The sequence below is a fragment of the Haliotis asinina genome, chromosome 5, assembly GCF_037392515.1.
Source record: "Haliotis asinina isolate JCU_RB_2024 chromosome 5, JCU_Hal_asi_v2, whole genome shotgun sequence".
NCBI lineage: Eukaryota > Metazoa > Mollusca > Gastropoda > Lepetellida > Haliotidae > Haliotis > Haliotis asinina.
In genome coordinates this window covers 13,848,005-14,085,500 of record NC_090284.1, presented here as the reverse complement: position 1 = coordinate 14,085,500, position 237,496 = coordinate 13,848,005, and the positions used below count along the sequence as shown (strand labels likewise).

Here is a 237,496-nt window from a genome sequence, read left to right as displayed (position 1 = left end):
ATAAAATTTTTATTTTGGGTAATTAATAGGTTTGACCATGTGGATAATAGGTTAAATTGGAAAATCTGAAAATGCTGGTGTGGTTCATTGAGCATTTGAGATGGAATTTTAACTCAGGATGGCAAGGTATGTCAAAAGTCACATAAACTGATAATCATTCCTTTAATATCAGTTGATTACTGATAACTTGTAGAAATGTAACTTTTAACAAACATGCAAAATAAGACTGAAAGAAATCAATACATTTCACATGACTGACGAGTGGCGAAAGAACAAAAACAGCTGTTTGAACAATATGGTGCCAATGAGTAAAGACGTAACTTTGTGTAAATAGAGACTATGCATGTATTTCATTCAGACGGACACAATTCCCGTATCAATGATCTTTTATTATTCTTCTGATCAACAGTCTTTTCTTGCTAGCCCTTGTAATTTAAATTTTGGTCCTGAAAAAATTATTTTTGTAACTGCCAAAAACCTGATCCTAATAACATTGTTACTTTGTAAGTAATTGTGATTTTCTGATTATAGACAACTGAAAAAGGTGGGTGAAAGAATATCTGAGAGGCAATATTCACAAATGATTCCATTTAAATTGAAAAGGAGCTGAAATAATATTGGGGATTCCTGAACCTGAGGAAGTCTACTCTTGCAAACACCATTATCATCCATGATCACTATGCACCCAAATTTAATTCTCAGCACCTGTGAAGGTCCAGGTAATATTGGTCTCAGTAACCCATACTTGTCTTAAGAGGTGACTAACGAGATCGGGTTGTCAGACTTGCTGACTTAGTTGACACGTGTCATTGGTTCCCAAATGCGCAGATCGATATTCATGCTGTTGATCATTGGATTGTCTGATCCAGACTGGATTATTTACAGACAGCAGCCATGTAGCTGGCATGTTGCTGAGTGTGGCGTAAAACTAAGCTCACTCACAGCTCCCAAGGTGGCATACAACCCAGGCTGGCCGTGAGATGTTAGAATGTTAGCAATCGCATGACCAACTCAGCCTACTAGCTACCCATTCACTCAGTGAATAGAGGCATAATCCTAACAAGTACGTAAGCACCTAAAGTCACGTGTATGACACGTGCTTCAGTGTTGGGCAAGACTAAAGCCCAATAAAACTGGTGGAGTCAATCTGCTGAAACACGGTTACCTCCTCGTGTTGTGTAAATATAGCATTAATCTCCCTCCCTCTCTTTCCTCATTCTCTTGCTGGCTGTTTTTCTCTCCTCTTTTTTACACTCTATTTCTCTCTCATTCTCTTTTTCCTTTATCTCTACTCTCTCACTCTCTCTTCTCATTCTTTTCCCTCATTCTCTCCCTGCGCCCTCATAAGCCGAAGACCCAGGTTCATGGGAACAAAGTATGAATCCCATTTCTATCTGTCTCCCCCGCCCCATCCCTCCCTTCCTCCCTCCTCCCTGCCCACGATATTGATGCTATATTGCTAAAAGCGACAAAAAACTAAATTCACTCACTCACTTTCTCTTTTCCTCTTCTTTTCCCTCACTCATGCTCTCTTCTTTTCCCTCACTCATGCTCTCTTCTTTTCCCTCACTCATGCTCTCTTCTCGTTTCTCTCGTTTTCTCTCTCACTTGTTCTCTTTCTCTTTTCTGAAGAGGCAAGAAGTTGCTGTAGAATGTTGTGACAAAGAACACAAGAAGTTATCTATTAAACATGGCTTGTTTTCATGATCTTCCATCTTCTGCTGCACATCAAAGACTTCATTGAGCTTTTCTTCATGACCTACTTGTGATCAGGACTGTGTACATCACTGAATTGATTCAAAATTGAATAGGTGAAACTGCATAACAGCTCGTTAACTAATGATACAAACTCAACCAGCAATACACGTATAGCAACATTCCTAAAACATTTTGAGGAACTGTAAAACCTTGAACATGTGTAGATGTCTTAATGTTCATTTTTCTTTGATTTTATTATATAATTCATATGAAATGATCGAAACCTCATCCTAGAAATTATAATTATATGAATGTTAATAAATTTGTATAACTGTATATCATCTTTGGATAATTAGCCTTATGTTAGATATAGTGTTATTTGGGTTTCAGCTGAAAGCAGTTCTAAAGATGGAAAGCATCGAATATAAAATCCATGATTAACAATGGCAGAGGAGGAAGAATTTGTTGTAAGTGATCATTATCTCAACATTCTTTAATTATTTCGTGGGTTCAAGTCTTGGCTTCTTAAATACTGTGAAGATCTGGGTATGTCCTCAGCAACTAAAGTAAGAGGTGACTGACAAGAACACGTTTGTTGACTTGACTGATGTATGTCATTATATGCTCAGTTGTGTGGATTGAAAAACTCATGTTGTCAATTGCTGGATTGTCTGGTACACAATCGATTATTGGCAGATTTACAGATCACTAGCACTATTTTGTTATGTAATTTTTTTAACGCTATTGGCAGTATTACAGTGGACTCATGAAGATCCGGGTTAGAACTGGTCTTCAGTAGCCCATGCTTGTCAAAGGGGGCGACTGTTGGGATCAGATCGTCAGGCTTGCTGACTTGGATGACACATGTCATATCCCAGTTGCAAAGATGATGCTCATGCTGTTGATCAGTTGATTGTCCGGTCCAGACTCAATTATTTACAAACTGCCACCGTATAGCTGGAATATTGCTGAGTGCGGTGGAAAATTAAACAACAAACCATCCAACCAACCAAGCAATATGACAAAACAGCAACCAACCAACCAGTATGACAATGACAAAACAGCAACACCATACAATATTTTATCTAAAATGATGTAGTTTGGCAATGATGTCCTGTTTCTTCAGATTTTATACACAGCTCAGAAGACAAAGAAAGCTAAGACATGGCATGATGGGATACTAAAGGTCTCCTCTGCAGCATCCAAGGTAAGAGACATCCTAGACCCATGCCTGCTGTCTGAAAATATATAGTTGTGAACTTGCAAATGAGCCAAGTGAGATTGAGGTCTGGACCTGAGGTTTGTCCAGACTTGATTCACTATGACTTTTCATTATAGAAAGGAAAGAATGGATGGGAAAATGTTATGGTTGAGGACTGTGAGGAACAAGAGATGTCCATGAACCGAGGATACTAATGTCATATCTTCCAGAGATTTATCTAAACTTGCTCTAACTTCTCTAAAGTCAATGTTGAATCCCAAGTTTGGAGCAAATGTCAGTAAGATGTCACAATCTTTTCCAATTCTTGTTAATGAAATTAATGATGGCTTGGTACAGGTTACTTGTATTTTACAGGTAAAGTGAGTGAGTGAGTTTAGTTTTATGCTGCACTCAGCAAATTTCCAGCCATATGGCAGCTACAGGTAAAGGCTGGTAAAGAGGAGGACATTACAATGCTTAGTTTCACGTTGTTATATTCATTGCAGTATTAAAGTACACTGCTGTAATACCTCAGAAGGTAGAAAAAGCTTTAAAAAGCTGTAACAAAAATTACCTAACATGCTAAGGGCACTTAATCTGGAATTGTCTTCTTTTCCTAAATTTATCAATGTTGTATTGAATGCAGTGCAAACTTCAATCTTAGTCCTCTGAATATAGCAAAACAAGGGAAATTTAAGATGCTTGTTTGTTTGTTTTTACAAAATACCATTCTTATTCTCATTCTGGCCCTAGGCACTTACTTACTTTGGAATCTGGGACAGTGGGGGAGCCCAGTGGTTAAAGCATTAGCTCATCACACTGATGATCTGGTTTCAATTCCCCACATGGGTACAATGTGTGAACCCTATTTCGGGGATCCTCAGCCGTGATATTGCTTGAATATTGCTAAAAGCTGTGGAAAAATAAAACTCACTCACTACTTTAGAATCCTTGGAAGTCACCATCACAACATTAATTGTGGACAACAAAACAAATCCAGAACAATTCATTATTTCTAGATCTAATTCAGTCGAGACAGAGTAAGATACATGCCATGGATACGTAAGTAAGTAAGTACTTAAAATCAGTTAATTTATATTACAGTACATTTTTAACAGGAATAAATGTCTAAAGTAGCTTTGAACGTGCCGATAACCTTACAGATTTATAATTTTATGTTTTCAACGAAAGACAGTCTTGTAAACATAAAAGAGATGCAGAATAGCAAACCATGCTATAGACATTGAGTTTCACATTTCTCTTAAAGTCTCTCTTTCTCTTTACCAGTTTATCCCTGTAATGGAGACAACAAACATCAGGGTGTCACACAGTTTGGTTGATATCAAACATTTCTGGAATGTATAACCATGTCCAGGCCTTTTATTGGCTGATATCACCCAGAGAGTTTGATAAACAGGGCAAAACATATGGTGAAACTACACATATTCATATCTTCTTTTCGAGTCAACCTCAACCTCAAAATCAATCTTTGAAACTCACTGTATCAGTCTTAATGTGTTTGATCATATCAAGTCCAAAATTCTGAATGTAACAGAATTTCAAAAGACCGTAAGAACATGTCTAATCATTTACATATGTATATTTCAAAGTCTTTCGCAACATTAAAGCTTTAATCTACACCTCACCAAAAAGACCCTTAACCTACCACATCAACTGACTTGCATTGTTTAAAATGTCATCAGATGTGACTATATCTCCATATTATCGTAGCTAATACATACACCATCAATAGATAAAACCTTTACAAATTCTTTATTCTAATCAACCACATTCTAAGTCACATTATAATAATGAAACCAGTTTAAACCAAAGTTTAATTCACTTTTTTTATATAGCATAAATAGGATAAAATGGTTATCATTTGTCAGCTAAGGATCTCATGGTGTGAAATATGATTTCTTGAAGTCTGCTGGTGACAAAATGGAGTATCAATACAACACACTTAGTGCAATGTGACAAAAAACATTTCTGACTGCTAACAATCATTGAAAATGTATGGCAATAAACTATGCTAAACTTGGACCATGTCTATCTTACCTGTATCAAGTTCAATACATCTTACCAGAGATCATCACACATTTACATCCCGGTAGGCAAGCATGGAGAGTGTCAATACTTTGTGATGCCAAATGTATTATTTACGGGCACTTTAAACATCCCAATCTGGCAACTGTGTGCTGTAAATTTGATAAGAGATCTCTTTTCCCTGTCGCCTGGTTATCTGTGATGATACTGTCTGTATGGCCAAATTGTAAATAAAATGTCACATGATCTTTCTTAAAATACTGGAGCACATGGTGTGTCGGAGAAGTGATTTATGACAACTGCAATCAGTTTGTAACTTGAAGGAGAGTCTAAGAGGCCTAGTTCAAGAGATGCCTTTATTGTGATATTTTTTGTTACAAACTGTGAGTGCTGAATGCCACACAATAACTCTGATGATCTCTCGCTCCACCATGTACAATGTTGTAAATGGTTTCATTTACTATGTTTGCCTTGCATCGACAGAGTGTCTCGTCCAAATTGACGGTGAAGGTCTGGATGTTGAAACTTTATAGTTGTGTTCATCAGTAATTGTTAGACATAAATCATGCGTCATACGACCAGGATTTTTAAAGTTTGTCTTGGTTGCTGTTTAATGCTGCACTCAGCATTACACCAGCTATATGACGTCGGTCTGTAAATAATCGTGTCTGGATCAGACAATCCAGTGATCAACAACATGAGCATAAATCTATGCAAATGGGTACAGATGACATGTGTCAACTAAGTCAGTGAGTCTGACAAGACAATCCTGTTAGCCAAATTTTATGACAAGCATGGGTTACTGAAGACGAATGCAAACACGGATCCAGTAAAACTAACATTTACTTTCGGAAATGAACATATTTTATTGGAAATAGCCTAAAAAGTATCCATTTGTCATGCTGAAGGCCCAGGTGTATAAAGACTGAAGCCCATTTCTGGTGTCCCCAGCCATGATATTGCTGGAATATTGCCGAATGTGTTCTCATACTCACTCACTGAAACTGGTAATCTAGATTTGCCAAATATTCTAGACTTGCATGGTTTCTATTGTTTCAGACCAGGATTTCTCTAGATTCCAAACTAAATGCCCCCAGATCCTTTTGGAAAAGTGGTTATTTATCTCAATTCGTCAGTGCAAAACAAGGTTTGTAGAATTTGAGCAATCCCTGTAAAGTTTGAGGGATGTATCTAAATAAGTGCTGTTTAAATGACGTGTATGAAACTGAACATGTTACTTTACCTATTTAGACCAGCAGGTCATTTTGTTACATGTCATCTTAAAGAGTGAGCAGAGTTAGTTTTACATCCTCGTACCCAACATTCTAGCAATATATATAAATGCAAGATAAGACCTAAAATGTTATCCACCCATTAACTGATGATGGGTAATATTCTCCGACATCAACAGTGTATACATTTTGCATAGAAAAGTCACGTGAAGCCTAAGTTGCTACCAGTACTAGTATTGTGCCAGTTTTGCTTTTCATGTTTTGGGGTGTTTTTTTTTGTCCCACTACCGGTATTTATTGTCAAGGTAAATCTCTTTCGTAGGTCTCCTTGAAACACTTGAGTACAGAAACGTTATTTATTTGTTTAGGTACCAGTACATATTGAGGCTTCTTTCGTGTTGGTGTTTACCATATTTACCAGAATTACATCAGTGTCAGTTCTTGGGTGACTATTTAGGGGGAAGCTACTAGTGCGATGGTAATAGTATTGCAATACTTTTTTTCTCTCCTTGAGCTGTCCCATTTGAAGTCCAAACAAACTGTTGTTGTTTCAGTCCCTTTTAATAACTGACAAGAAACTTGAAATCCAAATCAGATATGTTTGGGGGGTAACAGGGGCAGAGAACTCTAAATCTGGTACTTCCTGTATTTTCTGCTGTGCATTTATCAATGTAAATCAAGTACTGAACTATCGATACTCTCACATACTATCAATGCCTCCATGGTTTTCATGTCTACCACCGATTAATTCCTATCAAAGACTCAACAGTTGCAATCCATTGATAGTTCAAAGCCTAGTTACAGCCCAAGTTAGTTAGTTAACAGGAGTGAGAGGCGACTAACGGGATCGGGTGGTCAGACTTGCTGACTTCGTTGACACATGTCATCGGTTCTCATTTGTGCAGATCGATGCACATGCACTTGATCACTGGATTGTCTGGTCCAGACTCAATTATTTACAGACCGCCGCCATATGACTGGAATGTTGCTGAGTGTGGCATAAAACTAAAGTCATTCGTTCACTAGTTAACATGAAATTTGTTTCATTCCAGATACTAGGGTTTGTAAGAAGTCTTTTATTTTTTTGCTATCAGTTATCACAGAAATTTTGATTAACCCAAATGTTCACAACTTCCCCGTATCAATATTGGTTCCATGGTGATGTCCAATTATTACAAGGTTACATTTTATCTTTTTATGGCATGAAAGGATTGTGAAATATGGAACCGGTTCAGTCTAGTTGACAGTCCCCTTCAATTGCGATGTAGGTCAGGTGTAATTGACAAGTTTATGATGGCCATTGCCTCCATAACGAAATGTGAAGCCGTATGTACCTGCGGCTCAACCTTCCAGAGACTTTTGAGTGTTATTAAAAACAACTCTTAACCTCTTTATCATGGGTATAAGATGTTGAACATTAAACTGTGAGGGGCGTGTCAATATGGTGTGTGTCCTTGGTGTGCTGACGCAGGTGAACAACATGGAGGGATGGACACAGTCGTAAAGAGGGAATTCTGTGTTTTAGGGTCATAAACAGGGAGTCTTTCCTCGTTATGTATCCCACACAAAGGGAGGGGAGACATTTTGTTTTGTCTCAGATCCCATTTGTGTTAGGCCTAAAAGAGAAAATGTTGTGGTTTCAATTACCCAACTGACCCATGAATTCTGATGCTGGCATGAATGCTGCAATGTGAATAAAAAAAGCTTTCAGATACCTTGTTTTTCATCAGCACTGATGGACATCAGTCATTCTGTTAGAGAAAATTGGCATGATGGTCGCAAGCTTGATTGAATAAGCAATTGCATATTGATAACTGTGTTATTAGTTCATACTTTACATCTAAAATAAATGTGGAAAAAAATCCTACCTACCTAACCTAAGGGCTCAATTTAAAAGATGCCAACCTACTTGCACTAAGTGCAACCTGAGATAAAAACCTAGTTGCACCAGCCTAAAGCAATATGTAATGAAATGAAAGGAGTATGCTATTCAGTCATTTAGATGTTTTACTCTGAAGCCTCTTAATGTTTAAGCATTTTGGGGAAATCTGTAAATAGTTTTTATGTGCTACCATGCATAAAATCTTAAGGGTGTCAACTTGATTTTCCTTTAAGAACTGTCTTTTCCAAAGGCAGAACTGATGTATTTTTGCACAGTTGTGCTAGTTCAGTTGTGCTCAAATCTGTGATTAGCCTCACTTGTTTGAAGGATTTATATCACACTTAATCTTATTGAATTGTGAAACTGTATGTATATGGGCCCGGTGGCCTTTGTACAAAAATAAAGCTTTGATTGATTGGTTGACTTGCATCCACTTCTAAAACTTACTCTTCAGCTTTTATCATTTGACATGTCGTGCAAGACATGCTATCTTCAATCTCATCATAATGATACCAATCCCTGTTTGTTCCCATTCCTCTTTAAGTTTGTAAGTCTTAATGTTTTTAGCAATGCTTGTGGCTGGATTTATGTTTGTCTCAGATTTACTTTTCAATTCTTCATCTGTAGTTTTGCCAGCCAGCCTCGAGTTTTGATGACTATTGTCAGCTACTTCACTTGATTCAGTGCTTGCTTTCTCTAGTATCGATGGTCGTAGGTGAAGTGTATATGAATAGCAGTGTTTTGGTGCCACTCTATTCAAAACTTAGAAGAAAACATGTGCTCATATAATTATGCTAATAACGTTAGATTTGTTGTTGAATAGTTTCTCACACCTTACCTTGCACCTGGTGCAAGTTAGCCTTATAACTAGGTTCCACCTCGTAATATTGGGTTACAGGTAACAAAGCACTAAATCAAGCCCTATTGCTAAATTTTAAACAGATATAATTTAGAACACAGCACTTTTTCATTTGGCCTGATTGTTGACACTGGCATTATATTCCAAACCGTAACATGACAACAGTTAAATGGGATTCTTTTTTAACAAATCTTGGTGTAAACATCACTCATCAGCTTATTTGGAGCCTTTTTCCAGTTCACAATCAGAAAACGTTTCAACCTATTTTAACTATACTTGCTGTATGCATTTTTCTTCTTTAGTTGGTTTCAGAACAGGAAACATGTTTCCGGTAACTAATGTATTTTAACTAATTAGATGTGTGCCTACTTGTTAACCTACACTTACCTATTCACATTTTATTAAGCTATCAGATTTCTTGCAGGAAACACTGTATTGCTTACCCTCGAGAAATGTTCCTGTGGGCAAGCACATAAATATGTTTCCTCAGAACGTGCGTCAAGTGCAGAATCTTATATGAAAGTACGTACATAGACATAATTCATGTTTATTTGTTCAGTGACAAAAGGCAACAAGCCGAAGAGGCACTCCTACGTTCTTGACCCCACGCGATGCAGTTGCCAGCTGCTGTCAGTAACCATCACTGTGTGTGACTTACAATTCTTAGTAAACACTCCAGTCGGCCAGAAAGGTTCTAGATTTCCGCCCTTGTCACTATCAGTATATATTATTAGTATCCTTGTATGACACTGCATATTGCTTATCTGACATATTTAAACCAGCGTGAAAACTGCTCACCTCCTGCCTCGAAATAAGTTACAGTTATCTGCCCTTGACGTTTCTCTTACTTTCGACTGGCGACTAACATGATTTTCTGACCCTTTCTAACTTCATGTTCAGTTACACAATTGTTGCTAAGAGCAATGTAAAATCGAAGTCATTCTGTCACTCTCGTATGAGTTCAGTTGTTATTTGTTTAGCACCACACTCAGCAATATTCCAGCTTTATGGTGGCGGTCTGTAAATAACTGAGACTGCAAGGGTGTCTTTAACTGTCTAATGCTATCTCAGTACAGGTGGTTATAGATTCAGTTGCTGATATCTTATTCCCTATTCATTGACATTTACTGCATCTGTGTCAAGTTTTGATGGGTTTCCTCAACTTCTCACAGATGCAGTCTGCTTCAGCTTTGTGTGTTTAATCTTTAAGTACACAGACGTCACAGACGACTTTTAAACGGAAGACCTGTTTTCTATTCTCAACATAGGTACAATGTGTGAAGCCCATTTCTGGTGTTCCTTGCTGTGATTTTGCTGGAATAATGCTAAAATCGGTGTACAAATAAATTCACTCAACCACTCAACCATTCACCCAACCAACCACTCACTCAACCACTCACTCAACCACACACTCAACCACTCAACCATTCAAAAGGAGCATGATTCAAAACACCTCAAGGGTTTGCAAAATTGAGACAAGCAGTGGAGCGTCCACAGACTCCAACACAGGATCTCAGTGTAGTGTTACATCATCTCATGTGCACTGACAAACCTTGGCATTCTAGTTTAGTTGTAATGTTTACAAATTAAAAACAGCCCCATTTTGACTAATTTATGCATATAGGTACGAACAGCTGTCCTTAACAAACTTAACTAGTTTGTCACCTTGACAACAGCAACAGACAGTGACAACACTGATGTTTGCCAATTGTGTAGATCGATGCTCATGATGTTGATCACTGGATTGTCAGGTTGATTGTTTACAGACCACTGCGATATTGCTGGATTTTTGCTGAATGTGGCATTAAACACCAACCAAGCTACCAGTTATTATCAGACTTTGAGTAGTTTTACCTTCATTGCATGACAGGATCAAAGTACACCTAGAACAATTTGTGGATTTACAAATTTTACAGCTGGAGACGTAATTTTATAGCTGAATTTTTCATTGATAATGAATACTCTGAAATTGCCTGTTCATGTCCTGCAACAGGCAGTGTTGTATGATGACAAGAAGACTCGTCTGGATACGTTGTTTGTGAAGGCAGCAGACGTGCACCTAGGTGAACAGATCGAGAGTGATCGATACCTCATCCTCATCGAGGAAAAGCGATCTCAAGACGCCAAGACCTCCTCATCCTCTCACGTCCCGTCAGCCACCTCCTCGTCATGTGTGAGTCAACCTGTCAGTTACAGCAAGGTCCCAGCTGCACCAGGATTGGGACTCAGGAGGGGGAAGAGAAAGGTAAGTCTTGTTGTGGACTCAGGACAGAATGAATGTTCTTTATTTTGCTTTATTTATCATTGGCATCATTATCAGAATGGCTATATGTATATCAACAAAACAAACCTGTGATTAATGGCAATACTTCACACCTTCAAAGCATGATGACACATGATGGCATGAAGTGTGGCATGTCACATTATTACCATCTGATCCCCATTTTAGATCAGAACTGATCTGCACCAATTTGCGAGGAGACTAACAGGATTAGTCTTGTCAAACTCACAGACTTTCATGTCAGTGTATCCTATGTGTGAAGATTGATGTCTATGATGTGAATTCCTTGGTCAGACTTGATTAAGAGTGTGATTACATACCACTCTCATGTGACCAGATTTATCCTGACTGAAACATTCAACAACAAACAATTCATTTAAGCCTGAGAACATACATCAGATTTCATATTCATCCTTTGAACCAACATTATCACAAGATGGCATACCAGTTTGCAGTTTTATCCTTAAAGTAGATCATTAGAAGACTTGCAGAAAAAATACCATTAAAACAGTTAGAATCCTCATAAGTGACCTCTCACAGTGAATAGTAAGGTAAAATCATGATGTATTTTTAAAGGTTGTGCAAATGTTGAAGTTACCCGGTTGTAGACTGATCAACATTTTTCTTCCAGGGATTTGTACCACCCAGAATTTGTAAGCAAGTGGAGGCTGGTCCAGCCTCTGCTGATTTGCCCCTCTCCCTCAATGCCCAGCAGGGTGGCACCCCCAGACTCAGCCCCCTCCAGGGGATGACCAGTTACAAGACCAGCATCATGGACCTCTACTCCAGGAACACTCAGGGTCAAGATCAGACATCTAAAGCAGGCTCTTTGGATAAGACAAGAGCAGTTCTCCAAGACAGGGCATCTCTGTGCACAACAGACCAACCTGGCAGTCTCTGGAGCCCAGGTAGAACAGATCAGAGAAGCCCTGGGCTGTCTACAGCTTTAGCTGCAGAGTGTCCAGGGACTGGTGAAGACTCCAACATCTCCCCTCAACTCAGCAGCTTCGTGTCCATGCTCCATGGCAGAATGGACAGCAGAGAGAGAAGTCCTTCAGGGCAAGAGCACAAGAGGTTAAAATGTAATCCATGGAGAACATTTGGTTCAAGATCTAATTCAGATTCTCAAGGAAGCCAGACAAGTAATGAAAGTTCTCAAGAACAAAACAAAACTAATATGTTTACAACGAATCATTCAGCTTTCAAACCTGAGAATGATAAATGTAAAGCAACTGAGATGATTCAGACTGATGCTGACAGAAACAGCGTTAGCCTTGGGTCTAGGAGTCATATTCAGTATTCTGTGAACAGAAGTCAAACAAACTTTGCAGCCTCCAGCAGGAGGTCAACCAATCAGATAATGGCACTGTTGAAGCACAAATCTTTGGCAAACAGTGAAAATGTCAAGTCTGAAGATATGATACCAAAGCATGCATTACCAAAAAGTGATGTCTTTGAAGAAGTAGCTCAAGACAATAACAGTACTGACTTTAGAATCAAGGAGTCTGGAGATGAAGTTGGATTCCCTGATGTCTCAGGAACTGATTATGGCTCAGATACACACATGATGAAAAACAGTGACATGGTTTCTACTTCTGACTGTAGTAAATGTTTAGAAGATAATAATGATAATGAAAACGAAGAAGATTGTGCCATTAACCCCTTTGAGTTGTCTGATGCTACATTTGACATTGGCTTCTCTCCTCTGTCTCATGTGTCATCCAGTGATGAGGGTGATGATGAGCAGATGGATCTGAAAGAGCAGGCCTGTTTAGCAGGACCTACTACTGAAGGTAGGCCCCAAGAAGCACCTGCTTTAACACAGGTTGATAGCTGTGGAAGAGAAACAGGTGTTAGGAAGAGCATGACAGATGACAATGGACACAGTACAGTAGGATGTGTTACAACAATTAATCCATCAGCCTCAGCTGTTACAGAACAGGTGAAGAATTCTTCTGGAATAGAACTGGATACAAAGCATGCATTATCAGATGACAATACTTCAGACTGTGCTACAGCAGAATATTCAGGTGATATTTCTGGAAAAGATGAGAATACAGAAATGGCAGAGGACAATGAACACTGTGTAGCAGGAGATGTGACAGTCTGTAGTCTCTTGGGTGCAGATCCTTTTAAAAAGTTGGAGAGTCTTACTGGGAAAGAACAGTATTCAAGGCAGGCAACATCATGGGACAATCCACTTTGTACATCAATAGGTGCTGCAGAAGCTACACCTAAAGAAGCAGTTCCTTTGAAACAGACTGAGAAATGCTCTGGGATGAGAGAAGAAGCAAGGCTAACATTAGGTGAATCTGTTATCACCTCTGTTGAGAAGGAAGATCTTATGTTGAATGTTTCTACTTGGGGTCATAAAGGTGCTGGGTCTGCTGGCAATGGTTTAACTCAAGTCAATGAGACATGGTCTAAAGCAGATCTTATTCAAGGTAATGTCAAAATGTTTCAGGATTCACAAGAATTGACAGTCCCCAGGAATATCAAGGATGATACACCTGAAAATATAGATAGTCAGTGTTCAGATAGACATGAGAGGATGTTTACAAATAATTATTATGTTAATGACAATCCAGAAACCAACAGATCAATTGCAGTTACTGCCAGGGACAGTGGCACACCTACTAAGAAGATGGACAATGCACAGTCATATCCAACTGATACTGCAGAACAAAACAACTCTGAAATATCAGCACATGCATCACCAGAGATTCACTATAGCATTAATCCCCTGAGCAACCTTCAATTCAGTCCTGACAGTTTTGACCTGAACAGTTCATTGTCCCAGTTCTCACAATCTGGCTTCCTTGGGAAACTTAATGCTGCCTCAGCAGTGTCAGACAGGAATGGGAAATTGTCGTCCCCTGCTTTCAAATCCCCATCTCATTCTGATTTTGTTGACAAACTATCCAGACAATCTGATTTTCACAAAGAAGTTAACAAGCAATCAGAATTGAGTCATGTGCAGCCTGAACAATTAACTGTTGACTTTGCAGGTGAACAGAACAAGTCATCTTTGAGTGTAGAAGCTGGTAGGCACAACCCCAATGAATGTAAGGACCTTCAAAATCTAATGTCATCAAATGAGCAACAAGGTATTGGAACCAGTTGTCAGAATGAGGTCACAAATACTCCAGATAATCACTCTGCACCTCTTCCAAGTAGTCAGCCTTCACATGAAGATGACTATTGCTCTCATATCCCTCGACAGGAACACAGATGGTCCAAGCAGCACCTTCAAGAATTCAAAACCGAATCCTCTAATGCTACACCCCTTCACCAAGAGAAAGAAGCATTGTGTGCTATATCTAAACCAGAATTTGACAACTCAAAGCAGTGTATCAATAATCAGAATCCTCACACAGAACAAGATTCTGTTGGTGACATGTTTTCATCTGAATCAATCAAACAGGACATTGAGTACAGTATTCCATCCTCCAGTGAGTCTGTGATGTCTAGGATGTTAGGTGAGGACGTTGATCAGGCGAGACTTCCCAGTATGGATGTGGAAGTCCTCTCTGCTGATTCTGACAAGTCGTTCCCTATGCCTGATACTCCAGATATACCACTGTCAGGCAGTCAGACATCACAGGATACAATACTGGATTATTGTCAAGATGTCAGTAACCATTCTTCAGGTGAAAGTCCTTTTTCAAGTACCCAGGAATTTCAGAGGACATTGACAGAGACTGTGTCCTCTACACAGCGACAGTATTTGACATCTGACAGTATGATTTCAATGCATGGGCGGCCCCAACATGAGTGTTCACTAAAAGTTAGTAATCCAGACCAGGAAGCATCTGTCCTTGTGGCAGATGGACAAAAACCGAAACACATCTCTTCTGCTCCTAAAGGACATCTGTGGGTTAATCCTGCAAATTCCGATGGAAATCACAAGCATAGGCATGACCTTGCCATTCATGATGGGCGTCAAGAACTGAGGGAAGACTGTGGTATTCCTGATGGAGAAGCAGGGTTGAGACAGTTTGAGGTTGTGGAGGATTTCTGTCTTCAAGGAAAAGAAGGTAACTTGTATTGCTTCATGCTGTCTGTTTATGTACAATCTTTTCTCATCGAATGTAAAAACGGAGAAAAATTTGTGGAGTACACATTTCCGCTTTTGATCGAAGTATTGTATTGAGTGAATGAATGACAGTTAAGCCTGAGAAACTTTGAAAAAAATAGTAAGAAAATATAGTATACCCACTGTAAGACATTGCATGTGAGATGTTTCATACTTCTGCAAATAATTTGGTGAAGATCAACAAATGAATTGATTTTTATTCCCCCTACCATATATGGCAAGGGGCACATAGGGTTACCCTCCATGTCTGTCAATCCATCCGTATGAAACAGAGAATATACATTATCCACTTCTCCACAAAATACGCTCTGTGGAATTCAATGAATTTATACATTGGCTGTCTTGGGAGTCTAATGGTGTACATCTCATATCTTGTTTTTTGTATTTTATTGAGTTTTTTATTCTCTAAGTTTAGAGACATTTGAATTTAGGCACATTTTGCTGAATATAGTGTTATAGGGAAGGTGTACGTTAACCGCTTCTCCTAAAATATTACTCTATGGAATTCATTTACAGTATACATGTACTTTATATTGACTCTAAAGGTGTGCATCTCATATGCTGATTTTGTGTTTTATTGATTTTTCCAATTTTAATACCCTTTGAACTTACGTAAATTTTGTTGAATTTCTCTCTGAATACAGTGTTATAGGGGACGAAGTGTATCCACTTCTCCACAAAAGCTGCTCAACAGAATTGATTGGGCTTCTATGTGTGTTTCATTGGGACTCTAAAGGTGTGCATCTCATAGTTGCATAGGTGTTTATTGAACTTGGTTACTAGGAATTAATCACCAGAGCACACTCAGTAGGGAACGCTTCCTACAGCTGTGGGGGCATCCGTTTCCCTGGAAACAATTTTGTCTAGTTTCTAAGTAGAGCATCTTCTTTCAGTGTCTTTGAAACAAATTCTACCCATTATAATATCCTCGTTTCTGACTGGCAATCAGGAGTTTCAAATCACAGTAACCACCACTTACAAGGATGACATTATACCTTCTCCTTTTCCTTGAATCTGCCACCCAGCTGTACAAGCTAGGGCACTCTCTTGTTTCCAGGGACTGTAGAGGCAGATGCAGCACCCCCCAGCCAACTGTGTCGTAGGCAGGGGGACACATGGGACTCTCATCAAACTCATGATGTACGATGTCAGGTGAGTTACAGAGATAACACAGACAAGTTATACAAGTACATTGCTGTGTTTCATTTCATGCAGAATGCTTTTGTCATCTATGCAACAATAACAAAATATCGTCCGGTAATGATTAGGTCATGCCTCACATATTAAATGATCATTAACCTTTGCATTTTGAGTATGTTGAAATTATACTGAACATCATTGAAAACGCACCACCCCTAAAATTGTGGATTTCTAAGAGCAGAAGTGAGCAATCTATGTAAATTTTACATATTTGTGTAGACCAATGTTTGATAAAGAAAAGAAGCAAAAAACAATCAAGCAAAACAGTGAAGATTTAATGCAGCTGACAATGAAATAAAGATGGGGTCAAAATGGAAAGTCAGTAGCGTGTATGACCCCCATTAGCAGCAACACAAGCTGTGCAACGTCTCCTCATTGAACGGATAAGTCTCTGAATAAAGTCCTGAGGCACTGCATTCCACTCTTGCTGCAAGGCATTGTCGAGTTCCCCAAGGTTGTTGATCTGCGGACGACGTGCGAGGCGTTGGCCGATGTAATCCCACAAGTGTTCGATGGGTGACAAATCTGGTGACAATGCAGGCCAATGAAGTAGAGGAATGTTGTTGTTAGCCAGATACTGTATCGAAACAGGTGCAGTGTGGGCTCGTGCATTGTCATGTTGAAATGTGTGCAGATCTTGATGCTGGTGAAAGAAGGGAACGACGTTGTTCTGAAGAATGTTGTCACGGTAGTAAACGACATTCACTCTGCCACGACAAACAATCAGAGCGGTTCTGTGGTGATAACTTATCCCCCCCACACCATAATGCTGCCTCCACCCCACCGATCGGTTTGCACAACACAATCCTGATGATAACGTTCACCCCGTCGACGCCATACCCGTAGACGCCCGTCAGCATTTCGCAAGTGAAAACGCGACTCGTCGGAGAACACCATGCCAATGTCGTAACAACCATTGTCGGCATTCACGGCGATGCCTGTCAGTCAGGATGGGTCCAACGTAAGGGCGTCGACAACGTAACCCTGCCGCACGGAGACGGCGTCGGACGGTGGAAGCGCTGATCAAACCACGTCGATCCTGGACAGAGTTGGCGGTTCTGGCAGCGGGCAAGGTTCGATCCCGAATATGGCGCCGTACAATGTCTCGATCTTGACGAGGGGTGGTAACACATGCCTGACCTGGGCGTTGCCGGTCCCTGCTGGTTCCTGTTTGTTGGTATCTGTTAGCAAGCCTCAGAATGGTTGAATGATGACACCCAAATCGTCGTGCAATGTTTCTGCTTGAAGCGCCGACCTGCAACATACCCAAGGCTTGTTCTCGTTCCTCTGGTGACAATCTTGGCATGGCGAAAAAACTTTACTTACGAAAGTACTGCGAAAATGAGTGCCGAAGGTCATTTATACCCCTGAACAGCATGCTTTCTGCATGCAATTTGTGCCCTTCGTGTGTGATGTGCATGAATTTTGTTGTTTTCATGTGATGTGTTCGATGATGTGTTCGAACGATCCGTTTTTTACTGTAGAGCGTTATTTACGATCTAGTGTGTTATTATCAAAATTCCCACCATTAATTTTCCATTTCCAAAAGATTCTATTGCCTTATTTCAAAATTTACAGGTGGTGCGTTTTCAATGATGTTCAGTATATAATGATTATATGAAATGGTATTGTGTGTGCAAACCATGCTTGAATCATGTCATCCCATTACATATCCAATTGACAAACATTAAGTGGCTGATTGTGATTATTTGAGCAGATTAGTCGTAAGCTTGATGGTTACTCAGTGAAGGGGATGGTATCAAGTGGAGTTGTGAGGAGGGACCCACTGACATCCACATACACACAGGATTTGTCAGCGGATCGTCTTGGGGACCCCTCCATCACTGGATGCACCAGACCATATTGGAGGAAAGGCACTGTCACACAGATTCAAATGACGGCTGCAATGGAGAAATTCTGTCCTGTAGACACAATATTGCCAAGGGATACTGATGAGGAGTTCTACATTGACTGGAATCAAGGAAAACCGAAGATGGTGTCAAGGTCATATGACATGGAGGAAGGCAGCATCAAGGTTTGGTTATACTCTAGCAGCATTTTTCATTAATATGATGCTCTCCATGTTGTAACCTAGTGCTTCTCCTCCAAAATACGAGGGTTGGCTGAAAAGTTTTCAGCCTGAGTGGGTTTTCCCCACCAGGTAGAGACAGGTGTTTGCCACCAATGAGGACAATCATTTAGTGAATCATAGACACAAGAACTACAAACGTACTAATAGTTTTATCTCAACTACAGCTCTTTTGGTACCCTCTGAAATCATCAGAAATGGACAAAACTGAATACAGGGCAGTCATCAAGTACTTGCAAAAGAAAGGGATGTCCCCAACACAGATACATGCTGACATGGTCTCCACTCTAGGGGATGATGCTCCTTCATTTTCCACAGTAAAGAAGTGGGCTGCAGAATTTAAGCGTGGCAGACAAAGCCTTGATGATGACCCACGCTCAGGAAGGCCTTCAACAGCAACCACTCCAGAAAACATCACGCGAGTGCTCGATATGTTAATGGATGATCGACAACTGACATATTGCTAGTGTAGTGGGCATCTCTCATGAGAGGGTTGAGCATATTATCACCAAAGAATTAGGAATGACTAAAGTTTCTGCAAGATGTGTGCCAAAGCTCTTGACAGCAGAACAGAAACGTGTCAGATTCCAGACGTCCCTTGACAATTTGCGTCGTTTTGAAGCAGATCCCGATGATTTTGTTGCACGATTTGTAACCATGGATGAGACCTGGATACATCACTTTCAACCAGAAACAAAACTACAGTCAAAACAGTGGAAGCATCCTGATTCACCAGCTCCGAAGAAAGCCAAGTCTGTTCCTTCAGCTGGAAAGGTGATGGCATCAGTCTTTTGGGATTCCAGGGGTATTCTGCTCATTGATTATCTTGAAAAAGGTCAAACTATCAACGGCAGATACTATGCTGATCTACTGAACCAGTTGCGAGAAACAATCAAAGCCAAACGACGAGGGATGATCGCTAAAGGTGTCCTCCTCCACCAAGACAATGTGCCTCTTCACAAATCGGTGGTGGCCATGTCAACAATCCACGATTGTGGCTTTGAACTCATTGACCATCCTCCTTATTCACCTGATTTGGCTCCTTCTGACTTCCACCTGTTTCCCAAAATGAAAAAGGAACTCGCGGTCGCCATTTTGCAAGTAATGGTGACGTCATTTCCACTGTGACTGATTTTTTTAGGGTAGCTGAAGAAGATTTCTTCCTGACCGGGATTCGGGCCTTGCAGCATCACTGGCAAAAGTGTGTGAACTTGGAAGGGGACTATGTAGAAAAATAAATTACAAACGTGGACTTTGTAACTTTTTTTCACAGTGAGGCTTAGAACTTTTCAGCCAACCCTCGTACAATATTTTATTAGGAACAAACAATTTGAATCAAAATGAGCCCCAACGAGTGGGAAATCCTGCACCTGAAGGAAATCAAGACTTGCTTCATTTAGGGCTTGTACTGCCATACAGGGTTTGTGCATGGTCGTACACTGTCTATGCAGGTATCAATCTTTGTAGGGGAGAATAAATCATTTATGGAAAAAGCAAGCATCCACAGCAGTCAGTGAATTGTGAATCATCTGGTGTTCGTGTCAGCTAGTCAGTATCATGTTAGTAAAATAAATGAATGAATTTCAGTTTGTTTTTAGGCCAGACCAATTTTATTTCTTGTTTCACAGATTTTTGTCTTTTGAGAACCTAAAGGCAGGCGGGAAAAAAAATAAAAATAAAATTTCCAACCAAAGTAATATTCCTTCTAAATACTCAAAGTATTTTACTTTTGGAAATTTATGAAGTGAATATGGGTAAAACACAACAACACAACCTAAAAAGTATTTTCTTGTGAGTTTACATTTTTAGCCAATAAAAACATTAGGACTTTATTTTTTTGAGCGGGAAAATTAATTAAATTTTTTTTCTTATTCTTGAAAAAATATGGCAGGCGGATCCGTAAAACAAGAAATAAAATTGGTCTGGCCTTATGTTATATTTACGTAATGAGAGATTTAAATGTTCTCCCAACGTAAAACAGAACACATATACCCTTCATTACTATTCGACAATTTACTTTATCATTAGTCTCATGACAGCGTGTTGCCATATAGTTACACAAGTATTGACATGACAATTCATCATTGGCATCATTGGCACGTGATATCATTATCATGTTGTTAAATCATGGCAAGTTGTTACATCTCACATTGTTTGAACAGGCGATCAACACATGTTGTATGGGGGACTGAATTAAAGGGACTGAAAACAGTCCACTGTATATGTTGACTTCAATTAATAAAGTCACTGTGTCTCACCATATGATCCATCAGTCGCCCCTTAGGACAAAAGTAGGTGCTGGGGTACAATTTCACAAAACGATCGTACCATGTGACCATTTACCAACCCAAGTAAAACCAAATTCAAACTCCTTGTCGGTAGCTAGCTTTATTTATCATTCAATGCATCAAAGATGTTAAAAGTATCAATCTAAACTGTACACACCATGTTTTGCCATACACAATGCAACTTTTGTAGTTATGAGCCGATGGCCTACACTTAAAAAGATTAATTAAAAGAATTGAATTGAATGTGACCATAGCTCTCATAGTATAACTCACACTGACCATAACTCTCACCAATATGTGGAATAAGGCCCTGTACTAGTATTCTTGACAGAACGGCTATGGAAAGTGTGACATGTGTAATGTGTAAATTACAGCTAGACAGTTCTCAAGATACACAGAACGTACCTCGGTCTCAAGGAGGATCCTCTCCACCCTCAACCAACTCCAGCCCCATCAACAACCATGTGGTGCCCGATCTAGATGGTAAGTACAGCGTCTGTTGCAATACTGTTCGTGTGGAAAATAGATACTAATCTGCTGGTATAAAGCAGATGTATAGGAGGGATGGACTTTTCAATTTGAATTACCCCTTTACCATTTACAGTAGTTGCTCTTTTGCACCATAACAGTTAACTAGACTAGTGAAAGAAAAATGTGTATGCAAACACTAGCATTTTTTGTTTGCCAGTATCAGAAATACGGATGATGTTATGACGGGACTCTTTGTGTGAAAATGAACAGGAGTAAAGTATGATTATGTATAGGTTAATCACCCTTACAGCGAGGGCTTATCACCAACAGAGTTAATTAAAACAACTACTGTAGTGAGAGTGATTAAATGACTTTCACCTCGGGCAAGCGTATTTAATATGCGTGATGTATTAGGCATGATGAAAATTGTCAAAATAAGTACAATTTTATTGCCCTAGGACAGTTAATAGGTTACACTAATAAAACACTTCCAAAAACAATGGACATAATTTCCCCTAGTGCTTTAACCTGGACTATATCTGAAGTTTGTATATCTTGTGTAAAGTACTGGTGGCTAGTTGTATCCCCACATATAACATGCATTTATGATTGATTATAGTTGATGAGGAACAATGTCGTGAAGCTGTTTTAGTTACAGTTCATGGTTTTAGTTCAGCTGAGTGAATGTGATGTGGGTATGTCTTTGACTCAGGTGTGTCTCATTGTCTGTGAACATTGTCTCCTCAGAGACTACTGGGCAGTGAAGAAGATGATACAGCAAATTGAAGAGTGTTGAAATGGCAGCCATATTGAAAAAACAAATTCAAGGTTGTTACACAGCCATTTTTCCTCAAAATGTAATAAAATTTAGTTATTATAATTGATGCAGCTTAGTCTAGTTTGAGGTTCTGTTTGCCAAAGTGTTTTTTTTTTATTGATAACAGGTTATTTAGGGAAGACTGTTTTATGTCCAAGATTGGAAGAGTCAGTTGGTACATACCAATCTTGTGGGATGCATATGCTGCCACTGGTTTCACAACAGAGGAAGAAGCCAATCAAGACCAACCCATCTACAGATAGGAAACAGGTGGAAGGGTATCACACTTACCTGGAATCTTCAGGTGAGTCCGAGACAGGTGACACCTGGACAAGGGAGGAATCATATGGACATGCTGGCTCTATTGGTACAGTAGATAGTGATCAGCTGCATGGGCGGTCAAGTAAACCTCTCTGTCAGCAACAGATTAAATATTGCAAAGATCGATTCAAGAGGCTTAATGACGTAGGTGAAGCGCAACAGAAGAAGAGTAATGTGTTTGACAAGAGGATTGTCATAAGTCCATGTGCAGCCATGCCAGACCCAGAGGCATCATCACATGTGTTGAGGAAACCCACAATGGACTCTGAGTTGTACAGGTCAAGTGATGTTCGGAGTGACCGGTCTGGGGAGGGGGTGACTAGGTACCAGGGGTCTCTTGGCTGGCAGCAGGGATATATCCGGGTTGGGAAGGAGGTGGGAAGTGATCTGAGTTACCAGTCTAGGGATGGGGTGTATCGGTACACTGGGTCAACTGGTTGGCAGCAGAGGCTCCAGGGCCAGATCTGGGAAGAAGAGGAAGAGAAGGTTGAGGTGAAGACATCCCGGTGGGGAAGATACCTCAGTATGAAGGATGTTGGGAACAGTAAACATGCTCCAAAGTCTCAATATATGGGATGTGCTGGTGATCCTTCAGGAAACAGTGCTTCTGATCACAAGTATAAGCTGCCAGACAATGATAGTTGTGTAACAACTAAGAAAAAATCTGATGATTCCTTATTGTACAAGGCCCTTGATTCTGACTGTGATAATGTCTTTGGTAGAGGAATCAACTGTGTTCCCAACTCTGAGACACAGCAGCCAGACCACTTCTTATGTAATGCCGTTGAGGATGTTGATGGTGGTGACACCAGCACTACAGGCCAGTATGTGGATGAATTTGATGATAGTTTTGATGAGAACTGTTTACAGGAAGACAAGGCTATGCTGTCAGTGGAAGAGACAACACAGGCAGAAAATGTCCAACATTCCCCATACAGAGGTTCCAAATACATTAGAAACACTGATTCATCATTATCGCCAGATTTGTTCCTCACACAAGAACAGAAGACTGTGTGTGGAAAGTTCAACAGCCCAATGTGTATCCACTCAGGAGGAATTCGAAGTACTAGTGTGAAGACCTCTAGGAAGGTTGGACTCAGCAAGTTCAGGACTCCGGTGATGTCTTTCACAAGCAGCACCCTCAAGGGATCACAGGTTGGTGGCTCTTTCTGTTTTGTGTTGAAGTGAGTGTGTGGTTTGTGTATAATGCCATTTTCAGCAATATTCCAGTTGTAGGATGATAGTCTGTAAATTATTTATCAGAACAGACAAACTTTTTGTTACTACAACAATCCATGACTTCAGGGTCAACATGATCCGTCAAGTCCAAACTCCTGATCCGTCTTAAGACAATGGCCACAATGGAGAGGTGTTGGAGCAGACGACACTTTCCTACCCAGACTTCATTGCAGTCAACGAAGTACCTCTGCATGCCAGCAATATATGTGACCCTGTATCAGAGGATATAACAAAATTACGAGTCAATGATTTGATTTGTAACAAGTCTACATGTTTAGATGAACTTGTCTTGAAATGGTTAGGTTTCACTGAGAAAATGTAAAACATAAAAACAATTTTGTTTGCATATTATCCTTAATTTACAGTGGATGAATGGTTCCATGTGTGGATGTGACACCTCTTCAAATATCTAGAGATACTGTCACTTGAATGTTTAAAGATATTTCATCTCACTATATTTATATAAAAATGTCTTTTGAAAACTAATAATAATGTTATTAAGTATATTGTGTCTGTTGGGTCAGTGATGATTGCTGACTTAACAAAATACCATTCACTGCCTGTGTCCATTTTTGCCAATAATCTCCAGTGTTGATTCTGGGCTTGCCAGTACCCATGCTGAGAGAGATCAAGTGATTACACTGTGTGACGTGATTGATTGTGACAATCTGGATTAGTGTAGCAGGAACAGCTACTGGCCATCCTAGCTGTCTTCATGTTGCTCACTTCAGTGGAATAGGTCAGAGGAGGCAACATTGATTTCAGTCTGGATAATATTAAAACTTTCATTTATAAATGTGCCAACTCAACCAAAATAAAGTTTGAAAATAAAACCCCTAGCAACTAATGGTTTGGGTTTATTTTTTTCATTCTTCCCATCAGAAATATGTAAAAGGTTACAAATACATCTGATTTATTTTTCCCATGAATAGGAATAAATATTTTAAAATACTTAATTAGATACCATTAAAATAATTAGAACCATTTGAAAATGTATCATAAACAATATGGCACAAAAAATTATGAAAAATCATTCCTCCTCAAAATCCCACTTCATGTTTTACTTCCCAAAGCCAAAAAATAGGTTTGACATTTTTTCCCACATGTGTGAGATTTCATTATATACATCCTGGATACATGTTCAAATAGCTCTGTAATGAAAACGTGTTTATCCTCATTCAAGCATAACTAAGTGCAAACAAGTGGACAGTGGCACTCAAAAGAAAAAAGAAAACTATTGTCTTTTGCAACATTTTATTCAACACTGTACATTACAATTATGATATCATATTGTTTATTAGGACACCAATGATACCACTCTTGTGGCGACCTGTATACAGAGACGCATATTGTTTACATTTTTTTTTGCAGCCTATACTTGTACATAGAAAATATTTATAAATGTCTGAACTTAGTGACAGAGAAAGAGGTACCTTTATTTTTTTAAAGAAATGAGCTTTCAAGATAATTCAGGTATCAAATTGGAAGGTTCATTCAGTGGGAGTTTATGGCGATTTGAACACCTTTAATTGACCAGTTAGAACTGAGTCAACTGATGATCTGCAGTTCTAACTTGTGATGGGAAGGAGTTTTAGAAATGTAATGATAAAATGCAATCAAAACAGTACAAACAGTACGGTTTTGAGCATTTCTATTTTTTCCTCTCTTTTTTTTTAACCCTATTTAACCAAGATTGTTTATGTTGCTTCAAATGGGAGGTTGCAGTACCTACCCTAGCCCACCATCAGTGTTCGCATTATCACAGAAATCTGCATTTTTCATGCAAAAAGATAATAAAAACACACAAAAATTACTTTGCGTGTGTGTTTTCGATGCACAGATTCTGATGTGCTTAATTTTAAATGTACCCTAAAACAGCAACATATTAAAAAAAAAAGAAATTTTGAAATGATTCTTCACTGTAATGAAAATTTCATGCGCAAAAAATATGGACTACAGATATAATTTCATTTCAGCACGCACTCTAACATTTAACCAAGATTGTTTATGTTGCTTCAACTGGGAGGTTGCAGTACCTACCCTAGCCCACCTTCAGTGTTCGCGTTATCACAGAAATCTGCATTTTTCATGCAAAAAGATAATAAAAACACACAAAAATTACTTTGCGTGTTTGTTTTCGATGCACAGATTCTGATGTGCTTAATTTTAAATGTACCCTAAAACAGCAACATATTAAAAAAAAAAGAAATTTTGAAATGATTCTTCACTGTAATGAAAATTTCATGCGCAAAAAATATGGACTACAGATATAATTTCATTTCAGCACGCACTCTAACATTTAACCAAGATTGTTTATGTTGCTTCAACTGGGAGGTTGCAGTACCTACCCTAGCCCACCTTCAGTGTTCGCGTTATCACAGAAATCTGCATTTTTCATGCAAAAAGATAATAAAAACACACAAAAATTACTTTGCGTGTTTGTTTTCGATGCACAGATTCTGATGTGCTTAATTTTAAATGTACCCTAAAACAGCAACATATTAAAAAAAAAAGAAATTTTGAAATGATTCTTCACTGTAATGAAAATTTCATGCGCAAAAAATTTGGACTACAGATATAATTTCATTTCAGCACGCACTCTAACAAAACCTAATGCAAACACTGAACATGTGATCCTTCCTTCTCTCACTGCTTGTATTCTCCTCTTGTGTATTGTGTAGAGAAGTCTGTGTGGGGAGTTACAGTTCCCCAGCCTATCCGAGGTGGACGCCAATGTGACGCCTAGTCGCCAAGTGGTCATCCCAGCCAGGTTCCTGAACCTCCAGACTTACAAACAAGTCATCACAGCCGCACTCAGAGGTACCCAGCATTGAAACACACGGAACAGTAGACAATTCAGGGCCTAGCTTTTCAAAGCTCTCTTAGCGCTGAGATAGTCATAAGTTAGACTAAACTATCATAGCGCTGGGAGAGCTTAAAAAATCTACGACCAGTTCTGAAATCACTGCAGTTTGCTGCGCAGAGTTGTGTCCCTTAGATGTTCTAGGAACATGTAATCATGGTTTTAACTCCCAGTTCGGTTGTATTATGTGTCAAGGTTTGTCATTAATATGTTTCTGCTTATGGTTTTGATCAGTTGTGTTTTTTACCAGAGTGGTCTTTCAGACCACTGTCAGCCCTAGTATTGTTCTGGGCTCCGTTTGGATTTGTTCTGGATATATATTTGTACATGTATGTATATTTTAAATAAGATTTATTTCTGAAACTGTGTAAGTCTAATCCAAAATTTGCATCAAGGCTGTTATATGACTTCACATTGCTGATTAAGAAGTGGATCCTCTCCATACATAGCAAAGGCAGATAACACAACAATTTAACAACTGTTTAATACTGTATTTTACATGAGGTGCAAAAGCAAATATGCAAGTATCATTAAAAAACAATTAAAAAGTCAGACTTCTTGATAAAGTAATGTTTCATGTCCCCAAAAGATCCACTGAATATCATCATATAAATCCATCACAATGAAATTTGAGGCACAAAGTACCTTATTCATGATATATTCAGTTCTGTTCAAGTGTCATGCACAGTCATAGCCACTCCCAATCTGGAACTGAATACTTCATGTTCAACCAACTTGAAAAAGAGATATAGCCAAGCTACATTTGTGTAACTCCCATTGTTGTCAGCTTACTGCTGCTTAAACATTGACAACTGGAGGTTGTGTAAGGTAAACAGGGTATCAGTGCTAATCACTGACAGTCTCCATGTATGTCATATTCTAATGCAACTTAGTATGTAACACAAATTCTGATTTTTCAGTTTCATAAATTTCTGACCATATAATCGGCATAAACAATCGCAATATGAAAAACGATTCACCCAAAAGCTCAAATGTATTAATACACTGTTGGGGTAATGCTGTTTTTCTGGGCATCATTATTTGCAGACGATTGAGGTCAGTTAACTCCCCTATTCCACTAAAATGGATAGAATTTGTGTTAAAAAAGACAAAACAGTCTCATAAGTTTAATTGTAAGTTCAAACAACTTACAATGGGCTGTTGACCCAACACGGTTAGATCATGGAACAAGTTTTATGACGTCTTTGTGGAGCATGATGTCACCCGCTATGACGTCATGTGGGACAACAGAAGATTTAAAGGACCATTGCAAGGAATCAGTGGGCCATTATTATTTGCACGGTCCACTGATTCCAGATAACTAGAGGGAGGTTTCATGATAAATCCCTCCATATCAGCTGTAACATTATGATATATTCATCATTGTCAGATTTAGTAAGTGTGCTCCCAACATATGTGTTGAAGTTCTAGCAATTGTGTAAGATTAAAGAGTGGTATGATTAACCTTTGACCTAGAGGAACTTTGACCGGATGTAATTAATGAATCTCTCTCACAGTTCAGTTATCCCCATATTATCTATCAGGGCGATGTGGTAACCTTAGGGTTCAAACATTTGTATGTCACGTTTGATTCTCTACATGGGTAGAATGTGTGAAGTCCATTTCTGATATCCCTCGCAACAATATTGCTGGAATATTGCTAAAAGCGATGCAAAAATATACTCATTCACTCATTCATATAAGATCAATATAAATAGATTCTGTCAATACTGTTAAGTTGATGTCAGTGAAGTTTGAGATCTTATGAGCACTACTGGAGGACTTTAACACTTAGGGCATGCCAAGAAACATGGACGAGGCAATTAAAAAGGATTTCTTTTTGCCCAAACCCATTCCAGTAAAGGGTTAAAGGTGACTTATCCCATTTTCATAGATCCATTCTCATGTTCATGCTGTTAATCACTGAATTGTCTGGTACAGATCCGATTATTTACAGACTGCCGTATAGCTAGAATATTGCTGAGTGCAGCCTAAAAATAAACTAAATCAAACAATTCTGGACAAGAACAATTAGTGATTAAGATCATGAGCATCAATCAAGTCAGTGAGCCTCATCGCTTAATCCTTTCATGAGACTAGCCATGGTGTGATTTCTCTCTTACAACTGGCACTGATGCATGTTAAAAATGGCAGATGCAGGTTACATGCAGTAACAGGTTGCACCTGGTGCAGGAAACCTACATTCTTATCAAGAGACCCCTGAAGATCTGGTATAGAATAGGTCTTAAGCAACCCATGCTTGCCATAAAAGGTGAATCTGCTTGTTGTAAGAGGCGACTAATGGGATCGGGCACCTATCATTAGTTGGCACATATCATTAGTTCCCAATTGTGCTTAATTGATGCTCATGCTTTTACTAGAATGTCTGGTTCAGATGTTGTTATCTAAAGGCCGCTGCCTTATAGCTGAAAGATTGCTGAGTGTGGCATAAAGTAAACTCACTCAATTCTCGAGAAGACAAACCAGTGATTGACATCATGAGCATCTATCAAGTCAGTCAGCCTCATCACTTAATCCTTACCTGAAACTATCCAGGGTGTGATCTTGTTCTTTGCAACCTCCACTGGTGCATAAATGGCAGGTTACCTTCAGTAACAGGTTGCACCTGGTGCAAGTGTTAAAACAGACTGAAACTGTACCCTGCTTTCTTCTGTTCCTGGGAACCTACATTCTAATCAAGAGTTCAAAAGGGTTCAGGTGGATGGCAAGTCTTTAGCTGGTCATTTTCACGAACTGATGGAAAGGACAATTTTAACCTTTCTGCATGAATAATGTCATGCTGACAATGAAATCAACTCAATATTTCTTTTGGGAATTCGTTTAGCAATTAAAGCTCTTCCAATATCCAACATATAGCTCTTGGGCAGCCTCTGTCATTATATGTAAATAATCATTTAAGCTTGTTTGCAGAACACTTGAATATTATGCTGTTTGAGCTGTCGAAGATTTATCACAGTGCTCTGGGCAAAGTGGACATAACACAGTTTTCCGGAGATGGTAAGATGGCTGCTGGCAGACACAACTGATTAATGACGTTCTTGAGGGCTCTGTAAAGAGTTAGTGATTAGTTTCTCTTTCTTATAAATGATGTTGAAGCGACCTACCCTTCATGTTGATGATTGATGGTTTGCTCAGCTAAGTCAAGTCCATAACCCGATCAGATATCAATTTGTTAGTAATTCAAGATTTTTGATATATGTATGAAATCTTTTTTTAGGGTGGCCTTATCTAACTTGATTTAGAACATATTTAGGCTTAAGTATTCATAGATGAGAGATTCTTCAATGTCTTGCAACAAAACATTCTATTATATATATTCACTGATTTCTGCTAATATATTTGTGTTTGACAGGAGGAAGCAGCAAACTGCCAGGCAAATCCACTACCAGCTCCAATCCTCCATGTAAGTGTGGCATCCCCTCCAAGCTGGTGCAAGTCCGGAAGGAAGGACCCAACAAGGGACGCTTCTTCTATGCCTGTGAGGCTCCTAGAAACCAGCAGTGCAAGGCAAGGCTCACCCAATGAGTAGTTTTATGTTACTGTGTCATATTTCTGATGAGGAACAGGTTTGCGGTGGCATGCCATGGCCCCTCAGTCCTGAACTTTCTCCCATGACCAACATGTTTGGGACATCAACTTCTGTCCACCACTCTCAATGAACGTGGGGTTGTTCTCACTGAGGAGCAGGACAATTTGAGTCAAGATGACATTTGTAGAGGCATGCCTTGTAGAATCTGTGTATGTCCTGCACCCTGTAACTCAAATATACTCATCCACTCACACGTGCCCATCCACTTATTCACATGTGTCCACCCGCTTACTCACATATACCCACCCAGAGATTGACGCACACATACCCGCCCAGTGACTGACTCACACATGCCTACTCAGTGACTGACTCACACATGCCTACTCAGTGACTGACTCACACATGCCTACCAACAAACTCATACATACCCACCCAGTCACTGACTCACTCATGCCTACTCAGTGACGGACTCACACATGCCTACCAACAAACTCATACGTACCCACCCAGTCACTGACTCACTCATGCCTACTCAGTGACGGACTCACACATACCCACCCAGTGACTGACTCACACATACCCACCCAGTGACTGACTCACACATACCCACCCAGTGACTGACTCACACATACCCACCCAGTGACTGACTCACATACACCCACCAAGTGACTGACTCACACATGCCTACCCAGTGATTGACTCACACATGCCTACCAACAAACACTCACATATACCCACCCAGTGACTGACTCACCTATACCCACCAAGTGACTGATTCACACATTTCCAACCAGTGACTGACTCACACATGCGTACCAACAAGACTCACTTTTAACCACCCAGTCATTCAGTGTTTGCCTGCGTCTTCAGTTCTTCCAGTGGATGGACCAGCCCAGCAGTACAGGAGGGGGCAAGACATCATCTGCTGCAGGTGTGACCCGAGCTACCCTAGGGAGCGCTGACAGCATCACCGCCTACATCCGCGGCCATGCCGTCACCTTCTACTGTCAGTGTCTGTATCTACACAAGTACAGGGACAACTACAACAACCACAGAAAGGGCATCCCAGTAAGTTTGTTTTGTTTAACCAATAAATGACATCTGCCTTTAGGACCAAAGAAAGGGTAGTATGTACCATCTGCAACAGAAGTAATAAATTTGTGATGTGTAATCATTCAGGGCCCAGAATTTCTAAGCTCTCTCAGCGCTAAGATAATCGGAAGTGCCATACATTAACAGTAACTTATGAGTGTCTTAGCGCTGAGAGAGCTTCAAAATTGTAGGACCAGTTTGTGAAGACAGAGATTGCAACATTTTCTCTCACTAAAACAATAGTCAAGTTTCTAATGGGCTGTGTATCCAGAGTAAGAAAGGTCTCCACACAGTGTTGGTCATCTTGTTACAACTCCTGGTTGAATGTGTCTGATGATTGTAGGCCTGGGTGAGACAGAGACAGGAGGAAAGCAGGAAGAAGAGCATGTATATCAAGCTCAGCAAGAGGGATGCATCCTCCTACTATGCTAAAGGTTTGTGTATCACATAGTTTGTCATTCAGATTTTTTACAGCAACCTCCAGTTGGCTCCACGCCAACGCCACGCCACGCCACGCCACACCACTCCACGCCACACCACTCCACGCTACTCCACGCCACACCACGCCACACCACGCCACACCTCACCACACCTTCTATGTAACCTTCCACAATGTAACCTTCTATATATTTTGTCCAGATGACTTATGGGTGGTGTCACAGTCACTGATGTTTGACCCCAGGAAGACATTCATCGCTCGCAGTGTCTACTTTGGACCCAACTCTTGCAATGAGGTGGAGATAGAACCTATATCTGGATTCTCCATTTCCAACTGGACCAACAACTGTAAGTCACTATCTTCTTACAATAACCCAGTAGATTATAAGTATATTGTCATTCACTACTCAAGGGTTGCTTAAGGTACTGGCAAGTGAATCATGTTAGCAAACAATTTAATAGTTGTTTTTTAAATCTGTTCTAGTTGGATATGAGAGGCCATGTTGTTACCACAGTTCCCTGTGCATAGTTACCTCCCTTGGTTGTCTGGATCACCTTTCAAATCCAGCATTCACATGGTTATGATACACAAGTTGAATGTGTCATAGCTCTAGGGTAAAGAGATGCAGGAATGTCAATTTGAGTCCCAGATTGAGAACCATTATGAATTTAATCTGTAGGTGAGTGTCATGCCATGTTGACCGGGAATGCATCAACTGAGCTGGCCTGCCTGGGGAATCTGGAGGAGCACGTGCAGTTGTCCTGTCTCCCCATACTGCCCTACCTCCTGGACAGGTAGGACCTAATTTTGGGCCCAACTTCACATGCTCCTGATCTTGATGACATTTAGCCCAAAGGCTGCACTAAATGACAGTTATTGTTTATTGCTTATGGTGTGACCCGTGAAGGTCCGGTGTAGAGGAGGACTTCAGCAACCCATGCTTTCCATAAAAGGCGACTCTGCTTGTCGCAAGAGGCGACAAATGGGATCGGGTGGTCAGACTCGCTGACACTTGGTTGACACATGTCGTCAGTTCCCAGTTGCGCAGATCGATGCTCATGCTGTTGATCACTGGATTGTCTGGTCCAGACTCGATTATTTTTGGACCGCCGCCGTATAGCTGGAATATTGCTGAGTGTGGCATAAAACTAAACTCACTCACTCACTCACTGCTTATGGTGTTATTGGTAATGACTTGTTTCAATGTATCAGAGTTGAAGATGATCAGCGACAACGACTGGCAGCACTCTCACCCGCCAGGCTTTGTACCCCAGGCCACTTCATAGTGAGTACACACAGCGGGCTGTTGGGAACTTTATGATGAATTTGTTACATGGGTACACTGAAATAACTTGAATGGTATTCAGATATGATACATATAAAGCAGAAAGTTCTAAATGCCCATTCAGTGTACCTCACATTATAGAAGCTGACATCTTTCCCCCTTTACATCAAAATGGTTTTAGCAAAAGTGCCATTGATACTGTCTGGAGTCAAAAATGTTGTACCATACTCAAGAGACCTTCAGCAGTTTCCAGATAGGATGTAATTACCCTAGTTCATACCTGTCCTAGCTGTTGCTTACACGTTTCCACCTTTCCTTACCCCAGCTTATACTACATACTAGTGATATACCAAACGCCAGGTCAACAGTAGCCAGATACGTTCAAGTGATAAGGGTAGACTCACTCCACCACTGAGTCTAACAAAATCTAGTAGAAGGTTGCGTCAGGTAACCTTTGAGCGACCAATGACCGTCCAATCAAACGCGAGATGGTTAAATAGATTTAACCAATCAGACAAAGGCTACTATTTAGGGATTGGAGGGACTTTCAAAATATTCAGGTCACCGACACAGATCTCTCCACAAACAAAATCCGCATATAACACTGATATTTGACCTGCAGTATAAGTCCATTGTCAGGGCTGTACGTACGCCGTGTGCATCACCCGGAAGCGAGCGTACGCTATATAGCATTCAGAATCATTCCTTTATGAACCTTTTCGAGATAAAAAGTTGAAAAGGTATGTGCAAATGTGCCCTTTCGCGATTTGGTAAGCTGTATTCTGATTGGTCAATCTCAAAGGTTACCTGACGCAACCTCCCATAAGGTTGTCAGTAGTGGAGTGTAACGAAAAGTACTGAGGATGAGTTTACTTAGACTGGGTCTTTGTGCTGCAGATGAAGCTGGCCGAAGAGTACCTGAGTCGGTTCCAGCTGAACAAGGACCAGTCAGAGGCATTGTGGAGGGTGGCAGCCATGATGAACATGGATGCTGCCTCCTCAGAACCTGTCCTGCTGATTCACGGTCAGTTCTGTTTCACAGACAATAGTTAATTATCAAGTTAAAAGTTTCATATATTTGAAGATGATAGCATTCACAACTGCAGTATGGACGTCATCATCAAGATGCCCCCTACAAAAAGTATCAAAATTACAATACACCATGTAGCATACATCCAATAATTTAAAAAAAAAATCATATGCAGTTATCTCCCCTTAGTACAGGTTACTTGAAAACACCCCCAAGAGAATTACCTCCCCTTGATTTAACTCGCATGGAAAACGTTTTGAATGTACATTTTCTGAAATATGTCCACTGATGTTATGATGCAGTGGTACTGTTGTGTATAGCACCCTGAAGGTGTTTAATGTACTGTGTGAGACCTCCTTCATATCAGGTGTGTTTGGAGCCGGAAAGAGTTTCCTGCTGTCTGTCATCATCAGGTTCCTTGTGGATGTGTTTGACAAGAATGACTCGTACTCACCGGATGTCCCGTTTCCCTGGAAACTGCTCATCTCCTCAACAACCAATGTGGCAGTGGACAGAGTACTCATGGGGTGTGTACAATATGTGTGTGGTCTTTGCAGAATAGCTCTTGTATCTTCAGAAACATTCTTGCAAGGTGATGTTATGAGATGTGAATTCTTCCAATCTGAAACTTCCAAGGCCTCCCAGAGAATAAAACTCCATTTGCGAAATGAATTTTTTTCAAGGTCTATGTGTCAAAATATTTATCATCACAATGACATCAGCTGTTCATTTCAGTTTGCTCAATCTTGGATTTGAGGATTTCATTCGTGTCGGCAGTGTGAAGAAAATTGCCAAGCCTGTCCTTCCATACAGGTATATAGAAACTTACAACCACATTCACTTTAAAGCTGCTCTGGCATCAGTTGTCTCAGGCATTTGCAAGTCTCTAGAAGATGCCTCTTGTATACATTTCTGTGAAATTATCCAGTACTGTAAAAAGATTCAAAGCCCAGTGTGCTGCCACAATTACATGATTTGCCTACACTTCGAGGTTATAATAATGAAAAGAGTGTTCCCAAGGCTAGTTGTGCAGTGGAAAGTCAAAGATTGTATGACTGTATGACATTCAAATCGCACATGGTAAAGCTGAAGTGCATATGCCCTGCATCCATTGTGAGGGTAGCCAAGTGGTAAGAGCATTTACGTGGCCTAATGAAGACCTTTAGTCAATATTATTTCCGATTTGTCAGATTGTTGTGGTGTTGAGAATTGGTTAAGATCTCATATTTGATGACTGGTTCATTACAGCCGATCAATCATCAAAAATAGTTGGCTAGGATCATTTATCAAATTTTCCTGTTATGTTTCTTATTGCACAAAACATAAAGAAAATACAGGTTGTTTCAGGTTTGCAAATGCATTTGCAAATTTCACATCTTTACAGGATGACTGGAATGTTAGGAACATAAATTTATAGGACTTTTAAGATAAATTCAGTCATGACCTGGAACGAGCTTGTAGTGCTTATGAAATGTGACAGACAAAATCAACCTTGTAAAAAATATTGTTAATGCAAACAAGTGCATATAATGTCTCAAAGTAGATTTTGAAGGATCAGAAGGACAGCTGATGTTAGCACGTGTTCTCGCGATACTTTTGCGTTCATTAACATGTCTTGGGAGGGAATGCTGCGATGTGTCATTTATTCTGTCATTCATTCACATGCGTACTTCTTTCTTTTATTCTTTTTCTTTCCTTCTTTCATTCACATAATTCTTGCTCTAAACTCTTACTATAATTCATTCATTCTTTCATTCATTGTAAAATTCCAACTGATACAATAAACTGGCTGAAGTTCTGTTAAACACAGCTGAAATTGCGCTGGGAACAAGCCGAGTCACTGTATGCATTGGAGCATGATGAGGCACACGTTGATTAGTACAAATGGTAAAGGAAGCAAGCGAGTTACCTATCCTTGTTGTAGATTATCCCTGCCAATAGTGATGATGCTATGACATTATCAAACCATAATCATTCGCTGACTCGCTCAAAAACCAACCCCTCAACAACCAACCCTATCCTCCCTCCCTCCCTCACTCACTCACTCACTCATTCATTCACCTGCACTCACTCTCACACTTGCATTAACTCTCTGTTCCAGTGTCCATGCCTCAGGGACAGACAGCCAGGAGCTGAAGGACCTGCAAGAGATGCTGCGTAGTGACATCCCCCCGGGAGACAAACAGTAGGTGCAAGTTATGTTACCTTGATATCACCGGGATCTTCTTCCACACAGCACTCCAAACACTACAATTGCCATAGTTGATTTTAGACTTAGCTTCTTAAGTTACAGCTCAATTTTCACTGATTGTTAACACTGTACTGTCTTGGGTGTGAAAATAACAGATATTAGCTTGTTTAAATGTGTTGTCTTATGATAGATTCCCTGATATAACTATGTAAAATACTGACATATATCATATGTCATCACATACAGTCCAGTGTGTGATTGTTTGTAGTAACTGTAGAAGTGCTGTCTTTGTACTTTCACAGACTGGTACGGAAGAGCATAGAAAAGCACAGACTAGGAGAAAACAAGAAGGTAGGTGCACAGTAATATGATGTTCCAAAATATGATGTATGCAGATAATATGTAACAGTGTTTGGCATATGTGCAAAAAGTAATTTGTGTTCAGGTTTTACAAAATGTCAATACTTTCACTGGGCACAGTCTGTTCCAAATCTGCTAGTCAGTTCCTGTCCCTGGGTATCATTTTCAGTAGACGTTTGTGTATTGTATGAGCTTCTTTTGAGAAACAAGAGTCATCAGAAGATGACATATTCTCCTGGCCCCCACATATAAAACCTGTAAATAGCAAAAGGCACCACGTTGGGGTCTGCCACATATATCTACCAAGTTTTGCTGACAGATATTAGGAACTTTTTGAGAATGTGCTCTGGAAACGAAACACACCTCTCAGTTTTGAGATAAAGTCCAAATCGTTTCCATGGAAACCGAAATAATAATATATCACAAAAACTTGTAAGTACCAAAAGGCACCACTTTAGGTTCTGATTGACGTATGTAAAAAGCTTTGCAGAAAAATGTTGAACAGTTTTGAGGTATGCTCCGGAAACGAAGCCCATCCCTCCATTTTGAGACTAAGTCTGAAACATTGCCATTGAAACTGGGAAAATAATAAATCACACAAATCTGTAAATAGCAAAAGGCACCATGTTGGGGTCTGCCACACGTATCTATCAAGTTTTACAGAGAAATATATATCAGTTTTTGAGTTCTGCTCTGGAAATGAAGCCCACCCCACCAAAATGTTCCACTGAAAAACAAAAAAAAAAAAAATGCCCGAGCTGTGTAAATTGCAAAAGGCACAACTATATTTTAAGATTATTATATCTATCATGTTTGAACTAAAAATATTGAACAGTTTCTGAGTTACGCTCTGGAAACAAAATGATTAAACAGATGAAACAGACAGACAAGGCGTCGACTATATCCCCCTGCATTACATGTCAAGGGTGATAAAAAGTTTGCTGGATTGGCATAAATGTATTGTAAATGTATTTTGAATCTGAATCTGATTTAAATCTTCCCTTCGTGGATAGTAATTGTATGCCTTGAAGTGCTGACAGAAAAATATTCATTCTTTAGGAAAATCCCATTATCCCCTTGTTCACCCTCCCACCCCTCAAATAGTGAGTGCACACTGTCTAATTAACATGATAAGCTTTAGGCTGAATTTCAACTCCATGACATACTGTTCAAGATGTTTTTCTACTTGCTCACTACTCTTGTGTTACGCAGAAACTAGGCAGAGTGAGAGTGGTAGGGGTCACATGTGCAGCCTGCAGCTTCAACTGCCTCCACAACATGCATTTCCCAGTAAGTACATACATTAGACCAGAGATTTAGGGTCTATACTAAACTAAATGCCCTTGTCAGGCAAACTGGGCCAAAATCAAAATTCTTTAAGCTCCTATTTCCTAAATTCTGAAGTACATTATGTTAACAGTTTCAGAAAATTTCAGCTCCTATGGCTGACTGATGATGATGGGGGTGAAAGCAATATTATACTATTAAATTCTTGAAGAAAGAAGAAACTGCTGTGATATTTATATTATGTATTTTCATTTGAACATATTTCATTCACAGCGTTAAGGTCAGAGTACAAGTTTTCAGAACTTAGGTAGCCCTCTGACAATTAAAGTCAGCCTTCAAGTCTGACTGGAAATGCTGAAGTATGAGTGAACATGAAATTATACAAATACAGTGGAAGCTGTCTAAACCAGCAATCATCGGGACTGAAGAAATAATCTGGTTTAGACAACATGCCGGATTGTAGAGCTGGTGATAAATTTACATTCCACGGATGGGACTGAGATTTTATGCTGGTGTTCACAACTTGCCGGATTGGTCAGATGCCAATTTTGACAGCTTCCACTGTAAATAATAGAACAATTACTGTAACAAATATATGCCTCTGTTTGGTTTTAGTTTGTGATGCTTGACGAGTGCAGCCAGATGACAGAGCCGTCATCACTGCTGCCAATAGCTCGGTTCAGCTGTGAGAAGCTGGTGCTGGTGGGAGACCCCAAGGTATAGCTGCTACAGCCATTCTCAATGTACATACCCTGTGCGCATGTGCCACTTTGTGTCATCCCACTCAAATAGCCTACATCAATAGCTTCACTGTGAGTCCAGTTTGTGCCATGCTGTTCAAACTACTCAGCTGAGTATGTGAAATACAGAGTGAATGGTGGCAATGACATCACTTCCAAAATGATACTGACATGTCACATGGGTCAGGGTTATTATCTAAACAGGTGAACAGATAGTACCCTGAAACACTAATGATGTGACACTGAAAACCTGTTGCTGACCCTGGTGCTTGTTGTATATTTTCATCAAAATGGCTGTAACAGTCTACAGTTACAAACTAAAATTTGTTTTTATAACCATAGTCTACCATACTTATAATAAATGACAGTTTGAGGAAGAAATAAGAACTATTCATACAAATGAAGCTAACTCTTCTCCCTTTTACTTTGTTTCAGTGTATTTACATTTAGCATGCAGGTGTGATTATGACACTGTTCTCTTGTCTTTGCAGCAATTAGATCCGACTATACAGGGATCTGAGGCAGCCCACAGTGATGGCTTGGAGCAAACTCTGTTTGACAGGTTAATGAAGTTGGTAGGTAGCAGGAATATATTCATGCCTCTTGCCTTATATACTTTTACTTAATATGAAACTGTGAGTTAACCATATCATTTAGTAGTAACCAACTGTTGTGCCTTATGACCTCATCCCTTACTAGTAACCAGCTGTTGTGCCATTATGACCATATCCCATAGTAGTAACCAACTGTTGTGCCTTATGACCACATCCTTTACTAGTAACCAGCTGTTGTGCCATTATGATCATATCCTTTACTGCTAGACACATATTAGATGATCCTGCGCACTAAAAGCATTTGTGACAAGAGAGGCGGTACAACGAATTGGGCAAGTACACTTGGCTGCTACAGGTAGCTTGACGATTATGCATGTGCAATACATGCTAACCGTGACATGAAATCAACACCGCTACTGATTAACACCTGTCTCGCTGCTGTGTAACACCAGTTTCGCTACTGTTTTACGCCTGTCTCAATACTGTTAAAGGGGCACTGATGCGGAGCAATTTCCGTGGACTGGTGTAAACTTTTGTTATTGTTTTTCTCCCGTGAGTACCCGGATGATATCCCAGAATTCGTGACTGGTTCGTGACCTCTGCTACGCAGTCCGTAAGCACAATTGATAGTTTAATTATAGACAGATCAACTGAGGTGAAGTCATTTTTACTTCATTCCAAATGTATTATGAAAACAAATGAAACACTTTGAAGGTTAATCATCTGCCAGTGGTAGAAATGGTGACGGAAAAATAACGAAGCCAATATGTACGTCTCTATATTTTGTCGCATAACCCTAATTAGTTTATTGTCATATTTGTATGATTCTGAAAATTAATAAAAGAACACACGATCTGCTTATACTCATAGTAAATTTCCAACATAACAGCAACATTTATACATTGTATAGATTGCCAGTGTGGATCCCATTTTACACACATACGCGATCTAGTGTGTGTTTTCTGTCATACAGATTCTGCTGAATGCTACAACAAATAAATTAAAACAAAATGCAAATAATGAATGTAAAACAGACTAATTTCATAGCAACAATGTCAGGCTACTACCTTGTTCAGGAATGTATCCATCAATATCCACGTAAAAGAAATCGTATTCCATTCATCTGCAGCTGGTAAATAATCCTGCTCTGTGTCGCGTGTCTTACAACTGTCTCATTTGCGAAAAAGTAACACATCATTTCACGTCTTTCGTTGGTGAAAACCAGATAAACGTCTCATTGGTCTCCCAAGATAGAACACCTGGCAACTAATTGTATGATGTCCACTATTCTAAGTAATTCAGTTAACCAATAATGAGCAATCAATCAATCAACGCAAGGGTGGTTAATTCTTTGAAGGGAGGATGTTGTTTTTGCACTCACACTTTACGACAGGGTGTAGTCATCTACACACACTGCCTTTTGACAAATCCGCTAGAAGATAAAAGTAATTAATCAATCAGTGTGTTAACGGTTAATCCTTTGATCGATGTTTGTTTTTGTAAGTTGATAAACCCTCTTGCATCACTTACATGCACATATTACATAACATACAATACATTTGCCATTACAGACCTTAATTTATAATGTTGAGTATTTACTCCAGACAGGAGAAATGCCAAATGGGAACCTTTGTTGAGTAACCGAAGTGGTGTTACTACTAATTATACCTGTTATAAATTCATTAATTGACCATCAAGAGAATGATGACAAATAACACGTGTAGGTTTACACCATCAAACGCAAGTTACAGCAAGGAAGATGTAATCTCTGTGTCGCATGCAGCCTGAAAACACTTATGGGCCGAAACTGTTTGGAGAATACCAATGGAATTTCGTTACATAAGGAATACGCACAGGCATTTGCTGTGTACTTGGGTAAATAGGTGAAATAAGGGGTTTTTTACGTAAGAAAAGTTCCAGATTTCTCTACCAAAGGCAAAGTCATCGTTTTTTGTTTACGAATTCAAATAAATCAACTGTGTGTTTTTGTTATCATAAATAATAAACCATTGCAGCTACCATAGCTACCAAAATTTACGTATGATATTTGCTATCACAGCTGAACCAACACTCAAAACTACCTAAATAAAAAGCTTTGCAATCTTCCGTACTGAAACAAATGGCTTGCAAGGTGCCTGTAGACATCATATTTTCATGTAACATGATTAAATATCGAGGTTAAAAACACATAAATAGGATCAAATTGGATCAGTAAGTATACCATCCAAGCATCCGAAAAGAACTACACTGCTGGGATATTTGGATACGATCAGACAAGGAATACCATGGATATTTTTAAACAAATGGCATATGATGGGCATCCGGCCTCCTGACTGTTTAGAAATTCTGCTAATATGGACAGGAGCCCAGTTCCCAGGTCGAAGGAGCGGGCGCTGACCAATTTGCGGTTTGGTTTCGTAGTTAGACCGTTGGCGAGAAACATTATTCGCTCCGCATCAGTGCCCCTTTAAACAGATTTCAGTTGTAGTAAAAAATGTCCAAGTTAGGAAAACATGGGCAAATAGTTCATTCTCAGGCAAGGGAGATAGCATACAATGTTATCATGTATATGGACAAAAATTGACAACCAAAGCAGATTCTCTTTTACAAAGTAGCCTTGCTACTGGACTCTCAATGGCAGCTTTAAAGCGCATTAAGGCAGAAGGTGGTAGGAGTGTAAGTGAACCTACATTTATCAGTCCCACCAAGTTGCGCAAACCCAAAACTTGCAGTTACAAACTTGATGATTTCAACCGGTGTGCAGTCCGTCAATTTGTACAAAGTTTATATGGCGTAAAAAAACAACTACCCACTCTGGATACGATGTATGATATGGCAAAGAGCCAGTTGAACTACAAGGGTTCTAAAGAAAGTTTTCGAAAAAATCTCAAAGACATGGGGTTTAGGTGGCGTAAAACGCAGTCAAACCGTAAACTTTTAATGGAACGTAAAGACATTGTTTCCAAGCGTTTGCAATACTTGCATGCAAAAAAACGCAGTCAAACCGTAAACTTTTAATGGAACGTAAAGACATTGTTTCCAAGCGTTTGCAATACTTGCATGCAACGCACGGGGAACATGAACTTCTCGATATTTATCAGACAACCTGTCTCCCTCTTGTTTCAAGTGGATCGTTCTGTGGGGCGTTCCCAAGTATGCAAATTGGGGTCATTTGTCAGGTTGTGGATCAAATTATATGTGTTTACCAGTAGTAGTTAACAACTGTTGTGCCATTATGACCATATCCCATACTAGTAACCAACTGATGTGCCTTTGTGACCATATCCTTTAGTAGTAACCAACTGATGTGCCTTTGTGACCACATCCTTTAGTAGCAACCAACTGATGTGCCTTTGTGACCACATCCTTTAGTAGTAACCAACTGATGTGCCTTTGTGACCACATCCTTTAGTAGTAACCAACTGTTGTGCCTTTGTGACCACATCCTTTAGTAGTAACCAACTGATGTGCCTTTGTGACCATATCCTTTAGTAGTAACCAACTGATGTGCCTTTGTGACCATATCCTTTAGTAGTAATCAACTGATGTGATTTTGTGACCATATCCTTTAGTAGTAACAAACTGTTGTGCCGTATGACCATATCCCATAGTAGTAACCAGCTGTTGTGCCATTATGAAACTCAAGCTATGTATTCTGTTTTATAATTATATCACGGCAAGGGATATCAGAAAGTGCCTCTACACATTGTATCCATGAGTGGAATTGAACTGGAGCCTCCCCACCACCCCTGTAGTCAAAAGAGAGCTTGAGCCAAATCAAAACCTAACTTATGTGTCTCCTTCTTGGCATACCAATCCAATAGCTTACTGTTACTCTTGTTACCCAGATAGGTTTATTACAATATAGAACTCTTTTAAGAATAACTTGCCTTATTATCTCCTGAAACACGTCCAGATCAGAACTTTAAAACCATTCGGTATTTCTTCACCAAACTTGGCACATTAATAGATGTGGCGGTGTACTGGTGCCTTTTGGTAAATTGGGTATGCAGAATAAAATTATTTTTGACGGCAACAAGTTTGAGTTTGACTGAATTTGGTGGTAGTATACTTTTCCGGAGCCCAGCGGAAAACCATTCAGTATTTCTTCACCAAACTTGACACATAGATTGGTCCAGTGGTGTACTGGTGCTTTTTGGTAGTTTTGGAATCTGTTTAAAATATTTTGGCATTTCCGTGGAGAGAGAAATTGGTGGCTGTGGTCCTTTCAGGAGCAGAACTTTTAAAACCTTTCATTACTCTCCTTCCAATTTTCTATATACACACCAAAACATTTGGCATAATCATAACTGATAGACATATTCATGAAGGATATTTTGCTTCTGCAGAGGATATTGATGACTTTGTCTTCTTGTATAGATTCCCTATGAATACACAATGGCGTTAGTGAAGATTATGTGACCCACAAGTGAAACACAACTTTATAGATGACAACTTCTTATTTATTGCATAGAGCAACGTTTCGATGTAGGGTCTTACATTATTATCAAGCTAAGATAGCGATGTAAGAACCTACATGGAAACATCGTTCTATGCAATAAATAAGAAGCTGTATGTTTCATTTTTGAGTCACAATGCCAATCAAACAATTATGTGGCCTACATACCTTGTACTTCACATGACTAACCGTTCTCTCTAGGACTACTGTCCAGTGATGCTGCGAACTCAGTACCGATGTCACCCTCGCATCAGCGGCATCGCCAACACCTTGTTCTACAGTGGTCAGCTGTGTGATGGAGTGACCGAGGACTACAGACAGCCTCTCTCTGTGAGTCCATAGGATCTAGTCTCAAGAGCAGTATCATTAGAGAATGTGTGTCATGAAATTACATTTATCATCTTCCAGTCTTTGTAGTAGATGTTTTACCCAAACAGTGTTTTCCTTAGGCATAAAAATTTGACAGTCATCATTACTCCCTGGTGTCATGAGTGAGAGTCATGAACATGTTTTGGGGAGTCAAATACACAGGTTTTCTGCGTCATGGGAAACACTGCTCCAAGCAAAGGTACTAGTATCATTTCATGTATTGTTGATTTTAGTGTGCCATAATAGAATATGGTCAGCAGGGGGTCTCCTTGTCTGTGGATTACAGTTTCATCAAACATCTTTACAGGGGGTAAAATTACTAAGAAAACAACGTATTACTTCTCATGAACGAACAAGAGAAGATGACTTTGTCAGTGAAGACATCAAATTTGCAGTTTATTTGCAGATTATTTCCCTTTTGCAGTTCTAAGATTTGTTAGGCATGGTATTATACGCAGGTATTAAGATTATCGTGTGTATTTGTCTCATATATACAAAACCAGAAATAGCTATCAGATGTTCACTCGTTTTGAAGCGAGCTACCTGTGATTTAGTTAAAACATACCCAATAACATGTAACAAAGTGAATTCTGGTGCTGTGGTCTGGAAAATATTCGGGGGATACTTACGGACCATTAGTGAGGGTTGTCTCCCTTCAGAATACCAGGATAGTGGTTTATGATCCCAGTGTCATCCTAGTTATGATTCTTCATTGGTCAACAGTTAGTGGTTAACACATGTGATTTTTCTTGTGAATATTCAAAAGGCTCTAGTAACATAGTAGTAGTGGAGCTTTCTCCCTTCATCTTACCAGGATCCTGGTTAAGGATCTCAGTGTCACCTAAATTATTATCTATAAGTGATTAATACCTCTATGATGATGACAGTGACATATACAAGATAAAGAAGACAACTATTGAAAAAGATACAGAAATACCAAGTGAAAACAAGTGCTTCAGCTTTAAAAAGTCCACAGCATTTAAAGACTTCTTGTTCTCTTCTTCAAGCCTGTATTCCCTACCCTGTGTTTCTACGATGAGGCTGGAGGGCAGGAAGTAACAGATGGCTCTGGGAGCTACTACAATGAGAGTGAGGCGAGGCTGGTGGTGCTGCTGATCCATGCCCTGGTGATGGTAGGGGTGGAGGCCGGGAGTATCGGGGTCATCACGCTCTACAAGGCTCAGATGTACAAGATCATCACAAGTTTACAAACAGACAAGTAATTGATTTAGGGTTCTGATTTAAATTCATTCTCCAGAAACATATTCTTGTTGTAGGGCTTAATAAATGCAGAGATATGCTTTTTGGCAGAATCATTACAATATTTGACTAAAAAGTTTGTTAGGATGACGATATGGGTATGTGCAGTATATCCTGAAAATATTATCCAAATTTTGAATGCCAGTCAATATCACACATGCAACCAGTTAATCAACCAGTAATCAAATAAATCCATTGTTACAGCATATGAAGGGAAGGTTAACAGGTTGAGAAGTGTTGGAGAAAAATGTCTTGCAAAAGTTTAACTCAAAGGCATTTTGTCAGATGCGGCTAGTCTTGATGATGATTAACTTTTTTACTGATTATTCCAAATTGCATTATTTTGGGATGGTATCTACATAAGTAAGTCAATGATGTGGCTCATTGACATGGTAGATTGTATGTCATCATACCCAACGTAATAAGGTGTTGCTCATATTATCAATCACTAGTTTCTCGAGAGTGGGGATTCACATTGGACCTATGTGAGGATTCAAACCTAGACATGACAATGGATTCTTTAAACCACAATTCCACAGTACTGAGATAGTAGAAATACACCATGTATTTATCGATAGCTGTGTTTGTGTCTCCCAGCCCTGCTGTGAACAAGGAGCTCAAGTGTGTACAGGTGTCCACAGTGGATGCCTTCCAGGGCGCCGAGAAGGATGTCATCATCCTCTCATGTGTCCGTACCAACAACATTGGCTTCATAGACAGTGACAAGTATGGCTATTTCAACATGATCATTTATTTTTTACATAAACACAATTTGAATATATACATAGATATAAACCCTTTAGATCCTGGTTAGACTTGAAACTTAAGCAACCCATGCTTGACTCAGAAGAGACCAACAGGACTGGACAGTCAGGCTGTCTGATTTTGTTTACACATGTTATCATATCCCAGTTGTATTGATTGATGTCATTCATGATGTCATTCGCAGGATCCTGTCTGGATTATTTATTGACCATTATGATATTGATAGTGTATGTGCAACAAGAAACAAACATGTTTTCTTTCATACTTCTCTTTATCAGTGAAATAGCATGACTAATGTTTGGCAAATGACTTTTACCTTTAAACATGAATTGATGTCTATTGAATAGGTATTTAGTAGATCATCATTGTTTGGTGTTGTCGTCGTCATCATCATCATCATCATCATCAAACTAAATATACCTTCCTCATGTAATTGTGACAGTGTCTGTTGTCAGGAGAGCGAATGTGGCACTGACACGGGCCAGACATCATCTGTTGATTGTGGGCCATCAGAAGAACCTGTCTCGCAACAAGCTGTGGTCTCGAGTCATACAGCTCTGTAGAGGTATACAACACTCTCCGCACCAGTTCTCTACTTGATTATAGTCCAGATACCTTTCATACCTTTGCTTGTCCATATGACTGTCATATTTTGAACAGTGCATTTGGTCAAATTTATCATTATATATTATTACATTTTGTGGAAAGAGCTAGAATTTAAACATGTACAAAGCTGCAAAAGGTCTGGAATTTCATTTACATTTTTTGGAAAGTGCGTGAACGTATATATATATTTGATCCATCTACCTCAACTCTGGGAGAAGCCAGGCAGAAAATCTGCTTGACAGGTAGTCCTTTAGATATTGTAGTCCTGCTGCAGGAAGGTCATTCAAATTGGTACAATGTGTGCAAATATTCTCAAGTCACACAGCAGTTGTCTGTCACTCCTTGCTGGAATAAATTTACAGGATTTGGGTACTGTTAAAAGTGATCAGAAAAAAATCACAGAAAGTGTGCCTGAAACAGAAGCAGAAAATTGACTGATAATTAATAATTAAGTACTTCCCTTGCCACCAAATTGTACATCTTCAGTGATCAGTTATGGCATTATGTAGGTATAAAGGTTGCAGTTGTTTTGTTGTGAAAGGAAAAAATTCTTTTGATAAAAATGTGAAGGCCACAGAAAGTTTTAATCTGTGTGGAATGTACAGTGACACTGGTTTCCCTTGGTGAACAAGTGAATGTGTCTTACTGGAAGTCATGAGCATGTTGGCAGACATTCCTCTGTCTACAGCTCATCCTGGAGGTCGGCAGGCATCTTCCACAGCCTCAGTGGAGCTGGCCGCATTGGTGGAGGAGAGACAAAGTCAGACTGTAACTGGGTCCTCTCAGGAGGGGCAGGATAAGGACAGCATGGGACAGGGAAAGAAGAAGAAGAGGAGTAGAAAGAGGAAGAGAGGCAAGGAGGAGGAGGACAGTCCCCCCATGTCTCTGTCAGGTGAGTGAAGCGAGGCCCCCCCCATGTCTCTCTCAGGTGAGTGAAGTGAGTCCCCCATGTCTCTGTCAGTTCGGTGAAGCGAGTCCCCCCAATGTCTCTGCAAGGTTAGTGAAGCGAAACACACACACACACACACACACACACACACACACACACACACACACACACACACACACACCCTCCAATGTCTCTGTCAGGTGAGTGAAGTGAGTCACCCCATGTCTCTGCCATGTGAGTGATGTGAGTCTCCCCATGTCTCTGTCTCGTGAGTGAAGCGAGACTCCCCTTGTCCCACCCCTACCATGACTCTGTCAAGTGAGTGAAGCAAGTCTCGCTTACATTTGAGTGCTAGTGATGAGCCTGATACTATGAGTGAGGGTTCAGAGCTCAGATGGGAGTCACCCTGACAAAGGTAATAGAATCTATTGTTTACTGAGAATGTGTCATGTGTGTCATGCCTAATACAGCTTCTGGTAAACAGAAGTGCAGTCAGTTTTCCTTGCTGTGAAGTGACATGGCTATGTTGAGTTTGGCCCCAGAGGCAAGCTGACATGCTTTGATATCTCTGACAGAAGTGTTGTTTATACAGTTTGGCTCAAAAGCAGACCTATGTATTGCAATCTAACTCAAAAACTAATGCCCTTGAAATACTTCACAAAATGCTGGTCATAATCAAAACATCACACCAACTCTGTGAAATTTTTGATGTTCCAAAACAGCCAGGTTATTAAGTCATTAACCTGTGCTGTGCTATCTCCATTCGTTCTTGCACACATAGCTGTCCCTTTCTCTGCACTCCTCCCTAGTAACAAACAGTGAACTGTGTCAATATTTTAATGATAGTTCGTTAACCAATTGTTTTACTTTAAGTACACAAATTCTGCAAAAACCTCACAGAGTTGGTCTGATGTTTTGATTATGGTCAGCGTTTTGTTGAGTATTTTATGTTTATGATTTTTCGAGGTAGATTGCTTTTGAGTCAAACAGCCTGTAGTAGGAAACACATCACTCACTCACCCTCACCATCTCCCATCCAGACTGTTCCATCTACTGGTAAAATGGCATGTTTCAGGGCAGGGTGTGGACAGTTCAGGGCAGAGTGTGGAAGTTTTGACTCCACCAGATGCTCCTGTGAATGACAACATGGCTGGTGTGAAAGCTGCTGATGCAGGGATTGGTCAGAAAATGCTCCTCACTGAAGACTTTGTATTATCAGAATGTTCTGTCAATACTCTCAGCAAAGAATGTGGCAAGTACAAGAGACCAAGGCGCTCTCACTTGCTAGATCCTGATGTGTTCCTGGATGACAAGAATAACTCAAGTGATGAAGATTTGCCATCATATATGTGACAACCTGAGTGGAGTGATGACAACTTCCCATCATATGTGTGACAACCAGGGTGAAATGATGGCGTTTAGCCATCATATATGTGACAACCTGGGTAAAGTGATGACAATCTGCCATCATACATTTGCCAACCAGGGTGGAGTGATAAGGATTTTCCATCATATATGTGACAACCAGGGTGGAGTGATGACGATTTGCCATCATATATGTGACAACCAGGATGACAGTTTGGTGGATTCTAAATAAGATTATCACCATGGTCTGAAGTGATGAAGATTTGCCACTGTATGTGCTACAACCTGTGAACCAGACTGACATGATAAAGTCAAGTTCTTGCCAAATACATGTGACATCAGAGCTGAAGTGATATTCATCCTTACATGTGATTGGCTAGTTCAGTGCTCCAGATGTTTGTGAAGATTCCCCTCTCACCTCTTTAATCTACAGAATTATTTCTGTTGTCCAGGGTGATGATGAGACTGTGATATGTACCAGGTTGATGTTGACTGATGGAAAAAAGCATATATATGGCTGTGTTCTCTCATATAAACATTATCAAGGGAATATACAATAATATTTATTGTAAGAATACTATCTGATGTGATAATTTAAAGATCTCATGCAAAAAAAAACAAAACAATAAAAAACACAGTTATCATTTATTCATGACATATAATATACATTGCTGATAGTGAAAAAACAAATAAAGAACATTACAAGCATACAATTGCGAATCAAAAGTGCAGTACTTTGTACTTGGGCTTACTCCCTTCCAAACGAAACACCCAGGGAGACCGAACCAGGTCAGAGTAGGTGGGAGTACACTCAAGTGTACCAAACACTTTCCATTGGCTGGTTCATCTGCCAATACCCATAGGGCTGATTGTGTGCGAGATGACTTGTTTGATTGGCATTTTAGAAGTATTTGGTAGTTTCACATTACTTTGCAACTCACATAGGGAGTCAAAAATTAATGTGGAACTAACGAATGGTGAGTAACAAGAAGGTAAGGTTCTTTCTGGATAAGAACTTCTTTTATTGTATATGATGCAATGTTTTGCTATGGGATTCATATACCGTAGACAAACAAGAGTGATAACGGTATAAGAATCCATACCGAAACATTACAATAGAAGTTGTTATCCATAACTAGTGGATATGGAGGTTTTGTGAATACATGCTCTCTGCATTTGCATTCAATCCAATCAACAAATCCTGAGATGGTGAAATAATGCGTGGCTGGAAACTGTTATTCGTCCAAGTACAAAGCAGAACTTGAATCTGACAATCTGAGTTTGCACTGGTTTCCATCCAATCCAGTCATCCGAGAAAAATGGATCCAGTTTGTTTGCAGCCCACAGTCGTAATAACATCACACCTGCCAGTCTGGGTAATTACTTAAAGTGGCAGAGACAACACTGATGCGCGAGCCATAAGTCAATGTATTTTGTTCATGGTGTAGAGCCTGATAGGTTTAGTTCAAATTGCATGTGGTCAGTCACTGAAGTTGTTTATTGCATATTGTCATCATCAGACAGGCAACCACATAGGTGTCAATATAACAGACATTGAGTTTGGTCTGTGGCAGAGGCTGCTTATCACAATCAACATTTTTCCATGTTTTCATAGACATGAATGAAAACATTTCAGTTTCAAGCTGAGCAATTTTTAACAATGAAATTAGTATTTCTCAAGCAATACTTTCTTGACTTGGTTAGCACATCTACAGGTACAATGTATGGGACCAGTGTCTTTTTATTGCTGCAGGCCCAAAATGCTTGTAGTCAAAAGAAACATCTCTTGTTCTTCGACCGCAGCAATAGTCCTTGCATGCATCACATGCCTAGCCAGGTTTAAGCCGTGCGAACCTAATCACTGCACATGCGCTCTGGGCGCAGCACAACTCTTGAAACCACTTCTTCCCCCAATGCGGGGGAAAAATTAGTGAATCATTTGAACTCCAATTTCGTGAGGCTTTTTTTAATCGTGTTACTTTTCAACTGTATAAGTTGAATTTGCATTTTTGATAATTTGTTACTGTAAGTCCACGCCAAAAGGAATCAGAATCTGCAAAGTTGAGTTTAAGTAATTACATGTAATTTGTGGCTCTTGTCTGTGTCCTTTTGGAATTGTACCTTACATATGTCCCTTGCATTCTGGGTGGTGGGGTAGCCTAGTGGTTAAGGTGTTGGTTCATCACTTCAAAGACCCAGGTTAGTCCCCACATGGTTACAATAAAGTCCATTTCTGGTTTCCCCCACCATGATATTGCTAGAATATTGCTAAAAGCGGCATAAAACAAAACTCACCTGGATGTGACAGATATGGTGATATGAGTGTCTTAGCTGGATCTGCTACTCTGGCTTTGTGAAATGGTCTGTCAGCATATCCTGCTTGAAAGCATGGGAGGTTACTCATAATATCTGCCCCTGCTAATCCAACAGGGTTGTCAAGGAGTGTGCGTTCACTGCTTCTTGTTTTTAGCAAAGACCAAGCAATATCATGGCAAAGGACACCAAATATGGACTTTGTTTAATGTATCCATGTGGGGAATCAAACTCAGATCTCTGAGTAAAGAGCATGAAACCTATTCATTAAGCTATCTCATGCTGCTCCTAGTGAGAGTTCTTGATGATAAAAAAAGTGTAATAACCAGATTATAAACATTCTTTATTACCAATAAATATACCACCAGACATTGCATGGAAAGACTGTAGCTACAATACATGTTCAACAACAAAGTGAGAGCATCAGCTTGCTTTATGAAGGTGGAAAGCCTAAAGTAAAAAGTGAATGAATAATGATTTTTGAGTCTTATAATCAGTATTTCTGTCATATTGTGACATTAAAAGTAAATGAGATATTGGACCTTTCAGTCTAAAACACAAATGTCCTCAATTGTTTGGAAGAAATACTAAAACAAAATATGCAAAACCTACAAGTTTAAAAATGGAATAAACTATATTTCATTCATAGTGAGCAATCTAGGTGCACGATATCTTTGGCAAAGATGAAATCGAAATTGTAATGTGAGCCTTCCATTATAACTTTGTGTGAGTAATTGTTATGTTTATGTTTTGAGAGGATATTATTCAAAAGAAACCAGATTTCTTTATAGCCATTGTAGATTAACTAAATAATTACAAATTAATAAAAGCAAAAATTGGTGTACTCCCACTTGTTTTGAGTAGTTCCTATGTCATTATGCACATAAACAGATAAAGCTCCTGTGATACACAATTCAACAATAATCTTATATGAAGGTATATGCATGAATTTATCTCAATACTTTCAACTAGATATGAATCAAAATGTTACAAAACAGTTTTCTTCCATAGACAGGTATTCTGACAAATCTTGACATATTCGCATATGAACAATACTCACTTTTGTTAGATACATGAGTATTACTTCATGCACATCATCAACACAAATGGCAGTTTTTCATTCTCTACTGTAACAGAAATATTCACATCGATGCAGTGATTCAAACAGTAATGGCATAGTTGACTTTGAGTGAAGATATCCGTGTTTTCATTTACAAACACAAGCAACATTCATCACACTCCTTTTCCAATACTTGTCACCTGTACTGGATCCAAATGCAGGAAACATCTCTAGACCCCATGCTTTTCACCCCAACTGGAATCCAAGGCAGAAGATATCCACAGACTTCTACCCCAGTACCCAATGTACACTGGAGAAGGTGTTCCATATATCTTATGTTTTCTTTAAACGACCGTCACAACACAATTGTTGTAGAAACTTATGAGGCCCTGGTCGGTGGACTGCACTCAACACAACTCGCATGTCCGGATGTTGGATTCACCAGCATCTGGTGTACAACTATAGATTGTACAATACTTCAGTTATCTCCCTTTAGTCCTTCCAGAAAAGGATAGATTCCAATACCAAATACTTATCTTCCTTTAGTAATTCCACAAAAGAATAGGTCTCTGTAATCTGTGTTTGTTCCTTCATAGCAAGTCTAAACTGACTGATGCAACAAATGATTATCATGTCTTTTTTTTAACTTTTTTTTAAACCAAAACAAACTGACAACTTTTAACCTGACAAAAGAAAATTCACTCATATCACTTCTTTCAACAGATGTACAACAAAATACCTAACACAGGTGCACATACACTTACAGCAACACAAGGAGATATTAATAAATGAACAAGGCAATCCAGTGATTCATATTAGAAGCAGCAATCCAGTCATCAGAAGACATTTACAGGACAACAAAGATGTCCCTGAGTCTGACTTCCTGATCAATCAAGTCACCTCCTATAACCAGTATAGGTTAGAGATTTATTATAACATGGGATCCCAGTGGGTCCCAAATTAGGTCAACTCTTACAACTGGTACTTTGAACACTCCACATCAGGTCCTGAAGAAAGAGTGACCTGTACCTACACAAATACTGACAATACATCTCATCCACCTTAACATCAGTAATCACATTCATCAACATCATTCATTGTCGACATCACTCATTTTCATCATCATCACTCATTGTACTCATCATCACTCATTGTACTCATCATCACCACCTCTTATCAGCATCATCACTCAATGTCAATATCATGATCAAATTTATCATCACAATAATTACAAAATAAGTACAGGTTAAAATAAAACATTACCAGACCATGTTACATGAAATCATACTGCAAATCTATTAGGGATAATGTCTGGTTCATTTCCTTGATTAAAAACACATTCCATAAACATTTTGCAGTCTTCATTTTCTTCAACTTATGAGAGTTTGTCATACCAAATGACAGAACTGCCCACTACACAAGACGCATATACATAGTCAATAACAATTCTCTACTACACAAGTAGCTCCCATTTCTGTCATCTCAGAAATTTCATGCCAAAAATCCATTAAATCACAAGCCTGAAAACTAAAAGAAAATGAATGTGCTAAAATGAGGTAGTACAAAATATACTAAGATGACGCTGTAAGATGGTATATGATTCACAACCTTTAGGGAACATACAACTTGCTGTATTTGAACAGCATTAACAGAACAAATCATAGCATAACATGGTTTCCACAGGTTTGTAAACCTATCCTAGTTGTCCCTCAAAACAAAATAAAAGGCTGAAGTGTCAATCTTTCATTTTACAAGCAGAAGTCAAATATGGTGGTACTCCTTTAGTTTACTGTTTCAATCAACCACCTTTCACTTTTGAAAGAAAAGAGAAATATGTCACCAAGCAAATGGCATACTACTGAAAGGTACTGACTGAAAAAGTGGATTAAAGTGGATTTTTTTTCTATAACACCGTCCAGAAAAGTTTGGTTAGAAGTTTGAAAACTGTATACATACAGCATGTGTTAGTGATAATGTGATTTACATGTTGGAAGTTGCACGTACTTTGGTGGAAGATATTAACACTTGGAATGTCCATCAAAGTCTATAAGGGCAGCGTTTTTATTTTATGTGTTTCTCATTGCCCAACTGACCCCTTTAATTTTATTATGCTGCCACAAGTCCAAAGAATGTGAGAAATTGTAATAAGAATACTTGAGAATCAAGAACATTATTCAGATAATTTTGTATTCATTATTATTATTTTTTTTGGGGGGGGGGGCTGACCGACTGACCCATGTTCAGAATTTGAATTTGAAACACATAAATGAAAATTATGCCCTATTGAATGACTTCCAGTGTAATGCTTTGGAGATACACAGACAACAGCGTCTCCAAGACAGAGGACTTCAAATCTGTACATTCAGGTTATGGATATTTCGATGTAGATAGCTGAGAGTCTGTGCCTGTGGAGGTGGAGGCACATCCATCTTTATACCGCGTGCTCGGAGTCGGGCCAGGCTGATCTCATTCACTCCCCGACAATCTTTTATCTCGAGAGCCTTCAGCCCCATACAGAACTCGCCCAACAACCTGAAGTACACAATGTTATTGTGGTTATACAATATACTTTATTAATACTTGACAGTTTTGTATACAGTGTCATGGTTTTGTGAGTCAATAGTCTTTAGTACCACATCAGCAATTTGTAGCTATGAAATGATATTTATTAAGTCTTATACAGGCACTTAGAAGATATGAACATGAAGACATTGATCCTTTCATTGACAACTTTAGTATTCTTTGTAACAATGTTACACTGTTACTTCTCGCCCCTTTATCAGAAGTAATTTCTTTTATGATGACAAAGACGTCAACGATGGTGGTGATGAGGATGATGATGATGATGAGGAGGAGGAGGACAATGACGACAACAGTGGCGGTGGCGGTGGAGGTGATGGTAATGATGACGATTGAACTTATTGTAAGTTATAGAAGCACACACAGAGTGTGTTAGTTTTAAGTTACTTTTAGCAATCATCCAGCAAAATCACGACATGGATCACCAAAAATGGGTTTCACTCACTGTACCCATGTGAGGAACTGAACCTAGATCCTCGGCATGACAATTGAGCCTTTAACCCACTAGGCTATCCCTCCACCTCAAAACTGATTAAAGCCTACCTGATAGAATCATTGGTGACTCGCCAACAGCCATGGATGTTCAGGTGCTGCAGGCTGGGGCTATTATGGGATATCACAGATATTGCTGTGTCGGTCAAACCATAGATCTTTGACACAGACAGGTAGCGGATCCTGAATACAAATTGTCAGGCTTACACACAGTCCATACAACAATAGTTTGTACAGTTATTGCTCCTGCATCAACGATAAATACACGTTCATCAGAGAAATACACAAGTCGTGACTTTTACATATCTTCATTTTTTTAGCCTACTTAACAGACATGTGCCATGGTTACCATGACTACTGGAGATAGTAGCCATGTGTATTTCTTGGTGTTGAAGGACCATAATTTGTGTATGTCTGTGACATACTGACCATGGGGGATCTGAGTAATAGTGTCTGAATCACATTATTTTCCTTAATGCAATGGCATTAAATGAAGCTCCTCTAGATTTCTTCATATTTTCACTGGGGCTCCTTTCCAATTTAAACAGAATTAATTGGCTCTGATATATTTTCAGAAACTAAGCTCTAGTCTTATGTTGGGCTAAGAGGTGCGGGGGCTAAGTAATTATTATCCTCTCACAGTGAAAGCCAAATGGGTTTCATGTTGCTGCCAAGGTTGTCACTAAGACAGCTACTTACACTGGTCCAGATTTATAGGATATTTACATATGGCACATATCCATGCACTAATGCATGCTCGAGGTACTGGTATTTTTTCTCGATCACTGGATGTCAATCTGAACAGCACATCATATTATCAATCTCACCTCCCTGGGGAGTATGCATCTCTTGCAGCCACTAGGCACACCAAGCTTTTGTGGCTTTCTCCTCCTAATGAGGAATCCATTAACAGTTGGGTGGACTGGGACACATAGTCACAGTACTATGCTGGTTTTACTGTGCCAACCCTTTGATATACAATGCCACAGTTTAACATGGACACCAAAATTAGATTCAAGGCTCTACTGAAGGCAAACCCCAGGATGTATAACAATTCTATCCTTTAATACATTTAAAGAGGAAAGTTCAGATACATACACAGTACCAGGACTCCAGTCTGCTACAAGGATATTTATATTTTTTAGAAATTATCACTCAAACTATAAATTATTATTCTAGGGACTTGAGCAAGTACACGTCAACACCCTATCCTGACAAACATATATTTAATCCCCTTAATAACAAGAATATGGATATCAGAATCTTTTGGTATGACACTGCTTCGATTAACAAGGACCCTTCAGCTCTCCCCACCTTCCTCAACGTCACAGGAACAGTTACAAGATCTCAATAACCAAGTACTATATCTACATCATTGTCCACAGTGCATTTGTTTTGAAATGAAAATGATAGATGAATGCCAGATATTAAATAAGAATCAGGAAGAATCCTTTGTCACTATGGTACACTCACCTAACCTTGATTTGAAGATCAAAGAGAAGTGTGGCCAAAATCTTATTGTAAAATGCTTCATTTTGAATATCTTATTCATTGATTTAGCAAATTGAAAATGGCTAATATTCTACTTGTGAATGAAAAGTTTGTTTACTGAAACCATTTACAACCATCCCCCTTTCGCACTCACGCAAACTGTAACATCACGTTTTGTGGATTACGTAGTCAGTTACTGTATATCCAACTATACAACAGACCAGTGCAATAACTGTTGACACCTAGGGAAGACGATGACAAGATGTGAGAAGATTGCTAAAGGTATCTTTTTCCTTGATATTTTGTAAAAGTTAAATCTGGCATTAGGGGCATTAATGATCATGTACTATTTATCTCAGTGCTGAAAAATTAGATTTAGTATATTTACACGTAGTGCCGAGATTTGGAGTAAGGAATTGTGCAATTGTGTGTACATCAAAAGTACCGCTTTGTCATGCATATGACACTTAATTTACAAGATAGCACAATAATTACCGCAATCCATGAATTACGTCACAATTAAAATTTATTATCAGATAATCCTGTGTACTTTGTGAGGTAATATATTTCTGGGATTGAAGAAGTGGCTGCCATCATGCAAGGGATTATCAACAATCACAACAACAACTGAAATGAACTTGGTAAACTGATGACCATCATTGGAATACACTCATCATACTACATAAATTGAAATGATATTTCAATTATTTCCAGTTCATGAACCATGATTTTTAACACGATATTATGATCTCCAGACTCCATCTGCCACTCTATGTTTTATACACATAAACATATCACTACATTGTTCTATGATATTTTTGTAATGTTATTGTTTATGTAAACAAAAGTTGCTTTAAAAATGTTAGAAAATATTGTGCAATATCCTTACTGTAATACGATTTTCACATATGGAGCATTATGCCGTCCTGTAGTGCTAAATGAATACATGCATACAAGTACAGATATTGTTACATAGACATTACAACATTCTTTCTGTCTCTCATTTATTCAATCACTCCACACACACAATCTCATTAATATATTCAGAATAATTCACAATGCCCTCAGTAAATTTGTGTAAAATAATACTTAATCCTTAATAGCCTTGGAAAAACGTTGATTACTCACCCTTTACATTACTGCAATTTATTCAAGTTGGCATAATTGATTTTCCCAATTCTTTTGGACAGTTTTATTGACATGATTAACTAGGGTTTTTTTAAGAGGTGTTAAACAAGTCGTCAAATATACATTAACCAGCACGACTAGGAAGCCATGAATTCATTTTCATCGAGAAATAACATATCTGAAGCATCGATTCATGATACAAACAAATTATAAAAATGAGCAGAGAAATCTGGACACCAGATGGCGTAGCCATTTATTTAATTGGCTTTATTTGCCGAATATGTGAAAATGAACACAATGAGAAACACAACAAAGGTGTACAACATAATTACATCATTTCCTGAATGTGCAATAAATTAAATATTAATCATGTTAATATAGGTACTGGATACACCTAAAACAGTTTCTGTGGTAATAAAATGAAAAATTGTTTTTGAAAAATACTGAAATTTACTGTCGTGTCATTTTCACTTCATGTCATTTAGACTTTTTACTATAGGATGTTCATAATTTTTCAAGTATGTTTTTTTATGATGGAAAAAACAAATGCAAGCGTGAGATTTAGCTCTCATAACCACACTAATGAGTCTAACAAAACCTAGGAGGTCACATCAGGTAACCTTAGAGATTGACTAATCAGAACTCAGTTTACCAAATCGCAAGAGTGGACATTTGCACGTACCTTCTGAACTTCTACCTCAGAAAGGTTCGTACCCGAACGATTCCAAATGCTATTTTCCATACAGTCGCTCCCGGGTAATGCATATGGAGCATGCTACAATACTCTCAATCCCATATGGGACTCAATCTCAAAAGTATTAAAATATGAACTTTACCATGGAAGTGTAGTCCCAAACACTTTACTACCTTCTAAAAGGTACTTCTGTTCACAGTTCATCCCGTTTGTGGTGTACACTCTCTTATAAATTTACCGTGATGTCACTCTGTTGTCTCGCCTGATTCTCCTCTAAACGTAAACCTCTACATACTTTGGGCATTTTCCATGAAATCTCATGGATTTTCTACAGAATTGCCTGCAGCCGAGGGATCTTCTGAGGAAATGCCTTTGACTCTTAATTACTACTTGTTTTGATGATTGATATAATTTTATCCTGCTGTCACTGAATATGATCTAGACTAATGCTTAGTCTCAGAATATATATAATTTTGATAGTAACAAACTAAAACACATAAACTGAAAAGGAGCCCCAAGGTAACTAGAGATTCAGAACCTGAGAAAATCTAGACTTGCTTAATTTAAGGCTTTAGCACTGCAAACAGCGCTTGGAAGTCAAGAAAATAATGGTTCAGGGACTGTGAGACAGACTAAATATGATGATAAAATATCACATTACTCAAAACTTCCAATACATTGAGCCAATACCTGGTTTCAATAGTAAATACCAAATACTAAAATTATACCTAAAGTACTTCTTCTGTTGGCTCATAACTCGGATCAAAACCTCTTCCTCAGTTTTGTTTGGGAAAGTAAACCCTGGCCTCGGCCTCACCAATCATGGTAATGGTGTTGTCACTTGCTGATTATACCCATGAAGGTCCTGGGGTAGAATAGAACCTTCAGCAACCCATGCTTGCCTTAAAAAGCAACTATGCTTGTCATATGAGGCGACTAATGGGATCGGGTGGTCAGGCTCGCTGACTTGCTTGACACATGTCATCGGTTCCCAATTGTGCAGAACAATGCTGACGTTGGTCACTGGATTGTCTGGTCCAGTCTCGATTATTTACAGACTGCCGCCATATAGCTGGAATATTGCTGAGTGTGGCATAAAACTAAACTCACTCACTCATTCACTCATTTGCTGCTTAGCATTTATAAGTTCAAAGACAGGGATACCTACATAAATTTCAAACTGCATTTTAATCTGTGCATCAACACTTGCATTATGTAAATAACATTGTTTCACTTCACTATAATAATGATATTTGCAAAATACTGGAAATTCTTAGAAAAGAATTCTTTATTTACAGGCTTATAGATCCACCAAACAAACATTAATTCATCACTGTTTTAATAAACAAAATGAGACAAAATAAAATGAGTTCAAAATAGTAAAATATTATTTTCATTATTAGATTAGTTTAAAGAATTCCATAAATCATAAAACAGACAATTCTGGTTTTAGCATATTCCGGGTTTTAGCATATTCCAGGTTTTAGCATATTCCAGGTTTAAGCATATTCCAGGTTTTAGCATATTCCAGTAGGTGACTTAGGTTTTATGCTGCCATAGCCGTATTCCTTGGTCTTTAGTGTGACAAGCTAATGCCTTAACCAGTATACTACCCTACTGCACCTACCTAAAAAGATGTGACAATGGACTTACTTTTTACCATAAACAATGAGTTGACTGATGACTTCATCATCCAAGTTCCAGCATCCGGTCAGATCCACGTGTTCCAGCTCTAGACAGTTGACCAGCAACCCAGTCAGAGCCTCCTTGCTCACCCAATGGCAGTCTCGCAGCACAAGCACCTGCAGCTCATGACAGTTCACAGCCAACACATTCACACACAGGTTCGTCAAGTTGGAACAGTTTGTTAAATCTACCTTCACTAAGCTAGGATTATTAAGTAGCACAGGTTTCAGGATAGCATCTGACAGCCAATCTTTAGAGTTGCGCAGTGTGAGTTTCTTCAAACATAGATTGTTGTGTGACATGAGAACGAATGCTTCGGCTGTGACCCGTGCAGCCACTCGACTTAGGTCAAGGGTGAAGGTTGTTCTGAAGTAGGTATCTACAAGATCACGGAACTGAGTAGAGATGACGCGGAGTTGAAAGACCTCCTTGACAGACAGGTAGGGGAAGAGGTGTTGACAAATAACATGCTCCCAAGGTAGACTGAGGATTGTCACGGTGCCACCATCTGTTGCCATTCTGAACTGGCCTGCAACAGAGCATGAGAGGTACAAATAAGCTGTATATCTGTGTAAATTATGCAAATATTTATGTGAAACCTCAACTGGACTTGGCAACATACAGTCTTTCTTATCAGTTCTCATGTTACAGATCGAATATAAATAACATTTAACAAACATTTAAACCAATATTTAGACTATATTATATTTTCACAATTAAAAGCAAATGGCAAAATACCCAATTAGATTTGATTGAAGTGGGTAGAATTTGTTTGGTTATTCAAAGGAAAACTATGATACCCGGTTGATATGAGATGAACACAAGTACATAACTCAGTGACTGAAAAAGTTATCTTTAGCTCTAAAACATACAATGATCATTGTGATTGGTAGAATTCATGGGGCAAATGTAGGATTTGAACCCATGTCTAACAGTTGTTTGGAGATGAACCTAAAATCTGCTGATAGGTTGGTTGCTCAATGCTGCACTCAATTACTGAGTGACTCAGAAATATTCCAGCTATGGTGGGGGCAGTCTGTAAATATCACTAAACATGTCCAAGCCAGACAATCTAAAGATCAACAGCATAAGCATCAATGGGCGATCTTTTTGATGCGAGGGGTGATAACGCTCCTTTTGATATGATATAGGGGACAGTTCAACGTCTTGCTTCTGGTCTGATTCCTGACTCAAAGTGAGCTGCGACAACTTGCTACAAATAAACAGAACCCAGCAAACCCGTTGCCGTGGTCACCTTCACTGAAAATATGATCGTTTACGACCAAAAGCCATTAACTGACATTTTTTGCTTTGATTTTTAGTTTAGAAAAGCATCGTTTGTTTAATTTTCAAATGCAGTATGAATTGATGCCATGAAAAGGCGGTATATTGTCATGGTATTTCCTACAACAGAACACGAGGCAGTGCAAGTCTCAGATGTTGTCGCATCTATGAAATAATCAAATTTTTTCTTATATGTTATCAATCCTTTTTTTATTCCCAATGGTAATTCTTTACAATTGATTGGGCTTGGTAGAGGAGTGCATCATAAGCAGATGGAATGAAATATCCTTGGTCACGGTTGATGGTGGGCTTGTGGTGTTTGATGTGAATGGCTTCGGTGAGCTTGCGTTTGGTGAAGTCCGTTTGGTTGTTGGCTAGGATTGTGATGTCAGACCACTCTATTTGATGATTAGGGTTTTCTTTGATGTGGTATAAACATCTCATCCTCCATTGTAATTCCTTCATTGTAACCCCCTTTATTTGTACATGTCTGGCTTCCATTCACTATCCTTTGTGTACTACTGGCTTCTCCAGCTTTCTGCTTCTCCAATCATGGCATTATGTTGCTCCGGTTGTCAATTGTGTTTTCTTTGTAAACTATGTTATCTCACTGTTTTAATTAGTATATAAATATATATATACAAGTTCTGGATTTTATGTACCATTCCTGCTTGACAACGGTACAAAAATCTGTATCGAAATGTCTCAATCACACAATAAGAAGTTGTTATCCATAACAATTTATCCTATTTGTACTGATGTATGTAGACACTGCAGGAAAATGTAAACCATTCGACGCGGCCATTTATTATAATAGAGATTGAAATTTATTATCAATATGAATATGTGTATTGTTTAGTTGTGTAATGAAAAATAGAATTTGCAAAGTGTCCTTGATTATGCACTTAACTTAATGGAAATTTTGCTTCCTCTGTCTGAAATAGTCTGAAGTAGTATATTTAATAAATTAATATTTTAATATTATTTTCCTTACTATGACTTAAGAAAAAAACACATTTAACTGACACCTTTAATTCAGGGTACATTAAAAGGCAGTCATTGTAGAAATTTCCCAATATTTTTATTATTGTTTATCTATGCGGTGAATTTATATTTAATGCATCACAAACCATTACGAAAATAAAAAAGTAGACTTTAGTTATGCCCATGTTCATCGCATTTGAAAATTGGCTACATGTTGACGATGATTGACATAATTCGTCCATTACTGTTATTACACAATTACCTGACCATTGTTTCCAACTTATCTCTCTACCTGCCAAATATTTGTGTTGTCAAAAAACTCAATCCCATCTTGTATGATCAGATGAAATTTACGTAACAAAGACTTTCAGTATTTGACATTTCGTGCACTGTATCAGTTCCCCACTGTCATGAATTCCATGAATGCAGCCATATCGGACGTAATACTAAAACGATTTGAGTACATATACAATGAAAATACACTGAAGTTCTAAATGTCTGATGTACTGAGACATCTAGTGCAAGACTTAAATTACTGATAGCAAAACGTCAACAAAACAACAAAACATGACCTGAAAAAGATCAGCTGATTCCACCGCCTCGCTTCGAACTGCAATTCTGCGATTCCTACTTGCAATGTAAGTCGTCATGACTGTCCCAGGGGTATCACAGAATCATGGAGTAAATATTTCAAGACATAACACTTGATACATCATTGTTAAAGGGAAAAGATATGCTGTCCATGCACTGGTGTGAATGTTATTGGCGAAGGTGAAGGCTATACAGGTTAACTGTTTCTAACTGTAATAATAACATGTACGGCTCACATCGCGCATACGACATGCACTGTCAGTTTAAGGTTGGACTGTCCGGATCAGCACACCTAGCGGATTAGTGAAGGGAAGATAAATTCAAAAAGATCACCCATTGGACACTATTTTTACTTTCCTCCAATAATCACTTGAAAATTAAACAATGGACAACATGCTGCATTTTGATCCCAGGCTGTTACAAGATATGAGCTGGTTTAAACAGTCATCAGCATGGCCAATCCCAGCAATTATTATACTATCACATGCTTTTAATGTGTTGAGATTCCAGTCAAGGTAAAGGAGCCATTATAGAATACGTTCGCCACCCTAACTTAATCCTAACCCAACCTAACCCTAACCCAACCCTTTTGATTATCAGTGGCACAAAATATTGGTGGAATAAGGTAAACATGGTGGTAAAATAGCAACATTATTAAGTGACAAACGTATTCTATAATCGCACTCGTGTCACCATTTCCGAAAAATCGCCAAGTTAAAATTTTGACAGTTTAAACAATGTAGTAGAGAAAGTCTCGAGCGATCAGCTGATTAGGCCACTGACACTGACGGACCTTGCTTTGGTACCCCATGTACAACTTGGCATGCGATCCCTTTGCCCAGGTCTTACGCGGTAGTGATGATACTGACATTGAATACATTGGGACGTTGGAATCGTTAATGGCTGTAAATAACTCGCCTCCCTCACCTCAAGACTTATTGTCTTTCAACCGGTTAACTCATTCTAATTTTCCGTATCAAGCACCTGTCAGACTACAAACTCCTTACAACGCGTTATGATGATTTCACTCAGTTTGCCATCTACGTCGCTGTAAGGAGTGTAAGATCGTCACACCTTAGTGTTTTCGAATTTCCTAATTCACAAAATCGAGATAAGAACGCGGCATTTTTCATGTAGTCAACAGCATAAAGGATTTTTAAGATAAGTTTGTGTGGATATCTATATTTGTTGTTCGGGACTTGTAATGTGGATGCGAAAACATTTATGTTAACTCTGCATATGTAGTAAACAGGAAACACGTGAAATGAATGACAAAAACGTTTCCGGGTGGTAGCTTGATGACTTACATGCTCAGTATAACTGTTACACATCTCATTACCGTCTTGCATATATAGTCTCGGCTGTCAGTGGGCGTGTATTATTGCGCGATACAAACTTGAGAGTTGATCGATCTCTGCAGTAGGTCTTCATATATTTGAGATGCAAGACAACCAACGGACATCTAACAGTAATATATTCATTCTTCATGTATTTATTTTATAACGAACAATTTTTGTTGTGATTTATCGATTTTACTCCACACATTTGCAAGTTAATGTAAGAATTTGAGTTACACCTTAATACTATTAATTGTACTTTGTAAACTTTTAGTGCAAAATGTTTCTCGTCTCAAAATTCACTAGATTCTTTGGTGATTTATGTACCCGTCTGCACAATGTATCTGCTATCTCTCCTGTGTAGAGATCCTGTGATACAGAAGGCAGTACTTGTTACTGTTAATCGTCTGCGCAATAAAGCTTCTACTTCTTGTTATTCATCATGTTTATGATATTCATGTATGTTTGTATATTCCAGACTGCAAACAAATGAATGCTGGCCAGCTACAGACGAGTTTTACCGATGAGGTAATTGAGAAGGTGGGGTAGATTAAATGAGTTGTCCACTTCTGTGGAGAAATTCCCTCTGCATGGACTGCATTGCATGGTTGTTTCATGTTGTGATATTTTGGAGGGACCTATACAGACTCTTTGTTGACCTTATTCCATATGCTCTGATATAATCACATCAACAGGATTTTTAAAGCAAATTCTTTGATTAGTAGACATATATTTTGAATATTTAATGGTTACCACTAGTGTTGGTTTTGGCATACAACCTGCGATATTATACATACCGATACTAAAATGTTAGTCATGACAATATATTGCCAAAGTATTGTGCACTAAAGTTGCAGTACAGCAAGGATCCAGACATAAAGGTGCCTGTATGATACGTATCACACTTCTAAAATTTGTAATTTTAATTCTACCATAAACCACCTCAAGGTCAAAATAACACCTACCGCATTTCGTCAGATTCTGCCAGGGCTGTTCAGTGTTTAATCAAGATAACCAATTTTATATACAAACTTTGAGAACGGTAATTGTATCCAAGTGCTCTGACACAGTTCTTGGGGCAAGAATTTCCCCAATAAATAAGTAAGGACATATCATAATATGTCAATATCCAAAGTAAACATTGGTGTATCATGGCCCATTTGAAGTATTTATTAGGACATATGACAATATAGAACTTTCTTATTGATTCACCTGTGACCCATGGCTTGATGCATCAGTGCATTTTGATGAATCGTCATGCCACTAGTTACCAGAAGAATGTCAGATATTCATTATCATCAGCACAGAGACCAAAATATCCAAAAAATATTGTCATGGCAATTAGATTTGTAAATTCCGTGTTCTGTAATAATCACTATCTGAAATTGGGGAGGTGTTTGCTGGGAAATATTTATCATTCACTATATCAAGATGCACTTTTTTCTGGAAAGTTTCTATCTTTGATTGTTTGTTTTCACCTTGTTCAAAATGTCACTTCTTTCAAATATCCCAGTACAATGGTCACAATCTGATGAATATTGTGGAGAATATCTATGGGGATGGTGTCTTGAACAAGTGATGCAGTTTCTGATATGTCTCTGTTCACTAAGCAGCAATAGGGTGCCTGATTACATGATACACTAATGAAAAAATCACATCTTGTATATTTCTCAGGGAGCTGATAAAGCAAATTTACAGATCCTTTGTGGGTGTAATAGTGAAGATGAACTTAGTGAACATTCTTTAGAATAAAAAGCAGTATATATTTTATTATGTAAGCCTAACAAACAGTTTTCAAGGAATGCAGAGTAAGGAATGAACAGTTGACAGTTTCAGACAAAAATTCTTTTTGTTATTGTTGTTTGAGTGTTCTGTGAAATGATGGACTAATTATGCATGTGCAGTTCATTCATGTTTTTATCAGTTTCATGTTTACAGATCATGGTGAAATTGGTCCTGCGATGTAGTGTGTAGTCTTCTGTACTTTCATTACTGTACCTTTAGAATGTGTTGTACACTTGTGGTATAATCATGGTAAAGTTTAGGCAACAAAACAGGAAAAGTAATTATCTTTGTAACAAACACTATGCATCTATGTAAACATAACAAAATGTCCTCGACTGTACTTTGTCCTCCAACTGAAACATGCATCCATTGTTAATGTGAGTAGAAGGGATCGCTGAAGACTCTCATGTTTTTGTGCATATTTTTTCATGTTTTTAATAGTCCCCAATAACTATTACAAGTAACTGGGTATGTTGTTTTTCATATATTTATAAATGTGCATAAACCTGCTGCTGTAACGAGAGAGTCTTTAATACATGATCTGTCTGTCTGCCAGTTAGCATGACCCGGTAACAACTATTATAGTGCCCTTCCATGAGAAGTAGTTTTGATATTACTATGAGTATTTTTTTTGTTATTCCTCACCAGGTGCTCCTTGAACCATATGATTACATCTGCCAGATTCCAGGCAAGAAGATCAGAACCAAGTTGGCTGCTGTTAGTAAACAAGCCTCTTAATAGTCATTACCTAATCCATTAAACACTTGACCATTATTGACCTGTTGCTGCCACAAACACACAAACAAACACACAAACAAACAAAACATCATCATGATAATACTCGTGTCTTTAATCTGTCAATCACTTGTGTCAAAGACCCATGAATGTCCGGGGTAGAATAGGTCTTCAGCAACCCATGCTTTCCATAACAGGCAACTGTGCTTGTCGCGAAAGGCAACTAATGAGATCGAGTGATCAGGCACACTGACTTGGTTGACTCATGTCATCAGTTCCCAATTGTTCAGATCGATGCTCATGCTGTTGATCGCTGGGTTCCCTTGTCCAGACTCCATTATTTACAAACCGCCACCATATAGCTGGAATATTGCTGAGTGCAGCGTAAAACTAAACTCACTCACTTTTCATTAAAATCCTGAAGCATTTCACAGTTTATAGGATTTTTTTTCTATAACTTGCTGTTTTAAGGAACTTTTTAAAAATTAATTAGATCAGAATCTTTGTGTCTAAAACACACAAGCAAGATATTTTTTGCATCTTTTTATTATTTTTTTCGGTGAAAAAACACAGGTTTCTATGTTAACACGAACACTGCAGTACAGTATGTACAGCAGGGAAATGTTGATGTTCGATATAAAACAACTCTGTGAAGGTGTCTCAGTGTCAGGGATGTTTCAGGCCCTCAACTACTGGCTGAAGATCCCAGAAGACAAGCTTCTGCAGATTGGTGAAGTCATACAGATGCTGCACAATGCCAGTCTCCTGTAAGTAGTCATCACAGCAGTGTCACGCACAGTAGACCCCCATGTGTCATCCGGACGAAGTATCATATGGTCAGGGTAGATAGATCCGTGTCAGGGCCACAGCACAGGATATGATCAGAATGAGCTGTGTATAATGATTCACCTATAAAATAATTTGCCTTATCAGTTGCGATGGTTACCCTCAGACTGTAAAAATGCTAATGAAACAGTTTAACTCTAACCAGATCAGTGTATCATAATTCACCTATAAAATAACTTTACTGTTACCATGGTTATCCACAAATGTTTAAAATGCCAGTGAGAAAAAAAACAGTTTATATCTAACCATGCTGAGGTATGTACTATGTCTGATTTGCACAGCATAGGTTACATACAACCCTTGTCAGCATTTCCCCATGAAGGTGGCAAGGTTCTTATCTTTTCAAGAAACTTTCCTCTAAAGGAGGCTTTAAAATGAAGATGAAACACAAGTATGATATCATGACTTTCGCTCTTACAAAGCTAAGACTGGTTTGTTGTTTACAGAATAGATGATATTGAAGATAATTCCAAGTTGAGGAGAGGAATACCAGGTGAGTATATTTGATTATGCAGCCAGACAAGTGGTAAAGAAAATCATTGTTTGAAATACATGCTATGGAAAAAAGAGTTGGATAGGATTATGAAAGGCTCTAATTTATGAAAAGGCCTGAAATTATGGTATATTCTACACGTCTGTTAAATGATATCACCAGTTATATCTAGTTGTTTCTTTTAAACCAAATTGACCTTACTGCTTTATTTAATTTCAAATTTACAGCCATTCCAGTGGTGATGTGTTAACAACAAATCAGAAGGCATCTAAATGACTGAAATATGCACTGACCTAAGAGATGTCAATAACAAGATATGCTACTGCCATTCCTTATAAACTTGTGCATAATCTATATACAGCACACATTCTGCAGAAAAATACTGGAAGTGAAATATAAAACAAAACAAGGGTCTGTTTGATAACATGTTCATCCAAACCTACTGGGGGTAATGGTGATTTATGAAATATGCAAGTATCACATCCTACCTCACTGAACTCTTCACAAAGGCAGCAGGCTGATCTTTTGTTTAACATGGTCTTATTGTTGTAGCAGCAGGTAAAGGGAGATAACTCCCAATTACCAATCACGACTAGTCATGCCTTTATGTTTATTTTTTAATGCATGTAAATGGTAGCATGAAAATTAAATGTAGATTTTTTTGTTTTTAATTTAAATTATCAATTTAAATGATTGGAAAATTGTTATTGGTATGGAAACAAGTGTGATGTATTCCTGACTCTGGTGATATGTTGGACTTTTGCAGTGGCACACAGTATATATGGAATACCACAGACGATCAACACAGCCAATTATGTGTACTTCCTAGCATTGTCTAAACTCCATAGTCTTGGACATCCAGAGGTCAATACAGTATTTACAGGTCAGTTCACAGGATGTAGTTATGTCATACCTGCATTAGTGTTTTCTATGATGATATGACTGTTACATCATATATGTATGTAACAAAAGGCATCTTGAAATTTGAAATTCAGATGTACATACAAACCATTTTGCATATTTAATCACATGAAAACAAGCTTTCCATTCACACTGGTAGACAGCTGATATCACTGTAAATGACACATGTTATCCAAAGTGAACCTGTTAATGATAATCAAGTCATCGGCATATTTGACTTACATTGAACTATGCCATAGAGTTGTCTGATCCTCATTTCATTCAGCTCTTACAACAAATGTGAGAAATATTAAACAAAAGTTTTGGATCGCTTGCTCACCCGCTCTCTCACTCACTCAGCAAACGTGGACCCATTCTGAATGAGTGAGTGAGGTACTGTTAAAAATGTCTTCACAGTTCATCATGATGTGTTTATCTTGGGTGTTACCATGGTTACAGAGCAGCTGCTGGAGCTTCATCGTGGGCAGGGGATGGACATCTACTGGAGAGACACGGTGCTGTGTCCCACAGAAGAGGACTACAAGACCATGGTTATACGCAGTCAGTATTTCATCCAGTACACACATGGCAATGTGTCGACTCTTACTTACGCCCCATTTAAGACTGCAGCTGTATTACTGATGTTTTAGTTAGGCTGCACAGCATCAGGAGTATTGTGGAATGATACATGTCAGGTGTATGAAGTTTGTGTCATGATCAAAAGATACATTGTTTTAGCATGGACATTGTGATAGCTTCTAAGGAAACCCAAATGTCATTTGTCTGCTGTAAGATGCATTTTAGTGATGAAATGCATGCAAGTTTACTATGCATTTTCTGGATGCTCAATCATGAAAAATGATACGCTTACATCTATAATTGTTTGATTTGGGGATAATTTTCACCTTAGCATTTATGCACAGTATGTGGGAGACAATAAAGCAGTGTCTTTATGGTGTTGTTTAGTGTGTAGTCATCAACTGAAACACTTTTCCTGGTGACCACCTATGTTTGTCTCAATGTGTTTCAGAGACAGGAGGATTGTTTGGGCTAGCAGTTCGACTTATGCAACTATTTAGTGATAACAAGAGGTAGGTATACATGGGTGGTTAGTCTAGTGGTTAAAGTGTTAGCCCATCACACCAAAGACAGGGTTCTGTTTCCCACAAGGGTATAATGTATGAAGTCCATTTCTGGTGTCCACTACTCTGATGTGAATGGAATATTGCTAACAGCAGCGTAAATCTAAACTCACTCACTCATTTGTGGCTGGTGTGGGGGCAGAGCAGTGAAGGGGAGAGGGGGTGTTGGGAGTGGGGGTGGGGTAATCTGTAACTAATGTGATGGTTCTTCTTACTAGTGTTTGGCATAGAGGTATATGTATATCTCCTGGACCCAGCATCCGTATGTATAACTATGATTAATTTATAGACAAGTAAAGCCAGACTATATTTTTATTAATGGGAAGGGTAGTGTTTTTTTTCCCTGTGAAATTGATTTTAGATCTATGATCCTCTGAGAGAATTCTTTAATACATTTTTATTATAGTATTTAAATGATTTATTCATACTGAAACTGACAATGAATAGGATGAATATATAATCAGTTCTGGTCAGATCAGTACTACGTGTTTTAATTCTGTTTTTAACATGTAAATGTTTGGAATCATCAGAACAAATTTCTAACTCTAAACTTGTTTTTAATTTATGTGATGTGTGAAAATGTTTTCTTTCATGTTTCAGTGACTTTAAACCTTTGTTAGACGTGCTCGGATTATACTTCCAGATCCGGGACGACTACGCCAACCTATCGTCTAAGGAGGTGAGTCAGTGAAAGTAATACTGGCACTGAGCACTGCATGTGTGTGTCACTGAAGTGTGTTGTGGTCATTTTCACAATGTCAGGGTGTTATATGCTACAATGAAGTCGAGACAGATTAAGAGAAGAAACTGGGAAGAGAATGCCACAGCCTCAACGTATCACTTCCATGTGTTTCCACAGAATTCTGTAGAGCAGGGATCTGAGACGGATCAGTTAAAGATTTATTTGATATGTTGTTTCCATGTTCATCCACGTGATGATGTGTGGCAGCATGAGACCAAACTTTCCTGTTTTGGCCTGTTACAGTATGAAGCCAACAAAAGCTACTGTGAAGACCTGACGGAGGGCAAGTTCTCCTTCCCACTCATCCATGCCATCAGGTCCAGCCCTGACAACAACCAGATCATCAGTATCCTTAGGGTGGGGAGGGAGGGCAATGTCTGGGAGGGGGTGAAAATGCACTTGGATGTTTAAGGGGTATAGGGGAGGGAGGAGGGTGTATGGGGTATGTCGGAAGGGTTCGGTAGCCAGGAGTGTGGGGGATGTATCTATAAGGTGTGGTTCTGTGGTAGGATGGTCTGAGGGTGGGGTGGGGATGTCTATGCAGTGTGTAGGGAGGGATGGGTGTTGGAGGGAGTGCAAGGGGAATGTCTGCGGGGGTGAAGGGAGGGAAAGGAAGGTCTGTTAAGAGGGTGTGATGGATGTCCATGACGTTTAAGGTACAAGTCTGTAGGAACCTAGGATATTTTAGACCAAGTTTCTGGTGAGTAGAGGTCATTTGTAATGTAAATTTTTACTCAAGATCAGTGACACCTATAACTTTGCTTCAGAAAGTAACCAACAATATACCTTAATTCACAAAAGACATTTTACGACAAAGAACCACAGACAATGATTTGAAGAAGTACTGTGTGGACTACATGATGAAGATTGGGTCCTTTGACTACACTAAACAGACGCTGGTCAGCCTGGAGCAGAGGTTAGTGTGTGGTCATCTTTCATATTGTCTTTCAAATCCATGCCCTCCATGTTTGAATCACTGCTCTCCTTTATTCATTCTCTGTGTTCTGTGTTAAAGTCATTGCTCCCCTTCACGTTTCAGTAATTGCTTTTCAGGTTTTAGTCAGATTCTCTCAGATTTCCATTACTTTACTTTCAATGTCCTCCATGTAGGTCACCATCATCCATGCATCAGTCAGAAACAAACTGGTAACGTAAGTGACCTACCCTATTGTCAGACAGTCCTGTGCATTTCCGTGTCCTCCATGCATCAGTCAGAAACAAACTGGTAACGTAAGTGACCTACCCTATTGTCAGACACTGTCCTGTGCATTTCCATGTCCTCCATGCATCAGTCAGAAACAAACTGGTAACGTAAGTGACCTACCCTATTGTCAGACACTGTCCTCTGCATTTCCGTGTCCTCCATGCGTCAGTCAGAAACAAACTGGTAATGTAAGTGACCTACCCTATTGTCAGACACTGTCCTCTGCATTTCCATGTCCTCCATGCGTCAGTCAGAAACAAACTGGTAACGTAAGTGACCTACCCTATTGTCAGACACTGTCCTCTGCATTTCCATGTCCTCCATGCGTCAGTCAGAAACAAACTGGTAACGTAAGTGACCTACCCTATTGTCAGACACTGTCCTCTGCATTTCCGTGTCCTCCATGCGTCAGTCAGAAACAAACTGGTAACGTAAGTGACCTACCCTATTGTCAGACACTGTCCTCTGCATTTCCATGTCCTCCATGCGTCAGTCAGAAACAAACTGGTAACGTAAGTGACCTACCCTATTGTCAGACACTGTCCTCTGCATTTCCATGTCCTCCATGCGTCAGTCAGAAACAAACTGGTAACGTAAGTGACCTACCCTATTGTCAGACACTGTCCTCTGTATTTCCGTGTCCTCCGTGCGTCAGTCAGAAACAAACTGGTAACGTAAGTGACCTACCCTATTGTCAGACACTGTCCTCTGCATTTCCGTGTCCTCCATGCATCAGTCAGAAACAAACTGGTAACGTAAGTGACCTACCCTATTGTCAGACACTGTCCTCTGTATTTCCGTGTCCTCCGTGCGTCAGTCAGAAACAAACTGGTAACATAAGTGACCTACCCTATTGTCAGACAGTCCTGTGCATTTCCGTGTCCTCCATGCATCAGTCAGAAACAAACTGGTAACGTAAGTGACCTACCCTATTGTCAGACACTGTCCTGTGCATTTCCATGTCCTCCATGCGTCAGTCAGAAACAAACTGGTAACGTAAGTGACCTACCCTATTGTCAGACACTGTCCTCTGTATTTCCGTGTCCTCCGTGCGTCAGTCAGAAACAAACTGGTAACATAAGTGACCTACCCTATTGTCAGACACTGTCCTCTGCATTTCCATGTCCTCCATGCATCAGTCAGAAACAAACTGGTAACATAAGTGACCTACCCTATCGTCAGACACTGTCCTCTGCATTTCCGTGTCCTCCATGTTTCAATCACTATCCTCTGCTTTTTAGTCTGTCCTTGATGTCCTCAGAAACTGTCCACCATGTTTCAGGCAATGATTTCTAATTTTGCATCCCATGTTTCAGAGCCCTTGAGCTGATTGAGGAACATGGTGGAAACCCAACACTGTCAAGTCTAGTGGGAGAGTTGAAGAAAGTATACACTGAGGAATCATAGTAGACAATAGAGACACACTGAAACCTCATCACTGATGCAGGCCAAGCAGACGGCAAAGTCTGTGATGGTTGACATCTTGTGCTCAAGTTGTGGCAGATGGGATGATGTAATGATGAATGCAAGTGCTAGCAGAGCAAAAGTGAACAAATGAATGTCGTCTATCGGTGACTGCAGTTCATCTGCAATTTGTGGCAGTTTCCTCTTTGTCTTTGTATAGGTTTGAATCTCAAGCCTGACCAAAGGGGTCCAAAATATGAGTGACAATAAAAACCAATAACAAATGTGCAAGGCATTGTTAACTAACTGGAATATAAGGAACAATATTAACTAATTGGAAGCTGTGTTTGGGTCTTGAAATTATATTCAAAGGAGAGGAAATAACTGGTGCCCATCTTCAGTTTAGGGTCTTGAATGCACTGTAGCCTTTAAACATTATAGGATTTCCCTGGATTTCGCTCTGTTTAAAGTGGGGTTATTTCATCATTAGTCTAATTAATTCTAGGGCCACTGTCATTGTATAAGAATAAAAACTCAAAATGGTATTAACAGAAGGGTAAATAACATTGGTGTTTATCGTCAGGTTAGAGTCTTGAATGCAAAGTAGCCTTTATTGGTTGTAGGATTTCCCTGGCTTTGCTCCCTCTAAAAGGATCTCTGAGTAGGATTACATATTTCTCTTTCTTAATGGTTTGTATTATTCAGCTGGAAGTCAAATGATAAATCGTGATTTGTGTTGTAGTTGTGAATGCAAGACTAAATGTGTCATTGTGGCTGCGATAGATGCTGGTCGTGAGATGTGATATTTCGATGTACCAGGAGTGGTTCAGCCTAATACTCAATGCATTGTTTTCTGTTATGCAGTTTTACCATTGACTTTGCCTTCTCTTTGTCCATTTTCCCTTTGAAACCGTGCATTTCTGTGCATTGATTAAAGTCTTGTGAGGATGATCCATCTTTGCCTTGTTTTTACACAGAATTGGAATGGTAGGGATGTCTAGTGGTTAAAGCGTCTGCTCATCACACTAAAGACCTGGGGCAGATGTTCTCACACTAATATTTAAAAAAAAGTTTTGAAAAAAATACAAATGAAAACAAAAATGATTGCTAAAATCATACTGATTCATTAAAAAAAAATAATTTAAAATGTATAGAATTCTTTTTTATGTAGGATTGCACTCTCTGATCTACCGAAATATATTTATCTAATCTATTAACCTTCACAGAGATAACCTATTTTTGCCATGTTTTTGGGAAAGTAGTTTTGTTTGTACCTTGTGCTCCCTATTAGGATTTCTCGCTGGACATGATTGGGGCCTGTGGTCCTTGGACCCTGGCTTGTATCATTCTTGGGACAGCTCTGGGTATTTTTGAGCGTGGTATTAAACTCTAAACTCCTCCTTAACTCCTCCAACTCCTTATTTGTTTCCTAACAGGCTGTCCTGATGTTGTTGACTCAGACAGGAAATATTCACTCCACTCACAGATTAAATGTGGACAAATGAAGTTCATTTTGTTTTATACTATGATTGGTTATAATTGGTATGTGTTTGTCTGTATGTGTGTGTTTCTCTGAACAAGCCTGGGGCAGTAGGGTAGTATAGTGGTTAATGGGTTCACTTATCACGCCAAAGGCCAGGGTTCAATTCCTCTCATGGGTAGAATGTGTGAAGTTGATTTCTGGTATCAAGATATCGCAGGAATATTGATGAAAGTGGTGTAGAACCACTCTCCTTCATACATTACATTAGTCCCTAGTGCCTGTTAGCAGTGAGATATCACGTCACATTTTGACAATTTGACTTGAATTACTCCCTCAGATGCTAATGCTAAACAACAGGCAGAGTTACCAAAGTGCCACTATCGAATATCTTCAAGAACAATCTGTCTGGGACAAATAAATGGTTTGGTGGTCAATCTCTGGATGCAGTCAGGGTTCTACACAATGCACAAATGTGCATCCCCAAATATAGGGACTGTTTGCAGCAAACCAAAAATACTGCATCCGAAGAGAGTCAAACATACCAACATACCTACAGTGCAATGGGAGTTACCTGTGTGTTTTCACCCATGTCATGACCACTGCCCACATGACCACCTATTCATTCCTGCCTCTGAAGTCATTATCATGATTTAAAATACACTTCACCCTACCATCTCAATACTTTACAGGACCCTCGACAGGGACCTATAAAATGTATTGATGGGGGTCCCCTGGACTCGCACTTTTATTGGAGACCACTGAACTCGCACTTTTACCGGAGACCCTTAGACATGCACTTTATGGGGGACCCCTGGATTTGCACTTTACAGGGGACCCCCACTATAAAGTAACACCTTGTGCAGTATTTCCTGAAATCGCTATTTCAGTATTTATTCATGGGACATTAGCATGAACATTGACATGGACATCAACACCGAATTGTTTCATGTTAAAGTTCTTAAAGAATGGACCCAACTCACGGACACGATTCACTGAACAATGCTATAACATCAATGCAATGACTGACAATGACATATTCAGAGCAGCAATATCAAGACTGGTTCCTCCTCAGAACCAATTATTCTGTAACATAACTGATGAGCAATCACAACTTGGTACACTCACATCAACGCACAGCTTAAATTTGGTTACAGAAAATATTCTTCAAAAATCTACCTTTTCATACACTATTACATGCTTTTACATGTATGATGTACCTATTCATAAAGCCTGTCCTGAAAATCAACCTTGGCACATGCTGAACATCTTAAGTTTAACAAGTTTTTAAGACATATATTCTTGCAAGAAACCAAAATAAACAGATCTCTGGCTTGATAAGAAAATGGCTACACGGAGGTTTTCTCACAAATACACACTGCAAATTACTTGTCAGGTTTTGTCAGTTTGTTTTTTTATTTAAATAGGTAAATAAAATACTGAAAAGCAATATAAAATCTAGTAGCTGAGTCTTAAAACAGTACTTTTATTACTAGTGATCGTCTAGCAGAGCAGATGGTAGAAGGGCTGGTGGCTGGTGTAGAGAAGAACACACAACTACAGTGGTTAAGTCAGCTTCCTCACAAAACAGCATTAAGGGACACCATCCAATACTGAGAATTGACACATAAGGTCAGTTCCACATCAGCACATGTTGCAGCAATTTCGAGATAAACTGTTCTCCATTTTGTGCAGGCTTAAAGCATGTGTTTAATGTCCAGTGAGTGCTGAAAAGGGTTCTCTGGCTTCGGATAAGGGGGAACAACTCTCCCTTCAAGTCGGGGGGGTAACTCTTCCTCACTTTACAGTTCTGTCACTTGATGTCATGTCCTGTGAGGTCATGCACTATGAGGCACTGGGAAGATGCTCAGGTGTGAACACTGCATGGTCCTCAAGGGTAGACATATCATTCTGTCTTCACCTCTCCTAGGTCTGCACTTCATGGTCTTCTAAAGACTAGAACTCAGGCAGCTTGCCCTCATTCTCTATATGGTAGATGAGGTCCGAGAGTGTGTAGTCCACCACAGCCTGCTGGGCAGCCTCTGACACCTGGCAACAGGGGAGAAAACTCATATTGCCAGACTGAATATTGCTGATCATGGTATTATTCAAACTAAATACAGTAAATCATCAAGTTTGGACCAGGCAATCCAGTAACTGATACAATACAACAAGATGCCATGTGGGTATGCTTGTCTATACGAAACATATGGTTGCGACTAAGACAGAAAAGTACAAGTTAAAACTGGTCTTTAGCTACCCATGCTTGTCATAAGAAGCAACTAACAGGATAGTGTGGTCAGACTCACTGACTGGGTTGATGAATGTCATTGTATCCTAACTGTATAAATTGATCTTTATGATGTCAAGCACTGGATGCCTGGAACATTGCTGAGTGCAGCATTAAGCAAGCAAGCAAACAAACAGATTGTTGGGGGAAAATTCAACCCAGAATTCCAAAGGATTATATCAACAGAGTCAACATAGGAAGCACACATAAAATCATCCTCAACCAGTGTATGCCTTCCTTTGATAATCACTGCGCTTGCTGCAAGACCTGACTGATGACTAACTAACAAATATTCAGCCATATTCTGATGATCTCTCTATATAAAGGAGTCTGACCTAAACAAACCAGTGACTTGTACAAATCCTGGCTATTAGGTTAAGTCAGTTCCGCAAATCACAAGCACGTTGCCTTTGCCATCCTACAAAGGCATCTTTAAGCAAGGTCCCGTACTTTCAGAAAGGCTTAGTATAACATATACAATCTATGATCATATTGTGTGACGATTCCAGAATCCCTTGGTCTTCATGACTACACGTACCAGTATAAGATGGGAACAATTTCATCTATCTGGTTTTCATCAACCCATACTTGTAAAATGTGACCAACTGGATCAGGTGATCAGGCCCGCAGAGTTGCTTGATGCATGTCATGCTGTGCTAACTTTGTAGCTCAATGGTCATGAGTAAGAGATGAGGGGATCAGGTGGTCAGGCTTGATGACTTGGTTGACACATGTCATCTGTTCCCATTTGTGCAGATCAATGCTCATGCTGTGGATTGTTTGGTCCAGACTCGATTATTTACAGACCACCGCCATATAGCTGGAATACTGCTGAGTGTGGTGTTCAATAAAAAACAAACCAATGCTCATGATGTCAATCACTGGGTTGTCTGATCCAGACTCACCATACAGCTGGAATACTGCTGATGCAGTGTAAACGAGTGAGTGAGTGAGTGAGTTTATTTTTATGCCGCACTCAGCAATATTCCAGCTATTTGGAGGCGGTCTGTAAATAATCGAGTCTGGACCAGACAATCCAGTGATCAACAACATGATCTGCACAATTTTATTTTGAACCAACGGCATGTCCCAACCAAGTCTGCAAGCATGACCGCCCGATCCCGTTAGTCGCCTCTTATAACAAGCATAGTAGCCTTTCATGGCAAGCATGGGTTGCTGAAGGCCTATTCTACCCCAGGACCTTCTCGGGTCCAGTGTAAACGAAATCAACATCAGATTTCATATGGATGAGTTGAAATACAATTTTTGACCAGGGAGTCAAGAATGCTGAAATTTTTTTGTAATACTTACAGGTCGGAACGTGATATCTTTAGGTGGGTACTTGAACTTAGGACCAAAATTGACTTTCACCTGAAAGCACAACACATAGAGAGAATGACTGGTGTGTGAGGGTATGTTTGGGAAAACAAGTTGCCTGAAGCTCCAAAACTGAAAAATCATGAAATACTGTGAGACATTTATGTTAAATGAATATTTTATTGGTAACTTGAAAGCACTTAAATCTGTAAAGAACAAAAATAATTGGTCTGTTCTGGTACAATTTATTTTACAGGTCTTACCGTAGCATTTTTAAATACTGAGACTGCAGGATAGTATACTCCTTCATATATGTCAGTGAATGCAATGCCTTGAGACTTCCCATTCTTGTACATAATTATCTGGAAACAACACAGTCTGATTAAAAAACAATCAATTAAATGTGAGCAAGGCTCACTAATATCCCAATCATGACTCTCAGGTTTCAGGTTCTTAACAAAATGACAACACCTGTATCAACTTTGCTCTTCACCTTTCTTATAAACATGGAACACATAACCCAAATTCACTGATTATAGAGTTATTGGTTGAATTGGTGTGTACTGTGTATAGCACGTGTACTGCACAGTGGTGTCTACTATGCTGTCTATGGATGGTGTCTACTATGCTGTCTATGGATGGTGTCTACTGTGCAGTCTATGGATGGTGTCTACTGTGCTGTCTATGGATGGTGTCTACTGTGCTGTCTATGGATGGTGTCTACTGTGCTGTCTATGGATGGTGTCTACTGTGCTGTCTATGGATGGTGTCTACTGTGCTGTCTATGGATGGTGTCTACTGTGCAGTCTATGGATGGTGTCTACTGTGCTGTCTATGGATGGTGTCTACTATGCTGTCTATGGATGGTGTCTACTGTGCAGTCTGTGGATGGTGTCTACTGTGCAGTCTGTGGATGGTGTCGTCTGTGCAGTCTGTGAATGGTGTCTACTATGCAGTACCTCACTGTCAGTCGACTCCTTGAGCAACTTCTCTGCCTCTGTCACATAGTCCTTCTCTTCGAAGTACAGGTGGCTCTTGAACTTGACCAGTGGCTGCAACAACAAGTAACAACACAAGGTAACACTCGTACTAACATTCACAGGTCAACAGAAACACCTCATCAACACAGAAACAACACATCCAAATTCTAATTACACCAACAAAACCATAAATCATGGCAGCTCAATTTGAAAATAACCAGTCTGTTTCACATACTTTATCCCCTGTGTCAGTCAAGGCGCTTTGAACGTCTACCAAGAAATGTGAGTGAGTGAGTTTCATATTACACCACGTATAGCATCATTCCAGCAATATCAAGGTGGGGGGTTACAGAATGTACCCATGTGCGAAATTGAACTCGGATCTTCAGCGTGATGAGTGAACACTTTAACCACTATGTTACCTCCATTTCCCCTTAAAGCATGGAACACTTATCTAAGGATGGCCTCGCCAACATTATGACATTTACCATGCTAACTACAATAACACATGCATACATCATGGATGTCGTACAGACCCTGAAGCAGATACATCAAACAAAGCCCACACAAGTCTAGAAAATCTGCCAAATCTAGATTTCCACAGTTCCAGGACAATGAAGAAAGTCTCAGGGCTCTTTTTCATTACATTTTTTTTTCACAGTGAACTTATTTATCCATAAAAATGTTCACTTTCTGAGACTAGCTGTAAGTCTAACAACATGGTGACGCTTAAGGCCTCAGCAAAGTCAGGTCAATGTTCAGGTCACATTGGCAACAACAAACTCCCTGTAGACCAAATTCAGTGATGTTTTGCCAGGCTCAGCTGGATCATTAAATATACAAAGTTTCACTCAAGTTCGGATCAAGTAAACACGCCCATTCCACTTGAGTTAAACCGTTCATGACACTAGAACATTACGATATGTTGCTAGGCAACAAGATGCATGAAAATGATCCTCGTTACAGGTCTGTTTACTGTTCATTTCAGATATTACTTTTTGCAGTCAGTGATGAGTCTGTAGCTGGTGGGGAAATCTGCATGCTACTGTCCAAATATGTTAATAGCATTACGGTGGGGCGAGACATTTTCATGCATTGGTCTTTGATGATATGTCATGCTGATCCATAAATATCTATTTCACGTCTGTTGATAGTGGCATATACGGTTTCTTACATGTGTAGTAATACTAAAACTTAAGTAAAATAACTGTTTTTATTTAATAAGTTGAAAATTTGGGCTGCCTTTCATTTTGTATGAATGAAGTGCTGTGCAGTCCTGTACTTTGTCATGTTGTGTCGTGTCATGTCATATTGTGTTGCTGACCAACATGGACTTCTAGAAAGCAATTGCAACACAAGGTCCTAATGGGATTTTCCTGTATCAGTGGAGGTGACACACCAACATGAGACCCTATGGGAAATCAAGGTTACACAGCCAGAAACCTACATTTGTCACAAGAGTTATAAATAAACTATGACAAATGGATCCCATGGTTCGGCGTGACAACGTGGTCACTAGCAACAATCCCACCTAGACAGCATGGATTGTTGCTCACAATATCAACCCCTAGAACAGTCTGGCCCCTGCTTGGTTGGACATAGGCTGGGGTATTACTAAGTGCAGCCCTAGACAAACACGGACACCCCTTGCTTTTGCTTGTACAGAACATACCGGTAGTGTTCAAAAAGGAACTGGGGCAGTGGGGTAGCTGTGTGGTTAAAGCGTTTGTTTGTCACACTGTAGACCCGGGTTCGATTCCACACATGGGTACAATATGTGAAACCCATTTCTGGTGTTACCTGCTGTGATATTGCTAAAAGCAATGAAAAACCCAACTCACAAACATACTCACAAAAAGAGAAACTACAGGAATCAGAAGTCACATTTACACCATTTTGCAAGCCTATAACAATTCCTATAACACAAAGACCAATAAAATTCAAATGTGTTCTTTTTTTTGTAACAATTCCATCGGTTGTTAGCAAACTAGCACAAATGGGTAACTTTATCCATAGAAAGTAATGCTGTAATGGAACATCCAAGCATGAGAAGAACTGCATACCCTAGGGTCTTATTTAATTATTAACGACCCTAAAGTTTGGCTTGATGCCACTTAAATCAGGTTATCGAGGAGGCCACACTTCCTGGATAGTGTCTTGCCAGCACTGTAACCTTTTCACAAGGATCTCTGAATGTAGGCAATTTTGTTTTTCCGCAAATAAGGAGACACCACTATGCAGTTTAGCCAAGGGTAATTTCCTGTCAGAGATGATCAGACTAAATGATGCTGGATTGAATTGACTCATGTTCATATCAATGTTTGGCAATATAGTACTTCTATAATCCCATAGGACAATGTCACAGCATTGTCATTGGAACATGATGTGAGCTGAAAAATCAAGTATATGCAATCATATTTTTATCATTTAAGAACTGTAAAACAATATTCAAAGAAAAGAGTTGATGACTTTTCACTGCAGTCTGAACCATGAATCTTGTAAAATCTACTTAATCTTGTCAGCTCAGCTGGTAATAGTCCAAATTATATTACTAAAACCTGATGAAATTGTGAAGGAAGTATCTTTTACTTAGAGGTTTCAATGGGTTTTATACATCAAGTGGGTGAGTGAGCCACACAGCTTTGTACACACTTCTGATTAACCACAGACACTGAAGAAGGTAGCTAACTGTATGTTGGAGGATTAAAATCCTGAAGTGATGTAGGACTCAGGTGATTACATACTTCGACACAGCCCAATGTGTCTGTAATATCAGCAGCATACCATTGCCTAACACAGTTATTGATCACTTGCTAGAAAAACAACACAAACTGATGATCAGAAAGCATAAAGAAGCTGAAACCTCCCATCAACTCATTCAGTATTCATTTATACACCACCAACATCACCAGGACCATGACACATCTATCCCAGAGAGCAGTAATAAAGGTTCATGATGGACTCAAGTGGCAGAGCCTACACAGACCTAAATTCTGTGTTCCCCTGACTGGAATGTAATCCTAGGCGTGAAGCCAGCTCAATACCTGTATACATCTACAATGTCGGGTTTGGCACAGCACCAAATCTTCAGCTGTACATATCACACTCTGGGTAATGTTATTCCCTAGGGTATAACACAAGATTTCATCACCCAGTCTCAGCCTCAGTCTTCATCCCCTGACTGTAGATTACAAGGAAGAATGACACATATTCCAGATTATGAAAGTCCCTGGAGTTTAACACAGGTTTCATGGAATTTGAGACAGGAACTTCTTCCTGATTCTGATTACAATGGGAAAACCCAAGGGGCAGCTGGCCTTACAATAGTTTATCTACAATATCACTTTGCCTCTGAACATACATAAAATTTTGATAGAAAAAAAAATAACTTGACTGAATTAAAGTGAAAAGGAGCCCCAGAGTGTTGGAAGATTTAGAACCTGGGAACAGTCAAGTCTTGCCTTATTTAGAGCTTTCACACAGCAGACAATAGTATGGTTCAGGGACTATGAAACACACCTAAGTTCATCTCCAAGAGTGAGTTTAGTTTTACAGTGCTTTTAGCACTATTAAAGCAAAATCACAGAGGGGGAAAGGAGAAATGGGCTTCTCATATTGTGCCCATGAGGGGATTCAAACCTGGGAATTCAGCGTGACAAGGAAATGCTTTAACCATTGCCCCACCCCTGCCCCGTATTGGGGCATCCACACACTGGATAAAACACCAAAATAAAACATGGTATACAAAAAACACTCAGTATACATTGAAGACCGAATTGTTTCCACAGCTATTTATTTGATATTGTTCTGTTGCATGTCAAAAAGAAAGGTAATTGAGCCTAAATATGACATAACACAGGACTCCTTGAAACTTTGGGTGCTATGTGGTTGATATATGCATGATACATTTGTATGTTATATGTAAGGATGTCGTGAAACATAAGCTTCATGAAAAAACATGTATCACGATAACATGCCATGATTCAATACATTGATACATATTTTTGCTGCATTATTGCATAAATTTTATCACTTTTTGAACATTAATATTTCATATTTTATAATTCTCCACGAAAAGATCAACATTTTTCACTCAGATTAGAGTTCTAATTTTCCCATCATAATGCATGAAAAATAGTCCTTATAACTTTCACAGCATCAAAAAACATGATACCTTTGCAATGTAATTGATACTTTCAAAACTAAGTATCAACAGTTTTGAATGCATCGATAACTGTAATGTCTTAGAAAACTATCAATGCATCAATGTATTGTGGCATTCCTAGTTATGAGTGATACATGTGTGAAATGTGTGATGAATGATATGTGAGATTTCAATCTGTGTTTTCCTATATATGTGATGTGTCATGAGTATAACCCTGTTCATCCCACTGTTTCTCTCCATCGCTTCAACTTGATATTATTTACCTGAGTGAAAACAATTAGTTCCCTTGATACCACAGGTACATAAAGCTGTAATGTCTTACTGTAAGCAAAGAATTCTAAGGTTCTGGCTCAAGTTTCTTTTCATACAGTGATACATTACAACAGACGGTATCTAGTTGTGTCCCGCTTGTCTAAATACCACTGACCTCACAAGCCTGCCACCTGACCCTTATCGTAATGTGCACCTTGCTACCACGCTGTAATTAGCATTCATGTCTTGGTAGTTAATGCGTGTGATTAATTCCCTGCCATGGCGATGTTCCTATCTTCATGCTCACCCCCTCCTCACTAAGAGATACTGCTAGTCTGTCTCACAGTCGACAGAACCACATCATTTGCAACCTGCTTAGCCCTGCCTGCATTTTTGTGCTTGAGCCCTAAATGAAACAAGTGTATATTCATCATGTTCTCAAGACTCACTGGGGCTCCTTTTCAATTAAAATGGGATTTTTATTACTATCAAAATTATATAATTTCAGAGGCTGATGCCCCATGAAGATCCATGTTAGAATTGATCTTCAGTCAACCATGCTTGTCATAAGGGGTGCAACAAACATGATCAGGTGGTCAGGCTCGCTGACTTGGTTGACACATGTCATCGTCTCCTATTTGTGCAGATCAATGCTCATGTTGTTGGTCACTGGATTATGTGGTCCAGACTTGATTATTTACAGACTACTGCCATATAGCTGGAATATTGCTGAGTGCGGCGTAAAACTAAACTCACTCACTCCCTCACTGGATGCTTGAGATGTCAGGTTCATGCACGGTATGTGCATTCACATATCAATTAGGCCTCATACATTTTAATTACTTTTGATTTTATACCTTATGTACATGGCAGAAAAATTCAATGTTCAAACCAACTCAACCTCCATAACATCTACTGATAATGAAAAAACACATGCTTTAAAATCGCAAAGAGTTAGTTAGAAGACGATTCTTCTGACTATTGTTCAGTAACTTCACCATTTTTCATGAACAGCTGTAATGAAATTTCTAAGTTATTTTTATTTTATCCATTCAGAAATCAGAACCAGCCAAAATTGAAAATGTATAGGGTAACATTGTCCTCTGACTAATTTCTAGGTTATTTGTCTATCCATCTCATCAACGAACTAAACATAAGGTGTTACATAGCATTATCATCGTTAACACTCATGACAGTCTTCCATTCAGTAATGCAATGCCTTCAGTCGGACAGCATTAATTTGTCACATGACAGGTTCATATCTGGGAGTCTAGACTAAAATGCATGTTGACTAGAGGAAAGTAGAGCAATTCAACAACAAGCCCTTGAACAGTCTTGAAGCTAAGATATGGTGAAATCAAGAATGTTGCTTCTACATGCTGAATTATACTCCCATAAACCAAAAGATCTGAGTGATATTTTCAACTGAAACATTGTAATCATCCTTCAGGGGTTCAAAAAAAAAGAAGAAAATTTAAAGCCACTTGCCTGACTAATTTTCCACCTGCCCTGATTTTTATGACATAATCATGATATATGAAAGATTATATCAACATGGTATTTGATGTCAAGTGGACTACTTATTGAGACTACTATTACAAAAAAATATGATAGTTCCAGTTTATTATCATTGTGAAATTTAATAGGTACATTTGGAGTAGATATGAAATGAAATCCAAGTGTATTTGAAGTTTGAAATCGTAAGCAGAAATTATCAAGTAGCCCACAGGCAAGTAAGATACTGTTATTTGATTGCCCGAAATGAAAACTGGTTTGTCACGGGCATCAAGTGATGGGACTTCTGGTCCCCTGTTCTTGACAATATTTCTTTATAATTTTGAATATTCATCTGAATCTGGTTCGGTTTTACTTATTTGTGACACAAAATCAATTGCTTCAACAATGGGAAGACAACCTAGCTCCATGAGATGATTCACTGTGATCATGGAAAACATAATTCATCAACTACAGTCAACTAAAACAGTCAACTAAAACAAACATTTATTAAAGGTCACATGCAACGTAAAACACAACTTTGCAGATTCTGGTACCTTTCGGTATGCACTTACCGAAACAAATCATAAAACATGCCAATTCAACCTATAAAGTTGAAAAAAAAAACGCGATGAAATAAAAGCCCGCGAAATCGGAGCTCAAACGTTTCACTAAATCGAGCGCAAATTCAGAGAACATGTATTTTCCAAACCCAACATCTCTATATACATTCTTCATGGATAACGACTTCTTTTAGTGTATATGATTTTGTTTGACAACAGTATATGAATCCATACTGAAACGACGCATCAAGTACACAAAAAGAAGTTGTTATCCATAAAGAATCTTACTTTCTTGTGACCGGTTATACTTCTAGAATGCCCATCAAACAGATCATCTTTCGGTACACACAATGAGCCCTCAGCGTATGAGCAAATGAAGCCGTTGTTACACTTGAGTGCATATCCGGCCGCTATGACTGGGTTCGGTCTCACGAGGGCTTCGTTTCGGGGGAAGTAAGCCCAAGTACAAAATATTGCACTTTTGAATCGCGATTGTACACTTATAATTTTGTTTATTTGGTTTTTTTTAAAGCAGCAATGTATATTATATGTCATGAATAAGTGATAAATGTGTTTTATTTATGTTTGATTTTTTGGTTGCATGTGACCTTTAAGTTTCAACGCATGGTGTTTCCATAAATACATTATGAGAAAATAGCAACATGCCAAGAACTAGCCATCCTATCTTCAGGGTATACGTTCCAATAAGTTTCCACCATACCCTGGACGCATCTACAGTGCCAGGTGAATTTATTACCTCACTTGGCTGGCGTTTTACCAAATCAGGTGTCTACGCTGGGAAGTTGAGCAAACCAATCACAACTCACTTTCACTTTTCAAATTTTATCTAACCGATTAAACTTGGCAGTACAAATGATGCGGAGGTACCCTGAATGAGGTAGAAGGAGTTTGTGCATGTATTTTTATGCTTCAAAAGCTTCATAAGTTTCGAACCTGTCAATTTGTCTGAATGATTTCCCCAAAATGTGAGTCGCACTACGAACAAACCTTCACATTTGCAACTGCTATCTTTGTGGACACTGGCAAGCTCAGTTGTAACAGCAGCTTAGCTGATTGGTTACTGTGAGAATGCGGAGTCAGCCAAGGGAGGTAATAAAATTATCTTGATGAGCCGTAGATGCATCCAGGGTATAGTGGAGAGTTATCGGAATGAATACCCTGGAGATATTGAAGATGAGAACTAGCTGGAATAGTAACAGTTCAGCATTTACAACAGTACCAAGGGAACTAGGCAACACACACATCTATGTCGTGACTTAGGACCAGAAAGAAACAAACAATTCCACATCCTAGAAATACACAGTATCTTTGATCTTCAGTTATTGATCAATAGACTATCACAGAACTTTCCAGATGCAGTTGTGGCTAAACGTCACTTGCAATGTTTGCATGATAAAAACTTTCCAGATTTACAGACTCTACACTGAAACACTCAAACTGATGGATATATGATCTTTTAATTAAGAATTTGCACTTGTCAATGCAAATCAAAATCCATCATGCACGTCTGATACAATGTTTTTTGAATTATCCATCAATTAGTCTTAACATTCCTGTGAAAATCTACAGATAGAACTGCCTGAAGCCAGGCGCTGTCTCAGAACTCAGAAAGTCAAGTCGCGATTAATTGATTAAGAAGTTGACTGATTGACCACCAACACTGGTCAGAAGAGCTAACCTCACATTAAAAGTCACTTGCACTGCCATGTCCACTATCTTCCGTGGAATCACGCCATTTGTCATCATGGTACAGTTGAAAGTAACACAACACTGAAGAGTTTGCAAATCATTCTTTTGAAAACATGAATGAATTTAATACTTGTCCATGGAAGACACCCAAAACATCTATTTAATAAGGAATAACTACATTTAAAATTTCATCAGCTTTTCGTTTAACAATGTCTTAGAAATGAATAACATAGCACAGTAAAGAATGAGTGAGTGAGTGAGCTCGGTTTTAATTCTGTTTCAAAGGTATTCCAGTTCTGTCACTATGTGTAAGGGTCAGTGTGGAAGGAAGGGCGAAAGGCCTTTGGGAACCCATGGACTCAGATTATAGGGAACTTGTACAGCTAGAAACAGTTGGAACAAACCAGGGTTTGAACAAACCTTTTCTCTTTCTGTGTGCTAAAGTGACTCAACACGACATTGTGAATTATGGAATGAGTGAGTGAGTTTAGTGTTACACTGCTTATATCAATATTTCAGCAATATCAGAGCAGGGTATGTTGGAAATTGTCCTCACACATTGTGCTCTTGGAAATCAAACCCAGGTCTTTGGTGCCACGATCCAAAGCTTCAACCACCGGGCTACACAACCCCCCACAATGGAGACTAAGGTAACCGTGCCACCATTGTGAAGTCACAAACCATTCTTCACCCTAACAATGGATCCCATTATAGAACTTTCAGCTGTATGTAGACGACAATTCCCGAGCCACTAGCCAATGTCAGCACCTGCATGCAAAGAATCCTCCAGCCTGATGTGTGCAGAGTGTAGAGAATTCAAGATAACATCAGACTGGATGGCCCCTTGTCAGGGGTTTCTGCCATCATGACCATCAGCAGATTACCAGGCCAGGCCTTTTAGACAAATCAATGCATGGAGGAGTTGACATTGATCTGGAAGCAAACACATTCATACTCCCCTGCAGGCATGCTGGGAGTTTTACCTGTGATCAGGCAGATATGTTACAGCCCTGCTGTTACTGTACACACTAGGTTTGTTACAGGACTGTTACAGTACTCCTATCAGTGTCCACAGTAGGTCTGTTACAGCCCTGCCCCAAACACTGTCCACAGTAGGTCTGTTACAGCCCTGCTCCCAACACTGTCCACACTATGTCTGTTACAGCACTGCTCCTATCAGTGTCCACAGTAGGTCTGTTACATCCCTGCTCCCATCACTGTCCACACTATGTCTGTTACAGCACTGCTCCCATCACTGTCCACATTAGGTCTGTTACATTCCTGCCCCTGTCACTGTCCACACTATGTCTGTTACAGCCCTGTTCCATCAAAGTCCACATTAGGTTTGTTACAGCCCTCCCCCACCCCCCCACCCCCCACCCCACCATCCAGACTAGGTCTGTTACTGTCCTGCTCCTAGTCTGTCTCTCAGTGCCTGACCCACATCATTTTCCCTGCTGCCTAGCCCTCTTTACAATGCTAAAGCCCTAAATGAAGCAAGTCTAGATTTCCTAACAGGTTCTGGATCTCTGGTCTCCATAAGACTCCCTTTCATTCTAAATGAGTTTAACAATCACGATTATATATTCAGAGATTAAGCCTTACTCTACTGCTCCTATCATGGAATCCACACTAGTATTTCTTCTATCACACTTGGTCTGTTACAGCAATCATCGAATCCACAAAGATATTCACCAGAAAATAAGTTGTAGTATCATACATTATTACAACATGCGAAATGGGATTGTGCCTCCCTACTCCAAGATTCTCGCAGGGAAAATGGAAAAAAGCAAATGAAATTTAGAGGAGAGGAGCACTTTTTATCGATAAACAACTTCTTTATTGCAGTGGATGCAAAGTTTAGATACAAACACTGTTATCAAGTAAATGATAAACTAAATGAAATTCAGGTTAGATGATATTTGTTGCACATCCAACGACATTTGGAATAACTGTTACATGAATTTCAGTGTGAAAAGTTTATTTTGTACGTCGTGGCAGAATAATGGGAGGTTCCACATCAAATCAAAGGACTTTTTATCACAATGAAAATTGGATTTTCACTTCTTGTTTAAAATATGGTCAAGCAAAAAATCAATTTTTCCATCATGTTTAAAACATGACTATCAATCGAGTGAATTTAAAGCCTAACTTATTTTAATGAAGTCATGAATGAAACATGTTTAACCAAAATCCCAGTGATAAATGACCACTGTCAAGTACAAAAGTACAAGATGGACTCTCTCTGTTGACTGTTTTGCCATAATGGTTTATGACAGCAATCTGCTACAACTGGTGAATCACATGCTTGATGTGAGTGGAACTTGGAGACAGGACACTATATCAAACTGTGACAACTACTCAATACTCAGAGTAACAACTTCTAGGAACAGTATAGACTGTTGGGGTTACTGAAGGTTAACTAGTGCTGACAGGTTTACTAGTTAACATGTTCACTTCCACCATGACTATACTCGTAGTATCAGTTCTGGTCGAATTTGCCATGACGAGTTATCTCATTAACAGTAGTGTTTTAAAACACGTTTCACATATTGGCAAAATAGGCACAAGAAACGATCGTCTCCTGGCACTAACAAAGAACTCCAGGAGACATTTGTTTTTTGTGCCAATTTCGCCAACATGTGAAATTTGTTTTAAAATAGAATTGATACTACCATAGTTGTGATAGGCAGTCAACGTTTTAATGCTACAGTAATCCATAACGACAACCACGACTATGGAATCTACACATCACTTGAGGAATGCAATTTAGATTACAGAAACAGGTGAAACCAGCAGGCTGTATTTCATGTAATGAAATCAATATTGAAATGTAATCTTAGATCAGGGAAACATAATTAGAAATTGAAGATAAATCAGACTGTACACTACACTGGGGTTCTCAAGAAACCCTGAATTTCTACTAGATTTGTGCTCATGCTTATCTGTCTCCATTTGGAAGAGTAGGCATTTTCTGAGCTCAAACTGCAGTGCACTTGATGGGAACACTGGAGTGACAGTACAGAATGCTAAAACAATTCACCAATAGCTATGTCATCATCACTACTACGGTACCGATCAACTGTCAGTTTGTACTAAACATTTAACAACAATTAATAGAGAAAATCCATGTAATGATAGAAGAAGCAACGGCAGAGCATGAAAGTATGGAAGATCACACAGACATGATGGTAGTAGCCTCAGTATCTGAATTATTTTCGGCATTATTTCCCCTCTGCCTTTTCTGCAATGTTAAAACCCCACATAAAGCAAGTCTACATTTTCTCTTGTTTTCAATCTACCATTTCACTGTGGGTCATCTTCAGTTTAAAAGTAATTACTAGTTTCTATCAAATTATACAAATTCAGAGACAAAGAGATATTCTATGTAGAGGATGTACCCACCAATTCACACTTTACAATTATTCCTTCTTTTGTGTCTGTTTCGGCCTTGCTATTTAAAAAAGCGATTTAAAACTTTATCTCAATGATTGCATAACTTCTGGTGGAGTATGATTATGTCTCTGTTATGGTCAGGTCATATCTTGCTACATACTCATGAACTGGCAAACAAGGATAAGTTGAGCACCAAACTGACAATCTGACCCATATTAGCATGTATGAGTGCTGCCCACTGGCGCTTGCCATTGTGAGAGAGGGGGCCCCAGGTTGTCGGCATTCAAGTGTAGTGCTATTGGTGAAAGACATGGCCTCCCTCAGCAAAGTCCTATGCGCAGAATTAATTTCATCATCATGCACTACACATGCACTAGCCTACATTTGTTCTGCCTTTCACAAGCCAAATGGATTTGTTCATTGCCATGCATTGCCTACTTCTCGTAAATGCGCTCTTTGTGCCAGTCCAACTTATCCTTGTTTGCCAGTAGTATGGCACTGTGAAGCAGCATACTGGGTTTAATTAACAGATCCTTCATCAATATGTCACAAATACATCCCCAATGATGACTTCATGTTAACTGCACAAAGTTCACTAAATCCAGATTAGTGTACATATCTATCCAACTCATTGTTTAACAACTGAATTCACCTGCAAATATTTCATGAATGTAAAATCAGTCAAGAGCCTACTCAGCCAGCCGTAATAAATTACCATGAAAACATAATGACAGAGTAGGGCTGTTTCTGGTCTTTTAGAGCATGCATTCATTTGTCCGTAAACAATTAATTACTAATTGAGACCATTTACTTAAATGGATGGTTTTAGTGGAACAGTAACCACTGTTCTGGAAATAAAAGGTTCTTTTATCTACATCAACACTCTCGGCATGTACTGGTATGTTCTGAATGAGGTCAGCAGAGCATGATCAATTACCAGTGATGAACTCATGCATCAGACATATGATGGAAGCGCTTAACTCTCGCACAGGAGGTTAGCAACAATTATGTGTCAGGGAGAGGATATGTAAAGTGTAAAGTCAGCAATAGCATATGTTTGTCAATACTTTTATGAAGTATATACACATCTATTGTAAGGTCCATTTGATATAATATAATAAAGCAAATAAATATAGTAAATTCAATGAATATAGCATGTTTTACAATATATGTTTCTACTTCTGACCATCAGTAATGGAACTGTATTGATTCCAGGTGAGGGAGTAAGTTTAGCTTTTAGCAAAATTTTATCAATATAACTGCAGGGGTTACCAGATATGGTCAACACACACTGTACCCATGTATAAATTTGAACCAGTGTCTCTGGCTTGGTAAGCAAATGCTTCAACCACTTGGCTACCCCATGAACCCTTAATTCCAGGGGAATGTGCCCAGTAAATGTCCCACAGGGGTCATGGTGACTTGCTTCATTGTCTCTGATGCATGATCATGATATCAATCGCTGGTATGTCTGGTCCAGCCTTAATACAGGCTGTCACCAGACATATGAGTACAAAGTCAAACAAACAACAGTGATAAGAGGCCGGTATTAACATACCTCTGATGTACATGAACGGTTATGAATAGATACATTATTGGTTATCAGTAGCTTCTTGTTGTCATCAATAGCTACATGAATGGGCATCAATAGCTACATGAATGGGCATCAATAGCTACATGAATGGGCATCAATAGCTACATGAATGGGCATCAACAGCTAACTGCTATCATGGCTATCAATGGCTATGTGAATGGGGGATGGGGTGGGGGGTGAAGCCTTGTGGTAAAGTGTTTACTAATAAAGCTGAAGTTCTGGGTTCGATTCCACACATCTGAACACTGGTACAACGTATGAAGCCCATTTCAGGTGTCACCCGCCCCGCTATTGCTAGAATATTGCTAAGAGTGAGGTAAAACTAAACTCACTCACTATGTGAAATGTGAATGTGAATCAACAACTGTGTGAATGCTTGTAAAGAGCTGTGTGAATACCTACCAATGGCTGTGTGAATGGTGATTGGAATGAGTGATACAGTTCCAGATGGAAGTGATCACTCCACAGCGGTTAACCTGTCTCCAGTTGGATGGGAAGAGACATCAGCCATGTGCTGGAGATCAATACCTTACAACAAGTGATTGATTGGAGATCAATAACTCAATTTGTATATGTCATGACCAGGCACATCTCAATAAACCTTGCAGTATTATAAACAAGCAGATTCTTGTACTGCAATGACACCAACAGGTTGTGCAGGAGTGAGTGAGGCAGCGAGCGAGCAAGCAAGCAATGCTCGGTCTGTTGAATGTTCTAAACCCCTGGCGTGTGCAAGATTCCTGGTGCACCCTGTCACCCTGTAAACAATCAAGTCTAAACCAGAGACTACATCTGACTATCCTCTCTGTCAGGTCATCTGACAAACATGAGGTAATGAGGGCTGTACTGTCCCTGAACATGAACACAGAAATTACACAATGTCACAGGGTATTGAAGTCTAGATAAATTTCTTTGTTGTTGAACAGCACACTCAGCAATATTCCAGCTATGTGACAGCAATCTGTAAATACATGAGTCTTGAGCAGGCAATCTTGTAAATAATATTGTGTGCAATGATCCACAGCAGATGACATGTGTGACAATATCATGCAATTAGTGATGACAAACTTAACCTTGGATTTATTGGACATGAATTCCTGTGTCCAGTACACATAAAAGTTGCCAATGGATGCAACAAAAGTCCAAATGCTTTTCCTAAAAATTCCAATCAAGGAACAGTAAGTTATCACTGGGTCTGCTACTATTTTTTAACAAGACTTAGGAATTAGATCATATCATTGATAATGAATTCTAGATAGAAAATAAAAGTTGACTTTTCTTATTTTCCTACCATCCATGGTTCACTGGAAACAATGAACAATATATACCCTCTGTCTCCAAGGATTACGTACATTTATTCACCACCGCGTGTCTATCACAGTGCAACTGATATATCTTCTGTATACAACACCTCAGCTCACCTTATTTAATTAGCCATACTCACGCATAAACTACCTGGGGGCAATGTAATAAAAAGTTTCAAGATGTTGACACCATAAACCTAACTTTGAGAAACCAAACTAATGGTACATAATGAGAGGTGCTCGCGGCAAGTCAAGTATATATTAAAGGAATGTCTTATAGCTTCTGTATAGATGTATCCAGAATGAATTCAGACCAACTGCCAGCCTAATATTAGTGACACAAGTGTCAGACCTAGTCTTGAAAAATATGCTTGTTAAAGATTTCAAGATGTTTATTCAGTATCCCAGGCCTCCAGCCCAGAGTACATGTGTATAGTCAATTCAAGTATAACAATAGTAAATACATCTACATTTATGCGGATTTTCAATTTTCTATCAAGTAAAATAAAATACATCATTTACATAATAATTCAGTTGTAATACATGATTAATATAATTTAGTTGTCTCCCTTTGCTTTTAGCATGCAACTGTTAGGTTTGTGTACAGTTAGAAAATATACAGTGCTAAAGATTCTGAGATACAATCTTTATAAAACTGTTTTCATTACATATACTTGCATTCACAATGAACAGAGTACAAAAATATGTCTGGTAATTGTAACGTGAATGTTACCCTTTGCTCCAGTATCTATGTACTCATACTGAATGGGGCCTAGAGCAAGTCTAGTGTTAATGACATGTGTCTTAGCCCTTGCCTGAAATACATGTACTCATTATGTACAGTAAATCTAGTAACTGTCAGTAACTATAAGTCGTGACTGTATATCAGTACCAACAAGGGATAGAGACACACAACTAGGCCAGTATTTGATTGAGAACAGCTGTATCAGCTTGGTACATCAAAGCAAACACTGGGTAACCCACAGCAAGTCTAGTAATTGTCAGTCCAGTAACTATGTCTTGTCATACCAACAAGGGATAGAGACACACAACTAGTCCAGTATTTGACTGAGAACATCTGCATAAGCTTTACACAACAATGCTAACACTATGTAGGAGCCCACAGCCAGTCTAGTGTTTGTAAGGAGTGCACTGGTGCGGCTCTCTCTCTCTTCCACTGTCTTCATCTGGATATCCCAGTACTCACACAGCTGCTGAGTTCAAGTCTCCGTGGCAACTCACAATCTTCCCTACAGCCGCACTGCCAAGGTATGTAATACACTGTAACTATATCTATGTTTCAGATAAGCTACCACTAACAGTCTAATAATGTAGATTACAAACAGAAGTTGTTCAAAGTTTCATCACCACCATCATCCAGCAACTTTCCAGAAAAGTTGGTTCGAATTCATGTGAATGAATGAAAGTCTAAAACTTTTCAGGTATACCACAGTTAGCAGGTCACTTGTGTTCTGAACATTTCCTCAATAAAGTTAAGTTGTTTTCCCATTACACTACCCATCCTTCAGGGCCAACTGTGATGCATGAGACATGTCTCTACAATGTGATCTGCCTAGTATGATGCAGGAACTTGTAGGGAATCTCTAACTTCCCCTGATCCAAGTGTGATGAACATGGCACACTTCATTATGGGTGTTTGTTGTGAACAATGCACAGCAGTGTACAGATCAATAGCTGCAAGCCCTGTCTGTTGCTCCTTCACACTGGTCCACAACGGGATGTGTCCACAAGCACATTCTCCAGCAGACAGGTTATATTTTAACTCCTGCTGCCTCACTGTGTAAATATCAGGAGAGTGCAGCATGGAAGCCTGGCTTTACTTAGCCATGTCAAATAGCACTGACATCACAGTGCCACAGTGGTTATGACATTACCATGTCTTTGAGTGGCTGGCAGACGTTTTATAATTCCCAAATACTTTAAACAGGAACTTTTTCACACACACATAAAAACTCTTACAAGTCAGACATGCAAAATTCATTTCTTTTCATTTCAGTTTTCAAAATATTAGTGTCACAACATCAATAAATTTTGAGAAAATGACAAAGAAATGTACCCAACTGTACCCAACAGGAAATTGATGTTTATATTCCCTTGAAATTTTGTATCTCAAAAACTTCAAAGAAAAAGATTTTTACAAGATGTCAATACAAATTTGAATCCGACAATCAAACAAAACAATAAAACATGGCTCCATTTGTGGATTATCATAACAGGTCAAAATTCAAGTTCACAAATGAAAAATATCACCAATTTATTCTTGAGTTTACACAAACATTTATTACAAAATTGACTGGGATGACCCCAGAACACCTCTATAATAAACATACCTTCTGTTTTGATTCCCATTGTAAATAGAGGTACACAAATAAGATTTGCAAATCTGATGAAATAACATATTAGATTAATTCACAAATTTGTAACTCCTGTTTGTCAAGTCCTAAGGATCGTCTGAATCACAGGTTTCATCCTCAGATGTCAAACACATCTGCAAGACCTTATGTTTTCCCTAGTTTTGCTGTCAAGACTGACAGAGAATAGCCAGATTTGTGGATGTCCATATCTGGAGCATATGCTTGCTTCTTCATCCTTCATGACCTGCTCAGGGAGCAAGCATATGCTCTGAAACATTGTGATAATAAAGAAGTTGACATCCATAAATCTGGCTTTTCTTATGCTTTCCACTTCTAAATGCCCTTAAACGATTTAAACTGACCGAGGCAAACAACTATAATCAAGAAAAATATGACTGTTGACTAAGAAAAATGGGCCATCAATGTTTTACAATTAGATGAAATGAAAACTGATTAAACACAGGATATTATTACCATGGATGGGAAGAAATGATGAAAAACGGGTATATAAATCATTATTCTGAAAAGAATTAAAATCTCCCAATCAGTTACCTTGCCATGTGAAAAGGTGTTTTCATTAGTAGCAGAACTGATCTGCAAGTGGAAAATTATTTTGTTTTCAGTTGACAGTAAATTTTCCGAGCCAACATTTTGTGAACCCACTTATTAAAAAAACAAAGGCCATGTGTATTCAGTATTCAAACAAAATCATCTGTAAGTTTTTTTCCATCACAGATAGCAGTCTGCAACTTCCATGACTAGTCTGTGGTGTCATCAGTCCTGCCAATTTTCTTTGAAACAGTCCATGGTCACTCAGTGCATGTTGGGACTTGGCAGTTATCGGTATTAGTGGTCATGTTACCATCACACCACTGCAGCACAATATAGTACTCATAACAGCAGCCACTAGTTCTTCTGGTCAAGACAATACAGTTTACATGCTAAATATAGATGAAACACTGCTCAGATCAATTAATAATCTCACAAAACTGGCTGGATATGTCAGGCAGTCGACTACAATGTTTTTTTCCTAAACAGAAGTAGTAGTAAAATCACATCTGCTATTCTGAGCCAGCTTGACTAACTTGTCCAAATTCAATCAACAAAGGTTTTGGAATGACAGACCTTTCCATAATTCACATCCCCAAGGAAGAAATATTGAAGAAATACTATACTTGAGTGAGTTTATGCCACTTTTAGCAATTTTCTAGCAACATCATGGTGAGGGACACCAGGAACTGGTGTCACACATTGTACCTGTTGGGAATTGAACAATGGTCTTAAATGCTTTAAAGGTCACATGCAACAAAAAAATCAAACATAATTAAAACACAGTTATCACTGGTTCATAATACATAAATTGCATTGGTGATTGTGAAAAAAACAAATAAATAGAACTATAAGCATATAATCGCAAATCAAGAGCGCAATATTTTGTGCTAGGGTTGACCTCCCTTGAACTGAAGCAGACGCAATACCGAACCCATCAGCATCGTGGGTGTGCAGTCAAGTGTAAAAGGGCTCTCTCATTGGCCACTGGTTCATTTGCCAATACGCTTAGTCAGCTCTTTGTTTATGACTTGTAAGCCCAATAGGTGTTAATTTCAAATTGGAAATGGTCAGTAATTGAAGTTGAGCATTGCATATTGTCATCATCAGACAGGCAGGCAGACATATAGGTGTCAATAAACAAGACAGTCTCTCTGACAGTCTGCTTATCACAATCAACATGGTTTTTTTTATGGAACAAGTAGATTATTTACTTGTTTATGTACACAACCAAGACTAGACTACTGCTCACGACCCCATACTCCGGGCAGGCATACTGTTTCAAGCTCCGCGAACCTACACCCTGCACATGCATTATGAGCGCAGCATACCTGTTGAAACCAGTTTTTCCCCCCAGCGCTAGGGGAAAATTAGTGAACTGTTTGAAATCCAATTTCGCTGGCTTTTTTTCATTGCATTTTTTTTCAACTTTATAGGGTGACTTGACATTTTTGATGATTTGTTTTGGTAAGTGCATACTAAAAGTTATCAGAATCTGCAAAGTTGTGTTTTACGTAGCATGTGACCTTTAACTGCATGTGACCTTTAACTATAGGCTACATAACCCCGCCCCTCCAGTTACTTGAAGAGACATCTGTCACTCTTACAGATTTGCCCACCGTTGACATAGTCACTGTAGAAACAAAGTTGCTCCTGTAATATAAGACAGACATTATGTTGAGATAAGACACAATCAGGTGTCAGTGATCACTCCTTGCAGTGATTCGAGAAGGTCTAGGTTAGCATAGGTCTTCAGTAATCCATGCTTGTCGTAAGAAGTGACTAATGGCATTAGGTGGTCAAGCTTGTTCCTTGGTTGACAGGTCATTGTATCCCAACTGCATAGATCAATGCTCATGATGTTTATCACTGGACTGTCTGGTCGACATGATTTTTTACAGACTGTAACCATATAGGTGGAATACTGCAAAGTAAAGACAGCAAAACATTCCAGAAAAATCTGCAAGAAGCATAAACTAAACTTATTCACTCACTATTGCAGGTAAAAATCTAGATATATCAGAATCCTTCAACATAATTATCCTCCCTTTTTGTACATAATGGTAATATGATGTCACAGAAATACCACTGAAGCAGCACTCCTCTGATCCACTGTTACTCAAAACAACTAACACTGATCCCACTATGACATTCCAAAAGATTTATTGTGATCATGAAAAAGGCCCCAAAGGGTTTTATCAGACAAAAACATAGTAACTATGAATTTTTAAGTTTCATTCAAACTGAAGATAACTGGATTTTGGAAGGCAGGATAAGAGACTCACAGGTTTCCTGAGTTGAATTCTACATTCAGACAGTCTTAATATAAAGTGTTTTCAAGCAGACATCGTAATTCCACTTTTGTGAATGCAGTCAAAGTTTGATGGCCTTTTGTGCTGTCATGACCATAATGGCTGAGAGATGTAGATAAACGTTCGGAATTGGACGTTAACTTCAAACCGGCAGAATCCTTTTCACTTTGTTGTCGGTATGATTAATCGTAAAGAGAATCTGCTGTATATAATGGGATGGGGCTATTCTGCTGGCTCTGCAAACCTTCTAGTCATAATTGGAATTACATTCAGTTCTCTGCTTGTAATCAATCCGACATCACACACATCAAATAAATGTTTAATTCAATCAGTGAGATCCCAGTGACCTTCATGTGAGGTGTGAAGTGATTGAGAGGTAAATATTGGATGAGAGCTCCTCCCCCCATCAGTAGAGGTCAAGAGGCTGGTGGTGGAGACTTATCACACACTGAAGCAGAGCGGTGAGGTGAGGTGAGGTGAGGTGAGGTGAGGTGAGGTGAGGTGAGGTGAGGTGAGGTGAGGTGAGGTGAGGTGAGGTGAGGTGAGGTGAGGTGAGGTGAGGTGAGGTGAGGTGAGGTGAGGTGAGGTGCAGCTGGGTGAGGTGCGGTGCGGCTGGGTGAGGTGCGGCTGGGTGGGATTGGGGTTGGTTTGAGTTGTGTCTTTAAAGATCACATATACTCTAGGAGATGTAAATGCATAAATCACTCACTGACATCGTTATAAATGAAAATGTGTCACTACAACTGCTAATTTCAATCTTTAATCACCAACCTTTTTGACAACAGTGCATAATTCTCAACCGCAAATGAAATTTCAACCAATCTGCGTCTCCTTGACGTAATAGTAGGTATAGATATGAGGGTCTATGCAGTATTCATCTACATTTGAGGGGTTAAACTATTTCCTTTACAGGTTTGTACAAACCTGAAATCGCATCAGCTGTTGTGAAAAATGAAAGCTCTATGTTCTCGCAATCTACTATCATTTAGTTTTGTCTCCTGCTCAGTCTAGTTTCCAAGTTACAACCCTTGTTTTCATAGACGATTCTGTCAAAATCACTTGGTATCGCTAGGTTGTAATCCGTGTTAGGTGGTATAAACCTACACGTTATTTGTCATCATTCACTTGATGCTCAGCTAGTGAATTTATAACAGATATAATCAGTGGTAACGCCACTTATATTACCCAACAAAGGTCCCCATTTGGCATTTCTTGTGTCTTGATTAACAGTTTGCACACTGATTGATTAAATAGTTTTATGCGGATTTAAATGGGGATTTGTCAAAAGGTAGTGTTTATGTATGTATATTTATGTATGTACGAATCTATACTGAATACACTCAGTCGTGTCTGTGTCTATGTAAAAACACCACCCTTCTTTCAAAGGATTAACTGCCAATACATTGATTGAATGCTCATTATTGACTAACTAAATAACTTTTTAAAAAGAATGACGCACATTATGCAATTAGTTGCCAGGTGTGCTATCTTAGGTGACCAATGAAACTATACAGCAATGTGAAAAACCTGAAACGATACCATCACGTTTTCGTATATTGGACTGTTAAAAGACACATCACTTGGGAAATCTGCAGACGAATTATATATCACTCGTCTTTGTGGACATTGATGGATACATTCCTCAAACAAGGTAAGAGCCTGACATTGCTCCTATAACTTTAATTTGTTTTAATTTTAATATTTGCATTGTGTTTTTACTAAGTTGTCGTAGCTTTCAACAGAATCATTGTTTTCGTCGTGAAGTATAATGATACAGGTGACATACACTAGGGTGTGCGTGCGAATTATGATTCATATAGGCAAACTATAAAAGATACTACATTCCTGTTATACATTCGCAGATCGCTTCTCTTTATTAACAGATGTCATATTTGGGATTTCACTTTCTCAGTAAAGTACAAATTCTAGTACTTTTTTGGTTGAGTCCCATCTGGGATTCGAACCCGCACCCTCAGAGTCAGGCACCTAATCGCCAGCACATAAAGCCAGCCACCTAACCCGCTCAGCCACAGCGACTTTACTGAGAAAGCGAAATCCCAAATATGACATACGTTGCATTTGACCACTTTCTAAATGGCATTGTGTAATCTTTTTATCAAGTTTCAAAATGCATACAAGTATGATTATAAAGTAATTCGGATTATGAGACCAAAAATAAAGACGTATATTGACAAGTGTCTACATACTGGTGAGTGAACGTTTACCAACCAAGTAAATTTAGCAAGTGAAGAAATTTATCGTGCAATATTTTCACTTCAACCCTGACCTCGCTTATGTTACGTTACAAGTTATGTCATGTAAACGCCTTTTGGTCATGATTCCAATACATATTTAACTACTAGTAGAATGTAGTTTTGATTTTCTAATTTGATAAAAACAAATCATAATCTCATTAATTCAAATCGACTTTAGTCCGGCACTTCACGATTTTCAAAAATGGCGGCGCTCTGTCTGAGAATGAATGCTATTTGAGTTTGTTTTCATTGACTTACAAAATAAAAATTACTTTCTACTAGTAGTAAAATATGTATTTTATTGATGGACAATAGGATTTTGCATGACATTGCTTATAACATAACAATTTCACTCTTGGAAGTGAGGTGGAGGTCAATTTATTATTACTCGCAATATTAATGTCACTCGACCCACAACTTGCTCCGTGGAAGAAGTCGTTATATTACAAGTTGTGTCATGCAAACTCCTTTTGGCCACAATTCAATTGGAAATGAGGTGGAGGTCAATATAACATTGCTTGCAACATAAATGTCACTTCGACCCCCACTTTGCTTCCTTGCAAGAAGTCCTTATGTTAAAAGTTGTGTCATGCAAAATCCTTTTGGCCATGATTCAAACGCATATTTAACTTCTAGTAAAAAGTAGTTGTGATTTTCTAATTTGATGAAAACAAACCATAATCTCAATAATTCTAGCCCGAGGACTTCATGACTTTAGCCCGAGGACTTCATGATTTAAAAAATGGCAGCCCGTGTCTGAGGATAAATGCTATCTAAGTTTGTTTTCACCGACTTACAAAATCAAAATTGCTTTTCACTGATAGTAAAATATGTATTTTATTGATGGACAATAGGATTTTGCATGACATTGCTTATAAGATAAAAATTCCACTCTTGGAAGCGAGGAGGGGGTAGACATAATATTACTTAGGATAATATTGTCACTTCCACTTCAACCTTGCGTCCGAGGAAGAAAGCGCTATATTCATGCAAATCCTTTTGGTCTGCAATGTGTAGTAAGCAGTCTTGATTTTCTCAACTCAATGAAACTTGAGCTCCATTATCTATCCAGAAGCGTGGAAGGAGGCGAACCAGTCGATTTAGTATATACCACTTGCTTCCACAACGCTTGCTTCGTACACACAAACAACAATTTTAAGCACAAACTAAATGGTTGTTTAGTGACACCATCACCCGACCCCAAGGAGAAATTGACAGCAACACAACAATTTGGCATGTCTTTGGTGACGTCGAGAAATCAGCAAAATGACAAGCTTGCTACACATTTTCTATACAACTCAAAATCGTTCCTTCTATGACGTTAATGCAGGGAGTTACGTAACCTGTCTGTGGTTTCGTTTGCGGGCGAGAGAGAAGCAGACAGCTTTTTAGCAACTTTTAAGCGCTTGGTATTAATTAACCACCAGTTATTTATTTATTTTTTTTAAAAATGGTGTTCGGTTTATGACTAACCAGAAGTCTTTCATATGTAGTGGTAAAAAGAGTACCCCAAAATTGAGTTTATTCGTTCTTTAAGGAAATAAATAAATTTTATATAAAATAATAACTTTTATATCAGACAGCGTTCCATGAAAGAATTACAATACATCCACAACTTAGCATTCCTTGGAGCAAGGCTAGTGGGACGGTGAGTAATGGAGAGAGTGAGGGGGGCTTAGCTTGTGAGATAGGGAGTCTGTGTGAATGAGACAGTAAAATACTGATCAACTGACTGAATGAGTTGGTGGTGACAGCATGATCACAATTTCTGAGGTTTGTTTCCTTCACTGCACCTAATGTACAAATACGTATCATGTTTTCTGAGGGACTGCATGGTGGCAGCAGCCTTTGAAAATTAGAACTGTCCCAAAACTTTCAATACAAGTAAATCTCAATTTAAACCTAAAGACCAGGAAGAAAATAACACATTAATACAGTGCATAGTCAGACAGAGGGTAGGAAGGAAGAAACATGAAATCTCTCAATTAATTTGACAAATTTCCGCTTAATGCTTCCCCTTTCTATACCACACATGTCAGATATTCAAACTATTATTATGTGAAAGAATGGGGTGGTCCTTAACTGTACTTTTACAGTATAGTAACTCTTGCACACACACCTGCAGGCTTCCACACACCCACACAGACATCATTTAAAGTAATCCTCCTACAACTGAAACCAACAAATTCAGGACTATTTTTTTAGGTGTTCTGGGGTGGAAAGCAAAATCTCCATCACTTTTTTCTGCAAGTCCACACCCAACACACACACACACACACTGTTTTAGGAAACATGTGACATCAACCCCTCACACAAGCCACTAATATTGGTACATCCTTAAAACACCCCCCTCTGCATGCTGTATATGCGATATTTTGACTGCTTGTCTGATTCCTTCAAATCCACATTGAAATTCACACAGTTCAAAACATTAACTGAGAAATTCCTGACATTATTCCACCTGTAATGTATTACTTCACATTTACTGGGCGAGTATTTATTTAGGAAACTATTGTATTAACAGCCTGACCTCCAAGCTGTTTGTAAAAGTAAGGTTGTAACATCCACCAAGACTGGGGTAATGGCTGCCACCTGGGGTATGGGAAGTGGGTCATTGCCTGGAGGATTATTACAGTCACTTGCTGCTACTCAGGCTCCTTGTAAACAATGGTGCACGATGTAAACATTCAGGCACCCAGTAAACATGCCTGCACTGAGTAAACACACAAGCACCTTGTGAATGCTCATATTCTCTGAACACTCATTCACCTTTTGTTCATGTCACTTGTAAGCACTTTGTGCAACTTGTAAACACATATGTACCTTGTCACCAACAACATACTTTACATTCATCATCAAAACACCTTATATTCATGCACCTAATAAACACCCATGTCTTCTGTAAAAAAACATCATATCCAACATGGCTGCTGCAACAGCCATGTTGTATAGTCTTACATATAGCAAAGCTGCCATATTGTTCCATCAGCTGAATAAACACAACACCTTGATATCCAATGCCACAGTAACAAATCACTCTTTGTCAACAGTTAAGGGAGAAAAATTCAATGGGTGATGCAACATTATGATAAAACTTAGAAAAGTTTTCAACTTAAAATGATTTAATGCTGAAGTTGCTTCCAAGCATGTTTGGATAAGAATCAATGAATGCCTGTTATGCACACAGATTTTATGCTGCATTTAAAGACAGCAAAACATTCCAGAAAAATATGCAAGAAGCATTTCAAGAAAAAAAAGTTCACAGAAAACATGCCATTTCCCAGCAGCTTTCATTCAAGCCCAGATGTTCTTTGAAGGAGAAGTGTAGCCAAAAATAAACACTCCAAGATAGATTTGTTGTTTGTGTGCAAGAACCAATGCAGTCTTCAACACACATTTTGTCTTTGTGCGGACTGAGAAATGCAGAGTAAACGCCAGACTCACACATGAACTTGGAAACCTCCCGAAAATAAACTTACTTAGTCACCTGGAACATGCTGGCACTCTCCATGATTCTTGACTGGCGAACTTTACTGCCAACTGTGGTAGGATTAAGTCAACACACAGAAATCACTAAACGCTTCCTCATTTCATTGTCAAGAGACATCTTGCCAATTAAACATGGACACACTCAGAATTGTACATGTTAACCTCACAGGTATACTGTCAATGTGTTCTTAAGAACAATTAGTTGCTTACAATCCATTAAGCTTGTCTGTATAAGGTGTTCAAGGATTCAGTGAAAGGTAGTATCTTTCTTTAGATGAAACTAATTGTCATAGACAAATTCTATTCTGTACAAAAAGTATAATGTACAACTTAATCAGTCAGTCAATTACCCGACTCATTTTGACCCAATACATCAATACCCTTGAGATTATTCACGAGGAGTGTTGGCCAAAACGTCTTACTTATTCAGGTGACTGGTTGAAGATATTTCCCACTACTTCAAGTATATTCAGTTATCCATCACCACTCACTACCAACCAATAACTGCAACTTAGTGAGTGAGTGAGTTGAGTTTTATTCCCGCACTTTTCCAGCAATACTATGGTGGGGGAACTTCAGAAGTGGGCTTCCCTTGTTGTACTCAATTGGGGAATCAAACCCAGGCCTTCAGCATGACACGCAAGTGCTTTAACCACTAAGCTGCCCCACTGCCCTTCATTGAAGCGGGACCACATCCGTCAGCGATAGACAACACGAATAATGCTCCATTCTGTTAAAAGACATATAAAATAGATTTATGCTTGACAGCCTTATCAAGTATGTCCACACTGATATCAGAGATGTTGATACACCTGAGGTAACCAGATCGGTTCTTCATATGGTTCTGTACTATTCCCTGCAACAAGTTGCAGAGCAATGATCAAGACATAGGCCAGTCTGCAGAGTAGGTAACATAGTGAGAGTGAACATGGGAATGGTAATGTTGAAGCCATCTGTGACACACTTGATTGTGTTTGTATTGATTGGAGCCCTCTAGTTCATTGTTACATCTGGATGTTGCTGGAGGGAGTTCCCAGCTAATCTTCGTCACACATCACTCCATCTTTCCCCAGCAGTTACAAGATGCATGTTGTTCTGAGACCTACCTGAACTGAGGCCTTGTGCAATTACACACTGATTAAATCGATCCAAAATAAGATATATCCTTAAATTGGAAATTTAGTATGACCACCTATAGGAATCCCAGACAAATTGATCAGAGAAAATCTGTTTACATTGATAAACAAATTACCTTTCTAAATGGTATCATTTTATCATTCCAAATATTTCAAACCGACCCTGCTTCCTTACCGGTTACTTACCTGGATCACAGATAAATCAACATGGCTTCAAATATATTTCATATATCATTAGCTTCTGACTTCAGTTAGAATTAAAAATAAAATAACCATTACACAATAAAGAGTTAACATGTTTCATAAAAATTTCAAATACAAGGAAACTTTGGGTAATCTTTGTATACTACATTATAGGTAGAGTCAAGTACTTTTTTTTCTTTGAGAGACATTTTTGGAAGTTTCTGAAAATGGTAAACCAAGCTTGGAAGTTTCTGAAAACGGTAAACCAAGCTGTACTGATAGTGACCTCATTGCAGTGAATGCGACATTTAGATGTAGATACTAACACCATTATCAAGCAGGTGATGACTTGGTTTTCTAACAATTTCTTGTCAATGCAAAGTCAGCAGTATTGCTTAGGTAATGAACCATCAACACTTATGTTATAATATTCCAGTTATATCACTTCCTGCTTTACTCAGGAATAGATGACCTCATTTCATACCTGACATACCATTATTCAACCACAGTCATCACACCTGTTTCATTCAGTCTAAACAACAGAAGCCACCTGGGCAGACTGACAGAATAACGCATGGACATGTCATCCAAACAGTGTGGATAACACCTGGATATAGTGTGGATAACACAAGATATATCACTAGTATAGCATGGATAACATATGGATATTTAACTGATACAGACGAGTCAGTAAGTAGTAAATGTGTGGACATTAACATAATTAATAACACTCTTATTACACAGATGTCTAGTGACTCTGGACACAGGACTGGTCCCGAGGCTATGATAGACATTTGTATGAGCCCGTTTCCTGCTTGTGTTCTATTCATGGAAATATTCACTTCTCTGAATTTAATGCACTTTCCTTTCACTGATGTCCCAGTTTTCAGTGAAGCTGGAGCCAAAAATATCTCATCCTTTCTGAGAACTACAAATCTAGATGTCACTTTTCAGCTATAGTCATTTCTGCTGTATCCTACAACAATATTGCATCAATGTTTAATGTGCTACTTCATCCTGGCCTGAAATATGAGTTAAAAACATTTTCATTCTCCCCAGAAAGTCCAGCAAATATATATGTTTACATATTAATACTAAAATCTGCCAAAAATATAAACAAGAGAGCGGTCCTGTCAATGTTTCGCCTGGACAGTACAGGACTTATGAATAATTGTGGCAAGTTTTTGCATGCACTCTATCAAGTTCTGTGAAGTCTTGGCTCTGTATGGGTGTAACCGTTATAGTTCTAGTCAGTTTGGGAACAGACTCCATAAAGACCTTGTTGGTTTCAGCGCAGATTCATAGGTACTCTGTCTACTGTTGGCAAAGACCAGGTACGATGATTCACATCCTGGCCAGTTTACCGTCATGTTATTCCATGACAATCTGCAGTTCCTCATGTACTGATAGCGAAACAAGGAAATTAAGCAGAACTGAACTTTGTCTGAGGAGCCCAAAGTCTAACTGTTTCACGTTAATTCACAACAAAATTATAAACAAAAAAACCTGCAAAAATTATGGTAGGAAACACATCGATAAAACATTCAGAAAAAGTCACCAGAAAATGTTATTTTGCTGGGCGTCAATATCTTGTCAGGTCGAGGAATATTATGCCTAGATTTTTTCCTTCTAGCACTAATAAGGAAGTTTACTCGGACAGCAAATAACAGTCTGCTATATTTTCAAAGGTGCACCATATGATAGTAACCATATCTGATAAAAAATATTACCACAGTAAAATATTTTAAATCATTCATTCCTGAATAAAAAGTAATTTACTTTCCGTGGTCTCTTGCCAGAAAAAAAATACAGTTAACAGTTTCTGAGGAACACCAGATAAGAAGGTTTACATAGTGGCCTTATGATTTCCCTCCGGGGGAAAAATCTTGAACATTTCATTCAAATGCAAACAACAAAACACAAGTCAAATAGTCGTTTAATGATTCAGAGGGAAGCCTTATCTGTTGTGATCTGTACATAGGGAAGTAGTATTTATGATCCTGGATACACACAATGTCGGCCACAATACACAGTCTTGTTGTCTGTCATACATCATCCTGCCAAGTCCTTTATAACCATCTTGCCCAGTCATGACGAAGGAAGAACTATGTGTTTGATGATGATAAATATAACCCCTAAGATCTGGAATATTGAATTTGTGTAGTTCTTCCAAGTTACAACAAAAGCATTTCACCATTTTCATCTTAATCTTTATCCCAAAACAAAAAGTGCTAATCCATGTTTTGAAGCCAGAATGCCAATAGTTCCTTGAAAGCTTCTATCATGACATATCTAAGTCTTTCTACTGTGAATATCCAATAAACACACACCCAGTGTTTGCCAGTGTGATACAGTGTTTATTTACCACTCACCATCCTCATCTGACCAGTGGTCAGCAACCACTGACCTCCAGCAGATGCCAATATTGACTAGATTCGGTGACTTTGATCTTGGAGCACTATGACAACCAGACCAGTTTAGTGAGATACTTGGACATAATCTCCCAGCATAATACCTACGCTTAAAACAGGTTGCTCTATCAGGTGTTTGGCATGTACTATCATTACCACAACATTGGCAGGCTTGCTTTTAAGATGGAATATCTATCAGTGCTAATGCTAAGATCTAAGTGTGGCCCAGTTGCTATGGCCTCATTCCTCACAGTGGATGTACCAGAACCCCTTAATTAGTCATGCCAGGAAACCTTAGATGTGGCACCAAATCCCCAAATTACCAACATAATGATTCTTTCCTTCAGTGGAATACCTATGCATGGTTTCTCTAAACTAGTAAACATCCTCCCACATAACACAATCAAATTCGGTTCCTGGTGAGATCCACCCAATTCCTATGGGTACCTTAGCCACTCAAGTTCAAAGACTGAGTTTTTCCAATTTTTCTTTCGTCTAAAAAGGTCAAGAAATAAGCAGTGTATGAAACTCCTAAAATACCCAGCAAGTCCACAGATGATAACTGAAAAATGTTGCTGGGCCTGTTAACATGTAACCAGCCTGCATTACTAATCAGAAACAATTAGATATGGTGTGAAAATAATGTAATTCATGGATTGATGTTTGATTTGTACAGACTATCAGAAAAGAACAGCACTGTTCATTGGCTGAAACCATTTTCTAGACCAATCACATTTAGTGTCAGATAAATGGGTAGGCTGATCTGTGGAAGTTATGTTTTGATTGATCATGAACTAAACAAACATCATCCAGCTACCACATTTGTAAATTATTTTTGAAATATTTCCCATAGTCATTGGCATGATCAAACGTAGACCCTTGGAAAATGTATTGGCCCACATAAAATAAAGTTGTGAGTCCGCCATGTAACTAGCAAGCAGTGGATAGTGCCAGGCAGACGCTGTTTCATACACTGAAATAAGTCACATTATAATCCTCGAATCTACTAAGGATTATGCTCTGGCCATGGTAAGAAACAGTATGGCATGTACTCTGTATCTGATGATGACGTCCTTCTGTATGGATTCACAATATCACTATGTTCATATGATGGGCAGATATACATCAGAATGTTCAATATTGACCGCCACTTAGGACACTGATGAAGCCTTTCTGGACAAACAGTCACACAGTGTTAAATCTTAAAAGGATTATGGAAATCTAAAAGCATAAATGGGTTCTGACAAAACAAACAATTTGTTTTGAGGACAAGGACAAACGATAGGCAAACTGTTAACAATAACAACCTCCTGGCTGAAAGGATCTGTATGCTGTGGGCATACTGCTCCAGGCAGGTGTTGAATTCATCTCTGCTTCAGTCAACAAGGCATCTTGTACTTCAAAATAACAAGCAACTATACATTCCTCATCGATAGTTCATCACCAGTGAATGTACTGAGAGGGATGGAGATGAATGCCATGGACATGTTGCCACTGTACCTGTTGTCCAACATACTGTATACTACAGCATATAAACTTACAGATTCAGAGGAAGTGTTTGGGTTAAATCATGCTATTCTGAACGTGTTAAACAGCACATCACCACCTATACATACATTACGGACCTTACTCCATGTATCATGCTAGCTTACGACCTTTGTCAAAAATGCTTTATGCACATTTTTTAGCATTAAACATCGTGTCAAAGCGTCAAGCTCCAGGTGACAACAGCCAAGATGTCACTTGAATTACGGCACACAATCGCTCAAAAAAGATGGAAGTAGTAAGTTATAATGTTGATTTGACAACTTTTTTGAGTACTGTTGTTGTTTTCTTCAGCTTATTCACGTTGATTAATTATCTCCCCGAAACATCGTTACTTTGCTCTTTGACAACTTGATGATATGGATCCATTGATGAAGCACATGTATGACTATTAGAGGTGTGACAATACAGAAAATTCACGATACGATATGTATCAAGATATCTTGGAAAGATGAGATATAATTCGATTCACATCATGATAAACCATCTTTGGTTATTTCTTTAAAAAATGTACATTTTTATATCAAGCAACAGTGCAAATATTGAGATAACTGTCAATTTCTAATGAAAACTAACAATACGTATCACGATTATCGATACTACGATATATCATCATAGCTCTAATGACTATGAGAATTTTTTCCAATAAAATTGGGAATATAATTTATAATTCTAATGCTGTCAGGTTTAACATATTTTTGTGGACATAGATACTATTCTCACTTAGCATACTTACGTTTTACATGCAAGACTGTAACTGCCAAATGTCTGACATCCAAGACTGTAACTGCCAAATGTCTGACATCCAAGACTGTAACTGCCAAATGTATGATACCGGGGGTTGGCTTATGCACCACACATACCAATTTGACACTGATTTTAGGGGTCAAGTTAGGGGGTCGGCTTATCTATGGGGTTGGCTTATACACAGTAATATATGGTAGCTATCAATTCGTATTCAATTTGATACTTTAGATAATAATGGACAATTTAACTATAATGAACTTTATTTGAGTTTCCTAGTTTCTGTCAATCAGAAGATCGCCTTTGCCTCAATTAATACAAATATGGGTGGGACAATTCATTTAAGAGGTAAACAAAACCTTTCATAGCTAGTAGTACATTATCAATATTGTATCTGGAATTAAACAGAAATTTCTATGCACCATAAAATCTTTAGTTTGGATTTTTTAAAATTATATTTGTTTAGTAATTAAAACATTACAAAAATATTTTTCACAGATCTGTTTATGTAAGCCATCCTTATGATCTAGATCAGACAGCAACATTTGTATGAAGACACACAAGACATCATGATATTGCCTCTCATCCCAGCCTAGCAATTCTGTGTAAGAATTCAAGACCTCACTCTTCCATGATTAATCTCAATCCCTGGGGATCAAACTCAACTTACTTCCTTAGATCTGTTTCTGAAGTGTTACAATCTTTTGTCTCAGTAGGCAGCCAATCGATACCTACTTTCATCCTCCTGATGTATTTATTTCAGGAATATAACTGTTTCCCCGCGAGTCTGTTACACAATCTTACCGCCAGACTTTGTAGTGGTCCAAGAATTCTGCTTATTTCAGAACTATGCAACAACCATGTTGTCAAAGTCAATACTTCTATTTCATCCCAGTCCATATGAAGGCCAGCACAGCAGAAAAAGAAGAGATGTATTTTGCTATATATTTGCATTTCCTGCCGATTTTCGATAATATATTTTGGGGATCTATATGGGGATCAACTGGGGATTAAAATGGAGATCCAAGGTGTCACCTATACCAACAGTACATACAATGAAAAGGATGCATGATACCTTCAACTTACACAGAGACCTCCATGTTTGAAGTAATGCTTTATCCATTCAATGAAGATAATCTGACATGGACTGTCTAAATACTCACTGTATTTCATATCAGAAGAGAAATATCGAACAAAAGATGGGGATGACCATCAAGCCATTCTACTAGAACACATGTCACTATACATTCCTAGATGTCATATATCTTTATTTATAGTAAGCAATGGGCCTTCATTGCTATAGTAGTTGAATCAAGGAACCACACCCTGTGTAATTATAACAGTATAACACAATTATCTCACTGGAATAGTCTGGATAACATACGGTTATCTCACTGGAATAGTATGGATAACACAGTTATCTCACTGGAATAGTGTGGATAACACAGAGTTATCTCACTGGAATAGCATAGATAACATACAGTTATCTCGCTGGAATAGTATGGATAACACAGTTATCTCACTGGTATAGTGTGGAAAAACATGGATATATATATCTCGAATAGTATGGATAACAGATATCGCACTGCTATAATATTCTGGAAAACAAATGGATATACAACTTGAATAGTATGGACAACACAATATTACCTCATCAGTTTAGCCTGGATAACACAAAATTATCTCACAAGTATAGTCTGGATAACATTGTCTTCTCACGATTAATCTTGATACCACATGTATACATGACTGGAAATGTCTGAATAACAGGAATAACATCCTAATTCATTAGAATTTTTAAAACCACTGGTAACATGTCTTTTAGTGGCATTTAGAAGTTGTTATGTATGACCAATATCTGTTATGGATTAAAAAGAATTAAAGAGAAATTTATTCCGTAACAGATATTGTTCACACTGATAACATGTCAATAATACGTATTATGTATGCTGTTTAATTATCTGTGTGTTTCGAAACTGTTCATTTATTTCCTGTATTCCAACCACCACCTTGTGAATACTGAACTCACGCCTACTTGTGTCACACGAGGATCTGGTTGTACATCTGACCCCCATACAGATCACAACTTGCTGCCTTCAGGTGGATGAGTCACAACAATTACAGATAAAAAATGTTCAACACAGCCTTCATAAACATTCAGTGACATTGTATGAAATAGTCATAACTTGCGCCATATTCAAAATAGGCAGGTAAGCTCTCTTTCTGTCAGTAACTATTAATTATTTATATGTAAATTATTCATGACTGTCAATCCACTGACTTCCTGACCATTGTCTTGAGATTATTCCTGAGCTCTATAAGGTCTCTGGAGGCGCCAGTGATCTATGAAGCTCAGGTGGTAAAATGCATAAGGTTATTATAGGGTCATTTTTGACCAATATGGCTGCGAAGAATCTATCCATGAACCTTTGTTATTGTTTTATTGTCCTCGTATTGTCACAGCGTGTGGAAGTGGCAAGCCCTTGTGATTGTGCGAGTGGTGTATTCATGATCGTGAGTATCTTCATGATTTTGGGAGTGGTGCGATCATGACTGTGAGTATGTCATGATTGAGTGGTGTATTTGTGATTGTGTGAGTATATTCCTGATTGTGAGTATATTCCTGATTGTGTGAGTGGTATATTCCTGATTGTGTGAGTGGTATATTCCTGATTGTGTGAGTGGTGTATTCCTGATTGTGTGAGTGGTGTATCTGCAATAGTGGTAAAGTAAGTCAGTGGTTCATTTGCGTTTGTGTGAGACATACTTGAGTGATTGTGGTGCAATGTAACACCCCTCTAGTCTCAATTACTGATATGAACAGTCTCTGTAAGCCATGAAAGTGTTAGACTTCTTGTCTCAGAGACTGATTTCAATGCATTCTGTAAAGCATGAAATTAAAGTGTGAGACTTCTTGTCTCAATGGCTGATTTCAATGCATTCTGTAAGCCTTAGAAGAGACTTTTAGTTCATATCTCTTATCTCAATCACTGGTAGTACACTAGTAAGAAACCACAAGTCTCAATTACTGACATGAATGCTCTCTGCAAGCCATGACAGCAAAGACCTCTTTGTCTCAGCTAGTAATATCAATGCTCTCTGTAAGCCATGATAGTGAGAGACCTCAAACCTCAGTTACTTATATCAAAGCTGCCTATAAGCCATGATGGTGAAAGACCTCAAACCTAAATGACATATCAATGCTGTGTAAGCCAGCTACCTCTATTCTCAGTGACTTATATCAATGCTACCTGTAAGCCATAACAAGAGGCGTCAAGAGTCAATTACATATATCAATGCTCTCTGTAAACCAGCTATTGAAACACCTGAAGTCTCAATTGCACATATCAATGCTCTCTGTAAATGAAAGACGTCAAATCTCAGTGACCTATATCAATATATTCCATATATCTGTAAACCTGCTAGTGAGAGACCAGGTGGGTAATGGGAGGAATGAATTACATAGGTTGCACAAACAAGTGTTCCTGGTATTACTCATCCAACACCACCATGGCCGTCATCTCAACAGGTGCCCTCTGGCAGACAGCTGGGTCTGGCAATGTAAATCTCACAGCTGCTCTACGAACCTTATATACATGTGCGGGAATCAAGAGTTGGAGCTAAACTAGTTATTGACCTTAAAATCTTTGACTGTGTAGGGCACAAAAGCCTATTTGAGTGAATTTATCAAAGGGGAAGTTTACATTAACGACTCAAATTGGAATTTTATGTCAAGGTCACAAATGTGGATTGGATGGTCAATGTGTCCACTGGCTGTGTGCTGCACAGATCCTGCATATGATGGGATCCTACATGGGTGGATTGGGTGGTGGGGGTGTTTCTTTCCCTCTTCCTCTGCCCCACCTCTCTGTTTCTCAAAATGACTTAAGTCTTCACACTGAAAATTCCTGGATCCGTCTATGTCCTATGAGGAGGTTTGGGAAAAGTGAAATGTGTGGCTGGATGCTTAATTAGTACAGTTTCGCACCACTCTCAACAACTTTGGCAAAATCACTGAAGAGGACACACATGATATATACCCATGTGGGAAATCTAACCTTGGGCCCTGCTCTACAAAACGACAGTGACCGTAAGATGATTTTAACTCTCATCCTTCCACATAGACTTACAACTGTCCTAGCGTTGGACTGATGAGTGAACATTTTAACCACTAGGTCACCAGGGCTGTTACCCACCGCAGGTTGGATGGGAGCAAAATAAGGGACATGGGAGTGGTTGGTCAAGGGATGATGTTGCATACTCAGCGAAATCAACAGGCAGACATTTTCCATGATGATATTCATATCAACAATACCTCTGCCACCTCTCCAATCTTGTATGACAGGGTGGCCTATTTAGGTTACAGTTTACCAGAGGGAACATTTCTGAGTCTGTAGCTATTGATGTGTGAGATGTTCAGTGATGGATTAAGAAGTCGTCCTCTGCCCCCCCTGAGGGCAGTCCCATGTTTTGGAGTTGGAGCACATACCGGAAGTCAATACTGTCACATGCAGGTCGGTGATCAGGCCATTAGCAGTGAGATATTTCATTCAGGAGATCAACACTGTGCCTTAAAACTGAAGGCGGTTATTGAATATTTGATGTTTGGAAGCCTCACTCCGGACCAACAGGTCAGACAGCTATTTCAAATATAACATTCAGGCCATATCAGTTTTTCATGGCTTCTAATTAAACACATACCCAAACATTTCTTTAGCAATGACAAAATTCCTTTGCTTAATGAGGAGCCAACCATCACCTAAATGCTTGAAGGGTAATGATCAGTTTTAGCATATTTTCTAAGGAGACAATAGTTTCCATAAAATGACAATTTTTATGATATCGATCCTATATGTTTGATGGCATAAAACCTAATCACTCCTATATTTTTAAAACAAGTCAGGCCACAATCGCAAATGTGCGTCTGATACACAGATCAAACATCCACTGCTACAGCACAGCAGACGCACAGATTTCCACTGCTGAACTAGGAGTTAACATTACTCCTCATCCTGAATTTTATTAGGCAGTCATTGTCATATAATACAAGCCCAGCTACACATGTGGGCTGGCCATGGAGAAATCCCAGTCTAACTTGACCTGGAATTCCCCAGAACTATTCCCTGGTCTCAGGTCTACCTGAACAAGGGAGCTGACAAGTCTCCCAATCAATCAGTCCGAGTGGCAGCCAGTCAGTCAGCAGCTCTATATCTGACAGCAGGCTAATGCTGGCTGTCCTGCACACTTTCATTCTGCTGCAGCCCCAGTGAGCTGGTGACCAAGGTAAGGTTTGTCCTATCTACCACCTTCCTCCATGCTGCCTGTGGAACATTTATGTGGGGATTGCCTTGTAGTCAGCTTCAGCAGCATGTGCTTCAGTGCAGAGGATGTACCACTGGGATCGTACTTCTAGACTGACGCTATGCATATGTGAACGCCTACATCTATCATTCAAGTACGTACATGGAGTATTCAGTGTGTCTTTAATGAAGTTCAATATGATATGTATGTGATGGTCCAGTCTTTCATTCATGAGTATGAAGTGTTTCACATGCTGAGCATTAGCATTTCAGTTTTCCTATCTTTTCGAAAATTTCTGAACATTACTAATCCCAAAACCTTCATGTCAATTACTGCAACTTCAGTCCCTTAAACCAGAAACCCTAGCTAGACTGCCTGCCAACAATCCATGCATTAACAGTAAGACCTATTTTCGATTCAAAAGACAAGCTCAGGTAGTATTAAAAAGTTCTATGCAAAGACGCCCACTATGAAGCATGTGACTGAATGATGCCACGCCCCCTCCACCAGCCCCATACCCTACAGAATCACCTGTTCTATGTCCGTATTGTAAACCCTCCTGCATCGGTAGCTCAGTCTACACACAGACCTCCACCAAATGCTTTATCACTTATCTCACAAAACAGCCTATGAGCATGCCTCTGTTGTGTTTATGCAAACACTGCTCTATCAATAATCTTAAACAAAAGCCATGAAGGCAAATTGGTCTCCTAGTTTAAAGTGTCTTGATATCAGAGTTTGCCTACAGAGAGGTTTACTAAGTTACACAGGTAAGTGTGGCTCTGTGTGGACAGGTGAGTTGAGCTAAAACTTTAGCAGAGTGTCAGCAACACTCGATTTGATGAAGATGTAAAGATGAGAGAATCAAATCAATATGTCACCGGATATCTAAATTAAAAAAACACTTAAGGAATGGTTAGATTAGGATGAATATTTGGAAGAATAACGAAATGAAATGAAATCAATATTACTATTTATTACCATGGATAAATACAGTTTGGATACATTCATAATAAAGAGTGTTTTCAATCTAATTTACATATCACTCAATGAAAACTATCACAAATTAAACGCTTGATACAGACACGTTCTAATGTTTTAAAGTACTATGTGACACAAATCAATATGAGATAAAGAAGGTACAATTTGAAGGACAACAGGGTTATTGATTTTTATACCTTGCGTGCCTGGCATGACAATGTTGCATGACACATGTCCTCCTTCATGTCACCATGACACTACCAGGCAATGGCTTATATGTGTATTGACAGAAGGTCACAGGATCTTTCAGTCTCTCGCCTAACTACAGGCAACAAACCAGGCTTGAAACATTAACGAAGATTTTCATGTTCACGGCTATTGCAAGAAAACACACTTCCTCTTACCAAGTTACTGTCCTAAAAATGATTACGCTTATTTTTTCATACTGGATAAAATATACAATGGTTCTTTCTAGCATAACTTCAACTTCTGTAAATAACATCATTAGGCATTCAATTTATACATATGCCTTATCAGTTTGTTTCAAATGTCAACAAACACTTAAATGCCACCCACATCTTTTTTGAAATGATTTTTTTGTGAAAATCAAATAAATCACTTATAGCAGCCTCAAGATGTCATGCAAATAATTCTATTGTCATAAATCTCCTACTCAGTTTTCCTCAGGGTGATATTTTCCTCAGTGGAACATATGCAGAGTGACCTTTTCCTGGATGCAAATAGACACTAGGTGTCATAATGCATACCATCAGTGGAATAAATATAGGGTAAAATAATGCATTGTCCAAGGTGAAATATATATAGGTTGACATTTGCCTGAATAGAATATAAATGGGTGAAATTTTCCTGAATGGAATACATTTAGGGTGAATTTTTCCTGAATAGAATATATATGGGTGAAATTTTCTTGAATGGAATACATACAGGGTGACATTTTAACGAGTGGAATATAGGTGAAATTTTCCTGAATAGAATACATATAGGGTGAAGTTTTCCTGAATGGGATACATATAGGGTGATATTATCCTGAATGGAATACATACAGGGTGACATTTTAACGAGTGGAATATAGGTGAAATTTTCCTGAATAGAATACATATAGGGTGAAGTTTTCCTGAATGGGATACATATAGGGTGATATTATCCTGAATGGAATACATATAGGGTGATATTATCCTGAATAGAATTATCCAGAAAAAAAATGATCTACAAGCATGTGTTGCTACCCCCCACTGTGACAGAATGACATTAGACTGACCCCTAGGACCCACTGACAAGTCTCGATACCCGAACAAACATGAGCACCCCTGCTCACATCCTTCAGACAGTCAAGGGAAGGGGAGTACAATAACTTGCCCTTACTCTGTAATAAACATTGTTTAACAGAATCAGATCACATGAGTGGAGATTACTTAGGGGCTGATTGAGTCATTCAGCAAGCATGTGACAGAGGGGTGAGTGAAGCACAGGTCCTGGGAGGCAGGGCCATGCTGACTACTGTTAATCTACTGGGATCCCAATGGAGGGCTAGCGTAGAGATAACTCAGGTGAGCTGATGAAAGTTATCAAGGAAAATACTTGAAACAAAAATAGGAACTGAATATTTAGTCAAGTACATTATGTGTGTTCAGGCAGGCAGCCTGTTCAACTCTAGTCAGAAGCAAGATTCTAATACCATTCTGTTCAGTCCAGTAAGATATGCAGTTGACTAATAACTAGTATTATACAGAAAAAAGTCACATGGTAAAAAAAAAGAAAAAAAGAAATAACACTAAAAAGTTTTCCTGAGACTTTCTTTGTTGCCAGAAGCTGAACCTAGACTTGCAACATTTGTGTGGGCTTTCATGGATATAGTTGCTTCAGGGTGTGTATGACAGACTAGCTTTGAAGATAACACAAACTCCTACTAAAGATGATACCGAAAGTCAAGTTTATGAGACAACTGTTGGCACAGACGTTCATATAGTCATTTCCTTTGCACTTGACTGCTTTATTCAACTGAATGTAAACATATCTGTCTTCACATCATAGAATATTTTCACACATGATATTTCTTCAAAGACATGTGAGTCTTAAGGTACCTTTCAGCACTAGTTATATGTTTAAAACAAGCTATTGACACTTTAGAACAAGGCAAAAAATAATTTCAAACGCTTTCAGTCCAATTTACTAGTAGCTTACTACTCATAGCAACTGGCACCAGTTCGACAGATTCCACTGTGAGATCATGATAATCTGATAATTCTGCTTCAAGAATCAACAGATTTGTGTGGTTCCTCTGACTGAAATCTGTTTATGGTTGATATAACCTGTCTGTATTGACATATGTAGTCCCTCTTACTCATTCAGAATGGTTGAGAATCAACAGCAACAACAGATTGACATTATCATGGTAGGACTGGACTTGTGTGGGCTTTCTTGGATAAATTTGCTTACAAATACTTTTTCCAAGTGTGTACTATTCAGTGTATCAGGTCCAGACCTACTGTCAAACTACATGAAGGATTGATTCTCAGAATCAAATACAGTCTGTTATGTCAAGAACAGTTCTAATCCAGAGGATGACTTGTTTTAGCCCAAATTATAGTTGATTTTGAATATATCACATATCAAAATGTCATCTAGTTGGATATGCCCAATCAGGTTACAGTTTTGGGGATATTTTCTCCACCACACTTAGTACAGACTCCTGTAACCAACTGACTGCATGTCAGATAAATGGGCTGTTCCATATTCTGTAGAACAAACTTAAGGTTACGGAGCGAAAACTGGCTTTTTGCAGTTTATATAAAGCAGGTGTATACATGAACATTGTGTCAAATGAAAGTAACTGCCTGCACTCACTTCAGTCTGCTTATCATATAGCTGATTATAACCTATGAATACACAATGCCTTTTTGAAATGGATCAAGTATCATAAAATAATTTTAACCTGCACAATCTTGTCAATGTGAAACAGCACCAAACAATGGTGTCTTCAACAAGTATGTACAGGTGTATCTATACTGGACAAAATAGGTTAGGGATATTAGTATTGTTATGCTTGGTATTTTATCAATATGTCAATGAACAAATAGATCATTATTCAAAATTTCAAAATTTATATATATCCCTAACTATTTTTCACCAGTATATATAAAGTGACACTCCAGTGATTGTAATTACACCTCAGTTTCCTAACCAGCTCCCACCTATCACAGCATACCTTATCTGTATAGGAATGAAGCTGACTGTGAAATACTTCATCCTGAATACATGAGCATCCCAAAGCCTCATTAGCATCAATCATTCCTGCACACCTCACTGGTTTGCCTGGGACTGTTGATTACACATTGATTACTATTTCACAAATGATAACAATACATACTGAATAATACATCATTAATAATATAATTGTTCTGATATGAATCAGTAAAATAACTACATGTTATAGATTTTATGACATTATATATGTCTATTTATTCCAAGTAATATTATTATTTTTATGAAAAATATTACTATCAACATAAAAGTTCTGATATAAATCAGTAACATAACAATATCATACACATTTGACGACATTATATGTTATTATATAACAAATAATAGTACTACTGAGAAAAATATCGCTATCAATATAAATTTCAGATATAAATCAGTAACATAATGACATTGTGTAGATTTTACAACTCTATGTATGCTACTGTATGCCAAAGTGAAAGAGTTGGATGGACAGATGGATGGACAGATGGATGGCTACATATTACTGAAGACCATAGTATTACAATATAGACAAATACATAATATTGCCCAAAAAAACAATGAAAATATTACTCAGGCGTATAAATGACCACAAAAGCAATATCCCCCGTATTTTAAATGACAAGAACAATGACAACATAGTACATCTTGAGTACTGACTTCCAATATACTTCCACATCATCATGTTGCTCAGGTAAGCCAACACCTTCATGCATGTTCACTGATAGGGAGGAGGTGTGTTAATTACCCTGGGTCAATCCCCGGCTAATGGGCACAAGTTGCCAACATGAATAATGTATGAAGTGTTTTGTGGACATCTTCCACAACAGAAAACGATTACCTGCACCGACCATGCCTGGCGCCATATTGAGATGACCCTAGTCTCACTAATGAATAGTTTCAGTGGCTAGGCTGGGGACAAAAGGGCATATCATTCTGGCTTATGAAGATTTAATTACCTGATTGTATAGCATTGTCCACTAACACACCAAGTCCGGGACTTGTAAGCTTGCATTCCTTGGCTATAAGTGTAAGAAATAGGGAAGAGGGTGTCAGGTACTGGGCCTTTAGGGTTGTACCGTAATTTTTCGCATCCCTGAATATGTTCTCCTGAATTTTAGAATTTGGACAAAGACCTTATGACTTTCATGTTTAATTCTGAACACTAAATAAACAAACTAAATGTAATCAAGTAAGGAAATGGTAAACAGTTCAAGCTTGTAGTAAACAGCTCCACAGCCAATTGCTACGCACTGTATGTGAGTATAGATTCAACGGTTTATCTGCCCACATGTTCTAACTACTACGAGCATTCTACAGTGCATCATGGGGAAAAAAACAGTAGTCAAGTTGCTCCATGTAAAATGGAGTACTTATAACCGCCAGGGTTTTAAATTTACTTACAGACTACCATCAACAGGGCCCACAATAGTTAATTCAAGTGATCCTTTGAGGAAATATGAGGGTCCTAAAAAGTAAAGGTGATATGTATTTTAAGTTGTTCACTGGTCATGAGCGGGGGATGGGTTAAGGTATCCTTGATGTTGGTTTACGTTCCCTGAGCCCAAAGGGCAAGGGGAACATAAATAACATTAACGATACCTCAACCCAAGGTCTCCAAGGGACCAGTGAACAACGTATTTATCTTACTGAACACCTCAATGTTAATTTTGAACTGTTTGAAGCATAGGTATTGGATCGTACACTTCAGCCAACCTGTGTGAATCAAACGATTCGAATCTTGCATCTTGCTGTTATTTCCTGTAGGTATTGTCTCAGTAATTCCCCTTAAAATTCACAGGGACTACATTTGAATGTTTTGTCAAAATTTATTTACTGGAAAGAGAGTCAAATGTTTTCATAACCATCGCCCGATTTTGCTAATGATTCAAGAAAAAAGATTTAGAGTTATCTCCCTTCCATCGATTTCCATCAGTAATTTCCGTGCATCATGCGTCATTTAATGTTATTTGAGATTAAAAAGTAACTACCATGAAGTACCGAGTGATTTGTTATTGGCAGCAGGGTATATTGCAATGTACCATGCTTGTAAGCAGGGAACACTGAAAATAACTGATGAGGGCTCAGCCAATCAGAAAACGACATTTATGTGTAAGGTAAGAAAAATATTATTGCATGTCCCTTGGAAAGCAACTAACTTTTAGTCTATGTCCATTTTTCACACTTGTATGTACAGAACTCATTTTTTGAGTTGCATTATACCCTGAAAAAGTCATAGTTTGGCTCCCTATCCTAGATCCCAAGCACAATTCTCCCTTTCTACCCTCTCAAATTTCCCTTTCCCAGGTTCTAAGGCTCCCTCTTCCAGCTCTCAGGACCCCCCATCCTAGCCCTCAAGGATCCCTATCCTAAGTGGCCAAGGCTCTCTATCCCACCTCCCACGGCTCTATCCCAGCTTTCATGGATCCCTATCCCAAGTCCTTACACTGTATCCCAGCTCTCATGGTTCCCTATCCCAGCTCTCAAGGCTCCCAATCCCATGTTCTAAGGCTTCCTCTTCCAGGTCTCATGGCTCCCTATCCCAGCTCTCACGTCTCTCTGTCCCAGCTCCCAAGGCTCCCTATTCTAACTCTCATGGCTCCTTATCCCAGCTCCTAAGGCTCTCTATCCCATCCCTCATGGCTCCCAACCCAGATCTCAAGGCTCCCTATCCCAGTTCTTGCACTTCACTATACCAACTCACACAGCTCCCTATCCCAGCTCTCACAGTTCACTATACCAACTTTCCCTGTCCAAGCTCAAAAAGTCTCCACTTCCTAATCAATGGAACAAAGCATCTGTGCCCTGACAGACTACTACTTGTCCAGCAGCCCATACATCAAAGCAGGACAAAGGTAGGTGTTATTTACCTAGATCGATAGCTATGGTATAAAAGAAAGTGAATGATTGGCCAAGTTCTCTACAGTCTGGAGGCTGGCAACAGTGAGCATGTCCAGATTGTCTTGGACAAAGCAATCAATGGAGGTCCTCAACACACAGACATAAGGGAGTAACATTTTACCACATATATTACAACTACATCACTGGCAGTGTTTATCATGCCTGGACAGACAAGCAATTGATCACTGGGATAAGAAGACAGGCTAGGTCAGCCAGCTCCTCCACAGGAGCTGCTCTGCCTGATAATGCCAGATACCTAGATTACCTATTCCTATGGTTGGATGGTTTGTTGTTTAATGACACACTCAGTAATATTCCAGCTATATGGCAATGGTCTGTAAATAACTCAGTATGGAGCAAGTGATCAATAGCATGAGCATCAATGTATGCAAATGGGATACAATGAAATGTTTCAATCAAGTCAGGAGTCTGACCGCCCAATCTCGTTCGTTGCCTGCATGAGTTTCTGATTATTTCTAACCCATATCTTCATGGGTCCAATGATCACTATGTCCAAAACATACTTATACTGTTTTCAAGTTTGTCAGTACCAGTCTGTATCCATGGGTCTGACACATGTGGTTAACATGTAAGACCTGCATCAGTCCTAACAACCTTTCACTGAGATACTGTTCAAAATGGCATTAAACCCAACACACTCACTCACTTTTCATCATGGTCACCCAAGTGTCATCTCGACTCAATGAACCCATTAAGTAACCTGGCTCTCCATTCAGTCATCTAACTAAATGTATAAGGTGATAGAATCTACTGTGGCCTGAAGCCTGATGGGGACCGTGTCAACAACAACCTGTTCTGACATGGCCGACCTGGCTGCATTAATCAATGGCCTCCTCCTAACTCCTCAAGTGGAGCCCTCTGCAAAGGACTGACAGTTCTCTTTGCCATGCAAGTCCACTCCTCTATTATTCATGTAATTGACTATAAATACCACTTTTTGTCACACACTACACTATTGATGGTCCCTGTACATTATCTCCTAGTGGCAATCTCTCATCAGACCGCAGTTACACAATTGAGTTGAATTGATTGGTGGAATATTTATCCCTCCCTGCAGGTGATCACAGCCATTTAGTTTCACATTCAATCACTTCACTCAGTCTTGTATACAACATAAAAATACATATTTTCAAACAAAAATACATCATACAAAAATAAAGTTTCCAAGGCTTGCCATTCAAATTTGTTTTATCTAGCCCTCTTTTCAAGTCATTTCTGTAAGCAATACGCTTACAGTGATATAATCATTGTACAGCATAGTACAGATCGTGGAGCATATAAGTACCATTGGTAACCATCAAAAGTATGACTGTCCTTCATTATATTTTGCAGTACTGCAATTTTTCATTTGTATTTTGTTTTAAAATACTATTTATGATGACAATATTCTTAGATAAATACCTCATGGCAACTTGTTGTTTAGGAGACTTGTGATATAACGATCGCAACAATTTTGTCATCTCAACTGAGGCAGTTCTTATGTTCCAGCTCTCCGTTCCACCCAAACATTACACGCATGACTGCACATCGCATGCTAAATGACAATAATGACTTTCTTGTGATTGTACAATTTATTCCGGTTATGTCCACAGCGGGGCAAAGAGCAGCATTCTTGTAATAACTCCAACTCGGTGTAAGGAAATCTCATTAAAAGCTATCACTCGAACACATATGACAGCCATGAAAATGTTATCATGTGGCTGCTACATCTTTATTGGCCGATGTCAAGAGCCCGTGGAAACATCTGTTCTTCTCCACTACTCATAACAGTTCCTTGTCACATTTTCAAAAGATAAAACTTGAATTTCAAATGCTGGCCACATCTCTGACATCAAGCTAGTCCACTGTTTTCCATGCATAGAGGATTTTACTGATAGCAAAAGCATGCTTATCATGCCTGTCCATAATTCTGAGTCTGGTGTACTCCAGACAAGATTCATATCTCTGAATCCTCCTCATCTCAGAGGATGGTCATATCATGACGGGTCAGACAATATCTTGTAAGATCAACAGATATCTTCATCCTGCCATATACAAAACATGCATGTTTATCGTTATCTATGCCAGGGGTTGGACATGGACATTTATCCTATTGCAGAATACAACATATATTTATGAGTGAGTTTCCTTTCATCCACATTGAACTGTAAACCTGTTTCATCATATCAGCTTCATGTGGAAGGAACGGCTGAAGTGTTGAAATGCTCAGCCATTTCTTCTTTGTTGGTACACCTAACAACACAACCAGGCAAACCACGAACAGAACTAACAAATATAGGTTCCTGGCATGTCTAAGGGAGGCAATACAGCACATCAAATAGCAGTTTTCTTTTAGGGTCCCGTAAGATAGGAATGTTTGTGGAAGACAATCAATAAATTTATTATCAGGTGTGCTTCTTTTCCTTCCCATATATGGAATCCAAGTTTGGACATCCGCTTGTCTATAATGGGGTTGGGGCACCATGATAACCATCTCACATCCAGATGAGACAACAAAAATACTAAAGACCTTGAAGCTTAAGCAATTGTTTTGCCATATCCTAAATACTGAAGCACAAACCCCCAATCATATTCTTGTAAACTGCATTTGCCAGACCAATAATTAGTACATTTGAATTTTCTTGCACAAAAACCTCTTGGACATCTCACTGAGAGATAGTCATAGTCACAGTATACAGTATTGTACTGTCATAGGACACTCTTGACACAATATGCTGATGCTTCTCTCTCACCAGATATTTTTATGTAAAAACTTGAAAATAATAAATGAAACCACTTACAAACCAGTCTCTTGTATTTCCAGGCTGGCTATTAACAACAGAATCTGCCCAGTTTTCCAAAGCTTATATGTCTCTATCCTGTTCCATCTCTACCATCAAAACTTTAACAACAAATTTTTTACCTACAGAAGGTCAGAGAATATGAACTTATGAAACAAACGTACTGAAAATGGATACGAATCATATCGCACCTATATTTACCATGCAGATTCATTGTATCATTACTCTACTGTGCTAGCAAGTTTTCATTCGTGACAAATACATTCTGTCATATCACTGAATCAGTGTGATAATCATGTCACGTGACAAGAAACCCCACATCTCCACCATTATAATAACTGGCGGCACTTCCCCGAAATCATGCGTCTGCTGCACCTAGGAAGTGGAAGAGATGTACTGCCTTGTCTTCAAGGAAGGAAATGTGCATTGTCTGAAGTATGCAGCATATAGTCATATATATCGTCCACTGCACTGGTGGTACCGCTATACACTAGTAGAACAGGATTTGTAACTAGTATGTGAGCAATCATTCTGCCTACATGTAATTGTACTATATACATTTGTAATATTTCAAGGTGTCATTTTGACCTTCTGAGGTCTGTTGTTTGTGTTTTAAACATGTAGAAAACATTATATATACCTTGCAACACATGACACTGCAAGAAACTATATTATTATTTCTTTAAGGAACACAGCAAATGTAGGCCTAAACAAATAATCAAATAATGATAACTTTATTAAAAAAAAAAAACCCAAAATGTATATACAGTAATCCAAAGGAGAATCCAAAGGGAACACTAATTATAGAATGTTATAAGCATTGCTTGTTATTTGCATTCTGACTAAATGTACGGCTAGTCACAAGGACCAAATAACATGATATCTGTTCGCTCGCTGAATGTGTGTTCAGTATTTGTCAACAATAACTCCAGACAGTTCTTGGTCACTAGTCACTAATACTTCAAAACCATTTCGTTACTGTAAACATGAACTTATTTCTTTCATTTTTTATCCCAACAATCAAGACTGAGGCCACTGCTAATTACTCCAGATTTAATCTGCTACTTCTCCGTCACTTACACACGCTCTAGCCGACTTATCCAAGATGGATTATTTCACAGCAGACGTGTAATAACATAGACATGATAACGAGGAGGCATGAATGGAATGAGCCACGGCCAAACTGAAGAGTGTGGTTGCCATGGAAATGGTGAAACCATCATAGAGGAATTCCAACACTTTCCATGGAAAGGCCATTTCCTCATCAATAGGTTCTATCACAGCTGACAGTCTATCATAATCATATCATTGTCTAAAGTCATTCAGGGACACAGCACCTCAATTATGTCAAAAACACCATATACTACAGAGATATACTGGTTTAAATTCTTTTACAAAAATATACATGAAAATTTACAGAATCATGGAATTAAAATTTAGGTTAAAGGTTAAAGCATCGAGAGGGTATATATATATATATTGTCTACTTCCTGCATTTGGTAATATTACAATATATGTTCAGTTCTCCAAGAATAACAAGCCCTTGTTAATGTGAGGGAGATCCCCTGGACACTGTTTATATAGTCCTCAGTGTTAGTTCCAGTCGAGCATCTGCCATGACAACACATATTCCATGTGGAGAGTTGTACAAAGATGTCAGGTTGGTGTATCTGGGAGCCAGTACTCCTTGGTGTTATATTGCTCCATTCACTGCACTTCCTGATGTGTGGGGTTCAGTGCTCCAGACTAGCATCTGTCCCACCATACAGATAAGTGCTATATCACATTCCTCCAAAATTGGGCTGCCTCAACATTCAGCTGCGTAACTTCTGTATGACTTCATACATGGTTGGCCAGCATTTGGGTGTGCTTGTTCATTTTTGGTATGACTCTTAAGTTTTCAAAATTGTGGGCTTCCATCTAACTGCTGCTGCTGCTGCTGCTGATGATGATGATGATAATGATGATGATGATGATGTTGATGGTGATGATAATTATTGATATGGATATTAACTTCCTTTATTTCATGAGTAAGGTGTCTATAATTTGTATCGAAATTATTGCAGAACATTCTATTATCTGAGAGTTGATTTTTGACTTACACTCCACTATCTAACTTTGAAGCACATCCTTGTCTAAACAAGTGCCAGTAGTCTATTTTACTTTAGCTAAGGTGTACAGGAGAGATAGCTGTGAAGGTGTGTTAAGCAATACTAAAGCTCAAATAACCTGAATGACAAAAGAAAGCAAACACCCACATGGTGTTGGCTAACACTACACACAAGAAAAGGTGATTTCATGGTGATGCATGTGACACTAGTATAACAGTGGTGATTGTGATCTGCAGTGCTTCTGCAAATGTTTCCACTTTCTTTTGCTAAGCAGTTTACATGGTACATATTCATCAGATTATTCAGTTATTACAGGAAATATGACTGGAAATTATGTGTGTAAATATTGCGTATCATATCTACTACACCAGCATCAATTATGACATAGATTATACGAGTGAGTTCACATCCTGAAAATCGTGATCATTTTCCTAATGTGCTGTATTTCGTTGACAGGTAGATGGCACAAGCCAGCACAGTGTTGCCAGTCAGCCGGAGATGACAAGACCAGTTACAATTCATATAGTGCATGCTAATGGCATGAGCCAAGAACTGCATCCTCAGAGGAAAGTTACATAACTGACCAGAAGTGATTAGACAGAACAGGGACCAGCAATTTTACCTAGGAACTAAAGTGACACCTTCCAAAGAAAACTTTTCAGAAAAGTGTGTCGTGATGTGAAAACTATTTGAAAAGTTTTAAAAAGAACAATGGTCAATACATAACTTCTCTTCACATGGAAATATTACACTTTTAAAATTGTGTATTTTGAACTCGGCTCCTGTGTTAAGTTTAATCTGAGAACAGTGGTTTTCTGTAAGTTGCGAACTGCAACTTCAGGCGAGTCGCTCTTATCATTACTGAGGAATTAGAAGCTGAGGTGTGTGAGTATTTGTTGCATTGTTTAATTGATCTGCCGTCTGCATCAGCAAACACACGTCTAGACACTGCTTCTCTTGTTGTCGAACCCTCAAACCAAGAGCAGGCGGACAATTCATATCTGATTTTCATCTTCAACACAGCACTAACAGGGACTTCTCCACATGACTGAACTTGCAGCTCTGGCAAATAATAAACCGGCATATTTCTTACAAAAAACATTCAACAGGATTTCCTTTTTGTGCATTACAGCTGAGTGATTAATCAAGCAACATCAGCTTTATCTCATTCTCGGTCCATACTCTCCAAAACCCTGTGTGACTGTAAGTAAATATCTTGGTGTACATTATTTACAAAGTGATCCTGGAAATCACAAGTGAAGTAGGAACAAATGCCACCCCATACCTGAATTACTCTGCATCTGCTTACACTAGTGTCCAACTCAGTGATATATTTGACCATTTGTCAGTGATATACCTTGGCCCAAGTGGCAGCCTAGGGTCAGTAATTAAACAACATGGAGATTACTCCAGTGAGTGTCTGCCTGTGCGAGGAGGATGGGGACCGAGTGTGTATACAGTGAGACACATCTGACCCTGCTCTGTGGGCCTCCTCCTCGTCAGCCAGGAGAGTAAACCAATGTTATATGCACCTGACCACATTCTCAACTCAGTGCACAACTTCATTATTTGCCTCGCGCTCATGTGAGCGTTCCTGCTTGTGGAATAGTGAAAATTGGCGAGAGTTCAAACCTGCTGATCATGTAATGGCAATCATCACCACTTCCTGTAAAGTTACGTCTGCCAGATAAAATGACCTGGATACCTATTCACCTATCCTTGCTCCTGGTAGCTACTTATTCCTCACTAGCTGTTGCCTTCACTCTGAAGCAAGATGTAGAGGCAGACGGACAGACACAAGGTGCGAGGGGGCTCCATAGGATAAGGAGCAGCGACCATGAAGAGCAGAGGCTTCCTATAGTACAGGATAATGACTCACAACACAGGCAGGCTGCCCATAATCAACAAACTTCACAAGTCCACAACAGGGAAGTTAAATCCAAACATAGACACCAGACTGATTGGGACTTCACTCCCAGTGACTACAGGGAAGACAAGTTTGAAAACAGTCGGAGAGTTTTAAGAGCTGAAAATTCCATATATCAAGATGAAGAAAATGAAATAGGGCATTCTGAAGCTTTGTCCCAGGACGTCCAGCGAAGTGATATCTTGTCTAGTGTACCTAAGATGGTGGTTGTAGTCTCTACCACAGTAGCAGCTTTCTTTGGTATGTGTGTGATGGCAGCCATATTTCAGTGTTGCTGTCGAAAGAAGCGCACAACATCGGAGTCAGAGGATGCAGACGCTATAAAGACTGAGAAAGAAGAAAAACAGAAGTCTAAAAGTCCCTCCCCGGAAAAGGATACCCCAAAACCCGAGGAGTTGGAAGAGTAAGTATCAATAACCTTAAGGCTATTTGTATAAACATCTTTCACATATTTACATGGTTTCCTCAAGCTGACTATCTAAGATAAGACACACATTTATCATGCTAACAATCAGGAATCATTTACCACACAAGCTACAGGAACTGTACACTAAACAAATATTAAGATTAATGTTTTTTTACGAAAAGCCTTTCAGTATGTTCGTCATGAAATGCTTTCAAGTAGTTCCTTGACCAATAGAGATACATATATTTCTTTAATACTGGGAAAAACATATGCATTTCAGAAAAAAATCCTAAACAAGTAAATAAATATTTGGTCACGCAGAGTGTACATAAAAGTAAATGAGAATCATTGTCATTATTGCAGTGTTCACATATTTCCTAAACTCTTCTGGTTAGTGCATAATATGACAATATTTCATGGTCTGTCTGCTATAACAGCTTGGAGAATCTGCATGGGCCATAAAGTCAGTGAGGCATTATACTGGCGCACCTCTGCAGACTTCATAATTTGCTGTTGCCGACATAACACAATACAGCCTATTGTTGTTGCCTTCCCAACACAATACAGCCAGGTCTGATTAAGTAACAAGAGATGTCTGATATTATATCACAGGAAAATCTTTCACCACTGCCCAAAACCTGTTCAAAAGCATGAGTTAATGCTTAGAACTGCTAGTGTTGATAACAGCAGTTATACACAATAGTTCTTATCAAGTTACCTGTTCCTAATAAGAGTCAGGTACCCCACACAGGAGCTATGTTGTCATACACAAACAGGGACTGTGACAAGACAAATATGGCAGAAGCATGTTTAAAAGAAGGGTCAAGGTTACTAACACAACTGACAGGAACTAAAGATTCAGGGTGTCCAAGGTCACAGGGTACCTACAAGCTAAACATTTAATGTAACTTGAAGTAATCTAAGTTTTAACACTGAAAGAGCATGTGCTTCATTCACAAAAGCATTACAAAAACATGTTTCTATCTAGTCAGTCATGGGCCAGTGATCCTGTAATCAATCATTTCTGGCTGAATTTACCATGACATTAATTTCAATCTTTATTATGACACTCTTCTTATCAATGATGATATTCAGTTTATGTCCCGTTGAAGGTGACTGATGCGTTCCTGCAGTCCTCATTTGACATTCCTCCATCAGTTCTTGATAAGCCTCAAAGCAGGAGCTAATATTGACTCCAGGGGAATGTATTTTAATGCTTTCAGCTCAGAATATGAAAGGTATTTGTGGAATATGTTCTAAAAATACACACTGAATACACTGGAACACTGTACTGTGGGCTGTCTTGGTGAAACTGGGCCTAGGTATAGGGAATGATGAGCTGGCCTCACATAACAAATTACTAAATGTCAGTCTAATTAACTTACATATCTGACACATAACATACAGAGATGAAAGTGTAGTTGTTTCATTAAGCCTCAAGACACTTTTATAGATCTAGGTCTGCCTTTGGTTTTCTGTTTAATGAAAACAAGATATATGTTTATAAAGTGAGTTGAGAATTGTTTCTTTTCCAAATGGCTGTTCACAATATTACAAAATTTGGAATAATTTCCTTTCATAAGAGAAAACATTTCCAGAAATAACTTCAACATGCTGTGAAAATGTTTGAGATATGTCATGATATTTTTAACTGTGGAACTGGCACTTTAATACCAAGAAACTTTAGCCTGAACATAGGTATCAAAACAAGAATATATAAAATGTATCAAGAATCGCACATGCTTGAGGCTTTGTCTGAGAGTAAAATGACTCTGGCCACTGTAATTTACATTAGTTACACTGAACCAATTTACATCAGTTTCAGACATGTTTTAACATTGTCACATTTCTTGGGAAAAAGACTTGTCTAGCTTCTCGCTGGTCTCAGACTACAGGCTTATGGCTGTGTTGAACCCCTCTACTATATATTTGTGTTGTCAAGATGCCCTTGTAGGGTATTTCTATGTCAGTAATTGCTTTGGGAAAATCATTACAACTGCACTCATGTCTTTCACAGCAATAAGTAACAACATGCCACCTATCACGAACGACACACAATAGACATGCTAAGTGAACAGCAATACCACATACCTGTGCAAAGCCATTTCATCAGTGTAAAATACTCTGTACAAAATTTCATGATATCTCATTGATAATGGTGATATGGAGACATTGTGCTGATATACAAAACATATGAATTCCTTGCAAGTTTTAGAAAATCAAGGAGCGTCTATGATATCTGATGTTCTGTCTGAATTGAGGGATCTGCAGCTGTGACCCCCACAATATCACAGTGTGATCTTCTAGCGTGTCTAAAGTCAGTTACTTCTGTAGACCAACAATTAGTCTCTGATATGAACATATTTTGCCTGTTGTCTGGTATACTGTGACCACTAGACCTCACAGCAGTTTTTCAGTCCCGAAATTTTGACACCTGTGGTGACAACTCTCATCACTAACTCGTCATTCTAAAACATAGCATTAAAATCTATAGCATAGTTTGTTTATTCCTTCATACTTACATAAACATCTGTTTTGTTGCCCTGCATGTTTACTTCGCAGTGTTATCCAACATATATGCAACATGTGGTGCTATCAAACTGAGCAATATGTGGTGTTATCATAATGTGGTGTTATCCCACATAAGCAACATGTGGTATTAGCCTAGCCTTGCTGAAAGGCTGTACTGAATGCTGAGCCCATGGATGTATAGTAATTCGATCCTTTGAAGAGGCAAGTTTAAATAAGCAGTCTGTTAGAGGGACAATGTGTAAGTTTCAATATACATTTTATGAATTATCATTCAAACTATCAATTATTACCTTAGACACATGAGCAAGTCATGCACAAGCAACTCATCTGCCCTGGCAGTTTCAGCCCCACAACCCATCAATACCGCAAGTTTGGCCCCCTCCAGTCACAAAACTACACACGTTCAGCCCCAGGGGACTCAGCCCTGTAAACCTGGACATCAAAGTGACAGTATGTAACAGGAAATACATCACACCCTCAGTCATGTCTCCTCTCACTTCTGAAAAAATTCTTTCATTTCCCCACACTCATGACCACCTCTAAGAGTATATTTTAATGTGGATTTGAATTTTAAGAATCTAAGGATGTCCATTTGTGGATGTCAAGGACTGGAAAGTAAACTGTAAAGATCAGGTCAAAAACAACAACTAAAACATGTCTTCTAGTGGCATTTAGAAGTTGTTATAGATGACCACGATCTTTCATGGATAAATCTTCTTTCAATTTTTTACACACAACATTTTGAGGTCATTTCTAATGAAGGGATCTAAAATGACCTCAAAACATGTTCCAAAGATTAAAAGAAGTTTAATCCATAAAGGATCTTGGTCAATAATTAAAAGGTTGTATTCTTAGTTTACTGACACTGCACTTCAGGGATACAATCAGAGGCATGATGTTAAAACAGTCATGCAACACCTTCCCCACAGTAACATTTGTCATGATGCAATGTCAGTTTTGACAACATGCCTTACATATAATAGCATGCCAGCACAGCAATGTACCCGATCCACACCCAGCTGTAATGACATCATAAACTCATATCCATGGTAGCAGACCCCGTTCCATTAGCAGTGACCTAGTTCTGTAAGTGGACAATTGTTCGTTTGTTCTGAAGTCCAACAATTCAAGAAATTGGCCTACAGTGACATGACAAACATACGGAGTATGTGATGAGATCTGAATTGATTTCCTCCACATCGCTGTTTGTCAGCGACCTCACATGATCCCCAAAGATCCCTCACTGTCACTTGTCCAGTCTTGGACACCAGCAAGGTGAAGGTCATTGAGATCTGGGTTGAACTAAGCGTGACATGATTTATAAACAAATTTCACTGTCTGTTACTCTCTGAAACAGTGCATAAATTACATGGAACACAGATTTGAGGTGAAATATATTTGTGGGATCATAAAGATTTGTTAAACAGTACTGTTTAGGAAAAGAGAATAGACTAATATCATGCAACTTTTTAACCTATTTGTCGACATCTTGCTTGACACAAGCACGCACTGAAATACTGTATTAAGGAAAAAAGCTAAGTTCATGAGGCCTTAATAAACTTGTGCTTTCAATTACCTGACAATCCATCTGAAATACTTCCAACCCAATCATAACCCCAAAGTCAAGTGTGTCTTTAAGAGAATTCAACTCTTTTCTTTGAACATGTGTGTAAAGTACTAATATCATTATTCATTACAAAAATGCTTTACAATCACCTTGCTGGGGAAGATTGTATTACTGTCACATCTTTGGTACAGCCCTTTGGTATATAACCATCATCCAATCATGTCGCATGTTGAATATTGCAGGCTTATTATGGGAAACACAGGTTTACATTTCTGTGACTGCAGAAGCAGTACTGACATCAATGATTTAGATTTGAATAAGTATTCATTTTTATAATACAGAAAACATTAAATTATAGACATAAACCCACAGTGAAAGAAGCCTTTGTTCATCATGAACTAACTCTAAAAGGAGAGTATGCTAGAGATAACCTTCACAACACTCTAAATCACATGCTTTCATCTACACATGCCACAGTTGGCAGGAACGCTTGTTGTCACACAGATCCTGAAAAAATGCACGCAATAAATGCCATGCAAGTCTAATATATGCTCATGGAAATGACTAAGGGAACACATTAAAGTACAAGTGTTCCTTTATTCATTTCCAGGTTTCTTCACTCAGTATGTATTGCACTGTGAGTGAAATTCTGGAAATAAATAAAGGAACACTTTCATGTGTTCCCTTAGTCATTTCTGTGAGTATATGTGGCAGGGCTAGCTTACCACAGTTTCAGGGGCTTCTTCTTCTTCTATTGTATGACTATAATGCTAAGGAACTATTTTTTCTCTAAAATAAATTCATTTTAGAGACTAGCTGTTAGTCCAAAGAGACCCAATGGAGTTACAATGAATGTATAACTGAAATGTACACTATCTGAGGTAGTGATAGAACAATGACTTTCATTTTCTGACACATTCCCATCAGGAACATGCATGTTTTATGATCCATCATCTGCAGCAGAACTTTCTGGGAAAATGGTAAAAAAAAACTGATATGATTGTCACCAACCATGTATCTCTTTCCCCTTGATACAAAATGACGGCCTTTAGTCTTACTACAATAATCAATTATTCTGATTGGCCAAGAAGACTTTTTCACACACCAACAAATGCGCATCACCAAACAAGGCACTCTATGGGGATGCAACACACATTCTCTGTTCAAAGTGAATGACAAATGCAACTTAGTACATGACTGGGAGGGTTGGTGTTTTTTTCCCTCTTTCACACCAAGGCAGTGGGGTAGCCTAGTGTATAAAGTGTCCTCTTGTCATGCCGAAGACCTGGGTTCGATTTCCTACATGGATATAAAATGTGAAGTCCATTTCCGGTGTCCCCTGCCATGATATTGCTGGAATATTGCTAATAGCAGTGTAAAAGCGAACTCACTCGCTCATTCAGACCAGGGCTTCTTCAGTAAGCCATGAAAGGCAGTATGTACTTGAAGTTGCCACCCAAGTCGACACTGGTATAACCATGGCTTGTCACTAGATCAAGATTAACACTGACCACATATCACAGTCTGTGTTCAATATCAGGTCAAACCAGTGGACATCCAGTCCATTTGGTCAGACTTGGCAGACACTTCTCAGCATATCCCAACCCAGTTGCATAGATCAGTGCTTGTGCTGTTGATCACTGGATCGCCTGGTCGTGGCTGGGTTATTTCAACCACTATCACAGAGATGGAATATTGCTGAGTGCAGTGTTAATCAACAAACAAACACATCATCATGTCAACATGATCCTGATGTTCGTCATCAAGGTCAGTCACAATGTATTTGAATCTATGTTAAGTCTAGCATCAACCTATGGCCACGATTTTATCTAATTCCTTTGATCTTGTTCTGTGGATTAGTCCCATTACCAACTTAATGGAATGATTGGTATTGATAACTGTAACAGTCTACACAATGACAGATTGCCGTACCACACCCTACCTACGAGTCTTGTGTCGAGTCTTATGGTGATTTATACAATGACTTGTTTATTGAGTGCTTAAGTGAGTAGATGACTTAGTGAAAGGTTGAATGAATGACTGAGTGAGTAAGTGAGTGAGTTGGGTTTTACGCTGCCTTTTAGCAATATTCCAGCAATATTATGGCAGAGGACACCAGAAATGGGCTTCAGCCATTGTACCCATGTGGGAAATCAAACCCCAGTTTTTTGCATGATGAGCGAATGCTTTGGATGTGACTAAATATTACAGAAATAGACATGAGAAAGATATTGTTACACTCAGAGGTCTGGAGACCGGAGATTTGGTGAATTATGGACTAGAGACATCAGTTGTGAAATTGTAACATGATGATGTGTTTGTTTGGGTTTTACACTGCTTTTAGCAATATTCCAGCAATATATGGCAGGGGACCCCAGAAATTGGATGAATAGATGAGTGAACAGTTGAATTAGTGTTTAAATGATTCAGGGAGTGAACAGCAGACTGAGTGATTACTCAAACTAACGCTGTACATGAAACTTCATAATACCATTATCAACAAAAAGAATACAAAGAGCATGTTTCCAATACTACACAATCCTACAACTGATATCTCCAGTCCATAATTCACCAGTTCTCCGGACTCCAGACTTCTGAGTGTAACAATCAGATCTCATATCTACTTCTGTAACATTTACTCAATGTGTGTTATCATATTTCCTCCTGGTGTCTACAAGACTGGGCCGCAAGCTTCCTGTATACCACAATGTCCATACCAGGTCTGATACAATCAGCAGAAAGTCTAAATCTGCCACAAACTATTTCCTTATGATGTCGATTAGTATAACTAATTTTTTTCCAGCCAGGGTGAAAGTCTGAGATACACATTCCTTGCTTTAAAAAAGGATGCTAACTTGGTAGTTAGATATAATGTAATTTATTTAAACAGCATTCAATTCAGTAATGAAAACATGCTTTAACCCTGCAATCCATGCAAGAATTCATATTTAAACCTGCATTTAAGCATTCAATTCAATTGTCAATACCACATTCAACCCAGTCACCATTCTGTTATTCAGTCAAGTAATCAATCCCATAATCAGTTCAGTAATGAATGAAACATTCCAACCAGTAATCAATCCCAATCTAATAACAGAGAAGTGTTTGTTACTGTACATGTCCAGGTTGGATTTCATTAACATAGTATTTGATTGGATCTCCAATTCCTCACATCCAAAGGTGAATTTTTTAAATGACCAAAGACTAATATAGAAAGTGAAACAACGCTGAAGCATGTGCTGTGGGATTCCCTTCTTGAAGTAAATACAACTCTATCTAGTTACAGTCCCACTTCTGCTGATGTCAGTATTTACATAAGACAGTCCTGACAAGATGTATGTCCTGAAAGCCATCTACAACAATGTTACACATCAGGGAATCTAATTATGTGGTCAGCTTGGGGATCAATCATGTTCTCCTGTCTGATGTAACAGTAGGTTAGTCTCAGACCTCCAGACTCATCAGGCTAACCAGATTAAATCACTCAAGATACGGAAATATAACGCCAGCAGAGATTATAGTCAGAGACCAATGGTCTTATTTCAGCAACCACCTCACCTCACTGGTAGATATGGAAATATAACACCAGCAGAGATTATAGTCAGGGACCAATGGTCTTATTTCAGCAACCACCTCACCTCACTGGTAGATATGGAAATATAACGCCAGCAGAGATTATAGTCAGAGACCAATGGTCTTATTTCAGCAACCACCTCACCTCACTGGTAGATATGGAAATATAACGCCAGCAGAGATTATAGTCAGAGACCAATGGTCTTATTTCAGCAACCACCTCACCTCACTGGTAGATATGGAAATATAACACCAGCAGAGATTATAGTCAGAGACCAATGGTCTTATTTCAGCAACCACCTCACCTCACTGGTAGATATAGAAATATAACACCAGCAGAGATTATAGTCAGAGACCAATGGTCTTATTTCAGCAACCACCTCACCTCACTGGTAGATATGGAAATATAACACCAGCAGAGATTATAGTCAGAGACCAATGGTCTTATTTCAGCAACCACCTCACCTCACTGGTAGATATAGAAATATAACACCAGCAGAGATTATAATCAGAGACCAATGGTCTTATTTCAGCAACCACCTCACCTCACTGGTAGATATGGAAATATAACACTAGCAGAGATTATAGCCAAAGACCAGTAGTAGTATTTGTGCAACCCCATTACCTCATTGGTAGACACAGAAACATTTACTGCAGGCAAAGATAACAATCACAGATCTTTTCAACCCACTTTTAGATACATAAATAAAATAGGCAGAGATTATAGTCAGAGACAAGTGGTCACACCAGTATCACCTCACTGGTAGACACGGATTAAAAACAGGTAGAGATTACAATCTGAAACCTCTAGCACCTTAGCGGTAGATAAAGAAATAATCAAACAGGCAAGGGTTATAGACCAGAGTGACCATATCATCATACAATACCGACATTTAACACAAACAGAGATGATAGCATGCGACCATACTGACTCACTGACACCCAACAGATCTCTATTTCAGACTATTGCGTCTCTGGCTAAGAAAACATTAATCCAATACATAGGAAAGCTATGCATTAAATGTCAGTCAGTGCTGGCTGTTGTCAGTGAGTGATCAATCTTCCTGAGAACATCTTGACACAACACATCCATGCTGCAAAAGTCTATGCATCATGACATAATGGCCTATTTATTTGGCATGGAGGCAATTAACTTGAGCGTCCCAAGCATTCAGTGGCCTACACAGTTGTCCATGTTTGCCCTGGCAATGAGCCAAACACATGTCCGAGTTGCACCCATGTCTTGCCGCTCTCACAACTACAGAGCAAGGTGACGACTGATACGAGGTATTGTGTGGGCCACAATCACCCTTAACCTTTAAACACAGCAACATAATGCCAACATTCAAAACATATAGGAAATATTACACACTCTCAACATAACAAGGTAGCAGAAATGTGGTTTCTACACAAGACTAACCTGGACAGCAAAATTATTGCAATGTTTCCCAAGTACATGTATCAAGGTGTCCTTACTGAATATCCATAAATAAATCAGATTTCATAAAACACACAATCAAAACAGAAAATTAACAAACTTAAAAAAAAATACTGACCTGTGAAACTGCATAAAAGCAAGATAACAGTTTCAGAATTTTGATTGAAAATGGAATTAAATTTTGGAAGATTGTCCAACTCTAAGACTGACAACAGGGCCATCAAATGTCTGCAAGACTGAGTCCTTCCAATCACAACTTAATATCCTTTAGCACAAATATTGCACGCATGACTGTGGTAAAGGTATGCGGCTGCAACAGGTTATATTTTTCATGTATGAAATTTTTCTTTTCAGAAAAACTGAAAATGACAAATTGCTGGAAGATGATGATTTGGGGGATTTCTCTGTCGTCATGCGAGAAACTGAGATACTCAAGTCTGTGAGTAACTTTCCCTGTCAATCAAACGTTCTACATCACTGAGACTGAAACTAAGAATTGTAGATATGAATTTGTTTCAAAACTTTTTTCCCTCCACTTGCATCACCATAGTAGATTCCAGTAGTCTATTAGTCTAAAACTTATGAAAATTTCGAATGTCTAAGTATTATCTTCCAAACTCTTGCAACCCCAAAACAACCAGCTGTAGTGTTCTTGTTCTCTCAATACTAATGTGCCAGTGCACAACCAACAAAGTTTTGTGTAATTTTGCTAATCTGAAGTCTCCTACCTAACACTCTGCCTTGATTATACAGTTCAGAAAACCTCCACCTCCCAAAAACCGAGCCAGAGCAAGTCGGGCTCCTCGCATGAAGGCCGCAGCGTCAAAGGAAGATGGCTTCTCAGTAAGTAAACCACCCTCAGTAAATACTGATGGATCAATCATTGATTCAACAGCCATGTTTAACCATATTTGTTTCATACTGTTTGTCATTCAACAGCCCTATTGAAGTGAGGCATGCCATGATCACACCATGAGTAAAACAACAACCTAGGATTACATGGTCACACTGCATGCTCATGCAGTCAGTCACTGGTTCTCAGTCCTAGTCTCAAGTAGCCAACGTGTTAAGAATGGGCTTAAGAAGTTTGTAAAGCTACTAATATAGCTGTAAAGAGTCAAAAGATGGAAAGATAATATTCACTCACCACAGGAAACAGCAAACAAACTAGCACACACAATCAACCAAAGAACCAGGATAAAGTAAAAGTAATGTTCCTATAGCTGATACAAAACAGAAAGCTGATCATTGTACCAGAGGTCTTGATCTTGGTTACTTACTTACTGATCAGATGCAACGGTTGTGTTGCTGACAGGCATAACACTCCCTATAGGAACTCAGTAATTTAATTGCCAATAATAACTTTGTGATTCTTTTTCAGTTGATAAAAGAAGAGGGTGAAGGCAGTATTAAAAGTAAATCAGGCTCTCAGCGCAGTTCCCCTGAGAAGAAGGATAGCAAGGATGAACTCTGTGAACCAACCAGGGAAGAGAAGCGTAATTCATTTGAGGCGGCCAAACTTATAGTGGACAGCATGTTTGCTGAGGTGAAGGACAAAAGGGAGACAACTCCTGTAGTGGTTGAGCCAGAAGAGCCAGAAGAGCCACCCAAGGAGGTGCCGGAAGAGCCGAATAAGGCAAAAAGCGTTCAGTCTAATGGAGGAAATATATTTATGCAAATAGATCCGACTGTGAAAATAGAAGATCCAAGTGAGAAGAAGACCAGTAGAATACCTGTCAGATCTTGTAAGTGATACAGCTTTCAGTGACGAGATTATAAAGATATGCTCCGTAACATATGGAAACTTTTAACATTATGTCCTTGGGTGACTATGCCATTATCTGTGCTTCAAGGCAGTTGGAGAGCCTTCAGGTTAATGACTGAGTGAAGCCTGTTTCCTGTCAATGACCTAACCATGATATAGCTGAAATATGTTGCATAAAAACTACATGCGCCAACTTCCAACAAAAGGAGTAACTACAAAACACCACAGCCTATTGGGATCATATTGTAACGTTATCTTCATGATGTCATGATACAAAAATAGAAATAATGGGCAAATTTACAATTCAAGTCTTCTCAGAGTATTATATTAGTCAGAGGATAGTCTGTACTAAATTTTCAATCAAGAAGATTTCAGTACTTAATTAGCACAGATAATGAATTAAAATCCCAGAACATCTTGAGTCTCTCAACAGACAAACTTCCGAACAAATCTGTCAAGAAACATCAAGTTCACCTTCATATGAAGTGTGATTCTGTGTTGCAGCGCCCCAGTCCTCCCCTCCCTCAGCCTCCAAAGAAGGGGCCAGTCTCCGACCAAGCAGCGCCAACAAGGACCAGAGGAAGTTCCTGTAAGTGGACACCCCATTGCTTCCGCCACCAGTTAATCCAACACACAGATCAACCTTTCTAAATCAGTACTTAAATCAATTTATCAAGTATTCTTAACTCCCCTATTTGGAAGAGCATTATTTTGTTTAAAATACGCTTCATCTGTCATATTTTTTATCTGTTCTTGCAATAAACAAAATTAAACATAAACACTATCCCTTTTAGAAGATATGTAACTGACAATTTGTTGTGTTTTGTCACATATTGTTTTGTCACAATCCCTTAAAGTTACAAGATACAGATATCTTGGATGCTTAACAGAAACAATCAATAAACCACTTCTTTCTTTCTTCAGGGTTCCGTCAGTGCATGGGGAACAGATGGACCAGCTTGTTAAATGTAAGTCTTCTATACACAGAGTATATTTCTCTTAAGGAGACATTTAAAGTGATGCTATGTAATAAGATAATCAAATCTTACACACTACCTATCAGAAGTTACAAGACACTATTCCTGTAGTTAATCTACCATGTTATTTTCAGCTCTGAAAACGAGGTTAAAAGAAGACAAACCCCCAACTTGCCAGAGTGCTCGGAACCTGGCTACTAACAAGGTGGTTCCCTCAGGGGTAGGTAACTCTAAAACATCATACATACATGTACACCAGCAGATGGCGCAGCACAACACTGTGAGGAAGATAACAGACAGATGACAATATTTCAAAGAGCTCCTCATAATTTCAGGTTGTTTTGATCAGCTTATCAACAGAATTTCAAAAATCTATCCTTCTTTTACTTGTATCAGCTATCATTCCTATCATCATCCCAACTACAAATTTAAATTATTTCAAGCACTAACATATTTTTTACAAAATCAAGTACTATGCACTACTGACACTCAGCAAACAACATTTTATTCTCTGTTGCAGAGTGAAGATGATATGGAACCTTTAAGTCGAGAACGATCTCATTCTGACCCTACAAAGAATCTCCTTGGCGTGAAGCAGACGCACGTCTGATGTCCTGGAAGATCTCCAAGTGCCCATAGACTACTCTGTCAATGTCTCTGTAGACATATCATTGTGATATCCAGTGCCTTGAGAACAATCATGAGACACCACAATCATCTCAGACTTACGTCTGGATCGGAAACAATACTGTCTGGACTGCCCACTTTCATTTATAAAATCTAAAACCTTGATAGGTAAACAACATATCATGCAGACATATCTACTTGCACACCAATAATAGAAACTGTCATTGGAAAACCTCCACACCAGGAGCAGGTTTCACAAATCAATATTAGAACTACAACTGTCGTAACGTCAAAGAATAGAGTAACAACAGAAAGGTCACTTGAAACTTGAAGGTCACACAAAAAGCCTCTGGGTCTTGCAAAGCAATCGTAATAGTATGTCTGCTTCTACATCAGCTGTTGAAGACAGACTCAGACTCAAACACTTGGATGGCTTGCAAGTCACAACATCTCATTCCAGATACTAATTAATGTTGTGGATTTTTTTAAGACCTTAGTGTTACGATAGTATGAGTTACGACAGTGGTAGCAGTGACATTGGTTTACAAAACTGGTCCAACCTCAAACATTTTGTATCCTGCAGCTTCAAACTGAATGATCATTTAGTTGGTGAGAATGTCTGAAAGCATGTAGAGTAGCCCATAGATCTGTTGCGGTGAAATGAACATCCAATGAAACTGGCAGGCCAAACACTCACTCAGGCACATGTTAAGCATTATTGGGATGAGAGTAGACTGATGAAATGATAGGGCCACCTTAATGTAACGCCACTGTTGACATCATATATACCCATTGTTACCATGGTTACTTGAGTTAATTGCGTTAAGTTTGTATGTTTGTTTTCTTGCTCATCAAATCATTTCCTGCAGCCTGAAATACTGGATTCTAGTCAGCATTGTTGCTGGCAACCTGTTAACACAAACTATTGCTGTAAAGGGAGATAACTGGTGGGACTGTCAAACTGTACGTTGAAACCATATTTCTTCTGTATTATATTTGAGAGACAAACATTCTAAGATCTTTTAAATGAAAACATCTCACTTTGAGAAATAATATACAATAACAGTCTAAAAATTATAAGCATGCACTTGACCCATGAATCAAACTTCCTTAGATATTTATAATCTCGAACACAGTCAACTCAGGATTTGGTTGTTTTCTTTTGTCGAAATATAGAAGTGCTATAAACAACAGTGTTAATCTGTTTTGAGACATGTTGACATCAACTATGTGATTTAGAGTGCTGTATATGACCTGTACTATTAACACGTCAAAATATTCTGGCTAAAAATTGCATGTCCACTTGACATGAATATATTTGTTTAATTCATTACAGAATCTAGTATTTCACAAAATCATACAAAAACCTATCAATTAGTAACTTCACATTAGTCAGGAGGTCTGGATACTCTGACAAGACATAAAAAGTCTTGGTGCATCATGAAATACCTGATCTGATCTCAAGAGTCACTATTTGTCGTAAACACGTGCTCTCATATCTGTGTCATGAAGCCACTGTGAAATACTCCTGGGCGAGTAGCAGTCCACACCTATGCAAGACATAGCTGACAGGTCACATGACTTCCAACTTAGTCCACCGCTATCAATGTGATGTACATAGAGTTGTTTTCCTTTCTTGGTTGACAGGATGTTTTGCTTGTTATTTGCAAGTAGGTCAACGACTTAAGCTTGTACAGAATATGGTGTATTTTTTAAACCATTATAATGGTGCCTTACCAACTGAATAAACTTGGTTAATTCAAAGTTTTACTGGTTTTTATTTGATTTTTTTCATGCTAAATGAGTGGGCCAGCAAAAACCAAATGCTTGTTTGTTTTTTTACATCACATGTCAGGTAGACAAGCCTGAAGTGATGCATTTCTCATATGTTAAACACTTTCAAGAAAACCACAAGAATGGATAATGAGGCCAATACGTAGATTTCCTCCCCTACCCCTTCCAAATTTCAAGAGACACCAAGGACACAAGTTTCATGAATTGAAGCACTGAAACACATCAAGGGAGATAACTCTGTAAATATATATTTCCATGCCTAACCTTCACTTGGATCAAATTGATCAACTCTGCTTCTTCTACATACATCACAACTGTCCCCAACAGAAATTAGATATACATTTTGATTTGAAGACAAAGAGAAATGGAATCAAATTGAAGTTATATGAGGTTCAAAACTATCATCAGGTTAAGTTATGTAAGGTGCACAATAGAAGATGCGTTATGCATTCCAACATTACTAACAAGGTATGCAGATCCGTTCCATTTGCTCACAACAGTTGTGTAACATGAGTTTATAAAATGTCTTGGAGAAATTGGAACCACTTAAAGAAGTGGTATCATCATTGACAATAAGGCTGAATATTGAACACCCCCCAGTGATTCTACAGAGCCACTAACATGTCAACCATTGGCAAACATTGCAGTCCAGTTAAGTGTTTTATGTGTTCGAAGTGACACATTACATTTGATCCGGATGTCTGTCTGAGACTTGCTTACTACTCTTCAGTTCTCCAGCCAACAAAAACCATCAACATCACATCCTCTGAGGTCCTTTATCAATGCTGCAAATGAACTCCATCAAACATCACCTGCAACCCTAATGTCACAGACAGACCAGAGACAAGAACTTAAATGACAGCACTATATAACCAATGTTGGCAATGTACTTGAACTGACCTGGAAACAGAGACAACACTAGTATACATATAACAAAGGCTAAATAGGTAAACCACTTGGCTCTCAGGTTCGGACTCTCACAACTTTATCCAAGTTATATCCAACTGTGAAACTCACTCACTCACTCACTCACCAAGAGTGAATTGCCTAGAGATAATTAGCTGTGAAACTGGACTGCCTCACTGATGTGGCTCAGTGTGACTGCCCCATGTTCCCATTGTTTCCTGCCTGAGAACCAAGTCTTTAAACTGTCAATGTACTCACCCTATCTTTGAAGGTGGGAGGTAGTAGCTTTCCAGAGTCTCCAGGAGGCGGCAGATGGATGTAGAAGCCGAGGACGTCCCCTTTGCCGAAGTCCTCACTGTAATGTTTGCCATGACTCTGGTGGAATCGTGTGCCCTTTCGGGACCGCCATGAGTAGCTGAACTTGTCATATCCGCATGGAGCCTGGAGATTACCTGGATAACAGTTGAATTGTTGTAATAAATCTTTCTGAAATGTTTGTTAGGTCTGATCTATAGCCTGATTCTTTATGTACATCTGTTCATCATAGAAAACAAGAACACAAAGTCATCAATATACCCTGCAACAGCAAAATACTCTACCTGAATATGTCTACTAATAATGATTACAGTATGTCAATGTTTGGGTGTACATATGGCAGTGTGGGAAGGAGAGTATTGTAAAGGTTTACATTTCTGCACCAGAAAAGAACAATACTACCAAATTCAATCAAGGTCGAACTTGTTGCCATGGAAACACAAAAAAGTATTCTATTCAGACATTCAAACCTACCAAAAGGTACCACTACACCACCAGACCTATTTATGTGATAAGATTGGTGAAGAAATAGAGAACAGATTTCAAGTTCTGCTCTGGAAAAGAGCACAACCACCAATTTCAGTGAAAAGTCCAACTGTTCTCATGGAAACCACAAAAAATATAATTGACACATTCATATAACCATCAAAACGCACATCTAGGAATCATGGTGAACATGGGGAATATGTGTACCAGTTTGATAAAGTTTAAGTTTGGGAGATCTGCTTGGACAAGATAACATCCTCAAAGTTACAGCCCATGTCATGTTTCCATGGAAACCACAATAAATTAATATTCATATCTGGGTTTAATCCCCAAAAGGTACATCTAGGGATCATACTTGATAGGTGTATTAAGTTTGATAAAGCTAGTATGTACAGTTTAGGAGATCTGTTCCAGACAAGATGACACCTTCAAGTCACAGCTTAAGTCATGGTTCTATGGAAACCACAAAAAATAAAATTCATATCTGGGTCTCACCCTATAAAGGCTCATCTAGGGATCACGCTTGACATGTGTACCAAGTTTGGTTAAGTTATCACAAATAATTTAGGAAACATGTTTCGGACAAAGTATTGCGAATACATAGACGGACATATGTACCGTACTACAGACAGATGGACAGGTGGAACTCGTTTCTTTACTGGGATAAAAATTCAGATCAAGTACCTTGGTCCATAAATTCACTAGTCTGCAAAAATGTAAAAATAATACAGAGGTGGTGCCTAGCTAAAGCTAAAAAATTGTAGTGTGATATGAATTGGGACTAGTTTTCATGTATTTTACTTGTCCTTGATTTATGTCAGTATCTTGATAAATGATTAGGAAACATCAATCCTACAGACACCAATTCAACAAAACAGTGATGAGGAAGATACTGTCATGACATTATGACTGTATGGACATCAGTATATCCTCATAATTTGTATGTCATAATAATTCATGATATGACAGTGGACCTTAAAAAAATCAAGTCTAAAAATCAGACAATCCAGTGATCAATATTGTGAGCAATGAAGAAGTTGCAATGACATGCAATCAGTCAAGTCACTGGCCTTATCAATCTATTTGATCACTTCTTATGATCATTTACTTTGTGTTTGGACAAGAAAGTTCATGTGGATATTACATTTTTAGACATATTTTACAGATCACTGCATGAAAATTCATCCCGTTTTATTATTGCGAATATTTTAACTAGATCATTGGGAAACGTGTGCACAACTAATTGTCATTATTAAAGCTGCATATATGTCATGATATCAATCAATCTTTCTGAAATTCAGACCACAAAAAAAGTCAAACAATATCTCAATACAAACTGTGGCATACCTGCTATGACAGCAAAACTGAAAATAAGACACAAACAGTGAGAGTAGAAATTTCAATTTGATCTTAGCTGAGTAAACAAACACACACTGTTAGATAACAGCCCGTAAACACTCACCTAGTGATTGTGACCATCCTATTCGTACTGCTGACTCTGGGGGCATGTCTGTGATCTTGGCCTCAAAGTACCATCGACCACACTGTACACCTGACAAACAGGAAAAACATTAGCTTGTCTTCAAATCATGTTACACCTTGCAGCATAGCATCTCACTGGGAACTCGAATACATGCTCAGCTTATCAGCAGACCTTTCGTATTATTTCCTCTCTCATGGTCCAAAACCTCATTTCCATATATTGCCATCTGCAAGTATTTGTATTTATCAATTCGGGTTGGTGTTCTGTATAATTCAGTATACAACTGTTAAAAACATATAGGAGTGGATCTGGCATGTTATGAATATGTATATGTGAATCTCTTTTGTAATAAATATGAATGTGTAGATCTGGGTGATGTATGATTATAGATATGCACACAATTAAATGAGAAGAAAACAGTCCGTGAACTTCCTGGCATACCGTGAGTTGAACGTATCATGCTGTACCCCTTCTCCCCTGTCACCGACAACCGGTCATCCGACACTTTCAGCTGAGGAGCTGGAATATAACCTCACACATTCAGATCTGTCAGAAACACCCTGATCACATTGAAACATTCCCTGTCATTTCATAATAATATCATCTTATATAGACATTTTCTGAAACATTCCTAATAACACACACAAAAAACTGAAACTTCCAGTGTGAAAAAAAAACCTTTAATACAAGATACTTTGAACTAAGTTTACAAGACATCACTAAATGAGTGAGTGAGTGAGTGAGTGAGTGAGTGAGTGAGTGAGTGAGTGAGTGAGTGAGTGAGTGAGTTTTACGCCGCTTTAAGCAATATTCCAGCAATATCACGGCGGGGGACACCAGAAAATGGGCTTCACTCGTTGTACCCACGTCGGGAATCGAACCCAGGTCTTCGGCGTGACGAGCAAACGCTTTAACCACTAGGCTACCACACCACCCCATATCACTAAATCAATGTTCAACAAGATGTACACATGGAAGTGTGAGTTAATTCGATCTTAAGCACTTTTCAGAAATATCACGGCATGACTGCTTCATGTGAGTAAAAACACGACAGAATTTATACAGGTCCTTGACATTTGCCACGGTGAAAACCATGAGCAAGGGGCATGGCACCCAAAAAACATTCAAACAAAATCAAAGCAAATCTGGAATTCAAACGCATACTGAAAGATTCTGACAAAGAGGCACAATGCACAGCTAACTTCTGTTGGGCCACCTATGACCCATGAAAGTGAAAGCTTAAACAAACAAGGAGACTGACCTCTATCATGAAGAGCCAGGAGGACATGGGAGGACAGAAAGGTCCGGTACAGATAGCCAGGTATGGGTTTCCCAGCCCAGTCTAGACTCTCATCAAACGCCTGTCTGTTAGGTGCGTGGGGATCACACTCTGCCAGGATGTACCGGTAGCCATCTTTGTTGAATGGGTGCTCCAATGGGTAACCATGAGGTGGGAGTTTGGCTGTGGAACTCAGCTCACTGCTCAGTGTGAAAATAACAGTAAAATCATTACATTACATCTAAAATAACTCCAGAAAAACAGCTGTAGCAGCTAATCTAAATCCTGAGACCAAAAAGTTTGTCTGATCTAGTTAGCTCAGAGTGAATAGTTCACACGGTAACACTATCTTTCACTGACTATGATGCAAAATGCCAAGCTAGAGATAGCAGCCTCAAACATTTTAGGCAAAGACAGTTACCATACAGTCAGGTAGCTTCATAAATGAAGCATTTAGAAGACATGCATCATGGTATCATCTGTGACAGTTACCTTCTTTTCTGCTTTGACCCTGGGATTAATTGATTGTCAAAGGGTGCTTTCCTCTTGGCTGTGCGTCCTTTACCTGAAAGAATACATGTATCTTTCTCTGACGCCAGCATCAGCCATTTCAATACTGTATGTAAGTATACCTATGAGTACCTGTATGCAAGTTTGATGAAAATCATATTGTACCTGGTCACTATTTGTCAGGCTTATTCTGTTATAACCAGTTTGTTTTTTTACCAGTGGAGGATTAGTCTAACCTTATTCACAGCATCTCATCATTTCAGGTGAAAATAAAGCTGTGAAACACATTACTCCTCTTTATGCCAAATGTAAATCCTACTAGTAAAACACTGTGTATCTGATTCTAGAATCGCTAGCTATCACTCTTTCAGAAACATATGTACACGAGTGACTGGTATTTAATCAACTTTTGACAATATTCCAGTCTATTTAGTGAGGAAACATCATCAAAAATGGCTTTCACACATTGTATTTGTTGGGGAAATCATTCATCATGAAATTACAATTATCTAAACAATACATGATAAGCCTATCCAGATTCCATATACTGACAGCCTGGCAGACTAAAATTTATGTCCACAAGTTTTAACCGAGGCATGTCATTAAGTGAACAGTAATATTTTAACCCTGTTGCCATTTTAATTAGTTCAGTATCTTTGACACTTACAGACGAACGATAATATCAAAATATTTATTGTGTTTTATTCTTAACCATTGTATATTTCAAAACATTCATTCCACAGGTTAGTTCAGTAAGCTTTCACTCAGTTTAACACTGAACTAATTGTCATGATGAATGCTTTTGAATTACAGCACTTTAAGTCCTAGACCACCCCAGCCCAATCTATTGTCCTGCTGATAGGCCAAGCTGGTCACTGATGGAAATTCAAAGTTTTAAACTTTGTCAAACCAGCTGCTGCTCAACCTGTAAAGGATGTACATGTCTTTTACTCCTATATACTGATGTATGTTTCTTCGTCACCTTTCTCATTGTGTGAGGTTTTAGATGGACAAGAAATTCAGTCACACTTCAGGTTAGTTCATTATGCAGTGTTTGCCCTGATGCAGAAAATCTGCATATTTGATGCTCAAATTATCTCAAATATGCAAAGAATGTAAAAGCTTGTGCCATTGTTGACACAAAGCTACTGGGCTCTCAGTTCAGATAATCTTAGCTTGTAATATGCTGTTGTTTAAAACTTAGCTTATTCTTTGCAAGTTATCTGCTTAGCGCTGATGAAATACATGACCTGCTTTCACTTGTTTTTTTGTTGTTATCAAACAATCAGGAAAGAGTTCCTTCCATTACCCCATATTCTTTCTTCCTCAGATAAACAGAGGTAACACTAAGTGGTTCAACCCTATATATTGTACTTAAATTTGAGAGTTTTAGTTGTTTTTGTGAGTCCTCTAGTAACTGTTGTGTTAGGTTTTGTTGATAATTCTAGTACACATCAATCAATAAATAGTATTTGGGATTGGGGGAATGGGAGGAACTCTTACCAACAATCACATTTCATGTGTTGATGAAAGTCTCATACTCAGCTGACTCCCAAAAACATGTCCATGACTCCCTCTAATGACACAAGGGAATCATGATGACTCCAGAAAGAGTTCCACTCGTAACCCCCTGTTTTTACATGCCCCTGGGAATCCTTCCCCGGTATAATATTCCAACAGAGATATATGTTCATTGACTGTCTTTTTATACCTGTTCTAGTTTATTGAATGCATATTTAGGGTGAGGTATATGCATGTCAGTTTGTAATTTTGGTTTTTGATAGAAGTGAGTGGTGCAGGCAGAACTGTTACCATGACGCCTAAATTTTGTGTATTGTATGCTGTATTGTATGTATCAATATATTGTTATTGTCATTAGAAATGACATACTGTCTATTCCTGATTTGATTAAGTAGGAATGTAATATGCCCTTTATCCTCCATGTATAAAGGAAGATCATCTTGCAGTTCAGAAAGGTATTGTGGTTATCTGTACATTTAATATGAAACTCTAGCAGATGTATATATCAACTAAAAATCTTATGAAGAATATCTGGGTAAGAGTTCCATGTGTCCTCCACCCTTATCAAAATACCAAATTACAAACTGACATGCATACCTCACCCTAAATATGCATTCAGTAAACTAGAACTGGTATAAAAAAAAACAACCAATCGACTCAATGAACTTATTTCAGTGGTGGAATATTCCCCTTGAGCAAATATACTATGTAAAAAGAGGGGGTTATGGGCAGAACTCTTTGCGAATATCTGTTCAGTAATGGTAAGCAAGTGTAATTGCAAATGTTAACAGAATATTATGGAAAGTTCCATGATAGGACTTCTGTCTGTCTCCCCTCTAAGGACGAGGGAAGATTTCTTTCAGTGGCATTTTTAGAAGTTGGATATGTCTTTCAGTATGTTCAGATGCAATTAAAGAAACATGTTAAACTCATCATTATCAGATAAGGAATACACAACCAGAATGAATCTTAAGGTAGGATACAGGTGCAATTCAATATTATCATCACTATATCACTACTTTTATACAATACTCAGCATAGTTTATTAAGAGTCAAGATATTGGGAACATTATTTCTTAAAAGCGGTAAAATCTTTGCTTTTGTTTGAAATATATACAACTGAATATTTTACAAACTTTCTTAACAGTTTGGAAAAACACATCAGGCTGTTGAAATGTCATTGTTATGAACTGTAATGTCTGATACATTAGTAATAAATCTCACATTATTTATTCAAACTGTCGATATGGAAATCCCCCCTGCCACTAGGTGTTAATGATTTGCATACTCAAGTCACTTGGAATCTGGACAAACTCAGCGGCAGGTTGCTATCCACTTTTATGTGAGTCAGAGTACCATTGGTAGACTGTAGCAGAGATTTCAAGCCAATGGGCCCATGGAATATGCACGTCAGCCAGGTCGCTCCAGACTCACATCTGTCCAAGATGATAGGCACATGATTAACACTGCATGTGTCCAAGGCACATGATTAACACTGCATTATGTAACAGATTCCTTAATGCAGATGATCTTCAGAGAGAACACTTCAGTGAGGACATCCCTGAGCACCAGACATGTATGGGTCGCCAAACTTCGTACTTCGCCTACCGTTCATCCACAACTAAGACCATGTCACAGACAGGCGTTTGAGATGGAGTTGGCATCATAGAATCAATGTCAAATGTCTTGTGCTCTTCAGAGATGAATGCAGATTCAGTTTATCCTCCTATGATCGTCAGCAGAGGATTTATCGTCACAACTGAAATCAACTCACAGATGTGACTGTAGCCAGTCATAATCTTACTGGAAAGTGGTATCGAGGAGAGATTCTGGCTCCTAAAGCAGTACCATTCCTGCAAGATATGCATGGCTTTCATTGTCAACCATCTTTACTGCAAGACACCAACCCTAGGCCTCACAGGGCCAGGATTGTCATGGAATTCCTTTGGCAGCAAGATTTAGACTGGATGAAGTGACCAGCATGCTCACCAGGCCTCAACCCAATTGAGCATACCTGGGTTGAACGTGGTCACAATGGTCAAATCAAACATAATTAAAACACAGTTATACCTGGGTTGTACTTGTGTACACACATCATCTAGCACCTGTGTATCTCCCAGGACTCTGCAGAGCGCTCATAAATCTTTTGGTCCTTAAAGGCTGCCTGACAAAAGCACATTGAAGAGCGACTGACAGCAGTTCTAGTACCCCATGAAAATGGGTTATACTTATAAGGTACTTTCAAATGTCAAGGTCAGCAATGCATGAGGAAATCTGTAATGTCTGATGACCACATTACTGACCTCCAGACAGTTTTAATAAAAAGATGCATCCCCCTAGAAAGAGGTATTTGCTGCAAATTGAGAATCTTTACAAGAACTGCCACCAACATGACTCCTGTGGAAGACTTCTGCTCTTACTACTTTAGTAATACTATGGCTACCTACTATCCACAACAGGGAGAGCCTTTGGAAGCTGTCCAATCAGCTGACTGGCCCTGGTAACTTCACTGTTGGGGCCGATCTTTGACAGATCCTGAAACATGGACAGACGTAAAGTATTTGGAATATTCTTGCAAAAAACACGGAAAGTTTGAAAGAAATGGAAATTTTTGTGTTAGTTAATGCTTTCTTAGTGTCCAAATGAAATCCCTTCATCAGAATAACCAGTGTTTGAAATTAAACTTCATTCGCAAGTTAGGGTTGGTTGGTTGTTTTTTGTCACACTCATCAATATTCAATCTATATGGCGGTAGTCTGTAAATAATTGAGTTTGGATTGAAATCTACCATCAACATAATGAGCATTGATATATGCAAATGGGATATGATGTCAACCTAGTCAACAAGCCTGACTAGACAATCCCATCAGTCTTCTGTCATGGCAAGTCATCCACAAGTCAGGGAGAAAGACTGACAACTCCCTTGTGACTTCCACTGTTACTGTGAGGGAATCAAACACATGTCTTCAACATGACGAGTGAACGCCTTAACCACTAGGTTACCCCAACAACCCTTGTAGGTAACCACTGTTACCATTACGTAGAATGTAATTGTAACAAATTGATCAATTCTCTGAATGAGCTTCAGATAAGATATGCTGTGAATTTGCGTAAAATATGCCAGTTCAGTAATATTTTTAAAATCAGATCTTGGTTCTTGCGTCTGAAGACATACCATCAGGGGTCATGTTTGAACAACCTTCATCTGATCAATCAGAGTGCTGCTTACCAGATTGGGAAAATGACAAGTATTCATCGTACAGCCAACCATAACAAATAGATACTAATCACAAGGCACTTGGAACAGCATCTCCGCAGCATTAGGTTTTAGCATGTCTACATAATGGTGTAAAAATACCATACAGAGTTGAGGTGAGGTGAAAGTCATTCTTAAGAATATTTCACTTATATGACGATGTGCATGTGTGTGTATGTGCGGTTGCATGTACTAGCCCATACTTAAGCTGGTTTTATAGTTCTAGCTACCATACTGCAATTAAGCATGAACATCCCACCCAGTCATATTATAATCTGAGACAACCAGTCCTTGTTGTACCTGTTAATGCAAAGCACCAGACAGGGACCAAACAGTACTGTATTTTAATGTCTTTTGGTATAACATGGCCGGGAATTGAACTCGCAACCTTCCACTGTCTGGGCGGACGCTCTAACCGCTATACAATGGAGGAAGTCAAAATAGACTCAAAACAAGTGTGTAATTAGTATATCCAATTACACAAAAATTTCATTCTAAACCACATTTGGCAAGGACGATACCACATGAAGCCAAAAGCCTAAAGAAATCCCTCTAGAACAGTGTTTATTTAACCTCACCTGGTTCACCAGACTGAAACAGAAGTCTCCTGTGGAGTCGTCACACAGAAACAAGTCGACATCTTTGGTCTGAAACATGAAACAATCAATGAGATCAATGCATGTTTGTATCACACTGCAGATGAATGTGCCACATTTCGATAACCCTGCTTGTACTAACGACACATTCCAATGTCAACATTTTGTGTCCAGTGTGACAATTCTCAATTTGGTTTAATAGTCTGAAATAACAGTGACACAATAGAGTTTTTCAGTATTTGCCCTTGACATGAAACTGTAGGAATCATCATGACTCCCTGGTGCCATGAGAGGGAGTCATGGACATGTTTATGGAACTCAACTTTTGTATGGAACTGTCATGAAGACATCAACTGTGATTATTTAACAACAATTTAAAAAAAACAAGGTAAAGCAGGTCAGACATTTCATCAGCACTGAGCAGTAACTGGCAAACAATAAATTAAGTAGTTTTAATCAACAGCAAATTACCTGTTTTGACTCTCTGAATGTAGGGCCCAGTAAGCTTTGCATCAACAAGCTTAGGTGCACAATCTTTACATGCTACATGAATCTAACGTAGTATCAAGTTACACGAACTGAAGTATAAGACAGGTACTTGAGTATCCATTGTCATTATCTGATGCAGACTCAAGGCTTTTATTTTTAAAACAAAACAAACAATAAGATATACCATTATTTCGAAGACATTGGTATCTACACTAAATAATACCCAGTGTGACATACCATTGTTTTGAAGACACTGGTATCTACACTAAACAATACCCAATGTGACACACCATTGTTTTGAAGATATTGGTATCTACACTAAACAATAACCTATGTGACATACCATTGTTTGACGACACTGGTGTCTACACTAAACAATATCCAATGTGACATACCATTGTTTTGAAGACATTGGTATCTACACTAAAAAATACCCAGTATCACATACCATTGTTTTGAAGACACTGGTATCTACACTAAATAATATTCAATGTGACATACCATAGTTTTGAAGACAGTTGTGTGCCATGTTTGTTTGGTTCTTCGAGACACTGTTGTAAGACTTTCCCAGTTCTTGTCAATAAACGGAATTATCTCCTGAAAGTCAAATATTCATAATTCAAATCTAGGAGGACATATGCAAAGTTTACTATGGAAGTTTAAATTCATTAGCGCACTGTAGCATTGTAAAGCCCTGCAGGGGTACAATGTGCCAAGGCTATATCTGGTGTCCTATGACATAATATTGCTGGAATGTTGCTGAAAATGGCACGAAAACGGTTATTCCAATATTCTTAAGATTTTTCTTCACAATCGTGGTGTTTGTACAGAAATGACATGAAAGTGTTCCAGTTACTAGGAGACATAGGTCAAAATGTAATCATTTTCACAGTGAAATGAAGACCAAGGGCCTTTTCTCTTTACTTTATCATTCTCTCAAGATCCTTATTCAGTTAACTTACTTGAAACAAAGGTAGCAAAGTTTACTGAAGGCGCATGATAAAGGAAGAGGTTTATGAAAAAACATTAATGGCTGGTCCTTAGTAGGTAATTAATGAATGAGAGAATATGATGACCATATCCAATGACCATGAGAACTTGTTTCAGGTTGAAGCAAATGATGAAACAAAGATAAATAAACACCTAGGGCCATTTGCACAAAGTGATATTAGCGCTACAATGATTGTAACTCCCATTCCCCAATATAGGCTTAAGATAGTCGTAGCGCTAAGATCGCTTTGTGCAAGTGGGCCCTAAAGGCAAGGACCAAAGGGAGATAACTGTTCAAGCAATCTACTCACCCTATCCTTTGAGAAGAAAGTTTTGGACTCCCCTTTGTTCTCTGCAGTGTGCAGGAGGTTGGCTACTGCAGTGTAACAGATCTGTGTAAAACCTGCAAGCATATATTACCTGGTTAGTCTCAGCAGCAACTGGAGCTGAATTATTGATCAAATACAAGAAATACAACCAAGAAACAAGACAAGAACACTGCTGACATGTTAAATAATTTCAGTTCAGCAGCCACTACTCGTGAATGGCTGTTCCTCATTCAAAGTTAACTTATTATGACAAAGGATACACATCTGGAGACAAGTGATTACGAAAGAAATTGATAATCAATTTTAAAAGTAGAAATTTTCTTAAACACATAATTCAGCAACCATTACTCAACTCTTTTTAAGATTTACTGACATGATTATTATATTCTACACCTCAAAATCTGAAACCCACCCCAAAAACAAGAGATAAATTAAATTTGAATGTGTAGTTTAATGCTGCAGTCAGCAGAATTTAAGGTATATGACAGAAGGATATAATATTAACAAGTCTGGACCAAACAATCCACAGACCAATACAATGAGGAACAATCTACACTGTAGTAAAATTTGTCTGTTGTCAAACGCCGCACTCAGCAATGTTCCAGCTACAAGGCAGCAGTCTGTAAATAATCGAGTCTAGACCAAACAATCCAGTGAGCATGAGCATCAATCTACACCATTAGGATACAACAACCCATGTAAACAAAGTCAGCCTGTCCACGTGATCCCATTTGCCGCCTCTTACACCACGCATGGGTTGCTGAAGGTGAATTCTAACCTTGATGTTTACGGTAGTGTCATGTTACAGTGATACATCAAGTCACCGAGCCTCACCACTAAAGCCATTTTCCTGCCTTCTCTAACATGGGTCTCAAAACATCTTACCCCTTCCAACAGGGCTACAGTCAATGCTACAATGTCAAGGAAACTAAATACTACAGCTGTAACAATACATTGGACAATCCATGGATTGCAATTGTTAAGTCTACCAATGAGTCTATAGTATATGTTGTCATCGATAGTTTAGTGACTTATGTTCATAAATGTACAGTGAAAAATATAACCAGAGTTACCAGTCCCTGTTATTACCTCTTACTAAACTTGAACTGGGTTACATGCTTTTTGTCACTTAAACTGCTTCAGTCGGTTTTTATTTCATATAAGCTATACATTCATTTGGGAACAACTTCAAATGAGGCAATTTAAGGAAAAAAAATTATTGCAATAACTGGTTGCAATAAACTCTTGCAACTGCAATAGTTGTTTCCCCTGCCAATGGTCACCAATACTATAAATCGCACATTTGGTAATTTCTGCTGCTGAACTTACTAGCTTGTTTCTTCTGACACGACTCCAGGCCTGTCTGGTTACAATTTTTACAAATAAACTGGTAGTTTGTCATGAAAGGAATGCACTTTCTGAAAACAGAAGAACAAAATATCAAGCCATAATCATTCCTTGATACCTTATGAGAAAACATAGCAAATATGGCAAGTGATGATGAAAACAGACACATGAAAAAATGTCTTGCAACACCAATCAATTACCCCTCATAGAGCCACTTGCATTCACATTATCATTCTACTTGTATGATTATTTTGATCATGGAAGCACCATACATTCATAGGCATGTTAATATTATCATTGGATATTTATATAGTGCACACATCCTAGCAACTAGCAGATTCTCAAAGCGGTGGTATATAATTTTTTTCCCTTGATCATTGGTTATCAGTTTCAACTGTATGTTCAATCTCAACTCCCTGGGGATCATACAACTCATGCAGCCACTAGGCACACCAAGTTACTACAGCTCATCAGGTGAGCATCATGAGTGAGTGAGTTTAGTTCTGCGCAGCACTCAGCAATATTCCAGCTATATCGAGGCGGTCTGTAAATAATCAAATCTGGACCAGACAATCCAGTGATCAACAACATGAGCATCGATCTGTGCAACTGGGAACTGATGACATGAGTCAACCAAGTCAGCGAGCCTTACTACCCAATCCCCCAAGTTGCCTCTTACAACAAGCATTGTCGCCCTTTTATGGCAAGCATGGGTTGCTGAAGGCCTGTTCTACCCCAGGACCTTCACGGGTGGTGAGCATCATGTGCACTACATCAATAATGCATCATACACACATGTACAGCTTAAGTAAAACTGTTCTTTCTGTTCCTTAACTTGGACACAAAAGTGATTTCATTTTTTGATAAGCAAATATATGGCCTCCTTGACTGACAAGGAGCTTAAAGATTTAACTTTTTAGCAAAAGGAATGCTGCCATGTCACAGTGTTTGGGTCACCTAGGAGTTAAAACAACGTGTAATCTTCTATGACAGCAGATACACTGAGACTGCATACCTGATACGACAGCTGATACACGAAGTTAACATACACTGAGACTACTCACCCAATATTACTGTTGATACTCTGAGACAACATACCCGATATGACAAAAAATGAGGCTACATACCTGATTTGACAGCTGATATACTGAGACTACATACTTGATGTGACAGCTGATACAGAGTATACATGTATACATACCTGATATAGTATAGCTGATACACAGATTATACACATCTGATATGACAGTTTATAAACTGAATACACATCCAATATGACAGCTTATAAACTGAATACATATCCGATATGACAGCTGATACACTGAGTATACATTTAAGCCTGTGACAACATATTGTAGTATCGATAATTGTGATACTTTATTGGACATTAAATACATGTATACATTTTTCGCATCGTCATACCTATCGACATTAAAATTGTTAATTTTCTCTAGAAATTGACGGCTATGAAAAATTTACACTGTTACTTAACATCAAGATAGCTTATCATAATGTGCATCAAATTGTACTGTATCGTTCCAAGATATCGTGATATGTATCATATCATGAATTTTCGGTACTGTCACACCTCTAAAATACATACCCCATACAACAGCTGATACACAGAATACATACCCAATATGACAGCTGATACACAGAATACATACCCAATATGACAGCTGATACACAGAATACATACCCAATATGACAGCTGATACATTGTGAGTGGAACCAGCCTTGACACACATTACACTGGAGCTCCACACTGCCTATGTTACGACCTTTACCACTGAAACAAATGAAATGAACTGTAATCAGTATCATTGTTGATCTTTGACAGTAAATGTAATTTTGTGAATAAAGTTGATACTTTATACTTATCCTGACTCATGCTTAATTGCTTATCTCCTCTTCCTGGTGAAGGTAGTGGAACACTGAAATCCTTCGAAGTTCCCTTCTAAAAGAAGCGGACGTAAAATTCACACTCACCCATGTATTACCTCCCTTCCTATGCACATGGCCAGTTGATCAGCCATGAAACTTCACTCTCTCCTATAATCGTTTGACACGAGAATACGAGAATTTAGCGTGTCTGTGAGGAGCGGCTGGGAGGGCTTTCGCCATGAGTCAGGATAAGTATAAAATATCAATTTTATTCAGAAAATTACATATTTGTCCTTATCCTGACTCATGCTTAATTGCTTACAGAATCTGATGGAAATGGTGGTGGGTCAGACCATTCTGTTCCAAATTACGTCCAATAATTTCCCCCCTAACGGGAACTTGTAACAGCATTAATTCAATTCTATTCTTCTCATATTCATTGTAGATTTGGGGGGAGAATCACATCCAGTCGAACTTGTCTTCTGTAGAAGGCTTTGTTGACTGGCACGTGATGACACCAAAAGTAGCTAGTGTCCTGCTAGTTTCTGATGCAACTAAATGTCAAGATAAAGCAATCGAGACTAGTTACCACCTTTCTTTATGTTCAAATATCTTCATAATGAATACAAGGTCCTAATCACTCATTCTAGTCTGTTCAAGACGTGTGCATAGACTTTCCACCAAAATACTCTGCAGAGCGTCTGGCTTCGACAAGTCAAGTGATAAATCGAGTGAGTTAAGTCAGCATCGTCGGGGAACTGTTAGTTGCTGAACAACAACAAGTGGCCTAAACTGCTGAATGCCAGTAACGTTCTCCGTGGCTATGTCTGGCAGGTAATGGTTGGTAAACACTGTTTGACTTCCAAAAACAGCTTTCCACAATAGTAGAAAGCGAGCTATTTCCATGTAGCACTAGTGTAGAGGCTAGGGCTCAGTCTTCGTGTGGGTTAGAAGCTCGCGGCGGGTCTAATCCTGCTGCTTTATATGCTTTAAGTATACCAGTTCTAATCTACACTGAGATAGTGTTGCGGGATACTTCCACGGGTGTCTCAGTAGATATAGGGATAAATAGGCGCTTGAAACGTTGTCTTCCAGACTTGGAATGTGCAATGTATATTTTCAATGCTCTGACTGGACATAATGATAAATCTTGTGTATCGTGAGGTCCTAAGATTGAAGACATGGCCGGTACATGGAACTGTCTATCCGGTTGACCTGGTAGTAGATTCTTTGCTATGAAATCCCATCTTAGACCCAAATGAGCTGTTTCTTGGCGACTTGTATCCAACTTCGTTCGATTAAAGCCTAGAGCACGAAATTCTGACATTTTTGCAACTGTATCCAGGGCAAGCAAAAATAGTGTCTTTTGAGTCAACATTTCAAATTAAGTCCGATCAAGTGGTTCATATGCATCACTTGTGAGATGTTGGAGTACAATATTTAGATCCCACGATGGAGCTCTAAATCTGTGTTGTTGATCTTCCAACTTGAACAAACATAGTAAGGCAAGAAGCTATGGTACTTTAGTCAGCTTGGTCCCTGTTCCCATAGTGATGACTGAGCTCCTAAGTATGTAGATAATGTAGAACCTTTCAGACCGTTAGAATGACATAAATAGAATAAATAATCTGCTATTTGAGGATGACTCACCTTCGCCGAAAATCCCTTTTTCCTGGCGTATTCCTTGAAACATTTCCCCTTGTCGTCATAAAGTGTGCGAGTAGATCTCCATAAGGCTAAGGTGACTGCTTTTGCTGCTCTCACCGAATATCCTCTGCGTTTCAAACAAGTCTTAATACAGTCCAAACGTGAAGATGAAATACCGATGGTTGGCTGTGCATTTGCTTTGTGTGGGGGTGGATGAGAAGATTCTTCCATTCTGGTAATTGTAGTGTTGGTTGTCCTAGCTCTTCTATAAGTGTTGGAAACCAATCTCTCGTTGGCCAGTAGGGCGTGACCAAAATCAGTTGCAACCTATTCATTTGTCTGATTTTCTTGATGACTTTTGGTAACAGTACTGGAGGGGGAAACGCGTACGCATTTAGTCCTTCCCATGGAATGCTGTGAGTGTCCGTTGTACTGACGATATAAAAGTTGTTGTCTGTTTGTTGAATCTTGTTGCAAATAGGTCTATTTATTTATCCGAAAACTTGACTGATTAGTTGAAACGATTCCCGATGCAGCATCCATTCTGTTGGTGATGGACGAAGACGACGAGATAAGGTGTCTGCCATGACGTTGCAGGCTCCTGGTATGTGACATGCTTTTACTTGAAGATTCAGACTGTTGACTAAGTTGAACAGTTGAAACGTTAGGTGTAGTAGAGATAGTGATCTTGTTGACCCTTGTTTGTTTAGTTGTCCGTGTGGATCATTAATAACTTGTCTCTCAATGCTATCAACCAGTGGTGGATGACATGAATGACCGCTTTCATTTCCAGCTGGTTGATGTGAAGAGCTAACGGTAGAACTTAGAGTAGAACTTGCAATATCATTTCTTGAATCTTGACCCACCGGGTCTGATTCAACGTAGTGATGAAACGGATCCCGAGGAATCCAGTTGTGTTAGTAGCCTGATTGTGAAGCCTAACTGTAGTCTGCGTTGGCATTTCCGTTGATGCGCTTGTATGCCGTCGTCCAGATAAAAAGCACTGCGTAGCCCCCTGAGGTGTAGATAATTGACAATGGGTTTGGTTACCTGTGTAAATAGCCATGGGGGCAAAGATATTCCAAATTGGTAATGCTGGCCGTTGAAAAGGAAATATTTCCTGGATTCTCGATGAATTGGGATATGCAGGTATGCATCTTGTAGACAGACCTATGCTGGCTAGATAGTTTGCCGGTCGGATGAGGAGTCTTAGTTGAGGAAGATTTAACATCTTGAAATGTTCTGGCTTCCAAAGAAACTTTTTGTTGAATTCCTTCATGTTGTAAATTTTTTGTAAGTTGTAATTTTTCTCTGGAATTCTTCTTTGGTACTAAGAAGACTTGGGAGTAAATGCTGGGCGTTTTACTTCTACTGCTCCCTTCTGCAACAGTGTTGATATAGCATCATTCAGCTGGTCTAGTTGATTGTCTGCGTAGATGATGGGAATTGGTAGTCTTGTGAGTGGTGGTGTATCTTCCAGCGGAATCTTGTAGCCGTCTCATAGAATATTCATGACACTTGTCGTTGAGGATTCACCAATTTTGCCAGTAGAGTTGAAGACGTCCATCCACTTGAGACGGTTGTAAAGGAACGGCTGGGGGTGGAAGACTCAAGTCCTTCTGAACCTGATCTTCAGCGTTTATTCCCCCACCGCCCCTCGACGATCTTCCTGACGTCTGAGAGCGTTTATTTCTGCCATAGGGGTGACGAAAGGAAGAACATGACTTCTCCCCTTGATCGTTGAATTTCTTGTCCCTCGCTCTTTGAACCCTGGAGAATTTGGACTTGCTAGTATAACGCTGATTTGTCTGTTTAAGGACAGAAGTCAAAGTGTTGATGGATTTTATAATCATAACTTCTCTTGAATCTTGAGTAACCAATCTTGCTACCTCTTCAATCCTTCCGTCAAACACAATAGGTGCAGACCATGGGGCTTGATACAAAGACTTTGTGAAGTTCTCACTCCATGACGCCACGGACAGGAGCCCCCATCTCCGAAGTAGATTAATAGATTAAGTAGTAGATGTTCGGATATAAACTGTTGATCCTTAATCTGTGTAATAAGCTGAGACAGGATCATCCACTCTTCCTCATTGGCAGTATTGCTAAATTTTGTGACGAGAGTCTCGTTGATGGCTCTAGATCGAGCTAATCCGAATATAACTCACCTCGTAGTAGTGTCAAGTTGCGCAGTCTCTTGTCTTCTACTTTGTTAAAATCTGCTGCAAGCTGAGTTGATAACTTTATAACCTTCGTCTACATCAGGTGCTCTAATGAATGGCTCCATGTGATGAAGAGGGAAACGATGTGCGTTAAAAGGCAGCACAAAGTCTCAGGGAACGTAGATACAGGGAACGTTAATGTATCAATGTCATCTATCTTCATTTTATAAGTGTTGAATTCATTGGAATCCTTAGATGGTGAAACAAGGCTTAAGCCAAATCACGATGGTGTCTAACTTCGTTCTTCCTTGAGTAAGATGAATTCATGGATTCATGGATCGCTGACGATCCCGACTGTGTGAGTCTAAGTCCAAAGGGGAGCATGACTGCATACGGCGTCATCTATGAATAGGGGAGACTGAAGTAGACCTTCTCCATTGATGAGTCCACCCATGAGTGCACTCACGCGAGCATGTGATGTCACTCACCGAGTATAACTACTCGTGCAAGTGCACTCACTCGGCGTCAGTATATCCTTCTCTGCGCTGCGACCCGATAACCGGGAACTGGATCTGCTGGAATGTGTGCGTGCAAGCACCTCCTCTTCATCCTCAGACATGAGTGCAGGTCTAGATGAATGCTCTCGCTGATTCGCAGTCGACAAAGTTGACGAGTGCAGTCGTCTTTCCTCTTCCAACAGTCGCTCCATAAGATTCATTATCTGCGCTGTGAATTGTTGCATGAAGCTCGTGCATTAACAACTGTGTTGAAGAGTTGTCTATGTTGCCCGAGGTTGCAGTCAACATCTGCGATGTCTGTTATAGATGAAAAGTGTTCTGAGGCGTTGATGAATCCGTCGGTGTTGATCTAGTTGCCGGTGTCCGCTGACTGATGTCTTCACTCCGTATCATCAACGGAGACCCGTCAAAAAATTGACATTTTTCAAAGGGGACGATCTCTTCCCCAAATGATTTCTTCATCAAAGAGGGATGATTCTGCGATGATCTTACACACGAAGACTTCAACTTCGATAACTTAGATTTCTTGGGCTGTGACGGCCCTGCCTCAACAGACGGTCTCTTCTGAGTCTTGGGAGGGGACTCACCTGACCATGGGCACAACCTTGGAGATACAGCTGGCATATTACTGGAATGAATCTCAGCATCAATAATTAAATGGTTACCCGATTTTATTGCAACAGATTTAGACATGGCTATTGTGCTTATCTCTAGCATGTCTAGACCGTAAATATAATAAAAATTCTGCTTCAGACAAATTAATACAAATTTACGCATATGAGCAGAACATAAAGATTTACACACCAGGCAAAGCAAATGTGGGTCAGCCGCTGACAGCCGTAACCTGCACTGAAAACACGATTTCATCAGCTGAGACTAAGTCTCAGTTGATGAAATATGTGTTAGAAAAAAGGCACAATAATCACACATTTATATAATAATAATATTTATATACAAGCCAAAAACCGCATACAACAGAAATTTAGTTGGAAAAAACAAAAGAATGAAAGACTTATTTATCGCTGTATACGGGACCCCAGGTGCCTCCAGCTGCCCTCGTCGAGCGATAGGGAGAGAGTGAAGTATCATGGCCGATCAGCTGACCATGTGCATAGGAAGGGAGTTAATACATGGGTGAGAGTAAATTTTACATCTGCTTCTTTCAGAAGGGAACTTCAAGGGATTTCAGGTGTTCCACTACCTTCACCAGGAAGAGGAGATAAGCAATTAAGCATGAGTCAGGATGTGACTTGTTCTACACTGTAGAAATAGTTGAGCTGGGTCACATAACAGCAGTTTCTAAACAATGTCCATATGAAAACAATCTCGTTCAGTCCAAACAAACCAACAACACAAAATAAAGGATGATGTATATCCTCGTCCACTGGTTGTTATGACAACCATGGAGGACCTAAGGGTGAGACATTAGCATAATGATCACAAAGATAGGTATGTTAATGGAACCATATAACAAGGTTATGAAACTGTAGCTAACCTGGATATATAGTGTAGTGAACAGTTTCAAACGTAAACAAACACAGCTACTTAAATGATATTCTCATGCTGCTAAACACTGGATTGTCTGGACTGGACTGAATTATTTACAGACCATCATACTACAGCTGCAATATTGCTGAGTGCAGCATTAAACATCAAATAAACAAAACACAAAAGACATTCACTTATTTTCTGTGTAAATACTACATTTCAACACCTATTCTTAAATAACAAAGCAAGAATATAAATGGGATCACTGTTCAGCTGTTTAAGCTTCATCAATTATGATAAGAACAAATTTATAGCCATTCTTAACATAGTGACTATAGTATTCCCAGAAATTCCCAGTTATTGTAAGTAGAGTGAGTGAGTGAGTTTAGTTTTACGTCGCACTCAGCAATATTCCAGCTATATGGCGACGGTCTGTATATAATCGAGTCTGGACCAGACAATCCAGTGATCAACAACATGAGCATCGATCTGCGCAATGGGGAACCGATGACATGTGTCAACCAAGTCAGCTAGTCTGACCACCCGATCCCGTTAGTCGCCTCTTACGACAAGCATAGTCACCTTTTATGGCAAGCATGGGTTGCTGAAGGCCTATTCTACCCCGGGTAGACCTTCACGGGTCTATTGTAAGTAGCAATATGCCAAGTACAACTTCTTCAATCAGGATAAGAGGGAAAGCTGACAACACAACAAATACAATCATCTGAGAAATTTAGCAAAGTACTCAACACATTACTGCCTTTATCAAATTGTGGCTGTCACGTTTCTCAAACAGATTATAGTATACCTCTTCAGCACTTGTTGGAATGTTTAAATGTCATCAATGGTTAGAAGAAGCATGTGAATATCAGCTTCATTTGGTTAAGCAGTTTGAGAGACAAAGATACTTAGCCAATGTTGATAGACACAGAACAAATACAAAATAAGTTCCCTAATTAGTCTAATGAACTAAAATGAGATACTTTAAAGACAGCTAAGTTCCTTATATATTCTCATCTTTCTTAAGTGAACACTTTCTCACCAATAGCACTGAGAAGCTTGTGGTTGTGAATCCAACATTTCTGTTGGAACATCTCCCATCTCTGATACTTGGGCCATGTCGATGTCTTCCTTGTTCTCCTGAGAACTGTCCCCATTGCAGTCAGCAGACAATGGAACAAGAGCCCCCTCGTCACCCCCTTCACTGGTATCCATGGCCTCTGGAGATTCAATATCAAGCAGCAGTGAAAAACATCATACTCTCTAAACTCCTGGACCAGACAATGTAAGTTTACTATTCTACCAAGCCTCTATCAAAGGTCAGCTCTTAGCCAAAAAGAACAATATTGTTGCCTCTTTAGTTTACGAAATTTTGATTACATACAGTTTGACAACAATACACACCAGAGTCTTGTTTCTGAATTTCCTCTTGCTCTTCCTGTGCTTTGTCTTCCCTACAAAAGCAAAGGAATGTTTGAAAAGTATTTCTGATAGACAAAGAACTCAATGAGCTTATAATTTCTAACAGTGTTCACTCATAGTTTTATGAGCAAACATCATAGTACAGTTTATGTGCCACAAAATATGAAAGAGCTGAATGTGACAAAATATGTTCTGTCCACATACCAAAACCTGACATACCCACCAGCAACAAGATATTAAAAATAGATTAATACAAAGCGATATGGTGTTAGTGAGTTTATTTGATAAATGACTTAAACAGTGAAGTCAATCCTGATGGCAAAACGCTGACTGATGATATGTTGAAATTGCTCATAACTTCACAACCAGCAGAATGGGCACTAAAACATATGCCATAAAATCTAGTGATGCTTCAGGACTTGTTAATAATGTACAATGATGTTTGGTATTCTCCTTGATGAATTCCTTTGAATTCTGGATAACTACAAAAGGTTCATCTGTATGTGCAATGTCATTCTGATTTTGACTAGGCTATACAAAAAATATACCGGGGCAATGTATCTGTAGTACCCTGGTGTCATCTGTTTTCTCTCAAATAAGAAACGTGCTCATTAAAAGCAAATTAATATTAGAGCTATCAATATATTGTACCTACATGTTGTGTCTTTAATCAGATTGTTCAGATGCTTTAAGATCACATGCAACCCCAAAATAAAAAATAATTAAAACACAGTTATCACTTATTCATGATATATAAAATGTATTTCTGATTTAAAAAATGGAATTATAAGTGCATAATAGCAAATCAAAAGGGCAATATCTTGTACTTGGGTTTACCTCCCTTGAAACGAAGCAGCCACGATACCAAACCCAGTCAGAGTTGGTGGGTGTGCACTGAAGTATAATGAAGCCTCTTCATTGGCTACTGATGCATTTGCCGATACGCTTAGCTGGCTCTTTGTTTATGGCATATAAGCCTGATAGGTGTTAATTTCAAATTAGATGTGGTCAATGAATGAAGTTGTGCATTGCATATTGTCATTAGCAGACAAATAGGTGTGAATAAACCACACATTTTTCTCTGTGGCAGAGCCTGCCTATCACAATCAACTTTTTTTTATGTCATGTGTAGATTATTTATTTGTTTGCGTACACAACCAAGATTAACCTGATGTTAATGACCTCATACTCCGGGCAAACCTATTCACTTCACATACATTATGAGGGCAGCGCAGCATAGCTGTTGAAAGCACTTTTTCCACCAGCACTGGGGGAAAATTAGTGAATCATTTCAACTCTGATTTTGCAAGCTATTTTTCACCGCGTTTAGTTTTCAACTTTATAGGCTGAATTGGCATTTGATTTGTTTTGCTAAGTACATATCAAAAGGTATCAGAACCTGCAAAGGTGTGCTTTATGTTGCATGTGACGTTTAACAAGACAATCTATGAAGTGAATGATCAAAGATTGTTTCTTAAAGTTGCAGGTACCAGTAAGCCCAGGACACACTGCCATGACTTCATAAGTTTTCACTCACTTCACTGGCTTGCAATTTACATCCACTGAACCTCGTACAAGCCATATGGTAGCAGATATCAACAACAAGCAGAAAATCTATCAGTTAGGTTTTTGACAGACCTAAAACAATCTTGGGACCTTTCAAAGGGGCACTGATGTGGAGCAATTTCCGTGGACTGGTTTAAACTTTTGTACCTGGACGATATCCCAGAATTCGTGACCTCTGATGCGCAATCCATATGCACAATTGAGAGATCAGATCAACTAAGGTGAAGTAATGTTTACTTCATTACAAATGTATTACAAAGACAAATGAAACACTTTGAAGGTTAATCGTCTGCCAGTGGTAGAAATGGTAAAAAACAATTAAGACGGAAAAATAACGAAGCCAATGTACGTCTCTATATTTGGTCTTATAACCCTAATTAGTTTATTGTCATATTTGTATGATTTTGAAAATCAATAAAAGAACACATGGTCTTCTTATACTTATAGTAAATTTCTAACATGACTGTAACATTTAAACATAGTATAGACTGCCAATGTGGATCCTATTTCACACACATACATGATCTAGTGCGTGTTTTCTGTCATATAGATTCTGCTGAATGTTACAACAAATAAATTATAACAAAATGCAAATAATGAATGTACAACAGATTAATTTGATAGCAACAGTCTAATTTTATAGCAACAATGTCACCTTACCACCTTGTTCAGGAATGTATCCATCAATATCCACATAAAAGCAACCGTATTCCATTCATCTGCAGCTGGTAAATAATCCTGCTCAGTGTCGTGTGTCTTACAACAGTCTAATTTGCAGAAAAAGTGGTGAAAACCTGATAAACCTCTCATTGGTCACCCAAGACAGCACACCTGGCAACTAATTGTATGATGTCCGCCATTCTAAGTAATTTAGTTAACCAATAATGAGATGTGAATCAACGCCATAGTGGTTACTTCTTTTAAGGGACGATGTTGTTTTTACACTCGCACTTTATGACAGGGTGTAGTCAGTATAGGTTTGTACATCTACACACACTGCCTTTTGACAAAAACCTCTGTAGAAGATAAAAGTAATTAATCGATCAGTGTGTTATCGGTTAATCCTGTGATCGATGTTTGTTTTTGTAACTCAGTTGATAAACCCTCTTGCATCACTTACATGCATATATTACATAACGTACAATACATTTGCCACCACAGTCCTTAATGTATAATGTTGAGTATTTACTCCAGACAGGAGAAATGCCAAATGGGAACCTTTGTTGAGTAACCTGAGTGGTGTTACCACTAATTATACCTGTCAAAAATTCATTAACTGACCATCAAGAGAATGATAACAAATAACATGTGTAGGTTTACACCATCAAACATGAGTTACAGCAAGGAAGATGTAATCACTGTGTCACATGCAGCCTGAAAATACTTATGGGCCGAAACTGTTTTGAGGATACCAACAGAACTTCGTTACATAAGAAATACATACAGGCATTTGCTGAGTAGTAAATAGGTGGGTAAATAGGTGTAATCAGTTTTTTTACGTGAGAACATTTTCAGATTTCTCTACCAATGGCGAAGTCATTGTTTTTAGTTTACGAATTCAAATAATCGACTGTGTGTTTTTATTATCATAGACAACAAACCAGGGTAGCTACCATAGCTACCAAAATTTACGTATGATATTTGCCATCATAGATGGTCCAACACTCAAAACTATCTAAATATAAAGCTTTGCAATCTTTCGAACTCAGGCCCCCCTAAGTAATTGAAGGAATTACAGCAAATTTGAAGGAATTGCATCTCAAATGTAAACAAACGCAGCCCACTCGCGAAACAATTCCAGCGATATCGGTAATTCAGCGGTAATAACAGAAATACATCGGCCCTATCGGAAGCAATGTCGGTAATACTGGAAACACGATCGGCCATCTTCGGAGATTTTTCGGTCGCGAGCGGAAACTCACGCAGCAAAACATGGCGTCGTTGGAAGAAGCGCCCGTCTCGGTGAGATTTGTTTTTAGTTTCTACTATTACATTTTTATACTTATCCATCTTTGACCACCCGTGTTGAATGCGTTTAGGTATGAGGTGTTGTCGGGGCAAAAGCTTATGTTTTTAGGAAAAGATAGTCACTCTAGGAGAGTGTCACAAGTCATGCCCCTGTAGTTTGTTTACATCTGAACATCGAAGTCGTGCCGATGATTACGAACGTGCGCCAGATATAACATCATTTTTTTGTAAAATGTGTTTAAATTTGTCAATTGCACTTCGTAGCAAGAAAAATTATGGCTCATAAACTTCTTCATGGCGCACGTTCATGATGTTCGTAATCATCGGCACGACTTCGATGTTCAGATGTAAACAATCTCCAGGGGCATGACTTGTGACACTCTTCTGCAGTGACAATCTTTTCCTAAAAACATAAGCTATTGCCCCGACAACACCTCATACCTAAACGCATTCAACGCGGGTGGTCAAAGATGGATAAGTATGAAAATGTAATAGTAGGAACTAAAAACAAATCTCACCGAGACGGGTGCTTCTTCCAACGACGCCATGTTTTGCTGCGTGAGTTTCCGCTCGCGACCGAAAAATCTCCGAAGATGGCCGATCGTGTTTCCAGTATTACCGACATTGCTTCCGATAGGGCCGATGTGTTTCTGTTATTACCGCTAAACTACCGATATCGCTGCAATTGTTTCGCGAGTGGGCTGCGTTTGTTTACATTTGAGATGCAATTCCTTCAAATTTGCTGTAATTCCTTCATTTACTTAGGGGGGCCTGGAACTGAAACAAATGGCTTCCTACGTGCCGGTAGACATCATATTTTCGCATAACATGATTTAATATCGAGGTACAAAACACAGAAATAGGATCAAATTGGATCAGTCACTATACCATCCAAGCATCTGAAAAAAACTACACTGCTGGGATATTTTGTTACGATCAGACAAGGAATACCATGGATATTTTTAAATAATGGCATGTGATGGGCATCCGGCTTCCTGACTGTTTAGGTGACGAAATTCTACTAATGCGGACCGGCGCCCAGTCCCTTTGTCCGTCATGGTCAAGGGAGCGGGCGCTGACTAGTTTGCAGTTTGGTTTCGTAATTAGACCATTGACAAGAAACATTATTCGCTCTGCATCAGTGCCCCTTCAAAATGCTATTTTTTAGTGGTTACTTATGCTGCAGTTGCCAGAACTCTGTTTCAAAGTGTTAAATTTCACAAATTTGAACATAAAACATTCTTGTTTAGCTTGATTCTAAGTATCTTGTTGCAGAAACGGTAGCCGAACATTTCTGAGGACAAACACACTGCCAGTAAAGTTCCAACTAATTTACTGCCCAATAAGTTACACCTCACAAAATTTCAGAAACACAGCAAATCAAAATGGAACAGAAGAAACATGATAAAAATGAAGTGACACCCATACCGAAAAAGACTATTTCTTTTTCATGGCAAGCATACCATCTCAATTTGATAACACAAACGTTGTTATCTCTTCTATTTTTACAAAAGAGGGCAAGAGTTCCACCCGTATCCCCTACTCTCATCCAAAAAACAAACTGACATGCATACCTCGCCCTAATTATACATTCAATAAACTGGAACAGGCATAACAAAAAATTTCGATGAACTTGCATTGTAGGAATATTACATCAGGACTCCCTTTGAGGCAAGTTACTATGTAAAAAATGTGGGTGCGGGTGGAACTCAATCTCCAAAAAGTGTCCTGAGTTAAATGTGACTTGTTTAATTTAACAAAAAGTAAGCACTGTTGAGAATGATTAAATTTACCCCTAAGATCTATTCACGTGTTGTCAAATTCTGAATACTGTTTTGTAAACAAATCCCACTTCAGTGCACGTTTAGCCGTGTTTCTTCTTCAAAACATATTCAAACGGACATGACATGGTAGAAAATGATAAAACTGATATATCTGTGTGGAAATAAATTTTGCATCGCTGTAATCAATGCACAACTTTGATTCCTTACAAAGAAGAAAGGTTGTTCGATTTCTTCTCTCCCGCCTTGTCGGCCATTTTCCTAATTTGATCTCGTAATTTACCGCGAGATGAGTAATTTACAAGTCGCAGTGATGTAAACAACGGATAAATGTTGGTTTATCTTAAACCTTCCATGTTTTCATTACTTATCAGTGGTTTCAATGAGCATGGAAGCGGCGCTTTATATTGACACTAAGGTAAACAAGCCTATGTAACAAGTGCCGAGGTGTGTCACGTGACGTCTGTCAGACGAGAAGTCCGCCATAATTTTAGCAGAAGCAGGTGCGATGAAATCGCCGCAATCAGTATTCACAAATGAACCGTTTATTGTAAAGTATAACAGGTCTTTGTTGAATCAGCGTGCAGTGACATATACTTCGGTGAGACAGTAAGAGATTTCTGCTCGGGAATGTGGCACTCCGAAATTTGTCAGAAGCCAGCGGAAGTCAGTGAGAATACAGGAAGTAACCGAGTTCAATTTTGATCTGATGAGTAACCTCGGAATGATTTGACTTACAAGTTCACATTTGTAGGCCGCTGCCATGAAGAAATTTTTCTCAAAAATTGACGGTTCAACACAGCAAAATGCACATATTGGAAAAGTGTTCCAAGTCGGTAGATACAGTGTCACAGTAGAAGATGTGATTGCGGAAGGTGGGTCAAACAGAACCTAAGCAAATCTTATTTGGGGGCGTGAACTCAAGATACGACTCTAACATATTTATGAACGTGACACCCATCTATCGCGTTGATATTTTACTCTGCCACTGAAATGTTCATATCCCTATAATGGCATGTTGATTACATGTACCCGTCAGTGCTTATGTGCAACAACTGTCGCTAAGGCACACGTATTTATTTCTGCCTCTACCTTGATTTTTGGAAAGATTGTAGGTGTATTTATATTTCTCTTCTATAAACATTTACTTGTGTATGAAGTAGAATGTTGAGAGGAACATGTTTATCATTTGATCAGATCATAATACATGGCATTTTTTCATAGACCTTTTTTAAAGGAATAAGCACATCTCATATAAGTAATTTAGAATCAATTGTTAGGGCTAATTTTACAGACGATTACAAGCAGTTTGCTGTTTACTATGATATTAATCATAAGCTATAGAAATTTGATGTGTTTAACACTGTATGGACAAACACCGGGTGATCTGTACTATTCATGCATTAATGACATTTAGTGGTATTAGGTGAATTTAGACAGTTGAAGTCTGTGTATTCCGCATTTGACTTCAGTTTTGTTATATCTGCATATGTTGTTGAAATCATCTGGATACAAATCTTGAACTTAAGTGATGTAGTACATAATGTATCAGTCGTAGACATGTTGAACAGGCATTTTTTAGTGTGCTCATGTTCACATGTTTTACTTAAAAACATTTTGTAAATGACAAAACAATGAAACCCATCTAAGCACAATATTGCAAGCTATTTTGATTTGACATTGCATGCACCTCACGCAAAAATATATTGGATGAAGCATAACTTGTCCTGGTAAAATATTTATTTATCAGATATATGCTTTGATTGATTTATCAACAATTTAACTTTGTGTTTACGAATTTAACACCATGACATGAGGTTTTGACTTATGTCTAACATGATAAAGATAAGCTGTCAAATCTTTTGGTTAAGAATCTTCAGTTTGGTACAAAAGCATTGATAACAATTCTGTTGATCAGATTGTAGTGGAAATTAGTATCTGAAGTTTTTGAAAATGGCTGGCTGTCATTGGGACACACAGATTTTTAAAACATCAGTACTTGATAAAAAATTTGAGTGCTGTTTTAGAAAACACTACGGATTAAACTGACAAATAAAGCAACACATAAATTTGTACCAGGTCTTAGTGACCCGTTCTAATCTGAAACTATTGGGCCAACTCAAAATCTTCTTGCCATGTGCTTACAGGCAAACACTTACTTTTAATCCAATTAAATATATGCTTCATATTTTTGTCATGACTGACGTTTTAATTTAAAAGCCATTTTCTTGAAAATGTTCAGTTATCCAGCATTTCGGGTAAAGGAAGTGATGTTTCATCCGATATGTGTTGTCATGTTAGTTAAGTTATTTTTAACTCTTTGAGAATGCCAGATGCCCCATAGATACAGTTAAGTGTCAGATTTGATTGTGAGATACACAATGGGCTAACTGATATTGTGAACACCTTATGCTGTCAACTGTTATGTTGGCAGTCGTGGCAAATTGTCCTTTGCTCAACCTGCACACGTTATGTCAGTGGCCAGTGGAAAAACTTAAGTGAATCATGGAAATTGTGGTTTGAAAAATTTAAACTAAGATATGATGAGGTAACCAAACTTATTGTGGTAACATTTCCTGTCAGTGAATGAGTGAGTGAGTTTAGTTTTACGTTGCATTCACCAATATTTCAGCTATGTGGCAGCGGTCTGTAAATAAACGTGAAAACAGCATGAAGTTATCCATGTACATTTTCATGTTCACAAAAGTGTTTCTACATGTTAAAATGTCTCTGACACTGACAATTCTTGTATATAAATCAATGTAACAATGAAATCACATGACAACTTGTTTGGTACACATTATCCATGTCGATCATTTAGGAAGGATATTTGTAAGTACTGAATGAAAAACTAACACAAATCAGGATGCTAGTCATTAAACTCTACCCACTGACCTACATCAGTTATGTCCATATGTTACTATGGAAACACATATATGTTTCTTCGTCTTATTACGAGTGAAGCAAGGTCATCATGTTTAAGAGTAAGTAATTTTTAAAAACTCAATACAGTGAAGTAATATAGTGTTGTTCAGCTGACAGAGTTTATTGATTTGAACTTTACCTGGTGATGTTCTGATGATTAATTGTTTGCCAGGTGCACTGCTGCAGTGAATGATTACAGAGAAAATATTTTCAGTTTGAGATTTCATATTTATGATGTTCAACATGATCAGTTATTCATTCAATTATAATGCCTTATGTTCTGTATATTATACTATATACTTACTATATTCATGTAAACAAATATTTTCAAAATTGTAGTACTTACAAATCATGATTATAAAGTAATGAACCTGATAAATACACAACTGGTTGTGAAAGATTGAACAAATTCTTGACTGTCTCTTTTCCCTCTAGCCTAAAGCCCAAATGTAGTGATGTTGATCAGGTAAACTCATAAGAGTCAAATATTGATGAACATATAAATACTGAAATCTACAGCAATTTTTCTGGAACAAGGAGACAATTTTGAGCTTGGTGACTCGGCACAACATTCAATGCTAGCCCTAAAATTGGCAAATGAAGTATATCACAGAAGAATAGTATGACTTACGCTTATAAAAGAACCATGGATTGATGCACATATCATCAATCACTGGATTGTCTGATTAGGTTTAATGATTAACGGGTTGTTGTCATAGCTGCAAATTTGCTGAATGCAGCATGAGCATTATTAAACAACAAAGCATCTTACAGTCAGTGGTTGAGAATTAAACTGAATTGTTAGCCATATGTTTACTAGTCCAACCGGTGGAAATAACAAATATTTATGCAGGGATTGGGAAAGGCAGGGGCCTAATCTAAATTCAGAAATTGCTGATAGTCCTGAAAAATGGCCCATTGTCAAAGTTCTCTTTCCCAATCCCTGTTTATGGTCACTGACACTCATTTTACATGGCGAGAAAGCGTAATGGACTACCTCTCTTCAGGACACTGTGAACGTCCAGCACACTAACTGGCAGCTAGCACAAAGTTTGATGCATCTTACTCAAAAGCATTCACTAATCTGAATTGCATCAATAGTGAGGTCATATTTGGATATCTAGAAAGCAAAACATGCAGATAGCACCTTGAATACCTTAACATTACTGTAAAGAAAGGTATCAGGCATCTTGTCAGAACTATCCCCCGTAATTTACTCTCAGGCCAATTTCTATCATAATGAATCCACTCGTCTTAACTTTTATAAGGGTTTTGTTGTATACATTTTATCATTTGTGCAAGGATTCTCTATTTTTCAAGTGCAGCAACATTTTAGATGTATTCAGCTAGACATTCACAATGATTGCCATAGTTGTTTTAGACAGACATATTTTTTTCCACCATTTTCGTTCAGATTTCCAGTAAGAATTATGGGCTATCTATAATGTATGTTAGATCCAAGTCTTGTTATTACTCATCGATCTTCTATTGTGCAACCATTTTGATCATCAATAATCTAAATTTGGCATCTATGATTTATCTCACTTTCCTCTTGCTGTTACCTAGGTCAAACCTCGAAGGCTTCAAGTTATTAATGTACAACACTTTGGTATTTTGGTCTGAAAAGCTGTCATTATCATGATTGTACTCGGTAAAAATTTTACTTGCTATTTTTACTATGTTATAATCAATACAATTCTGTTTTCATAAATTTCAATCTAAGTATTTAATTCTGTAATAGAGTATGATATTCAGAATTTTGGTCTCATCAGAGTTCAATCCAACATCATCACTGAGACAAGCACCCATGAAATAGAGATTGTCTGTGATGCTTTATGCATACTATGAAAAGTGAATTAATGTTGGCTGAAAGTTAGTGATTGTGTAAAGAAAGTCTATCAGGGACTTGCAAGCATTGTTTGTATTTTATATCAGAACAGAAATAGCAGATAAATCTATCAAGCATATTTCAGTTCCCCTAGTTTTTCAACCAGTAGATTTTTCCTTCATCTGGGGATATAGTTGCAGCTGATGCTTAAACTGTACAACTTAATGTCTCTGTATACATATTTGTCATGATAAGACGATTGCAGATGTCTTCTTCATTTTAAAAAATGGTAATGTTTTGTCATTCTCTGCTTCTGAGTCATTCCTGAATATTCCTAAGTATGCCTGTTATGTTAAAAGGGAAAAAATCATGCTCAAAATTAAACATATCATTATTTTTTAAGTGACAAAATGCTTAAGTCAGACCTTGCTTATGTGTAGTGTCTAGTGGAAAGCAGCAATCAGCTCTTGTGTGTATCTATCCCTGAAATCATTTTTAGTTGATTGTAGTGTTAATGTTTCAGCTGTATGAAGCACAGCCTACTAGGCCAAAAGAAACTGTACTAGACTTTAAATCAGTGACTGAAGTTGTGCTTGTCTTTTTTATCAGCAACCATTTCACAAAATTCGATAGCAAATCATTGTTTTGTATTGTTCATTTTTTGTTTCTTTGCACTTCATTTGTGATAAATGGGAAACCCTGGAGAATTATTTGAAGAACATTCATCACTTGGCCTGCATTTTGATAACAAAACTAACATTCCTGTTATATTTCATTCGATAAGTACTTGTGAAACTTCGTTTAAAAAAAGCAATATACCTGCCCTGTCTGTCGTTGGAGTCATGTTAGCCACATGATAAATTACTCTCCCTGACAGTAAGCTCTCCTTGGCAAGACTTCAAGCTACAAAGTGTTTGAACCTACCTGCAAGAATTTTACAAAAATTCTTTACATGGGTTACATGGACTAAGGCTTGACCTTTTCCTCCTTTTGATGTCATATCTTACACATTTCTGTCATTGTTCAGACTTGAAGCAGACGTGCTCAGAGATGAAAAAAGGAAAGTATGAATTTTCACCAATAATCATAAAGATAGAAATGAATTAACCCGGGGAATTTTAAGTAAGAACGTATCATCCCAGCAGCCTAAGTCTTGTACGGAGTCCCTCAGGATCAGATGGTCAAGCTCACAGACTTTAAGGTTACTTGTCATCCCATTCAAAATGCTTTTAATTATGTTCATGATGTCAAACACAGGAATTTCAGGTCCAAATCCATTTATTTACGCGCCACCACTGTATAACTGAACGTGTTACTGAGTACTGTCATAAACAGTTTCTTAAATAACTGAGCAATTAATTAGGTCACCCAGAACTATGATTCACCCCTTACGTTTGTGAGTACTTGTCACATGTAAAATAAAAAATCACCCTCCTTAATAACAGTCCATGTTGCAAGGATGTAATATAGCACAGGCTCAAGACATTGTTAGGGTCATGTTTCTTGCTTGTTTCATGGGGTGATATGTAAAACTATAGGTTGTTAAGTTTACTTGATAAAATGCAGTTATCAGGTTATTAAGAATAGAGAAAAAGATAAATAATTACTACAGTAGTCAAAATTAACCATTAGAATCATGTAGTCCTTGTGCCTTAATGTTAACGATTTGGTCTTGCAGTAAGTCAGTAGAAGCCATGTTTTTAACAGTAATATAAGAACTTGTGATTAATTTGATTTACTTGGTAGATTGCAATTATTAGGAATAGAGAAAAAGATGTAATATTACTACTGCTGTTAAAAGTAAACAAAGTTACGCAGTCTATTTCAAAGACTTACTGTTAGTGATTTGGGCTTGCGACAAGTCAGTGGAGGCCATGTGTATAACAGTGGACTATGAGGATTCAAAGGCTATAAAGGGAACAACAAGGGCAACACCACAAGTCACAATTTCAAACACTGTTTCTAGTCATCTAAGCTGGCAAGCCTTTCAGGTTCATTATCATTTGTCACCATGTTCGCTCATATCAAGGTCAAAGTTGAGACGTTAGTTTTATTTTACTGACAAAAGGTTTTGTTGTCAAGCAGTTCTCAACATCAAAAGATCTGGAGCGTGTACATATAATAACACTATATATTGATAAGTCAATGTAGGAGACTCAGAGTTATTTATGAGACAGGTCAGTATCAATAAGAAGATTGGGTGTTTGAGAACACATATAAAAAGTTGGGATTTGGTGTCAAATCAAGTTACAACATGGTCAAAATCAACCTGAATCTATTTTTAATGTTTATCATGTTGTGTATAAATCACGTTTTCATGGTAATGTATCCACATTACTACGCTAGATTGTTCTGGAAATGTGGCATTAAATTTTAGATTTGCCCCGGTAAATGAGCATTACTTTTTAGGCCTGTTGACATGTTGTTGGAAATACTTCAGGCCTGCTTCGCTTTTAACATTCCTCATTAAGCTATCACGCAATGTCAGAAATCAAATGTCCTTTAAGTGGCATTAAGCCCAACTTAGTCCCTGTTTCATCAAATGTAGATTCCACCGTTAAGCAGTATTGTGCTGTAATCTTGACCTAGAAGATCTGCCCACAGTCATTATAGAATGGAAGTGATAAGCATGTGCATTAATTATTCATCTGAAAATCTGGTCGATGTTTCTTCACAAGACTGTGTATACATGTCAACGAGCTATGCATAGTTATATTACTGAACATGTTGGAAGTTGTGCCTTTTTCTGCGTTCTGGACTCAGTGATTTTTGAAAAACAGAATGTAGACACATCTTCATGGAAATCAATTCAGTGTCATACTTCTGTCTGAAACCTTTCTGAAAACTTTCTACATGTCATGATACAACATGGAATTGAAGGGATATTTCCTTGAGTTTGGAAACAGGAAATAGCATATAAACTGTCAAAGTGATCAGACACTAAAGTGTTGAAGACCTTTGATCTCAATTTTCTCAAACAATGTGTTTCAGTTTCTATAAAAACTGTGAAGGGTTAGTTCTGAATTAGATTTATATGTGATAAGGACTGTTGTATGATAATAGCCACTGGAGGCCATGTAGTAAGAGACACTGTGCAGACCTAGAGTGATAGACTTATAACTTTTGTCTTCCAATGGCCATTTTTAAGACTATTCCTTATGATTCTTTGGTTTGGAAATACCAAAGCTGCGATCATTCATTTCACTCAATGGTATATATCAGACTTTTTTTCAGCTGTTCATGATACATTAACTGTGGAAAAAGTGACAAGATGTTCACATCATTTGTTTTCTCAGCATTTTTTTTTTCTTTCACAATAATTTGAAAAAATGTTTCAAATTGAAAGAACAGTAATCTGGAATCTGAATCTCAACCAAAATGTTACGAGTCAGCAATAATGTGGTAATGTTTCAGGAATAAAGGGAATCTGGGTTTGACCTAGACTGACCTAAGGCAACAATGACATTTAGGTTCCTATTAACTGTATTCACTTCCTGCTCCTCCTTGAGTTTCCCTGTCACATCATTTGTTCAAGAGCTTTGTATGTTGAGGAAACAGCCATTTTAGCATGATCACTGCCGCTTTAAATTTACACTGGAATCATTTTCACAACTCATTGCGTCATTTTTCGTAGAAAAAGAAATTCTTACTTAAGCAGATTAAAGGACAAGAAAATTCTCATATAATTCTGTAGCAAAATGACAAGTACACGAAATAACACGTCCTAAAATTTGGATAGAGTTTGTTACGTTAGTCTTTTGTGGATTTCAGTTTTAGGTTATCCAAGACGTTTGACCTCTCAGAATTTAATTTCTCCATGTTTTTTGCACGTTGCTTCTTTACACATACTTACCTGTGTGTGAAAAGCCAGGTTTAACTTGTTGATACTACTTTTCATTGAGGAAATGTATATGTTTTTCCATGTCTTCGTTGGGTGTATTTTTATGAAAGAACATTTAACATGTTTAGTCTACTGATTAGTTTTTCTTGATAAAATATTATTGCTAAGTGTGCACTTTAGTTGTGCCTTTGACACTAACGCATGGAGTATTTAAGAGATAAACAACCAATGTTGAAATATCAGAGGTATGTAACAAAATAATAATAGCTCTGAAATTGATTTAAAACCAAACGAGTAGCATACGCAGTTCTTCAATAACCACATTATTCAGATTGACTAAAAAATACATACTGTGTTGGAAAATCCAAGGTATATAACGTGATTATATAACTCTGGATGACTTTGATTAACCAATCACAATCCAGTATTTGCTGAAGTCATGGTAGAATGATTCTTACCTGTGAAAATAATGAATGTTGCCCAAAGATCTGAATCTGTCAAACATGGTGCTACACACTTTCATATGTTAATTACAGCTGAATATGAATATTTTATTCCCTAGCTTTTTAGGTGGAAAATAATTTTTAAAAAATTTCAGATAACAAATTTTGTTTGCTCGTCTTGACAGATGTATTATACAATACCTGCTTTCAAACACCCAAAATATCCACTGCAAGTTTTACGATTATATTAAAAAAGATGTTAACGCAGAACAAGAGGATTAGTTTACCTTTGTTGTGTCTGTCCCTAGGCTTGTCATTGATTTAAACACTAACATCGATATACCTCAGTACTAATTAATTGATATGATTAATTTTCTTAATCACATCTCATTATCAGAATGATCCATTAACTGCTTAAAATTGAATTTTTTGTTCATTTCATTATCAGTAGTTGCCATTATAATTGTAGAGGTTATCCTGAATGTAAATTATTTATGTAGGACTCATCATTAAATTGCATTCAGCATCAGTATTGCCTTTCACCAGTTGATACTTTGTAGGATTAGGAGTGGATAGATCTTTCGCCTGGACAGCGAGGGAACACATTAGATGTGTTGCACATTTATAATGAAAAGATAATGTATCCTCTCCACCTATATGCACTACTTACTGTCTCACTGTCTGTTTGTGAAGTACGCTATATTTGGGGGATTTGAACTGTATAAAACTTATTTTGTTGTTGCCCTTTGAAAGATGAAATGAAGGATTCATCAGTTTGTGTTCAAGGACAGACTAGAAGGCTGTAACAAATGTTGAAATGTTTGATTTATTCAGCCTTTTGTCAGAAGACTAGTAGCATGTGCACTTGTCCTCAGAGATTCAATATGACTAAACGTTAACCTTGTTTACTCTTTCTGCCGTTATCATCATTTTCAAAATTATGACAAAACTGAAGTAATTCTCTGCCGTCACAGCATATTAATAGTTCTCATCATAAATCTGAGGTTTATTTCTCAAGTATCAGCCAAAATCAGTGCAGAAATTCATTCGCAACATGTTTCTTCCAAAAATTATTGATTTAACAGCAGAAATGTTGACATTTTTTTCTTCTCCAGTGAGAAGAACTATCCATGACAAGAAAATGACGTCTTAATATTTACTTTATTTCATGTGGTGTCAAATATTTGACGTCATTCTATTATGCTGCCAACACAGGTGTTGACCCATGAAGGTCCCGGGGTAGAATAGGCCTTCAGCAACCCATGCTTACCATAAAAGGCGACTATGCTTGTTGTAAGAGGCAACTAGCGGGATTGGGTGGTCAGGCCCTCTGACTTGGTTGACACATTTCATCGGTTCCCAAATGTGGAGATTGATGCTCATTTTGTTGATCACTGGATTCTCTGGTCCAGACTCGATTATTTACAGACCGCCGCCATATGGCTGGAATATTGCTGATTGCAGCGTAAAACTAAACTCACTCACCAACACAAATGTTCTTTTACTTGTAATTGGCGTGACATGGCTTGATTGTCTCACTTGTCAGTTTTTCAGCTCCTTAAAGTTTTGTAGCCACATTTATTATATGTGTTAATGCAAATTTCACTAGTTCCATGCAGTAATGCAATTATTTGATTGCACTAAACTATGGTTCTGTATGCTGTGCATCAGTTATAGAAGATTCTGACATGCGACGACCAGTCTGCTTTATTTACCACCACAGAGAAATACTTATGCAACTTTGTACTGAAAAAGAAAGAAACTAAACTGTATCATTGAATATTACTAAAAACAATGAGAGCAGCACTGGAACTAATTATAATGATATTGGATATGATTCTGATTGGAGGAACACAAATAAATAAAGTTTTTTAAAAGGGCATTTTGACGCAGAATGCTAAAGAAAAGGAAGATTTACGGATGTCAAGTACTTTATTGTGAGTGTATGCCTGTTCATTACATATGGAAGAGCAAGCATACACACTGATTCGTCTGAAAGGTCATGTTATTCACAATAAAGAACTTGACATCCATTTCATGTGAATATAGGGAGACATCTAATCTCATCACCTTATCACAGATACAAATATGTCAGTGTCACTAACATAATGCAGTTTTATCATTGTTGTGTAGGGCATTGTTTGACATTGGTGATAACTCCATACAAACAGCTAGAGTTGTGATAAATCTCAACTGCCTTGTTTGTGACTTGAGAATTATAGCTGGAGAGTGCCAAATGAATACCTCAGAGAAAGAATGACATGATTTGTAGTCAGATTAGTAGTATGTCAGCCATATTGTGGCATCCTCAGGAATGACTAATGAATGACTTGACCATGATGTGGTGTTATGCTTCGACTACAGCATTTTGAAACAGCTGTCCATGGTCATGCTGGGCGAGACCTGCTACAATAACTGATCAATTCTGTTTCATTTCCAGGTGGTTTTGCCATTGTGTTTCTGGTGAAGGCTCAAAATGGATCCCGCTATGCCCTCAAGCGCATGTACGTCAACAATGACCGTGATTTGGCAGTCTGTCAAAAAGAAATCAAAATTGCTGTGAGTACTCATCTGTTGGTGATTATTGCACATTATTCACCGGTTATTGCTGTAACATCCTCTTTGCACTGGAGTTTTTTTTATATGTGTCCATCAATTGTGTCTAATGTTTTCAGTTCCAGTGGCTTGCTGTTATAGCAGCAGAGCTTAAATCTAATTTCATTTTCTATCCCAACTCTGTTTAACAACCTTTTTCTCAAACAGCACCGATGACTAGTCATTGTAGGTACTGAAATATGGTTATAAAAACTTGCCTGCCAATATGCATGTCACAAACTTTCATTTGAATTATGGTTTTCCAGTAAGTGTACTGGGTTTTAAAAAAATATTGTATATGTATGCAGGCCTGCACAGACCAATCACACATATGATGTGCTTGAAATGTTGTTCTAAACGATATGAAACTAAATTGGGATCCAAATAATGTTTGACATTGCGTATTTACTCACTTGTTATCATTGATGCTTGATATTTGATAGTAGTATTGGGTATTTGACGGTAGTGTTGGAGTATTTCCTGTATTTTATGTCCCTTGGATTGTGTCTGTTGGATTTCCATCTTTAAACCTAAGTCTGCCTCAAGTGCTGTCACAGGTTGTCTTTTGTGTCCATGTGCTGCCCAGTACTGCATATGGGGCATTTGTGTACTCAGGTAGTTAGAGCCTTTGCTTGTCACTCCAAAGATTTAGGTTGATTCCCCACATGTGGAGAATACTGAAAGTCCAGTTTAGTTTTTCACCACCATATTGCTATCCTAATTCCAGAAGTTGTGTAAACTCAAACTCTTTCTCTCAGTGCTGTACAAGTTCACAACAATGATATGTATCCCATTTGAAGTTAGTGATGAGTAATCCCCCTGTGCATTATTCGCTGCAGTTGAACTTGCAGTATGATATTTGGCTTCTCCTACTGGATGGCTTATATTGGCTAATTCTGCATGGTGTTGTCATGCTATTGATTTTTCTATATTAGTCATGCATATTTCATGTAGCTCAGATTTAGTTGGGTCATAGTGAAATATGTATAATGTTTTTCCCAAATCTTGAGTTCTGCCAAACTCACTTTCTTCATACTCATCATGTTTGTAGTTACTGTGTATGAACTCTCACTGTGCTAAAGGGTGAATAGTATATGAAGATACTGAATTCGACAGAATCTCAAGAACCGTGTTTCATTTGCAGAGAGACCTCAGTGGTCACAAGAATATCATCCGTTTCCTTGACTCCAATGTGACGGTCACCCCGAACAGAGTGTATGAGGTTCTCATCCTGATGCAGTACTGCAGAGGTAGGATACTTGTCCGCTTAATTATTTATCACATACGGATTTGAGGTTAGAACTTGAAATAACTTGCTGGTAATCAGAGGCAAACAAATGGATCTAGGAGATGTATGATTGTTATTGCCTACTTTGAAACATCTATGACAGGATTGTTTGCTCCAAGCTATTATTTACAAGTTGTCTTCATGTAACTGTAATATTGTTGATAGTGGTGTCATGCAAGAAATGCAACCATTGTTGCATTTTCTGAGAGCTGTTTTACTCTTATCAAATCAATAATCAACTGAAGCCTGCTTACACTTTACCTTGGATTAGCTGCAGTTAATATTTGTTGTGATTTATTTTTGAAAAAGTTTTATTAGCAGTTCCATATAAGCAATAATGGAAGTTAATTCTACCGGTATGTCAAAGGAGACCTGTTGTAATTTGCTTGAATAGAAGTTTGTGGCAGGTGCTTTCATTTATGTTTATACTTGATGGTGTGTTCTGTTCCAAGGGTCTGTCATACAACTCATGAATGACCGGATAAATACTGGCTTCTCAGAGAAGGAAGTGCTAAAAATATTCTGTGATGTGTCCGAGGCAGTGTCTCGTCTCCACCACTGTCAGACACCCATCTTACACAGGGACCTCAAGGCAAGTGTCAAAACACTACTGTCAGTCAAGTTTCTAAAATCGTCAATGACTGGCTTGTTGTATTGTCATCCACTTGTCAAATATATCCTGTTTCTTTTGTGGAAATGATCATGATGATATGTATACAGGATGTGCATGATTACCATCATTTTTATCCTTATCTCTATGAATGTTACCATGGTTACAAATCATCATAGCTGAACAGGTATTACACACTGGTGTATTTGTTTCAGGTTGAGAACATCCTCATTGGAGAAGGAGGCAACTATGTTTTATGTGATTTTGGCAGCGCCACAGGTCGAACCATGATGCCAGAGTCTCATAACGTGAAACAGATTGAAGAGGATATTCAAAAGTTAGTGAAAAATCATCAGACTGAGACGGACATATTGGTTGTAGGTCCCAACAGTGCTCAGCAGTTTACAACTGGCTGCTGTAATGTGTGTGAACTAGTAATGGTGGTTCCTTATAAACCTTCAAATTACTCTGTTTATTTAAATGTTATTTCATCTGTCATTAAATGAGTTCAGTATATATAATGCAGTGGGGAAGCTTAGGGATGGCCTGCAGTCTTGAACCAAATTGATTTTAAAAAACAAACAAGTATACCAGTCTGAAACCTTTTCTCCAGTTCACTATAATTACAAGATGCATAAATTACAAGGGCTCACAAGGGAAATAACTCTGAAATCTATACTGAATGCTATGCCGGAAAGGATTAGAATCTTCTTGTTGGCATTGATAGCATGAGAATGTGATGAGACATGTTTAGTGCAGTGCATCACCGTTACAGAAATTAGAGAGACATTTGCATTAAGACAGAAGGGCTATGTGCATGATTACCTGTTATCTGAATTTTCATATTTTTTTATTTCTTTCAGATATACAACATTATCATATAGAGCGCCTGAGATGGTTGACCTTTATGGGGGGAAACCCATCACAACAAAGGCTGACATATGGGTGAGTTGTTGTATACTGACACAACGCGGAACTGGGGACCATGTATTCAGCAGGGTCTGAATATGTGTACACACATCCTGTTTCTTGTTGGGTGGGCATGACCTTATTTTCAATGTGACCATGACACTTGATCCACTTTATGAACTCATGTTAATTCAGTATCTCATAAAACAATGCAACCAGTGTCCTCAATTTTGTTGACAGCCTACATTGGGTGATTATCCAGACACCAGTCATTTCACACATCTTGTGTATGAGCGAAAAAGTAAAATGTAGTGAATATGTTATATGTTTTCTAGTTGTACAACCAAGAGATAATAGCACTTGTCCACCTGCCACCATGACTAGGGGTTTTAGGTGAGAATGTAGGTTTCCAACAACCATGGTTAGAGGAAACAACAGATCGTATGCTTATGGCTAGTGACTTAGTCAATAACATGTCGTCGTCCCCATTACATGCTCGTCCCCATGGATGCTCGTGCTACGATAGTAGACATATCAGAGTGACAGATTAATTGTATTGATATGATATCCTTGACGATCTGGGTTAGAATTGATATCTTCGGTAATCTATGCTTGTTGTAAGAGGCAGCTGGCAGGATCGGGTGGTCATGCTCGCTGTATTAGTTGGAACATGTCGTCATATCACATTTATGTAGGTCAACATTCATGCTGTAGATCACTTGTTTGTCTAGTCCAGATATTGCTGAGTTTGGGATGTTGCTGAGTGTGGCATAAATATGATAAAACTAAACTCACTGTATTGTTATGAAAAGAATCGAATGTTCTTTAACAGTCTGAAGTTATAGTCTCACAACCTTTTATTCCGACATGTTCACAATAGTTTCCATAATTTTTACAAGTTGGCTTAAATGTTAATCTGGCATACCACTGGGTTTGGGTTTTTTTTAAAACCAGTTCATATGTGTGCTCAAATAAGATAGTGGAAAAGAAATATGTTGCCTGGAGCTGTTTCACTCTGGCATCGTGTAACTGTATTAGAAGTTCATAACTATTGTAAACCAGTTACACTCCTCATTTTTGAGTGTTCGTCTTCTTCTCTTGGAGCAGTTGGTACTCTCTCTTCTTTCAGGCATTGGGCTGCTTATTGTACAAATTGTGCTTCTTCACGCTTCCTTTTGGAGAAAGCTCACTGGCTATTCAGAGTGGCAATTACACAGTCCCAGATAACTCCAGATACTCTAAGAAACTACATTCATTAATAGGTGAGTCATGAAGAAAAACTACAGTTGTAATAGGGTTTGTATTGACCCCAGCATCCTGTTCTTGTAGTAGTACCAGACTAAGCTTGGGCTTTGCTACTTGGCTGATTGTATGGTGTCATACACCAGCAACAGTGCCAATTCCTTGTAATTCTGGTTTTTGCTGGTCCAGATCTGAGTACCGTCATGCCAAAGATCAGGTTAGATTCTGTAGACGAGTACAATGTGTGAACTCATTGCTGGTTTCCCTGTTGTGATATTGCTGGAATGAAAGGGACGTAAAACCATACTCACTCACTCAACCGTATAAAATACAGGAAGCAGTCATACAGCAAAGGTACTTCTGATCTATGTCACTGTTGTAAAACTATACGTTTAAGCCAGTTTCCTCTCTTATAACCACTATTGCTCTCCATTTTTCACCTCTTTCTTTTTAGAAAGTGTTCTCAGAACTTTCAGTTAGTTTGTTTATAATTATATGGTTTATTTGTTTCAGCCTATATGCTTGAAGTTGAACCTGAAAAGCGGCCTGATATATACCAAGTGTGTTGTGTTGCTTTCCGTTTGATGGGACGGGAAAACCCAGTACCAAATATGAATGTAAGCATATTGAGTTTGTAACAGTATAAGAGATATTTAGATCTTAGTTCCAAGCCTAGACAAAAATGTCATTAAAGATTAAGACATGGAAATGAAAAAATTATCCCAATTCAAGTTCAGATGGTTATTGTAATGTATGCTTATTATTTAGACACAGTGAGTTGTATTTCACTGATAACATAATCAAAAGAAGAATTCAACAAGAATTTAAAAATCCAGATTGTATTGGAAAATTCCTAATTTGACTGCCATGAAAACAGAGCTCCAGATAAGATTGTAACTGTTTGGGTATGATAACCATACTTTTTGAAACAAGGGGGTACTTCCAATTTCAAGTGAGTATCTGTACGTTTTGATACCCACAATAATTTTAAAATCAGTGTATTAATTTCAAATTACAAGCTTAAGAGGTGCGACGTTTTGGGGGTTTGGTGTTTTTTTTATTTAGTTATAGAAATTAGACAAAATCCTGCTGGTTAACTAGTAATGATAAATTATTGCTAATTAAGAAATACAGTTCATTCTACCACCATGTATAGTGTAATAAAGCAAACTATTATAGTTAAAGCACAAGGACGCTTAATAGTTCAGGGCAAACATGTGCTTTATTACACCATACATGGTGGTAGAACGAACTGTATTTTCAGATCAGTACATTCAGCTAAAGCTGACTAGTCATGCAACATTCCACGATTGCATTGTGGGAATGTAAACATTGCAAACATTACCATGTTTTTGTAAAGTTTTGAGCCGAACTACGAGGCATTTTATCCTTCGGAAAACATAAACATAATGTTTCCACTGGTGATGTTAGCTGTTTGATGCAACTGTAAACCAAGAAACAGGATGCAATGAAGCAGTTTACTGTGGGAGGCTGTGCAAGGCGATGGCAACTGACATCCATCGTGTCGTCACTTACATTGTGATGTAATGCGAAAAAGTTCGATTACGAGGGGGCAGACTGGAATGGCGCAGCAACATCAACACATTGTGACGTAATGCAAAAAGTGCATGTTATTGTCTGATAAAGTATTGTCGGCGCCTTTGATCTTTCACAGAAGCATCTTAGAATAGGTAATACAGCTTTATCCACTTGTTCTGAAAGAAATAAAATGTGCCCTCATCTGTATCTGTTTTGATGCTGCGAACTATTATGATATCACCATGAACTGAATCTGATTGTGAAACACTCTTATCTATAAATTTATCTAGCAGGCATCTGAGGAAATAGTTTTAGTTTAGTGTAAAAAAAAAGTAGATACTGTAAAATCATTATTATTCGCAGAGGTTTAATTTTCGCACTTTTCACGCAATAACATTATCCGCAAAAATAAAACCTCCGCGAATAATTATGATAAATTGTGAAAATAAAAACAAAGAGCTTTGAGTTTTAGTTTTGTATTGCTAGTGATTTGACTACAAGTACACGTCATTCATTCATGACTCAGTGAAACAAAAAGATACATAAAAACAAATTAAATAGTTGATTCAACACATGTCATTTGCAGTGTTTCTGATTGACACGATACACACGACTTTACTAAATTAAAAATGTCAGGTCACCTGATACTAGTGAATTAGTCCAAAAGTCCAGCTTGGCGGAATCCGCTTTGGATTAAATCCTTGGATATGTTGTCGTAGGTCTGGATAATCCATTGCGCATGTAGTGGTTTGACAATACTGGTACACATGCACAGAGCTTTCTGAGTAGCTGATTGGCCGAACGCGTCAGGGGTCGAGGTCACATATGGGTCAATGATTTCTTCCACGAATCTCAACATGGATTCTTCAGTGCTCCATTGCGTGTCTCAACGTAGCGGAAGGCCCATGTTTCCCCAACTAATTAGGCAGGTGACAGGACAACAGCTAGGGTCAGTGTTTTCTTTACAGTTTACAGTTTCCTGTGTTATACTCTCATGATGTCTGTACTTTGATGATGCGCGAAAATTTAACCACGCAAATTAGTCAATTTTTCTCTTTCCACGAAAATTAAGCCGCATGAAAATAAATGATTTTACAGTATTGTATTGTGAGTGTGTTTAAGCTTTCGACCGTGTTTGCTGGACATTATCAACTGTAAACAGGACATGTGGAAACAAAACAGCTATTTGATTGGTTGCTATTTAGGGATTGGCCATTCATTAAAGGGTTGACAAACCACAACTGGTATTCTATGTGTGTTGCATATCTAAATTAAATTTAGAATTGTTCAAGCTTCCTTTAACCGCAAACATTTGGAGATGGAAAAACTGATTTCGATTGGCTTGAAATACAGTACACAACATGATTTGAATGCAGTGGGTAAATACATATTGTTATTTTGACATAGCATAAACATAAATATTTAATGTGTTTTAGTATGTTGGCATTTATTTTTCTTGCATATTTCAACTTTTTTGCAGCACATTATATGCTAATAAGCAGCTTATCTGAATCTCAGGAAAATATGGAATTGTAGATAAATCCTAGTTACTGTTATTCAGTAAGAATAGTAATGCTCTTCTTGATAACTTAATCATATGTGCCCATTTCTGGTGTCCCTCTCCATGATATTGCTGGAATATTGCTAAATGCATGTCCACACCAATGTTCCCTTTCTCCCCTAAATAAAGTATTAGTATCCAGATATCCCCAAGTATTTGTGTCAAGGGACACCTGTAATCTTAAACTTTAAGTTTAGGACATAGACCCCTTGATAGTCATGCACAATTTTCAAATGCTAACATGAATTAGCTGTTGAGTGCTCTGAATAAGAAATATGGTCCTGTCTTCCAGTCTTCTGCGTCACCAGACATGAGCTCCCTTCCTTCACCTATGTCTGAGGCAGAGGCACGCCAGACCAGGACAACAGCTCAGAAGTAAGTCACCCAAGATCTCCAACATAGATCTTGAAACTTGAACATGATCTACTGGCAAACAAGGATAAGTTGACCACCAACCTGAATATTGACAGTATTAGCATGTATGAGAGCAATCCACTTGTGCTTGCCATAGTGAAGGGGCCCCAGGTTGTTCACAATCAACTGTATGTATCAACACCAATGCATGTGAGCAAGGCATGTCCACATATGCACGGAATCAATTTCATCATCATGCCCTGCATGTGCAGTAGCTTACATATGCTGTCCCTCTCACAAACCAAATGGGTTTGCTCATTGCTATGCAGGGCCCGCTTCTCGTAAACATGTTCTCTGCGCCTTACATGCCTTACATTTCAGACTTTCGGATTACAACGTAGGCATGGTTGTATGTTCTCCTTTGTCTATAGTCCTAGAGATACATGTATAACCTCTCCTGTGTTTATAGACTGTCCTGACGTAGGGTAGGATGGATTTGTTGGGGTCATCCATTCCATTTATTATCACAGACAAATCCATGAGTAATGTGTGAGACTCACTTGTAGTTCCTTCTTTATTTATATTTCAAGTCCTATGAAAACATTGTTAGTGTCATTTTTTCAGGTTTTTGCGTGCCAGTTTAGAAACTGCAATTTATAGCGATTGAGATTGACAGCTGTTTATATCTTGCAGGTCAGTGGTTTCATCATCAATAGAAAGTACAAGTGTGACACCTCGACAGAGGCCGAAGGGGTCGGCAATGCCTCAGAGTGGAGGTCTAGGATTGCCCATTCAGACTGCTATAGTACCCAGGAAAAGGCCCTCAGCCAGCAACCCCAACACACCTGTTGGTAAGTTGATGAGTTTCTGTTTGGGGTTTGGTGGGCATATGGGTTGAGGATGTATCTCTGAAAATGCTGGCCATAAGTTGAATTGATGTGCAGCAACCCGTGCTTTAAATCACAGGATAGTGTGATCACTATTTTCAATGACTGGTGATGCATGTCAATGAATCACTATTACTAGATTGAGGCCCTTGATATCAATTGACTTGTCCAGATGGGGTTGGTGGGGGGTGGCCTAATAAAGCATTTGCTCGTCACGCTGAATACCTGGGTTTTATTCCCCTCATAGGTACAATCTGTGAAGCAAATTTCTGGTGTCTCCCCTTTGTGATACTGCTAGAATGTTGCTAAAAGTGGCGTAAAACCAAACTTGCTCACTTGCTGACTCACTCTTGTCTGGATTTGAAAGGCCACCCTCATACTGAAGTAATGTTACCAAGTGCTTTGTTAAACAACATACTAACATGCTGTATGGTTGAAATTAACATGAGGGTTGTGACAAAAAGTCATAGGAGTTTGTGCTTAGTTTTCATAAAGGATGTTACTCTTTTGTAAGTTAAGTTTTACATATTGGTATAATGTTTCCATTGGATTCATGTTTCTAACTTTGATGATACCTTTTTCTTGCCCCTTGTCATGTGACACCATGATCTGTTCTTTCATAACTATTTTGCTTGTCCCCAGATCCCCAGCAGCCATCTCCAAGTTATGCAGGTCAGCAACACCTGGCACCCTCCCCACAGTACCCTCAACAGCCATCACCACAGTACCCCCCAGGGCAAGCACCTGTCTTCAACTCACAGCAGATGCAGTTCCTGGGTCAACAGCAGCTGCCAGTCCCCCAGGGCTCCCAGATGTACTCGTCCCAACCCCCTGCAGTATTACAGCATGCACTAAGTGACCAGTACCGACAGCAGGCTATCTCACAGTCACATAGTGCTGAAAACTTAATGTTCCCTGCCAACTTCTCTGACCCATTCCAAGAACAAGGAACAGGGGGTGTTGCTTCTGTGGAAACAGGACAGTTAATACAGATTGATGATGACCTCCATCACCATCAGTTACAACAGCAGCAGCAACAACAACAACAGAAACAACCACAACAACAACAGCAGAAGGAGACAACACCACCATCTGTGTCAACACAGGAGGATATGTTTAAAAAGCCTGTAGTTCCTGCTCCAAAGATGAACACTGTTGATGATAATCAGGTGAGCTTGAATGTCTTAGTGGCAGGATAATATCTGACCAGTCTAACCTTTTGGGGATTCTTTGCATAAAATACTCAAAATACATCCCACTCCAGTTATAAAGTGCAAGCGTGAATTTGATTTACATAAACGGTACATCAACACTATCCTGTTAGTAATGGCATAAAGCACCCTTTTAGAATGCGTCGTATTACAGATCTTTGTGTTAGTTATTTGATTTAAGCATTACATGTGCATGTTTTTTGCTGTAAAAGCTACACCTAACCTGTGGTGGTAAGTAATGAGATCCAAATCAATTTCATTATCATTAAAAAATTTTCATAGGGTTAACAATCCCTAGTAGGTTGGACCCAAGAGATCATATTAATTTGAGTACCCACAGAGTACTATCAATACTCATTGTGACTTAAACCTGAGAAACTGTTCACGCTCTTGTGTTAGGTTAAAAGTTGTCCCTGATGTAGTGACATGCCATTGTTGTGTGGGTTATTGCTTTGCTGATTAGCCTGGTCCAGACTTGTTATTTACAGGCCATGAATACTCCTGAACTGATATTACAGGCTGCGGTGCAGTATGACCTGCTCTCATTCCTAGAGGTCCCAATAAGTAATTTGTTCACATCTGAAAAAGTTTCACAATGATTTACAATTAAAGATAGTACTGAAAAAGTCCTCTGAATTGTGTTCGGTAATGTCATAAAGCCTGTGTCTATTTGCAGAAAGATAACCAGCCTCTTATTGCCCTGACTCCACCAGCATCGCCTCAGCGGCACGTGAAAGCTCATCGGCGGAATGTCAGTGATACGTCATTCCTCACCATGGGGGGCAAGGGGAGTGCATTCAGGTGAGTGATTGTACATCATGTCAAACCATCTTAGCTAAGTGTCTTCCCATGTGCCTTTACCATATTGCCTGGCAGCAGACTACTGAAGCCCCCATGTTGAAGCCTTTGTCTAGGAAATATAGAAGTAGTCTAGTTAAAATTGCTGCAAGAATTTATGTTTGACATTTATTTACATGAATTCATAGGAAATATTCAGGGTTGTAAATTTTATGGCCCTAGATTGACCACAGTTTGTTTCCTCTTTAAAATGGTGTTCAGGGGTCATTTGCTGTTCAGTACTCTCAGTATATCTTGAGGAAACTTACTACACTTGTTAGTTAAAGTTAAGCTGGTTCCTTCCACTTTCTGGTGAAAAAAATGAATTTCGTTAGAAAGCAATCAGAATATTTTCTTGATGCTTTTTCTGAGTGTCAGTGTATTATGTAATTTGTCCAATTGTGTTTGATTTATCATTCTTTAATTTCACTAAGGGACCGACAATTTAATATAGATGTGTTTTGGGCAGAGGAATTTGGAAATCAGGGGAGGTTACCATAAATTAGGTGACTCCAAGAAAGGGTCACCCCAAAAATGTCTCCAAGATAGAGTCACCACAAATTGAGAGGGTCACAAAAAATGACAAGACTCCTGGAGATGGTTACCAAAGAAATGAGTGATACCAGAGGGTCATGAAAATAACACACATATTTTTGGAAGAAAGCATGGACTTTTGACAAGTAGTTAATGCCCACCAGTTACTCACTCAAGTAAGCCATATACAACAGTTCACGTCTAGAGTGAACCGAGTCTTTAAGGGTTACAAGTGTATCACAACACCATTATCATGAAGATGTTCTGTTTGTTCAGGGCCTACAATGCAACCAGCAACCTTCTGTCTGCTCCTCTGGAGAACAAGTCTAAGTCAGCCAGCACAACACCAGTCCACTCTCCTCCATTGTAAGTTGTCTCACCAACAGCAATGTCTTCACACCAGCAGTGTGTGAAATAGTTTCCAAATATGGCTGACCAGGTGGCAATGTGATTACCACTTGTCATTGGTTAAATGGAGAGCCACCAATCAGAATGTTTTTTCCTACATAGTGTTACAGTAACAACAGCCACTGGAACATAATGAAATGCCTGTTACAAGTCTGTTGCAATTACTGATCTGTGTTTACTATTTTGTTTAGTTATGGTTGTATTTATCTACAGAAATGGGATATCTTGTTTACTTTATCAACAAGGATGTGCACTACAAATTCTTATGGGCAGGAATATTTCAGGTGCTTTAGATATAATTTTTTAATTATTCACACACTGGACCTCATGTGGGATTCAAGAGAAAAATGTTCCTTTTCTCCAGAGTATAGAGCTGTAGACATTTATGTTTAAAAAAGAAATGGAAGCAGTTTAGACATTAATATTTTAGTATGTGTTAGGTATAGTTCAGCATAATGTTCCCTACGAGTACTGCCTTGCTTACTCTCCTGCTTTACAAAGACTACATTAGAGAGCTTGGAAGTACCATCAATGAGCACGACCTTGTTACGAGTCATAAAAATGAGCCATATATAGTTTGCAAATTTTAAAATCTGTGAAAGTTTGAAAAAATGTTGCCAGATGAATGCCCAAGTGCTGTTACAAGGCAATGTAATTTTTTCTTTTATGAGATTTGCAGTTAATGTTTTTGTTTTCCTTTGACAGGTCAGAACACATCAGGGCATTATCTGTAGATTTATCAGATTGGAATCCATTCGGTGATGATAACTTTGGAGCCAACTCTGATGACATGATGTTTGGAGCAGAGTTTGATAGAATAAGGCGAGGATCAAATACAAGTAAGTAGCCCTACTTTCATCCAATTATCTAAGTTGAACAGATTGAGAAGGAAACAGGGAACCTCTCATTTGCTCACTCACACATACCCACAACACAGGCTCACAACATAGACTTGTTTCTGTCAGATTTCTTATGACCATTTTCTCAAAGATTTAGCCACCTGGTACAATTGCAGGATTCATGCAGATTTAATTCTATTTATAAATTTGGAAATGAGTTCTGTGTGAAAGAACAGACTGAAAAATATTCAAATCAAACTTTTACAGGGAGTAGTTTTGGTAAAAATTCATATTCTGTGACTAAATTAGAGCTCCAGATAACTTTTCAAGCGATTTGGTATTTACTCCCATGTCTGTTAATGTATGAGTAATTGCATTTTTAGAGAACTAGTATTTTGTATACTCCCACTGGTTAAAATAATTGTGTACTTTTACACACAGTTTCTTACCCTTATTGGGTACTCAGCTCTTCTTAATATATAAATGCATCTCAATAGACTAAAAGTTTTATAGGGATTGTTTTATTGCCAAACATTTGGCAGGCATTTCTAAATACTCAACATGGAAGCCATGTGACTATTAGAGTAAACCAGGGACGGTGGCTATGTAGAGGATATTATATGAGTGTCCATGTCAAACTATGTTTATGACACAAATGCCTAAATGATGGTATTTAGGCACAAGTGTTGTAAACATAGTATGTTATGGGCATGAAGGTAGTATTCTGTTTATTACCAAAGCCATTAAATTGAGGAAAATAAATCCAAATCTACTTTCAAACATGGGCTGGCTACCCACTGTTACCACATCGCAGCACAAAAGAATGGTGATGTCATGGCATTGTTCATGACGTCACGTTACCATGACAAAATGATGTATTTTGGGCATTATATGAAGTATATGAACCCCAATATGTTTCGCCCTTGTAAGTAATATAATAGTAACTTTGAAAATTATCACATCTCACGTTATGCAGCTGTTTTCTCACTCTTTAACCATGTGTGGAAACGTGCTGTGAGCTGAGTTGAATCTAATCTTACTGACCATCTCAGACCATCTGACCCTGCCCCCACCTTGACATCGGCACCTGTCAATCATCTCTGTGCTCGTGTTGATCTGTGCTTGTCATTCTCTTTCCTCTCACTACGGTGTGTGGATGTGTTTTTTACCAATAAGTTTGACTATTCTTTCAAGAAGAGGGGTAGATCTAATCAAAATACTTCAAAGAAATGGAAACAATGCAGCAATAGTAACAGCAACTTTTCTGTGGATCTTTGGCTAGGTCCCCTAATGAAGAATATTTTGGAGAAAGCCTCCGAATACTACCTTAGCAAGAATCTTTGGCATTTGTTTAGGCCTTGTGCCTCTGGTCCTGTCCTTGAGGAAGGTTCGTCTCCACCTCGAGTGGTAGTTTTGTAGTTTGATTATTCTTTCAATAAGAGGGGTAGATCAATAGTAACAGCAACTTTTCTGTGGCTGACCCGCATGTGTGTGGATAGTTTGGGATGGTGTCAGTGTACTTTTTGTATGAACATGGATGACAACGCCTTTTCGCAATATCTTTGAGTTGCTAGTTTCGGCGTTTATCAGGCAGATATTGTTCGAGTTTGGATGAGGGCTCAAAACGACGTAGGACGGAGCGTCAGTGGCAGCTGGCGGCACGTCGATCTTCGTCTAGGTCTCCTAATGAAGAATTTTTGGAGAAAGCCTCCGAATACTACCTTAGCGAGAATCTTCGGCATTTGTTTACGCCTGTTGCCTCTGGTCAAGTCCTGGAGGAAGATTTGTCTCCACTTTGAGTGGTAGTTTTGTCATCTGATGTCCCATCTCTTTCCACTTCAATGGTGGCTGGATCACAGCTTCCCCACAGTCAGTCTGTAGTCGGGTCATGTGTGCCGCTTGGTGTGATGCCCTGTATAACTTACCAAGAATCGAGTTCGACGCTTTCTTTGTTGGTTTATGAATCCACTTTTACCTCTCGTGTGATGTCTGAGTCCAGTGCAGCACTTCTGCAAGGAGAGATGAAGGATTTCGGTTCGACACTTTCTCATCCTCTTCACATGGACCCCTTGATGCAAGGACAGCCTTTTTCTACCATTATGGAGCTTTCCTCTGAAGCTTTGTTTGTGATTGATTAAGGGCACAATGTCACACCACCTCTGGTTCCCCATGCGACGCTTGCAATTTGAGCACCACTTGCTTTTCTTGCCAAGAACCAATTACCACGTCATCTTGACCATACCTTAACAATTCCACCGCTGTCTTCGATTTTGGGTCCAGACAACACAGAAGATTTGTCATTGTGCGCGATGCTTGCGTTATGGATTTACTTAGCTGCTTTGAAGGACTGCCGCAGGTTACGGAAGAGACTTTTCATCCAGTTGTCTGCTGCCTCTACTTCAGAAGTCTCCTGTACTACCCTGGCATTTTGGCTGAGATCTACGATCCTGCATGCATATGGGTTTGCGAACCTCCCTCTGTCATTGATGGCGAAGCCTTATGAGACACATGAGACATGCCTCTACATTGGCGCTGCACAGGCATTGTTCCCACCAGTCCATCATAGAGGGATGCTTTGGAAGTTGGATATGGTTTTTTGCATCACGTTATCTTTGGGGTCTCTCTGTTGAAGATCTCCATCAGTTTGGGCCCTGGCGCAGCAAGTGTCAACAACCTGTCTTCATACATAAAGCAATCCTTCTGTGTGTTGGTTTGCACTGTGTCATTCTCACCTAGAGTACTAAGGTGTGCTAACACTGTTATGTTGTGGTGTGACAGACTGAGTAATGAGTCTTTGTGTTACATGCAGAGATGATCAACTCCCCGCTTACTGACCACTACTCTTTGAGTAATTATGACATGAAGTGTTGATTTTGATTATCTATATGGTTTTCAAAGTATTCTGCTCCTGTGTCCTTTCTCACCTTTGGTAAGTTAGGGAGAAGTTTGGTAGGGTAGATACTGAACGTTAAACTAGTTGAACTACCGGGCTGTTCCCTTGTTCACCGCCCTCAAACAAGTGTCTGTGATCAGTGCTGTGACCTAATAATTGGTGGAGCAGCAGGGTTTACTTGCCAAACTGCATCCTTTTGTTTATCCAAAGTTGCGGCTTAAAACCACATTAATTCAGGAGCTCCCTCTCCTTAGAGTTTTTGTGCTGTGTAAAAAGTGGTGATCAGAGATCAGTAAGATTTGATTCAACTTAGCTCATGGCATGTTTCCACACATGGTTGAAGAGAAAGAAGAAAGCTGCATAACGTGAGATAGGATAAGTACATAAATATACAATTTATGGTTGAAATAATCAGTATCTATATATAGAGAGAGCGAGCTTGGGCACCACGACAAATCATACACAATTTAGTTAATTGAATAACGTATGCAAGGTATTATAAATCTATTGGGTTTCAAGTGATTTTTGTGCGTTTTTTTACTCCCAGATTTGTAATTAATTACGTAAATGTGATTTTTATTGAGTAAAATACGCACATATGTGCCTTGTCTGGAGCTCTGGGCCAAAACAAAAATCACTTGTCATCGGTTGCATCCAAAGGCTGAGATGCTTCAGTGAAGATTCAGGTGAGAAGTAGTCATCAGGAACCCATGCTTGCTGTTAAAGGCAACTAAAGGGATAGGATGGTCATGCTCTTTCACTTAGTTGACAAGTCCCCCGTTTGTGTAGATCAGTGTTCATGCTGTTGATCACTGGATTGCCAGGGCCAGACATGATTTTTTACAGACCGTTGCCATTTATTTGTAATATTGCTGAGTACAGCGTGAAACACAAACCAATATACAGATGGAGGTCTTTTACCAGGAAATTATTCAGTGCTCGATATTAAGGGTGATCCTAATGTCCTTTTGATATGGTGTTTGAATCAAAGGAAGCCCTGGTGTAACAGTTCAGGGATTACAATTTGGATCCCATGACTTTCTCACTTATTGTCAAATACTGATATCATAAGAGGCTGCAGTTGTTATGCAGAGTTACACCCTTTGAGTATGCCATGATCTAGGGTTGAAATTATGAATGTAGGTTTGTCAGCAATATACTTATGTTTGTGGGTTTCACCAGATCTTTAAAGACCTGAATCCTGTGAAACTTCCAAGTAATGACACCTTCATTCACTAGTCATAAGAGGCGATTAACAGGATCGGGTGGTCAGACTCGCTGACTTGGTTGACACATGTCCTCGGTTCCCATTTGCATAAATAGATGCACGTACTGTTGATCACTGGATTGTCTGTTCCATACTCGGGCACACCACATTACAGACTGCCACCGCATTGCTAGACTATGCTGAGTGTGGTGTACAACTAACCTCACTCACTCTTTAGTGTACTTCATTATTTTACCATGTTTTCATGTCCACTTTATGCTTACACTTATCTCATCTCTTTCCTTCTACAGGTATATCCAATGTAAAGAGTAGAGAAGATTTAGTAATGTCCGGGTCCGACTCTTCAGATCCCTTCTCAAATGCACCTTTCAGGAAACCAGGGGGTAAGTGTACAGTCATGTGTCCTACTGCTAGATTACCGAGATGACAACAGCATGATGCCTCTGCTTCTGGCCTCCTTGCCAATCTTCTTCTAACTTTCATGTCTCCTTAATTGCTGCAAGCTGCACAGAACCATGCACACTCAGACCAAACATGACTAGAACAAACACAGACTGCTCTTGTTTCAATGACCTCCTCAGGATATTGCAGGGTTCAAATTTCCTCATGCATTATTCCAGTGGAAGGTTGCAATAATAAATATGTTTTTCATGCTGGTTTTGTTTTGGTTTTTTTGTTTTGGTTTGGTTTGGTTTGGGTTTTCTTTTCTTTATACCCAAAATCTTCTGTTATTCTGTCATTTATATGAAATCAGTGATAAAATATGTTCATAACATGTAATGTTCATAGTGTTTGAGGTTAATATGAGGTTGTATTTTGTAGTACAATAATGGTTCCAAAGTTGAATGTGTGGTCTCAATGTCAATTAAACAAGAGAGTCATATTTTCTAGACTGCAAATGCTTATAATCACTTCTTAGTGAAATGGCATAAACTAGTTAGGAAGATGAATAATGTTACACTTGCGAGAACAGTGTAATTCCAACAGTCGTAATTAAACATATTTAGGAATACTCTCTGATTTTCTTTAGGTGTGGTTATTGCTTCATGTGTGATGTTCTAGTGATGAAGGGGCGGTGTGGTAGCCTAGTGGTTAAAGTGTTGTCTTGTTTTTGAAAGACCCAGATTCAAATCCCCACACTGGTACAGCTTGTGAAGCCCATTTCTAGTGTCACCTGCCACATTGTTGCTGGAATATTTCTAAAAGCAGCATAAAACCAAACTCACTCAGTCAGTCTAGTGTTGAAAATTGTTGATTTTCTGTACTTATGACTAGATCATTTCTAAGTCTTCCAAGCAGTGGTTAAAAATTTAATGAAACTATTGAACCATTCCCTTGACCATGTTAATATGTAGACGGCTCTTTAATACATCACTCATCAATAAGCAGACGAACTAGTATATATATTTGTGGGTAAGTTTCTTCTACTTTATTATGGACAGGTTCTTCAACATTATCTGGAAAATGCAGAAACAGTAGGCAATTGATTTTTGTTAAACATACTTTTAACAACTGATGATAAGTGCTTATATTATGTCACAACAAAACTCTGCATGTGAATTTGCTGATTCAACTCAACCCAAACAAATTACTTTGGATAAAGTAGCTATAGATGTGTGATAATAAAATCAGACTCGATTCCCAACTCTTGATTTAATACCTGATACTTGATTTAACACCAGACATTTAATTTGATAACTGACATTTGATTTGATACCTCACGCTTGATTTCAAACTTGACTCACTTGACTTTATACCTCACACTCGATTTGATACCTCACACTTGATTTGATGCCTTGCATTTGATCTGAAACCTCACGCTTCCCAGTGGCAGGGGTAGAGAAATTTGCACTGACACACTTTTCAAGTGAGTCTCTCTTAGATATCCTAAGGGTAAGCGTAATTTCAAAATTTTGCAAATAAATGTTTTGGCTCATTATCTAATGCCACAATTCTTGGTGTTAATGCAGGAAATATATTAAACAAAGGTCTTTGTTAGATCGTACCTTTAAATAGCAGTAAGGTGGACTGACTAGTTAAGCTTCCATGTATGGGTACTTCACGAAACAAGTTGAAGAGCATTGATTCTTTCATAAAACTAGAGAGAGTCTGCCTCTGATATAAGTAGACCCAGGTAATCTGTGTTCCACCCTTTCAAATCACTGAATGATGGATGATTAGCACATAACAATAAGTGTATAAGTCATTAGGGAAACAGTCAAGATAACCTGGTGAGTTTGATTTTTGTAAGTTAAACACATCTGACATGCTGACATTTCTTTAAAAGGAAAAGACAAAGTTTTGAATATTATGGCAAGGCAAAACTGCATGTGATTTTACTGATTCAACTCAACCCAACCGAAACAACCCATTCCCTGTGTGCATCTGCCAACCATTATCAATACAGTGAGCTATTTTCCGATCATGAAAGGATTTGTTGCTCTGTAACTGTTTTCAGTAGTCATGTTTGGGCATGGTTTACTAACTGTTTGTTTGTTTGTTTACTAAATCATAACTCTAACCTTTGAGATGACTTCATGAGTTTCCATGCATAGCAGATTTGAATGTGGATTTAGAAACCTCTATCAGTTCTAGTCTGGACCTATCTCTCCACTCTACATCACTAATTGTGCATTAGATACAAAGAATGTTCCACCAGACCAACCTAAAGCAATGTCTGGCAATTCCCTGTGACTTTCAGTGCATGATTGCATGCTACTACAGCCGGATGCCTTGCTGTTGTTATTGCAGTGAGATACAACAAGCATGGGAATATGACTGCCTCCACCGCTGAACGCCATGGCAACCGAACCACCTCTCACAGTTCCTTCTCCACATACGGAGGTAGAAAGTGACACCGCCTATTCTGTCTGTCCCTCTACGTGTTCCAAGGATGCCGATGACTAATGTCTGGTCTGGGTCTTGCAGGCTGCCATGGAGATGTGCCATCAGCGTTCTTCTATCCGGGACGATGTATGTCAGGATGGACCTTGTTCGAAGAGGCTTGATAGTCAGCTGTTGCAGCCATTTGTCATGGAGCTGTTAGACTGTGGCTAGACAGTGTTGATTGTGCATTGAAATGTTACAGGGAATTTGACATGTTGAAATCCCATCTTTCATATTTTTTTCCTTTTTAAGTTTGTTGAGGACAACATGTTTTATTTATTTGAATGTAATCACCACATATCAATTCTGCTATGCGCCTATACAGCATATCACATATCAAATTTATATGAATTGTCAGTGAATGTTGGAAGCTGATTATGAAAGTGCCAAATTTCCGCTCTCGTGGCCTCCTGCTCAAAACTGTACAAAGCTGAGAGACACTATCAGTGATCCTATTTGTGCTGAGGTAAATGACATGCCAGTTGTTAATTCATAAGGTATTATACATGTGTAGTATTAAGAAATGGTTCACGACCAAGGGCCAAGGAAATAGATATAAAAAGTAATTCTTTGATTATCAATTTGTGCAATTTTGAAGAGAACTTAGCTGAGCAAAATGGTGATTGAGGTTTACCAGGGTCCATATCCACAAAGCGTTCTTAACTCTTCGACCTTCATAAGTCTATGATAAGCTGTAGAATTACAACAGGTCGTAATGTTTGTTACTTTGTTGATTGGCGCCAAGAAAGTAAAGGACAACCCATTTTTTCATACCATGACAGGGTCCTCTCATTAGTGTGTAAGCATTAGTGTTCTGTTACTTCTTTTCAAGTAGTGAACATGACAGTCATTTTTAGGCATTTTGACAGGTTGGTATCTTTGCCTTGAAATATAAGATTTTGTACAACATGATGTGCCGAATGTTTTATTAAGGGGAGGCAACCGTGTGTGTTCTGATCTCCTTGTCACACTGTCATGGCACCAGAAGGAATGACTTTAAGCTACTGTTCAGTGACAATAAGTGAAGCCCTTAAACATGCTAAATATTACTTGTGAAACCTCTTTTCCTATCTGAGGTTTAGTATTTAATGTTATTTTGAAATTATGCCTGAAAGTCAGTCCTTGTAAGCCAATTGTTGGGGTCCCACGATGCAATTGGAGCCACCCTCAATTACCCAAATCACCCTTGATGTCAAACACATTTATCAGACTTATCAGTAATTAATCTTGTGCTGTTCTAATTATGTTAATCTATTTTTGTTTTCTGATTTTGGGGTTGTTTTTGGGGGGTTTGTTTGTTTTTTGTTTCAAATAAAGCTTTTTACTTAGACTGAATGTAGGAACATTGTTAGTTCAGGAGTAGAGTTATTAACTTGTCAGGGTAGATGGTTATGCTGTCACTTTTGTTACACAAAGTGGTTGTGCTTGACAGTTTTTCTCTTTGTATTTTTGATAATCGAAAATATATGTATGATATACGTCACAGACTAGGTTAAATGGGGTTGTACGTGTGAAGTGGCTCTACCTCTTATGATAAACAATTATATGATGGTAACACACTGACAAGAATTTACTCAGAACCATCATCCAGTTGACTTTGAGACTTAATTTTGTTGCATTAATTCAGTGTTATGTATGTACTTGCTGGTATATAAGCATACATGCATAGCACCTGACTTATTGATTTTGAGAACTATAACAATCATTATGAAAGGAGTTTCACTATTCCCCACAGCACTTGTAGACATGTCAAGGTGATATCCACAGATGTGTGTTCCTACAAAACCTTTAAGGTATGGACAGTTAACTGGATGGTTTTGCATACTGATCATAATCACCTGAAAACAACTCCAAACCATTCTTCTAGCCTTAAGATAAACACAAGACAAACTCCTAACCATTCTTCTAGCCTTAAGATAAACACAAGACAAACTCCAAACCATTCTTCTAGCCTTAAGATAAACACAAGACAAACTCCAAACCATTCTTCTAGCCTTAAGATAAACACAAGACAAACTCCAAACCATTCTTCTAGCCTTAAGATAAACACGATACAAACTCCAAACCATTCTTCCAGGCTTAAGATAAACACGATACAAACTCCAAACCATTCTTCTAGCCCTAAGATAAACACGATACAAACTCCAAACCATTCTTCAAGCCTTAAGATAAACACAAGACAAACTCCAAACCATTCTTCCAGCCTTAAGATAAACACAAGACAAACTCCAAACCATTCTTCCAGCCTTAAGATAAACACAAGACAAACTCCAAACCATTCTTCTAGCCTTAAGATAAACACAAGACAAACTCCAAACCATTCTTCTAGCCTTAAGATAAACACAAGACAAACTCCAAACCATTCTTCTAGCCTTAAGAAAAACACGATACAAACTCCAAACCATTCTTCTAGCCTTAAGAAAAACACGATACAAACTCCAAACCATTCTTCTAGCCTTAAGATAAACACGATACAAACTCCAAACCATTCTTCAAGCCTTAAGATAAACACGATACAAACGCCAAACCATTCTTCTAGCCCTAAGATAAACACAATACAAACTCCAAACCATTCTTCTAGCCTTAAGATAAACACGAGACAAACTCCAAACCATTCTTCTAGCCCTAAGATAAACACAATACAAACTCCAAACCATTCTTCTAGCCCTAAGATAAACACAAGACAAACTCCAAACCATTCTTCTAGCCTTAAGATAAACACAAGACAAACTCCAAACCATTCTTCTAGACTTAAGATAAACACAAGACAAACTCCAAACCATTCTTCTAGCCTTAAGATAAACACGATACAAACTCCAAACCATTCTTCCAGCCTTAAGATAAACACGATACAAACTCCAAACCATTCTTCTAGCCTTAAGATAAACATACAAACTCCAAACCATTCTTCCAGCCTTAAGATAAACACAATACAAACTCCAAACCATTCTTCTAGCCTCAAGATAAACACGATACAAACTCCAAATCATTCTTCAAGCGTTAAGATAAACATGAGACAAACTCAATACATCTTCTAGATTAAAGAATTAAAGATAACACACCTTACAAACTCCCAAACATTCTTCTAGCCTGAAGAATGCCTGCATCTGGGCATCTGGAGTTCGAGTCTCCACTGTGTTTGCCTATGTGTGAGATCTTCACAAGATGCATTGGCATTGTACATAACTGTAAAACTGTAAAGAAATAAACTTTTTTTTTCTTTTTCTTTTCTTATATCTTCAGACAATGCCAAAGTGTTAAAAATAATCAAAAACAATTCATTACATTAGCGTCCATTTAAGCGAGTCATATTGGAAGTTTCTGTTGTCTTTTTCACAGTAAAATATGTAGTGTGGTTATTGTTTCCATTACTTCAGGCAAGGCTACCACATGGATCACCTGCTCGGTGGTGTGGGTTATGTGACTCTATACTCACATGCCATTGATCTTTGCTCATCATATTAATTACTAGTCAGTCTAGTCTCGTCCAGACTTATTTACAGGTGTGCAACATATAGCAGTAATATTGGCCAATATGACAAAGCTTGTAAATCTGAAGCAAGCCATAATGTAGAGATTAATCTGTAGGAAAGTCTAGAAATTCATAGCACCTATATGTTGGTTAGGAAAAATGTATTACCACACTGGACAAAAGGCAAGAAATCAAGATATCCTGTATCCCAGTGGATGCAATATTAATGTTCTAACTCCAGTGTGTTTCAACAGTTTTCAAGTGGAGAATGTAATACTGATGAGGTGATGGCAGTGCCATGTGGCTAGCCGGTCCTGCTCAAACTTTGACTGTGAATGATAGTCAACTGTGGAATGCAAGAACTCTAAAGCTAGTCAACACTTGAATATTTTTAAATCACTGTATTTATGAATATCTCACTATTGCTTAGAACTAGAAGCCCTCAAATGAAATGATCCGAAGTTGACCATGACACTGTGTTGTTTTGGTGAATAAATATGTACATTATTGTTGTTTCAGAACAGTTCATGACTTTTTGAACTTATGTGTATTTATGGTTCCAGTGTAATCTTCTGTATATAGAATGCTTAGATAGTGTATAAATGTCTACACAGTTTCTTAAATGATTTGATATGAAACTTTAGAGTAAACCATGTGTTTTCTATTGTAATTTTCTAAGGTTATTTAACAATTGTATTGTCAGGATTTGGTACTTAGTTTACAGGCTTGTTTGTTTTGATACATAAATATGTTGTGTGTATCGCCAATACCTGTGATAGTAGATTACCTGTAAATACTGGTGTATATTTTAGGAAAGCCTTACCATGACTGTTTCATTAATTATGACTTCTAAAGTAAAATTTGAGCCGACTGCAAACAATGGCTGCAAGAACATTCCAGAGTTTAGGGAAGAGCCAAAAGATTGACATGGTTTTGCAGGATGACCAACTTAATGATAGGAATGAAAGGCATAGTGGTTGTGGTTTTGAGCCCGAGAAGGCCTTACGTTTCTACTGATGTTCTATTTAAAGCATTAAACTGTATGTTTCAGGTAGTACTTGTTTGAAATACAATTAGAAGACATGTTGTTTCTTGAGTCCTGTGAGAAATTCATGTTTCTCCCTATCTTTTCAGCCTGAAGTTTCTACAGGCATATTATACTACTTAGTACAGAACAGATTTGATGCCTGAATGACAGGAAAGTGAAATGATATGTCGTCAGAATAGACAGTCAGTGACATAACATTATATGGATAGTTCCTGGTATAAAATACAAGTCGCCTTCGTGATATTTCCAGCACTCTTCCTTGAATAGCAGCTTTCCACCTTCTCCACAATAGTAGTCTCCCTTCCTACATATCGAGTTATCTAGCTTCCTAGTCATTCCCTTCCTTATTGGCCTAATTACCCCCCTTTCTTCCATACACATCAAGTTTTCTCGCTTCTTTGCACACCTATTTGTCAGTGAAGGTCAAGATGTGCTAGTCATTGACCTTAGCCAAATGTAAAGCATTATTTGGAGGATGCTTTTATTTAGTTATCATTACGATGTGCCACAGACCAGAGAACTGCCCCATAATTTTAGACAGTGTTTTTCGTGAAGTTGCTGCATAAATATGTTATATGAACGAAAAAAAAACATGGGTTTTATTATGTTCTGATCTTATTGAATGTTTACCTAGTAAGTGTATTGCAAAGAGTAATCAAATTATATAAATGTTCTTTTTGCCCCAAACTGTCAAATTTAACAAATACTAAATTTGTATTTATTTACATCACCCATGAGTAGCTAATGATTTTAAGGAAGTTACTGTGGAGTGTTTTAATTAAATACATATTTGTGTTTAGAGGGTATGGCGTTCCAGAAACTATACACTGGAAGCTGTCTAAACCGGCACTCGTCGGGACTGAGAAAATAATGCAGTTGAGACAACATGCCAGATTGTAGAGCTGATGTTAAATGTACAAGCCTCAAACGGGACTGAGATTTTGTGTCAGTGTTGACAACTTGCGAACTTGGACAGATGCCCATTTTGACATCTTTCACTGTATTTCCAATAATGTGTTGATGCATTGAGTACAAGTTTATGTTCTGTACAGGGCAGTTCCTATAGAGGAAGTCTAGCAAGCATTGTAGTATTTCATGGGCAACTGCTATGCTTCATTTTACCTCAAGGCTGTAGATGGTGTAGCAAATATGGTTCCAGTCTCGTGGTTGCAATTCAGGCTTATGGCCTAGTGACTGAAGTGTTTGTTTGTCATACCAGTTTGGTTCAGTTCCTCATGGGGATGTGATATCTGAAATTATACCATGCTTTATTTGCAGAATGTTGCAAAAAGCCAAATAACAAGCATGTTCATTATTCATCCAATATGAGTGGAATATTGGAACATTATGGCATGTATTCTTGAGATATTCCTATGATTCTATAGTGTTTGACTTTAGTGTCTGGCATAAACCCTCACATCGATCACTAGTTGGTATTGATAAAGTATTCCTGTGCCTTTCTGAGTCCACATGGTTCGTGGGATCTGGTCTTTCTGTAGTCATACATAGGAGTATTTCCTGTTCAGGTGTCACTGTATCTTGCTTCTCAGGCTATGCTGTCCCATCAATGACCATGGAAGGTCGTTGCTTTTAGTATCAATTGTCATGTTGTGTTAGAATGTTTAGGTGCAGGATAGACCACAGAGTAGTAGTGCTTGTTCATTCTTGTTGTGTGGAATGGGAAACATGGCATCTTTTATTATATGTTATTATTAAACATGAGTTGACAGATGAATAAAGTGTTGCATATTTTGATTAGTTGGAGCTATGTGTTTATTCTAGAGAAAGATGGACGGTGCAGATATTGATGAACATGGGCTGTGGGTAGCCCTGATATCGTGCCAGAACTTATGATCATGGGTTTGAATCCTAGATTATGAAGCTACATTTGTCATCACTATATCAATAGGTTTCACTGAAGACTTCAGGCTTTCCTTCAATATCTAGCTGTCCCTTGGAATAGTTGCAAAATTGCTGATTTGGCATTAAGCACTATCCTCTCACTCACTCATGTCAAACTGACAGACCATGTTATAACTTAGGGTAGTGTTCAAGAGGGTGTTTAACCCAATGCAAGGTATACTACTCAAAAGTAGTTAAAGACCACTCAGTTGTTTCTTAGGACTAGTAATGACACACTAAATATAGTAACATGAAAGAATTGGGTGATCCTTAACTTTGTTTCAGTAGTATATTGCAGGCCAGCTGTGTTCATTGTGAATCTTAACATTATGCTGTCAATACGCTCAGTTCTTGAGTGGTTCGTTTACAGTGTTTGTGTTGATGTATTTTAGGTATCCAAACTATTGTAACTTTAAAATAGTGTGTACTAGATACATCAATTTCCATCATTTGTTTATCAAGCTCCCATAGATTTCACAGACTTGTCCTTTTTGTCTGTGTTGGGATGAGCTCTATCTTTTTAATCTACTTTCAGTAACTGATATTTCATAATATTCGTATTAAGTGCAGATGTCTTGCTTTGCTCTGTTTACATGTCAAGGCATCCTTATAATTATAGTTTATAGTTAACAGTTATGGACTACCCTGATTCAGATTTTAATGTCAGTATGTAAAATTACAATAAAATATTTTGAATATGATGCCAAGAGACAAGCAGATTAAAATCTTTGGTAGGACATTTCTGCAGGAGCAAACCTCTATGACCTGGGGCCCTCTGTAATTTGATGGAATAACAGTATCTCTGGCAGGTGCTTCTTTTTGCTGGCCAACTGTAGTTCTAGGGTTAGATGTGATCTGCTTCCATGATAGTGAGGCTGTGGTATACCAAGGTCACACAAGTGCTAGTCTGTGTATGACGAAAACAATGCACCATATGTTTTCAGTTTTATACCAATATTATGAGAGATTTTATTGACTGTTGCATGTGTACATACCATACTGAAGAGCTGTTTACTGTTTTAGAGATCAAATGGTCACCAACTGAACGTTTGTTTGCTTTCCTTAACTTATTTGTGTTATTTTATCAGTTATGTTATCAGTTTGGTCAATCGTTATGAAACTGGCCTCATATTTGTTACCTTGTGTCTAGTTTCATTTAGAAGACTTAAAAATGTAGGAGAATTAGGTGAGTTTACAGAAAATAGTACATTTGTTATTTATCATCTTGTAGATGATGCTTCTGTGTGAAATATTTGTCTGCAACGGTGTAATGGTTGATGATACACTATCATGCTACAAAGTTTGCAGCAATGCAATGCATCTATTTACAATGGTTGTATCATGATACAGATTATGATACAAGTGATTCCCTGCTTGTTAGTGTTCTGTTATAAAACACTTCCAATTGAGTCTGTGTCCACGAGATCTGTTCAAATAGTATAATGATAACATTTTGTGGCATGTATCAGTCCTCACTCCTGTATCATGATATGTATCATACCGTTACACCCTTTACTCTGAAACCCTCATGGACCACATCCAGTCATGGTCTTGATCCACAAAGTGTAACATTTCAACCTAAAGTACCTCTGTACTATGTCGTTGGTTTACGAATACATAGTGCTATGAACGGTTTGTGGATGGGGACTAGGACTCTTTGCTGTCCACCATTTTCACTTTAACCCCACAAGTAAATGAAATTATGTTACATACCTATGCTCATTATATTGAGAAATTTGTTAATATTGGCGTTTTCACTGGTACAGAAACCATCCAGATTAAAAAATTTGTAGGTCCTGATAAATAAGGTTTAACTGTGTCACCGTCATAGAATTTTTTTAATCTGCAAATGACACATGATGCTCCCTTGATTTGTTCAAGTACTGTGACTATTTTATAAAGGGCAGTATTTTTAGCATACACCAACCGCTACGTGTACAAGTGCATTTTTTTGCATATAATTTTGCATCTCTTAAATCAGGATCTAATTTGCATTATTGGAATTTGCTGTTGTCAAAAGAAAATATTTCTTTTGGGCAGTAGCCATCTGTGTAGGAACTATGATGAGGTGTGAGGGTTTCAAAACAAATGTTCAGTGTTTACATGTCATGTGCAGCCTGATGTGAAAGTATGTTGAACTGACAGCCAGGTTATGGTGCAATACAATGCAAAATCTGAGGTACCCTATATACTTTCAGGCTGTGGAGATGGTTGTTATAATGTATATACTACATGTGATTGCAACTGCCTTGTTAGTCAGTCCCAAGTTGATGCTATGAGAACGTTAGAAAAGCATGCAATAAACTTACCATGGTGACATTTGATTGGTTTTATTATTGTCTTGGGGATGTTTACAGGTTATCAGCTGATTGTATGTCCCCGTTTCATATATACTGCTCAAAAGAATATGAGGATGACCCAATTCTTACATATTTACTTATATAGTAGCTAGTTATGCCATGACAGGTTGACTGTTATGACAGAATCTGTGAATAAGTGAATAACTGCAAGGCTGTGCATAGAGTATTCAGGGTGAAATTTCCTTGCTTGAATCAATGGTAACCATAGAAACTGGATTTCAATGAATAAACCATCCAATTAGGTACATAATCTGAATAGGATTTAGAATTGAGACCCTCAAAGAGTGATGATTTATGAATATCTACAGTAAGATGAGGGCTGCGATATTTTTGGGCATATCCTTCATCAGGTGGAGAAAACACAAAAGCAGATAGCCATATATGTACGTGCAAAACAACAACACTGATAAAGTGACAATGATGGGCACTTAACGTCATAATTCATCTTATCGTTCCAATTGATTTTTCTGAATTGTACGCCCACATGTACATTAATAGACTTAAACTCAGGAATGTTTCTTGGCTCAATTGAGTTCCTTCTTGATGACCTCTTTGGCATGTTTTATCTGATAGCATGTTTTTCGAACTATGACTATCCATTGTGTGATGAAATTAAGCTCAGAAGTTATTTATGCAAACTTATGGAGTCTCTCTCATCACTGCCTTTAAAAGTTCATGAATACCAGCATGGTTTTGTACAGTACTGCTCTGCTGATGGAATGCCCACCATTTTCACAGAACACTTGGTGTCATCTCTGATTTTCAGGATATAGTCTCATAAGCTTCACCACTTATACCCTGTTCACATGCATCTGTTTACACACTTAAGCTAATTTACACACCATTAAAAATGCACACATGTAGAAGTGTCACGCGAACGAACATATCTACTCATATATGTGTATTTACACGAGGAACAAATGTGATCCTGAGGTCATGTAAGTGTATGTTTACACATGCCTGGGTGTGTATTTCAAGTTATTTCGTTAACAAAGAAACAAATGTGTAAAATGTTTATAAATCAGAAAACAGACTGACAACGTAATCTAACCTGAATCCCTAGGATTTATGTAATGTAACATGTTTTGTAAAATAAGTCAGTAATATTGTATTTTTGTCAATGCTGTCATCATGACGATACTGCCGAGGTATGACTTAAAGTGTTATTAAGCTCAGGAATGTATATATTCTGCAGTTCCAAACACCTGAAACAAAGGAGAACAGTATCTGATAATCAGCGGCACCAGGATTTATTTTGATCAGTAGCTGTATGCAGTGTTAACCTTGTAACGCCAGTTCAGCGATTACCACTTAATAGGTTATAGTCCAAGAGATGATAGGCGGCAGGCAAGTTGCTAACTTGCAGAAATGACTGAAGTTGAATATAAGAAAATGAGAGAATTATTTGAGACTGACATCTGATATGGCTATATAACAGTGGGCAAATTACTTATCCAGCATATTCATGTGACTATTGGATTAGCACCACCTGAATCCAAGAGCAATTTTTATATAACTTTGGTCCAGATCATACCCTATCACTGAAATGGAAAAAGCATGTGCTTCACAGAATATCTCAAAAGCAATGGATCACATGTTCGCCTAAAATGTTGTTAAAAGCTCGTGTAGCTGATGGTTGTTTTACTTTATTTGTCAGGAGAAAGAAAGATAAAAAACACACTCTCTGTACAGGCATTATGTGTATGAAGAAGCGTCTTTTACTAAGGATACTATCTTGTTCACAGCAAAGGCGAGTATGACATCTTGATGGACCTGGTGACCTGACAGAATGTAGTCTCATAAGGGTCATGATCCCTAGGGTCCTCCTCGTCCAGGTGACCAGTGGGATAGTTATCACATATTTGGTTATGCAAGATTGTGATTACATATTCCTTGAAATATCAGTGAGTGCCACCGTTTTCTGTTCAGGTGGTACCCATGGGACACCTGTTGACCAGTTTTGACAATGGCAGCCATCTATTGCCTCCATACAGTTTCGGAACTTCCACCTGTTATCAGAACCTTGAGCGACGTCTTGGATGTCTTCATATTTAAGGAAAACCACAAATTCATCTAGAAGAACACCTTCAAGAACTAAAAAAAACATTAATACAATCAAAGACCGTTGTTTCACCAACTCCAAACAGATTTGAATCTATTCTGTGCTCTGTAGTGTAGGCAAGCCATTATGAATCAATAGCAACCTTTTCCTTGTAGGTATCTAAGGCAGATAGATGTACATAGGTTTCTTTGTGGACACTCTTCCTCTTTAGTATGAACCAACTCAAATCCATATTAAGTCGTTCTGAAATTGCCATACCAATTTTTGTCATCTCCTTATATCATCATATCATACCACCATGGCGATTGCCTCTCTTGGTAGGGGACTTTCTCTCCAACGGCTCTGCATTATATCAACTATGATGTCAAGCTTTTTGATAAATCGAGAATTAATACTTGAATGTGAATAATATTTGCACACCCTTGCTGATTTATCATACAAACACATAGTAAATTTACACGGGTGTATATTTGCTTATATGTAAATACATGTATACTCGCATTTGTAAATTGTGCATGCGAACAGAGTAAATTAGTCTCTGATTCAGGTGGATGTGTTTTGGTAGATAAGCAATTTGTCAAAGCCCCATTTATATGCACCTGTTTGAAAACATGTACAAATGAAACTTTACATACGTTTGTAAATGTGTCATGTGAATGCATTTAGTACTTGTGCATGTAAATATACACTAGGAGTAAATTTATATGTGGTCAGGACAGGTGCAAAAGTATTTACACTGTGAGCATACTGTGGCCTGTCATCTTCTTTGAGGGAAGAGTTACATCATACTCCGGAAGTAAAACATCACATATGGTCTGACAAATGCCAAACAAACAACATCCCAAAAATAATAATGAACTGTAGCTTCTTTTTCTTTTTCTTTTTTTTTTTCAATTTATTTGACACATAAAGTACAGAAATGGAAGATAATTATGTAATGTTTAGGGTATGAAAATCAAATTTAGGACTCTTCACGGCTCCCTAGGGTCATGAGAGAGTTATATACATGTGTTTGGGACTCACCTTCAGTATGGAACTTTCATCAACTATGATTGCTTAATAACGATAAACAAACCCCAAAGTAAAGCAGGTCAGGTATTTAATCAGTTCTGAGCAGTCAACTGGCAAAAAACTAAGTAGTTTTAAACAACATCAAATTACAAACTTAGATTATCTGAACTTAGGGCCCAGTAGCATTGTACAGGACAATTTTTAAAAGAATAAAGAGACCGACAAGGGCACCCATGGATGAACAATAACTTCTATGTACTGTTGATAGTTACTTTACATGCTATACATGCTATACATGCATTACATTTATCAAAAAATCTTTGTACATGTCCAAACTTACAATTTGGTATAATAATGATCTGTCATTTCAAATTATTCCAACAACACTACTATATATACAAAATAAGATGTATTCATTCTATGAATCATGTTAGTTGTAACCATTCGTTACTAATTCTGTTATGTTATCATAGCATTCCTGTTAGCTACTGGTATCATGTTGTCATAGCATTGTGACGTCATAAGCATTGTGAGGGCATGGGTAGAGTTAACAGTTAGCTTTACTGTTCAGCTCAGCTCACCTCAACCTGATGAGGGGTTAGGATAAGCTCCGAAACGTCGTGAAAATAAACTCAAGAAGTTGCTATCCATAAAAATTGTCCTGTATTGCTACAGGAGGGAACTACGCCAACTTCTAAATGCCTTTGAAGAATCACCAAGTAGCATTGTGTCGACAATGATGCAAGCTTTCACATTCACTCTGTATTTGGGATAATTCATGCGTCAATGTGCAGGTTTTCTGCATCAAGGCTGGCTGACTTGGTTGAGTGTAGACAGATGTTCATTTTGTTGATCACTAAAATTGTCTAGTCCGCACAACTTGATTCTCCAGTGCTGGATTGGGGTAATTACTTGGTGGAAGATTTATGAAAAATGGTTTCACCATATGTCACCCAATCACACTTCTTGCAGATTTAGATTATCCAACATGATCTTGGAGAATGATTGTATTTCGTTTATACCACTCGAGTGAAGTTAAGGAACACACTACCATAGTTAGTCTGACACTTCATGACATTTCCAGAGAGCATGAAACTTTGCATTTACGTAACTGATCTGATAGTTCTATCTTTCGGTGGGAGCAGTTGGGTACCCTAATGGTTAATGCGGTCACTCGTCACATCGAAGACCCGGGTTCGATTCCCCACATTGGTACAATGTGTGAAGCCCATTTTCTTGTGTCCCCCACCGTGATATTGCTGGAATATTGCTACAAAGCAGCAGAAAACTAAACTCACTCACTCACTCACTCACTATCTTTGGGTACTGTAGGAATTATTCAAGTTATTCAGATGTGGGTTTGGCCTATGTGTAAATTATCATTTTTGTAAATGAAGCATGTACGCAATAGCATAAATATATTGATTAGAATAAAATGATCCAAAATATCATGCTATTTAGGTTACAAAAACTGACAGTATTCATTGTTGTCAGGTAATAAGTAGTCAATGAGTGAGTTTAGTTTTACATCAAACTCAGCAATTTTCCAACAATATGCCTTTGGTCTATAAATAATTGAGTCTGGACCAGACAATCCATTGATCAACAACCCATACTTGTAAATATTATACGCGCACACTCACTCACGCATCACTATTGATCTATCATCATTATACTCTTGTGTCCCCCACCGTGATATTGCTGGAATATTGCTACAAAGCAGCAGAAAACTAAACTTACTCACTCACTCACTCACTCACTCACTATCTTTGGGTACTGTAGGAATTATTCAAGTTATTCAGATGTGGGTTTGGCCTATGTGTAAATTATCATTTTTGTAAATGAAGCATGTACGCAATAGCATAAATATATTGATTAGAATAAAATGATCCAAAATATCATGCTATTTAGGTTACAAAAACTGACAGTATTCATTGTTGTCAGGTAATAAGTAGTCAATGAGTGAGTTTAGTTTTACATCAAACTCAGCAATTTTCCAACAATGTGCCTTTGGTCTATAAATAATTGAGTCTGGACCAAACAATCCATTGATCAACAACCCATACTTGTAAATATTATAGGCGCACACTCACTCACACATCACTATTGATCTATCATCATTATACTGACACACTTCACTGCTCATGCAGTGTCGCAGACATCTCAAATCATCCAGTCAGTACTTGTGATGAACATGATGAATAATGTGTGCTATTCTGAAAAATCTGTTTCATCTGCAATGCTGACGTGAGTCAGCTGTGCATATTGTGAATGCTGTACATGCATAACACGAGTTGATTGTGTTGATATTACAGAGAGCAACAATGAATGGTATATAACATTAGTTTAACTCAGCTGCCTGCAGTTAACATGGCTCACCTAATTCTCTTAGAACTGGCATTATGTAAGTATTTCACCTTTACTTACATCGTTGTTTTGTCAGTAACAGGTGATTTATTCATGTTGATGGTTGATATGTTCTTGTCAGAGCATTCTGCTTGTGCATCATATTGATTCCATCTCCACTTTGCATGTATACTGATTGTTGTAAAAATATCGTACAGACAAAATAGTTGAAATTCCATTTATTATATTTACATTTTAATCCCATGGTAAAAGGTCACATTCTCTTTTGATTCCCACTGACAAACTGTAATCCCAAATAATAAAGATATACATTTTATCACTTTCTTAAAGTGTATTGTGTGTCTGAACTTTAAGGGTTGGAAGACACGCAATGTACGTCATGTAGGAGTCAGTCGGTAGCTTAGTGGTTGATGTGTTCACTCGTCACTCCATAGACTAGGGTTCAATTACCCACACTGGTACAGTGTGTGAACATTTCACTCACCCCTGCTGGAATATTGATAAAAGCAGCTTAAAACTAACCTCCTGACTTTTTTGCATTCATTCATTCATTCATTCATTCATTCATTCATTCATTCATTCATCCACCCAGCCGTTTATTTATTTATTTATTTATTTATTTATTTATTTATTTATTTATTTATTTATTTATTTATTTGGCATGGTAGAATCAGTGGAACAAACCTCAAGGACCGAATGTCATCACTGATTCAGCATACAGTGTCAAAATGAAGGAGTAACATATGTTATATTTGTTATTACACTTTCTATGTAAAGTACAGATTCTTATTCTTGTAGAATCATTAGGTTGAGACCAGGATTTGACTTCCACGAAGTCACTGTGGCTGAGTGGTTAGGCAGCTGACTTTGTTGGCTGGTGTTTAGGTACCTTTCTCAGAGGGTGTGTGTTTTGATCCTGGATGGGACCCATCAAAATTACTAGAATCTGTACTTTACTAAGAAAGTGTAATCCCAAATATAATGTGTTACATTTGATCACCTTCTAAATGGCATTGTGTTACGTAAGTGAAGGATTACTTTGATACACATACAGACCATTTCTACAATATTCTACTCCATCTGCACCTGCAAATACATTATAAAGTCCCACAAACCGGTGGTGTAGTTGCATTGGTAGACAATGTAAAACCAGAAGTGGGAGGGAAATCAGAAGGGCTCCCGACTCCGATGATTTTACATTGTAAAACCATTCCAATACCAAGGAGAAGTGTTCTCTATAACACATGTACCGTCAATGATGGGTAATTACAATGTAGATGATCATTTATTGAAGCTTCAAAACAATAACTGAGACATACCTAAAATCAGTTTAATGACAGCAACTACAAATAGATTCTTTAAACCTACTTCTTTTTTGTCGGCCCAATGGCTGTGTGGTAGAGCGTCTGTCTACAAATCTGAGAGTTGCGCTTCCAATCTTCCTAGGGAAAACATTTGCACTTTGAGCTTAATCTTGAGCAATATTTTTCAATTGATTTCAAACACTCATATATCATTTGAATGTTGATGTTCATATAGAGTTCTGAAAAGATGATTGCAGAAAGTTAAACCTGGGAGGAGGTCTTTCTCAGGAAGAGTAACACCTGTCCCTCCAGAACAAAAACCTCAAATGTGGTTATTCTGGGAAAATAAGAGATGACCAAATGTCTAGTGAGAAGCACACTTCAGGTTTACATTGTGTGTGTGCATGCGTGTGTTGATTGCAGACTATGTGTCACATGCCAGTGGAGGTTCACCAAGTGCTAATCATCAGTTAAGTTGTGTTGTACTAGACATTTGACAGTGATAGGTGAAAGGGACAGGATTATGCAGCCATTTGATTGTTGTATAGAAGGGAATTTATGTTTCACTTTTGTTGCTTTTCCGTTTAGTATTGTTTAAAGTTTGACATGAAATTCATGGCATTCCCACAATAGCCCTGGCGTTAATAGTTTAAGATATTTAACTTCGCGACATGTTTCATCACATTCTCTAATTTCTGTGTGGTATGACATATGATGATGCATCAGTATCTGTAGGATATTTTAGGCATGTACACCATGATAAAGGAGACCGGGGCAGATAGTTCTCAATGATGTGTGCAGCATACATGAACAGACAAGTCCCTTTACAACATAGCATTATGAAGTTTCCTCACAGATTAATTACACTGTCTGCACATAGTCACTACCACATGTCAACGGGGACCGCAGGGAAAATATCTCTTCTGTAGAAAGATAACTGGGCAATGTTACTATTCTGCACAAAGATGATAAGACAATATCACAGTACTGCACAGCGATATCAAGGCAATATCTTTATCCTGAACAGAGGTGAAAGGGCAATGTCACTATTCTACACAGAGATACCTTGGCAATATGTCTATGTTTCTTTTCTGCACAGAGATGAAAGGGCAATATCACTATTCTGCAGAGACATATCAAGGCTGTATCACTACTCTGCACAGAGATAACAATATTACTATGTTCTTGGTTTCCACTAGTCCGTCGTGCAGACCCTGAAGTATATATATCCAAGAAAGCCCACGCAAGTCTAGAAAATGTGGCAAGTCTAGATTTCCTTAGCTTCAGGAAAATGAAGAAAGTCCATTTCATTATGTCATTATGTTGATACACAAAAGGAGTATCAGTATTCTGCAAGGTCTCTAAGACAATATCACTTCTGCATAGATTATTAGACAGTGTCACTATCCTGGGTGGAATATAAGACAGTGTATACAAAAATTTGCTAAAATACGCCTGGCAGTAATCTGTAAGCCACCTTCTTATGATAAAATGCTTGGAATTCAGGAAAGGTTTGATTGCATCTACTGGTGCATGTAATGCCAACAAGTTTCTACTTTTCAATTGAGTCATAATATTGTCAAGATCCTAACTATTTGAAACTGACTTGGTAATCTATCTCTAGCAAGAGATTAACCCAGATTTTTATATGTTACAGATGAGAATGCTCATCCCCATGGAAGTCCGGACTCAGGAGATGATCGCCCAAAGAAGGAGAAGAAAATGCCATCAGATACAGAATCAAAGAGCTTCCTCGGTTCAGGAAACCTGAAAGCAGCCTTGTCCAGATCTAAGTACCAGCAACTGGTTGACACAGATGAGTCTGAAAAGGAGGAGGTCCGTCACTCTAAATCCCAGACTGACGTGCGGAAGGGTTCCGAGGGCAGCCACAGGGACAGAATAGAATCCAGTTCTTCATATGCAGAGGATGACCATTGTGATGGGGTAGCTGAGCCGAGAATGAAAGACTTCAGCTATCAGGAGCTTGACGATGAATATGGAAGGCGTCCAGTAGATATTCCTACACGTAGAAAAGAAGTGGAGCATGTGGCGCCACGGGAGGTGAATGTTCGGAACACTAAAAATGACGTGCGATCGGACAACTTCCAGTCAGATCGAATAGTTGGACATGAGTATGGTGTGAAGCCATTACTGGATGATGATGAGCTGCAAGATGCATACGGGAATCAGCATCACTATATGTCAAAACCTGTGGCAGAAGATGTGAATTTGAACAATAACAGTATAATGAATTCATCCCGAGCTTCAGCTCTGAGTCCAGATGAAGGACCTGATGATATATTTGGTGCTGCTCCATTTAAGAAGAAAGGGAGTAAGAAGCGCCCTGGGAGTAGCATTGCTTCTGGACCAAGTGCTTCTTCCCAAGCCAGTCCAGCTGTTGATGAAGTGTTTGATAATGCTCCATTCAAATATCGAGGCTCAGTGAAGAGCCAAGCCTCCTCTCAGACTGTAAGTCCTGCAGACAGTACAACTCCCAGCTATGCATCTCACTCGGCACAGAGTCCAGAAAATGACGTGTTTGGGAATGCTCCATTTGGGGGAAAGAGGACCCCTAGTTCCACAGCCACTGGCCCCTCCTCCTGCCCGGTGTCCCCTATAAGTGAGGACCAAATTGTGATAACCCCAGTGGATGCCCTGCCTGGTTCAGGGTATCAGGTCAGGACTGCTTTAGGGGGCAGCTCAGCAGCAAAAATTTCAGGAGTCCGAGAGATTGGGTCTCAAGAACTACCGCCTTCAAACACAGCTGAGGATCCTTTCGGGGCAGTTCCATTCCATCGTGCTGTGAGCTCGCATTCTATCCGCAGGGATGAGCAGACGCAGTCCTCTAGTCCAGGCTATACAAGCATGTCCAAGTCTGCTGTGATGACCAGCACTCCCATGAAGGGACAGCATCCGGCCAGTTCCAGCAAGACCATTGGCCAGACCATCGCCTCCCCACACAGACAGAGACCTGACGACCTTTTCTTGGAGGATGATCAGGCTCTTGTCACAGACAGTGATTATCCTGCTATGTCAAAACATTCCAAAACCAAAGTCAAATCCAAGAAACCTAGTCGTGATATTGCAAGTGCAGCATTCTCAAACATGAGTTACAACGATGAAGATGATGAACTTGATATGGACTCACCGTCTCAGGAGCAGATGGGGTTTGCCCTGGATGGCAAGGGCCAGCCCACTTCTTCTAAGTCTGCCCAGAATCTGCATATAGCTAGTATTAGGCACCCAGCATTTGCTAAGGGTTCATCTCCGCCGGCTGTTACAAACGCCTCCCTGGAAGCAATGAAAGTCTCGTCGGGTGGTTTCGATCCAGGGACATGGCCACGGAAACAACGCAAGTTGCCGATCCCAGCCACAGCTGAGCCCTTTACTGTCAAGAAGAAATAAGTAATCTCAGTGCTAGATCTGTCAGGCAAAATAGAAAATACTTGTGTTTCAAAAAAAGGAGTTATCAAAACAACTCTAGTGAACAAAAAGATTAGAGGTCATTCATATTTTTGGAGATATTTTTTTGTAGTGAAGACAGCACAATTATAAAAATATCTCCCCAAATATTCATGATCTGTCAATTATTTTGTTAATTATGTATGAGTTAATAGAATCAAATCATTTGTGGTTCTGATATGGATCAATATCGATCTTATAGAGAGACACAAGTATTTATCTTCTGGGCCAAATATGCTGTTATTTATCTTTCGAGTCTCTATGTACGTACACTTGCCATATGAGGTAGTCTGTTGTGCAGTATGTTATTTCTCATTCTTACTGCCTATCATGTGTTGAATTTAGGTTGTGTATTATCCAGCTCTTTTGTGATCAATGTCTTAGTATTCGTGCTGATTGAGACATTTTGCTATGGTCAATAATAGCCTCTAACCTTTACACTGTTCTTTGCATCAACTTTAACATTGTTATAGCTGGTAGCGGAAGGAATAATTGATATTACCATAGCATCAACCTTGTCTGTTTACAGGGTAAGTCCTGACTTACTCTACAGAGCTCCTGTCCACTAAGTACTCATAGGACTGAGGTGATCGTAACTCCCACTTATTATGCACCCTTATCCATGTCTTTGTTCCCGTGGATCCACGTCTCATTACCACATGTAGCAGGGCATTGATGACATGCTTACCTTGTCAAAAGGTCTGTGGTTTGAATCCGAGAATGGGACTCAGATATTGGCCACTACATTGGTGGTACATTTTTATCTGAAATTTGAGAAAAATCTCAGTACAGTATCTCAGTACTCTGTGCATGGCTTCTGTTGAAGGGGAAGTATGTAGTGGGGCGTGGAGTCATTCCATAGATGACATCCTTACATCTCTGGTCATGTGGACAAAGCGTCCAACTTCAGATCAGAAGGTCCGTTGATCTGATCTAAACATAGAACTCTGTAAGTTTATGGCCACTACACACATAGTTACCGTACCTCTGCAGTTTTTATAAGTCTGTGTTAAAGAAGATGAGTTACGATCATCTTTGCACTACGATCACATCATGGACATGGGACCTGCACTATTTATTGTGTACTGTTGTGATAGATTTAATATAATACAGGTATGAATAATATTTCACAGCTGTGATGTACTTAATGATTTCACCAATGATGTAGGATAAGTAGAGATACACGCTGGTGTTAGGTTTGCCATGCGAAATTCACTTGTTATGTTTAACTATGGTTAAATAGACCTGTTTCCTATCTTGATAGCTTTATTCATGATTGTTGTACTAGGAATGTTTCAGCTGCATAAATGATTTATAAATGTTTTACTAATATTTTCAGATAGTTTATTTTCTGTTTTTTGGGGGGAGGTTTGACTGTTCTTTAGAAATATAGTTTGATCTTTTGTGGAAATGCCATTTTATTTACATGCTTGTCCTAAGGGATAATGAAGTAATATCAGTGTATGAAATAAGGCTCATCCAACCGACCAAGAGAGGATAGATGTCTGACGGATAGTCTAAATTTATAGCTAGCCAGCCTTATGTTATGGTACAAATTTTAGATGTTCCATTCATCTGAGTAAATTCACCGTATCTTGGTGTCCGGACTGGTTAATCCCTTTAGAGGCTGGTAACATTTTGAAGTCTGGCCAGATTCTAGGCTTATGTCATAACATATAGTGACATGTAGATCCTTTTGCACATCAGAACACAAACATTTTGTACCATAAAACTGAGCAATTTGTGTGGATACTGTTACACATATTTGTCTTTGATAGTTTGTGTCCCTTGGCAAGAATGTTTCAGCATCTGACAATGTCAAGGTCGTTACTCAGTTGTCCTTCACAAACTTCTCAAAATCCTGACTTCTTTTCTAGACATTTGCACAAACAGATTGTCACAATTAAGAACTTTCACATTAGACCATCCGTTAGGTTTCATAATCAGTGCCCCTTCCACAATGTGAACTTTACACAACAACTGTCATAAGACTAGGCTACAGTATGAGGGTAAGACTCACCTTTGTGCTTAGATCGCTTTGTGGAACAGGACCAGATTGGCTGTATGCAAAACGATTGTGAACTTTTACCTGATTATATGTTGAACAGGGTTGTGGAAGAATGTTATGACTTCATCTTTTGTGTATTTGAGACATGTAGATGGCTTCATCTATTCCATTGTCTCATCTTTGAAACATTTTGTCATATTGGCATGACCTGATAAAGGCTACACTCAAAGGAGTATAGAATATTGTTTTTCCTCTAGTAAACACTTGGGCATCTATTTTTCCAACAGACTTCCAGACCCAGTGCTTATTAGAAGCCTGGTGCTTATTGGAGACTCGGAGCGTTTTACGCTTACTGGTTGCACCGTAACTGATTTTTAGTGAGTGTCACATCAGAATTAGGGACTATTCCTTGATAAATCTATTCTTAGATCAAGGAAGAATACATTCATGAAAAGAAAATATGCTGCTGTTATTAGAGATGCTGCACTTAGTCGTTTCTTAAACTGATGCTTTACCCTCAGTGCTTTTTAGAGGCCAGGGGCTTATCAGAGGAAATATGATATGTTCTATGTATGCTGTTTTCTGAAAGGACTTGAATTGATTTACTCTACAAAATGACTTGAATGAAAATAACTCAAGATCCTTCATACAGTGACATATTGTGTGTATCAGGAGTCAATTTGTTGATATAACCTTTGGGCAATGAGCTTCAGCTGTATTCTCAAATCTCTGTTTTGGTTGTCAATCAATCAAGTGGTCCACTAAGCTGGACTAGTGTGATATCTAATGTTACAACATTTGGAAGAAAGGTTCTTGATCTTTACACAGTTCATTAATCAAGGACTATTTTCCTTGGTTGCACCATATGTTACCATGGATTTTCCATGTGTAACGTGTGTGAGTGAAGTGTGGATCTGGAAGGGGTCTTGCTGCGTGCTGATATGACTGTTATTCACCTCTGCTTAGATGAAGGATGAACTGTTTTAGAGTAGTTTGTTATGTTTGGCTGTAGAAATCCTGTACTACATCTGCTGCTCAGGAGGTCAGCGTTGTTGAATTTGTGAACAAGTGGTAAAGTTTTGTTGCTTCCAGCAGAATCAGGAGATGGATGATCTGACGTCTGCTTGGTGTTGACACGATCTGCATAAACCTGTCACTAACAACGTCATTGCCTGGTGTTGAGAATTGTGATACATACTAATTGTTATACAAGTAATTAATAAACAAAGACGAAACATTGATATATCTGTTCACGGTTGACTGTCCCTGACTTGGTCATGATCTGAATAGGGATGGCTTCAGTATCTTGTTCTCAAGACAGCATGTGCTGCCATGTTGTCCTTAGTTACCTAGGCAACATAAATGTACAATCAACAAATGAAATGTGATAATTGCTAAACACCCTATGAGTTGGTATCAAACAGAAGTACTCCTAAATCTTCCAAAACTTCATAGGGTCCTCAAGGTCAGTCTCAGGCTTAAACTGACTCATAATCAAATTGCAAGGAAACTTTAGAACCCCAAACCATAACATATTGTAGAAAGTTTTAGAACAGAACTAGAAACTAGTGCAAGAATACTGCCGTTATGCATGTTTTCTCAGGACATATCCTACATGATTTACTGCAAGAATTTACTCTGGGGCAATGTTGTTACAGATCAAGGGTCAAAATATAGACTAATTTCATCATATAGAGTAGATGCCTGAAGTCATTCGAAGACTATATCTAATTTGACATAGTTTTGACATATTAGACTGTTCTGTATTGATCCTCTATTAAGGTAACTGCACTAGACAACACTGCATGTAAATACTTCCAATACTCTTTGGCAAGTCTCATAGAATGGCATTTGAAAATGATTTATTATGTTTAGTATGGATATATACAAGACCATGTACACCACAGATCAAAACCTTTCGAGTGAATCTTCATCTGGTGATGTCATCCTGTGATGTCACTGTTTCAGCAGGTACTTGACAAGATTATGTGACAGTATTCTTTGGATTGGAGTCTATATATGACAAGACACTGTGGGTTGGATTCTATATGTGATAGGATGGGTTGGAGTCTATATATGACAAGACACTGTGGGTTGGATTCTATATGTGATAGGATGGGTTGGAGTCTATATGTGACAGGACATTGTGGGTTGGAGTTTATATGTGACAGGACATTGTGGGTTGGAGTTTATATGTGACAGGACACTCTGCTTGATGAGTGTCTGAGCTCTTGTGCTTGCTGACTACGTAGTGATATCTAGGTACATAGTGAGACCTTCAACCTTTGCTCTGTTTCCAGCAAAAGGAGTAATTTCTGTCGGACTATCCAGTTTGCTTTGCGGTATTTTGAAAATAAGAACAAAAGCAATATCCAAAATCCAAAAAAGGATAATTTTTACTCATATCATAAAATTAAAACGTTCAGAAGTATATCATGTTGATGGTATAGACAAATAGGTTAGGCTTTCTTGATGCACTCTGTAATATACTCTGTAATATACTACACAAAGGAGTTTAGACCACACAACTCTTTCTTATTGAAATAGTAATGTGTCAGACATATTAGCTATAGCAGAATGATAAAATCAGGTGTTCTTTTCCTCTTTGGATCTTTGCTGATAAGAAAAGTTACCCAGAACAGTTACTGGTCAGCTTGTCCCACACTCCCTAACAGAGCATGGGATTGAAGATGATGTACCTGGTAGTATTTTCCTAGGTGCTTAATGATACTGCCTTTGAAACAGTGATTGTACTTGAACTTGTGTCTGAAGGTCATTGTGGTCAGATAGTGGCGATGAGTTGTCAGGATATTCTTTGAGAGAGGTAATATCTTGCCTGCCTCATCTGCCCATCGCCATGTTTGTTCTGTTGTATTATTTTTGTGGTATTTAGGAAGACTGAACAGTTTATTATGGTGATTCATAAGAAATTGTATTGTACACGTTATGGCTTGCTATCATGTCTTCCCTGATAATGGCACTGCGGCTGATAATGGCACTGCGGCTGATCTGGTTTGTGGAACCTGCATTTTTATTTTGTTTTGAGTTTATCTTGCTATTTGTAATGTTTGTCCACAATATTTTCATCCAAATATAATCTGCAAATCATCCTGAGCATAGTCCAACACTGGGCCCATTCCAGGAAAGGATCGTAGCAGAAGTCAATGTTGAAATATGTGACTGTCTTATATTTGCAAAGGCTTGGTGGAACATCTCATTTCGGTTAGCATCTAAAGGCACCAGTTTTACAATGTGCCTCTATTATGTTTTAACTTGATTTTTAAACATATATTCTTTTTAGTAAAAATCATCAACTGTAGAAGTGTTGATAGATTATTCATCTTTTCCCCTTTATCGATTTGACAAGTACATGAAGTTTCATAATCATCATTCACGCAAGCATCATCAATTAAAGGGTAGGTATGAATACATGAATAACTACATTAGCATGCATAGGAGACCGAAATGTCAGCTCACAATTTCCTTGCAACTGTGTTATCAAATGCTGGGAAGATGGGATTCACTGTGTTATAATGTCCAATAGGCCAGACCAAATTATTGGTTTACAAAAGATATGTTTTTGAAATGCCATGATGAAGAGGTAATGAAGAAGAGCATTAGGGCACAGTTGAAGGCAGATCTTCACGGTATATTCTAACTATATTCTAACATGTGCCATTACTATTCAGATGATCAGTAGTAGTTGCTACGAACCTTTAGGTCATTGTTGTAAACGTTCAGAAGCTGATCAGACATTTTTCTTTTAAATCACGCATCTCGTCAAACTTCACAATGTGAAACTTCTGGGGGTTTTTAACTTTCTCAGCTCTCGTCACTCCTTTCATATAAAAAGTTTCCGAAGAAATGAACATTGTTTGCAGTTTTATGTTTTCCTCAGACTCACAAAAAAAAATCAGATTTGCTGTTAGTGTATGATTAACAAATGACATTATAAAACTCTTGTGTCAATGACAGCAATGAATTATATTTAGAATAGCTTCCCTTTGCTTGAAATACAAACACATTGGTGAACTATTTTTTTGTTTTCACATTGTGATCATAACTTGTGTTGATATTGGCTGTTCAATAAAACAAATAAATATTTAGATCAGGCCTAATTGTACAGTCGGGGATGGTGAGCTGAAGATCTGTAGTGGTGAAACTCAATATGAAGAGTTGCTTCCCTTGACAACATCTGAGTCCATTTTCATGTGTTTCATTAGCATATCCTGCATTTTCTCCAGTGTTGACTGATGGGATTTTAAACCCTATATGTTCACGTTTACATTTGTTTACGTATGTCCATGGCATTTGGTCTTGCTGATTTTCATGTGGCTGCTTATAGTAAAGTAGTATTTGATTACACAATCAAACTGATAAAAATTAATTTGGGTGACAGGTTAAGTCCTTGTCAGTTTATGCTTGTTATAAGAGGTGATTAGAATGAATTTGGGTGTCAGGTTAAGTGACTTGATCGTATTGTCAACCACTGGTTTGTCTGGCTCAGATCTGTATACTTTCAGGAATGGTAGGGTAGACTGGTGTTGCCCATCACACCGAGGGTTCGAGTTCAGTTTCCTCATGGGTATAATGTGTGAAGCCCCTACTGTCTCCCACCGTGATATTTCTGGAATATTGCCAAAAGCGATGTAAAACAAAACTCACTGTATACCTTCAGGTAGACCTGATTACAAAAGTCAAAAGGACTGAATGACCACCATATACTTAATCTGTTGTCCCACAACACAGATGAACTATATTAAGAACCAGCTTGTCGTAACTTTGAGTCATATGGAGGAATATTGCTGACTGTGCTTACTACACACAAACACTTTAGGGAGCAGCTTTATGTTCTGGTCATTTTCTATTTCTTGTGGATGTTCCCAAAGTAGAAAGAAACGTACACATAGTCAGTCATGTTTCATACCTCTGAGATAATTAGCCTTAAGGGCATTTCCAGTTAATATGCTGAATTCAATTTTATAATATTATTTTTCTGTATTCAAAGGTCAAAATGCAACCATTTGGAAGGATAGAATCATCCACAGGCTGTAACCATGCTTATAATATGGCATTGCATTTGTAAAAATGTGAAGTAATGGCTAGATTACAAATTGCTGCGAATAGTGAATTGGTGTGGCTGTGTGATTGGCTGTGTATAGATGTTTGACCTATGCTAGTGTCAGTGTGTCCATTGTGGCAGAATATATGTTCCCTTACAGTGTGTACACTTTTATCATGAGCTTTGGGGTTTGAATCATTGAGTGAACTTCTCACACGATGTAATGCATAGTGTTATCACATTGTTACCTCAAGTATCATGCACCCACAGTCTGTGTCTTTTAGTGAGGATAGGAAAGTTTGTCAATGTCATTCAGGGTTCTGAAGGTCATTTTGTCAAGGTCGTATCCAGGGGACAGGAGATTATTGTGTAACCTTCATCTCAACCCTTGTATCATACACCCACAGTCTGTGTTTTTGGTGAAGATAGGACAGTTTGTCAGTGTCATTTAGGGGACTTAGGGTCATTGCGAGAAACTGACCGTCGAAGTTTACCAAAAGTCAAGTAGTGAGGTGAAGAACTCATCCTGCATAATTTAGATGAATGATTAGTAGAGGACATTTGTTTCGGTGACATAAAGTGATAGGCTGTGGGCTGACAGTAGTATAGACAATGAGAGAACATCTTTGTTACATCATTTAGTGTTCCACTAAATTTGCCCTGTGTTTGTAGGAGCAGAATTGAGGTGTAAGTGCTCATAGAATTGGGGTGATCCCATTCTCTTATTGTCTGTACTACATCTGACAGTATTGGCTGTAGATACACATGATGATAATACGGAGGAGCATGAGACACTAGCTCCAGAAACTCAAGTATATGCCATCCTGAGTCAAAGTAACACGGTAGAAGGGCAACATAGTGTTCCACCAGTGCATCAATGCTACATAGTGATTTGGGGCAACGTAGAGTGACAACAGTAGCTGTAATGGATCATTCCAGGTTGTATTCCTCCACCATCTCAGGACCGTTCCTAGCACGTCTAAAATATGGTTGTATTATTTATTTCGAGAATGGTTGCTGTTGGATGAATGATGTGAATATGGTTATCACATTTATTTCTTGCATTGTTTTTAACCTGTGTAATGTATAATTGAATCACCTGTTTTATCTGTGCACTGCACACTTAATTTGCAGTAGGTATCACTAAGAACTATTAACATAAACTTTGTCCTCAGACAAGAAGCAGAGCAAGCTATATAAGGGTGTGGTGTGGTCTGTGATTTCACGATTCATTGATGTGTATCCTACAACTTGCACTTGATAGTTTGTGACTGGACATAGGGTTTTATCAGTCATCACTCAATAGTTCGTGACTCATAGAAGACTGCTCATAGAGTTTTATCGGCCATCTTACGGACTGGTTATTTGCTGGGTACTGGGGTAGGGTTAGGGGGCTGTATTCTTTTCTCTATCATCTTTGAGGAAACACTGTGAAAAAAAGCAACATGATTTGCATTTGTAAGCTCACCTTTCAGATATTTTCTTGCATTTTTCTATCCGCCATTAACCTGTCTCTTTTCTCAGATATAGTAATCAGACTTAGTTAAAGATCACAGCATGACAGCAACTTCAAAAATGTTAAAATGAAAGGGTATTTATTAAATTTTCAATATTTTGTATATATTCAACGTTTTGTAAGAATCACACCCAAAGCAGACTGTTCTAGATTTAACAAAAGGTGATGTATGTTTTGTGATTTCTGTATGTTGCTGCATTCTTGTCCAAAATATAATTATTCAGTTTATATAATTAATCAGGAACATACTTTCTGTATGTCTGCTGTGGCATCCTGTTAAATGAACTTGAACTGATGATGTGAAGTGCAAACAGAAGATTCAGCAAGAAATCACAGATAATTTGCAGGCATGATGTTATCTTTTGTTGTTTTTATTATTTTTCTCTGAATGGAATTAAATGACCTAGCTTTGGCGTCTAGCAGCATTTGCTTCAAAGCGCTATATGCAAACCTAACAAATACATGTGCAATTGTTTACCATTCACTTCTGACTATGTTGGAAATACTCTGCATATTTAAACCTAATTCCGGTATCATGACTTTGGAGTTAGTTTTTAGGGTTCTTTCAGAGAATTTAAATGAAGGGTCACTAAGATATATGACAGTTTCTCCAGCCAGGCTACTAATCATAATAAACATGTTTGGGGAGGCTCATTAAATAGATGCCTATTTCACTCTGAAAACAAAGATAATTTCACTGTTCATTTGTGTTTCCTGGCATGGTGACAGGTCATTAAATCAATGTACAATCCTTTAAACATATAGCATGCATTAAGACAGGATCTTTTTTGTTTTTGTTATTTTCAGTGCTTAAGTGTTTCATAAACCTCTGCAAACCCACAAACCCTCTATCATAGATAAACTAGCCCACAGCTTGACTGGAGTGCCCACATAGTATTCAGTGGAGATGCCTATGATGTGATGTTAAGTTGTTGATCTGATAATGCTTGCTTTCCCCGAGATTGTTAACATGGAAACTATATATTTCCAGATGCATTTACAAATGAATCGACCATGGTGAATGGGATTAATGTTTACACTTCTTGTTCGACTGTTGTTAAATAGCAGTGAGCTGGGATGATTATCTATGATTATCTACTGATGTTGTGGATCATGTATAGCAGCAATGTCATAGGACTGATCTTTGCTTAAGGCTATGATGAAATGGAGTAGTCGAGACAGTTGCTGTGTTACATTTACAAGGATGGCAATTTTCCTTGGATCTGCAGATTTCTACAGATTTTATTTCAAATGATCAATTTTGTGAATCATCTGAACCCCTATTCGATGACTCAATATTAAGTTTTCAGCTGAAAACCGATATTCCTGTTACCATCCCTGCATTTAACAAAACTTGCAAGCTGCAATGGTGCTGACTTCTCACAAGCTGTCGAACTTCATATAGTGACCATGTTTTCTGGATATGTGAAATGTGACTGTTGCCATGGGGACAAACAGTCTCAATAAAATCAGAACTGACTGGCATCCAACAAAGCAAAAGTCGCTTTCAAGATGGCTAAACAATAAATCAGTGTTTTGCTATCTTTGTCACAGAGAAGGTGTTTGTTTAGCTGTAGTGGGCACCAAAATCTGATTAGACAGAGATGCACCATGGTTTTCAGGCCAACCAATTACTTATGGTCTTTCATCTTTTGTGATTTTTATGTACAGGACCAACTAAACACGATGATGAGCACTGTGAATAGTGGATTTCGTATTTATCGGGACAGGGTCCATTTGCACAAAGTTCCCTTAGGACTAGTGAGTTGTAACATGATTATCTGTTTGTTAAAGTGGGTGAAGACCAATTAATTAATTCCGTTAGAAGCCTGAATGGCATCTTCTGAACTGGAATATTTAGTCTTGTATATTTGCCTCGAGATCAGAGCAGTCAGTGGTATATTTCTCAGTTTCAAGATCAGTGTCTGAGAAAGGAGTTCTTTCTTTTTAATTTTATCTTCTGCAGCGGATTATGTCATCAGATCTGTTATTTACATCAAAGATGATTCTTGTAAGTTATATGTGATTGACTAATCAGAATCAAGTTTTTGACATTTTAAAGTTTTTTACATGTCATGACTGTACGGTGATTTCAGTGTTCTCTATCTCTTCCTTCCTTCCTATACTCTTCCTTTCTGCTCTCCATCCCTGACAAAATCCATAAAACAATAAGTCTCTGCGTATGCTTTTTTCTGAAGTTAAATGCGGATGTACTGAACAGCAAAAGAAATTCAAGTTTAACAAAAAATGAAATCTCTTAAAAGGAAGTGTTCATGTTTATCAATTCTATTTAAAAACTTGAAAAAAACCCCCAAACAAACAGTTGCATTTCTTTTGCTGTACAGCATATTTACAAGTTGAGTGCCACTGAGAGTACAGGAACACAGAAGATGACTTTCAACTTCACTTTGTACTTTTAATTTACACATTAACATGATGGGACCCTTGTCATTAACACCAAGTTTAGAGGTCCCTAAGTCCACATACCTTAGAAATCCTCCGGAAGCCTACTCTCAGTGAATGGATATTGCATATAATGAACTTTAAGTCAACACCAGTCCACTTCACAATTTGAATATGTACTACTTAAAACATGTTAACGAATATCAACATTTTAAAGGCTTTACATTGCAATACCCATCAGCTATGACAATAATTACAAACATATACATAAATATGGGTGGTTTTTTTTAATTTTGGAGAATAAAATAGTGACATGAAAGAATTGTTTAATTTCTTTTGAGTATTATTACTGCAGGAAGGCAAAAGATTCAGGTGTTTTTTCAGTAGCATACATCACAGTCAGTTCAACATTGTTGGTGGTGTGTTTCACTTGGCTTGCTGTAGTGTCAGCTAGGATCTATCCAACTAGTGACTAGTCTGGTCTCCATGTTGCTGAAACAGCCTTCCTGCCCTGCAGACAGTTGTTATGAGGGAAAGAATGTGAGTGTCAGGTGGTGTGATTGTTGATGGTTGACTGCGAGTGCTGCTACTCTTGTCAACATGTGCATCATGTTATTGCGAGTCTAGCTGTACTTAACAGCTATAATAAAGAAATCCCAAATACTTGGAGTCTTTGTGTTTCTCTTGGAATTACATGGAAAATATCACCTGATTTAGTTGTTTTGAACATAGCACTTGGTAAGAAACCATCTCCTACCCCAGAATCTGGTGCCATCCATCATTCTCAGTGCCAGAACATGGTGATGTACATCTCAATGCCAAAACATGGAGCTCCACAAAATAATCAATGCCAGATCATGACAGTACGTGGCACTGTAAAATATTCTCTGTGCCAGAACATGGTGATGTACATCTCAATGCCATAACATGGAGCTCCACAAAATAATCAATGCCAGATCATGCCAGTACGTGGCACTGTACAATATTCTCTGTGCCAGAACATGGCAGTGTACAACATTCTCAGTGCCAGGACATAGCAATGTACAATATCTTTGACCAGAACATGGCAATGTAAAACATCCCAGTGCCAGAACATGGCATTGTACAATATTCTCTGTGCCACAACATAGCAATGTACAACATTCTCAGTGCCAGGACATAGCAATGTACAATATCTTTGTGCCAGAGCATGGCAATGTACAACATCCCAGTGCCAGAACATGGCATTGTGCAATATTCTCTGTGCCAGAAAAAGGTGATGTACAATATTCTCAGCTTGACTGCATTCTTCTGGAGAATATTATCTACATCACAACTCTACAGCTGGTTAGTATGTGACAGTTTTTTTTTCAAGGGATAGGAATACAATAATAAAACATTACTGCAAGTTGGCTAAGAATACACAAACAGTTGCCTTGAAGACAAAATATCAGTGCACTCACAAATTGACAAATTGTGGGTACAATAGAGAGGACAGATCCAAAAGTGTAATTTCTCAACTGTGATACAAGTACCTACTGTCAAATTGATGGGTGTTCATCAATCAGAGCATGGCAACCCGAAAATCACTAAGATCAAGACAGGATCATCTCATTACATTAATATTGGTCTAATCCAAATCTGCTCTTGTTACCAAACTAGAATTCTGTACTATTCAAACATCTACCATTACGCACCTCTGTGCAGCATGCCCATCGCTAAAGCCTGCTGCTAAATTTATTAACCACTGAATGGAATAGGCGAGGCAACACGAGGGATGGGTTATGTGCCACTGGCATTGCCACATACAAACTGATTTGTTACTTTTAGACTGGACAGCAATGTGATGACAAAATTTCCACCTGTTCTTCAATTTGCTGGTATTATTTTAGTATGATTTGTTTAACACTGAACTCAGCAATATTCCAGATATGTGGTGATGTTCTGTGTGCACTGGATAAGTATGACCAAACGTAATAGCTGATCAGAATGTGGTGCTTTACCAGCAGCTGAAAAGCCTCCAAATTCTTAGCACAGCTGAATAGGACAACTTGGTCCTTCCTCAGTGAATACATGTTCTGTTAATGTGTTGTTAATAGATCATAGAAAGTCATCTGTTAAATAGGAGAATAAAAATCAACATGTTGTACACATTTTAAGCATTAATAGAATAACAAAAAATACATAAATATGAATAATTTTACAACGAATGGTAACAAAATGAATAATCAACCTGTTTTACATGTTTTAAGCATTAATAGAATAACAACATAATACATAAATATGCATATTTTACAACATATGGTAACGAAATGAATAATGGAAACATGTTCATGAAAGCTTCAAACAACACAATTATCTTCAGCTGAATAGCCTGTCTCTCATGCATGCTGATTCAGTAAGCTGCAGACTCAGATTGGTTTTACATAATGTATGGCCAGGTCACCAGAAAATGGTATCACATGTTATACCCTGTCAGGGAACAAACCCAGAAATTGAGTGTAATGACTACTGCCTTGTCCTTATACCACTAACTCCACATTCAATCAGACTTTAAACTACATCTGTGCATAATATAAGCATTACTGTGCATTTTTACTAATACATATTGCATGAAATTAAATTCTAAACACTTTCAAAAAAATAACCATTTATTGTGAATAACATGTTTGTAAACTAAGATTTAGGAACCACTACAGTCAAACTGAACAAAAAGTAACATTTGAAAATGCAGTAAGACTGTTGTTTTACAAACAAAACAAATAGATTTTAACTGTAATTATCAGTATGTACCAAGGAGAATTCAATAAACTCAAAATCATAAAAGATTTATTCGAAAATTGTATTAACGTGACCTATGAGGGTTCATCCTATTAATGCATAATAAAACCTTACTTGAAATGTCATCTCCGTATAACAGAATTGTTATTTTTGGTCAAAACTTACTGAATTGTGTAGTTTCAACAGGTTAGTAATAGTTATTTGGCTTAAAAATCCAGTCCCTTCACATTTTCATCAACATATTCTTTCATAAAGAATAGAAAGGTTATGGTATTTGTAATACTGTCAACGGATAAAGCTTTTTCAACTATAGGTTGATAAAATTAATGGCTACACCCTAACTTTCTGTAGCAATACATTTTATTTTCAAAATAGGGTGGTGCTTAATTAATGCACAGGCATATATTTTCATGCTATGTTAATAACTAAATGATACACAGAACCACATACACACTTGTTGTCATATCCAGCATAATTCAAAAGGAACAATTTTAAAATTCAAATATTTGTATGGTTACATATGTCTAACCATCCTTTTCCTACATACACGTATAAAGAAATAAGCCCCAAGTGTTATGTGTCTATAAAGTGTAAAGGAGACATACTGAAATGTCTGGAAGTAGTTAAAGGTAAACATAACAACAAATTAGTAATGATTCAATTCAACAGCTGGGGTCTAGTAGAAACAGGAAGGAAATGTCATACCAAAACATGCTAAAGATAGCAATGGATGTTGA

The 237,496-nt window shown here is 38.4% G+C and overlaps 6 protein-coding genes and 1 pseudogene across 13 annotated transcripts; 4 read left to right on the top strand and 3 right to left on the bottom strand.

The window, feature by feature from the left end:
* The first annotated feature begins 22,694 nt into the window (after positions 1-22,694).
* Positions 22,695-49,399, top strand: LOC137283384 (5'-3' DNA helicase ZGRF1-like). The gene is made up of 23 exons (XM_067814844.1): positions 22,695-23,636; positions 26,402-26,540; positions 29,515-29,601; positions 29,957-30,111; positions 31,004-31,201; positions 31,569-31,659; positions 31,865-32,011; positions 32,344-32,458; positions 32,877-32,949; positions 33,847-33,973; positions 34,347-34,506; positions 34,715-34,792; positions 36,081-36,164; positions 36,473-36,521; positions 37,743-37,820; positions 38,433-38,534; positions 39,049-39,132; positions 43,772-43,900; positions 44,947-45,158; positions 45,797-45,925; positions 46,420-46,529; positions 47,259-47,462; positions 48,535-49,399. Exons 1-23 carry the CDS (start codon positions 22,695-22,697, stop codon positions 48,810-48,812), a joined length of 3,771 nt encoding a protein of 1,256 aa, XP_067670945.1. The 3' UTR covers positions 48,813-49,399.
* A 2,068-nt stretch (positions 49,400-51,467) lies between these two features.
* On the bottom strand, positions 51,468-64,153 carry LOC137283518 (F-box/LRR-repeat protein 15-like). Of its 2 annotated transcripts, none has more exons than XM_067815065.1 (4): positions 64,055-64,153; positions 60,236-60,797; positions 55,321-55,452; positions 51,468-54,729 (listed from the first exon to the last, which is right to left on the bottom strand). In XM_067815065.1, the coding sequence occupies exons 2-4, from the start codon at positions 60,784-60,786 to the stop codon at positions 54,546-54,548; spliced, it is 867 nt and encodes a 288-aa protein (XP_067671166.1). In that variant the 5' UTR covers positions 60,787-60,797; positions 64,055-64,153; the 3' UTR covers positions 51,468-54,545. The 2 variants fall into 2 exon arrangements, with proteins under 2 accessions (XP_067671166.1, XP_067671167.1); XM_067815066.1 differs by lacking the exon at positions 64,055-64,153 and adding an exon at positions 63,109-63,188.
* Positions 64,154-64,194: 41 nt separating this feature from the next.
* LOC137283517 (geranylgeranyl pyrophosphate synthase-like) lies at positions 64,195-74,666 on the top strand. Of its 2 annotated transcripts, none has more exons than XM_067815064.1 (12): positions 64,195-64,595; positions 64,943-64,992; positions 66,898-66,966; positions 67,666-67,751; positions 68,277-68,323; positions 69,090-69,206; positions 69,683-69,784; positions 70,254-70,314; positions 70,966-71,044; positions 71,351-71,453; positions 71,909-72,023; positions 73,628-74,666. In XM_067815064.1, the coding sequence occupies exons 1-12, from the start codon at positions 64,568-64,570 to the stop codon at positions 73,716-73,718; spliced, it is 948 nt and encodes a 315-aa protein (XP_067671165.1). In that variant the 5' UTR covers positions 64,195-64,567; the 3' UTR covers positions 73,719-74,666. The 2 variants fall into 2 exon arrangements, with proteins under 2 accessions (XP_067671165.1, XP_067671163.1); XM_067815062.1 differs by having other exon boundaries at positions 64,357-64,595; positions 64,943-65,004.
* Positions 74,667-76,058: 1,392 nt separating this feature from the next.
* LOC137285012 (set1/Ash2 histone methyltransferase complex subunit ASH2-like) lies at positions 76,059-173,622 on the bottom strand. The gene is made up of 18 exons (XM_067817127.1): positions 173,375-173,622; positions 167,832-167,881; positions 167,470-167,647; positions 160,428-160,517; positions 158,711-158,799; positions 157,364-157,455; positions 156,564-156,659; positions 155,556-155,624; positions 154,169-154,256; positions 150,183-150,255; positions 149,673-149,890; positions 148,853-148,930; positions 148,391-148,480; positions 146,386-146,579; positions 79,762-79,854; positions 79,066-79,164; positions 78,797-78,856; positions 76,059-77,244 (listed from the first exon to the last, which is right to left on the bottom strand). Exons 1-18 carry the CDS (start codon positions 173,419-173,421, stop codon positions 77,152-77,154), a joined length of 1,797 nt encoding a protein of 598 aa, XP_067673228.1. The 5' UTR covers positions 173,422-173,622; the 3' UTR covers positions 76,059-77,151.
* LOC137283261 (transcriptional regulator ATRX homolog) lies at positions 95,440-145,191 on the top strand. Of its 6 annotated transcripts, none has more exons than XM_067814687.1 (9): positions 95,440-95,529; positions 129,072-130,945; positions 140,413-140,497; positions 140,812-140,901; positions 141,440-141,803; positions 142,328-142,412; positions 142,748-142,791; positions 142,935-143,020; positions 143,321-145,191. In XM_067814687.1, the coding sequence occupies exons 2-9, from the start codon at positions 130,308-130,310 to the stop codon at positions 143,408-143,410; spliced, it is 1,482 nt and encodes a 493-aa protein (XP_067670788.1). In that variant the 5' UTR covers positions 95,440-95,529; positions 129,072-130,307; the 3' UTR covers positions 143,411-145,191. The 6 variants fall into 6 exon arrangements, with proteins under 6 accessions (XP_067670788.1, XP_067670790.1, XP_067670789.1 ...); XM_067814689.1 differs by lacking the exon at positions 95,440-95,529 and adding an exon at positions 107,101-107,249; XM_067814688.1 differs by lacking the exon at positions 95,440-95,529 and adding an exon at positions 113,302-113,469.
* On the bottom strand, positions 161,622-162,490 carry LOC137283209 (uncharacterized; annotated as a pseudogene).
* Positions 173,456-224,346, top strand: LOC137285011 (AP2-associated protein kinase 1-like). Its single transcript, XM_067817126.1, has 16 exons — positions 173,456-174,039; positions 184,642-184,760; positions 185,941-186,046; positions 186,537-186,676; positions 186,910-187,031; positions 187,558-187,639; positions 188,733-188,865; positions 189,359-189,462; positions 192,238-192,320; positions 192,993-193,150; positions 193,829-194,355; positions 195,074-195,198; positions 196,045-196,134; positions 196,882-197,015; positions 201,427-201,519; positions 221,206-224,346. Exons 1-16 carry the CDS (start codon positions 173,928-173,930, stop codon positions 222,951-222,953), a joined length of 3,876 nt encoding a protein of 1,291 aa, XP_067673227.1. The 5' UTR covers positions 173,456-173,927; the 3' UTR covers positions 222,954-224,346.
* The last annotated feature ends 13,150 nt before the right edge of the window (positions 224,347-237,496 follow it).

What these genes read in the sequence shown, in the direction of transcription:
- LOC137283384 (XM_067814844.1), top strand. Translation starts at nt 22,695, where the DNA reads ATGCCAGACCCAGAGGCATCATCACATGTGTTGAGGAAACCCACAATG. An exon ending in CATCACAGCCGCACTCAGAG is followed by an intron (nt 26,541 to 29,514) that starts GTACCCAGCATT and finishes GCTTGTTTGCAG; the next exon opens with AACACTTGAATATTATGCTG. An exon ending in TTGACAGGTTAATGAAGTTG is followed by an intron (nt 39,133 to 43,771) that starts GTAGGTAGCAGG and finishes CGTTCTCTCTAG; the next exon opens with GACTACTGTCCAGTGATGCT.
- LOC137283518 (XM_067815065.1), bottom strand. Translation starts at nt 60,786, where the DNA reads ATGGCAACAGATGGTGGCACCGTGACAATCCTCAGTCTACCTTGGGAG. An exon ending in CTCATTGTTTATGGTAAAAA is followed by an intron (nt 55,453 to 60,235) that starts GTAAGTCCATTG and finishes ATTTGTATTCAG; the next exon opens with GATCCGCTACCTGTCTGTGT. An exon ending in GTCACCAATGATTCTATCAG is followed by an intron (nt 54,730 to 55,320) that starts GTAGGCTTTAAT and finishes TGTGTACTTCAG; the next exon opens with GTTGTTGGGCGAGTTCTGTA.
- LOC137283517 (XM_067815062.1), top strand. Translation starts at nt 64,568, where the DNA reads ATGCAAGACAACCAACGGACATCTAACA. An exon ending in CAAGACCATGGTTATACGCA is followed by an intron (nt 69,785 to 70,253) that starts GTCAGTATTTCA and finishes AATGTGTTTCAG; the next exon opens with AGACAGGAGGATTGTTTGGG. An exon ending in CCAACCTATCGTCTAAGGAG is followed by an intron (nt 71,045 to 71,350) that starts GTGAGTCAGTGA and finishes GGCCTGTTACAG; the next exon opens with TATGAAGCCAACAAAAGCTA.
- LOC137283261 (XM_067814687.1), top strand. Translation starts at nt 130,308, where the DNA reads ATGACCTGGATACCTATTCACCTATCCTTGCTCCTGGTAGCTACTTAT. An exon ending in CAAAGGAAGATGGCTTCTCA is followed by an intron (nt 140,902 to 141,439) that starts GTAAGTAAACCA and finishes ATTCTTTTTCAG; the next exon opens with TTGATAAAAGAAGAGGGTGA. An exon ending in AAGGACCAGAGGAAGTTCCT is followed by an intron (nt 142,413 to 142,747) that starts GTAAGTGGACAC and finishes TTCTTTCTTCAG; the next exon opens with GGTTCCGTCAGTGCATGGGG.
- LOC137285012 (XM_067817127.1), bottom strand. Translation starts at nt 173,421, where the DNA reads ATGGCCGACAAGGCGGGAGAGAAGAAATCGAACAACCTTTCTTCTTT. An exon ending in TGTATCAGCTGTCATATTGG is followed by an intron (nt 158,800 to 160,427) that starts GTATGTATTCTG and finishes TTCTGTTTTCAG; the next exon opens with AAAGTGCATTCCTTTCATGA. An exon ending in AGGAGTCGACTGACAGTGAG is followed by an intron (nt 79,165 to 79,761) that starts GTACTGCATAGT and finishes TGTTGTTTCCAG; the next exon opens with ATAATTATGTACAAGAATGG.
- LOC137285011 (XM_067817126.1), top strand. Translation starts at nt 173,928, where the DNA reads ATGAAGAAATTTTTCTCAAAAATTGACGGTTCAACACAGCAAAATGCA. An exon ending in CCTGATGCAGTACTGCAGAG is followed by an intron (nt 186,047 to 186,536) that starts GTAGGATACTTG and finishes TTCTGTTCCAAG; the next exon opens with GGTCTGTCATACAACTCATG. An exon ending in ACCTTTCAGGAAACCAGGGG is followed by an intron (nt 201,520 to 221,205) that starts GTAAGTGTACAG and finishes TATATGTTACAG; the next exon opens with ATGAGAATGCTCATCCCCAT.